The sequence below is a fragment of the Anguilla anguilla genome, chromosome 1 (assembly GCF_013347855.1).
Source record: "Anguilla anguilla isolate fAngAng1 chromosome 1, fAngAng1.pri, whole genome shotgun sequence".
Lineage (NCBI taxonomy): Eukaryota > Metazoa > Chordata > Actinopteri > Anguilliformes > Anguillidae > Anguilla > Anguilla anguilla.
In genome coordinates this window covers 49,530,494-49,795,663 of record NC_049201.1, presented here as the reverse complement: position 1 = coordinate 49,795,663, position 265,170 = coordinate 49,530,494, and the positions used below count along the sequence as shown (strand labels likewise).

General features: G+C 43.8%; 13 protein-coding genes and 2 long non-coding RNA genes across 36 annotated transcripts; 6 read left to right on the top strand and 9 right to left on the bottom strand.

Moving 5' to 3' along the window:
* Positions 1 to 4,763: 4,763 nt before the first annotated feature.
* Positions 4,764 to 6,045, bottom strand: LOC118211862. 2 transcript variants are annotated; one of them, XR_004762095.1, is made up of 3 exons: positions 5,953 to 6,045; positions 5,485 to 5,638; positions 4,764 to 5,396 (listed from the first exon to the last, which is right to left on the bottom strand). It is a non-coding gene; the product is annotated as an uncharacterized LOC118211862 (long non-coding RNA). The 2 variants fall into 2 exon arrangements; XR_004762094.1 differs by having other exon boundaries at positions 5,957 to 6,045.
* A 38-nt stretch (positions 6,046 to 6,083) lies between these two features.
* On the top strand, positions 6,084 to 32,683 carry LOC118211849 (NIPA-like protein 2). 3 transcript variants are annotated; one of them, XM_035389375.1, is made up of 12 exons: positions 6,084 to 6,157; positions 6,806 to 6,919; positions 17,293 to 17,361; positions 17,648 to 17,816; positions 22,236 to 22,295; positions 23,379 to 23,500; positions 25,051 to 25,147; positions 25,734 to 25,869; positions 27,150 to 27,238; positions 30,435 to 30,498; positions 30,600 to 30,694; positions 32,148 to 32,683. In XM_035389375.1, exons 2-12 carry the CDS (start codon positions 6,833 to 6,835, stop codon positions 32,264 to 32,266), a joined length of 1,107 nt encoding a protein of 368 aa, XP_035245266.1. In that variant the 5' UTR covers positions 6,084 to 6,157; positions 6,806 to 6,832; the 3' UTR covers positions 32,267 to 32,683. The 3 variants fall into 3 exon arrangements, with proteins under 3 accessions (XP_035245266.1, XP_035245275.1, XP_035245257.1); XM_035389384.1 differs by lacking the exon at positions 6,084 to 6,157 and adding an exon at positions 6,173 to 6,198; XM_035389366.1 differs by lacking the exon at positions 6,084 to 6,157 and having other exon boundaries at positions 6,233 to 6,919.
* Positions 32,684 to 34,707: 2,024 nt separating this feature from the next.
* pop1 (POP1 homolog, ribonuclease P/MRP subunit) lies at positions 34,708 to 48,735 on the bottom strand. Of its 2 annotated transcripts, none has more exons than XM_035392394.1 (16): positions 48,657 to 48,735; positions 46,995 to 47,105; positions 46,629 to 46,763; positions 46,072 to 46,247; positions 45,382 to 45,642; positions 44,942 to 45,029; positions 44,270 to 44,448; positions 42,917 to 43,188; positions 42,550 to 42,643; positions 42,354 to 42,462; positions 41,790 to 41,909; positions 39,766 to 39,887; positions 38,554 to 38,745; positions 37,656 to 37,810; positions 36,587 to 36,832; positions 34,708 to 36,427 (listed from the first exon to the last, which is right to left on the bottom strand). In XM_035392394.1, the coding sequence occupies exons 2-16, from the start codon at positions 47,101 to 47,103 to the stop codon at positions 35,449 to 35,451; spliced, it is 3,237 nt and encodes a 1,078-aa protein (XP_035248285.1). In that variant the 5' UTR covers positions 47,104 to 47,105; positions 48,657 to 48,735; the 3' UTR covers positions 34,708 to 35,448. The 2 variants fall into 2 exon arrangements, with proteins under 2 accessions (XP_035248285.1, XP_035248275.1); XM_035392384.1 differs by having other exon boundaries at positions 48,583 to 48,717.
* Positions 48,736 to 49,201: 466 nt separating this feature from the next.
* On the top strand, positions 49,202 to 55,463 carry LOC118208273 (2-iminobutanoate/2-iminopropanoate deaminase-like). The gene is made up of 6 exons (XM_035382782.1): positions 49,202 to 49,440; positions 51,455 to 51,560; positions 51,719 to 51,773; positions 52,148 to 52,216; positions 53,847 to 53,902; positions 54,854 to 55,463. Exons 1-6 carry the CDS (start codon positions 49,376 to 49,378, stop codon positions 54,914 to 54,916), a joined length of 414 nt encoding a protein of 137 aa, XP_035238673.1. The 5' UTR covers positions 49,202 to 49,375; the 3' UTR covers positions 54,917 to 55,463.
* Positions 55,464 to 56,093: 630 nt separating this feature from the next.
* LOC118208264 (calphotin-like) lies at positions 56,094 to 70,437 on the bottom strand. The gene is made up of 4 exons (XM_035382769.1): positions 70,064 to 70,437; positions 61,210 to 62,355; positions 58,266 to 58,377; positions 56,094 to 57,854 (listed from the first exon to the last, which is right to left on the bottom strand). The coding sequence occupies exons 1-3, from the start codon at positions 70,155 to 70,157 to the stop codon at positions 58,301 to 58,303; spliced, it is 1,317 nt and encodes a 438-aa protein (XP_035238660.1). The 5' UTR covers positions 70,158 to 70,437; the 3' UTR covers positions 56,094 to 57,854; positions 58,266 to 58,300.
* A 4,092-nt stretch (positions 70,438 to 74,529) lies between these two features.
* Positions 74,530 to 76,448, top strand: LOC118219789 (60S ribosomal protein L30-like). The gene is made up of 5 exons (XM_035403203.1): positions 74,530 to 74,632; positions 74,737 to 74,785; positions 75,477 to 75,622; positions 75,852 to 75,982; positions 76,335 to 76,448. Exons 2-5 carry the CDS (start codon positions 74,765 to 74,767, stop codon positions 76,385 to 76,387), a joined length of 351 nt encoding a protein of 116 aa, XP_035259094.1. The 5' UTR covers positions 74,530 to 74,632; positions 74,737 to 74,764; the 3' UTR covers positions 76,388 to 76,448.
* Positions 76,449 to 77,650: 1,202 nt separating this feature from the next.
* Positions 77,651 to 97,427, bottom strand: LOC118209546 (matrilin-2-like). 3 transcript variants are annotated; one of them, XM_035384946.1, is made up of 13 exons: positions 97,228 to 97,427; positions 95,139 to 95,294; positions 94,528 to 94,729; positions 93,077 to 93,649; positions 91,837 to 91,959; positions 87,415 to 87,537; positions 86,625 to 86,747; positions 86,258 to 86,380; positions 82,390 to 82,512; positions 80,190 to 80,600; positions 79,702 to 79,854; positions 78,298 to 78,390; positions 77,651 to 78,052 (listed from the first exon to the last, which is right to left on the bottom strand). In XM_035384946.1, exons 3-13 carry the CDS (start codon positions 94,661 to 94,663, stop codon positions 77,997 to 77,999), a joined length of 2,037 nt encoding a protein of 678 aa, XP_035240837.1. In that variant the 5' UTR covers positions 94,664 to 94,729; positions 95,139 to 95,294; positions 97,228 to 97,427; the 3' UTR covers positions 77,651 to 77,996. The 3 variants fall into 3 exon arrangements, with proteins under 3 accessions (XP_035240837.1, XP_035240826.1, XP_035240845.1); XM_035384935.1 differs by lacking the exon at positions 97,228 to 97,427 and adding an exon at positions 96,743 to 96,831 and having other exon boundaries at positions 94,528 to 94,695; XM_035384954.1 differs by lacking the exon at positions 95,139 to 95,294.
* A 964-nt stretch (positions 97,428 to 98,391) lies between these two features.
* LOC118223185 (lysosomal-associated transmembrane protein 4B-like) lies at positions 98,392 to 116,133 on the bottom strand. The gene is made up of 7 exons (XM_035409429.1): positions 115,789 to 116,133; positions 112,578 to 112,689; positions 110,292 to 110,365; positions 109,488 to 109,610; positions 109,285 to 109,383; positions 105,345 to 105,440; positions 98,392 to 100,424 (listed from the first exon to the last, which is right to left on the bottom strand). The coding sequence occupies exons 1-7, from the start codon at positions 115,879 to 115,881 to the stop codon at positions 100,350 to 100,352; spliced, it is 672 nt and encodes a 223-aa protein (XP_035265320.1). The 5' UTR covers positions 115,882 to 116,133; the 3' UTR covers positions 98,392 to 100,349.
* Positions 116,134 to 119,275: 3,142 nt separating this feature from the next.
* LOC118234992 (protein LYRIC-like) lies at positions 119,276 to 131,857 on the bottom strand. 2 transcript variants are annotated; one of them, XM_035431929.1, is made up of 13 exons: positions 130,913 to 131,857; positions 129,608 to 129,727; positions 128,980 to 129,064; positions 128,447 to 128,614; positions 126,566 to 126,616; positions 126,102 to 126,272; positions 125,587 to 125,667; positions 125,018 to 125,089; positions 124,632 to 124,750; positions 123,115 to 123,225; positions 122,794 to 122,898; positions 122,546 to 122,672; positions 119,276 to 121,172 (listed from the first exon to the last, which is right to left on the bottom strand). In XM_035431929.1, exons 1-13 carry the CDS (start codon positions 131,255 to 131,257, stop codon positions 121,105 to 121,107), a joined length of 1,623 nt encoding a protein of 540 aa, XP_035287820.1. In that variant the 5' UTR covers positions 131,258 to 131,857; the 3' UTR covers positions 119,276 to 121,104. The 2 variants fall into 2 exon arrangements, with proteins under 2 accessions (XP_035287820.1, XP_035287830.1); XM_035431939.1 differs by having other exon boundaries at positions 129,608 to 129,709.
* A 1,517-nt stretch (positions 131,858 to 133,374) lies between these two features.
* Positions 133,375 to 193,802, bottom strand: LOC118234940 (E3 ubiquitin-protein ligase UBR5-like). Of its 12 annotated transcripts, none has more exons than XM_035431826.1 (59): positions 193,557 to 193,802; positions 186,688 to 186,732; positions 186,023 to 186,104; positions 185,505 to 185,581; positions 179,972 to 180,091; positions 178,824 to 179,094; positions 176,550 to 176,709; positions 175,935 to 176,084; positions 174,854 to 175,065; positions 172,925 to 173,041; positions 172,638 to 172,748; positions 171,910 to 172,064; positions 171,270 to 171,387; positions 170,561 to 170,745; positions 168,320 to 168,429; positions 165,894 to 166,006; positions 165,215 to 165,358; positions 160,920 to 161,031; positions 160,672 to 160,826; positions 160,269 to 160,466; positions 159,802 to 160,012; positions 158,921 to 159,047; positions 158,513 to 158,664; positions 158,253 to 158,348; positions 157,321 to 157,444; positions 157,089 to 157,186; positions 156,620 to 156,774; positions 156,432 to 156,523; positions 156,091 to 156,237; positions 155,875 to 155,993; positions 155,270 to 155,396; positions 154,648 to 154,777; positions 153,649 to 153,809; positions 153,068 to 153,307; positions 152,575 to 152,698; positions 151,777 to 151,903; positions 150,571 to 150,702; positions 149,977 to 150,009; positions 149,073 to 149,330; positions 146,969 to 147,237; positions 146,196 to 146,407; positions 145,608 to 145,841; positions 145,023 to 145,099; positions 143,380 to 143,552; positions 142,330 to 142,443; positions 140,732 to 140,955; positions 140,111 to 140,231; positions 139,575 to 139,920; positions 139,069 to 139,156; positions 138,807 to 138,951; positions 137,938 to 138,068; positions 137,230 to 137,290; positions 136,901 to 137,082; positions 136,712 to 136,796; positions 136,001 to 136,156; positions 135,475 to 135,588; positions 134,768 to 134,912; positions 134,469 to 134,554; positions 133,375 to 134,340 (listed from the first exon to the last, which is right to left on the bottom strand). In XM_035431826.1, exons 1-59 carry the CDS (start codon positions 193,616 to 193,618, stop codon positions 134,128 to 134,130), a joined length of 8,526 nt encoding a protein of 2,841 aa, XP_035287717.1. In that variant the 5' UTR covers positions 193,619 to 193,802; the 3' UTR covers positions 133,375 to 134,127. The 12 variants fall into 12 exon arrangements, with proteins under 12 accessions (XP_035287717.1, XP_035287726.1, XP_035287745.1 ...); XM_035431835.1 differs by having other exon boundaries at positions 136,901 to 137,079; XM_035431854.1 differs by having other exon boundaries at positions 149,073 to 149,300.
* Positions 193,803 to 205,743: 11,941 nt separating this feature from the next.
* Positions 205,744 to 206,999, bottom strand: LOC118214989. The gene is made up of 2 exons (XR_004762740.1): positions 206,775 to 206,999; positions 205,744 to 205,952 (listed from the first exon to the last, which is right to left on the bottom strand). It is a non-coding gene; the product is annotated as an uncharacterized LOC118214989 (long non-coding RNA).
* Positions 206,953 to 213,176, top strand: LOC118214974 (Krueppel-like factor 10). Of its 2 annotated transcripts, XM_035395302.1 has the most exons (5): positions 206,953 to 207,148; positions 209,185 to 209,409; positions 209,788 to 210,631; positions 210,968 to 211,232; positions 211,271 to 213,176. In XM_035395302.1, exons 1-4 carry the CDS (start codon positions 207,083 to 207,085, stop codon positions 211,228 to 211,230), a joined length of 1,398 nt encoding a protein of 465 aa, XP_035251193.1. In that variant the 5' UTR covers positions 206,953 to 207,082; the 3' UTR covers positions 211,231 to 211,232; positions 211,271 to 213,176. The 2 variants fall into 2 exon arrangements, with proteins under 2 accessions (XP_035251193.1, XP_035251185.1); XM_035395294.1 differs by having other exon boundaries at positions 210,968 to 213,176.
* Positions 213,177 to 216,453: 3,277 nt separating this feature from the next.
* LOC118233612 (antizyme inhibitor 1-like) lies at positions 216,454 to 229,805 on the bottom strand. Of its 3 annotated transcripts, none has more exons than XM_035429429.1 (12): positions 229,544 to 229,805; positions 225,060 to 225,203; positions 223,704 to 223,896; positions 223,073 to 223,246; positions 222,158 to 222,330; positions 221,537 to 221,671; positions 221,326 to 221,407; positions 220,931 to 221,005; positions 220,147 to 220,312; positions 219,800 to 219,915; positions 219,173 to 219,372; positions 216,454 to 217,944 (listed from the first exon to the last, which is right to left on the bottom strand). In XM_035429429.1, the coding sequence occupies exons 3-12, from the start codon at positions 223,803 to 223,805 to the stop codon at positions 217,830 to 217,832; spliced, it is 1,338 nt and encodes a 445-aa protein (XP_035285320.1). In that variant the 5' UTR covers positions 223,806 to 223,896; positions 225,060 to 225,203; positions 229,544 to 229,805; the 3' UTR covers positions 216,454 to 217,829. The 3 variants fall into 3 exon arrangements, with proteins under 3 accessions (XP_035285320.1, XP_035285324.1, XP_035285312.1); XM_035429433.1 differs by lacking the exon at positions 229,544 to 229,805 and adding an exon at positions 228,622 to 228,925 and having other exon boundaries at positions 219,173 to 219,369; XM_035429421.1 differs by lacking the exon at positions 229,544 to 229,805 and adding an exon at positions 228,622 to 228,924.
* Positions 229,806 to 240,133: 10,328 nt separating this feature from the next.
* Positions 240,134 to 257,044, top strand: LOC118237478 (V-type proton ATPase subunit C 1-A-like). The gene is made up of 13 exons (XM_035436215.1): positions 240,134 to 240,303; positions 242,684 to 242,862; positions 244,144 to 244,211; positions 246,384 to 246,469; positions 248,280 to 248,374; positions 248,473 to 248,564; positions 249,029 to 249,127; positions 249,587 to 249,655; positions 251,214 to 251,306; positions 251,890 to 251,983; positions 252,763 to 252,860; positions 253,543 to 253,669; positions 254,445 to 257,044. The coding sequence occupies exons 2-13, from the start codon at positions 242,731 to 242,733 to the stop codon at positions 254,538 to 254,540; spliced, it is 1,149 nt and encodes a 382-aa protein (XP_035292106.1). The 5' UTR covers positions 240,134 to 240,303; positions 242,684 to 242,730; the 3' UTR covers positions 254,541 to 257,044.
* A 2,668-nt stretch (positions 257,045 to 259,712) lies between these two features.
* LOC118223323 (brain and acute leukemia cytoplasmic protein-like) lies at positions 259,713 to 263,836 on the top strand. The gene is made up of 3 exons (XM_035409701.1): positions 259,713 to 260,147; positions 260,696 to 260,847; positions 261,657 to 263,836. Exons 1-3 carry the CDS (start codon positions 259,952 to 259,954, stop codon positions 261,762 to 261,764), a joined length of 456 nt encoding a protein of 151 aa, XP_035265592.1. The 5' UTR covers positions 259,713 to 259,951; the 3' UTR covers positions 261,765 to 263,836.
* The last annotated feature ends 1,334 nt before the right edge of the window (positions 263,837 to 265,170 follow it).

The window sequence follows — 265,170 nt, the reverse complement described above, 5'->3', positions numbered from 1 at the left end:
AATTTGCCTTCCATAATTTCTGGGTGGAGTCATTTCTTTCTGTGGTTCAGGACAGCTGTTCAGTTGGCTCTCAATATGTGAGGGAGGTTAAAAAATATATATATATTTTTTTTAATTTTAACTTTAAGTTCAACTTGGAGTGGGGAGGAGTGATCTGTATTCAAATGCCTCTGTCACTCCCAGATATTTGACAGGTTAAGTTTTTAATAGCTTTATGGGTAATTGTCAGCTGTGGAGATCAGGGTAATTCTTGAAATAAAATGATTTACATATGATTATGTGTCATCACTCCTATTCCATCCAAAGATGCAGTCGAGTGTTGACTGCTCGGTGATTGCATGCTTAGTTTATTTTAGACTGATTGCGCTCCATATTGTGGTGAGACATGTTAATCAATGTTTCTTTAAGATCGCACGTCTGTCTCTGGTTCAGAGCACAGCCATTTGCCTCCCTTCAAACTTCCCCAGAAACACAGCGAATAATGTTCCATAAACTGGGACAGGGTGGAATTTCAAAGTCTGTCTGCAGCTTTGATGGCAATCATCCGGTCTATTCTGGGAAGATCTCAGCGGCTCTCTCTCGAATGACAGAGTCATTGTGCTCAAGTCACTCAGTGAAGGGAGCAGAGCTCAGAGTGGTTCGGAGCTGCTTCTCCACACATGAATGGGGAACAATGGGCTGTTTGGATAATTAATGTGACAGCCAATTCCGAATGGAATATGCATTCCAAAACAAGCCTTTGTCATATTTCAAAAGAAAGAAAGTGTGACGGAGCAAACTGCTGTTTGGCGAACTCTGGTTGTGGGACCTCTGCATTAAGAATCTAGGGCATTTGAATACAACATTTTCTTGGCAAGATTTTCTGTGTTTCTGCCTCTAAAAAGGGCTTGGACCTGTAGCTTGGCACAGCATATTCAGCTGTGAAATCATGGAACGATTATAGTAGAAAACAAAGACGCATAACATTGGTGGACCAACTAACTATACTATACTAACTATAATGTGAGGAGCACCCTTAAACTATGACAAATTAATGGAGTGAGGATTCAATGGTGGTTCTTTGATGGCACAATACTGTAGCTTTTCACACAGTTGACCTGGCATAAGTGCCATACTACATTCAAAAGCTGCACGGTCCACTATGAGATATGTCTTTACTCATGAAATTTCCACAGTTTATCTTTGCTCCTTCAAGAGGCTCAAGATGTCTGGAAGGAGCAAAGAAGTGATGTCACTGTGTCCAGTGGGCCAGGTGCTGGGGGAAGTGGCTCTTTTGTCCTGCTCCACCATACTGCCCGCCCAAGGTGCAGACTCCAATGAGACTGCGTCTGCTGCATGTGTAGGAGTCTGATTGAAGACTACCGGGGCCTGCTCTCCATCCAATCTCTCTCTCTCTCTCTCTCTCTCTCACAGACTTAGTAATCAATCGCCAAAAGGTCAGCAATGTGCCAGCCACATCCGTAGCGCTGAAAATCAGCTGGTCATCCTGGCGTAGCGCATCACCAGCTCCGACGTAACCTGCGGCGTATCCTGGGAAAGAGCTAAACGCCGTGCAATTGGGCTGTTAACAGCTTGGCGGATGATTAATGTTGTCAATAAAAGGGAGCCATATGTTGTGCTCTGAGTGACTGCCAATAGCTGACATCATGCAGACCTCAAACAAAGAGCCAAGGTTTACGGAGAAGCAACGCAGAAGAGAGATTTACTCTGTAAGGGAAAAAAAGTGTTAATTCATGTTGCTTAAACATGTGTCTGTGAAATAAAACCAGGTCCTATCATTTCCCCCAGCTTCTTTGCTCACAGTCATAAATAAATATAACCAGTAGACCAGCTCTGGCTTGCCGAGGCAAGAAATATATTTGACAGCTACTATAAGCCTCAGAAATATTTTGGGCATTACACATGTGGGTAATAATGGCACCAATTACATTTGATGGTTGTGTCTAAAACAGCTATCCCTGGGCCAAGCAAATTGCATTGCACAGAGCTGTACAATTAAATAGGAGAAAAGAGCATTGGTTTTTATACAATAAGGAACTTCATTCACAAGCTCAATTTGAATATTAGAGCAAAGGCTGTTATGGCTTTGCCCGCAGGCCCGGTTCTTTTGTCCTACTTACAGATACGGTGCCACAGCAGTTCCATTCACAAAGCAGCTAATGTTGTCAGTTGCCTGGGAATTTATTTCCCCAAAATATTTAGTTGACTCTCATATTGTCAAAACTGTACCACACACCTCCTTTTAAAAATCACCCATGACTGACTCTCATGTGTTTTTCTCAGAAATTTTCCCCATGAATATTTGAACTTCCTCATTTTTGGATAAAATTCTAAAGTATGACATCTGTGAAGGTAGGTCTAATCCCTCTGCCATTGGTGAATGGGTATGAATATTTTATTTCAAAAGAGGCAGCCATATATCTGTGCTAATGAATTTGCTAATGTTGTCAGGACTGAAAATTAGTTAATTATTCATTCATTCAAGGGCAGGCAGCTGGACACCCAAATCAAACAAGAACAATTGGATCGCAGGTGGGCATTCAGTGTCCTTTGTACTGGCCTAAAAGTGGTGGTCATTCATCTACATATCATACTGGTGCTACATCTCTTAATCAATGACAATGAAAGTGAATAAAAAACAACATCATCTATTATGCTTAAACACCTCCACGTTTGCATTTCCATGCATAATGAAACATGCCAATATTCGCAAGAGGCTTATTCATATGTATTTTTAAACGGTTGCGTCTATTTAAGAGCTTTGGATAAGAATGCCTCCCTTGAATGGGACAGAATTATTTGTGTGCACTTTCTAAGGTCGGCCACTAGATGGCAAAACTGCGATGTTTCGCATTGTTATGCTGTCATTTTACTCCTGCGACGACCCGTTTTAACTCCTCGAATCAAGGGTTCTTTTCTCTATAACCAAGAAAGAGCATTATCCATTTACCACCTTACCCTTATCTCTTTATTTGGCAGGTGTCCATACAATGTCACCGTCACAATCGTAATAAACCAAAAATGTGACAACAACGGGCCGTCCAGTTTACAGATTGGTTTCTGGTCTGCCTTCTGTAATTTTGTTGGTGTTTCACGGTACTGATGCAATCATGGTAATGAATATATGTCGCTTGTCACTTTGCCTTAATCATGGTATAATTTATTTCTCTGTGGAAAAAAAGAGTAATTTCACATTACTGTGATGTGCACAGCTCATCAGAATTCTGCAGCCAGCACACTTGATCACCATTCTGGTTCTATAGACATGCAAATGACACAGTTCAGCTAAACAATTTATTCACCTCTGCATTCCATCGACCTCTCTTCAAAGCAATCTTCCAACTCAGGAGTGCTCTTGGGAAGCTCATAATACCCTTGTGAATAGATAGGACATCTTGTACCGAGCGATCCAATTAATTGGTAGGACTATCACAAAATTAATTTCAGCACATGGCACACGTTCACACATCCTATCACAGATATTCAAATGCGTGGAATTCTGGCCCTGACAATCACGGCGAAATGTTTCGGGGTGAATGTTTTTTCAGTGTAGTGGAAGAGTGATTGAAACGTGTAGGAGCAAGCAGGTTGAAATGGGTCTGAGTCAGCCACAGAAGAGTAACAGTCATTAGTTCGGCATGCACAGGTGTGGAAACCACACAGCACCAGCGAGGGAAACCATTTTGCAGGTGAATCCCTCAGACATGGCCATACTGCCACAAAACAAGAAGAAGAGCCATCTTCTTCTGTGTTTCTTAGGAGCCCTCACCAACACAAAGGCACTCTAAGGTATTTTTCGTATTGCACAGAACAGTCAGAATTGAGCCATTTGATACCTGAGGGGGATCGTGTGTTGTTGTTTTGCCTTGGGGGTACAGAAATTGATATTTTCCCCCAACAATAGGGAAGACTTGGGGGTTTGCTGTTCCTTAAATACCACCCATCCCCTCCCTCCCTCAGGTTACTCACATCCTGTAGTTCATTTACACCTCAGGATGTGCGTTCTTAGTAGATGAATGGTGGATATTATGTATTCTTCATATTTTCAAGTGCTCCTAAGCATGCAACATACTGTACATAAATATGAATGACAAAGGCAGTTACGCTGCTGGCTGGTGCAGTGTTATGATGGCACTGAACAGCTGTGATCATGGAAACTCACCTATAATACTTAACTGTCTATTCCCTCCAGGGCCTTACTACAGATGGAAATAAGAGTCCTGTTACACAAAGCAATTTCCACGCAACTTTGGTTGCTCTTGTGTATGCTGGTCTTCATTCTAACCACAACTGTAGTCTCACAATTTAAACAAAATGTTAATTGTTTTAAATTATACATTTCATGTTTTTAGGGATAGATTACTCTCTTAAGCCACATTATGTCAGAAATAGCTATCCATATCAAGAAGAATAAAAGTCCCATGTTCACACTGTGCTACATTGCAAAAGAAAAATGAACTTGTTAAATATCTGAGAATGCAATTGTGGCTTGAACAACAACCAGCATGCACAGGGGGCCTCCATGGACCAAGTTTGAAAACCACTGTACTACCACTGGCTTACAGAAAGGCAAGCAAGTCAACTGGTGGCCCTTGGCAAAAATGTGGCTTGAAACAAATGTGCTCTTGACATTTTGATCATTGTAATGAAAATAAAGTATTGTTTAGATAATTTTTTTAAATTATAATTATGTTCAGGTCTGCATCTATTCAGTATTCACATACCTCATATTAGTGACAAAGAGCACAATAGCTATGCATGAGTCAATGCATATAATTTATTTACACTCATGTACAACTTATGATAATTATACTATTTTGAGTTATCTGTATTTGTAAATGACAAATTTATTAAATCAAATTAAACATAATAAATAGTGTATTCTCGTTTTTCATAATACTAAAGAGTAAACTGGTGCCAAACCTCTGCATACATAACATTGCTGTACAAACTGCTTTGGATTTTGTATTTTCTTTAAGTGTGTTTTCTTGCTTTAGTCATCAGACGCTTCTGCAAGTATGTAACATCTTTCATCACACACAAAAACTGTTTGGGCCAATCAAAACTGAAATAATATTTTAAAACTCCAAGAAGTGAACTACTGCATCTCTTTAAGGCACTGTTCTAGTATGTGGATGAGCCCCATGGTCTGATATCGAATCCTGACCGTCCCAACGCCAGCTGTGTTTGGCAGCCCTGCTGGGGTAGGAGGTTTGGGTCACCATCATTGCGACCCTGCTGATCTACCTTGCACCTGCAAGGTCGCCTGCTGAGCAGCGCATGAAACGTCTTCTTCCGACCCAGGTTTCCGGAATTGCTGTATGATAAGCATCGAGTGACATCACATGCTTTGGAGGAGAGCCCTGCATGCACGCTCGTTCTATATCCTGCAGAATCTGAGAAACAAACAAATAAATACACAACCAAATAAATAATGTGTTCAACAGGCACACTACTCATTAATTATTAGGTTCAAGAGCGTACTTATTCCTTTGATTAAAATATTGATATGCTAGTTTCCCTTTGTATATTCGGAGACCATTGTAGTCGTCACCATGGCACGTCAGAGTGTGTTCGTGTGTTTTGCAGTGGTATAGTGTATGTTTCTGGCGCTCCAGGCTACCTGTTCAAAAAGAATCTACAGGCAAAACAATTACACGTGGTAGGAGTTCGTATTGCCCAGAAGTCAGGTTATACATTGCGTCATAGTGATGTAGTAGGTTATAGGCCCACTGCGAAAACGTTATATTTTACAACAGTATTTTCCATGACTACCAAATATCCTACACACCATGTAACTCAACTATTAAAACTCATAAGTCAAAAATCTGAGACTCCATACACATGTGGTAGAAACGTTATCGTTTTTGCTTGAAAATATTCACTTTTGCATTTTCGGTCTGAAACGTCCTTATCACTTTAGAAATCACAACGCTAAGATAGTTAGTCTACCTACAGATGCTGACACGATGGAAATGCTATATGGTTCTTCAGGTCAGTGGTTCCCAGCCCTGATCCTGGAGACCTAGGCTACTGTCCTGTAGGTTTTCATTTCATTCCTAATTTGGCACACCTGATTTTACTAATTAGCAGTTCAGCGAGATTTCTAGCTGCTGAATGGTGTGTGCTTTGTGAGGGCTGGAGTGAAAACCTACAGGTAGATATTCGAGAACGGGGTTGAGCACCCCTGCTTTAGGCGTAGGTTACTAAATTGTTTAAATGAAATGTCAATTGGGTTTGGCGCGATGAAACATTAACATGAAGCCAAAATATCAGTTAGGACACTAGTATATGTATATTAGACCAAATCAGCATATGTATCTAATGTGTATCTTAGGCGTCTGCGATATATATTAGTTCTCTTTTAAAGAAAAAGAAAACATTACATAGCCTAATAGCAACGGGAACTGCTTCTAACTGCGTTGAACTGCTCTGAGAAACAAAGGGCTACAGTGTGGCATTTGAATTAAAATAAAGGCTAGCCTATTGTTTCTCAGAACAGTTATCTTTACATTTGCAACTTGAAAACTTGACGTGTTATTTGCGGTAGTGAGTCTGGGAGGGAAAACTTAGCCTAATAGCTAGATCCGCCACACCTCTGTCCAGCGCGAACAGCGTGCCACCTGTTCACACCCTCCGATTCAAGACTGTAGTCACAGGAAGTCTGGCCAGTGAAACACGTCTATGGGAGCGCTTATTACTGTGTGTGGAGTTACTCCAACTTTCCAAAACTGTTAAAACAAGTACAAGCGAAGATGCTCTGTTTATGAGGCATCCTGAGTTTTCTGTCACTGTGTGGCGACAGTTTCTTCCACAGAAGCATCAGGAAAAGATGGCGAACTCGACTATAGAGAGCTTGTTTTATCAGAAACCGGCAAAGAACGCTACGCAGACGCCCGATGTCGATCGTTCGTACAAGGTAGGCATCAGCACTATTTTAACCTTTCAATGCTTTCGTGGGGTTTCGGGTCTGGGGAACGACAAATCAGAACGAATGCTAATACTTTAGCATAGTCGTAACATAGGCTAAAGTGCACGAAAAAACCTGGACGCAAAGCCTATGGTTAAAGTTTTAGGTGGACAGATGTTAAATAGGCTACGCAAGGTAGCGCTTTTGGTAGGCTATATGAAAGGACAACTCATGTCATTGGTAAAACTTTTAAACTTCTCTTTCACAGGAAATTTGTCTACTTTACTTGTGACTGTTAGTAAGACAGTCTGCTGACTGATTCTTATCTTGATGTAGGCTACTGACTTAACAGTTATTAGCCTAAACTCAATGAAAGGCTACACAAATCAAATCTAACAGCAAACAGTTTTAGTAGTGAGTGTGTGTAGCCAGTTCATTTAATAAATAGGGTGTAATAACCCGAATAAATCAATCAAGTAACGATATGTACGTATTATTTCGGCGTATTCAAGAATTTGTTTTGATTTTTATTCGTCTATACACTTATTGCGCTAGATATGGAAGGGTGTGCTGTTTGGTGCATTAGTGGATCATTATAATGCATTTGCTTTGATCTGTTATTGACCCATATGTGTGAAAATCTAAAAAGGATTCTTTGAGGAAATGTTGCGCATCCGCGGGGAAGTCCATTTCACTTCCTCTAGAGCCAAGATGTTTGCACTGGAAAAAGTTTCAGACGTAGGCTAACGTTCTACCCCTACAACATTTTTTGCACCGTTCCTATGTGAATTGGCTAGATAACGATGTGAAACTTGCAAGTGTATGAGAGATTCAAACTTTGGAAGGGCAGTAGCTGGAAGGCTGCAGCTATATATCCTTCAGTTTAGGCTTGGCATCGCAGATACCGAAACCTTCAGGTGTTATTGTAGCCTACACTTAGGGGCTGATGCGGGTATTCAGTTCTGTAGTCACGCAGCCCATGGTACATTGGTTTGAGAAGAATAAGAACCAAACTGTCAATAAAACGCCGCTTGCAGGGATGATTTCAGGAAGGTGACATTTTGTGCCCGCATACGACACGACGCTAATATGCCTACTCGTCGCTGGCCCGCCCCGAGCCAGCTCCACCAGACTGTAACAGCCACATAACTGTTGCTGGAGTTGGGTTTTCTGGTCACCACAGTACTTTTTTAAAACAGTTAAAGTGGTCTTCTATTAATGCAAGCAAGTGCAACGAGGTGTAAGGACTTGCCATCAACGAAACGATTATTGAGTAGGCTAACAAAACATTGCACCGTTTTCTTTTATTTTTTTACTTAAAATTATTTTTTAAAAATTCATTGAGTAAAGACTGGGTAAAGAAGAGTGAGCTTATTACTGAGACATTGCGATGTGAAGGAGTTAAGCATGAGCATTGAGCACCAGGGAGTTTAAGAATTTTAAATGTTTTTATTTAAAAAATAGTACTACTTTAGAAATAATTCCTCAAAATTGTAGGACTGCAAACATAGGTTTTATTCGAATTTGAATGCAGGACTTGATTTTTACATACTCATCATTTGATTGCTGAAGCTCAGCAGTGGTGTTCATCCTTAGTACTTATTAGAAAGGGCGACTACCTGGTAAAACCAGATTGCTACTGGAAGTGCTGTGGGAACTAAGTTGGGTTGATTTGTGAGGGAAGGGGGAAGCGTTTCTCCTTGACCATGTAGGAAGTGGACATTCTCTGTGTAACAGAATTGGGGCTGCTGTGTCACTCGCATGCCTTTGAACATTCCATTGCACTAATGGATTCCACGGCAGGGATCGGGTGTTAGTCCAAATGGCTTTCAGTCTGACCACCTAAATGCCCTCTGACATCCGATTGGCTCAATCAGGTATCATAATTATTCATTGTGCAGTTTATCGTCTCTGCTTTCCCTTGCATTCCTTAACTGACTTGTTTTACTAGGTTTCTGGTCTCGGTGCAGTAAAATAATAACAAGTTCTTACTTGACCTTGCTTATTTCATAATTAAGTACTTTATCAAATTCAAGTCTAAGTTTCATCCCAGTGTTTCTCAGTGGCATATTCTAACTTGGCTTGTATTTCTTATATAATTGTTCACGCCCCTTCATATTTCAGTTGATCTTGGATTTATTACTTTTACAGATTTCTCCAGATTGCTGTGGTAGCCTATCTGGTGCCACAGTAACCCCCACAGTATGACTGTGTGGCCCTCTTGCCTGCACAGAACCACGTCTATGGATAATCCAAGGGATTTCACTGACTGTATCCCAAACCCTACCCAAGCCTGGGGGTTGTTTTGGGCTGTATCATAGCTGTGGGCTAAAGCAGCCATTGTTTGCTGAAGGCAGGACTGCTACCCATTGCAGACACCTCCCAAAGGCCACCTTGAATTCTAGCAGAGGCAGAGCCTATTCTTTGGTATGACTTGGATTAAAGACACAACGTCCTGTTCTGTGTCACAGGGGACATTGTAAACACCCCACAGACACTTTTATTTTTCTGTTATTGAACCAGGCACTTCCCTCTACCTCATAACCATACGTCCCTCTGGTTTGCGCACCATCTGTTTTGATATGAACATTTGATATGAATAATATATGTATCATAATCTTCCTTCTGGAACATTCCTATATCTTCTTGAAGTCTTCTCTCCTTAAATAATGCATTTCTGTGTTCTCGTCCTCATCCTCGTCCCTCTCTTCTGGCCTAGATTCTCTCTGTGCGTTGGTTTGGTAGGGGAATGTCCCAACCCCCCTGGCTTTTAAGACAATAGAGCAAGAATGCCGGGCGAAGCCTGATTGGAGAAGGCAGGAGAAAGAGAGCACTGTGGTGATGAACAGCTGCACGCCCTGATTCAGCTAAACGCTGAACCAGTCGTCCCTGCATCGCCTGTGCATCGCCCCATCCCAGCCACAGATCACTATTGTCACTCTGTACAAAGGGATGCCCTGTCCCCCACACCACCTCCTCGAGGAATGTGGAAGAGAACACTTTCTGCCTCAACACTGGCCATGGGTTTCTCTCTCAGTCCTCCGATGGCACCGAAGCTGCCTGTTTAAATACACCGTTTAAAATCTTTTGAAATTAGAAACGTATGTCCTCTATGGCCAGAATGAAGGTGCTTCACCAGTCTTGCCATTGTCTGTGGCCAGTCAGCCAATTGCTGTGCCTTGTTCAGCAAAGTGAAAGGATCACTGTAAATAGGAGGAGTCATTTACATTTACGCATGTATTCATTTTGTACACACTTTTATACAGAGGAGGCTACATTAGCCTATATGCAAGCAGTTGAGGAAAATGACCCTCAGTATAGATACAAAATTAGTCTGACACTAGCAAAATGGCATGTAATCATGAATGATTTGATGAACCTATTGACATGCACAAAGGCACAATGGAGCAGACGAACAATAACAAGTCAGTGCTATAACATCCGATACAACGCACAGTATTGAACACTCTGACTGATGTTGGCAGATCTTGGGTGGTGTAATGTGTAATGGGTCACATGAAGAGCAGGAGGAAAAAAACTGAAGAGCGAGAGTGAGACAGGAAATGGAGAGGAAAGCAGAAGGAAGGAGATGAAGATGGATGCCAGGTGTGCTGAAGTAGCAGACTGATGTCAAGGACACGGTTGAGATGAGGGGAAAGTAGGAGATTAAGAAGGCTAAGAAAAAAACTAGGCAGGGCTTCAGGAAAATTAAACTTATAAATCTTCTGACATCACAGCCAATCAAATTTGTTTGGACACTCCTATTTCCATTTTTCTTTTTTTAATTAATGTTTATTTTTTAATGATTGTTCATTCATTAATTTTCTTTAGTTTTTATCAACGTCATATGCCTTAGTTAAATTACAAGGTTTGGCAGTTAAATATAGTAAAAAAACAAATTTCACCTGATTCATTGGTTTCTAATATATATGGTGTTTCCAGTGTCTGTAAGGGCACCCTACAAACACATTAGTTTGCCCAGTGATGTTTGAAGAGGTGAAATCACCCGCACCTGGACAGGCCTGGTGTCTCCTCTTCATTATCAGATTCCATATCCAGACTAACCAGAGCAGTTAGATGTCACTGGGAGCTGTGAGTCATAGGTAACTGCATTAAGGATCCTCTCCTGCTGTCCACACAGCTGACTGGGGAAAGCTTGGGTAAACAGTAGGCTTGTAGCCAAGCGTGAACGATGAATCAAATGTCGTTTATGTCATGGCCCTTAATGTCATTCTGGATTATTGGCTTCTTGTTTCTTTGACTTGCACACTGACATTTTGTCTGTTATTGCTGGGTGTATATCACCATATATAAAACTGGCAATAACAGACATTTTCATGTAAGTGCAGTGTTATAAATGTATGTTTTTACTATATTGTGTGAGTTTATGATCAAGTAAAAATGATGTATGAATATACATAAATATTACATTTTGTTTTTCGTTGCTAATTTGTCCTGATACTCCTTTGTATTCTCTGCTACAGTGTAGTAACTGTAAATGACAGTGGAAGAAAGAGTTGATTTCCTAAAAGACCCTTTACACATTCAGATGTTCATCCTCTGCACTCCTCCTGTGCTCCAGTGCTGTGCTACCACACAGATTAGCCTGTAAGAATCTGTGATGGCTATACGCAACATTCATTGTCGTTGGTCATACCTCTTTTCAGAACATGAACCAAATTTCAATGTTTAGATATTAGCGGGCTGACTTTTCAGACTAAGGAGTTGAGTAACTGTTGAGTTTAAAGCGTATGTGGTTTCCCCAGCAGTGCAGTAAGCCCAAATGGAAGGGCCCTTTGTCCCCAATTAAATTTCTGCACGCACAGAAATCGGATTTCACTTTCCGTTGAGCAGTCCATCCTGGCTGCAAATTAAACTATTCTTTTCATCCGGGCAAAAGGGGTTTTGCAGACTTGATAATATGAACTGAAATGGTAAATCATGAATCTGTTATACGGATGCTGCTTCAAAAGGGAATTCACCATGCGAGTTAATTTGCGGTCTGTTACAGACGTTACATTTATTTGGCAGACGTTTTATCCAAAGCGATGTACAATAAGTGCATACCGAAGGCCAGTGGCCAGACATGCCAGTAGGAAGTGGTGAGCTTTGTATTGGTTGTGGTAATTCAACAACATGTGATGTAACATGCTAATGCAGTGCGTCTGCCTCATTCTAGGAAGAGGCTCCTTAAGTTAAGGTTCCATCGCTCAGAGAGTGTAGGCAATGCATGCTTTTATGTAGAATGGTAGATCATACTGTGGAATATGCATGACCTGTTGTATTTAAATAGAATCTGTACTGTTGTGGTGAGAATGCACTTTTGTACATCACTTTGGATAAAAGTGTCTGCTAAATAAATGTAATGTAATGAAATGTCTGCAGAGAAATACTGAGCGATGCATTTAGATGGAAACCAGCTTTACCAGCTAGAGCTAGGTTTGTAAAACATGGTAGCTGGTAGTTGGTAGCTGGTAACCGTGTAGCGTTTGGTTTGGAACAACAGCTGGTAGCTGGTGGCCTAGCTAGAGCTAGGTAGAACAGCTGGAGTTGCAGTCAAGTACATTCCTCAAGCACATCTCAATAACAGTCAAGACAACTGCACCACTATACTTATTTGGAAAAAGGTCTGAAATGCAAAAGTAGCCATTTCTCTCCAAACTTCTAGCCTACAGGCATAAAACTCTAAAATGCACAGAGCTCTGGCTAAGTATATGAAGATATGCAACTCAAGATTTGATTCAATTCAATACTAAGAAATGTTAATGAAATGTGATTCATTGAACCCAATTGACAAGAAAGGTACAAAACGAATGCATGTGTCTTTATGACCAGATTGACTGATAATAGCATAACCGGATCTATGACTTCATGGTATACTTCTGATGTGATCATAGTATGAATTTTATGCTGTACCATATTTCCAAATATGACCTTATGCTCTGTAAATTTAATATGTTGGCATAAGTACCACTAAATTGACTTTTAAATTTATGTGTCTGGCAATACAATTGAAATGCAAAGCCTAAACTGTCATGTACATATTTTGTACCACCAAATATAATTAAGATCCCCCTTTAATTTGGCAAACAAATGTTCTAAGTCTAAATGAAAAACTAACTTTACACTGAATGCTTGTATTCAACCTAGGGAAACAACCTTAAATCTACTTACAGTCTTCAACTTATTGATGAACTTAATGTGAATTTGCCAAATTCAGATTCTTCACTCATGAGCTTCAGAAATCTGGTTTGCCAGCAATCCAGCTGGTCCATCACAAACCAAACTGACCATGCTGGTTCGTCAGTTCGACAAAGCTTGTCTACCAGCTCAGTCCAGCTGAACCAGGCTGGTACACCAGCTCATTCCAGCGCAACCAGCTACATTTTTAGGCTGATCTTAACTGTAATTTTCAGCAGAGTACACCCCTCTGTCTTTGTACTGCATATGTGTAATGTGAGGATTTGACATACTGGAAGCTGCTAAGCAAACGGCTGAAGATTTAATGTTCAATGCCTTTCCAACAGTCAGGCAAGATTGCCAGCAGTAAGTTCACCCTCGCTGTGTGTTTGCATTTCAGTGTTGGCTGTTTTGACTACTTCCTGGTGAAGGAAGATAACAGTTCAGTACTGTGACTCCTCCGCTGTCCCTCTTCAACGGACATGGCAATTTCTGAAATGTGAACGCTTCATATGGCCAACCAGGTTAAGTCACGAAAACTGATCCTATAAAATCACAGAGCATTCATCTTAACCAGTCTAAAATCTGTTTAGTTATTTCATTTTCATATTTTGACATTTTATTTTCTTGATAATTTTGTTTTTTGGTCAACATAAGTAGTTGTACAGGGCCAGTCTTGTCACTGTAATTGATTGTTGGTTTGTCATTGTGCCCTCTCATACTGCCAATTCAGGTTGCACAGTGTCTGTTTTTGTGCTTTGAATCATTGTTTGGGCATTGTGCACATTTTTATGTCCTTTACTTGTGAGTTCAGTGCAGCTCTCATACAAGTTTGGTGTAGATTTGAAATGAAAAACTAAAAGGATATTCCCTAACACATAACACAATAAACTTCCGCATTCCCAAAGTCTTAATTTCTAATATCTCCCCTAATATGATCCATGCAAATACACACATGTCCTTATCTAAAAGTCCTGATCTAAAGTCAGGTCCCTTTCCTGAGCCCCGGCACTATAAAGCCCAAGAAGGCTATCGATTGTGTTTTGGCTGCCAGGGTGTGCACCTGATAAATGGAGGTCTTCTGTTCTCATGAATCATGGATCCAGATGTTGCCTGACCTGCATTGCCCCCTGAAAGACTGCTGGAAGGGCTACTTGTGAAATCCTTTATCGATGACCATATTCCTGCGCGTTTAATCTTACTGTCTCAAGGTTTCATCACTCACACACTTTCAGTGTTGCTCTGAAACCATGTTATTTTTCTAAGTGCTGTTATCTGTGCTTTACATTTATAGTGAGTCAGAGTGTTGATTTCCCACTGCCACTGCGATAAGGCTTTCAGGCAAACTCTGCTGTCATTTGTCACTTCTTGCAAGTCACGTGGCAGGAATTGGGTTATCGTTATTATTGTAGAAGTCATTTTGTACTTCTTCAAAGCATCTTGTGCCTGAGCCAAAAATAATGAACACAACATTCTAACTTTAATTGCTAAACAATTCGAGTAATTAAAACAACACGGTAAACAGTGATTTGAAACGAAAGAGTCATTTAATTCGCTGAAACATTTTTGTCTGCACGATTCTGCTAAAACTTCTAAACGCTTCTGGTAAACTGTTGTTTAAAAATATGTATCAGGGGTTCTGTTCTTGGTGTGAGAGGCTTGAATGAGTAGATTGGTTTTCTGTGTCAGGCTTCTGCAGAAGCAATCAAAACAGAATTATATTTTGTTGAACCATTTGACCACCCTCAAATGGTTTGCTTCATATTGTCCTGACCGATCCCCCAGGCGGCCTGGAGGGGATGGGTCTTCTCCCTCCACTCACTGTTGCCCGGTGTGCCACATGGGTCAGCGTTTGGCTCCTCTTCTCTCTTGCACTAAATCACTTGGTCCACTTATAAGTTATTTGCGCCTGTAACATGTCATATCATTGCTATGCTGAGGACACTTGACTGTCTAATTTTCTCCTCCTAACACCCAAGTTCAGGTACATATCTCTGCATTGTCTGGCTCACACTGCAGTCTGGTTGTCCACCCACCACCTGAAGCTCAACCTGGGGATGACAGAACTTTTTTCCCTGCAGGCAAAGGGTTCCCCATAGATTGATGCTTCAGTCACTGTCTGTGACTCTGCAATGTCTTTTTGCCACTCAAATAAGAACCTTGGTGTGACCTTGTACGACCAGCTGACCTTCTCAGGACACATTACAGCACCAACCCTGTCCTGCAGGTTCTCCCTTCACAATATTTGGAACAATCCACCGTACCTCAGTCAAGAGGCTCTGCAGCTACTTGTCCAAGTCCACACAATCTCTTATCTGGACTATTACGCTTCCTTGCTGGCTAGCTTACTGACCTTTGCCATCAGACCACTGAAACTGGGCCAGAATGCTGCTGTCTACCTGGTATTCAGCCCACCTGATTTCACACCGCTATGCCCCTTTTTGAACACCCTTCGCTGTCTTTCAGTGGCTGCCTACATTCAGCTCCGATCTCTCACAGTGGCATACCAAGCTGTGAATTGTTCTGCAAGTTCCTGTCTAGAGACGGTGATTACACTGTGCACTCCGACCAGCCTCCTGCCTGCAGCATCTTCTCACCATTTGGCTGTCCCATCACCTCGAGCACCTGGCAGCCACTCCATATGACCCCAAGTTCTTCCCCAAACAGTCAGGAAGGCAGAGTTACCTGCCATTTTCTGCAGTTGTCTGAAAAGCCTACCTTTTCAAACTACATGTTTCTACTTCTAAAAAAGGCAAAAAAACAACCCTTCTCTCTTCGTTTCTCAAGTACTGCAGCATGCACCAATTATTTAATTGTAACTCTCTGTATCCAGCTCAAGTGCCTTTGCTTACCATGCGAAATGCACTTTTCAAAGTTGGCTAAAAGCATTTGCTAAATGATTCAATTGTATGTTGTACATCTTTGTAGTATGAAGTCAGGATAATGAAATCAGACCTGCAATAAATACTGTATTAAAACGAGCACTATGTACGCGTGGTTATATTTCATTTAGGTCCCACTTTGACAGGAGTGGCCGGTTTGTGACCTTGTTGCGTCAGTTGCGCTGATGTTTACACAGCATGCAGCTTGATTGTGTGCTTGATTTGCTAGCAGGGGCAGATCTTGGCTGTAACAAGGCCCATAAAGGATTCTATATTTTAACTGTCAGAATAGCCTGGAATAGAGCAGGTCTGAGATATGACTGTCATTCCAAACCCTGTGGTTCATTATGCAGGTTCATGCCAACTTTATACAAACAAGGAGTCAGGTAATTTATTGGATACTTTAAAGCAGGTCAGGTTGTTGGTGAAGCCATCTTCACTGTTGAATGATGACTTCTGACTGCTGTGGAGAAATGCTTTTCTGAAGCACAGATTGTTTTTCTTGGAAAAAAGTAACTGCATTTATGGTCAGAATTCTAGGAATTTTAGAACCACTTCTGAATATGAATTTGTTTGATTAAGAAATAATTCATAGTAGTTGTTTGACAGTCAGTTGATTAATAAATATGGCCTGTCCATGGTATAGGGTCTGCTCACTTTGGCCTGGGAAACACACAGTATTCCTCCGTTAGACAGTCTGTGCCACAGCAGCGAGCGATATGCAGAGGTTGTATGCTTGTAGAGGGTTCTGTGATGCCTCTGGAGATGGCTCACTGCTGGGTGGTGGATGGCAGCTTGTGAGACACCAATATGAGGGCCGGTGTGTCAGCCCTGTGTCTGTAATGGAGTTCACAGATGTCACTGAATGTGTGAATGTCAGCTACAGAAAGTGACATCCCTGACCTCCCTGGTGAAGCAATCAGAGTGCCGTTAGGTCCCTCGATGTGGGACCTTAGTCTTCAGTTCAGTGGGCTAATTGTACCTGTTGTACAGAGTAGATGGCAAGTGCCACAGTTTGAAATTTTCGGCAGACTACCTGTGGTTGTATCTCCTGCCAAAATGCCCAAAAGGAAAGGTGTGAAAGGGGTGAGGTTTCACGGGTTACTGCTATGCAGCTTGGATCAAGGGCACGGAACTAATGTTTCACTCCTCTGCTTGTGCTCACTTAGTCCTCATGGGGGGAGAGACGACTGGAAAAAAATGTTCTGATTTCTCCTCTTATGTGAAAAGATAAAAATAGCACAAAGTCAGGGAAGGCTCTGAGTCTCTGAAGGAGGGGCACACGTCTTTCGAGTTGCTCACTTACGTTTTGTGTTGCAGGCGTATCTCGTGGGGATTATCATCGCCATATGTGGGAATTTTCTGATCAGCATCTCCTTGAATATCCAGGTAACTTAACATGCATCATTAAAGGCCTGCGACTGCTTTTCTACTCTTTCAAATCCAAAATGAACACCCTGCAGTAATGTGAGGCAGAAACTCTACTAACCAGAGGCTTAACATGTAGGTTTGTATGCATTAATGTATAAGGGTGTCCATCAAGTGGATAAATAATCTATTTTTTATTGCTAATGTAATATAAGTTCAATTAAAATAATTAAATTCATATTCCATGTGAGGAACAAGTAAAATATATATACAAATATAACCCAATCAAATCCTTTCCTTTTCACAGAAGTACACCCATGTGCGGCAGTCCCAGACGGGCTCCAAGCCCTACTACACCTGTTTCCTCTGGTGGTGTGGCATCGGCCTCATGGGTGTGGGCGAGCTGGGCAACTTTGCGGCCTACGGCTTCGCCCCAGCCTCGCTCATCGCCCCACTGGGCTGCGTGTCCGTCATTGGTAAGGCAGTCGGTCCCCTCCTCCAGCTACTCCACCTCCTCCACTCAGCTGATTGGCCTGTCACGCCCTATTGTGGGAGGACATCACTGAGGCTGTTTCAGAGTTTTAACTCACCCATTCTGAATAAACATTAAGACAGCTGGTTAAATATTTAACTACAGTTAAGGGCTTACACTCTCTCTCCCTCTCTCTCTCTCTCTCCCTCTCTCCCCCTCCTTCCCTCCCTCCTCTGTTGATCTTTTAGTTTTGGTTGTGACTCATGTGCATTTATGTCAGAAGATGAGCTTCATGTGGAGATTGTTGAGTCTGATGTACGCAATGTGCAGAAACCAAGCCCAAGCAGAAATCCTGATTCTTTGCCTGTAAGGTTCAGATAGACGTGACCCGCGACAAAAAGAATTACAGCAATTTTGCATGTCACATTTGAAGTCACATGTTGGAATTTCTGTGACAACCTCGTGTTCCTTACAGTCATAAAGAGTGCTCTATGTGGTGTGTTAGCAGTGTTTGTGGTGTACTTATTACACATGGGTCAGTTAGACCGTGAGGATTCCTAGATTTATGCACTGCCAGACTGGAATAGATGGATTTGCAGAATAACAGTTCTGCTCAGCATGATTAGGGGATGACTCCATAACAACCTGCCTCCTAGACGGGGGCAGGGAGCAGTGACATCACCTCCATGCCCCACCCCTAAAGAGGGGAGTGCTTCTGTTGTAGTACCGTAGTTACAACAATCCAGTACATAACTGTGCTGGTGAGTTTAAAAAAATTTCTAATATGGAGAACTTACTGAGTGTTTTATGTTGGACACTTGCATCAGTGCAAGCTGAGGAGCATCTGGGTGGCTCATCCATGGCCGTGTTTGTCAGATTGCTGTGTCTGGTTTCAAATCTGGACCGTGTCATTGACAGGGCATGTAGTAATTGGCCTTAGCACTACCCAGGGAAGGGAGGGACCTCAGTCAGCAGGATGTCTGTGTCTCATGATGCATCAGTGGCTACCCCCCCCCCCCCCGGTCATTTGGACACCCGTAATCTGCCTGCACAAACTGCGCAAGGCCTTCTCTGACTCTTAATCGGCGGACGTCACGTGTTGCAGGGAGGGCGCGGTTTGTCAGCTCTCTTGCGAATTGACAGAGGTGGTTGCGGCGATGAGCACAAACACTCCTGAAGTAGACATTCCGAATTGTGAGAAATGGCGTGAACGGTAAGAAAATAAAGCTTGGAGTTAAAGGCTCTCTGAGAGAGCATGGGAGATGTGTCCGGTAGTATTTTGGCGCAGTGGGGATTAGGCCTTGAGCCTGGTGGACTGACACAACGAAGCTCCTCGGAGAGCAGTCGTGCCCCGACCGAACACGCAGGTCCCCCTGAATGGCGTTACCCGTGCCAGCTGTGTTTCCCCAGCCTGGCTCTAACTGTAGGCTGCTTCAGAGCCGTTTGGTCTCTCTGCAGCTTGCCACTTTGAATGAAACGCACTATGCGGCCATGGAAGGTGTACTGCAGTTTGATTTTATTGTGACGGCCATGTGCTTTCTGGAGTGTATCAACTCCACAACAGGGACTAGCAGACCTGAAGACTTCTGCACATCACATTGCATTACAGTCATTTAGCAGACAGTCTTATCCAGAGCGATGAACTGTAGCAGAGAACATCAGTGTTACCCTCAAGAATTAAAAAAAATGTCACCACAAAGGCACAGAGGCCCATTTGTAATCACCAAGTGTAATATTTACCTAACAATTGTCAATATGTATAGTAAGAAAAGAGGATACAATTATACAGATAACCTATCTTAGACAGCTATGTCTATAACATTTTCCAAAAGGGGCCAGAACAGACATCATCCATTGACAAAATAAGGTAAAAATGGCTTATGGATTTACAGTCATGAAAAAAGGTTTGTCAGCCATTTCAAAGATGATACAATTTCTCTCTCATGGTGATCTTCCTGATGTGAACATTTTGCACGTACATGAATAATTGATAAACTGTTATTGCATAGTGTAGATTGCTGTGAAGAGGAAAAAATGTGTGAGAGCTTCTAGGGCTTGAAATATCAAAGTGGTGCTCTTTCGCAGAGAGGAAAATCAAATCAACAATTAGGATAATTTGTAATAAGGCAGAGGGAGATAAACAGAGATAAAGGCCGCCATACATGATTCTGTTGTTTAATCAAATGATAGCAGCCTGTCCCAGCACCAAAGCACTCAGAACCAGAGATTTGACGTTAAAAGCTGTTATTCTACGGGTACAACATACCACAACATTTTAGCAGCCAGTGTGTTTGGTTAACAAGCTTTCTTCACCAGGGAGCAAAACGCTGTACAGAGGCAGCCAATTATAACCATGATAAAAAAAAATACCTAGGCCCTGATTTAGCATGTGCAAAACCTTTTAGCACATGGAAAACCAATAACATGAATAATTAAATGATTAGATTGTGTTATTAGTTTTGAGTGCACTAAAATGTTTTGCACGTCCTAAAGGTCTTCGTAAATCAGGCCCCTATCGCGCTCAATCAATGAAGCATTCAGTGCACTCACACGCAAACATCTGAATCTCAGAGTTTTCCACATGCAGTGTTCCATATGAAAATGAATTTGTACGCCAGTTGCACCTGGTTTGTGAAACTCTGATAAAACTGTCAAACTAGGCTTTCCAGATCATATATGAATTAAGATGCAGCAATTACATTGCATATTTCTAGTCTCAAATGTTTTCAGAAACATATTTTAGTGGACCGTTTAGGTGGAATATGAGAGTTTATGAACAGGCTGCCACATTTCTCCGGTTTGAAAAACATTGGGCCTAAAATCAATCTAGATAATCAGATGCTGGCAGTGTTCCATCGTATTAAAAAGTCCGTAGACAAACTTATGGGCAGCTGCAATTTTCCAGCTGGATATGTTGACTGACATCTATGTGTCGTAGTAGTTCCTCCAAAGAGGTACTCTAATGTCATGACTGGGGTGGTGCCAGAGCAGAATGCAGAAAGAATCTTTCAAAAGGTAGAGGGCAGCACAAACATTTTCTACCATTTTTCTGTCAAATTATATTATTTCAGAAATGTTGAAATGACGGCATGGCTTAAAATGTCTCATTATAAAGTAGGCATACAGACATGTTTACAGGTTTTAAAAAAGTGATCTAGGGTGTAATGGCCCTTTAAAGCAAAGTGTCACTAGTGCAATCTGGGTCCTGCAGTAGCAGGTGTGACCAGTAGTCTATGGTAGTGGGAGTCTACAGTAGTAGGAGCACTGGCTGTACCTTGCAGGGGGTTTATGGGAAGGTTATTGCTTCATTAACTCCTCCAGACCTCATACCAGGTGGCCACAGACTCCCAGTTGCCATCATTGGGAGATCCTCCGCTCTGATCAACTGTCCTGCAGTGCTGAATGTGTCCTTTAGCGTTTAAAATAGCCGCTGGCTTGCAGCTGAGTGCGTCACGCACTGTTCTCAGAATGACTGCGTGTGACATAAAAAAAAAAATGCATTTAACCTTTTTTTAAGCAGGGTGTCCTACTGAGACCAGGGATCTCTTTTGCAGAGGAGCCCTGCAAACCATACAAGTTCAGACAAGCCTTATAAATATAAAGTGTCTGAACAGGCCTACATAGGGAAGAATTACACATAGGAAGAAAGTTTGTGTGCATGAACACACACACACGCACACATATTTGCAGGGACTTGAGGGACCATTTCTAAATAAGGAATGAAATTGGGGAGGAATCTTGATGAGCTGCTTAATGTTCATTTGGTGATCAGTGGAGAGGGCTGTATTTGACATTCGTGCTATCGGCATAAGCTGTTGTGCATCTGATATACTTCAGGCCATCACATCACCTCCAATCTAATGACGCTGTATAAACTTCAGAGTAATGTAATGGTGATATCAATCTCAGTGACTATCTAATCGATGCATTGAAACCCATGTGTGACTCTAATGAATGAATGAACAATTAAAATTCAGGTAAAAAGACTTAATGATATGCCATTATATCCTACGGCTTAAATGCTGCTTGATCTTCACTTGTTGCTCAAATCAATTTCCCTTTTCAGGCTCAAATACACTCATTACTTTCTGTTTAGAAGGCAGCTAAAGCTCAACAGTGTCTGAGAACAGCCTCTGTTTGTGTTTGGAGGAGGCCTCTGCACCTTTAGAGCAATCTGTATATATGTCTGCGTGCGTGTGTGCGTGCTGAGTGAACATTTGTGTGCTTATTCCGGTTTGTGTGTGTGCGCGCGCGCATGTGTGCTCGTGTGCACATACATTTGTGTGCTTGTTCATGCGTGTTTATGTGTGCGTGCGTGAAGGTGTGCATGCATGTGTGTTTGTAAGCGTGTGTGTATGTATGTACATGTCTGTTGCACTGAGATGCCATGACTGTAGCATGCCTGTGTCTCCCTGTTTCTCAGCCAGCGCTGTGATCTCTGTGGTGTTCCTCAAAGAGACCTTACGGGCCTCTGATGTCCTGGGTAAGTTCTCCATTCAGAGCCTCGTATGCCAGCTCACATCTGTTATTAGCCTGGTGAAAGCAAGGCAGTGCAGTACAGAGCATTAAACCCACCAGCTCTTTTGGACATAGACTTTATAACCAGTCACATAAATTCAATGAAGGCCATTTGAAGGTGCAAGTGGCCGTTTACATTACATTGCGTTACATTTATTTGGCAGATGCTTTTATCCAAAGCGACGTACAATAAGTGCACACCAAAGGTCATTTAAACACAAACTGTGAGACATAGAGAAGTGGTTTAATAGTGAGAGCTGTGGCAAGTATGCCACGCTTTCACAAACAGCCCTCTGAGAATCTGACTAGTGTCTACGCTGGCATGTTCCTGGCATTCCTGTCACTGCTGCAGATGGTATGTTGAGCATGCCTTCAGATCTCTCAAGATCTCACCGTCTGGATTCAGAAACCCTTACTCTGTACCACCCAGGGTTTTTTTTAAAGGTTTTTAAAAGAAAAGATTTTTGAAGAAAGTTTGAATATTTAATGTGAACGTGGAGTCTGATTCGCCATTGCACACTTCAGAATACAGCAGAGACAATCGCTCTCTGTGTGTGAAAGGGTCTGTTGTCTGCAGTGAGGCAGTGTATTACCGCATGTAGGCTTGTGTGCAATGCGCCAGTGCTTCCCAAGCTGTGGGTTGTTGGGACCGTGGTGGGGGGGGGGTGTGGGAGGGTCTGTTAATTATACCTTTCACATGACTGTCAAATTAAACACTACTCTAGCCACATTCACAGCAGCTTTTAACATGTATGTGAAGTTGCTTTGACATGGTTTTTACATTTTGTTTTCCTTTTTTGTTTTTCTTGGCAATCGTTTTATATAAATATAAGCCGTATCATTTTTTTTACTGTGTATGAAAGGTACTGTTATTATTACTATAATAATGATAATAATAGTCGTTATGTAATCCCATATTGGCACATTTTAATGAGTGCTGGGTGATTCACTGAGGGGGTCATGGGCTGTGAAGGAGCGTGACTCACAGCGCTGTACTGCGCAGGCCTGCGCACCGCTGCTCCTCTCACGTTTGCGCTTGTGTGTCCAGGCGGAGCTCTTGCTGTGACGGGGACGTACCTCTTGGTGACCTTCGCCCCCCACACCTCCCAGCACGTCACGGCACACCTGGTCCAGAGATACTCCGTCAGCTGGCAGTTCCTCACCTACCTTGTATGTGCATCACAGGGGTGGGGTGGGGTGGGGTGGGGGAATCTGTTTTCAGTGTCTGTCAGGATGCGTTCAATCCTGTGTTGAGCTGTAACACAGAACAGAAACAGGCGGGTGGAGGTGAATTGGTAAACCTTCTCTTTGAGCAAACAGCATGGCTGAGCTTTGTGTGATGGCTATTCAGTCGTTAATGACTTCCTGGATTGTGACCAGGCTCTAAATTACTTTGACCCGCTGGTCAATTAGAAACCTGATAGTTCTGTGGTTTATGTCAGAGTAAAATCAATGCCATTCCCACAAGTTAAGTAGCATCTGTTGGTGCCAGGTGTGTTGGTTGCGGTTTCCATAGGTTGGGTGGCAGGGGTTAAAAGCAGTGTGGCTTTATCGGTGTGGCCTGATCCAATCTCTTGCTGTCTCAGGCTGTCTAGTATGTGGAGGAGAGAAGCCCTCCTTGTTTCACACTGAATTGCTCTTCAGTGATTTTGGTTTGTAAGCCAGACTTCTGTATCTGTGCTACAGGCTCTGCTCCACACACAAGGCAGCGGTGGTCCTGAGCACCCCCACATAGGAATGGCGCGCGGAGCGGCGGCCTCTCCTAGTCCGCTCTACGGGCTTTCTGGCACCCGCTAACGTGCCTGCAGAGAGATTTAGTAATGTGATTCTCAAACGTGCACGTCGGTTTAGGAGACACGCTTAACTCTCAGCGAGTCCTCCAGCCCGTCGTCCGTCTTCCCTCAGACAGTTACAAGGGACGGGATTTAGAGGAGGGGAGAATATCGCCACAGGCAGCTCACCACCCAGGATCATCACTGGAGCGTGCTGGGACCCCGTTCAGCACCAGCGCGATCGATAGCTCCCGTTTGATTTATCGCTGTTTGAAGAAATCGGACCGTGTTCTTATTCCTGTTAAGGATAACGGCTCCCAGTCTATCTTAAATTGATTTCTCATTTCACAGTAAATCTGCCGTTATTGAGCGCCGCGCGTAACTAAGGAATATATACACCCAGTACCCCGCCAGACCCCAGATTCGATAACGAGAGCAGCAGTCGTTTAACGGCGAGCTGGACAAAATAAAAACGCAGACTTGTTGCGTTTCGTCGAGATTAGAGAGCGATGGCGGCCGCTTCCTGTAACCCGATTCGGCTGCACAGCGGCTCTCGATTCAGCGGGGCCCGGGGTGTCATCTGGAGATTTGGGGCTTGATTACGGGTGAATCCGCCAAGGAGGCTTTCTGACACTTTCATTAACCGTCGCGAGCCGCGTATCATTTCATCTCCTCTCCATCTGCGCCGGTCATTCGTTTCAATTATAGGACAATGCCTGCTGCTCACTTTGCTATTCTGATAAGGCCGCCATGTGTTTTGTATGAATATAGAATAGGCTTTTAATATACTTCTTTTTAGCATATTCAGGCAGGAAGGCAGAACGCAATAAACAGGTTGGTTGTGTAATGAATTACTCGCGGGGGGAAATTCATTTCTGTGCCAAGGAACAGAACAGAGTGTTTTTGGGTCGTGCTTCACTTTTTCTTTTTTCCCTTTGTCTCTTTCAGACTATAGAGATTATTGTGTTCTGTGTTCTACTCTACTTGTACAAGAGGAGGAACTTGAAACACATTGTGGTGGTGCTAATGCTGGTGGCTCTGCTTGGTAAGGCTGAACAGTCTTTCCCTACCTGCCCAGCCTCTACAATGATGACCAATGAGGATATTGAAAGTTTAATTTTAATTTATGCATTTATTTATTTTACCCGCAAACAACTTTGGATCTGTTTTTAGGTGTTCTGATTTTGTGGTGATTTAGGTGTTCTAGCTTGTTATTTTCTCACTGACAGGTTGCTTTGGAAGGAAAATATTCAGATCAGAGGTTGAAACTTGATATATAGACGTAGTATATTGTGTACCTGGAGTTTAAGCAGCTCTTGGGTTTGCTGTCTTGGGGGGGGTTCTTTCTCTGGAGGTGGCCAGTATTTTTACACATAATTTGCGAGATCTAAATGTTAGCCAGAAGTGTGAAATCCTGTGTGAGGCACTGCAGTGGCCTCAGCAGTGTTCTGTAATATCCTGTCAGGTGACCCTGAATAAGTTTATTTCTGGCAGAGTCATGTTACAGTGTAATTTGCTATGTAAGATGGTTGAGGCTAAAGCACAGTTTGGAGAGTTCATGCTGAGCTCTAGATCATGTGGTCACAGGGCGAACGCAGTGCGGTCTCACTGTCTCACGATGTCCTCCGCAGCCTCGCTGACGGTCATTTCGGTCAAGGCCGTGTCCGGGATGATCACGGAGTCGGTGAAGGGAAGCCTCCAGCTCACGTACCCCATCTTTTACGTCATGGCTGTGGTGATGGTGGCGTCCTGTGGGTTCCAGATCAAGTGAGTGTGGAGTCTGGCGCTTGGAGCCGTGGGGTTTCTGTGGGCCCCGCTGATGTGGGCGAGCAGAGGCTCCAGTCTCCTGTGAGAAACGCCTTTACAAACCCATTACTTTTGTGTGCACTTCATTAACTCAGCCAGCAAACTGAATCATTCTGTGCTGACATGTAAACCCTTTCCTCCACTAGCTAGGCCTGTATTTTAATTTAGCCATATCAGAATGTGGATTTTCCAGTTTTGTTTTGATGTGTCCAGTGGAAACATGAGTCTAAGTCAGCAGTTGGGAAAATGTGAACTGGTCATAAAGTAAAATTGAAGTGAATGCAAGTGAATGCAAATGGTTAAACCAAACTTATTCACACTGAACTCTCCCCGCTTTTCAGCTGCATCAAAAAATGTTCTTAAGTGTTAGCGACTAGGTCATTATGGACTGTGACATCACTTGTTGCCACAAAAAAGGCAACAGGTGCTGGGTGTTCACATTGCTGGGTGTGCTGAAGAGTGACGTTTTACAGTAAAAGTGATTTTTAGCAATCCAAGGTAAATTTGCTGCAACTTCATAGTGAAATCATAGCTTGTGAAACCCAACAGGAATGTTTTAAATAGTGTATTTAAGGTGAAACTTGTTTCTTGTCTCTTCTTTGGCTTCCTGTGTGAATTCAGGACATGGATTTAGTCTCTTCTGCTTCTCTAAAGCAACTTGGCATTTAGATTGCCCTTCGTTAGATTATTGGCTGTTTTACTCATAATTACCTCTGGTCATTAGCAGCTCTACCATTACGCTCTGGCTTGTTTTTCTAAGCAAAACAAACGTGACCTAAGATAATTAGCAGCACTGATTCCATTGGCTTTCCCTGGTTTTGTTTTCGATAGAGTGCGGTTGCTAATGCTGTCCTGATTAACTGCACTGTTGAGTCGCACTAGTTCAATATGCTGCTGTGGCGCACTGCTGTTATTGCCTGTGTGAGCTGTGCAAAGGGTATCCTCATTTAAGGACACTGACACACTCGCGTGAAGTGATATGATGTGCTGTTTGTTAAATGTTGCACATTCTGTGTTCCTGCTCAATTTTTGTGCATTTAGCATTGGTAAATATAAAAATACTAAACTACAATTTTCAGATTACACCTTTTTAAACATTGTGAGAGAAATTCATGTGGACAATGTATTGCATTAAAGCAATATTTAAAAGATATATGTTATACATAAACATGAATGTTGATTGTTAAATACAACATTTAATTTATTCAATTTACATTTGATTCCCATGCCCCTCCTCTCAGATTCCTGAACCAAGCCATGAAGATGTTTGATGCGACAGAGGTTGTGCCCATCAACTTTGTGTTCTTCACTGCTAGTGCGATTGTTGCAGGTAGGATTATCTACAGTGCCATCTGAGAGTTATGAGGTATTTGACAGCTATGCTTGGGTTGTGTACATTACATGAGTGGTAACTCATTGTCGGTAACAATTCTGCTGGTTTCTTGTATGAGAAAAAGACGCACGCTTCAGAAAGCACATAACCCACAACCTCCCATCCTAGGACCCAAAAGGGATCATTAACAGAGAAGTGGCATACCCCTTGGGTCATAGAGACCCAGAGGAAACACGAGAGAGTAAATGAGTGGTTCCAGAGATGGAACCGTGGGGAACACTGTTACTAAGGAGCACCGCCTCACTACAGTGTGTAGTTATAGACTCACTGATGAGGGTAAGATGGAAGAAGAAGTGAGGCAAACACATTTAGCAGTGCTGATTCACAGCCAGGTCATGTAGGATTCTCTTTCTAGAATATTCTCCTTCTCAAGTCTAAGGATGAGAGCAGCCATTGTTTCAGACCTGATAGTGACAGTGATCCTGCAAGAAAAGAAAATTTCAGTGCGTTTCATTTTTATTCATTTATTTATTTTAAAGTTTTGCTTGTCATCTCAACACCAAAATGGTAAAACCAAAGAGTAAAACTGAATAATAAAATAAAACGAATAATTTTGTTGGATTTGTTATGCTTAATTTTCTTCATTAAGTGAACCAGCAGCTGATGATCTAAGTGCTTGGCTTGGAACATACACTGATAGGCAATCAGGAATGTATGATGGTGCTAAACCATTAAGAGCTTTGTAAACTAGTAAAAGTACTAAAAAAATCAGTCCTAAAAGATACCAGGAGCCAGTGCAAGGAGGCCAGAACAGGAGTGATGTATTCAGATTTCCTTGTTTTTGTTAATTCTGCCAGCAGTATTTTGTGCAAGTTGTATCTATCAATCAACTTCTTTTTCAGTTCTGTCAAGAGTGCATTGCAGTAATTTCGGCATCTAAAAACAAATCCATGTGTCAGCTTTTTAGAATTTTTCAAAGAGAGGAAAGGCCTGACACATACTATATTTCACAAGTGGAAAAAAGCAGTCTTGTTTACAGTCAATGTGAGGCTTGAAACTTGGTTCAGTCAACTATGACACCAAGATTTCTCACTTCTGATTTGACTTTAGCAGCTAGATATCCAAGTTTGGTATTTCAATGAGAAAAAAAATCAGTTTCTCATTAAATTTGAGAAAGTTATTGCTCAACCAATTGACAATGGCAGCTAAACGGCTCATCAAATGCGTTATGGCATCAGGGTCATTTGGTGAAACAGAGATATATAGCTGCATGTCATCTGTATATGTGTGAAAATTTACACCATATTTACAAATGATTTTACACAATGGAAGCATGTATAAGGAGAACAAGTGTGGGCCAAGAATTGGTCCTTGTGGAACGCCACATGTACTTCCATGTACACAGTCACCTAAACTAACAACATTTTCTCCTAGTTATATATGATTCAAACCAGTCTAATGCATTAGCAGTGAGACCTAACCAGTGTTTAAGATGATGTATAAGAATACTATGGTCTGGTGTCAAAAGCTGTCCCAGATCTAATAGAATAAGAACGGACAAATTATTTGCATCCACATTTGATCTTAGATCATTCAGGACATTCACCAATGATTTACTTTAAATCCATCCTGGAATTTTTCCTGATGCTGTTATTAAGTGATCAATAAGTTGTTTCAAGGCTGCCTTTTCTAGAATTTCACTCATGAAAGGTAAATGGGAGATGGGTTTATAATTATTGATTATATTGAGTGGTACAGTTTATTTTTCTTAAGAAGAGCTTTAACTTCAGCCTGTTTTAAATCCTGTGCCAAAATGCCTGATGATAAAGAACCATTGACTATATCTAGGACATCGTTAGCTAAACAAATCAAAAACATATTTAAAAAGACCGGTCGGAATTGGGTTAAGGGAGCGTGTGGAGGATTTCGGTGTTTCTGCAATGCTGCAGAGTATACTATCATTTGTTCTGCAGAAGGAGGTCATGTTATTAGGTGGCCTACAAGAGGGTAAATCAGGTTGTTCTCCGGGAGTTTGGGAAATACAGGATCGAATAGTATGGATTTTCTCATTGAAGAATACAGCAAATTCTTCACAGTTTGATGGAGATGCCAGGCAAAATCAGTCCACCGACCGCGTAGGATGACTCTAGAGTTACTGCCACTATCACTGATACTTTTAGAAAAGTGTAAATTTCTACCAATATACAAAGTCCTGTTGTATGTTGGAATATGGCTCTTAGGGCTTTAGGGTTGCAGATAGGGGGTGATGGGGTACAGGGGTAATGTGACGTGGAGGTTTAGGACTATAGGATAGCCGATAGGGGATGATGGGTGTACAGGGATGGTGTGACAGGGAGTTTTCAAGCTTTAGGGTAGCAGATAGGGGGTATTTGGGGTACAGGAGTGTAACAGAGTGTTTCTCTGTTACATGAGGCTTTGTTATGAGCTGAAACATCAGGAAACTTCTCTCAAACTCACAGCAGCCATTGTGTCAGGGCAGCAGGTCCTTTTGTTCTGATGAATCTAAATATACCGTTCAAATGACTCACTTGACAGCAAATAAATGCTGGCATTATAATAATTTTTTGCAGTTAACATATAAGCAGCAGCAGCAGGAGCAATTTATCCTTTTTTAATAAGTACAGCTGTACTTGTGGGAGCAAGTAATCGCCATTGGCTGCCATGACTCACTCTGATGATCGCAGATAAACCAGCACCCTTTCATCTGAGGGGCAAGATGCACATTTCTCCCCCTGTGGGAAAAGAGGCGGTGCTGTCGCTTTTAAACCACGTGTAACGTTTGCTCTTCCCCAGGGTAATGCTTTCATGTCCATGTTTTTAATGTGGGATCGTAAGGCAGCGGTGCTCAGTGTGTTCAAATAGGCCGTCCCAGTCAGTGTGTCAGTGTCCACACCATGAGTCTGAAAAATCCTAAATGGTCAATTTATCTTCAGGCAAATAGCTGCGAGAGAGCAAGAAGGAAACATTAAGCGAGCGTTTAGCATTCCATTGCTGTGCTTAAAGACACGGAAGCTGCACTGCGCAAAAATCAGCTAATATGTCAAAACCGTATTGTGTATGCATCCCAGGCCTGCTATTCTCCTCAGAACTGACACTCAGCCCCACCAGCTTATTGTGGATATTGTAGTCTTTGCTCCTGTTCTCACAATTGGTTTTTGCTGACCTTTTGCAGGCATTGTGTTTTATCAGGAATTCTACGGTTTGGCTCTGCTGAACATCTTCATGTTTCTTTTTGGGTGAGTATTCATTTCACAAGATCACAGCGCTGTTAACCCTACAGAGTTGAAATGATCTGCCCGTGTATTTATTTAGTCGCTTTTTGTTTGAACTGCTTCAGGTGTCTGCTGTCCTTCCTTGGAGTATTTCTGATTGCGAGGAACAGGCCGAAAGTCAAGACCGAGCAGCCTTTCATTGACATGGGACAAGTGCCCGGTGGGTATTTACTCAACAAGGTTTCCTGACATTTGACCTTTGAAAGGATACCTTGGCTGGTGCAGGAAAATGCCAGATAAATGAACCGTGTTCATTTATGAACCGTGTTCATGTAAATATTAAACCTACAGAAACCAATGCAATATATTTATTGATCGGCTTTGTGAAGGATTGGCATGTGCATGCTACTTGAACTGTCAAATGTGTTGACCTTATGATGAAAAGTACATATCAAATGATAAGGTCATGTATTAAATTTTCTGCAGAATTAAACCTGAAGGAAGAAAATATGGAAGCATCTATTGATCATGCTTACATAAGTACATCAGTTAAAGCTCTTGAGAACTGGGGTTGGTTTCCCATTTACTAATGCTCATTAGAATATTTTGTCCCGGCCAATTTATTCAAATAGATGGGGTCAGCGGCTTCTCCATCAGGCTTGTATTTATGTCTAGTAATAGCCAATATTTCACATAACAAGCTGAGAGGAGCCATCCAAGCCAGTTTCATTCATTTTGTAGCTTTGTGTTGTCATGCTACACTGTTCTAGACGAAACTTTCCCCACACGACCCTTCACGGTGTGAACACTGTTCATGTTGCGCATTATTAAGAAATCCTTCCTGTCCTTTTGATATAGCTTTCAAATCTAAATCTTTCTAATCCTTTTAATGTAGTTAAACACAGCACGTGGTTCACTATTCGTGCTTTGGAATGACCTTTGCCTTTGCATTCAGATTTAATGGAATGTGAACAGAATGGCATAGTTTATAGAAAAGCCAGTTTATATGCAGTATAGCAGGTCATTATAGTGAAAGACAACATGGTCAATGACTTGCCATTTTCATGCAGCCTATAAATTTAAAAGGAACATTCAAGGAGGTTATTTGGCTAATTATGCAAAATAGACCAAAGGGATGTCACCTTCACACAGTTCTGCCTCATAACAAATGAGCTTTCATGCTTGTTGTATAATTTAGAGGACTAGCATAAACAGATTTGTCATGGTCCAGGATGTATCCAGAGGACATGTTTTCAGTTTTTTAATGAAATTAATGGAAATCCTAAATACTGCACAGGCGTTAATTTTTTTTTTTTGCCCTAGTTTTAGTTTTTATACATAAGGTTGCCCAATTTTCCTTTGTAGAGATTTATATTACAAAGGCAAAAACGTGCATCAATTCTGTTTCTGAAAAAAGGCAGGACAAAAAAACTAAAGGAATAAAACAACATGCATGTCTAGCTGACAGACATTGCATTAAATTGGCTTAGTGGCATTTCCAGCATTAGGACTTTTCTGAGCTTAAGGTTGTGTAAGTGAACATTTTTGCACTCATTATGCTAAAGAACACCTCCAAATGTGGCTGCTCTCCTTGTTTCAGTTCTGTGTCCTATGGTCATTGTGATTGGTTCTTGAACAGCCCCTAGTAACCAATGCTGTTCTCCGCTGCACAGGAAGGAGATGCACTGATAAAGTGCAGCCCGAAGCCAAACACATAACGTATGGATCTCTGGCAGCCAAAATATTACACCTGGACAAAAAGGGCGAGCAGCAGGAGGAGACTTCAACATGAGACTCAATCCACGCAGCTGTTTGGACAAACCGTCCGTATCCACGGATACGCACACGCGCGGATGGTCAAGTTCCTGGTGTACATCCACGGAGAGAACTTCATCCGAGTCTGACCCAACGGAAATTCCTTACTGAGGGACAGTAGACATACTACGTGTTTACAGGTCTGTAACAAGCCAAAAAGGTGGGAATCCCACCAAAGCGCAAGGACTTTGTCATATTTATTACTTGAAAGGACAGCGAGGCTTGACTTTAACATGTAGCTTCAACTGATGCGTAATTCACACGAACTGTGTTTTCAGGTGAAATGGCACAATGCTTATTACTGTTGTGTGTATGGCATACTAAATGCAAAGAGTTAAATTATGCAAATGTACATTAACAAGATATTACCAATAAACTTATTACTGTAGATTCATTTTCACTGGCTATTTGTGAGGGAGGTGTCTTTTTAGACCTCTTTTCACTTAATCCTCTCAAATGTGCCCCTGAAAAACTTAACACTCTCACATTGCACCATTTTTAAATGTTTAGCATGAAGTTCGACAACTGAAGATGTTTCTACCAGCGTTTAACCAGCTTGAATCCTAATGCTATGGTCAGCTAACACAGCAGCACCCTCTCCTGGTGGTCACAAGCAGCACGACAGAACATTTTTATTGCTGAAGTGTCACTCTTGAATAAACCAAACATTACTTCTCCATATTACAAATTTTAAGGGTTAAATGTACAAAATATTGAGGTAACCCTTGAATTCCATCTACACTTGAGCTCAAATCTGAAACCGCTCTTTGCTTGGGTTTCTAACAGATCCAATTACACGGGTGCCCTCATGCGCTCTCAGAATGAAATCGTTTTGGCAGAGGGATGGAAACGCAAGGAGCTCGTTTCCTGGGGGTGGTGTCTCCAGGTGGTCTGCTCACGCAGCCGCACGCACGCATTCAGATCGTCCTGAATAATTCCACTATCAGTGCCAGGGAACCTGGAGGGTTGCCATGGCATCCACCCACAGAGGCCCCACACACTCTTTTCGTTGTGATGAGCAAGGGAGTCTCCTCTCTCTGCAGGGGTGAACAACACACTGACCTCAAACCATAACAGCTGGCCATCGTCCCTGGGAAACCAGCAAACCATTTGTCTGGTTGTGCTTCCATCCTAAAAACTAGACCATCATTCCAACACTGAGTGTAACGAAATTCAGCTCGTCATATGGTGAAACAATTTACAAAGGCTTAGAGAAAATAAGCGAATCTCTGAAGGTCTAGTTGAGTCATATATTTGCCAAGCGCATAAAATTATTTTAAGCAAAAATCATGTAACCCTCATATCTGTGTGGTTATAGTGTCACTTGATCGATCTACAATAGTGCCAAACTTCCTACAGCAGGAACACCCAGTGCACCATCTGGTGGTAAACGGGAGGAAAACTGGTTAGAACACACAAAATGCACATTCCCCAACGGACTGATTCATTGCTGGGGCTTAAACATCAATCTCAACAAATATGGAAACAAATGATGCCACATCACAGGGGTGAGGAGCAAAATATTGGACTAAAACACTGCTTCTTAGGTTTTAGGCACCCTCTCAAGGAAATAATCGAAATAAAACTTAACAGGGCATCACACGTGAATTTTAATTTGAGAAAGGGGAAGGAAGAGTGAATTCTGAGAGCCAAACACTTAGTTTATAAGGCGGCACAACGGATAAAAGACATGGATTTTTCCCTCCATCACAGAAAAGCCCAGGATTTTCTGTTCGTCTTCACCACAAATGAGCATGAGCCCTGAACAATTTCAGGGTCTCCTGGGCAGACGAGCAGAGGGAAGGGACTCAAGATGGAGGATGCAAGACTGCACTGCATCTACCAAGAGCCACTTTTTATAACAAGGTTCACTCAGGCAATTCATAGCATATACATTTTTGAAACAATGCAACTGGGAAAAATACAGTATCTTTGGTCATGTGCATGGATCCTGCAGGATGTAATTAAAAGGTGGTGATACTGTTCTAATTGACAATGCTGCAGATAGTGTCCCCTACGCCCTATCTACTTCCAAATTTACCTTAAATAGCCCACGTATGGAGAGCTGCTGACAATGTATAGACAGTCAGGCAGAGGAAGGTTCATTTCCAAGGTTGCCAAGCAACAGGATTCTCCTGTCACACACCTACACACATTCTCCCACCGTGCAATCGCGTTAGAGGGAAGACTGATTCGATTAAAGGCTTACGATGCGATGGCCACAATCACAATATGTGAGGGGAAAACTTGCGTGGAATACGGCGTCTGCAAAATTTAAATTGGAAACCAAGTTGTATGGAGCTACCAGTTGCAGAATATGAACATGGTTGGCATCAAAGCAGAAAACTGTCAGTCTGTCATGTCATGGAGTCAAGTGTATTGTTCTAACCAACGGGAAAAAATAGGTTGAACAGAACCAATAGTGAACAGAGCATTTATTTGTACAGGAAGTTTATAATAAAGAACTGAGGAAAATGGTCTCCAAAACAAATCTCATGCTGACTTTTTATTACTGTCAGATTACAACTGATTACAATCGGATTGGCCATCCATGAGTGCAACCTGCAACTCTATTTCCCAAATGGATCACAATCAGGCATTCAAGCAAAAAAAACTGCATTCTTAAAAGAAGATAAGGCTTTCAATCCACCAAAAAATTTGACCTTTCATCATCTCAGTCTTACACGAGAGAAGAATGTCTTCAGCAAGTAGTCCATGCAGGGAATATTATCTTAAGCCGATCAGGATTCTTTTCAAGAGGTCTTCATGCTGATGAGCCCTGTTGGAATGCCGCACAACTCGTTTCATCAAGTGTCAGATGTATTATTCAGCACGCTGTTCACCGTTTAATGGGACAGCATGGCGCAGCTCAACACTGTGTCAGTTTCGTCTCACTGCTCATTCTGAACAGACCGCTTTAGTTTCATATTTTGATGTGACTTCAGTGCTTTTGGAAATCTCACTGAATTACTCTAACATTTTATTTACAAATACATACAATGAGCATCGCCTGCTGTTGCTATGCATTTTCAAGATTTGTTCACACTTACACAATGAAATGCACCAAAAGCTTCAGCGTACTGCAGCGTTAGTCCTGCGTCCATGTTCGAAAGTTTAAACACCAGCAAGCTGAAGTGACGGGTGTAGATGAGGCTGTGGTTAAACCTCAATGTTGATCTTTGCAAAGCGGTACTGCAGGGAGGCGGGGTTTCGCAGCAGCACCAGGCCCCTGAGGTCTGCAGGCTGGCTGGAGAGGGCGTGCAGGAGGCCTGTCAGGCTGACGAATCCCAGCGCCTCCCCGCATCCCGCAGATAGACTGAAGTCCCCCTGCGTGACCCAGCCCAGGGTCACCCGTGAACAGTGAGAGGTCACGCTGGGCAGTGGGTCTGGCCACAGTCCCCGAGTCAGGACAGGCTCAGACCCCTGAATGAGGCTAGGGGCGGAGCCAGGCTCAGGGCCCAGAGTGGAGCTAGGGGCGGAGCCAGGCTCAGACCCCTGAATGAGGCTAGGGGCGGAGCCAGGCTCAGGGCCCAGAGTGGAGCTAGGGGCGGAGCCAGGCTCAGGGCCCAGAGTGGAGCTAGGGGCGGAGCCAGGCTCAGGGACCAGAGTGGAGCTAGGGGCGGAGCCAGGCTCAGGGCGCAGAGTGGAGCTAGGGGCGGAGCCAGGCTCAGGGCCCAGAGTGGAGCTAGGGGCGGAGCCAGGCTCAGGGCCCTGAGTGGAGCTAGGGGCGGAGCCAGGCTCAGGGCCCTGAGTGAGGCTGGGGGCGGAGCCAGGCTCAGGAGGCTTCCTTTCTTCCTTGTGGGAGGAGCTAGCTGGTTTCAGGGCCTTCCTGCGGCGCTTCAGCCTGCTCATGAAGTGGTCGGTGTGGCGTGGCTCCTGGGGCCCACAGCAGGCGGGGTCTGTGCGCAGCTGCTGCAGATCCTCTCTGGTGGGGACACAGATCATGGCGTGGAGAGAGGGACGGCCCTTCCGAAGCAGGGAGAGCCGCACCCACACCAGGCTGTTGGGGTGGGCTGTTCGGAGTCTCTCCACGGACGCAGGGCCCAGCTGCTCCAGCTGCGCAGGCTGCCGCCACCTCCGGCCTCTGGAACAGGTTGGTCTGCACCAGGCAGACACCGTACGCAGAGCCTTCCTGTTCCTGTGGAACACGTAGCTTGTCAGTCTTATTTCAGCCTATACTTTACATTTATTCACCATTTGGGATATATTGTGAATTAATATCAAAACCTGAATCAAGAGGAGTCCGAAAAAAAACAATTATACCCCTCAACAAATCACAAAGTGTTTTGTGACCCACCTCAGGACAATGACCGTGCTCCGAGGAGATGTGGCACTGTCTGGGCGTGATGTCACTTCCTGTGGCAACAGGGCAGAGGTCTCTTCTTGGAGCTGAGGCTGAGGGCGGGGAGGAGGCGCAGGCAGGTCCCCCTCTTCACCCTCCCTCACGATCATCTCCCACTCCTCGGCCAGCTGTTGCCAAGGGCAACGGAACGGAGCGAGGCAGCCATGTTTTATGTAATTGGGCCTTTTGGCAGGCGGACGCCTACACGGTGCAAAATGTCAAAATCTTGTCAAACATTTTGGGCAGCTTGCATTATATAACATTTAACAGATGAAAATTAGCGCAGAGGGAACATGTCAACACAAGTAAAAAATTCTGCTCAATCTTCAAATTAACAAGCTGGATAAAATGGAAATCTTTTCAGTAATTAAGTAATATTATCAATAATTAATATTATTAGTATTTAAGGTTCCCCCCCCCCCCCCCCCCCAAAAAACATACATTTAAAAAATTAAACCTCAACAGCACTTGAAGAGATAACACAAAGAGATTTCAAGGTTTTACTTTTTTATCCTAGTTAGAATGCCATTTTTAAAAAATCTCAGTAATTATTATACACTGAAGCAAGTCACTCTGGAAAAGTGTGTCTGCTGAATACCTATATGCAACGTAACGTTCTCTCCAATCTAGGATGGAAAGTGAGGCTGTTATGTATCAATTTCTCTGCCTGTTCATTTTCAAAGCAAAACATTTCTCAGCAGTTTCTTAAAATACAACCAAAGGCAGTTACATGAAAAATTCAGCTCTTTAACTGGCTCAATGCATGTAATGGGTACATCTCACACAAATTTGAGGTTATTTCACAATTTAAAGCCCAATATAGAATACGTATTTGCCAAGGAAATCCAAAGGGAAATGGTGAGTTGTACATATACAAATATAATTTACACAGAGAAAATTCTGGTCCCCTGCCAAGGCACAGGAAAGCCTTCTGGGATTTGAATCTAGAGCAGTGCTCTAATAACCATGACACACCTGCACTGCTGCTCAGCGCTGTACAGCACAACCTGTTAAACCCACCTACCTCTTAAAGTTGTCCAGCAGCTGAGTCTCCTGCTCCTGCAAGAAGCTGGCACCTGCTGGGCAGTCTGGGAAGTCGTTGGGGAAGTGCGACGCCCCTTTGTTCTGGGAGTGTTTGAGCGCCTCCTGCTGGCCCCCGATGCGTACATCGCGGTACACCTGAGCGGGACAGAGGGAGGCAGTCAGGGGCACTGCAGTCTTTCTGAGCTGGGCCACCGGCGGTCAGAAATCATTTAAAGCATATGGAAACAGGACAGGGAAATGACCCAGTTTCAGACAAGCACAATGTAATAGACTGGATTAAATAAAGGCTGACTTATGAATTTAAACTTCCTGAGTGAATTTTCCCATCAGATGTTCCGTATACCTAATTTCCCTCCTTGACAATGTTATACCACATTTACTACTGAAATACATACCATTATGAGAGAGAAGTGCAGGAGAAATGGGAGCAAGAGAGAAAGAAACAGAGAGAGAAACAGTGAGAGAGTGAGAGCCAGTAAGAGACAGAGCGTGAGAGCAAGAGAGACTGAGAGCGAGTGAGAGCCAGCAGGAGTGTGACAGAGAAAGAAAGAGAGAGAGAAACAGTGAGAGAGTGAGAGCCAGTAAGAGACAGAGCGTGAGAGCAAGAGAGACTGAGAGCGAGCGAGAGCCAGCAGGAGTGTGATAGAGACAGAAACAGAGAGAGAAACAGTGAGAGAGTGAGAGCCAGTGAGAGAAAGCGTGAGAGCAAGAGAGAGACTGAGAGCGAGTGAGAGCCAGCAGGAGTGTGACAGAGAAAGAAAGAGAGAGAGAAACAGTGAGAGAGTGAGAGCCAGTGAGAGACAGAGCGTGAGAGCAAGAGAGGGACTGAGAGCGAGCGAGAGCCAGCAGGAGTGAGAGAGCGAGATATCGGTACACACCAGAGGGACCCAGAAGGCCATGCCCCAGCCCTTGGGCAGCAGCAGGTCCCAGCCCGCGCCCCATGAGGCCATCTCCTGGCCCGCCTGTTTACCGGGCTGCTGCACCAGCAGCAGGGGGACACGCCCCTGCGGGGGGGTGGGGCGCAGCCTGGAGCCGGGGACCAGCAACTCGCTCTTCATCCGGTTCAGCTCCTGAGAGACACACACACGCACGCACATACTCAAACACACGAACAGGGACCACAATATCCTGACTGGAGGAATAAACGTGGATATTTAAATACTGAAATATGCTGGACACTGAAAATATGGGAAATCATATTATGTTCATGAATACATGTTTGACAGATGCCGTAGGCTTTCTGTAACCGATTCTAGCACAAACAACCCCTGTTCTTCATTTAATCATTTCTTATTCAAATGTGATTGTAGATTTCACACATGACGAATTATCAGCAATGCCTTATGGCCTAAGGACCAGGAATCTTTTGTAAAAATGACAGGCGATGCGCATTTGGCTTCTATCAGCGTATCAGTTCCCGTGACCAATTGTTCACGGCTAACAATTGCAACATCGGTGTTTGATCTGCAAAACTGGTCCACATTCAGGAAATTAAAGGCTCTTTGAACAGTGCGTCACAGTGGACTCATCATTCCATCCTAAATCCTGTCCAGCTGTTATCTTTGCTAAATGCAACAAAACACATTCTAAAAATACCAAGCGAAGTCTTAAAATATAATTTCTATTCCTCATTTAAATCAGACAACTGATGCGTACATTTGTATGAATATTTGTAATTTGTAATTTGAGAACAACAGTGACAACAGTTTCACTTATGTAGGTTATGATTCCATCTTTGGCTCTGCTTCTGCCAGCGCCACCTAGATTCAGCTCCTCACTCATTACTTTGAGGTGCTGATTTTATTACTTTGCGTGATTGAGTACAGCCGTCCTATAAAAACTTTAGCGAGACTCTCCGGGGGAATTAAAGGCATTCAATCAATTTAGAGTAATGGATATGCTGCATCAACCACATGTTTTTGGGCCATGTGTTTTTCTGATGACAGTGCTGACACTCTGTGTTGATAAACTGTAAAGCCATTGCCCTCGCTACACATCCTTTGGAAATAGGATGGGAAATGGCTAGCTGTCTACCCCGTGTGTGTGTGTGTGTGTGTGTGTGTGTCTGTGCGTGTGCGCGCGCGTCTTACCTGCTCTGGGATCTTGCTGTGGGTGACGTTATGACGGACGGCCTGGTCCCACAGGGCGCTCTGGCAACAGTGCTCCGGGACGCCCTGCAACATCAGGGCCCTCCTCCCGTCATCGGCCTCCCCTGAAACACACAGCCACAGAGGGGACGCTGCTGTATGACCAGCGGCAGGCCTCACCCACGCCTGCCCCCCAAACAGGCAGCAGGGCCAGCGGCCCCCAATCGACTAGGGAAAACATCTGCACCACAGTCACGTGAGGGGTGGAGTTCTGTCAACTGTTCCTTAAAAAAACCAAACCGCACAAATTCTTCGAGCTGTTCCTTTCCCTACTATAGTCAAAATGCCCATTAAGAGGATGAATGCCATTCTGAGGTCAGAGAGCTCACTCTTAATGTGTCCTTATTTTTTACTCAACCCTAACATCAGAATTCTACACTTCCCATCTGGAAACTTGATGTAATGGAAACTTTATTTCAAACTTTTCAGAATCTCAATATGAGCCTTCAAAGCATGGTCCGGTGGTTTCCAGGCAGGTTAATACAGATTAATTAACATCATTTATGTTTTTTGACATGTTTTGGGCAATTAGTATTTTTTGGAATGGACAGTTCCCCACTTCAATGCTACCCCTCTCCACTCTATCACTTCCTTTCTTTCTAACTGAAGCTCCATAAGAGACTGTGTTCAAATGGATGTTTACGCGAGGATGAGATCCAGCACCACAAATCTCAACCAGAACATTCTGAAGAACAACTGACGTACAGTAAGAGGCGGAGGCGTTGGATGAAATCATGGGCAGCCACAATGGCCTGACAATCAGCGCTTGTGTGGTGATGTCAGAAGAGAAAATGAAAAGAATGGCTGTTGCAGTGACAGATGGGATAGCTCTGCCCCGCCATCAAAAATATCAACCTGGGGACCATCCAGACGAACACATTTACTTCTGTACCAAGAGCACTTCACTGCCCACACTGACTGGGGGGAAGCTGGGATATTTTATACACTTAAATTCAACTGGAGACAGCAAGCTAACCCTGGATTTATCCCGAAGGTAACATCCTGCTTTGGCTGCCTTCTGCCTGTAATATAGCTTACCAAGATCAGCCATTTTATTCCTCCACCATGCAGTCCGCTCATTCAGACACAAAAATCTTTCTTACAAGGACTGAAGTGTGCTTGAAGGCGCAAACTTGTTGGAGTACTTCAAAAACCTTAAGTCCAGTGTAATCTTTTCTACATGTCTACATTTTTGTTGAACAGCATTAAAGAAATTAGATTAATTCAACTTCAAGTGCCGTCTAGCATGGCAGATCTATATACACACTATGGTAACCTGCATTACATTATCTGTATCAGGTCAGATCTTCCTACAGAGGGGCCACTAATCTGAGTAAAAGCAACCAGATCAAAAGTTTGCACTGAAACCGCACCAGAAGTGATTCTCCAAAAATTCCAAATTGCAATGATAATTTTATTTGTACAAGCCATTCTCATTTATAATTAAAATGGCTTTTCTTAACAAAAAGGCACTTGGTATTTGAATATAAGCTCCAGGGACAGTGCTTCACTGGACATAAAGAGCACAAACCAGACCAGCAGCCTCAGAAATGCTTGGCTTGTCCAGCCAAATACTTTTGCCAAGTTGCATTTAATTATTAAACCTCTTAAGATGCCTTTTCTATTCCCTTATGTTTGAATTTTAAAAATTCCCATCGGGAAGACACTTCAGGAAATGATGACCGGACACTACAGTTGGTGGAGCTAACTGCGAAGGCAAGGTCTGAGCACAGCAAGCAATGGGCCTTGCCAGGATTCGAACCTGGGACATCTGCATGGACAAGCAGAGGCTCCCCAGGAGCACAAGACCAGACACATGCTGCCAAAGCCTGCCTCGGGCCTGGACCCTGCTAACCATCCCTGTGGCTGTGATGTACATGCTGAGGCTGTGGAGGGTGTAGAGGGTGCCTGGTGTGATCCCATAGTGCCCTGCTGTGGAGCAGGCAAGTCCACGTCTGCACGGTTACCTTCCAGCTGCTGGACATCAGGAGCTACTTTGATCCTCTTCCCGGGCAAGGTCAGTCTAGGGTCATCAACAGTAAGCCCAAGAACACAGCCCGAGGGCACTTCTCCTGTGGAACACAATCCTGGAGGAACACAGCCATACCCGAGTCAACACTTCTGCATTGCACTCTGGGTAATCTCCCCCCATATCACTCACGCTGCACTATGAGGGATGAACCCCAAAAATCTCAAATCAGAAAGATTCTTCCCTGAAAGAACATTTAACTAGGTAATTTATTTGGTTGGCTGGGTCTGGTATTTGACCAATTACTTGGAGTACTGGCACAGCAAAAGAAAAAATGACCCTTTGAATACTATTCAAATTTCCCCATAGGAACGTTAAAGACAACATCAAGTTCTGTCTGATATGAAAATGTAAAGCAATGAGAGCACAATATTTTTGAGACAAATGCACCCTGATAGTTAACACATCCTCGCTGAAAAGTTGTGTTACTGGCAGGAGCACAAAAAGGAGTCAGAATATCACACTGCTGAAGAGAGGACAGGGCAGAGGGGAGGGAAGACACCTTTGAGTAGGTGGAAGATATCTGCTTGCTCTCGGTGAAGGGACATGTTACTTTCTTCTTTGCAATGTTCAGGCCACCAAAAGCAAGACGTTTCCGGTTTGCTTGCAGCCTTAAAACAAGTAAAGACATTTAATAAATCATTATCCTGGCACATCTGAAATGGTCATGATGTTCTTATATATTAAATTTCCCTTACTTCACACACTGAGGCGGGGGTCAAAGCATCCGTCAGTACAGAATGGGAAAGTGGTCCAATCAGACGGTAGCGTACAATTTCCATGGTGAGGTCACTGCAATGAAGCGTGAAATAAAATGAACAGCAGCCTTAATTCAGCAAGAAATATTACTGCAGTGTCAAAAGCACTGACAAAGAACTTCATAGGACTAAACTCTAAAACCCGCAAAATCAGAAACATAATAGAAAAACAATTATTTTAAGATTCTGAAAAGCATTCAAAAAAACAAAACTATTTAATACTTGGATGTACCGATTTTCCTTGATGTCAGTAAACATCCAATCTAATTTTGTGAAATACAAGAAGAACAAGGAAGCTGGTATCCACCGAATAACTATCCCCGTCGAATCGGACTTCCAGGTGACAGGGGTCAACGGAGACCGAGTGCCGTCCCCGAGAATCTTCTTCACGGGGACCGTGTCCCCAGATCCCCCCTGTGCACTCTTCCTTTTCCTCTTCCTCCCCGCGGGCGGCTCTCTGTCCGGCGCCTCCGTGGGGCCCGGTGCTGGGTCCGGTTCTGGAGCAGGCAGGGGGACCGGAGTGGGCGGCACCACAGCCTCAGAGCACTGGCACACCAGCTGAAGCTCGGGCAGCAGATCCTGCCAAGAGAGCAGCGCAGTCTCAGGACCAGTAAACCTTCATGAGTGAACGCGCTATTCACAAGTACAACAGTTACAGCTGTTGCGGGGAGTGGGGCAATAAATGACAAGAGAAAGGTCTTACTTAATTACACCCCGGAAAGCTACACAATACAAATAAAGTGCTCTTTGGTGGGGATGAAAAATATGAATCAAAAAGCAAAACACCAACCACGGCACTCTGCTCATATAAAGCTAAAATGTCTTTATTGCAATGGGAGGTTCAAAATAGAAACAGTAAAATACTCCAACACTTTTCAGCTACACGGTATTTATCAGGGAGTAAACCACTGTTCTGCAGCTCTGCTTTACTCCCTGATAAACACCATGTAGCTGAAAAGTGTTGGAGTATTTTATTGTATCTATTTTGAACCTCCCATTGCAATAAAGCCATTTTAACTATATATGAGTGCCTTGGTTCCTGCTTTGCTTTTGATTCATATTTTTCATCCCCACCAAACAGCACCTCCCAGACCCCTGAAGTTATTTTTAGCTGTGTACACATGAAGCGCTCCTTTCTCTGCTTCATTATTCATAGAGCAATAGCAATTACTTATTTTCCCTTCTTAACAACAATATGTAAGCCTGGTAAAGAGTTAGTTGCACTGCAGGCATAGACTTCTGGCATGACTGAGCTGATAAAGAAATAAGCTCAAGTATGCCAGAGCTGCAGAAATTCAAGCTCTGCTATCGCATCCGCGCTTCAGGCAGCTGAGACCTCCTGCCTGCCCGTGTAATCAAGGGAGACCAACTGCTGTTCACCCTACAGAAATGAGTCGCAATCTCAGCCAATCACATTTCAGTTTCTTTGCACACTGCAGTCAGCCAGAGGAAAGAGGCTGTTGATTTTTACACCCAAGCCAAACCTGTATGCACTCTCGGTGCAGGGCAGAACAGCTCCACTGATGCTGTAAGATTATTATTAGTATTGAGAACAGTTGCTTCAGCAACATCCAAGCTAGAACAGAAAGCGTGAGAACACTGACCCCCGTTGTCCATGGAAACAGAGTGCTGTTTCAGAGCAGACTGCAGGTTTGCTGACCTGCTTGAGGGAGGGGTGGACCCAGATCCAGAGCTGCCTGTGGGTGGAGCCTGCAGACCTGGGTCTCCACAGGAAGAGCACGGGGCCCAGGGGCTGTGTGGGGTACTGATCCGCTCTGTACAGGACCGCACTGCCCTGCCTCCGCCCGGAGAGACACAGCCCTGCAGCGAATGTGGGCCCTGCAAGCACATAAACGCACAGCATCAGTTCATGAGCCCACAAAGCTGGTTGACAGACATATTACAACAGTAGGGTTTTTTTAAATTTTATTTATTTATTTTTTTTAATTGTTGATGGGCCAAGTGATGTGTAAACTGAAAAGCACACTGAGATCCTAAGATAAGGCCCTATATTGATTATTAACACATTATTACAGGTCAAAGACTTTCATTTTTAGCTGTCTTGTCTGTTAAGCAGTTTCAACGCACAAATGCTGTAGCCCAAACATAGGAACAATGTACTAATTCCACATGGTTATGTTGCTGAAACTGTTCTGGGAGTGAATGGCAATATTCACACACTATGGGCAGTAAAAGTATTCACTACACACTCATCTATTTTCCTGAAACGGAACAATCTTGGGTTTGTCATGCTATGGTTGCTGGACCTGGAACAGCGGAGGAGTCAGAGGTAAGAAAAGGGGTGGGTTGGGGAGGGAGGTGGAGGACCCACCAGTTTCGGCGCTGGTCAGCCTGGACAGAGCCCCAAGCAACAGTTCCTCCTGCCCCTGAAGCTCCACACAGCAGTAGTAGGAGAGGTCCTGAGAAAAGAATTTTTTTTTTTTAATTATAAAAACTACATTCTACAGCCATCAACCTGTAATGCCCAAAAAACCATACAACAAAACTATCCATTTGGACTCAACATCAACAAAAACCTCAAGTTCATACGTCTCCATGGGTTTACAATGGCAGCTTTTTCTTTAAACGGTAGATTTGTTTCACAACTTCACAATGCTTTGCACTGTAAACTACAACATTCCAGTAGGAACCCCACCCTCCTCCAGGGTACATGGACACCCCTCTGCCCCCCCAAAAACAAACAAAATGTCCCAAACCAACAGATAAAGACAGGAAGTAAAAGAATGGTAAGCAGAGGGAGGGCAGACTGACCTGCAGGAGGCAGTAGTTGCTCATGGCCCTGTAGCAGGCCCGGTAGCACTTGTAAGTGGGCCGGTCCCCCAGACAGTAGCCCCACCTCTTCACCATGTGGAAGCGCTTGGCGTGCCAGATGTGCGTCTCCAGCCACACGTTCTCCCTCTGGCGCCGGTTGAACTCCAGCAGCAGGTTGCCGTGGCGTCGGCGCGCTTTGCGGCTCTTGCTTTTCGGCTGTTCCTTCTTCTCCTTCTGGCCCGCCTGCTGGCTCTTCTCCAGCTGCTCGGGAAAACACCAACACAACGGTCGCACTTCCGGCACTTTACCCAATAAAGGTACACTGGTCAAGCCCAAGTTCCTTATTAAATGTGTCCACAGCTCAAAACACCGCATCACTCAAAGGTACTCCAGCACTTAAAACTGTCAGTCATCTCTGGCCCAAGCACTTTCAACGTTATGGACTGTCAGCCTTCAAAACACATATTTAAGCGACAATATGAAGGACCTAGACTGATCCCAGGAGAATATAACAAAATTCAACTACAAGTCAAGGGAACACTTCTGCACCCTCAGGCACATAAATTAATTTGACTTTATTCAATGTCTCCAAGAAAGACTGAGCAGTGTATTGGGGCCTGTGTAAGCGATTCTGAGCATGCTCAGTGAAGGCGAGGTGAAGCTGTCCCACGCTAGGTAGGGTGGCCGTACCATCTTGAGCGCCCCCTCCCTCAGCCTGGCCGGCAGCCGCTTGGTGTTGTGGCTCATGGCCCTCCTCCTCATGTGCTTGGGAAGGGCGCCGAACACGTGAGAGCTGCCCGTTGTCTTGGTGACAGCTTTCAACATGGCCTTCACCTCTGCTGCTCGGGCCTTGGCGAAGGTCGAGGCTGCGGAGGCAAAGACAGCAGCATCGCCATTTCATCTGACCAACACTTCAGAGAAAAACGATACATTCTCCTGCACTCATTACCAATACATCGGTAAGTATGTGCTCCAGCAATTAAACCAAGTTAGCTTAAAATAACAGTGGTCATCTTATGAATGTCAAAGTTAAATGTAGTATTTTCAGTTAAATGTAAACATAGTTTTTGTTGATAATTATAAAAATAACCATTTTAACTATGTATATTTGATATTGGCATGTAATACAGATACAAATTCAACACTAAAGGCACTCAACTATTCATTACCTCACTACAGCACCACAGCTTTGGCCAACATCAGACACAGCTGTAACTGGAGTACTGAAGACAAGCATGTACCCTTACCAGTAATGTATTTGGGAAGCTCCTGGGAATACCCCTGACCGCCCTTCACGTTACCCCCGACATGGTGCCCCCTGAACCAGCCAGAGGGTGGGGCACTGTGCCCTCTTCCCTGTGGGGTGTGCTCATGCCAGTGACCTACAGGGAATTATAACTGCATTCAACATCCTCAAAAAACGCAGTTTTTTCAGAGTTGGATTTTAGAAGAAATGCATTTGACAGACATACAGAATTTCTCTAAACACTATATCTATTTAATGATTCTGGATTCATGCGTTTATGAGCCAGGAGCGTTTATGCCACTGGTTAGAACGGCGCAAATGACAGCCATGTATTGCAGAATGACAGACAGCCAGAATGTACCAATACCGGAGCGTGACGTTTCTCCACCGTTGTGCCAGCCTGGAGAGCTGTACGTGACACTGCTGGGCTGATTCCTCATTTTCTTACAGCGCATCCTGTGTTTGGCTCCGGACATCGCTACAGAATGAAAAATTACATCATCGTCATCATCCACATCAGCGCTACCTTTTTTAGCACCGTCTCATTTACAGCACAACCCACACAGCGCCAATTTGCACTCTCCATCCTACTCTTCGCCTTGTTTCTTTCTTATTTTTTTTTTTTTTTTTAACTCTTTTTGGATTCAGGAGTTTTGTGGGTCCAGCCAAAACATCTTGTGAACGAGTATGGGGAAACTGCACTCCAGAAAAAAAGCTTTCAACTGCATTAAAAAAAAAATTTTTTAATCATTTGCAGTAGCAAATAATGTCAATCACTGCTAACCGGAGTGTAAATTGGCATTCCAGTCCTCAGTATCCAAGCGGCCTTTTCCATTTACCTTGTAGCAATGATGCCATTAATGAGGATCCACTTTCCACACAGAGTTCACATTAAAGCAGAAGTTTTCATGACCCCCCATTTAGAAAAGCTGATTTTGGTAACTTAGGCGAATGCAACCTCTAATATGTCTGCAATCCTTTAGCCTGATGTCACAAAAATGTGTTCTTAAGTCAAGTAGAAACAATAAAAAAATCACAATGATTCCAGTGAAATGACATGTACCACAACATGCCAATATTTAAAATGTGATTAAAAGGGATAAGGTAATAGCTGTCCACTTTGTACTGCTTTTAAACAAAACCTTGAAAAGGTACTTTACATCACCATACACAGGGATGGAAGACATCACACAAATCAAATGGGTGCTGGCTTACTGGGTCCCGGGTACTAATTAATAAGATGATTTTTAGTATCTTTGCTGAAAAGGAATACTTGCGATGGTCATGAGAATCCTGTAGGACTCATGTGCCATGTTTCATGAAAACCCTGTAATCCACACCCCCTGATATACAGACAAACCAGAATTAAGCGAAAAACACAACCTTAATGAAATCCCATGCGTTTAACCAGGCAAGAATATACATATTCGTGGCATTTGCTAACTGTCGCAATATTTGGGCGACTACCGCATCGGTGTGCATCAGCGAGGTATAGCAACCTTATTTCTTCTGGGCTCACCAGATATGACGCGTCGCATAAATTCATCTGCGCAGACTTATCTACAGCAATACTTTGACATTAGCCATCTATCCATCAAAAACTCTCATATCGCAGTTAATCAATGTCAGGCGGTCGTAGAAAACTAGTTATAAGTTAGCTAGGCTATTTGACTCGCAAGTTTATGAACATTTAAAAAAAATTAATTTATAATCTAAATAAATAAACAGGGAATGTATTCAGAATTTATTTAGTTAGCTAGTTAACTTAGACTACTCGAACAAGCTATAAAGCTACAATAGCAAGTTGGGTGTTATGAGATGTCAGCCTAAAATTACAGATTTATCACGCTATTTAGCCAAGATTAGCTAGTTGTCGTTATTAGTTTCGTATAGGTTTGCTCTCCCTATTACCTAAATCTGTTTTAAAATACATGAAATTACGATCCCACCATTACCTTTTTTCTACAGGGTTCTCAATAGCCTAAAATCGATTTGCGGACCACGCTCAGAAAAACACTCTTTACACAACCTCATCTGCTCCCCTCAACTCCAGCTACATCGAGCTGCCATGTGGGTTCCTGTCCTCTTCCGGTTTGGGCTTTTCCGAGATGTACGTGCACGTTTATGGGAAATGTAGTGAAGTAAGATAACTTCCGAATTTGAAAGAAAAACTGTGAGCTTGAATTCCACCTAAAATGACATAAGGGAAAATGTAGCCTACTACTCTTTGTTTTTGAAAATATTCACTAGCGTTGAAGATGTTTATTACAAAACTCCCTTTAATTCAATCACTCAATTAATAAATCAAGATATGCATATTTGTAATTAATTGATTGATTAATTGGTTGCTTCATCTGAAGGGAGCTAGCAAAATTTTACGATGGATTATTTAAGATTCGCTATGCGTTATTTGGAGCTTCTTTGATTTTATACGTCCCATTTCAACCAAAAAAAGTATGACGCGAACTGAAATAACAGCTGTCGTGTCACAAACTGCTGCTGCGTGAATAATTTCACTTAGTATGAGATCATTCCATTGGGCAAAAATAAAGTGATGCGCTTATCATCGAGAGTGTACGGCAAAGACAAGCCTATCAGCTGACTTCTTTCGAGCTCTTCTGCAACTTCTACTCTATAGGATCGACAATACAACCAACACTCAGCTTAGTTTACTGCACAGATCCCTGATATTTCAGTTTCATTTAATGTGCATTCTGATTCTGGGAAACAGTAGCCGCCTCTTGTGCTATGTCTGCAATCATTAGGAAGATTATCAACACTACCAAGGCCCCCGCGGCCATTGGTCCGTACAGGTGAGAGCAATATTATATAAATATAACATGGTTCGATTGACTAGCCTATACTGCAACCAGCTGAATAGTTTTTGAGATCATCCTAGCCCACGTGTTGTAAACGGGCTTCTGTCATTTTTTTTATTCGTAACGCGGAGTCTACCCAGGAATCGTCTGTTTGTCCAACTATTTTATAGCTCAATAATGAAACAAAACAAGAGTGTATGTGGATTTCTTGTGAATGTATATATTCAGACCACGTACGGAAGACTCCGGAAAACCCCGTGCGTAACTTACTTTCAGGACAATTACAAAACCTCAGTAACAGTTAAAGGTAAATGCAACGAAGCCTGTATTTTTGGGTAATTTATACTGATACCGGGAAGTGTATTGCATGACACTGGGTGCATAAAATGGCATTGGATAGCCTAAAAAATTGTATGCATTCGATTATCAGATGGTCTAAGTCAAACGGAACAGCATTTAAATAGACGAGCATTATGGAAATCTGCTCAAGTTAGGGGTGTTTCCATCTCAGCCAATAGGCAACGGGCGAGGATCTGCCATCTGAGTGAAATTGGCAGGTGGTTCAATGTATGGGTAACAGTATGATTTTGATGGTCAGGACCAGAATTCAGAAGTCCGAGATAAGTGCTGATGTAGGAGTGCATGTCTGTGTAGGATCAGGCCCCCAAACCGTATCCGCTAGGAGACAAAACTCATCCTCGAACAATTATAAATGTTAAAAAATATAAATGCATTCCTGCAAATGAAAAAACGTAATTTCTTATATACTGTTGAAGGGATCAACCGTATCTCTGCCAAAACTCGGACAGCAGGGTAATAAGTATTGGATAGGGGGTTGAATAATTTTGTGGCAGATGCTATTTTTATATGGTCTATGGGCAGATTTTGTGCAAGTATTGTGCAAGTATGATACGCATTACTAGTAATAAGCTGACCGCTCAATTAAATCTAATTGAGTAATACCTCAGCTAAAGCAGAATGTAAATCAGCGAAGGCAGTGTTCCCAACAACCAAGTCGGAAGGATTGGATTGGATTCAAGAAGACCGTCTGTCCCATTGAGCGTGCATAGGGACTGGAGAGGTTAGGAGTGGCCAGTCAGTGAAACCTACTAGCAGAGGTGGGTAACCCGGCTTCAAAGAGTAAAAAGTCTGACCATGTATTTGCTCCACCGCCATGCACTAAACCAGCTGATCAGCATGATGGGAGAACTAATTATTGTGAAGAGTTATGCTAATTATAATCAGCTGGTTTAGTACATGGTGGTGGAGCAAATACATGGTCAGTCTTTTTACTCTTTGAAGCCGGGTTACCCACCTCTGATGAAACGTAACGGTGGTCAATCGAGTTTCAAAATTCATCGGTGAAGTTTTATGTTGCCTTCAAAAGTCTGATATTCCCCATTCCCTTTAATGGGGAGCTCAATGTTTTGCTCTCAACAACGAAGACATGCGCAGTACAAGCTTACTTTCGGGGCTTCACAGCTTAGGTTGGCTGAGGCATAAACATATATGTCTATGGGCTGAGGGCGTGCTTTACTATCTAGTTAAATATGAATGTCTATGGTCTGTCCCTGTCTTTATTTGACAATATTATTCGAACTGCTCGTGAAATGTCAGGGGGAAAGTTTTATGTTAAATCCTAATCAGCAGGTGGCAGTGCCGCATTGTCTCGGAAATTGCTAAATTGCTAGTGCTGAAAAAATCGGCCGTCTTCAATGCCATAGACTGAGGGGGGAATTTCACACAAAACTTCTGAACGTTTTACATTTTAGTTATTTTAGTCACTGTTATCTATAGCGACGTAGACTCAATTTGTATCGCTGGATATTTACTGAAGTAATTCAAGTAAAGTGATTTGCTCTGGGATACAAATACAGTGTTACAAGCTGTTTACTGAGTTCCAAGCTCAGTGCTCTCGCCATTATCTTATACACCCAATAATCTTGATTAAAGGAACAACACTGTCCTGATTCCCTGCTCATGCCTTGTGTTCACGCTCTGTGTTCAGCCAGGCAGTGGTGGTGGACCGTACCATGTACATTTCCGGACAGCTGGGAATGGATCCTTCCTCAGGGCAGTTGGTGACTGGAGGTGTGCAGGCTGAAGCCAAACAGGTGAGGAGTCTGATAAATCTCTGTAGGCCTCTAGCGGGCCTGACAGTGGAAATATGCCTGGTGAAAACATCTCTGTGTTTGATTAGTGTGCAGTTTCATGCCTGTGAAATACCCCTCATTAAAGCTACAGTTGTAAAATCATTGTCCTATCCCCTTAGGCTCTCATTAATATGGGCGAGATCCTGAAGGCGGCTGGATGTGACTACAACAATGGTGAGGCTTGCTGAAAGACATGAAGGGTTACGCTTTTACAACTAGGAATCTAGGATGCGTGATTAAACCTGAAATGGTGCTGACATATAGATTCAGACACATTTTTCAGTTGAACAGTATGCTGATATGTATGACTTCTAGAGTGGGGCCAGTTCTATTTCAAGTAAGTTATTTTTGAGAATGAATTCAAATTAATTGTTGATTGAAAAAATCCTCTTGTAGCTTTATTTAAGTGTTTCAATTCATGAATTAGAATTTCATTGAAATTATTTTCCTGAATTGAAATGGTGCTGACATCAATCTAAATGGCTTCAAACTGAATTCTGCATTAATGTGAATTGCCCTGTTAATGGAAAACATCTTGTCTTTCCCAGTTGTCAAAACCACTGTCCTCCTGGCAGACATGAATGACTTCACAAATGTAAATGATATTTACAAGCAGTGTAAGTACATTCACTGAGAGTTTTCTGTGTTACTGGTAACTGTTCCATGTTACATTCGGACTGCTTGTGCAGAGAAATATAATTGGGACAGGTTGATAAATTATGACAAGCTTTTGCTGTCCATTTCATCAGGTGCACTTTTTGTACTTCTATGAGTGTCCACTGGGTGTCACTACTTGTGTTATATATGTGTACTGTGTAACTGGGAAGCTGGGGGTGGGAGGTACCATGGTTTCAAATGTGGAATTTATATGTTTTGTTACATATACTTTAATTGTGTACATATTTGTGAGAGAAAAAATATAAAGTTGTGTGCAGACATTGGGTGAAGGCAATATGATAACTGGCTTTAAGCAAACTTGGCAATCTTGCTGCATTTGTCATTAATCAGAATTTATTTATTTAAATCTATTTAAATTGAACAGTTGATAGAATTCTAATTAAAATACCAGCAAAACTGCTGTTTTGTAATGTTGTAATTTGACATGTGCACTTTGGACAGTTTCACAGTGGTCTAGCTAGATGAATTCTGAGTAGTATAAGCACACTATGTAATCGGTATCCCAACATCTCGGTGAAACAATAGACCAAAGAGGCACACTGTAACTGGAGCTGCTGCAGGGGGCTGGCCTTAATGCAAACCCCACCTCCCCAGAGGGAACATTCCGTCAGAACACTGAGCAGTGGTGGAGTCAACCAAAAACCCCTTTTTCACAGTATTGCATTGACTGAAAAGTGCTCTACCAGGTAACACACAAATAGCCTGGCTCCAACTCAAATTTAGTGCTTGCATTCACATGCCAGCATACCACCAATTTTTTTGTTTTTCTTCTGAACCCAAAGATTATTGTAAGGCCAGGCACAGTGGCTAGTATCCTGTCCAGGACGTGTGGTGGAGCATGAGGGGCTTCAAGCCACAGAATGCAGCATAAGCCAATTCCCCAGCGCTGCCCAGACTCAAACACGACTGTGACTTGGTGGAATTCAGTCTTGTTTGATCCTGGGCAGCGATGGGGAACTGTCTTATCCTGAATTATGTGGCTTTAAGTGGCCTCACGCTCCAGCTCTTTCATTGGAACTCACAGGAAATGAAAAGTAAAGAGAAGAGACTCCCCGTAATACTCGCTCATCTCCCTGCCTTCCTTTGCTCCGAACATCATTAATTGCAAAGCTGTGCAAGTCTGGTTTTCTCCAATTTAGATCGGCCTGTTTACAAGAGGGTGGGTGGGGGAGGGGGTGAGGTCCTGGTGTCAGGCTCACACGGTGACTGCACGCGTTGCTTCCGTATCCCCTCCCAACACGTGACGGCGGCAGCTGTGGTCTTCAGGCGTTACAGGATGTACCGAAGGAACCGGTTATGGGAGCAGAGTGTGGGCAGGGCCTCCTGTCATAACCTTCATTTGGAAACTCACCCTAATTGCTTCAGTGAAAAGCAGTGTTACAAAAAGGCTCCCAACTGCGTGTTGCATAAGTTGCCCTGGGAACGATAACAAATGAGAAACTAATGGTATGGTAGCATTTTTTAATCTAGAAATATCTGTTAAGTTAGTTTCAAAACTGTGTGTTTTTTCTGGTACCACGCCTGTAAACGGGCTAATCTGTCACTGTCTCTTTCTCTACTTTCTTGCAGTCTTTAGCCGCAGCTTCCCAGCCAGAGCTGCTTATCAGGTCGCGGCCCTGCCTAGAGTAAGCTCCCCGTGGAATTTCTCCCCCATTTCTCTCTCAGACGCACATCTTTTGTTTAGGAATGATTTACGTCGAGACCGCGAGGCGCATTCTGTAGGGTAGCTGACTCTCAACCCGTATTTAAATCCCGTGCGGCTTGGAGATCCAGTTCCCCGCCATGGTGCTTTCTGTGCTGAAGTCCCATCTCTACCAAACCCTGCCTGAATAAAGTAAAAAAAAAAAAAAAAAAAATGGATAAGGAGGGCAGACTGTCTGCTCTCCTTTTTAAAAACAAAGTGATTTAAATGGGGATTGCTGCCTTGAGATCATTAAGGGGAGAGGATCCTGTGTATGATTTACTGTAACATGTGGTGTCAGGTTAGGCACAGGTCCTGAGGGGTGAGCGGGTGCAGTGAATACTCGGTGAGGCGCTTGCATTCACCCTGAAGCAGGGAAGCTCATGTAGATCCTGCTGAAGTCTGGCTGCTGTGATGTGCTGTGGAAAATTGAGCATAAAACTGGAGACCAGGTGCAGCTGTATATATCCTTAGGGCCCAGGTGCAACGTTTCGTCATTTCTCCACAAAACAAATGCAAAAAGAGTCAAGCTAATGACTGGAAGGGAATTCCTGACTACAGAATTTTCCCATTTCTAAATATTCACTTACCAGCATGGAGATTTAAGTGTTAACCCCTACCCCCAATATGCATTTCATTGGTACTCCACCTGTACTCTCAGGGATATCCAACACATTGTCAGGAAGTATGGTCTTGGTCCTGGTCTGGTCACCTTCTGTTCAGTCCTGACTAGCCCATTACATTGTCCAGTCATGTATTTTCTAATGTCAGGGGCCTTCAGCTTTGAAAATCGTGTTTGCTGAGTAAATGAATGATGTCATGCCCTGGAATGTAATGTTGCCTTGTACAGGTCCCTAACCCTAGCCCAAAACTGACCTTTGTCTCTCTGGCTCAGGGTGGACTGGTGGAGATCGAAGCAGTTGCCGTCCTGGGCCCCATAATGGATGCCTCCTCCTGACTGACCCCCCAGATCCAACACAAACTGTAACCGCCACTTGATTCAGACTGAATCCCTGAGACCATTAATTGGATACTGTAGTAGTTCTTAAACAAAGGGTCTTTAAATCTTAGATTGCCAGTGTGCAGTATTGTCTGTAAATCGGACATTCCATTGAGAATGGCTGCTACTCTTGTTTCGAGTTTCCTTGTTTAGTTGAGTTTTTTTTAAAGCCCTGTTTACGATATAAACTTGGTTGGGATCAAATTTTTGCTTTCAACCAGCCCATTTTAGCACCAGCCTGTCCATAGGTGAAGCGCTTTGGCTTCACTTGTTAATACATAATGAGTCATTTTCACACCTTGCTCTCCCTTTAGGCAAATACACATGATAAGTGTTCACCTGGCTCTCATTTCATTAGATCACCTTGGCGCGATGCGTTTAGTGTAGCCATTGTCAGTATCACATTTCCATTGTCATCTCAGTTCTGACCAATGTCTGTAATACCAAGTGCCTCCCCCACTTTACAGAATTCTAAAATAAACCATGAACTGGTTCCGTGTTTTAATTTACGGATTTGTCAAAACACTACTGTAGCTGTACAAGTGTGTGAGAGTGTGCTGGAAGAGTACAGCTAGCTGGGCCTGAGAGAAGACAGGATACACTGCACATACATCCCATTGTGCACTTTGCCCTGCTTCTGAAATGGCTCTGCTCTGCCCTGCCCCCTGGTCTTTTTCCTTGTTCTCATTGGCCACATTCAAATGTCAGTGAAGCTTTCCAAGTCATATGACCCCAGACCCCTTTAAAGCAATGTCATGGTGAACTGTCCCATACCTGCCATATGTGAAATACTTTTAACTCTTTAGATACTGGTAAAATGTGAAAACGCTCCTCCCCAAGCCCTTGAGCATTTGCAACAAAACATGTTACTAACCGAAGCAAACAATCTTACGAAAGTTCAAGCTGTTCTCTGACTATGGGTGAAGAAGTTTCTTTTAAAATAGTTATTAATCTACAGGAGTTTTACTGGTGGCTAAAGGGTTAATGTACACATTTGGCCCAGGTATAATACATGGCAGCTGTAAACAGACTGACCACAGTGCACACATACCTTTAACATCTGTGTGTTTTACTTCCACACCTATCGCAGGTTCTCTTCTAGTGACTGAGCTTCCTTCTGAACAGACCAGCACTGTGAGCATTAGTGAGGGCTTTTTATTTATACTGTACACAAGAGTAGTTTCTGCATCAAAAACAAATCCTGGGTGTGTATATTACAAGTAAAGGACTGTTCCCAGAGTCCTGGATAGCAACAAGGCACATTATCCTAACCCTCACATCATTTACTTGCTACATTATATATCTTTTTTTTAATTTTTTTTAAGACATAGCCAAAACCATTTAAGGCATTTAAAAAGGAGGAAAGCATTTCAAAAAACCTTATCGTCATTTACATTTTCACAAATGGTATGTGGAGCCATTGCAAAGCCGAGGCCACAAAAGGAAAAGAAAATAAAACACCAAAAAATATTTTTATAATGAGCAACGTGATTTTTTACAGGGTTACAAAAGGCGCCCATCTGAATGCAGAACGCCAGCTCATTATCACCCTCCAAATGTGATGGCAGGCAGCTCTTGTGCCCACGTTCAGAAACAGCTTTATTTAGCAGCCTTCATTTTATTCGTCCGCCCTGGGCTGGATAGCTGGGGGTTCTGTTGCAGACCATTCTTTTGTGCAAGATAAAAAAGAGGGGTGTGTTTTTTGAGAATGAGGTATTCTGCCTCTCAGTTGGATCTCCTCAGCACGGTTGTAGTGACATCTGTCGTAGTCAGGTCGCAAAAACGACTGGAAAAAAAAAAGCAAACAAAAAAAATGTTGCCCTAGCTTGGGGAGAGGTCCTCAAATGCTTGGTTTGTGAGTAAGAAAATGGCTATCTTCTGCAGGCATAGTACCAGAGAGCACAAACAGCTCATTGGTCAAAAACTACACGGACAAAACATTGGGCCTTTTCAATGGATCAACATACCATACAATATAAGCCACACATTTGGTTCTCAGATCTAATGTTAGGCACACTTGTAAATTAATGACTGATTCTTAAAGGGGTCAAATCACAAACCAAGTTATTTCACGGACATGTAGGCTACTTGAAGAAGACAGAGGATAGAGAGAGAGGTTTCACATAGCAGAAGCATGCATGCAAGATCTACTAAGACTTTTGCTGCGATAGGTTTTTTGCCTCATGGATCAGGTAAGCATTTTGTGATTTCTCAGACCTCTTTGCAAAAGCACTAAGCTGAATTCAACATTTGCAGGACATAAAATAACATGAAGTAGTCTGTAACGTAAAGTTCTTTTCTTCAGGCTTAACCCTCGGGTTCGAACACTTGTGCATGTTTTGATTCACAGTCATATTTTTGGCTTGTATTCCTTGTGAGTGGATGAGTCGAGTAATAATTAATTTATGTAAAACCGCTATATTACATGCTTTGAAACTACAGTGTTAGTTCCACATTGGCACATATAAAGTGTCGATGCAGAGTGGGTTGTAAACACAGGATTTTTCAGTCTGCTGCAGTGGGATGTATTTCTGTTATTTTTTTCCTATCAGAAATGTGAGCTGCACTTCAGAAACAGAGGTGACTGGAGCATATGTGAGTTCATCGCATTAACAGTGCTAACATAACAAGGTGAACAGGAGACATATTTACAAAATCTGGAGAAGAAAAAAACCTGCCACCACATTCACGGGAAAGAAAGGCACGGCGGCGATGTATCGATGGCGATCTTGGTCAGTTTTCTTGGCAAATGGAGAGAGGAGACGTTTCTGTGAATTATTCTGTGGACCCGTTCTTTAAAAACGTGCGTCTTGAAAGTACGCAGGTTTTTACTTTGTCTTCTTGATGGAAAGAAAAGGCGTTTGTGAAAGCCCTCGTTGTTTCTCCTCATTAGTGTCTGCAAGTGTGAAGAACAAAATGGCAGGGTATCAGAGCAGATCTAAAGGGACAGTGGAGAAAGAATATGATATGACAGCAGAGTACAATAGGAAGATTATCATTTTTCATTCACTCTTATCCATGCTGGTAACTGGCCAGTTGAAAGATGATCAATTATCTAAAACATTTGCGAAGTTAAGAACACCTCAACAGGACTGAAGAGAGAACAATAAATACCAGCACAAGTTTCCTCATTGGACTGTAAAAATTTAAGTACAAAATTATTTTTATACGTTTTAGGAATTAAAGTTAAAGAAACAGAAATTTGCAGTTGCACATCAGACAATGTAATCTGAAGGGAGACATACAGCTTATTAAAGAACATGAAGAACACAGAGGAGACAAACTCAGAAAGAACAAACAGTCTCACCCAGGGGGCCTTCCTCAGTCATGACGGGTGACACACTAATCGTTCTTTTTAGCCTCCTCACTTCCTGCCTGCGGCAAGGCCTGCTCTTCTGCTTTGGTCTCCACCGCTACGCCTGGAAACGGGACCCAGAGGGAGTGAGTCGGCCGCGCGGCTCGAGGACCTAGCAGCTCAGTGAAAACACAAAGGCTCGCTGCTGCTCCCACAGATAGCATATCTGTGAGAAGGGGCACACGCAGGAAATTCCAAGCATGGAATCCGTCCGTGTCTGTGACACGCTGCACAGTGACACGGGTTGTCACAGTATGGAAAAAAAAAAAAAAAAAAAGAGTGGAGGGGGGAGCGAAACTATCAACAAAACAATGACACCCCTGCTTGAATAATGAACATTCCAGGGGTTAACAGGAACATCTTGTTCGGCAGAGGCAGTTTAGCAAACAGGCCGACCCCGCAGTGTTTCTGAAACGGGCAAACAGGCAGGGCGGGACGCTCCAAAAGCCTCGCTGCGCTTATGTAATGCCCCGTCTGCACGTGCCCAGTCTGAGGGGCCTCACCGCACACAGTACAGTGTGTGCTTTTCATGTTTGCGAAGCGGCGCACACACTGTGTGTGTTAAAATGCTGGACTTACGTCTGGTGATACATTTACTTACGTTTAACAATATTTCTACTCTAATAGTCAAACTCGTTTTTGAAAAATGCTGTTTCTCCTCACCTGGGAAAAAAAACTTCAAAGAATTCCAGGTAAAAGAGATATCCAGTGGAATAGAACTGAACTCTGAAGTATAGTGCAGTGCACAGAATGCTGCAAAGCTTCTTGAGGTGACTAGAAAAGTTTCCAGAAACATGAGACAGGCTCATTTAAATAACATTCTCTCCTCTGGGCATATTTAGGAATGTGCGGTAGTTTTTAGCCTGGCTGCTGATCATTGGTGAAAGGTATTTGCACTTTGTGAAAGAATGAAGTATGTGGGAACCTGAAATAAGCTTGAATGTTACCTCCCTAGACCAGCAGCAAAATGTCCTTCCCAGGCGTGCCAATGTAATACCACAACATCAAGGAACTCTCTGGCCATCTTATAGTAATCATATTTGTAAAGCCACCAGGTAATGGTGTTAATTGTGTGATATCTATTGTGTATTTTCCCGAATTTATAGAAGTGTGTTAAAAAGAGAGGCTTCACAGCACTGAGTGCCGATATTTTTTTTAAAAGTGTTTTTCTATGTGGTACACTTGGACAGTGTAAAATCGCCCAACACTTAGGAAAGCCTCTGTTTGTATAGACGACAGGAAGGGAGAAGTCAATATCTTTTAAACAGTTCTTTTTTTGTTTTTACAAAGATCTCGATTCTTTTCAACTCCCCTCCAGCTCCCCTAGAAATCAAAAACGCAATCCAGCTTGATGTAAATTAGCATAAGTACGTGGCACTAGATTTACATTTCTTATGTAATCCGAGGCCACGGCGCGAGTTTTGTTGGCGTGGATGCGCAGCGCACGCTGGGCCAGAAATGTGTGACTAACGCCGTTGTGTGAAAGAATCCAGGCAAGCAGGACAGCAGACAGATTATGACCCGCTCCGCAGAATCGTGCCTGAGTGCTGGTCACAGCATCTCTGAGCCTGCTTTGTTTCGACTGCATTAATCATTCTTTACAACCGCAAGACAATAAACATTCTGTTTATAAGGTACTACCGGGCATATCGAAAGAGGGCTTTGTATGAAATCTAATCTTAATCTTAATAGAGAAGTCACCTAAAACAAGGTTTCTTGAAAATGAACCCAGGAACAAAGCATTTGGTGGGAGGAACCAAGCCTGTAATAGATATCTAATTTCAGGCTCGTCCATAAACTCTCCTGGGGTTTCAATATCAGATAACTATTGCCTTCATCAGAATGTTGCAAGCTATTGTTATTGTTGAGAGATTTGTTAAGACAACAGCAAAGTGAAATGCTGGTAGTTTTTTTTCTGAATTTATAATCTGGGTATCTCTTACACGTCTTTGACCCAATTAGCTGATTTACACTGTTATCAGTACAATTAATTCTTACCACCCACTTTGTTCATTATGAAAGGGAGCAAACAAATGCACGGTGTATGCTTTGGTAACCAGCTCTTTAATGAGTCTGTTGTGGCCTTGGGAGTGCTGTTAAGTACAACGGGTCCACCAGGGCTGCTGCCGACTGCTCACAGCATTAAACAGTAAGGCAGTGGCAACAAGTCCAGACCGCAGGACAGCCTTTCAGATCTAGAGACATGTCTCCTTCTACTGCCTTCTACGTATGTACTGTGTGCGTGTGTGTGTGTGTGTGTGTGTGTGTGTTTTGTACACAAATATCTGTAAACTTGTCCAGGTTTGCAAAGAAAAATGGGGTTTAGTTGGCCTCACAAAAGAGGATTCTCAGAGGATTTAGACAGCCTGTCATCCCTGTGTAATAAAGCAGATGAGCTATGAGCTATGCCCCTGGGGGTCATGTGCATTTTAGCCGATAATGGCAGATGTGGCTAGCCCAGTTCCAAAAGAGCCGCAACCTGCCGGGCTACAGAGATATTTTTAGACCAGCCCTGGATTATATGCGGGACAACAGGTGATTCAAGTTACCTTTGGCCACTGAAAATGACTCCAATTAAGTGAGCACGCGAGAGGCAATGACATGCAGAAAGCCCTGTGGCTAGCTGGGGGTGTGGCTACTGCCGTGAGCTCATTTATTGCACCCTGAGCTACAACACTCTCTTATGTTGACTTATAACTGCCTCTCCACCCCCACTGCTTCAGTCATCTTTACATTGAGCTGCAGTTATCTTTGGTAGAAGCTTAGAAGTAAAGTTATAATGGCTGACAGACCATTTGCTTGCACAGATACGGCACCATAAGTGTGTTCTGTTCTGGCTATAGTGGGCCATTTGGCCAGTGCAGGGAGAGCAACGGCTTGGTTTTACCACACGCACCTTCTGCTTTGGTCTCAGGGGCGGGGCTCTGGGCCTCGGGGGCAGGTGCAGGGGCACTGGTCGGCGGCTCCACTGCAGCGGGGGTGGGGTCTGTGGGGACACTCTCCGCAGCCACCAGGGGCGCCTCCGCCGACACGCTGGGGGCTGCTACCTCCTCCTGTGCGACCTCCTGAGTGATGGGTTCAGTGGGCGGGGCCACGGGCTCTGGGGCGGGTGTGGCTATGGGCTCCTCTACAGTAACAGGTGCAGCAGCAGCGGGCTCGGGGGCGGGGGCAGGGGCCGCCTCCACTGCCGGTGGGGCTGCTTCAGGTGTGACGGGGGCTACCTCTGGAGCAGGAGCCTCTGCTACAGGAGCTGGTTCGGGCACAACGACGGCCTCTTCTGCTGCTACAGGAACCGGCTCAGGTGCAACGGCCGCCTCTTCTGCTGCTACAGGGACTGGCTCAGGTACAACAGGGGTCTCTTCTGCTGCTACAGGGACTGGCTCAGGTACAACAGGGGTCTCTTCTGCTGCTACAGGGACTGGCTCAGGTACAACAGGGGTCTCTTCTGCTGCTACAGGGACTGGCTCAGGTACAACAGGGGTCTCTTCTGCTGCGACAGCGGCTGGCTCAGCGGCAGCAGTCGCCGCCTCCACTGCAATGGGGGCCGATTCGGGTGCAGGTGCCTCCTCGGCCGCAACAGGGGCTGGTTCCGGGGCTTCGGGGGCGGTCTCTGCTGCTACAGGGGAGGGCTCAGGCGTGGGGGCGGCTGCCTCCTCCACCACAACAGGGGCTGGTTCCGGTGCATCGGGGGCGGTCTCTGGTGCAGCGGGGACCTCCTCCGCCACTGCAGGGGCCGGCTCAGGGGCAGCAGCCTCCTCCACCTCTGCGGCAGGGGCCGGCTCGGGTTCGGAGGCCTGCTCGGGTTCGGGGGCCAGCTCCGGTGCAGCTGCAGAGGCCTCAGGTAGGCTGCTCTGCAGCAACGGCTCGCTCTCAGAAACAGCCAGCAGCTCCTGGGCCTCGTGGGCCTCTGCCACCTCGGGCTCCTCCCGCTCTACGGGGGCCCGCGGGAGGTCGTCCGGCAGCGGGCTCTGAACGGGCAGCTGCATCTGGTCCGCGATGGTCTCGCAGTCCTCTGGGATGATGCCATTTTCGTTACGGCCCACTGTCAACAGAAGAAGAGGCGGGTTGACACCAACACACCCACACACCGTATGGTCTCCATCAGGAAAGTCTGCAACAACTCCTGATACATAAATAGGAACTATTCCAAATTCTGCCGCTGCACTATAGCTACGGACACCAGTTTATCGAGGGCAGTTTTCAATCAATTTATCAATTTTTATTTGTATAGCGCTTTTAACAAAGGAGCTTTGTCACAAAGCAGCTTTACAGAGAACCGGCCCCCAAAGAGTAAGCCTAGGGCAATAGTGGCAAGGAAAAACTCCCTGACTGATATCAGGAAGAAATTTCTCCCAATCCTAAGTCCCCCCTCTGAGTCCACCCATATGCCGCAGGCAGGCTCAGTTTTCCGGCCTGCAATTCTGGCCAGCAATGTCATCCCCCAGCAAGAGGTCAATAGTGCCTTCTCGTAGGTCACTTATCACATTGCCCCTCCCTTGTAATCAACATCAACTGCCACTAATTAAGCACAATGATGGACAGCAATTTTCTCACACTGTCATGTGCTGCTTTCAGTGCACAGAACAACATACTTTCAGCTGTTTTTCACATACTTTTTACACTTTTTTTTGACTAGGCAGATGAACTGAAAGGAAAATGCAAGGTTTAAATATTTGTGATCAAATTTCAACACTTAGCTGCTTAACAGTCATTATTTGGCACTGCTCAGTGTAAACTTGTCCACAGAAAGAAATGCATCTTTCTGAATTACCAGAGTTGGTTGGAATGGACCAGTATCCTGAGCATCGGTTCACTGCCAATCATTTGTAACCAGTTAGTTTGGCAGTGCAGTACTCGAGAAATCCTGGAATCGGCAGCCTTGTTCCAGCCTGAACCTACTTCGCATGTTAGAAACACCATCTAGTGCAACTTTGTTGAAAATCTTTTTGACAGCTCCAATCAGTTTACAACTTCTGAGAAATTGCTAGCTTGGGAGTACCACAATGTGAGCACTGGATGATAAATAAGCTGCATTTGGCATCAGGCTTTTGAGGGTTTCATTATAGGCTTTCAACAATCTGCATTATCAGAAAATCCGGTTACATTTTTTAACTCAACCTCAAAGTTGAATATATATTAATTAATGCTATCTGTAACTGAGCTGTAACTTACTGCACCAAGGTACAGAGTGAATGCCTCATAAATTGTATATAATTGATTTTCCTTACAGAGCAAATAAAAAACTGCAAAACATCATTGTCTGTGCCATCTGTTCACTCATCTTTTCTTCTTTATGCGAGTCGACAGCTTGCAGCCTGTGCCCACGTGCTTCTGCTGAAGTTGTTTTCAGGAAAGTCCCACCATTTCTTACATGCATACTTAAAATGTACTTCACTTAGGATTGTGAACTTGACAAAGCTGAATGCTTGCATTCAAAAATGCATCTGTCAAATCTTGAATGACATATGTCTAGCTGCTCAATTCTTTTTTTTTCAGCAACAGAGGATTCCCTGTCCTTGTTTACTTCAGACCGTGATTCATCTTTTTGTCTGTGATCTATTGTTTTTGTTTAGGCCTGCACTGATTAGTTGTAAACTGTGCAAAATAAACGGCCTCCATCACTGAGTAGCATACCAGGAGGGTACTCTACTGTTGTACACTGGGACTCTTTCTTTTGTGCACAACATCCATGTCACACTCTGTCCTTTCATCCCGTGTAGACTACTGCATCAACCAGCTGCTTTTATGATGGTCACAACTGATCACTAATTGTATAATTAGTCAAGTGTAACAACAATCCAGTGCCTACAGTGACCCCACAGGGATTTCAGTGGTAATGCAAGTTGCAATCACTTTGGATCATGTGCCCTAGATAAGTGTACTTAATTGTAGCATAAACAGTAAAGTTGTGGAGTGCAATAATGGAACAAGCTACAAAGTACCGATTCAGCAGATGGCTGAGATACAGGAAAATATATCGGAGGAGGGTACATTCTTATTCAGCCACGTTCCAGGAGTACATTTTGAAGCAGCATACCTTTGTGATGTCGACTCAAATGCGCAGAGTGAATTGGGGTGACTGAGAGCAGTGGGGACAATAAAAAATGACCACCTGACTGCTCTATCAGCAGAAGTAAACACAGCACTAACTACAAGAGGAATCTGAAGGCCCCCTCACAAAGCTAAACAAATAACCCTGATTGAACAACCATGGCTCAAGTTTGGCATCTTTATGGGCTCACCTCATTTCTATGTATTTTTGGTTCTGTGATCTTTTCTTTCCAAAAATACAAGTCAAAGTTGAGTGTGCACTTATCTGGGCTTAACTGATTCTTCCCATAGCAACATGAAACAAATGTAGCACCTTTTTCAAGCAAATGACAAGTCCAGAATCACCTAAAGTATGTACACACAGATGATTGATGTGGGCAAGAGGGGGTAACAATGCAATTGAGTTGAAAATTGCAGTTAGCCTACAAAGGGACAATTGTATGCCAAATGAAGAATCTGATAAGCACATATGACAAGCACATAAGCACAACAAGACAAAATAATGAAATTTAAAATGAGATTTTTGCTTATTTAGACCAGACAAACCACTAAGTAAAAACAACTATTGTAATTTGCAGGTTGACTCTTATGTTTTGGAGACCTGGTTTGTTCTCAAGAGCAGGTACAGATTAAACAACGGAAAATGTATAATTAAACCCTTTCATGCTGTGACTATGTAACACGCTGTTTTCCTAGATGGTAAGTCTTTTTAAATTAAGTTAGGCTATTACCTGGAAACTTTTTCCAGTTATTCTGAACAGAGAAAACAGCAGCTATCAGCCAGATGTAACCAGCTTTAACCCATTTTTTGAAAGTGATCCACAAATCACTTTCAAAAACTGGCCCATTTCAGTTATTTGATTTTTAATGAACATATCAGAAATATATTCAAAACTATGAATGTAAAATGCACCAAAATGATCATGATGACGACTCAAAGATAATGTTAAGACTTTTTCCTACCATTTCTTTCATTCAACAACAATAAAACAGAAGAGTGTACTTCAAGTTTTGTTGCTATTCCAGACTAGTTTCCTGGGACTTAAAAGAAAGTTATTTTATAACTTTAACAGTCACTCCTCACATGCACATTTCAGCTGGAGCGCTTCCCCTGCTTTACGCAGGCGACATATGGGACATTCTTCGGCTTCCGGTCAGCGCTCTTTGGAAAACGATACGTAAACGGAAAACAGAGCAGAACCTAATAAACTGCCCCAAATCAGAGACAGCAAGCATAAAACATGACAATGCTTTCATAAATAATCCCAAAAAGTCTCATACTAAGACAATGAGTTGGAAGGCAAAAAAAAAAATTTTAAATCAAGAAGTCAGAAGTTTCAGACCTTTTCACAAGTTTAATGTGGTTTTGGCATACAGGTTTAAGTTAACCCACAGGCAGTGCCTACACCTTCACAACGCACAACAGCAACTTTTATTACAATAAAGAGAATAAGCAACTTGACTATTTTTTTCATTGAACTAAAACTTTTTCGCTGTAGAGTTGGAGCCCGATAAAGCTGACTTCAGCACAAGTTGTGCTGTGTAGGGGGATTTAAGGGAATACTAGGCAAAAAATGGAGACGTGCACAAGACTTGAAAGAGCCATCTGTTCCTTTCGGCTGGCTGAAAACGTGATTTATGTCAAACTGCATATTTTTCTACGGCCGGGGAGAACGCACACACTCCTGGTACACGTGAGGTTAAAAACCCGATTTTTGAGTTTGCGCTGGCATTGTTCAGCAACTTTCTGACTCTGCTTCTCCTTTTAGTCCCAGCACACAAGCACATACACATGCCACACAAGCGCATACAAAACAAACACGCACTCACACGCATGCGCACAGACACACGCACAAAGACACATACACACACGCATGTGCACAGACACACACATACACACACCATAATTAATAATTTCACACCTTTTAGAGAACAGACAAGGTAAGTTCCCATTCTCACAGAGGAATAAAATGTGAAATCTCCTTTCTCTGTATAATGCTCTTCATTCAATGAGTAATTCAGTAATATTAACCACCTGAATGCCACATACTAATCATATCCTCCTGTTGATGCAATGGCTTCTCTCATTCGATTGTGGCACCAGGCTACTAAAAGCCTTGGAGGCAGAGAGTAGAAAGGAATGCAACATGCAAGCACAAAGTACATCAAGCTAGCGCAACAGTGGGGAAAGGCACTGGCCAACTTAGAACAACAAAACCTTAAGAACTAGCCTAATATAACTTAGGATGTGGGCCCTCCTCTATTAGCGCCACAGGAAAGTAAATAATTAAAAAACAGAATCTCCCATTTTTCAACAGCGATGCATGATAATCATAGCTTACGTAACAGAATGTACAGGAAGGAAATGGTGGTTGAGGCACCGTACAAGTATTAGTATGGTTCAACTTTGGGGGTGGGGGTGGGGGTGGTTCACCCGAGCACGCCTGGGTCAAATTACAGCATTCACGTGTCTCTGAATAAGACTCCTATGCACACATAGGCTGGAGTGGGTAGTGCATAGGGGAGCAGGCCCTTTAGCCTGCTGGTCACGTGACACCAACTCCTCAGCAACCCCCAACCCATCCATCAACACCCGCACCAGCACGGCTAGGGAGTCTGTTTCTTTTATAGCCCTGAGCTATGTGCCATGGCAACAGGCTCGCAGATAAGCCAACAGACAGGTCTAAGATTATACACTTTACTTATTCTGTCCCAACACAGGCTGCCATTTTACACATTTCAATCGACAATCGGTTCACCACCCCCACTGTCTCCCTCACAATTTACCATGCCCCAGTTGGTGCCCTTCACAAGGGAAGCCCATCTCTCACCCAGTTCTTGGCTGGTTGGTTTGCGCATCAACACACTGAGCAGCCAAAGATCACAGCAAACCCAGTCAAAACAGTCCCCAAACGAGGGGGGTAGTGTGGGGGACGGCTTATCATGTTGGGTCCCCGACAACCCTCACCGACAAATGACTGCCTGACACAGGGGACAGGGGGAGCAATGCACCACCGTTTTTTAGAGCCACACAGCGGGGCAAAGGAACGCACCCAAGCCCGACGGCCCCTCGCCACTCACCATGCTCAGGCGACCAGCTCGAAACGGAGAGCGCGCCATCGCATGCTCTCAAGGCTTAAGCCACTGCTCTTCTCTACATGCGGGAATCTCACTACATGCTGCTGCTTCTAGTCAACTTATTATGGGACCAGGACAGAAAGGACTTACACCGGCAAAAATCTGCCTGTTCTTTTTTGAGGGGAAATCACAATCGAAGCAGAACAATGGAGACCGGAGGGCGGAGCAAACCCCCGCGGCAGAAGTGCAGAACTTGACTCCTGTGATTTCAGGTCTCATTGTCCTTCACTGGAGCCCAGCAAAGGGGTATGGAAATCTACGGAAAAAGCCACGGCGCTTGGAAAGCCCCGGAGTCCGCACCGTTGGCATGCTCCGCACACATGATTACATAATGCCTTCAGCTGCGCACGGTGCAATGGAGCCGTGTCGCAGGGCCACTGAATGGACAATGTAGCCCGTGTCCAGCCACACGTTGGGTACAGGCCTAGAACACAGACCCACATGCAAAGGCAGACAAATGGCCCTGTCAAAAACATTTACACTCGCGCCCCGCGCTTCTATTCTGTGTTGTCAATAGAATAGGCCAGAAGACAAGAGGGGGTTGGTCTGAGGAGCTTTCCTTGGTAAATATTACTCTGTCTCTTTAAGACTCGAGAAAGGATTATTCATGCAAGACATCAGACAACACCTTGGAGCGCATTCCGTCTTAAATCAAAGACTTGAAAAGAAAGAAGAAAAAAAAATCATTCTCACCTTATTAACCTTTAACACAAATGACATGATAAGGCATGACAGCTTAACCATCTGTATGTTGCCATATCTTATTACCTACCTGGAATAAGCAGCATACATGAATACATGATGCTTTGTGTTTTACTGCACTATGTGGTACGAAAATGCCATTCTACTGTTGGAGGATTCTACAAGGCTAACTCAAAGCTCTCTTTTCCTAACTGGCAATTTGTGAAACTGCTACGTTTATCCTATTTATAAATTCACTGTTAAAGGGGTCTTAGTGTGGTCACTCCTATTTCTCTGTTGACAACCGTTCATTTGTCTCTGTTAGTTTCTAACTTCCTGGGGATGAAGTACAAAATGTCTGCAATTCATTGTCCTATAACACCAGCTGACATAACAAAAAAAAAAAGTTGTATGGTGTTTCTGCATATCATGTGTGCAACAAGGTGTGAATGACAGGTGCTGGACAAGTTTAGTCTGAGGCAAGCATGTTGGTTGAGGCCCTGCCCTAGAGGTGCAGATGTACTCATTGCCATGATCTCTTTAAAAACAGACTGATAGAAGCTTCATGGGGGTAGGAATGGGGTTGGGGTATAACCAAGAATGCATTTGGGTGAAAGGGGAAGACGTATCCCCAACTGGAAGTCTTTGGCCACATATGACATTCTACACCAGTCAGTCAATTTCCTGTGGGAGGAGCCGAACAAGCTAAAGAATTGCAATATGACCAAATACCGGGACATTTTTAAACGTCACGGAAATTAGTTAAAGGCATAATGTGATAAAGCAATCACAAACATTCTGGTTCAAGTAAATAAGCCATAAATAATGCCTCAATATTCTTATTCTTTAAGGTTCGTTTCTAACACAATAATCGGAGGGGGAAAAAAACATCTTTTTAAAAAAATGCGGAATATTCTATGCATTTTTTTTTAACCACTGAAACTAATTTAGCCCACTACAAGAGAATCTTTTCATTTGGTATGGCCTTGTTTCATTTTTTATGCATTCCACCTCATTACATCTCAAATAATTTAAACTGTAGGATGATCTAATTATTTTCCACGATGGCCGGCAAATAATCAGCTAAGAGTGAGGGAAGTATGATCCTGTTTATTACAGTCTCTTACATAACCTTTTGTTCCTTATCAGTCTCCCTTCTGTTTATCTCCAAAGAGGGGGTGTATGTCTAACACTGGATTCCGGACGAAAATTGTTTCCAAATAGTTGAAAAAGGAACTTCAATTTTTTTTAATTTTTTTTTTATAAATGCCTTAGTACAACACATTGACTCGTTTCTAAAATGACAGTTACCCAGCTAGTTACATAAGGTGCAAGCACATTGACTGTATCGTCAACATATTCAGAGTAGGCTAAATGCATGGCATGTAGTATGCAATGTTATTTTATATAGTTTTTGGACCGGAATTTGCTTATAACATTGACGCAAACCACTTAAAAAGTTTCCAGTTAAACCTAATTAATTATCAAATTAAAATGTATCATTCATATGTCCCAGTCACTCCACGTATCGGAATGATCTTTTTAGAGATTAAAACTTCCAATCCACGTTTTACATAATCACAGAAAAGCCAATAAACCTATTTCTCTGAAATACTGACAAATTATTCAACAGCAGTAAAGAAATATGTCGAGAAAATAACCGCAATAAAAGAAAATAAATAGCATAAAGAACAAAACACATCAGTTAAAAAACATACCTATAAGTTTATCGAAATAATTGTACTAGTTATAATGTTCAGTGTTGTAAATGCTTTGGGGAATTCATGGGAGGCCAAGAAACGCTCCTGCAAGCAAAGAACACTTGGCAAACTTTGTGGACGTGTCAATCGGCCCACAAGTAGGGTTAAATGCATACTTACCAAATGTACCCTCTCCATTGCTTTCCTCTGGTTTTGTCCCTGGTCTGTTGCCTTCTTGTGCTATAGTCTGGGTACTAGATGAAGAACAGCCCATTCTGATTTGGAAAAGTAGAACAAAGACTGGGTCGAAGATGTGAAAACCAGCGTGGTCAACAAATACTCTGTTGCTCTGAGAAAACCCACTAACAACCTCAGTTTTCTGAAAACGCTGTAACACTCTTCGGTTACTATGAGTAGCTGCACATTATAATCCCCCGTCAACTGTTTATTTATGCATGCCCTGCGCCCTCATCATCCGGACGACGATTTGTTGTGATCAGTTATCATACGACCAGGGCAAGTGAAGACCTCTCCCAATTTGCACTGCACATTATTCAGCGCCCTGGGAGCATGCGTGGTCAGAACCTCCAAGTCAACTTGATTACCTTTGCGGGATGATCCTCCTGGTGGTAAAACACGCTCAGTCCAATTTGGAGAGCATAATATAAACACCGATTTTTGAACAGAGCGACGCAAATATACCCGATGTATCTCAATTTATAAATTGGTATTGTGGGTTATCGATGTGAAAATAAAGACATTGAAAGGCACAAAAAGTAGTGACGTGTTTCTCCCTCTATGCAAATGAAAGCCTTCAAACACGACATATAACGCAAATGTCGACGCGTTTTGTGTTTGGAAGTCCTATCACTCCGTCGTCAAATAATTGTATGCGATAAATACAGACATTTCTTTGTTTTAAGTTATGATGCTGCCACTCGTGTAAGTGGTCCGCCATAATGGGTTTAGCCAGTATAGAAATGTACTTAATTAACGGGCTGTCGTTTATGCTAGGTTTTCCTCAAGCTCAAAGGGAGGCACTGTTCATTTTACTCCTGGGACGAGCGCTGTCTTTTAATTGAAAGCTGTTCGGTGTGAGGGCAACAGGAATTTTGCAGTGGGCAGACATTAAATAGACATGACAGTAACTAGAGTGTGGAAAGGCTAGTCGCTTGTTTTATCAGCACGCAAATACCTCTCATTGTTTGTCGCAAAGCCTGTCGTTTTTAATAAGAGGAGTGAACCAAAGAGAGACATAAACAAGTGACTTTGAAGCATAACAGTCAGATTGAGCTGTCTGATACAATTAGTGCATTTTGTATTAACTGGGAAATCAGCTGTGAGGTTACAGAGGGATGGGGAAAGAGATGGGAGGGAGGTTGAAAAAATAATGATGAGAATAAGAGAGATTATTAGTCAGTGCCTTCCCCATCCAAAACAAGCCATAGTAACTGCTCAAACCACAAAATAACAGCATTAGCATTTTCAGATCCAACACGAGACTAACTGAAACAAGAACAGTTGGTCTCATTTTGGCCATCAGAATTTGTCTGGTTTAGCCTACCACCACCATTACCTGACCTGTTAACAACTATTTCTTGAATGGTTTAGTTTAAATTGTAGCATACCATAGCATGTTATGGGCATCCTTAAATTGTTGTCACACTTGAAAAGCTCTTATAATTCTACTTAGATGATGATGCCCCACTCATTACTTCAACAAAAATGTAAATCCCACATACTGTACAAGTAATATGAACTCAAGCTGGTGCTATCTGAAAAACTGGGAGACCTGTATCCTACTATACATAGTTAACTTTTAAAAACATTTTTCATTCCAAAAATCATCTACAAAGGACTGACATAGCATGACAACATGCTACAGTTAAATGATCTGTTGTCTGTAATAATGGCAAAAAACTATTGTGAACAAAAAGGGTAACCTACAATTCAATTACACAAAATACCAACTTTAATCCATAAGCAAACAACAAAACAAAAAAAAATCAAACTCTCAAAGAGTATGATACAACAGCGCTCTCTGCTGGACTAAAATGGATGTTTTTATAAAAGACAAGAAAATATAAAACAATGTGAACTACCTACTGGAAAAAGACTATTGATATTGTCCATTAACTTCAGCACATTGAGTAAATGTCTTTGCAATCTGCAAACTCTTGCAGTATTGTTCTCTTAATTCAACTGCATTGTGCAATGGGTATAGCTTTCTCAGTGTGTCTAAATTCACCTTCAGTACACCATACCTTAAAGATAATTCATCTTTGTTTTACTTATCAACATTTGAGGAATCAACAATACACACCAAGCCATTGCATGAAAACATTTCAAGATTTTAAGTTTACTGAAATGTTAATTTATAAAATGTGATTTGGTAAATTTGGAAAATATACAATGAATCATGTGCCATACAAAATATAAAACAGAACAATGTTGAACACTGACTGAAACATACTGATAGCACATAAGAAAACAAGAAGGACACCACTCTGTGAGAAGGAACCAGCGAAGGAGAGGGTCAGACAATGAACCCCTAGACCTGCAGGGATAACCTGGGCTTCTCCAGGCCAATGGCTGGACCCACCAGACACTTCTGGAAAGGTCATGATGATGACTCCAAGGGGATCAGGGACTTATATACACACAGCAGCACTCCTTTATCCTGTGGACAGCCAGGACTTGATATACCTCATCAGTTTACTTGCAACATAACCGTTACGAATAAGTAAAACATGCAGTACCTTTCATCAAGCCCAAATGGCTTACATTACATTACATTACATTACATTTATTTGGCAGACGCTTTTATCCAAAGCAATGTACAAAAGTGCATTTCATGGTCATGGACAACTACAACATATAGGTTCAATAAGATACAATACTTATTTCGTACAGCTATTTCTAGCCAAGAATGCAGTTTAGTTCACACAGTGAACACTATTCTTAGAACATGGCTTACTTAGAACTCCATACAAAGATGCTGCATAATGTCCACTTATGGTTTTTAAACTTTACATTTCACATAATATTTTGTATGATGTTATTTTATAAGTAATATATATTATATATCTCTAGGTACACCAACTGTAGCTGGGGAAGCATCTGTCTAGAGCAATTGAAGCAGGTTTTATGTAGATGTTGAATAAATTTCAAGGTAAAAAAACAACAGCAAATTTGTGCTGAGCAGAATTACTCTGAGTGTGATTTCAAGACATCTTCCAAGACGGCTTGGCCATGCATGGTGCAAACACTTTGAGCGTGTATCTGCCTGTAGCGCATGTGCAGTGATCCTGGCTTCCCATTTTATATCAACCGTGAAGTAGCTGTAAGTAAAATGACAGGTGTCTACTTGTAAAACTTTAATTCATTTAATACCTGTGTGGCTGTACAGCGTAACATAGAAACCCACCTTGTGAGCACAAAGTTGTGGTTTTCGAATTTCAGGTAGGCCTACCTGCTGAATTAACTGTCAACATCTCCAAAGAATCATACGCAGTTGTTCTGTAAAAGTCTAAACTGTATACGTGAATTTCAACCAGGGACTCGCCCAATGCAGCAAAACTGCCAACACTCAAAGAACTCGCTCTTCCTGAAATTAATGTTTTTTAATATTCAAAAGTGAATGCAAGCAAAAAACTATTGTTGCTCATACAATCAATACAAAAAGTGATTTGCATCATAGTCGATGGCTGGATATTGTTAATGTGCCAGTTTGTGCATATATAATTATTTTATATTTCGTATAATACACCAGGAAACTATGGACCACCAAAAGCTAAGATCAAAGTATAGCCAGATTTGCTTGATGGGCTTTCACTCATGAAACCCAGGTTTGGACAATGCTTAAGAAATTTACAATGCATCAATAATGTGGCTCAATGCACCAAGTTCAGTCCTGAATCTTAAATCCCAGTAGACTTGTAAGATTAGAGTACCAAGACCTCAGTGACTGTCCAAACTATTGCAGAGTGCAGTGTCAGTTTGGTTCAGTTTCTGGAGGTGTTTAGCTACAATATTGATGTACCAATTCGCAACTATTGTAGCTTGAGTCCTCAGAGATTGGTTATTGTAGCTCAGTGACTCCAAAACATCACGTCCACAATGAATGTATTTTCTAGTGCAACACTTTATTTCATTACTGTGAATATCTTTGGATAGACTTACCACCCACCACAAGCTCTCTCATGGCCAACAGTTTGGGAGCCACTGCTGAAGCTTCCTGTGTAGATAGACTGGAAGCCTATGTGAATGTAAGACTCATTTATCCCTTTAGTTAAGTTATTACTATACTGAAAACAAAATACCTTGGGGGACATCAATGGCACCAGGAAAAGAAAGTACCTGAATACTTTAAAGTGTTGCTCTGTTAGCCTATGCAGAGTTGGAACTGAACAGTGTCGATGCCGACAGGTTATACTAACCTTATTTAAGATGCTTTTTACCATGAATAAGGATATCAGGCTATTCTTAGTAACAGCCAACTGTCTCTCTCTCTACACATGGTCTTCTTCTTTTTGATGAAATGGCGAGTTGCATGTTTTCCCATTTGGTGCAGTGGAATTTAGTTTTGTCTGCCAAAGTCAGAACACTAAATCCATAGAGCGTACATTGGGACATGACAGAGTGCAGTAGTACCGCTATGCTTCCTCTCGCGATATTAGTTCGCACAAAGGTAATGCATTCTGGGTAGTACTTCCTTTCTCTCGAGGCCATAGTTTGTGTTAGAAGCTGGTGAGTTATCCTCTGTGTTTTGCGATAAAATATGTCAGAGCTGGTGCCGTTTTTGAGTTGTATGTTTAGAAATGTCGGAGTCTTACCTTGTTTATTTCATTTAGGTTGGTCACAAAGGACCGAACCGCAAACATGGTGGCCGCAAAGAAAACGGTGAGTGCAGAAATGGTAGCTGTGCTGTGCGGACGGTGTGATGAATGGGAAGTAGCTAGCTAGTTGGTTAACATTAGCCAGCTGACGGTATTAACTTCACGTGGAGTTTTTATTGCTGGCATTCCCAGCAGTTTGAATTTTTCACCCAGGAAATTACTGTGTTGTGGATTTCAGTAAACTTGACGGACTTTGCCCAGTGGAATGATGCCTTACGTCTTCTAAGTTAACTGCTAAATACATGAGGTGACATGGGCTATCTAGCACAAGTGCGGGTTACAGCTGGATAGCTGTGATGTTCTCCAAGTCCTGTTACGTATCTAATTTGAAAGGATTCTGGTTAAATGTTTCACCTGCTACATTGTCACGCGTGTCCAGTGTACATGACCGGAACATTATCTGCATTAACGGAAATTACGCAGATAGTTTCCTCAAATGTTTGCTTGGCTAAATAGCTAAGTTGGCTGGCAAAGTTGTGCGAACGCGTTCGTTCCGGCACCTGGAAATCCGCAGTTTTATCATCTGTCAAAGGGCAACTTGTTCTCACCGATGATATGCTGCACTTATAACACAAACTATAGTGTATGTCATAGTTTTATTTACTGTTATATCAATAAATACCGGAAAGAAATTCAACTACGTGTCTCAAGAAAGATGTATGCCCGATACATTTCATGTCCTTTGATTTGCGCAGAAAAAGTCGCTGGAGTCGATCAACTCCCGGCTCCAGCTGGTGATGAAGAGCGGTAAATACGTGCTGGGCTACAAGCAGGCACTGAAGATGATCAGACAGGGCAAAGCCAAGCTGATTATCCTGGCCAATAACTGCCCTAATCTGAGGTAAAGATTTGCTTTTTGATTAGTGCCCATAACTTTCTTTGCTTTGTGAACATTCTTTTATCAAATAACAATGGTGGTGTTGTGACTAACTTCCCACTGGGAAAAACTTTAAAATTAAATGAATACATTAAGAATATAAATCATTTAATTTATTAATTTATAATTAATAATGGCGAATTTGATTGTTGCACGCCTGCTGTCCGTAAATAAAGCATTTCTTTCCTTTCAGGAAATCCGAAGTTGAGTACTACGCTATGCTGGCCAAGACCGGTGTTCACCATTACAGTGGGAATAACATTGAGCTTGGCACAGCCTGTGGTAGATACTACAGAGTGTGCACCCTGGCCATCATTGACCCTGGTGAGTTTCATTAGATTGCGGCTCCTCTCCAATGGGGTTTTATGCACGTGCATTTTCGCGAATAATTCTCGCCTGTTTGATCAGTCCGTGATCGAAGCAGGGCTAGAAGTTCGCTAGATAAAGACACCAGCGCGAGAACTCACAGATCGGACTTGTTTTGCCTCTTCTGTTCTCACACCTGCTTTGCTGGTTACATTGTCACTTGAGTGCTGTACGTTAGGTTGTTGAGTCAAGTTTGTCGGTGCAAAGAATGTCAAGGAATTTTTTTCCGCGACCGAGTGAAAAGGGAATTTAAAATTTTGCTGTTGCGATCGTTTGCCGTGCTGTGTTGACACGGTCTCTTATTCCGCAGGCGATTCCGACATCATCAGAAGCATGCCAGACCAGCAGCAGGGCGAAAAGTGAAGTCTTTCTTTTTCTCCTCCCTCAAGTTGTTATAAATAAATCATTTGAAAAAATGCCTGGGTATTTGTGTGGGACTTCAGTCTTTTTGTGCTAATATGTAGCAAACATGCTTCAAGTCTGAGGAATATAATTTAATTTGGTTTTATGTGGACTGATTTGTTGTAGCAGTGGCAAACGCTTCCCTGTAGGTTTAAGTAATCCCTCTCCAGAAGCAATGACAGGGAGGGCCTTTATGTACTAAGCAGCGGTTCTGCTCAAAAGGTTATATTTGTGTGTTCCCATGGAAATTCTGCTTGCATCTGGAGTCACCACTGTGCCTGTTTCACCCAGATAGGGTGCGCTGCAGCTGCAGTCTGCATTTCTCATACAATTAAATTTAAACTGATATGTTAAAGTGATGCTGACCTCCAGTAAACAAATATGAAGGACAATGTTAATGTTTAGTTTCCCTCTCTTCTGTGGTTTCTTTACAACACACATACACACAAGCTCAGTGTCAAATGCTACGGTCCATCTTGTTCCTGATAACTGGAATTATATGTAATCTATGCAGTATTTTATATTTGGTTTCCTCTGTTGCAAGTAAAGACTTCTGACAGATTATCTGAATTATCTCTTATCTCTTCCATTCACATTTAACATTTTAAATATCGTGAGAATTGAGGGAATGTAGTAGCAAATAAAAGGAAATTAAGTGGGAAGCATTCTCGATCCAAAATACATTTTTCCTGTTGTACTATACTTGGAGTAAAGACATAAGGATATCATCCTGAAACAAGTCTCCTGTTACCTTGATGCTTCTAGCATTCCACAAATTGAAAACTGGAGAACTACTCCCTGGAATAAAGATCAGATTCCTGGAAATGGGAGAAAACATGGAAATTCTGGCCTTTCATCCTTTGTGATATCTCACCGGACTTTCTTGGAGTTACTGTACAGACTAGACAGTGGTAACCAACCCTGTTCCTGGAGATCTACCATCCTGCCGCTATGATTAGATGTGGCTTAGAATATGAATCTATGACGCTTTGAGCAGCTGCATTTTGCATCACAGACTACAGACTATAAACCCCATTCGATCAGGTATTTGCCATGGGTTAATCAGTGTGGAATAGGATACGCTTTATACTGAACAACACTTATCACATATGGGAGCAAAAAATGTTTTGCATATTAAATCATGGGTTATCCTTAAAAGGGGAGAAGACCGCAGATGTAATTACTAAAATTGTTTATTTCACAATTTAAAAATGAAATGTGACACTCTTTTCTTGACAGTATAAAACACAGGTTCTCTAAATGAAGTATAACTATGCATGTTGAGCATGCATAGATGCACAGCACTTTACATACACTTTATACACAGCAACATAAGTAAAGAAAAAAAGGCCTCCCAAATACCAGCAGGTAGCAGAGACATGTCTGTAATGCATAAAACATAAAATATCTCAATGTATATAAATATCTCAATCAGTAAAAAAAATAGCTTAACTTCTGTTTCAGTGCTGGAAACTGAATTTGTTTTAAAGCAGTCCTCGTTCATAAGACAACGTCTTGAATGATTTTTCTTCTGAATTATATCACATATGGAGCGGATATCTCAGAGGAATCAGTTATGTCCCAAGCGGTTCTCCAGCATCTCCAGCCTCTTTGTCACAGCTTCCAGTGTTGAAGGATTAAGGGAATAACGCAAATTGAGATTTCACAAAACGAACGTTTCCACCATGACTGACATCTGATTATGAAACAGGTGGTCTTCAAATAGAGCTACGCTAATCAAAATATGAGAAAAATATTGAGAACAACTGATTGTGCTTCTCAGAGATAAAGACAAACAGCACTGCAATAAGGGGGTGTTTTAACTCCATCTTGTATATACAGTACCTGCTCTCTGAAGCCTTAAAGGATATGTCTCTGGCTCAGCATCCGCAGTTGTTCTGTGGCCTGGCTTTGGAAGCTTACCATATGTTCACATTTGCACAGGTCTTCATTGGAGGGCCTTTCTGTGAGGACACAAAAACATGCCTTTCTGAGATGCTGTCATCGTGGGAAAGGGAGGCGCTAATAAGATAAACCCACAGGTGGTTCTTTTTAAAGGAGGGTATTAATGCATGGCAAACTAATACAGCTTCCAGTAAGACTTTCAAAGGAAACAGCTGGGATCATTCTTCAAAGGAATCATCAGGAAAAATGAAATCTGGAATGAGCTTGACCTCTGGGTGAGTTTATCTATAATTCATGCAAGTCACCAGCAGGGGGCAGAGAAGTATTATTTTTAAATTATTAGCTTATTGAAAATGCAGGGAGCTCAATTCATAAAACGGGTGGAGGTTTTTCTATGCGATTTACTGTCAAAGCTATTGTTTTCACACATACACTGCCTCTGTAGGCATGTAACCTTGTTTTGAACATAATTAGCAAGCACTGGAAATACTGCTGTGGGTTAATTCTAGCCAGTTATGGAATGACATTCTAAATGACAAAGCACTTCACCATACAACTGTATAGACATGGTTTTATGTTCTGAAAAAGAAATGCTTAGCTGCTGGCACAGACCAGGGTATTTCCCTTAAGAATCGTGTGATCCAGTTAGAAAAAAGACATTCTAACTCCATCAGCAACAATGTGCCTATCCTCCGACCACTGGGGATACATCCTATAAAACAGTTACTGAGTTGTGGAGAATTGCACAGCCAAAATCGAATGTTTTGCTACATACAGAAACTGAAAAGAAATGAAAACAGCATAGCTCAAATACACAGAACATATCTGATAAGCATGTTATTCTAGGCAGATGGAAATTGATCTTAATATTCCAGCTAGTACCTAGACAGAATGAAATCCTTATTACAATTTTTAAAATCACGATTAATGTTTTTCTATTATTTAGTAATCTGTGTAATTATGGTTCTTAAACTGGTTTTTACTGTTGGCAGTTCCAAACACATAACCATTGGCAGATTTTCAGTTAAACAGAGTGATTAGTGTTTGATAATCAAAGGTTTAGAAAAGCATCTCTCTAGTCTCTTTTAATCAGCACTCAAGAGGATAATCAGCACGAAGAAACTGTTTCAGAGCATGTAATAGGAACTGCATCACTATTAATAAAGAAAACCACCAAAGTATCTTGTACCGGTTTACACAGCACACACAGTTTGTATGACGTGAAAATGCAGGGCATTTATAATGTAAAACGAGACCATGCACCGTGGTCTTCTGTTTTCAGAATGACCACACCATTCATCTCACGCGCTGGTGTTTTTCTAGCGTCTCCCAGAGCACCTTTGAGACCTCAGCTTTATTTTGGGGAGTACCTTTACAAATCCGTGACTTCAGTTTGTCTGTAATTTGACCCATGAGGCTAAAATCTTCTGCGTAAAACAAGTGCTTGTCGTCTGGTGCTGAAGCGATCTCCCGAAGTTCTTCCTCTATGGCTTTCCCAACGCCAACTGCGTAGACTGTGATGCCTGGGAGTTTAGCAAGACACAATCACAAAGGGCATGTTGCATCGCTACAAAAACTGACTACATTCTTTTTTCAACATGGTTATTATATAGTTCAGGTCTTTCTAAATACTTCACAGTAAACATCAGACTATGGCAATTAATCACGCATTCTTTGGCGTGCTGTTGAATAGTCTCATGTGACATGATCATGTTACAGGATCCGGTGCATCCACTCAATGTGTTTGCTATACAGAAGATTGGGGGTTTTGGGATTTGGTAAATGTTTCATTGTAATATTTAAATACTGCAGCTAATCATGCATGGCGTGAGAATTCTTCGCTAATGTGGTACGTTACCGGACTCCTGCGCTTTGGTGGCCCATTTGGAGACGTCGTCCTGGGACCGTCCGTCGGTGAACACGATGCAGATGCGGCGGGCGTCGGGCCGAGCCCCTTCCTTGGCGGAGAAGCTGAACTCGAACATGTGACGCAGGGCGGAGCCCGTCATGGACCCCCGGCCCATGTACTGCACGCGGGAGACCGCCTCTCTGACGTCCTCCCCGGAGGACAGCTGGCCCAGGGTGAACTCGGCGCGCACCTTGGTGGAGTACTGCAGCAGCCCCACCCTCGTCGCCGCGGGCGACACGTCCAGCGCGTCCACGATGCCGATCACAAACTGCTTCACCAGCTGGAAGTTGGCCGGGCCCAGGCTCTTAGAGCCGTCAATCACGAACACCAAGTCCAGCGCCCCGTCTCTGCACTCCAGCTCTGCAGAGTCACACAGTCAGCAGAGCAGAGCAGAGCAGGCTTTAGACACCTCTACAGAACATGTCAGCAATGTTTCACACTCCTCACCAACATTGCTTTATACCATTATATCATTATATTATATCATTATATATTTAAGACATTTTAGTTATGTATCACTTGTTTAAGCTACAACTGTTATTTTGCATTTATCAGCATGTTTTTTTTTAAAACCATTTGTGTTTTTCTTTTAATTTAAATAGTTTTTGAATGCCCAATCACATTCAGTTCTGGGGAGTGCAGACAAGCACGTGGTCTCATCTGAAGCACGGGCCAGCTCCTCTTTTCTGCTGCAGTCCACCCGCTGAACTGTGCAGTCATTATGTCAGAGGAGTACAAGAGATACACTGGAGGGAGCAGAGACCCTCTTGTGTGATGAGACTGGTCTCCATAAACCCTACTTACTTAAGCCTGATTTATACTTCTGTGTTGAATCTACGCAGAGCCTACACCGTAGCCTACGCAAGTGGCCTACGCCGTTGTGAGCATTTATACTTGTGCACTGGTCTGTCTGCATCGCTCTGCAATACACCGCCAAAACGCTAGTTGGAAATGCGTAGGAGGAAATGCGATGCTACCAAGCAGACCAATCACAGTTGTTGCGGTCTGTGTCGCCACGATGTATAGTTACATTTCTGGGGAGGTGCACTTCAGGCTACGGCATAGGCTACGGCATAGGGAATGTGGCTACGCCGTACCTACACCGTAGATTCAACGCAGAAGTATAAATCAGGCTTTAGGCAGAGCTGTCCCTTAACATGGACACACTCTTAGCAAACAGCATCACTTGCTGAAAACCAGTGTAATGACCTCATCTGCACCTCCCCTGAATATTAATACACAAAACTGAAATCTGCATTTCAACGAGTGAACATACATAAAAGCCATGCAAAACCCTAACTGCTGAGCTGAGGAAGTTACCATGATCATTATCCTTTTTTTCCTATTTAGTGTTTAGCTGAAGTTCAAATATAAGTTCAAATATCGGTTTTGTTTTAATTTGTTTTAAGCTGCATCAGTCCTACGATTTTCTGTATGTTCTGGGTACGATCCCTACATAAATGAGACATAAGTGGGAGGATTCTATCCTCAGCAAGACAAATCCCTCTTATGGTGGATTAATCTCTTATGTAAAGTGCAAGCACGCACTGTACATAAGACAATGTGTACAGTGCGTGCCTCATCTTACTAATAATGGTTAACAAACCCTTCAGACTTATAGGCCTCACAAGTTTCAGATACTACATTTGCAGACTTTGAAAGTGTAATGATTCACAGTGATGACCGTAATATCAATCCTGCGTTGGGTTTGGCTCCAGAAGGTAATGTAGCTTTCCAGGAAAGGGGGGTTTGAGCATCTGTGAGAGTGACTCCCTAAAAGGTCAGATTTCACTTCCGATTACTTTTCTAACTGGAGAAAATGTGCCAAAAAGGGGGATGAAGGTTATTATATTATAAAATCCAATTGTGAAGTGACGTCACTAGCTAAAATGTCTAGGTCATCTGTATTCAGCATCTGCACTGAGTACCTTGGACTTCAGATGATCCACAAATTTGATTTATCAGATGAACACCTCAAGTTGACCTTCAACCCTACATTTTTGGGCAAATGATTTATTCATTCGCTTAGATTTTCCTGACTTCCGAAGTGTATCTTTCAGGGATTTTTAATCCCAGAAGCACTCTAGTATATTTTTGTCTTCTTATTTATTTTTCATTTAAAGTTTTTTCTTTAAAGGGAGGCACCTACTCTTGCAGCTCTTGCGGTCCTCGGCCAGCGTGTATCCCTCCCGGCACTTGCAGATGTAAGAGTCCGGCGTGCTGACACACAGGTGCTCACAGCCGTGGCTGACCGTGCTGCAGACATCGACACCTGAGACCAGCAGGGTCACCACATCGCACTGTTACACAGGTTTAAACAGCACACATTTTCACAAGAGATTTACTATTAAATTACATTACAAGACTCTGGGTACATACATGTGTTTATTAATGGATATTAACATCTATTTAGGGATGGTACGGTTATCAAAACATCAAATAATCTGATTAGGTATTAAGGCCTGAAAAAGACCATATATTTGTTTGTTTTGTCTGTTTGCTATTAATTAACAAATGAATTAACTTTTTGCCAGCTCCACCAGAGTCTTTACCTGATGCATTATTTATTTGCCACCCACCTGGATTAAATATTAGCTGAACTCCAGAGGAGGCAACAAGCCAGTTAAAACATGAAATAATCAAAGAATTCACTTGGGAAACCTATTAGGTGAGAATGACACAAAAATATAGAGCCAATCCCTGATACCCTCCCTGATTACCTGGAACCCAAATATATGTATATTGAAGGCACTCAAACATCTGTAGATTACTCATCACATGGGATCGGTTACACAGCAGCAGTAACACAGATACATTATTGACATGTACAAGCAATATTTATTTCAATATAAACAATAAGGAGCATTTATACTTAGCAAAATTACCTCAGATGACCCAGACTCACTTCCACAATGGGAATCTGAGTAATATGGCATTATCACACTGACAGACACTGAGGGTCAGTTGTGGTCAGGACAGAAATGTCAAATGCTGAATGCCAAATCCACACCAGGACGTCAGACATTAAAATATGAGCGTAGACAGTAATGAGAACAGGCCTCAGGACGTCACATGCTCTCAGGGAGCACAATGGTGATTGGGTGGTGTATTCACATATCATTATCTGAGACACCATTCAAAAGTTGATATACAGACTAGGGCTCCCGACTGGCTCAGTCCATGAAGGGGGTCACCTGAAGCACGGACTGAGCTCCATAGTGTACTCATTGCAGGTTGAAATACAGTTAGTCATAAAAGAACATAGGTCCGCAGCAGGGGGCTCAAACAGGTTCATTGCGTCAGGGGTAGGAAGGGTTTAAGTTGCCCCTGGGTTACTGCTGCAATAGTAACTATCAACACACAAGGCACCAACAGGATACTGGCTGTTGCCAGAGAAACATAAGTGCTACCTCTGCAACATCATTTGCTTGTTACTCACTGGCCTTCTGTTTATCTTTGTAATTTCACTTATGACCTTTCTTAAGTAAACAATCTCTATAGAGGGCAATATTATGCCAGGAGCAGGAGTGTAGCAATATGGTGAGGGAACTGGGCCTGCTTAATTCCCAGGTTGCACAGGGGCATGTCCATTGTGCTCTTAAACAAAGTGTCTGACCTGAATAGCTTCAGCAAATACCCAGTGTATAAATGGATTGTATGTAGAAGAATGTAAGTTATGTAACTCGGGATAAGAGCATCTGATAAATGCCTAAAACTAATTAGTCTACATAATTCATTAATCTGGCAAAATATGGCAAACATTACATACAGTATGTATGTAATGTATGTATGTGTTGCTATGTAAGTACTATCTGAAAAAGTGATGATTGCTGTACCAGTGCCCTGAAATTGCATGTACTGTATGAACTTAATTTACTGCTTACAATATGGGCTCTTTAATGCCATGATTTCTCCCCCAGCACAAACCGTCTATTCCTCTTAATCCAAAGTCAACAAGCTATACTGTGACACACAGCGTGATAGCTCTGTTGCTACAGGGGGTTAATGGTGACCTCAGGCATGTTGACATTATGTAACAAAGAGATACTATACAAGGGTGAGAAACCCTTCAGTGTGGATTAATTTCTCAGGGTGTCGTCAGACTCCTAGAATACGTGACATGTGGTGAAAAACGCTGTCCTCTCTCTGGGTGTTTTTTTGCCGTAGCTGGCAAAGACACCCACGCCCTGCTGCAAATTACATCATCTGCATTGAAAGGTTTGCTACTTTAGAGTTCTGCTTGCAGCTGAAGCCCACTGAAATTAAATAACAGATTTTCAGAAAGACTTCATGCAAAGAAACAATGATAATAGGAATAAACCTATTATATATGACACCTATGTCATTTCAAGTTTTGAAACTATGAGATAAAATAAACCATTGTACCAGACAGTTGTACCAGTTATGGACCCTATGGATGCTACTGTACATTAAGCACCGGTGCGTGGCACAAGTTCTGTGCAATATCACAGAATCAGTGCATTAGTGCTATAATTCTATAAAAAGGTACTTTTGAATCTTGTTCCTCTAACGTTATTGCTTGCCTGTTTACACGGACTAAGGAAGCATGAAGAAAGTGGTCAGCATAATATTGTTGTAGCTTCTGTTTTTTTACATTCAAGGCCAAAAGCATCCAATTACCCTTAATGCCAGCTCAGCATGTGGGCAAAATGAGTTAGATTTTCCCCTGAAACTATCATGGTCTGAACTGTAGTGACGGGCGCAGTAAAGACAGCTCAAGCATTTTCCCTGGACAGAGTGCAATGTGCAAAAATATAAGAAAAAGGAGTTAGTCCTGAGCACTTCCCCCGGTCTCATTTCCTGTATTATACTGAATAGAGAGAGGAGACCACAGACAGGCTGCTGAGATTCCTTCTGAGGCTGGGGTCTGCAGCCCTAGCCCAGGGAAACTGCAGAGTCGGCTGGATTTTAGTGTTACTCAGCGCTTAGGTGATCATATCGATAATGGGAACACTATTAGGACCTGTCAATTATGGGATGACAGAGTGAGTCAGCATGATTCAATTGAACACTTTGTTTTCTCTCAATCCTCACACTCTATCAGCTTCGCCTTCAGTTTGGCTCCCCAATGCAATAAAAGTACGACTGAATACCAACTTATTTGAGATAATAACCTGACACAAAGATTGCCCTAGTTCTTTCAGAAAAAAATTCAGCAAGAAGAATATTTTCCATGTAAATATTTTGAATAAAATATATAATATGCTATAATATACTAAGTCTTTACTTCACTCTAGTGTGTTTCTTTTGCACCTCTGCACCTTGAACTAATGCACTTGTTGTACGTCGCTCTGGATAAGAGCGTCTGCTAAATGCCTGTAATGTAATGTAAAGTAATGTAAGTCAAGCTTTTACTTAGTAGCCCCCAACTGCTATGACTCATACATTACAACAGTATGTGAAAGGGAAATTAAGACCATTGGGGCAGGTCAAAGCTGTTAAATAATCTTGATCTCAGTTCCACTAAACTGTGTCCAAACTGAGATGCAGGCACAGACCAGACAGGGATCAACGAGAGTGATACAGGGTCTATGGCAGCTCTGGCACTCTGTAATCACAGGGCCATGCTGTAATTAAGCAGACCTACACCACCCTATTAACTCTGCACTACTGCTGTACTATGAATAGATCTAAATTTATCAACTCCCAATGCAGAGCAATTTCCGATCACTGCAGAAACCAAATGAACTCAATACACTGGTTAAACAGTAGAAAATCATATCAAAAATAGATTAGAAAAAGCACTGGGATGCCGAAGAGCACTCAAAGTTCGGTTTACACATCTAGAAAGATTTATGTATTTTGCCACTGTTGCTGAAGTTCAGCCATAAAACATCTCTGTAACTGTAACAGTGTTCTGGTCACTCTAAAGTATCTGTGTAATGTAGCTGAAACCAGAATGTTTATTTGTTAGAGTGGCATATGGCACACATTTTTTTGTTTATTTTTAGCATTGAGAAAAAAAGATGGGTTAGAACATGGCAAAGGAAACTTACTTTTGCAGGTCTTGCCATCGGGATTAAGTGTGTAGCCCTTGCGACATCTGCACACAAAGGAGTCTTCTGTGTTGACACACTCGTGTTCACAGCCGTGGGTACCCAGAGCGCACTGGTCAATTTCTGAGGTGAGCAAAGATAGTGACGAGGGAGAAAGACCAGAAAGAAAGAAGTGCAAAACCAAAGAATGCTTGTGTGATAAACAGGGCGGATTAGACTATGAACTAAGTATTGAGTTGCTCTGGAGGGCATGATTGTCAAATCATGTGTAAATGCATCAGGTAATGTCTGAGGCACAAAGATGTCCTGTTATTTTTGCCAGTTAAAGCATCGGGAGCACATGCAAACATGGAAAAAGGAAACTTACTCTTGCAGGTTTTGCCATCAGGGTTGAGTGTATAACCCCTGTGACATCGACACACAAAGGAGTCTCCTGTGTTAACACACTTGTGTTCACAGCCGTGGGTACCCAGAGCGCACTGGTCAATTTCTGCAGGGAGAACGACAGGGCAAAGCTCCATCAGTGTAATGACAAAAAAAGAGTACAAAAATATAAAACATAATAAAAGTTTCTGTCTTTGACCCGAAGCATTAACTTAAATGAAAGCCTGTGATGAAACTGTAAATGAGAATGGTGGTCTCTGAACTGGGGGTGTGGACTAGAGAGGGGCTGAGATAGGTGGTGATATACACATTAAAATTAATTATTCCCCTTACCAGATAATCATAACGAATCTCTGTGCTAATTAGTGCACATGCCATTATTTTGTCATTTTAATTCAAAATAGCTTCATTTCTGTATTTGAGAATATGTCAGGTGATATCGTGAAATAAGGGGGGTTTTCCAGAAAAAGCATTCCTAAGATTTGGTCTTAGGCTCAGAAAGTTTGACCTGCATGCTAGAGGATAATATATCTCTTCAGTGGCTCCCAGGTGTAATGTGCATTGAAGGGTGAATGAAAACAGCATTTAGAATCTAGTAGATTGGATATCTAGGGAGATAGTTATGATAACACTGGAAGGTGAGACTTGCTTTTGATGATTCTAACATTGTGCAGTGTGAATGCATCAGGCAATGTCTGTGGTAGAGATTACCTGTCATTTTTGCCAGTTAAAGGACTGGTAGGCACATGGCAACATGGAAAAAGGAAACTTACTCTTGCAGGTTTTGCCATCAGGGTTGAGCCTGTAGCCCTTATGACATCTACACACAAATGAGTCTCCTGTGTTGACACACTCGTGTTCACAACCATGGGTACCCAGAGCGCACTGGTCAATTCCTGAGATCCGTCAGCCAGTACAGACAGAGAGGAGGGAGCAGAGAGGGACAGGGACGATATTAAAAATTGTACAGTATCTGTCAAAGTTATTGTTCTAATACACAAAACAAAAAATTATATTTGGACATTTGGAAAGCTATCCTTAAATTTTAATTCAGGATTTGTAGCCGAACTTACATTAGAAATTCTCTAGCAAATGTAATCGTGTGAAAGGAATCCCATGTTTATTCAGATTTACTAAGCATGTGTGTGGTACTGCCCTCACAGAGTCCTACTTTAGTGTCCAAGGTGCCTTTAGCACAGCCCTTATGCAGGGTTACATCACTCTGCAGTGATGGAATGTGCGCTGACAATAACAGGGTGATCACATCAGAACTCACAGTAAAAAAGGGTCCCCATTAAACACACGCTAATAGAGGCCATGAAACCTCTCAAGGTTTACGATGGGGAGGACGGATGTTCTTTTGCAGCGCTCTGTGGATCTGCACACAGACCAAATATCAGTAAACCAGACAAATACATGTAACTGTATCCCGTAATGATAACCTGTATTTAGCTACACCTACCATTGATCTCAAACTTGTCATTGAAATGTTAATTCAATACATTGCTAGATAGTGTTATACACTGGGATACATGCCTCATGCCCATACATTATGCACTGCATTTCAGTCATACTGTAAGATCTAGTTCACTTTCTATAAGTATCAAGTCACACATAACTTTGTGTAAAGATGTGTATGACATGCACCATTTGAGAAAAGGGAAGCTGAAATAAATAATGAATATAATAAATATATGAATACATACACCCACACATTAAATTACACAAAAACTTCACAACACTCACCATAGTACATGTACACCAACCTGGCACTATCCTTGTAAATGCATTGAGACTATTTATCCAGTACTGAGAGGGGTTTCTGAGAATATTATTGTCATGCCTATATGGGCCTGCAGTTGAAAACCACACTATTATAAATATTGAAAATAAATCCACTTCTACACAAGAATTTAAATACTTGTATGTACAGCAATATTGAGTTACAAATAGATAAACTAACACATAGAGGAATGGCTTACAAGTGCTCCATCTCAACAATAGTTTATCAGCCAATTGGCTACTAACATGAAACATGAAATTTAATTAAATTCAATGCGTGCATTAAAATGATGCACTATATCTACTACTGACACTATGATAATCACTTATGAAAATGAGGTGAATTTAACAGGTTCAGTTTTATGTATTACTGTGGGAAGTAGCACTGAGGAATGGCATCTCCTACAATAATGTCCGACCTTTAGTTCCCCCTAAAAATGACATTCAGGTTTGTCATGCCTTTTTACATTTATTTCACAGCCTCTTCTCTTCTTGAAACCCTGACTCTCTTGGCTTCACTCCATAATTCATGCATCCACACTGGTCAAGGATAATGGGGAGAAATGGTTATTGCGGTACATTAACTGACACAAATCTTCTCAATGCCAAACAGGTGCCATGTTCCAATGAGAAGTATAGCTTCAGTATCAGGGGGTCATGCCTGCACTTGGTTATGGCTCATTAGCAGTGAAAAGCCTTGCAGTGTGAAGTGAAGATCTATTGCTGCCTCAAAGGGGTGATTGAGAAAAATGAACGTGCTCTACGGTATATTACTGCTGTAAAGCCGGCACGTTTTGCTTGTGCTCGGCAGTGCCACCTAGAGGGACTAAGGGGAAGCAGAAGAAGGGGTGTCTATCAGGTGTGGGTTTCAGGATGACACCCCTTTCCACTGGAGGCCAACTGCCAAGGAAGCAGCACTCCCAGGCTGGATACTTTCCACTGGGTTTCCTTTCAGTGCACAGGGTGTAGATATGCAATGAGCAAGACCACGTAGTGTCCCTTTAAAATGGACACAACCAGCTTTTGTAGGTGAACCTGAGGTTTTTTACACAGGAAGTATACAGGCGATTGCAGAGAAACATGTAGGGAGAGCAGTGGGGCACCCCATAGCCCAGACTGATACAAAATTAGCCCTAGCCATCACCCAGAGAGAAAAGCACACTCGGTGCAACAGATCACAGAGTAGAAAAGAGGAGTTGGCTAGCTGCAGCTGTTTTGGAGGAATAGCATGCTAGTGTTTTGCACAGCCCTCCTGAGTACAAATGTACTTCTAAAAAGAGTACTCTCAGGCACCATTTAGAGACAGCCAGTCAAGCACAGAATGGAGAATGAATCCAAAATTAAAGTTGGATGGAAGCATTAAAGTTTTCACGAGTTTACAAAAACGTTATCCTTGAGGACCTAAAACTTTACAACATTTGGTAAATCTGTTTTGTCAGGCCATCTCATTTTCTTTTATTAAAAGAAGTTGTTCCAGAAATTGTAAAAGCCTAGTGCGTAGGGACTGCCAGAAACTGAGAGCCCACAGGGTGTGAGGCTGCTGTGGGGTCAGCAGAACTCTCTGCACTGGAAGGAGTCTGTGTCAGGACTAGCCTGGCAAACTCATGTCTGCAGGCGCTGAGGACAAAGCCCTTCTTGCACCTGCACATATAGAACTGTGCCATGCTCACATAGCCGTGCTGGCAGCCATGGTTACCCAGGCCACAGTAATCTATCCCTGAAAGCCGACAGAATAAAAAGAGCATGTGCATGTCAGTAAGGACCTGACCTCATTCTCCAGCTGCACATGGTCATGAGGGATGTAGTGCCCAGGAAGGGCCTGGGTACAAGTTCTAAGAGGAACTCACAAGAGATGATACGCTCTGTGGTTAAATCTTTGGACACTTCAGTACAATAGGATAGGTCACCTTGCAGAAGAAGCCTATGGAGAGTTATCATTCAGTTGATTGGCGGAGTGCTAAACCAGAGCAGCTCTTCACATAAAGTGAGGCTCGGTGTTCTCACACCCCGCACCTCGCCCCCTTTGTGTTTACGCAGCCGGGGTGGTAATGGGAAAAGCACACGGCCGTCTGGTAACCTGCTTACCGTGCTCCCCACTTCCGCCAGAAAATCTGGGCCAAACCTGAACGTGGACGGAGAAGTCATAAAAGGACCCTAACGGGATGACCGAAATTCTGTATGGAGAGAGAGTAGGCGCTTGGTGCAGACTGCAATCAGGGGAAATCCATCCCCACTACAGAGGGCGGCTGTGCATTAATCCCTCATTTACCTCCACAGCACCGGGTGAACTGCAGATAGCTCACAGAATCCAGGATTCATGTTCCAGTCCCATCTGTCTCCCAGTATTATGCAATAGGCTCTTTACAATAATTAAGATGCTTATCTGATATTTTTGGCATATGTAGGTCCAAGGAAGACATCCCTCAAGTTCTTGTTTTTGTGAATTGAGCACACCATTGCACGGATACTGTGTCATGCTTGGAGAACATGGAAATTGCATTAAGTGTCACCGTCATGAGCCCGCAGTAATTACATGTTGATACTCCTTTACTTGAATGTGCATTTAGCAGCTGAATTAAGATGCCAACCCAAATGGACTCCAATGACTTGAACTGGGGGCACTGACAGTGAGACAGTGTGTAAGAAAGCCAATAACACTGTTCCAGTGCATGGATGGGCCCCACAGTCTGGTATGGATTCCGGGCCGTGTCAGTCCTATGGCCGGCAGGGCTAGCAACTCCCACTGGTTCAACTGGGCATTCACAAGTCTGCATGTTGAGCTGCCCATGAAGTGTCTTCCTCCTGACTTGCACTGTCATTTTAACATGATTTGAAGAAGGCAGATTCTTTTCTGTGTTCTCTTGAATTGATACCAGGGTCTGCTGCAGTGAGTGATGATATACAATTGGGCATTACAAAGTGGAGAGAAAAACACATAATGGGGCAGTGAAAAAGCAGGAGAAGGTCCGTTGTGGCACACATGTCCTCTGCTGTTGGGTCCAAAACATCCTCCACTGTTGAGTCCAAAAAGTCACCATTGCTGCTGGTTCTACTGTGCAACTTCCATTAGTCCCCCTTCCTGATTTACCTCCCTGACTGCACGTTTTACACAGGGTGCAGACCCCAAGTAAAACAGGCATCAAAAAGGCAGAACATATTTTTAAACTGCTGGGAGGAATACAATGTGGAATATCAGGTGAACTTACAATATCACAATTACAGCTGCTCACTTTACACCACCTTAAGAGTACTGTCACAAGAGCCCACTATTTTTTGGGAGGGGGGATGGTAAAGTCAGCTAGTTTCTGATCTATCCCATCACTGCTTTGGCCTCAGTGTAATTAAATTAAGACCACACAGAAAACCACTTACATGTCCAAAACAAACAGGGTGGTAGAGAGCAGCAGACTCACCGCGGCAGGTCTTCCCGTCTGGGTTGAGGACGTAGCCCTTCCTGCACCTGCACACGTAGGACGTGGGCGTGCTGACACAGATGTGCTCACAGCGGTGGTTGACCACGGAGCACAGGTTGGCACCTTAAGCACACAGGGTTTAAAGGGGTTACAGTCAGCAGTTAACAGGGCCCTAAAAGTGGAGTTGTTACCAGTGTCTCTTTAACCTCTATGGTAATGGGACACTATGGGTGGCAGTCCAGCAACAAGGGCCAGACAATTCATTCTACTGGGTGACTATAAAGTCAGAATGGAAGCTATAAACTACGAGACTTCACAAGACTATTTGTGTCATTGTCATTCAATTCAATCCTTCATGTCTTTCACAACTCTCGACTGAGAGACTTATTTTCTGGCACTTGACCCAGAGTTGGATATTTCCAACAGTGATTCATCAAGGATAAATATGCCGATTCTCCACAATTTAATGCTGTCTGTGCACACAAAATTCTCAGGGCCACAGTGGTTTCCTGAAATAAATAAGAAATATCCACAAATGGCTGTGTGGGCCCTTTTGCCACCAAGATGATAGATTTCAAGGATGTGATTCTACTCTAACTGGCAGACCTCAGACCCAACAACAGTAGATGTTCTCATTTGGTAAGGCGTGTATTTTCTTTTGCTGTCTGTCATCTACACAGGTTAGCTAAGCATTATTCTCACATGACCTCATACATCAATTCAGACCTGTGGACACATGCAGTGTGCTTGTTCAGCACAACATGAGCACAGATTTGTTTGGGGGCCTGAAGAGAAGCTTTCTGACCCCAGAGGTGAATCTTATGAACAGGCAAGGCAGGTGATAGCCTGGGGTCTTGAGCATCGAGGGCCTCCTGAGGGCTGATTTTAGGAGTTTCAGGTAACATGACAACAGTGGAAATCGGTCAGAAGGGGACCAGTGGGATTTTAATCACCCCAGGTCTGTTTTATCTGTTCCAGTGCCCAGTCTGTGCACCAGCTTTATAACTGAACAAACACAAAAAGCAATGTCAGTAGTGACTGTATAATGTGCATAGAGAGCAGATACTGTAGTCTGTGGTAATCTGCCAAGGAAATAGCCTACATGCAATGTCTAATAGACATCAAGAAGACAAGAACCTTTCAAACATGCTACACCAGAAACAAGAGATGTAGTCGACGTGCCTGGAGTTTAGCGTGGTAAGAGGAAAAGAATCTTGCATGCTGGGAACAAGGCCCTCACCTCCGCACAGCTTGGACTGGAAGACAGAGGTGAGAGTCTGGATCTGACTGAAATTGGCCACAAGGTAGACGTGCTCGGAGTGTGGCTCGCTGCCAATGGCCCGCAGTGTGCTCATGTCCACCCGCCCCACGCCGATGGCAAAGATCTGGATCCCGGCCTGCCGGGCCCGAGCCGCCGCCTCCTCCACCGTGTCCTGGGGTCGGCCGTCGGTGACCACCATGGCGATGCGGGGGATGTGCTGGTGCAGGGGCCGGGCGCCCTCGGCCTCGGAGAAGGCCACGTTCATGGTGTACTGGAGCGCCAGCCCCGTCATGGTGCCGCTGGCCAGGTGGACCATGTCCCGCACGGCCCGCTCCATGTCCGCCTTCCTGTGGAAGGTCTTGAGGGAGAACTCGTTCTGCACCACGCTGCCGTACTGGAGCAGGCCCACGCGCATAGCATCCGGCCCCACGTCCAGGAACCTCAAGATGTTGGTGATGAAGGTCTTGACCTTCTCGTAGTCGTGGGGACGCACGCTACGGGAGCTGTCGATGACCAGCACAAAGTCCAGTGGCTTCCCCTTGCATGGACTCTCTGAAAAGACCAACAGATACGGGGCTAATCATTTAGTTGTTTTTGTGAAGCATTCTTTTATTTATTTCAGTAACACCAAGAACATAAACACAACCAGAGTAACTAGACCAACCAAAGAGTACTACAATAAAAATAAAAACAGGAGATACTCAAAAATAAAAACGACACTAAACTAAATACAACAAATAAGCTCAGAAAAAAAGCACACTTCCTCCAATTATTAATTAGCTTGGTACAAGCCAATGGCTGACCTCTCTATAATAGTCAATAATAAAAAAAGATAACTAGGTTGAACTGTAAGTTACATGCTGCACCCGGACCTTCGCCTTGTAAGAAATCCAGCAAGAAATAACGTCTGCTTCCAGCGGCCAGGTGCTGGCGGGTCATAAAAGTAGGTCAGTAGCAGACAACAGGATAAAGCTTCTAAGCGAGAACCCTCAAATATATGTCTAGTGGAACTGGGTGAAAATGCTCATAAATATAGCCAGGAGAACTAGTGTCTAATGTGGTATTGTAGTATTCATTGTTACCCAGAAGTGGGTCTTGAGTATAAATAACTCTCTGCAAATTCTTGAGCCATATACAAATCCCCTGTTCGACAAATGCATACAGGAGGGTTTGTCCAGTTGGTTTGCATATCTCATAAAGTACATAACACACATACAAACAATGTCCCATTGTCCTGTAAATTGTTTGCATGAATTATATGTAACTCTTATCACATTTAAAATATAACAGCTGTTAAAAGAGACCACATGGTACCAAGAGGCAAAACATACATGAAGACAACTTAGTCATTCAGCAACAGAATCAGCAACCCCCCAAAATGTACCACCTCTCTATTGCCCCCTCGGTTTACCACAAACCTCTCTTCTTACCCAGCAGGTTGGTTTGCAGGGCGGTGTCATTCCGCCCCCTGGGTCCTGTCGGTCGTGAGCGGGGTCGGCTTCGTACATCACAGAGCACGGAGCAGCAGCAGAACAGGGAGAACAGGCTGATGGCAAAGGCCCTCATTACCAACGGCAGGCAAAGCTCGGTCAGATGAACTTTCACACGGACAGGCGAGCTCGGCTAGTTGCACTTTCACACAGACAAAACAGGGAGACAGAGTCAGTGAAGAAGGGGTCCAAATACTCATCCACCCCAACAAACCCCACACAGAAAACAACCTGGAATCCAGCAGGACAGGTACGTAGTCCTTAAAGACCCAAACAACATGAGGGTCTGACCCTCAACTGCTGACTGCTCTTTCAAAAATAGGACCACCTCGGCGTGGCCTGTTATAGAATACATCTGATCTGACCTCTCTTTGACCCAGGATGCTTGTCATGCCCATAGAACTGCAGTTAGACCCACTTTGTACATGACCACAATGTCATTCACAATTTTAGATATCTATCAGCACCACTAAGATGAAACTGAGTGCGTGGTGTTGACTGTCAATGATAGAAATTTGTAAAGATTAGAAATGAATATTGATCAAGGATACCTGGAACAACCTGGTTGATTGACGGCTTGTAGTCAGCACGCGGTTCTGTCCGACGTGATAATTGGTATGAATGTGGTAACTGACCCCACAGCACCCCCTCAGGGGTGACGGTGTGTGAGTGCTTGTCTCCCCTGATCTGGGAATGTGATCCTGCAACTACAGAGTTACCAGAATCACTCTCCCGGTGTCACAACATGGTGTCATTTCTGGGGAAGAGAGTGCAGTGAACAGAAAGCAGCTTGTCCCTCCTCTCATATTCTCTCCTCACCATTAAAAGGACATGGTTGCATTCTCAACGAGGCCAGCAGTAAGTCCAGCTGCTGTGTATATTCAGCATAACATATAGGTGTTTACATTTATGCTAAATGCTAGCATGTTTTACTCAGTCTTTTGATTAAAAAAAAACAAAAAAAAAAACAGTATAAATCCATATACTGTACATGCATTATTTCATATATCCTCCTGTCATCGATGGAACTTGTAAAGGCTTGTTTTGAGAAAATTAACATTATATAAAAAATGTTATATAAAAGTTACACCCCACAATTAACTGCCCAGAATATCGATCTCAATCCACAGGAGGAAATTGGACTTTGGAATTTAAAGTCTTTCAAATGTGTGCTGTAATTCCGTTCAGTCATTTAGGCAGTAACTTGCAGAAGAAATCTTGAAAGAACAGGACAGCTGGAAATCTTAGCAACGGACAGCAACCCCAAACGCAGAATGGAGATGTGATTTAAAACCGTACACCCGCGGAAAAAGAGACAACGGACTTTCCCCGACTCATCTTGGAAAAATGATACATTTCAACTCTCAACTGGCCCGCATGGTCCAGCACAACAGATGCGGCTCTGTGCGAGTCATCACTACAACTAGTGTCGTGCGGGTTGGGACAAAACTGACTGTCTGACTCTTTCATAACAGAATAACACCTATGCGCTAAATAGTCACTCAAACTGTGGGTGGCACGTTGACAGTGGGAACGTTTATGGCCACCAGTGACCTGGAACTGCGGAGGTCAAACGCAACTACCCACCCAGGTTTACGGACACATCTGCAACGCACACAATTAAAATGCACATGAATTCACCCGCGAAGAAGTTTTCTCGACTTCGAATTGTTAACAAGCCAACAAAAATGATCTGAAATGTTAGAACTACAGAAACTCCACGTCAGCTACATTGTAAACCTTCTCCGTATGTACCTCAAGTTATTTTAAGGTATGCATTTTAGGGCAAACAAACATCACATTGTGTAACAAAGGGCTGCATCTTGATTCTGAACAAACCATATCTGAGGTCGTAAATGGCCATTATACCCGTATTACGCTATGAGACACGTGTTGGAAACAGCGATGAATGGTTTCTGAATATGATGCTCAAGTAGGATAACTTAAGCTACTGCCAAGAGAGCTGGCCGCTTCATAAACACGGGCAGTGACAGGTGTGTAAATGACCGCATGTTGAAATGTTTTAAGAGAGTGCCTATGCAAGTATACACCAAAGCAAACACAGTCATAACATTTTTTGTATCATTGATACTGCATTTTAAACACAATACTAGCATAAATACAAAATTGATTACATTTAGAATTTAGAATTTACCGGAGAAAAACATGTATCTTTTCAACGGCAGTCTGTCGATAGATTGATATCCAAAATACGTCTTAATAGAATGATCTCTTCAAACACAAGCTCTCCAGCTACACAACGCTTGGAATTTAGTGCTCCAATTTCTCTTCAGAACTGTGCAGCATACTCACTGCCCTGAATTCAGTAACTGTTTTCGCACTTAGTCTCACTGTTACCAAAACACAGTAAGTTTGTAGCCAGAGTCACTTAATTTTGTTATTCATGTCGTCATCTCATGCTCTAACATTTAATTGTTAATTTACGTAGCTGTGCATTAAAAAAAAATTTTTTTTAATTGACAACATAAAAAAAAAATCATTGTACAGCTATGATGTTCAGTTGTGGATGATACTTCATAAATTAGTAGCTAATGAGCTAACTAAGCAAATCATATCAAAAATAGCAACCACACACTTGAACTTGGCACCTAGAAATATATAAAGTTTTCCAGTACTCACCAAATGCCAAATGAAATAAAAAAAGATAATTTATTAATTGTTTGATGCACAGCACAAGACTTTTTCCAGAGTCTCAGAATCCAGCGGTGCAGCCTGAAAGGGATATATTGCTTAGTGGGAAGTGAGTGGTCTTGATGTTCTCTCCAGGCTGCACTAAGGTAATAGTCCAGCTGCAGTTTATGGAAGGGGTTTTTGTGCCAGGGCCACTGTTGAGCGCACAACTTAAATCATCCTGCAAATACCTGTCTTGAAATGAGGACATTATGGGCCACAACAGCTCCCGGCAAGTTAAAAGTTTCCAGCAAGACTACCGGATGTTATTTATGTAAGAGGGAATGAGATAATGAAACTCCATGGCCAAAACTTCCCTTAGTTTTTCTGCTGTCCTCTTTTCAATATTGATTATTTATTCAACTAAGATGATACAGGCCAACACAGAAGTCAGAATTTCTGAATTCCCAATTATTTTGAGAAGTAACAGTGCACATTAAGTTATAACTCAGGAAAAAAAATTTAGAAGAAAAACTTAAATTAAGAATGCTTCCACTCAACTGGTTTGTGAAATGTAGAAAAATTCCACTAACTCAATGTAAATATACCAGTCTATGAATGTTCTGTTCACTTACAGGAAATGAAGCATTTGAGAGCAAAAGCTTGTGTGCCTGAAAGGGAAGAGTGCATTTATTGTAGAATTAAAAGCAAGAAAAATAGTCCAAAGCTATGACATGAGCCTTGATCATCATCAGAGACACAGCACTAGCAAGAGCCAAAACACAAACTTACTGTGCAATTGTGAATGCAATAGCCTGCTTCTGTCAACACTGACAGGCTAAGCCAGAGTAATGACTCTCATTGAGAGCTACCTGCAATAGTAACAATGGTATGAAAGAAAGAGGTTCCACAGTGCAATTATGTGTCTTTTCAGCATTCTCCTTTTCCCATTATTGAGAATGAATGACTCAATTTCTGTGGTTAATATCCGATGATTAAGTAAGCTGTCTGACAGCATTTTTACAAACCTACCATACAATATTTCATCATATCACATATGATTTAAACAGAAACTGGGGCACAATGATGGGACATTGCTTGCTTAAATTATCGCCATTTTGTTAACTGTCTCTAATATAATATTGGAGGAGAAAAAACACTACAAACGTATCATAACTTATGATGTCTTTATTATTTCAAAATAAAACACAAACCAGTGCAACTCTGACCATGAAATCAAATGAAATAGTTAAAATATATAAATGTACAGTTGAGAAAGACTGTAATAATTTCAGTAATCTTCTCTTCTTCTTCCAAAACTCCCAATTTTTATCCAGTCAAATTCAATTTTTTAAATGTGCCTCAAGTCATTCCAATCCAAATATTCCAGGCAATAAAATACTGAAAATACCACCTATATGATCTTGTGGCATTAGAAGCATTTCCTTGATATAACTGAGCAATAGCACATTTGTTCAGTATGCATGTTTTCAACAAACATTTTAAAAGCATAAATTCAATCATATAAATGTGACTTTTACAGTTATCATCATTGTCTGTAAAGTGTCAAGAGATTTTTTTCCACATTCAAGATTTGGACTATTAAATAGTCTTTCAGCAGGTCTAAGCTACCCTTCTTCTTGTGGATATGAGAACAAGAATATTTGGTGGGTCCTTGCATAAGTGCACATTACTTGCAAATAATAAAGCAGTCTGACAGTGACTGAGGGTGGAGGTTGCATTAAGCCACTTTGGGGGAGACACACTGCTGGACAACCTAGTCTTGTATAGTCAAACATCAAGTCTCACAAGCACACTAGCTAGTCTAGCAACCATATGAAAACATTGGGGGGTGACATGTCTCCCCCCCCCCCAAAAAAAAACCTAGGTGTATTAGTACAGTGCTAGAAAACACCAAAATTACATTTTATTTGTAGAGCCAAAGCGCATGCTGTTCAAATGCTGTGGCAACCAAAAGACTCCTTGTTAGGGATCTGGCTAAAAAAATTTCAGATACTGACTACAACAGAGATAATGTAAGAAAATACTATATGATAACGTGTGTAAAGACACAATGCACTATTCTCCCCATGAGACTTATCTCAAGCAGAAAGCAAGTATTATCCTTTGTAGAATAGTTGCTGTGTATTTGTACTGTGTACAATGGCAGCACCATCAGGGTGGGTCTTCCGAGGACAGCCTCAGTTCTTAAAGCAGTGTGCCAAAGCCTGCATCTGGCAGAACAAACTATTCTGTTTACACGGAGTGATCCTGGCTTAATCTGAAAAACAGCCAACAACATTTGACTTCGGAGACAAGATCACAGATCACATTTACAAGTGATAAACATCGTAAAGTTAGAAGAGGAAACTCAACACACAAACTCAACTCAAACGTGGTCTTGAGGTCATTACACAGCATGGTTCACATAGTGTTTTTGCACTAATATTTAAGCAGGGGTGAGTTTATGATATCTTTTCTGTTGTTATTAAATGGACTGAGATTTTAGGCAGGTGTAAAATCTTTGGAAACCACCCATTCTTGGAAACACTTCATACCTCAACTTTAAAGTGCACCCAAACAGAAAGGAATGTCACGTGTAAAGGCAATCAAATCCGGGCTAGGACTGAAGATAATACCACACTGTGTGCATGTACATGTTTTTGTGTATGTTCTTATTGTTATCTGATCTGTTGGTCATTGTCTTACCACATTACTAGACAACAGATTAATTTTGTTTTTGTTTATTCTATTTAGAAAAATGCAGCAGATATTACATTCAGTGGGTACATGGAAATCATCAACTTCCCACAAATGTCCACCTTGCTGCACTTTAGCTATTTTTTTCCCTGCATAAACTGAGTAATGGTTTCTCTTAAACAGTGAACAGTGCAAGTTTGTTGCACATTGTGTAACCGATAGCACAACTGAATTTGGGAAAATAAAAGGCAGTGCATTGCTACAGCTTCTGTGGGGGCAGGAGATCAGGGAGGTGCACTGCTGCTATCAGAACAGGTCAGGAACTAAAGGGACAATGTTGAGAGAGATGGATGGAAGGTGCCCAGTATATGGAATGACAGTGAAGCTGAAGCAACAGCAAGGTCCTGTCAGAAGGGATGAAAACCCCCCTTTCATGCTGTGGTATACGGGGGTGGGGCCTGCTTGGCTGGGATGGCCATGGTGTCATCGTATGGAGGCAACAGCACCTGGGGAAAAAAAAAAAAAAAACTTGATTAGGTCGCTTAAAGGGGTTTATGCTCCATTACATGTTAATATTATTTGGTAGGGATATTTTACATATTATATGGCATACTTAGGGCATTCCCAAGACAATGTTAAACAGTATACCAGGACACTGAACAGCTGTGAGCCAGAAACAGATGTGTTTCCAGCTAGAAACGAAATAGACAAGGAAGTTCTGTACTCCAAAAGCCATATTTTTTCCTTCCCTTTCCTGAATCCAGATGTCAAGACGTGAAACAAAGTAAGGTTTAAGGATGTGACCTACAGTAGTATTTTATTGATGGACACAGCAATCTACTGAAAGAAGAATTTTTAGATGCCATGGAAACTTCAATATAATCTATTTGTATATGTGAGTAAATTGTCATGTGCGTATAAATTGGTTAGAACACACCCTGAATGCAGTGTTCTTCTCCTGTTATTTTAATATATTGTCATATATTCTTACCATTCCAGACATTGAGAGTGTAGTATTTTGAAGTTCCACTTTGCTAAGTCAGTAAGCAACTGTAAAAAAAGCCTTATATTTATAGATTTTTAAATATACAATCAAAAATATATTAACTTATGAAGAAATGCACATGCATTAAAACTAATCCGCAGAAAGAATACTATATTTGTCTTTCCAGTCAAATGTGACATGCCAATGGGAAAACCATCAGGAGATTCACAGATTGTTATGTAATGTGTTTGAAAAGAGAGAGCTACTTGTCAAATAGCATCTATTTAAAGCTTTGCATTTATGATTTATATTTGGTTGTGACATTTGTATTTACAACATCTGCCTGATGTTTCTTGATTCCAGCCTGTTAATTTCACGTATACAAACTATACTACAAACAGCCATAGCGAACATTAAGAGTTCACTTGTCCTCTGTATCTGTGACGTCACAACCAATATTTCCAACACACATGGTCTCCTGCATGGATACTGTTGTGGGAAATGGCATTCCCGCCTGTGGCTAAGGCCCGTCAGATACAATCCACCCACGTTTCCTACGGAGACCACCATACATCAGAACTGCCCGCGGGTCGCTGCACTTCCTACAGACCTCGCCAGAGGAACCTCTAACGTCTCCCAGGTGTCCTTCCCCCACTAAATCAAATAGCCACTACAGCCTGAACTATCGCTGTCAGTTTCACCTTTTGCCCTTCAGTCTAGGAGACCTGTGTGGTCTCAGGTGACTCAAGAGACAAACGTCAATATATAGGCTGGTATATATCTAAGAATATATAGTATATGCATTCTGTACCATCCTTGGTTGGGTGAAAAGTTTGATGCTCATTGCAAATTTATCTTTAAAGATCTGCTTAACTTAAATCATAACACAAACTTAACTGAAATTAAAACACAACCTGACAAGCAGTTATGCCTTAAGGTTTTCAATGCTAAAAAGCACCTTGCGTCCCTCAGTGCCACAGGTGTTTTATATATTAAACTCTTGGTGCAGTACTGCCACCATGAAGCCAAAACAGAACAATATCCTAGTTTACATTTTTTCAGGCTTACTTATCCTGCACCACATGCCAAAGTAAAGAGAGGGGTTCTTTTCAGAAAGAGATCTCTTGATAGAGGAGCTTCTGAATATCTTCATAAGCCTTGTGCAATCCTTTTAAAACCACCATAAAAAACATTAATCCACAGAAACGCTTGAAAAATAAATTGCAGGGTTTTGGAAACAGATCAAATGAAAATAAATGGAAATAATAAAACGTCCTCCATCTGTTCTGATAATATCGCATTAATCAACCCTAATGCAAAGCTGTCTGCCAAACTGGAAATCAAATGGAGAAAATATAATATCCAAAAAGCTCTTGGATTATGTCCATTCTTTGTGCCAGTGTGTTTATTTCTCTCAAGTCTCCCAAAAGGTACAGATAGTTCCATCACAACTGAAAACATTTTAATCCCAAGAGCACAAAATGCTACTGTGACTTTTTATAATGTTGTATGGTTGTGGTGAATAATAACATTGTAGCAGCATTTTTCAGTTTTTCCACCCAGAAACCATGAGTTTCTAGCTATAATGTAAATAAATAGGTGCAGATCACATTTATACGTTTTTCCAAAGGAAAATATTTTAAACACCGGACAAAAGACAAACAAAATGAGAACACAATGTTTCCACAACTTTCCACAATCGAAAAAAATATTTAAAACCATTGTTTGTCTAGATGGGATGTCTCCTCCCTGAATCTGATCAGTAGAAATATAATTTTTGGATGAGTGAATTTGGCTACCCTATTCAGAACTGTAATATTTGATAGTTTGACAGTTGATTTGATAAATATTCTCAAATAAACTTGACTGAATTCAGGAGATACTAATGTTATTTTATATTTATTATTTTATTATATTTATTTTGTATAACGTGCATAGATTTTTCTAAATACACACATAATAGTTATACAGATATACACTAAGTTGTTCAGTTTATTTAATATGATATTTTGATGATTTTGTCATGCCATTATTTTAGTTTCAATTAGTGTTCAATTAGTTTAATATAGTCTCTTAGTGTTCATATTACCAACAGAAGAAAACATTTAGACTACTGTCTGACCAAAGGTGAAAGGTCAAGACATAAATTAAGTTTTTAGAAAAAAATATATGCCACATTCTTGGACATTTTACTGAAGCAATTCAGGTAAATTCTTTTATCTTTATTCCTTTTTTCCCTCAAGGATACATTGGCAGTGCCCCACCAGAGATCTGAACCTGCAAGTCACAAGCCAAGGCAAATTCAGCGATACATATTTCAGCAACACACCTGACAGTTCCAATCTGTCAGGGACAGGACTGAGGGTCACCTTGGCACAGGCTGGCAGCGTGAGGGCCAGGAGGATCAGCCTGTCAGCACCTGAGGGAGGTTCCCCGGCTCATCCATACTAATCTCCCAACATACTGCTGAGCCGCCACCTATCTGACCACCGCTGCTGGAGGACAGAGGTGAGCTGGGTGGAGTCCAAAGACACCATTAAGCAAGGGGATTTTATCGGAAAAAAGGGTGACTGCTGGCTGTCAAACCTTCACTAATTTATTTGCTTCTCAGATAGACATTTGCACTGTTACTGTGAAAAATGTCCATGCTAATAGCAGATAAAAGGCATTTCCTTAAAACTGTATTTTTCAGGGCCCATCATTAATTATAGTTTTGCCTTATCAGCTGTGACGTTCTATCAGAGGGAAAAGGGCTCTTAAATAGTACTGTACTTTTAATGGATGAATCCTTGAACTTAGAGGTCGAATTTAGAGAATTGAGCAATGAACCTTTTTTAAAATGTAATTTATCTATGCCATATCCCGAAAGTGTGAAGTATATTCAAAGCAGAGAATGGGGTATACTCATTAATGTAAATACTGGGAGCTATTTGTATTTCAGCCTCAGTATTCCACAGACAGAAAATCAGGACAGGAGCCTACACATAGATCCAAAGTTGTTGCCCTTTCACTTGAATAGTGAAATGACTAAGAGATAACATTGTAGTTTGTAGTGAACTGTTAGTATACTTCAAGAATGGCCAAGCAGCAATGTAATTTACCATATAAATCCAGCTCATGAATCAGGCAGAACCAACCAATGAATATATTTTATCAGATTGCTGTTGGGCACTTGAGAAACTTCAGAACAAATCACTGGATATAAACTGACATCACCCTAGAATTGTTTTGATTTAATTCACATGTGGTCTTAAAGTGTGAGTCAGAGAGCTGTACTTCCATTACTACAGAACAGAACTTCAGTGACTTCAGCCAATCCATCGCCAATTCTGCTGCCCGCACCTTCCACTCCCATAATGTGGTGGTAATTAAGTGAAAATGTGGTGGTAATGCAGTGGTAATGTGGGGGTAATTAAGTGGTAATGTGGTGGTAATTAAGTGTAAATGTAGGGGTAATGAAGTGTAAATGTGTTGGAAATGCAGTGGTAATGCAGAGGTAATGCAGTGGTAATGTGGGGGTAATGCAGTAGCAATGTAGGGGTAAAGCAGTGGTAATGTGGAGGTAATGCAGTGGTAATGTGGTGGTAATGCAGTGCTAATGTGGTGGTAATGCAGTGGTAATGTGGTGGTAATGCGGTAGTAATGTAGGGGTAAAGCAGTGGTAATGTGGTGGTAATGCAGTAGTAATGTAAGGGTAAAGCAGTGGTAATATGGGGGTATTACAATCTCTCAGCAGAGAGATGTAGCTGCAGATGAGCCTGATATGGAATCCAGGGGCTCCACAAACTCACAGTTTCCTAGGTGTAGGACGGTGGGCTGTGAATGTGTAGTACAGGCCCTGGGACAGCCCAGCCGGGGGAGGAAAGGCTTAGGAGTAAGTCTATTAGGCTAATGGATTTGCCAGTGAGAAGCCACCCCCTCAAAGACCACTGTAGAGATTCACTACTTTATGCTTCCTTCCTGTCCCAACATGACGGCTTTATGGATCAGAAAAGGGAAACCCGCGCTGTATAAACTTTCTGTATGAATTTTATTCACTATTTTTCCCATTTCTTTTTCCACAGAAAAGTGCGGAAGCCTGTGGAAAGCCAAACTGGCATAAGCAGGTGTCGGTGGAAGGCTGGAGTCATGGCAGCAATAGTTTGGAGGTGAAACTGAGTTTTGAATCACACAATGCAGACTGGGTTTGGGTGAGCCAGGCTGAAAGTGCATACTGGGGCTGTGTGGATACTGAAGAAACAGGCCCAACCAGAATTCCCCTTATGTGAGCTTGTGGAAGGGATGTTTGTTCAGATTCAGCAATCTACCTTTTTCCTGGTTAGAAGTCTATAGAAGAAAGGTATCTTGTATTTTTTATGAAGCAGGATTTTACAATGGGTAGCATAGCATTTGGTGTTGGTTTAGCACTGGCTAGAAGGATGTTCTGGTTTTGTTGACTTACTGTGGTGTCATTAGTGGTGACGTAAACCAAGACCCCTGCGGTGCCTCTTCCACTCACATATCTGTAGCAGTTCCATACACAGCCAATCAGATAAGCCTGTAAAGAAAACCCACATATTAATTACATTCAATATTATAGCCAAGAAAAATCTGCTGAGAATACATCATGCTTATTATCATTCTACTCACTGAAAGGGAATTCTAACAAATACTACATTAAACAATTTGAATGCATTTTTAAATATAATGTATTATTACATATGATTATATATAAATCAGTAACTATATACACGCATCCACCATGTACACACAAAACAAAATATAAAGCTGCTTTTGACATTTGTACTCGAGCATTCATTCATGTGTATATTTATTACTAGTAGAGCGCCAAGAAATATATTTAAAAACCAGAACAAGAGCAAAAATATATGGGTCAATTTTAAGTTGCACTAAATTTTATTTGTTGTTATTTTACCTTCACTTAGGCATTTTCCTTAAGGGGAAGTCGTTACTACTGAGCTGAATTCTTCCAAACAGAAATCAATGTGAGTTTACATGTTTTAAGCATGTTTACCATTACAGAATAGCGAAGATTTAAACCACAAAGGACTGGTTTTGACCTTACACATGCATTACACAAGTTCTGAATACAAGTGAGGGAGCTTAAATGTATCACGTCAATAAATGTCCCACTCACAGGCATGACAGTGATGAAGACTAAGGAGGAAGGAAGTGACTAACCCCACACAGAAAAACCACAGAAAAAACAGAGGACTCTAGGCTGAGCAGCCAGGGCGACACTTCGCTCGAGTGACAAATAACGCAGTCCCAGTGTTCTCTCACATCGGTAACTCTCACTTTCCAACTAGTGGCAGCATCCTCAAGCCAAACAGTCTAACAGGAGAGAGTCCCAAGAGCTGAGTGACACAGCCCACAGCTGGCACCTCTAATGCTGCTGTGTATATCTTTGGAAGTGAATTATATCTATATTCACTGGCATGAACACTGAAGTATACTTGAGTTAGCCCAAAATTCATTTTACCTCTCCTGCTCCCACACAGTTTTTAAGAGCATGGAAGGAATTTAAACAAAGAAGCATGAATGTGCGCTAATTTGGCCTGCATTTTATCCACATTAAATGTGAATATGATATGCAAATGTTTTTTAAGATCATTTATTACCATTAATTTTGAGACTCCAGTTCTTGTTAGCCAAAGAGATTACATTTATTTGGAAGCCAAATTTAAAGATAAATGAGAGAGAATCCAAGCCAATACCTGGTTTGTTACAGATCCTACTCAAAATCTTACCATGCAATAAGAGAAGCACATTTCATATTGCTTCATCTACATCTCATGTTGCAAGCAGGCGTTGTACCACATAACTGCAATATTGTGACAAGAGTACAATAATATAACCTAACGTAACATGACGTAAGACGAGAACAGGCCATTCAGCCCAACACTGCTCGTCTATTCCTACCACTAAACTGTACTTAATGCTTAGTTTACCTAAAAGCTAGATAGTATCTAACACTGTATCAAGCCGGGCCTTGAATACCCCCAGTGTTCCTGCCTCTTGAAAAGTAAAGGACTAAATACACTTCCCACAGGTTTATACAGGGGTGCGCAGTGTGACATGAAGCAGTTTGGCAGTTTTTCAGCATAATGTGACAGCCCCCATGGTCCCCGGGGCCCCAGACGACCAAAGCCAACGTTTGCAGTGTCCCTCGGACAATGACTCCCATTCTTGTGCTATAAAAACAGCACTGGCTGAGCACTGTCCTGAGAACGGCTGTGCTTTCTGAGGGCTTTGAGCTGTCAGAGGGAGTGCCCTTGGGGGCCCCATCAGAACAAAATCATAACGAATGGCCAAAGCTGCAATGTCTATAGTACCCTTAAATAGCGGTCACATTAATACAAGATTCTGCGTTTTTACGCAGAAAAAAGAGGCAAAAGGCAGGGAAAAAAATACACTGGCATTCTATAAACACAGATATTCCAAGATCTTTTTTAAGATTACAATGACCTAGACTTGAACAACAACAAAATAATTACTCCTGTTTCTTCGAGCTAATCATAGTTCAGTGTCTTACATTTATGTAGAGAAAGTGCTTAATTTGAATGAAAAGTCAAAAACAAATGTCACTCTCTACTCTAGCTAGCTTGCCTGCCAGGCACATAGCTGTGGTCAGGCCTGGGTAGGCCGAGGCCTATCAAGATAGATAACAGTCAGTCCTACCCAATAAAATGGCAGAAAATATATCCTTAATATTTGCATTTGCATGCTTTATAGGGACGGGTGCCATGGTTTTAGTTTATTTGAAGCCTGTGCTTTCCTTCTTGTGTACTTAGTCTTACTGTAATGGTGGTAGATGTGGAATAGTTAGGACAATGACCACATTGCCATTAGGATTATGTCATAGAATAGCACCAAGGAGTGCTGGAGCGGAGCATACCGCAAGTGGAAAATGTATTCCAAAATAACCTACCTAATCGTCTACCCACTTTTTCACAAGTCTGCCAAAACATTTATTTATTGCTGCCTACGCCACTGTAGCTTGCTCAACTTCAGTATATTAAAACAGAAAGCTCTCCTAGGGTTCTTAAATATTATTTGCATGTGTGCTAAAATTTGTTTTGATCTGAGTGGCAAAGAAAAGAATAAAAGGCAAACTTTGAAAAGTCCCGCGTTCCAAAGATGCAGCATTCCATGGGCTAGCACAACTACTGCTAAAGCATCTGCTCAAGCACACTCCTTTGTGCCACTCCAGGCACAGTGACACTCATAGTACAAAGTGTCCTTATGTTAAAGGAAGGGAACAACAAACACACACACACCCACACATACACACACACACACACACACACACACACACACACACGCACGCACGCACACACACACACACACACACCCACACACACCCACACATACACGCACACAAACACACACACACATACACACACACACACACACACACATACATGCACACGCACACACACACACACATATATATAGCTGAATATGTTGGAGTTGTGTCTTTATTTTTCCTGTATGAGCTTACCTAAATGTGGTATATGCTAACTGTAATGAGAGGAGTAATATTGATCCATTAGAAATGGCAATCATAACTATGACGCTTGAGAGAGAGTATATGTTTTTGTGATTCACTTTTTATTTATAAAGAGTATATTTTGATTCTGCCACTGTCATAGTGGACTCTGAGATCAGTAAGTATTTTTGAAACACTGCACTGCATATGACTACATCTGCATGTGGGAAAAATTCTGGGTTAGGACAAATATTTTAAAACCTGTTTGTTTACATAGTTCACAGGTCAGCTGTTCCATTTTACTCCCCTGAGGAACCTGTCTGTTTGAATAAGCATACAGTGATCAGTCATATGTGACAGCCATGCTGGATAATTATTTTTACATGAGGTGTTGTTCTTATTTATTTATTTATTTATTTATTGCAATTTCCCCAATTAGAACATTTGCATGCATGCTTAAGGAGCTGAGATGCTGAGTATGAGGCATTTTGGCAGCTCATCTTTCACAGCATGATTGTGTTAGTCAAAAGATTAGATGAATTTAAAATTAAATATAGGACACTTAGCTTAGAGTGAATTAATGTATATTACTACCAAAACTGTTTTGTAAATACATTAGTTAATGACTGGTTTGCGATAATTAATGATACAGATTGCAGACTAGAGGAAGAGAGAGACAAGGATTGTGGACCAGGGTGATGGGGAAAGGGGATTAGTGCTGGCTACCAACTGTCATGGATGCAACACACCCATTTTTGTTTTCTATTTTTTCCTTCCTCTGGTACCCTCCACTCCAGATAGATGACCGCCCTTGATGCCTATGTCAAGAGCTGGCCCTGGTAAAATATAGTACAATGATACTGTCAAAAAACATGAACTGAACCCTTACCTTGAAGGCCAGGATGCAGCCGATGAAGAGGAGTACGATGAAGACGAGGCACACGCTGTTCATGGACATGATCTCCTCCTTGTAAGGGAAGTTCTCAGGCTGTAAGTGTGACAGCAAGGTCCAGAGTCAGAGACACATCTATGTGTCTGGGGGCTCAATTATTTAAAAATTTACAGAAGAAAGGGTGTTGGAGTCCCACTCACCAGCTGATGAAGGTAATCTTGGATGGTGCTGGGGTAGACCACAATACTAACTGCAACCAGGGTGTTAAGTGCAAAGTCGAAGATTTGGTAGCAGAAGAACGGAATTATCCAGGCAGCATGGTGCTAAAATGGCATAGAGATTTACTTATTATTATTTTTAACCAAGGTTATCACATTCTTGGGGTCATTTCATCACTGTAATTTCCTCCATTAATTCAAGACAAGCATGTGACATCTTCTAAAGCATGTGCTGTAGTTGCTTGATTGACACGGGGAGATGCTGCTGTGAGAAGACAAACCCGCCCAGATAAACCCTTCCTCTCTGAGCGAAATTACAGCCAATCATGTGCCATCCTGCAGGGCTGCCAGCTACAGTGAGCACTGACATTGTCAGGATTCAGTACAGACATGGTCAGGATTCAGCAGAAGCATGGTTGGGACTCAGTACAGACCCGTGGGATGGTATTCAGATTTACTGAATTACTCAGCAGCTATAAGATATCAGAGAATCCAATTGGATCAGAGAATCCAAGTCCAAACAAAGTGACAGTACTTCAGAAAAAATGGCAGTGCTGTAACACTACAGTTAAGGCCAACCATTGTCATGTTGTGTCCTGGAATTGTCATAGCTTCACTCTACAGACCTGCCACTTTAGTGAGTTTATAATAAAATATGTGGATTTATAGCTAAAATGGAATGAATTCATGAATATTAGTACACTAATAAAAGGGTGTCTGTCTCCATAATGATATAAAATGATCATGGATCTCTAGAGCATCAAATTAATTAAAATATTAATTCACCTTATAAGCACCATATGTCGCCATTCCACATATTAGTATCATAAGGAGGGAGATTGCGGTGGCAATGCACATATCTGCAAAAAAAGAGAGGCTAGATTAGCAATCATAATCACAATATCCTTATGCAAGACTTCCTGTACAAATAAGAACCTTGCCAGTTATCACAGTTATCAAGTCTTCTGCCGATTTAGTTATTTCAATGAGTTTTATCCAGTCTATCTCAGGCAAACATCATGTCTTATGTAACCTCGGATGTTGAGTCGCACGTGTTTCCGTGTGCGGGTGAAGGGATGTGAGATGGGATGCCAGACAGCGCCCTGGTCTCACCCTCGCCCAACCTATGCAATGAGAGCTCAGCTGCAGCAGATACAAGCAGATGTTACCCATCAAGCCAGATTGCGAGGATGATTATGTTTCGTAACGAACAGCACGCATGGATGCTTTGCCACCGCCAATAAACAACACGAAAGGGCAGCGTTGCTGTCCTTTGACTTCAGGATATGGTGATTCCCCGTGTGACTCCTTTTAGAGACTGCAAATTAAATCAGAGGGTGCGACGGAAATCGTAATGACTTGGAAATGGTTATGCAATGCCAGTCGTGATTACAGAAGCGCACAGTGACCGCTGCATCCTTGCTATTTCTGTGGCTTGTCACTGTGGAATATCATCCAGCCGTGCTGAGCCTGGCCTCTGGCAGGCTGCTGCAGAGTCCGGCACTGTGACCGGCGACCTCAGCTATGTAAATACAGCAAACTGCGGCTGGGACCACATGCTGCAGGGGGAAGGACGTCCGAATGCCTGCATAGCAAACGCTAAGAGAACGACTCGCTATTGTACTGATGACCAAGCAGAAAAAACTAGTAAAGCAAAGAAAGATATTTTATAAAAATTTGATTTGTGTGTAGGTTTTGTCCATAGATATGTTGCATTCATCAGTTTTTTCAAGAAAACAATCATATGGTACTAGCTGTAAGAGGGCCAAACTGTTGTCAGCCTAACAGCACATTTTTTGGGTGCTATAAAGATATCCAAAATTAAATTGCTGAGAGACATTTAATTGTGCTTATTTAAATTAGTTGGCTTTGCTCTTTAATTAACTGCTCTCCACACACACTTCACAAGGGGCCTTCATCACACGTAATAACACTGCCAAATCGAGCTCTGGAAGCAATGTCAGCATTAAATGAGTCATTTTCCTATTAGAGCTCATTAGCTAATCCTATTTATTCAACTGTGAAAAGGACAGGCGGTTATTAATTTGAAAATGATGTGACACCAAAAAGAAAAACGAAAGTTTAACTAATTGCCTGAGTAGTTCCAGAAACAGCCACTGCTGCACACACCAAATGTCCTTGCGTGACAACACGTCTAAGCCTGTAGGCACAAGTAAGAATATTTTTTTTCCATGATCCTCGCATGCTATGACTTTGCATAATGCGCAATCACAGATGCCCTCTAAACAGATCTGTGCTCCCCTTCCTGTTCAGTAGTCTGACGGGTCAGTGGTGGCAGAGGGCAGTGGCCTACCCCCTCCCACCCTCCCTTCCTTTCGCCCTGCCGTGATGACTCGGGCTTTAGCACCACGGATGATGCAGCCTCCATAATCCCCTCCATCTGTGTGAGGGTGCGCTGTGCTCTATGTGCCCTGACAGCCCCCATATTACCAAACAAGAGCCGCTGCTTTAACGAGTATGGCTTCAGCCAGGGCCCGACACAAGGCGGGCTCAGCCAATGGCAGGGCAGAGATTCAGAGGGACGGCTAGTGGTAATCTCCGGAAACTGGGACAGCGCAGTCAGTCTCAATCAAAATCACTGGTGCTGGGAGCAGACATACAGCTAGCAGATTCCCCTTTTAGTTATAATTTTTACCACAAGGCTTTTTAACAGACATTTCATACAATTATGTTTTGTTCTTCCAGAGAAATATTTGAGTATTTGCAGTATCATTATAACTACTATTTATGTTCTGCTCTAAATTCTTTTTTTAGAAATGAAAAACTTTGTGTTGATTTAAAATTGATAGCTGATAGAGAAGTCATCCTTAAATTCATGTATATTTCTTGAGGGCATTTGAGCTGAACGTTTACCAGAAGATTTTCTTTCTAAATGCTGAAAAAGAAATGTCACACCAATGCAGGGGCGGCAAACACACTGATTAGGACACTGTGGCTCAAAGCATATGAAGGCATCAATGTGTCTCGTCACGCCTTCAATAAACACTCGATTGACACTGTTGATATTTGATTGTCGGCACATTTGATCAATTCGATTGGCGGCTCGCTTACTGGCATCGTCCATCACATCGAGGTCATTGGCCAGCTCAGCACTGGTCAGGTGATACTGATCAGGATCGCTGAGGGCGGTGAGCAGAATCAAGAGCACCACTGCATTGATGAGCTACAGGGGAGGGACAGACAGGACAGTTAGAGGGAACTAAGGCGAAACACATTCTTAATCCACAAAGCTTTAACAAAACAAGATGGCCAGAGGCTCCTGAAAAAAATCAATCCAACTTTCTTTTGAAGAGACAGAGCAAAATGTTAGGCATAAACACCATACATGTAGTTCATTAAATACATTATACATTCAGATATTACACATTGTGTGCATACAGCTTTGAGGGAAATTTTACTGTTGAAAAAACAAAACAAAATACAGTTAAATCTCCTTCTAAGGCAATGGGATGCAACCTAGTCTTGTAGGCAGGCTACCTTTAGCACACAGGTTCTCAGTGGGTGATAAGCCCTCAAGAGCATAAGCTACATGCTGATAGGTACCATAACCAATATAGTTCATGGAAATAATGCAACTATAAAATGTTCCAGGTAAAAGAAACAAAATCAAAAAGTCTGGCATTCCATTATTGTGATACACAACATTGTTTTCTACACATTTTATTTCCAAAGCTAAAATCAATTTTTAAAATGCGCTTAATGATATTACAGTTTACATGCTCCTTTCCCAATTTTTTCATTAAAAAATTTCCATAGCATGCTAACTGGTGTTGCCTCGTTGATAAGCAATACACGAAAGGCTATGAGCCTGTCACGCCAGACGAAATCTGAAGTAGCTGTGGGCCTAATGTGCATATTAGCATGTGCACTTGACGTAATACATTAAAGTGCCATGACTTTGTTTTCTAGACAAACCACATTACCACATTACAATGAATGCAAGTGTAACCGGGAGGTGAATGACTCAAAGGGGTTATAGCTTTAGATTTAGCTCTGAGTGGCAGAGAGCTGTTTTTCACAGTTTCCATCCAGAGTCGGGCGCGTCTGGTATAGTGTAACGGCACAGTGTAACGACAGCATCCGCATTTCAGATCCGTCTAGCTGCATCTCACTTTTAAGCCTGAGTCTGTTTTTCTTCTTCGTATGCTTTACTATATTTCATGAGTCTGTAGGTAAAACAATCATAACTGCTAGTTCTATATTCGTGGTACACCCGTTTTGTTTCAATTCCCGTCTGTGTGCAGTGCTTTGACGTGGTTAACCGTGACTTTTTTCAAACTGTGACGCACTGTATCAATGTGATAAAGCTACTGTATACCCATCTTCCGTGATGAAACCAAAATAAGCACCGGTGCGAATTGAACATCTTGAATTGTGCATCTAAACACATCAATGAGCAATTTTAGGCCTAGTCTATTTTATTTGCGCACGGCTTTACCATTGTAGGTATAACGATATTAAGTGTAAGACACATTTACAATAACTGATGGACGTTTCGTGACCACAGAGTACAATGAAGATGTCATATCATAATTTAAATAGCCTTATAACGTTGCTTGAAGAATAAAACTAATTATGTGCATGCCCGTTATGTTGAGCGCTGTCTCCCTGTGAACGTCTAACATATATTGGGCTTTAAGATACACTGTTGAATCCAATAGTATTACTTTATCCTTTATATTGTTCTCGAACCGTGATTCCAGCAACTGAAGTCGACTGAAACCAAAAAGAGGGAAAAAATGACAACTGCGGTGCATGTTGCTGAACTGTTGGACAGCTCCATTACAGTAGCCAAGTTCATAGAAAATGCAGAGCAGGTTACTAGAGTTTCATTACTGGCAATGGAAAACCTTCCATTGTCTTTAGGCAACCACGTCAACATTCAGATCACATTTCAGTAGGCCCTATTATACTTCGTCTCCATGTGACTTGTTGCATTTATAATGGATTTTAAATTTATAATGAGGAATGTAGGTCTATATTATTTTCTTTCCGTCGGAGTTCGGCAGTCATCTGCCAATCATATGAAGATTGTCGCTATCCGTATACAGCATTTGTCTAGCCTGATAACTGAACATGTGCTAAATTGGGTCTTCTTTAGTGGTAAGGATAAGTTATTTTGCACAAAATTATCAGGATAACAATAATACCATTAGGCCGCATTACATAACTGAGAGGCACTCAGAACAGAGTTTGCTCACAAAATCTGCTCTTTCAGACAGTGTAAGAACGAATCCATCATTTTATAGCCATTTTTTCAGTCGTACAGACAAGTATAAATTCCACAGACGCACTTAGGGACAAGTCCTGGATGAGCCTACAAGCCCATGAGTTTCAAACGAAAGGCCAGTCAGAGAATTCATTTCAAGAGTAAATGAAATATTTTTACAATTTACGCATGCACATAAAGAGAGAATAATCGGATGTCCTCTGTAATGGGTCAGTTAGTAGATTAAATATATATTGCTTTTGTTATACTATCAGAAATATTTGATAATGATTATTCCAGCTTCATAAAGGGCCTTAACAATAAAGTCCAACATATAATTTAAGCACGCGCTGTTTTTGTTTTTTTTTAAAGTTATTTCTATAGCATGGTTGTTTCCAGTGGGGCTCCTTATGTTCCAAACAGGGAAATTCAAACTTCAAAGGAAGGAGTGGCCCTTACAGTGAGTTTAGCTAATTAAGTTAGCAGATATTGTTGTATTTTAAACAGAACATGTAACCCGTTCAACTGTAACAGGGTTCATATCAATACCACAACTGTACCACTTCTGAAATCATTAATTTGGTCGTAAACTGAAAAGTGAAATTCCTCCATCATCAAACGTTTTAACTGTAATGATTAGACTAATTGAAACATTAAACCAAAACCTACGCAACTCTAATAGAACACACAATTAACACCCAAAATAGCATTTAACCACGAGACAGCAAATGTTGTAGACTATAGCCTACTGACTGCGGGATAACTAAAACAGACCTGTAGGCTATGCAACGTTCAGACAAATATACAGTCATTAAAGGAGTCGAGCTAAGCATAAAACTATATGCCTAGCTACAATCTTTGCAACAAATTAAAGAGAACGAACACCCTAAGTGTAAAAGATAAATTAAATACGGAAAACACATTTCGCAAAATAGCAACTGGCAAATTGTTCATTTTGTCGCTGAAACTTGTAATGTATCTTAATTAATATAAAAAAACAATAGCATAAATAGCTAAAATAACAAAAGTTTTGAATAGAGCAGTTGAGCTCACCATATACCAAATCCCCAGGATAATCGTTCCCGTCCGAACATGACAGCAGAGGCAGCAACTCGTCGAATACCATCGGTCCCACGGGGAAATCATCTTGCAGCCCGAGGTAATACAGCTATTTCATATATGGTTCTAAATAATAAAAGCATAAGGTATCGCAACGAATTGATTGTGTTGTCGTCCCTCTAGATCGGCATTCAGTCGGAGACGTCCTAAATTTTTTGATGCGTTGGCATGCGGTGTTCTCGTCGACGCAACATTGGTCCAACTCAGTCCTAATTGACGAACATCTCCGTGCCATGTGACCGGAGCTGGATTTCAGAGGGGATCAGTGAGCCTGTGATGTAATTCCTCGTTTCGGGAACTAGTCAAATCCAGTCAGCCGAAGCCGCGAAATTAAAATTAACCTAGGCTACTATTGAATGGTGCTATCAAGTTGATTTCTCATATACTCTTCTAAAAGTGCGCGTTATATGAATATGTGCGCGTCCTTATAATCGAAAGAACTGTCTAGCTGAAACGATTGGAATGTTTTAAAATGTTTTGTCCATTATCGTTTTATTCAGAGCATTCAATTATGCATCTTCGTTTCTTGCTTAACAAAACTCAAAGGAGAAATAAAACACATTTAAAAGTGAGGAAAGAGTGAAAACGAAAAAGCAAGGCCAGTGGTGCTATAAGCTAACAATCAGGCAGTCTCCCACAATCAATCAATAACCTATAACGGTAAACTTAAATTGAATAGGTCGATATCTGCTTAGGGTATAATATAGACGTGCGTACGGACAAACAACAAAGAAACAAACAAAACAAAACAAAAAAACATTTTGTGACATGGCTTATTATGGTGCATAATGTCGTTCATTGGGTGAAGATATAGGAAACTATGTTAGGAAATAGCAGAGTTTAGTTTGAATTTAGTTTGATATTGTTCACTCATTGCTGATGCATTTAGTAGATGAATGTGCAATTCCCAATTCTCAAAAGCATTTTGTCATCTTCTTTACTAGACGTCCCCATCTTGAAAGTGTAGCGTCATATTACATGTCACCTTCAAAGGGATGATCTTTCAATGCTGGTATGGATTTCATTACCAATAAGACATTCCCTTGGGCGCCACCTAAAGGACGCTGCGATGATAGCAGTGCTGTCTGCTCATACGTAGCAAAATAAGCAGGTTATTTAGTTGCTTTCTTTGTTTTTTTGTTCTTTAAAAAAAAAAAAATATTGTGCTTTTCAGGGTACTAAAAGACCCTTTAAAATACAAACCCTTTATTTCTGCTGTACCAGCCATTGTAAAGCCAGCAACAGCAGCTCGTCAGAAATTGGATAATTTTGTGAATTTAGACACATAACCAGCAGACGTGCTGCACAGCTCTCATAGTGAGTTGAAACAGATGTGTCAGTTGTGGCCAGCTGAGAGTCACCTGACACAGTAGGCAGGCCCAACTGAAGGGCCCAGGTGTAATATTCTGAAGTAGCCTTCCTGCCTGCTGCCATATCACAGATCTGATCGACTTGGAAAGGCTCTGCTATGTTGCTTTAACCTGTCCCTGCTGTGTAGATCCCGTGAAGGAAAGGACGTGACATAACAGGGCCCTGAAACGTTGTGATAAATGCCTATGTGATGCAGTAACAAGGAAACTGTGCTTGGTAGCCAACTGCCCAATTTCCCAGCAGAAAACTGAGACCCCATGACCTGGGCAGTTCTAATGAAAAATAAATGCAACAGGCCTTATTCGTATTACCTAGAGCAGTGCGACGTTTCAGAAACAGAACTGTGATGGGCAGTACAAGCTTATCATTTCTATCCCAGCTGTTGCTAGACTGCTGCCAAAGCTAAGTCTTTCCATCATGTCTAGTAACAAGGATCTGTGATGACCCACTCAGCACAAAATTATTAGGTTTATAGCGAGATGCAAATCCACAGGGCAAACAGGGGAAATTGACGTAAATTGATGTGTGAAAACAATGTAGGCGTTACAGGTCCCTATTGCAGAAAAACAAACAGATGCTGTTATAGACAAGCATAGTGAATATGCACCAACATATAGAGTATTACCTCTGAAAAACTGCTTCTCTAGCAGGATGTCTGAAATGTTTTCCTGTTTGAAAATTAGGCCGCAAATTACACAGTGTGTTCTTTCGTCTCAACAGACAGTAATATAAATGAAGAAGTGCTTCAGTGGGGAGCCTCATTTGCAACAGCAGTGGTGTGGATACTGAGGATGCACTGCATTAGCAGGGAAAGCACACAGAACTGAACAGCTTGTATGGGAGAGAAATTACTGACAAATCTTCAATGAAATGTGACACACGCCAAATGACAGCCTCCAGATTAACTAAAACTGCTCAGGCCATTTACGTTTGTGAAAGAAAGTTCTCCAACCTTTCAGTCTGGGCTGTCTCCATTTCATACCCATGGGCCAGGGCACAGTTTTAATTTGCCAATCATCTGTCTCTGACTGCCATATTTTACTGCGTTTCTAATGCAAGCCCAATTGAAGTGAACTCCAGCATAATGAGATACAACTGAATAAGCAGGGTACAGGTTAGCGCATTGCAGTAACATTTTGTAATATCAATCCCATCCCAATGTCAAACATTAAACAGACAAAAAATAACATAATTTAGTTCAGGGGTCTGCAACTATGATTCTGGAGAGCCACAAACTCAGCTGGTTTTTGTTTCCACCTTAAAATCAACACCCAATTGAGATCCAAGAAACCAGGTGAAGTGAGTTGACTGTAAGCAACTGCTCTAATCGATTAACAAAGTGCAGAGTAACAACTAAAAACCAGCAGTGACTGTGGCTCGACAGGCCTGTTTCAGGATTACTGAGTAAAACCTGGAAGCCTCCCAAAACTGGAACATGGACTGAAGTAAAAAGAGCCATTTCAGGTTTTACTCAGCACAGTTATCCAGCTAACTCCGTAATCCTGCTTCATGAAATACCCCCCTGGACCAGGTTTGCAGACCCCTGGGCTAGCTGAAGTCAAATCCATTTCATAAGACTCCAAATAAAGGATTAACAAATTAAAACCTGATCAGGTGCAACACAGGCAACTAAAGACGAAGATTACAGATTACAGTTCCCAAAGGAGCTCAATGAGAATGTGTACGTCGTGGAGAGGGTTAAGGAGCACATACAAGGTCAGCCACACAGCCAGGATACCCACATAGCTATATGATGGTTTAAGTATCTCACACTCTGAACAGCGCTGACTTGCAAAGACATTCTGAAAAGCTCACTGGTGCTTTTCACAGGCCCCAAATGAGATTTTACAGCAATGGCTGTGATACGATATTCTAACAATTGAATTAGTTCTACATGGGTGCGCGTCAGGTGGAATTGTGTATTCGTCTGGCCAGAGAAATGTATGAATATTTGTCTCAATATCTCGCACAAGTAATTTTGTTGGACATGCCATGCTGCACATGCAATGACTAGAAGCCTGTCTAAGCTTTGGCACGCAGGACACCGAGACCAAATGCACTTCAATTTTATTTTCGCTCAAATCACCTCTATGTACAAACATTACCACTCTCATATTTAGTTTGGCATGCAGCCCTGCTTTTTTTTTTTTTTTTTTTTACAGAAAAAAAAGAAAAAAAAAACCATTTTGCAGATTAAGATTCTCCATTTATTTTAACAAACTAATCGTCATTGCATTTAACAATCTTATTAAAAACGCATGATCATACTTGCTTCGCACATTCCAGAGAAAGTGAAAACAAACGAATCGGAAATGTAGCCAGTATTGTAGGATGGTGAAAAGAAAAGAAGGATGTTATCTGATAAGGCAGACCCATATTGAGGATGCAACCACGGGTGACACTGGCACAACACTAAAAGGTTGTGGCAGTTCCAGAATGATGCATGTCGTAACACCTTCCTCGCTCAGACGCCTTGCGAGGGTTTTTTTCCCCGTTTCTCAGCTCCTGTGTCTGCATGCGGTTCATTTCACACTCTGGAAAAAAGGCTATTTACAGAGCGCCGTAGTCCTCACACCACAAAGGCTTACAGATCAAGTTTTAAAAAAGAAGGGGGAAAAAAAAACAAAAACCTGCCCGCTGACTTAGTTTCATAACAGTGCAAAGCGTGTCTACCAGGTTCATGGACAAGTTGTATCAGTGATATAAATTATGTCCGACGTCGAGTTCAGACTGTAACGGTCTCCCCCTCTTAGCCCTGAAAAGACTGCAGAGAGAAGTGCACTCATCCCAACGAACAAAGACATCTACAGCACGCCATACATACTACAGGTTAAGGCAATAGAATTTCATTCCTGATACAGTATTAACGACTCACACGTTTTTAAAGCTGTGTAGACACCCTCACTACTACCTGCCACGTCATATATTGCACTTCAGTCGTTGGTTTCTCGACCATCGGCAACAGGGAATAAACCAGGAATGAACGGGTTAGCGGGAGGAAAGTCATAACCTGCAGCACACCGCACTCACAGAGTTTCAGACAGAGAAAAGGCCTTTATTTCTTTACATATGGCTTGGCCTTTTCTGTTACAAAGAGAGGTTACATCAAAGGAAAGTTTTAAATCAACCAACGAGAGTACCAGGACAGAACCAGCTAGAAATGTTAACATCTAAAAAGGTCAGGTCATAAAGTAGTACAGTAATAAAAATATACCCAAGGGGAGAAATACTCAAGGGCAGGCGGGGTAGAGTGTGATTTATGAACAAAAAAAATCTCTAAAATGAGATATCTCCCATTCGTGGCATTTTTGCTAACTGGCCAGTTACCAAATGCTCAGAACCCTCTGGAACACCCCTATTATCAGGGCTCTCTCAGCTCTGTGAACTCTACCGCTCTCCAGGGCCTGGCTGTTCCACAGCAGCGGCGTCGCCACGGTGACCGCGCGCGGCGCGCTAAAAGCACAGCAGAGGAAAGGTCCGAGGAAGCCGCACACAGCGTGCTCAGCCCGCGGTGTTACACCTCACGCCACCCACACCGTTACATTCACCACATTCACTGGAATAAGGAACAAATTTAAACAAAACAATAATCAATAATATTAATAATAATTTAGGGTCTGGTGCCTGCCTACACGCGGGTCTGAAATGTGGAGCGGAGCGGGGCTAACAGTGCACATCGATCGATGCGGTTTGGGGAACCTCCCCTGCTCCACCGGCACGGAGGTCAGGCTCCCAGGGTTTGATTTCTCTCGTTTTCTCGACGTTTAAAAAAGTACAGTCATAATTCGTATAAAATTCTGTACACTCAAATTATTGCATAAACAGGAATTTTTCTCGAAAATCCTTTTGCATATGACTCCTCGGGACTCCAGGGCAAACTCATGTTTCTCTCCTCGCCCTCTTCTTCTTCACTTGCTTTGGAGACTCCCAGTTCTCTTCATGCTTCTCTACAAGGAGAGCAGACGAAAGGTTCAGACGACAGTTTAGTAACAGAGAAAGAGACGCTCCAAGAAAATATTACAAATGAAACCATCTTTTCAATGAGTTTCAGGAAAAGCAGCCTTTCACTCTCATCAGTACATCAGACAACTCAAAATAAGGCAAAACAAACTCTCATAACAACACAGTGACAACGAAAAAAAAATTAACCCAAGACCACAAACATGAAAGTAGACTAACACGCGAGAAATAAAAGAATTCTTATGTCTGTCAAACAGAAATTTCTTGCAACCACAGCCGCACGTCACACTGAACCACAGTTCATGCCCAAATCCCACTGCCATTTCGCGAGAGTACAGCCAACCACGGTTCTCCTCTGAAACACATGGTGTTGTCTGCTTGGTTCTTTTGACACTGCAGAGCACAGCTCTGACCAGCAGGGGTCACTAGAGAGCGATGAAATGTGGACAACTTCGAAGTGTACATCGCGCAAAGGAGCTACCGGCTGCAGGCGGCACTGGCATGGTCTGGATTCGATCCGAGACTGTGGGGCTCCTCTATGCACCAGTGTGGTGCCTTCACTGAATTAACCACTAATGAGCCATTAAAATCTATTATTGACAAAGAGAATCAGAAGTTCTACTGGACCAAGAAAAACCTGAAAAAGAAGCAAAAGAGCTTTTACAGCTTTTATAAAACAAAGAAAAATTTGAAAAACGATAAGCCAAATGACATAAGTGAAATGAACACTGTGAGCACCATCTGCCATCTGATTCAGCAGTACGATGGCTGCAGTGACAGGGATGTGACCCCATGTATCCACTCAAGGCAGGAAGCAGCACAACACACCCTTATGGAGTACAGGACTGGGGGGGGCGGGGCAGAGTGCGCTGCATCCGTTGTGCTGCATCCATTAAAGCGCTCACACATCACAGGGCTAGCACTGTCATTCACACCGAGCCAGTGCACATGTGGAAATAATCACCGGGATCGCCGCCACATCCTCCTCCGATAAAACCGCTAAAACAGCCCACTGCCTGAGGACAAGCAGCAGGGGACCCACAGGCACAGAGTCAAGGCCCTCCAACCCACTCAGGGCTGGCCAATCAGGCTGCAGGAGTGGATATTCACTGGCCATACAGCAAGAAAAAAGGGGGATTCAGTGCTGACTATAACTGTCGACGGAAGCGGTCTTCAAAAGGACATTTCCAGTCCACATTTCCTCAGAAGAGCAATTCTGACGTTCCCCTGCAATCGTTTTACAGCGTGTGCCTCAGTCACAACAAAAACCATGAGCCTTATTGCCACTGGGGAGGGGGGTGGAGTGTAACCATAGTGATGACCTATGGTTACACTCTGCTGTCTGTTCTGTGTTACTCACTCTGTGCAGGGGCGGGTGCGCTGTTCTGCTTGGCAGTCGACTCTGGCTCCGCTAGCCTCTGTGGCACTTGTGTGGAGGGCTTCTGGGATATGCTGTCCGGGGCCCTAGTCGGTCTCTCTGGCCTTGGCTGCACAAAAGCAACGTAAGCGTTAGCATCGGCTCCTGTCAATGTTCGGATGCACTGTGACCGTTCGACTACGGTTAGCACAGAGGGACAAACACAGCAGGGGTCAGCCGACCACACAGACCTCTGCAGCAGGAGCTCCAGCCGGGATGGACCGCGCCTTCTCTTTGACGGGCGGATTGGACTCCTGGCTCCCTGCCGAAGTCTCCTTCTCCGGCTCCCCAGAATCCTTCAGACAAGAGTAGGGCACAGGGAAGCATTAGGAGAGCAGCGATGCAGGCAGCATGCTTCAGCAACACACACAGCCATGTCACACTGCGCTTACTGTCGCGACACGCACACACATCAGTTCAGAGGGCCTGGTTTTACTACAGCGGCTCTGCGCTCTTAACATGAAAGGGCGGAGCTGCAGATCTGAGATCAGTTCAGAGGGGGCTGCTCTTACTTGGGGAGTGGCGCCTGCATCGTCTTGCTTCTTCTTCTTCTTTTTCTTCTTCTTGGGTTTTCCGCTGTCCCCCGCAGCCCCGTCGCCCTTCTCCTTCTCGTCCTCGGACCCCTGAGGACCCAGACGCAACCCCTCAGATCAGAACGCCGCCTCCCTTCTGACCCCGTCCCACAGACGCACCACAGTGCTGAGCAGACGCACAGAGCAGCTATTCAACCGCATTCGCCATGTTCGAAAGGCTATCTGAACGTTACCTTCAGGAATGAGCTTCTCCAGGTGAGGCACGGCCTTTCAGAGGGATTGTGTGGTTAAAGAAAGTGTCCATATAGGTGGCTTGGCCAAAACTCACACGCACTACTGCAATTACCCTCATCTTGTTATTTGGGACACCAATATCCACAAACAGCGCAATTGAACCAAGAAAACCCGTGGGCAGGCTTTGAGGTATGCAGTAGTGAGACTGTTGTTTCCCACCTGATGTAATTTCTTATTATCTAAGCATACTTTTACATCTATCTCAGCAACAGCAAGTGAAACTATCTGGCACTCCGAACAGTTAGATGCATTCTAGCGTGTTAGTGACCTACAATTTCAGGCACTACTTTTGACGTTAAATAATCAATCTCAAACTGTAATGATGTGGAAAACCAATGAATGCCTTATCAAATATATTATACATGGAATAACTATAGCAAGTTACTATTCACAATTTATATGGAATAAACAAAAAGCTTAAAAGTAAAATGCAGATATTTCTCTACATTATAAAATCTCAGGTGGGCCACCTAAATGCAATTCTGAGCCACCTAAGGAAAAATGTAATTTAAATCTGCTTGGTAGTTGCATTTAAATAAAAGCCCATATTAGATGGCTGCAAAAGAGGACTGCGGTGTGATGAAGTGACACTGCAGTCCCAGTAGTTATTTCATGACGTTAGTGAAAGCTATCCAAACGAGTGTGTGAGTGTGTAATCCTGTTTTTTGTGATACACCCCTCCGCAGCATCTCACATCTCTAAACTCACTCCAGAAGTAATACAAGCAATCTTAATGGTGCCCTGCACTGTGGCTGCCCACTGCTCCCAAGTAATTAGGACGGGTTAAATGAAAAGGATGCATTTCACTGTCTGTACAAAGCCTTCTTCTTCTTCTTCTTCTTCAAATGATAACATCACAAACTACAGCCAGACTTATACAAGGTTATAATACCTGTTTGTGTGCAGTGTACCAGGTGGATACTGTGCTCATTCACCCAGACATTCTTTTTTCAGAGAGTGCGTTTGACATTCCATCCATGTTCAATTTCCTTCCTTGCATTCTCCCCATATTAGGTCAAATAATCGTGTCTCTAAAGGTCACGTTTAACTGCTCAATTGTGTAATTACCTGACTGTTTTACAAGTGCCTATAAGGACCCCTAGAGGATAACGATTGAATTCCCTGAAGGTCACATGGTAACAAACTGATGGCCCTAATTATGAGTGATAAAAATGGCCGTGTGCTTCGCCTGGGCGACTGACCTTAGCCTCAGGAGCGGGCTCCTTGGGTGGGGCGGGGCGCTCTGGCTGGGGCTCCTCGAAGTTCCCCCACAGCTCTGAGGGGGCGTTCCAGTCAGAGCCAGGGTCTGCCATCATCCCGTCTGCAACAGCACAATTAATAAGAAACGCTGCCACCTAGTGACAGGATCGAGCAGTCACAAGGACCCACTTCATGCAAGAACTCAGAAAGACAAAACAACAACTCCAATTTTTTGGCTTTTCTCCTCCCCATGGCGATGCGATTTTCTACGGGTCACGTTTAGAACAGCTCGAGATCATAGTCATACATAGATTCTGTAACTTCTGTTCTGGATTAGCACCAAGATGTTTTGGTATTTGCATGGGTACAGTGTTAAAAAGGGTCTTACTCAGGCCAGACCATTCGTCATCCACCTTGGGCAGAGTGTCACGCTGCAGGTTAGACGCAGGCTGCGGTTCTCCTGAAACCCAAACAGAGGCCCCAATCCTCAACAGTGCGCCAAACTACCTGCACAATCACAGCTGAGGCAAAGCACTTAAAGACCAATGCCGTTTTCACAGATATACATATTCCCATTTCTCAATCATTTCACATTCTTGAGGCATCCTAGAATATTTTTAAAAATCCCTTCATCATACATGCATTTATGCTGTTTTTCTGTCTGAATAAACAGTGCCCTCTGTGGTGCAAAAAAACACAACACGCTTCAATAGACCGCATTCACAAGCTAAGCAAAACCCACATTCAGGGTTCAGATTGTGATTGTTATCCACTTACGTGGCTGGATATTTGCTCAGGCAATTAAAGTTGTGCAATTCAGGCGGTGCCCCACTGTGACCTTCGACCCCACTATCTTTTATTATCAACCCGGTTAACCGACCAGTATTTCAGCCACCTCGCCCAAGCTACTTTTAAAATCAAAACTACTATAAAAAAATGTTAGATGTCAGACATTACCTGTGGGTTTTAATCCCAACGGGGTGAAGGAGGCCGGGCTCCGGTCCGTCTTCCTCCTCCTGTCTCCCCCACTCCACGACCCTAATAAAGACCAGCCCCGTTACCATGGCGCCCCCCGCCAAACACCGCCAGCCAAAAGCGCAGTGACGGGCACTTTCACAGCTGCAGTTAGCACTGCACCCGCCGCGCTGGCTGCCAGCTCTACTGCAGACACTCATCTGCGCGGAGCTGCAACTGGAAACGAGCGCTGGCTGAGGGTCTCCGTCCGGGAGCCGCGCCAACGCGCGACCGCACCGGCCTGGGGATGCGTTAATCACAGACCGCAGGGCGGACCACAAAAAAAGGCTTTCTGTTACAGGTAGGACTTTCATCAATTACACTGGCTTCAGATTCAGTGCAGAAAGTCTGACGCGCATTGCGTCAGAAAGCATCTCGACGTGGTTTCATAAATCTGTGCTGGGACGGGGTGCGAGCGCGGCTGAGCCGGAATGGCTCCGCGGGAGCGGTCGCCGTACCTTCCATCTCCTGGCTCCAGGCGGTGGCCTCCACGCCCCGGCGGCCGGCCGCTTTGGGGACGGGGCTCCAGTTCTCGGCGTCGGGGGCGAGCGCCTGGGCCGGGAGCTTCATGGCCTTGTCGTTCCAGCCCCCGCCGTTCAGCGCCGCCGGCTCGCTCCAGCTGGCTGACACTGAGGGGAAAACGGGCCCAACGGGACGCCACAAGAGCCAAAGGGCATCGGTCACAGGCCATCCCCAGGGCTCATAATGCACAAGACTCACTCAGCGCCACCCAAAGCCAGCATCCAACAAGGTCACTTTGACAATGGACAATTTTATCAATTTAGGAATTTAATTTCATCGATCAATCAGCTTTCCGATTTCAGGCAACTGAAATGGAACCTAAACTGGGTGCTGATCTTCTGTTGGATGCCTTGCCACTTAAACAGTGTGCCTTGTCTCTGGTGGTTCTGTGGAACGGTACCTTGGGATATGACGGCTTCTCCCTTCCCAGCCTTAGAGCGTTGGGCTTCTCCTGGGGGGAGATAGGAGAGAGAGAGAGAGAGAGAGAGAGTGTGTGAGAGAAACAGCACTGCTGCAGTTCAGACTGTCCCACTTAGTCCTTTTAACAGACCAATCTGGAAGCATATTCATCAAGCATCTTGGGGCGACATAGCTCAGGAGGTAAGACCGGTTGTCTGGCAGTCGGAGGGTTGCCGGTTCGATCCCCCGCCCTGGGCGTGTCGAAGTGTCCCTGAGCAAGACACCTAACCCTAATTGCTCCCAACGAGCTGATTGGTACCTTGCATAGCAGCCCTTCACCGTTGGTGTGTGAGTGTGCGAGTGAATGGGTGAATGAGTGGCATCAATTGTAAAGCGCTTTGGATAAAAGCGCTATACAAATGCAGTCCATTTACCATCTTAGAACAGGAGACCTGATCTAGGATCAGTTTGGCCTTTTAGCTCACAATGGCTGAGGTTAATATGTGCACAGGGGAAACCTGATCTGAGATAACCACTCCTATTCAGAGCTGTCCTGTTTACGAGCGTGGGCCCGGGCCTTTTGCCTAGACTCAAAACCAGACGGCCGAAAACTGTGCTGGGCTGGGCTGCACGGGAACACAGTGCAAGAATCGCCAAAATGAAATCAAGAACAAAATGAGCTTCAGACATACAGTCACATTTATAGTTACATCTAAGGTCAAAAGTGGGCAATGTTCTGCCTCTGTTCATGACACAACAAGATCAAAATGGATAAAAATAAGAAGTGAAACACAGGTATAAAAAGCCAGTCGTTGTGAGGTCGCATCTGGAAAAAAAAGTTTATGCTACAGGTTTAAATTATACACAAGAGTGCTGCATTATTTTTGCATGTTAAAGGGAATTTTATCCTCTGCCATTTTAGCATCTCACCAGCTAACTAAGCCTAGCGGCAGGGTTACCCAGACAAGCTCCCCTGAGGTACAGAGCTGTGCGTGGCAACAGGACCCCCCCAAAGGTCACATGGTCTCAGGTGCCTTAATATATAAGAGTCAGACAACAGGAGGGACTGGGACCACACAGGGACACTTTCTGGGAAGTGCCCTACTGCATTGTGCCAAATTAGCAATCTGCTCAGCTGTTATGGGCTAATGAGACAGTGTGACAAATATAAAGGCAAAGATGAACTTTAACAATTAGAGAAAAGGATAATCAACCGGAACAGGGTGTTCTGACTCTGCTGCCATAGTGACGAGTCGAGGCCCAGAGGCAGAAGACTATGCAAACAGAAGGCGCCTTGAGAGAAGTACAGGGCTGGCATGGCCACAGAGCGCTCTTCCGCGAAACTTGAGTTCCTATGCTCACGAGAGCCTCCACAACAGGCGACAGCAACAGCGCAAACACACTGGACATGAGACTGCTCCAGTAAAAAGAATGACTCGCAGCATGTATAGCTTAGAAGTTGTCACAATGCCAATTTTAATTTATTCAATTATTTAGCAAAAACATTTATTCCTAATTGTATGTTTCTCCAAATTTGGAATGCCCAATCATTATGGCCCATTCCATGGCAGTGTGCTCCTGTACATTCATTTGGGAGAGCACAGACAAGCATGCACATCTTCCAAAGCATGTATAGTACTCAGCCAGTGTTTTTCTCCCTCTGCAGACCACCATCTGTGGCAAACAACCATTGCCCTCAAGTAAGCCATTACCCAGCAACTGCACTTTAGTGTATAACCTGAACATACGGCCCACTCATAGCCCAGCACTAAAGCACATGTGTGTGCATATGCGTGAGAGGGGTGACCAAACAGTAACCAAATGTTTGTTGACATGCTTCTAATGATGTGGTGCTGTGATGCAGGCTCCATAAGACCCTAACCTTTGCTCTTCCTCTGAATCGCGGGTACAGAAACTGTGAGTCTGGGCTGCTCCACGGGGGCGCTGGCGGGGGGGTCCCCCCCTCCCAGGCTCCCAGAATCCTCAGGCTGCTTGTCCTTCTTCCGCTGCTGTCGCTTCTCCCGGTTGCTGACCTTAGTTTCCCAGTTGCCTGAGAGACAACATGGGATTAAATGGAATAACGGGCTGCATGTTCATAGGCACAGTTTAACAATTCACTGAGGCACATGAGGGCAATGAACTTCAGCTAGATTGGTCCAAAAATGTCATGAAAATTGATCATGATAGATTTTGAATTTACAGCATGTATGATAAACTAATTTTGCTGGCTGCATCAACTGACACGGGTTGAGCGCTCAGCCACAAAATGGCTGCCATGCACCACCAAGATGGCACACAATGGTGGTTAAGGGGAATTCCCCTTTGCAGTAAAGAACTGAGACACTGTGAAAGGTGCTATAAATACCATGAACTAAATAACTAACTAAAATAAATGTGTGAAGCCTCATACAGTACCTTCATCTGGCTCTTTGCCATCAGTAGAGGTGATGGTCTTTGTTTGCTTCACCTCTGTTTTGGGTTTCTTCTTGTTCTTCTTTGACTGGGGAGACAGTTAAATTGCAAAGCTTCATTTCTGAGACTTACTACTTACTTGAAATGCCGATAAATCATTATGACTGTTCAAGACCCTGACATACAGAAAGAAAACACTCAAGGTGCTATATTAAAATACACCGCTCAATTTAGAACACACAAAAATTTAGGCTCTGCTAATGGTAGCAAATGTGGAATCACGATCATTATAGTGGTGCCAGCACCCAAATGAAGTTTGGACTGGGGCAGTTGGCACTGAATACAGAAGGAAACCACATTAGACACCAGTCCAAGCGGGGAACCCTCTCCACAGTGCCAACACGAGGCCAGGACGTGCTGCATATGCATGCTTGGATGGCAACCTGACACTACCAGCTGGCCCTTCCAAATCACTGTCCTTTCAGGGGGTTGTAGGATGGAGTATGACACTATGGGTCATAGTATCCAAGCTCGTCTAGTGTGGAACAAGATATACATTTTCTCTGGAATAGTGCCTACACAGCTAGCACCACCTGGTTAGTACTGGTCTTCAACTGTGTAAAACTCAAACCTTCTCAGTCTTGACCTCAGCAGGAAATGGTTTCAGATTTTCTTCGGCACCCTTGGCGTCTTCCTGCAGGTCCACCACAGTGCGACCGTTAGGTTGTGCTTTCTGTTGGACGATTGATGACTGGTAATTGCACAGAAGGTTGGAATGAAATTACAATACAATATTTGTTACTTGAGCATGAGCAGCTCTGTGGTGCACTTGGGGGGGGCGGGGGGTCAAATAATGGACATTTACGCAATTAAAAATATACAGTTCCATCATTCACGAAGGAGCATAATTAATTTCTCTCGCAATAGCCATGATGATTATGTTCCAACGACACTACCGAGAAAACCAAAGTATTGAACAATGGTGTGCGAACCGGTGCAGCTGGTTAGCAATCAATGGTAACGCTTCCGTGAAATGTTCAGCTTGGAAGCAAACGTTAATTAGTTGATGCCAAGTTAGCCCAGCTCACTTCCGCAAAATGGTAAAACCGACAGTACTACCCTAAGGTCGAATAAATAAATAAGCACACCTCTAGGCTATGATGCGTTCAAAGTTAAGTGGGTAACCAACATCGTATATTCAATCAATACAGCTAGCTAGCTACCAAACCAACTTATAATATATGAATATAGCTACGAAGACGAAGAGTGAAGCAAAAGTCGTGCAGCCCCTTCTCTACCCACGTCAGGTCTAGCCAATTCTGTCATGTAACGTTAGCTAGCTAACTATCGACACATGACTTTTTACTAGGATTAGCCCGATCATGCCACGTTTTCTAAGCACATATAAACTTTAACTTCCATACAGGCAGCAAAATATAAATCATAACATCATCAATCAACTTTATTTATAAATTAGATAGCAACTTATACAAAAACGTTTTCATCCAGACATCTCTACTACTGCTAGATGCCTGGCACCCAGGCAATTAAATGCTGACCACCGTTACGTTATGTCCCCCACGTTACCGTTTGTTCCAGCTATTCTAGCAAGCTATTAGATATCTAGCGATAGCGATCTAGTCGTTCTTCCCGAAGTCGCAAGTCTGCAAGCTATTCTAACTTGTAAATGAAAACTTAAGTGCGAAAGTGAAAGCGGACGGACAGTTTATTTAAAAACTTAAAAACTAAATCGATAATACGGCTCTAAGCGGCTGGCATAAGTTTGTTATATAGCTCGCTATCTAGCTAGTCTAATAGAATATTTTAACAGTTACCGAATTGAAATGACGTTAGCATATCTAACGTTACCATCATGTATTTGTATCCGAATAGCCAAATAAGCGAATCAGCTAGTAAGCTAAAGTGGGATATTCACCTTCTCAGCAGGTTTCTTTTTGTTCTTTTTCTTCTGTTCTTCAGTTTTGACAGCTTTGGTCACAGAGGCCTTCGTGCTTTCGTTACTCTCCTCAGTAGTTCTGACCGATTGCTTCTTTCCACCGAATATGCCACCACAGGCCGCGACCCAGAACACCACGATGACAAGCAGCCCAAGGAAGGCGGTTAAGAGGATAACCCATGTTGGGTAAAGCTCGGGGTTCAGACCCACATCAACGCCGAGCTCGGAGCGGAGCAGGCCCAGGCCGGTGGACAGCAGCTCCCTCAGACGATCTGATAGTACTTCGGCCTGCTGAGTTGCTAGGTCCTGCCAGGCCGCTGCCATCTTTACACTGAGCAACTAACACAGCTAACGTTACGGACTAGCACGTTAGGAGAAGGAACCCAGTGGGGGAGGCTCACTTTGATAGTATCATCTTCAACAACAGGGGAATAAATATCACAGATAGCTAGCCAGCTATATGGCTAACTCACAAGCTACGAAATACAAACGTTGACTATAATTGCTAGGAAGCTAAATTTGTACTTTCCATTCGCCGACGGCTGTCGATGTTCTCTGTTAAACGTTTTTCAAAAGTTGTTCTGTTACGTTGTCTAAGTACACAGAAAATGTAAGCTTACGATGAGAAAAAGCAGTTCCTCGTCGACATCACCTCATACAACAAGAACAGCGAATCAAAATACCTGCAAACCAAAAGACGCCTGCTTGAAGATTAGTGCAACGTCACCATTAAAATGGGATGTAACGTTCGGTTGATACAGTTGCTAGCTTGCTAGCACAAGCAAGCTCAACACGTTAGATAGATCTAAGAGACCTTGGTTGATATCTGAACGAATGAGCATGCCACGAGTAGGCTACTCTATTAAGTTATTATCGGTACCGACAATAATTTGTGTAGACTAGTCTAGTACATTCGAAATTTGTTTGTAACCATAGCTAATGTTCATCCACAAAAACGCGATTTCGCTCGTAGCACGAATACTATTCAAATCAGTCAATAATTTTGAAAGCAGGCTCACAAGGGCAATGTGGTGAATAGTAATATGCAGTTCTTCGCGATAGAAGGCTGTACATGAGGTTATAGTAAATGTCAGTTTACACCTTTACAACACTTTATATTTACAACCCCAATTTATGTTTCATTCACGTGAAGGCGATTTTCTTTGTTTTCATGTAATTGCCTTGACAACACATAAGGCAGGTATTGTTTTGCTGTTTGAGAGGAAGATGCAGAACAAATGGTTGTAATTATGACAAGCTGAACTTCCAGCCTTTCTGGTTTAGTTTAAAGTTATTTGGTTCAGTATTGCCTCGACTGGTGTGTGAAGCTCACAACCTTAGCGATGACGCAATTCACTTTGTCCTCAAACGGCCTCTTCACTGGACCGATGTAAATCCGACGGACAGGCAAGGAACTCGAATCCTATCTTGCAGACTCTGGCGGGACAGGATCGCACTTCATTCACTACATGCGGCTTAGCACGTGTATAGGCGAGACAAGTCAACTCGGTAGAAACAGCGGAAAAAATATGGTATAAGTCGTGTTTTTGTTACCACCACCAGATTTGTAGGGCGTAAACTAAATAAGTTTCACTGTCATTTGGCAGACGTTCTTATACAGAGAGTGAAACTAAAATGCGATGTAAAGCCAGTATTCTTGGAAATGAAAGCAAAACATTTTCACTGCTTCATAAAGTATGTATTTTTATATCCCATAATTTCAACAGTATTTTTTTACAAAAAAAATATTTTTTCAAAAATGAATATATGCTCAATTTTAAAATACAAACTGAAAATAAAATGCCATTTCAGACTAACATTCAATTAGTTTATTTTATTTTTGTCGAATCTGTAGAGCAAAAACAATGTGATTCTGATGTAACTTACTGTAGCCTTACCATCTTATTGATGTGCTACTGGCGTACAAAATGGGAAGAACCTCAGGCCGAATGGTACAGAAGGTTAAACACTAAAACTATCACGTAATTAGTGTTGTCCTTTGTAGCCATATATTCAAATGTCATTAAAGACATAGGTCAAAGGTGGCATTATATTTAGATTTTCCTTACATAGGCTGACCGACTTACTCTTTTTTTACAGAAATGTATTCTTTTTGGGACCAAGTATCCATCCAGACAGGTTTCTAAATTCGTTCTAAAAATGTTTTTCTTAAAATTCTATGGACAGGTTTCATAAAGTCCATTTTAAGACCATGATTTATATCAAAGCACTAGACTTGCATTAAGTGGGTGAAAAAACCCACCTAATGCAACTTTAATACAAAGTTAAAAAATCGAGTAAACTAATATTTTTGTAAGAACTGATATTTAACTACATTTAAATCCTATGGATGTAAACATCTATTTAGGGCTCTAAAAGTACACTGGATCCAACTTTAACTTTGAGGAGGGGGTATTTGTAAAGAAGTCAGCAGCCAACTACACAATATGTGCATTTATTTTGAACTATACACCAATAACACAAAACAGAAATTTTCTTCCAGAAAAAGTATCTATACCCTGCCATATGGACTTTTCCACATTGAAAGTTATCCTTCTGTTCCCTTTAAGTATTCATTTTGTGAATTGTAAATAAAATCCCCACATAAAAATTGTGGCTAAAATGACTTAAATCCTTATAAACCTATTTGCAGTGAAGTCTTTGAATTTTCAACTACAAGAGACCAGGAAGAGCCCAAATTTATATTCTACATCCAATTTTATTTTTGAAATTACCCCCTACCCCCCTATTCAAGAAAAATTACTTTTCACAAAGGCAGCAGTGAACTTTCAGTGATATTAAGTATTCTGTTTTGGGCAAAAAACAATACTCACAGTGTAGCAATCAATTATTATTACTTCTGCTGTCATCTTTGGCTGGGGTTTGGCTGTCAGTTTATACTGTCTGGCCAAATTCCTGGGAAGGTACAGTTCAAGCTGGTATAGCAGAGAGCTATGGGGGTTCAGCATTACAAACCCAATGTAGGAATGTATCTCTCCTCAGAAAACTGAAAATAAAATGAGAACAAACTGCCTGCATTTTACAATGCAGACAAAAATTACCACCAGGAATAACAAATTGTTTTTTTTTAATTTAATAAAACTGTATAGACAAAAAAATAAATCTACAAAAAAATGGAACTAGCAATATTACACAACAGTAAACACGTTTTTTTTTTTTCCTTCGGTCAACCTCTACACGAAACCAAAGTTCTTGGTCTTAATGGCTAGTAAAAGTTTCTGCTTGAGAATCTGTTTGGAAGAGTAGAGTGGCACGTAGAGGCGGGAGATGCAGGTGTTGGCGGTGGGGAGGTGCTGGTCGTCCGGAGGACGAATAGTGATGGAGGGCATGGGCTGGAAACCCTCCTCACTGGCCGGCAAAGACGGGCTAGAGGTCCAGAAGTAGACCTGCAGGGGGCGATGGAAGAGAGATTCCTGAAGCTGAGGAACAGGCAGACTTCTAGAACACTTCAGTAAGATAATTAGCATGTCTATCTTCTCCGGAAAGCTGAGAGGGCGTTTGGAGGTTCTCTTACCAGATCTTGTCTCTCGGTCATGCTCATCTTCTCTGTGATGGACCAGAACCAGCGCTTGAACTGCAGTAGCTTCTCTGCATTTTCCCCTGAAGAGATTCAATGACACAAAGCAGCCAAATTACAATGCATACTCAAAACACACGTGTAGGCAAACATATGCACAAGCCATGTTCAATAAATGTGATTTCAATTTTTTTCCAATACAGTGCTACCTTGAAAATAAATACACAAGTTACATTGGCCACATGAAGCCTTCCCAAACCCCTCCACGTGCAAACATCGGCGAGTGAATCCTGTACCTGATTCGTCGTTGAAGGAAGTAAAGCTGATGAGCATCTGCACATTGACCTCTCCACAGCCGTTGACCAGCAGCCTGAAGTCCTCCGCCGTTAGGTCCTCAAGAGAATTTTTCGGAAGCACGTCCAACAGGCCCTTCCTCATGGCCTACAGAGACGACACTTTCAGCACTGTGCACCAGCACTCACGCACCTTCTCAAACCTTTCCCTGGTACTACTTCCACATTATCCAGAGCACATCATTCCACTTAGGTCTAACCACCAACTCCAGTGTCACGTTACTTTACCAGTACATATAAAAACATGGCTACATATACTGATAATGCTAGCAGTTGACTATAATTGCCATAAAATATGATTATGCTAATATAACTCCTGAGTTGCTTAATCTAGCGTTACTTATGTTTTTTCGGTAGTCACCACTAGTCTTTCTACTGAATGCACATACGCACTCTGTTTTGTATATCAACCTAATTAAGTGTCATGACTGATACCACAAATAGCAGCTAATCCGGCAAGTACACAGGAACTCAGCAATGATCCAACGACCGCTCCAGAGTTGGCATTTGGACATGCAGATGTCCCTTTACATGTTCTTCTTCTTCACATGTTCCTCTAAATCATTGTTGGCTTTATATCCTTTGTTTTCAAAGCAGAACAGACGAGCGTCCCTGTGAGATTATAGCCGAACCCTGTTTAGTGCACTCACGTGCAGAGGCTGCTCGGCCACCACCAGCATGCGGTGCTCCGCATACTTCCTCACGTACTCGTACACGTTCAGCGGCGTCACCGGCATATTCACACCGCCAGACAGGAGCTCCACCTGTTACAAACATAAAACATTACAACCAGACAGGAGCTCCACCTGTTACAAACATAAAACATTACAACCAGACAGGAGCTCCACCTGTTACAAACACAAAACATTACACCCCTGGAAAAACCTCCACCCAGCTGTTATTAGATTTTCAGTGAATAGCTCGGTGAAAGTCATACAAGGCTGAGCTACACTCAAGATTAAATTGCAGGGGGAAGCCATTTCCCGCTCCTCGATGGCTAATATCTCCAATCTTGTTTTCTTTGAAGGGCGCATGCGGCAGGGCCGTCCATTTTTGCTTTTCAAATTGGGGAGTTTGACAAGCGGCCTTTCCCAGATATAAAAGCACCAAAAATAAACATGTTGAATTTTCCATTCCATTAAGCTCGCAGACCGCCTGTGACAGGCGCTCCCTTACCTGCCCGGCGCCCTCCTCTTTGCAGAGGTCGATGGCGAAGGCCAGCTCCATCTGGGCGAAGACCGCCTCGGCCTCGCCGGTCTGGGCGTGGCGGAAAAGCTGCCGCAAACTCTCGTACGTCACCGGGTCGAAGAACGCAAAGTCGTGCCAGTTCACCTGCGCACGAAGGCGTGACATCAGTGACGCAAAATACACATACGCGCACACACGCACATACACACACACACACTCACAGCCTTTTTAATACTGCCAGGTCTAAAATGAGCCACACTGGCGCCTCAAGACAGTGTCTCAAATGCTGAGAGGTTAAAACTGTTTGGCAAAAAAAAAAAACAAACATACGGCACTGCAGTGAGGTACTTTCTGATCTGGAGTCATTTTCCATTTCATGGTGGGAGTGAACCAATATTTGATCATGTCAGACCAGCTAGCCTATTTGTTGCAGTGGTTATCAAGCCAGTAGGCACAAAATCAAACAAAACCCTGAGAACTCTGTAGCTGTGACGAGCAGCGTTGCCAACTCAACAACTTTGTTGCCAGATTTAGCAGACCCCCCCATAGCCATCTTCATTTCTCAAAAGCAACACCCTTTGAAGAACTGAGATTTATCAGTACATTTTGTGATTATTTGCAATTATTTGAGTGAGTGCTGTCAATCAGAGCTGAGAGAGAGAGAGAGAGAATAAGTTATGTTTGAAAGACTATTCTTACCTTTCTTCCAAGTAGAACCTTGATTACGTGTCTGTTCAAGGTTATGGGACACAGTTCATTCTGAAGCAGGCATAGCCCAAGTATCCTGGGAAGAGGAATATGGAAGCATTTTTAAATCGCTGCTCTTTACTGATGTTTTGAGTCTGTGTATTACCCATGTATGGGCCAGAGAGACGGGTGTGGCTGTACCGGCCGATGTTGCGGAAGCAGTTGAGCCGGGCCTCCGTGTTCTTGCCGGGCCGGGGCGAGTAGAAGCCCCTCTTGCCCGGCTGGTAGAAGAGGGGGGCGTTGTCGTCTCCGTCGTCGGGGTCGTCCAGCTCCATGTCCACCACGCTGCGGGTGGAGCCGTGCCGCTTGCGGTTCTCCTGCTGCTGAGACAGGGCGCACGGTGTCACACACACACACACCCACACACACCGACACGTACGCACACACACACACACAGGCCATCTCTCATGCACACACACAGTCACTCAGATGTTTGGACCCAGTGTACTGTTAACTAAAAAACTGCTCACCTGCGATTTATCGGAGGAGTCCAGCATGCCGAGGTCTAGTATACTATTTGCCCCATTTTCCCTGTAGAGAGAGACGGACATAAGGAAATTACAATGTTAATGACAGGAAAAGGCCAAGAGATTATCTAGTGCTGTATCTAGAACACAAAGTGCCTCTGCTTCTACTACAGGACCTGGACAGCCAACCCATGCATAAACAAGTGTGTTTGGAGTGGTGGTTTGGCAAAGACATATCTGTGGATAAGAGCAGAAATGTACAAAATATAAAATGTACAAAATATAGCATGCAGTGTTGGTTTGGTGAAGCTGTGAATGGACTAAATGGACTGGTAAATGGACTGCATTTATATAGCGCTTTTATCCAAAGCGCTTTACAATTGATGCCAAGCTTTGGTGAAGCTGTGGCTAAGTGTCTGAGCATACAGAGTGTGTAAGGTGCAGGGTTTGAATGTACAGAGTGTATGGTACAGGGCATAACTGTACAGAGCGTAGAGTGCAGGGTGTAAGTGTACACAGTGTAGGGTGCAGGGTGTGAATGTACAGAGTGTAGGGTGCTGGGAGTGAGTGTACAGAGTGTAGGGTGCTGGGAGTGAGTGCACAGAGTGTAGAGTACAGGGCGTAAGTGCAGAGTGTAGGGTGCTGGGAGTGAGTGTACAGAGTGTAGGGTGCAGGGCGTGAGTGTAGAGTGTTGGGTGCAGAGTGCTCCACCTTCCGTGTGCGATAATGAGCTCCATGGCCTCCTCCACCCGGGCCCTGAGGGAGTCCTCGCTGGCCAGCAGCAGCAGCAGCTGGGCGGGGGACAGCTCCAGCAGCATGCCTGTGATCTTACTGGCGAATGCCTGAGGACACAGACACAGAACGACTTTCAGATGCAGCTCAGCTGCTAAAACATCTCTTAACACAACGCAGGTCTCGGCTCACTACCATTAGTGTGCTCTCTGAACCTTTCAGTTTTTCACAAGTAGTTTAGTTTCACAGACCAGTCCCCACCTTCAGAATTTAACACTTTGCTGAAGGTGCAACAATTAACTAAAATGTAAGAATTATTGATCTGAGCACATTACAGAAATTCTAGATAAAGTGAGATAAAATTGAGATAAAATTTAGAATTATTTGTAACACAATCATTTATTTCTGGTATAAAGAGACATTAAAGGGATAGTCCAACTTTCGCTTTTTGGCTTTCTTACCCATAGTTAGACAGTGACATCAATACCAATGTCATCCAGTACAAAAATATTACACAATATTTGCGTGCTAACTATGGGTAAGAAAGCCAAAAACGAATTTCCCAAAAAGTGGGACAATCCCTTTAAGAGGCGAATCCCTCATTAGACATTAAGTGTCTAATCAAAAACAATTAACAACTGGTTATAAGAAATGCAACTGCAGTTGGAATGAAAAGCAGCATACACAGGGGGGCCCAGGGTCGGGGGCCCCTGATATAATTTTTACATCATAAACAGATCTGCTTTCATTCACTGCTGAGCTCCTGTTAAAAGTGAACTCAAACCGAAGCCTGAGAGCAGTGGGGTGTGCTGAGGGGCAGGGCGGGGCAGGGCGGGGCAGGGCAGTACCGGCTGCATGGTGTGCACCCTGGGGTACAGCCTCTCGCCCAGGGCCTGCCTGTGGGCCGGCAGCGGGTCCGGCTCCTCGCTGGGGTTCCCTTCGGAGGCGGGCCTAAAGGGCCGGGTGTCGACGGACAGCTGTCTCCTCGAATCCCTGAGACACACACACAGACACACACACGGGGATGAGAGGGGCAGCTCCAGTCTCAAAGCACTACGGGGCGTGGTTTTGTTTGAGAGGACGGCGGGTGGCAGCGTGTGATTGGCTCACCTGTCCCGGTCTCTGCGAGACCCCGCCCTCAGGCCTCCGCTCCTTCTCTCTCTCTCTCGGTCTCTGTTCCGCAGACGCTGCATCAGATCTGCACACAGGAAGATTCATTCTGTCATCCCACATTCACTAAAACCACCGGCATTCAACACCCACTCACCAGCTGTGAGAGAAACCATGACGACAGCGCACAATAATGTCAAATGGCCTCAACAAAAACTGAGGCCATTCTGCAAATTAAAAACCAGGGCAAAGCACAGCCCAGTTTGATCCGCGTTCCAACAAAAAATTCCCAGGCAAACATTGTAACAAAAGGCCCTCACCAGTGAGCACAAACACATGTCCAAACATTGGCACTAACCTGACCAAACCAAAGCAAAATAAAAACCATAAAAAGCAAAAAAAAAAATCCACTCTTGGAGAAAGTGCGATAAAACAGGCACGCTATTCACGGAGAGCGTGCTCAGACCGGCTGCGGGCCCAGGTGCATTGTGGGCAGGGGTACGTACTGCTGGCCTGCATGCCCTTGGCGGCGCTCTGCACGCAGTCCAGGTTGGGCAGCTTGTCGCCGGAGAGGAAGGCCTGGGCGACGGCGGTGTAGAAGCTGCGCGCCACGCCGCTGCCCTCGCCCGGCTCGTCCTTGAAGGTGACCTTGACGCGGTGCACGGCCATGGGCGTGGTGGCGCAGCGGCGGCCGAAGTGCGCGTTGAGCTGCCGCATGGTCTGCTGGATGAGCTGCTCGCGGTCGCGCTCCACCTCCAGCGCCAGGTCCCGCGACTGCTGGTTGCGCAGCTTCTCCATCTCCCGCCGGAACTTGGACTCCTTCACCTCGAAGCCGCCCAGCTCCGTCAGGATCTGCCCCGAGCGCCAGGAACGGGGACAAAGGTCACACCAACGGATTCATTTTACACCATTTTTACAATTCCAAGCAAAAATGTCAGCTCTGATATCGTGCTTGATATCAGCTGGATATCAACCCCTGTCCGCTGGCTATAGTGTGCAGAGGGTACTGTTCATTCAGACCCGGTGTAAAAAGCGCACTCACGGATCCGGGCTCCGCCCCCACGTCCTCCATGAACACGCGGCCGAAGAGCTCCAGAGAGAGGCGCCAGCGCCCCAGCAGCATGTCATGGGAGATCAACATGCCCATGAAACTGCAGTGAGGCCTGGAGAGAGAGAGAAAGAGAGAGAGAGTGAGGGGGGGGGGAGAGAGGGGGAGATAGAGAGGGAGAGGGAGAGAAAACCATGTCACTACATCTATGGAGAGAAAACTACGCTGCCACTCACACTTTTACGCAACTAGCTAGTTTCAACAGAGGGAAAAACAAAAAAAGCAAATGCAGAGGGGATGAGGGTTAGCGAGTGGCAAGTTTGAGTCTAGCATATGCGCTAGCCAACTACATCTGTAGCGGTGGAACACAGTTAGCCACATCCTGCCAGGGCACAGGGGCAAATGTCAGGCCTAGGAGTTCTGATGCTTCAGCGGCCACAAGCCGCCCACAAGGTTAACGGCTACAGGCGACAGCGCTAACTCTCCTGCAGTAAACTGCCTGAGTCGCAGTGTGCTAAAGGAGACCAGCCACTGGCTCACAGGCTGGAGTGTCAGTGAGCAAAATGCAGGGCAGGTACGTTAAAAAGGGGAGGTAACATGGGGGGGGGTGCGTACCTGAAGGAGGGGAGCGGTGGCCCCTCGCTCTCGGCCAGCCCGATCTCGGCCAGCAGGCTGCTCTTGAGCTGGGCCGCCAGGTCCTGGGCGGAGGGGCCGGGCTTGGGCACCTCGGGCTCCGGCTCGGCCACGCCCACACCCGCGTCCTCCCCGGCCTTCCGCTGGGACTGCATGCTCATCACGTTCCTCATGTTGGCCGAGTACGACATCTTAGTGGGCAGGATCTGAGCGAGGAGGAGGAGGAGAGTCACAAAGCACACGGTGATCTTTACTGCCAACCAATCCTTCATTCATCTGGTTATAGCAGCACTTTGACCAGTACCCATAACACAATAAAACATAAAACAATAGAAATTGACGTATTTGATGGTAAATGTATTTTTCAAAAATGTTCACAACCTTTTCTTTTTTATACTTTGTGTACCCTCGCTTTTGCAAGGATAACCCTACGGAGTCATTAATGGTCAGCCATTTTGTGGTTGCTTCTGAGGTATGCTAGGGATCATGCTCTTGCTGAAAGATCCAGTTGTGGCCAAGGTTGAGTCTCCTGGTACCAAGGGAACCAAGATTTTGACCACAATGTCTCGATACATGCTGGAGTTCACGTTTCCATTGACCTTAACATGAAAGATCCACAGTATTATTTCACTGTAGGCATTACATTTACATTTTCAGCACATGCACCCTTTTTCCAATACCAAATCAACCTTTTGGTATGCATGGCTAACAAGCTCAATTTTTGACCATAACACCTGGTTCCAATTGTTTCAACGGCAAAACAAAATTCCAATGCCATTTGGTTTCCTCCAGAAGCAACTCCAGATGCTTATTTTATTGATTTCTCCCAATGGTTTTTTCTTTAGATAACCCTTCCAAAAAACCTGTTAGCATAGCAGTGGTGTCAGATGGTAGATTTGTGCTCCCAAGACACAACAAAGATTACAGCTCTTTCTTTGCCTTCCAAGCCACCTGCTCATGGTGTAAGGGGCCAAGATACACTTGCATCCTCTACCAGGCAGGTTTATCACTGTTCCAGGGTTTTTTATTTTATTTGTAAGGAAAAGACCGTTCATTTCATTTTTTATACCCCAGGGAAATAGAAAGCCATGGGAGGCGACAATAAACCTTAGCCAAAATTGAAATTAAATTAAAGTATCATGTTAAGTCAGAGATTTACTTTTGTTGGGGTTCAATTAAAAGAAATATCAATAGTGTGAATACTTGTGAAAAGAAAGTTATTTTTGGAAAGAAAAATATTTGTTAAACAGAATCGTTATCTGAGCAACAGTATAAGTTTAAAAGGATGAGTTTCACATTTCATAGCTCATAAATATATATGTACTGTTTAGTCTTCTTTACTCATCTTTATCAAATTTGTGAATAATTCTGGAGGGCACTGCAGCCATTTAGGTAAGACAAACTTACTCTATTGTAGATTAATCTGGTAAATTTTGAATCATATAAGACCATTTACATTTACCAGACTGTGGACCCCATCCACACACTATAAGATCGCTACAACAGGAAGAGTAACTCTGCAGGCCAGAATGAAAGATCAGACTGGTGATGCGCTGTGGCAGACTGGTATCCATGGTTACCTCCAGGCAGTTCCTGTCCACGGTCACCTCGGTAAGGCCTTTGCTGGCACTGAATGAAGAGGAGTACAGTCCCTGACTGGGCCTCCCAAACAGGTCCTCCTTCCTTGCGTTCGGCTACAAAGCATCAAAAGAAGAAACATTGCTTGTAAGTTTGTAAGGACAGTTTTTACAGAACATATTTACAAGATTAGTTAACAAGTTACACAACACGGGTTTAGTACACAGTCACACTGCAAATACAGGATGAACAAGTAAAACTAATTACTTAAATGTACTGTTTCTCTGTGAAATTAGCCACCAGATCTCCATTAATTTGAGGTAACAAATATCTGTGGCACATGTACAGGAAAAACAAAACTTCAGCCCAAATGACGAACAGACTAAACCTTTAGTTATTGACTCATAGTTACTGTATGTGTGCTCTCAAAGTGAAAACAGATTAAAAGAACAGAACATGAAACAGTTTAACCCTTTCCCTTAATTTTATGGATTAAACTTGCAAGTGAAAACCTTGATTAATATTCCAACTTAATCATTCTCTAATCCAGAAAAACAAATCAGGCAAGAAACAAATGTTGCAAGTCATGAGCTGCAAGGACAAGGACAGGATGGAGTACACAACACGTGTGTATGTACACACATTTAAATGCAAAAGTTCAAGGTCTATAAAGTTATGATTTCAATAGGTCGCAGACTTCAGGCCGTCTTTGAATGTAAAGGATTTGCAACCAAGTATTACGTGTGTTGACTTCACTGAAGATTATGTTCATTTGCATTTGCTCCCCTATAATGGAGGGACTAATGTAAACAGGGCTGTAATTTGTACATGGATCACCTGATATGGATGTAAACAAACACACACATCATGTGACTGGTCGTTCTGTACCCAGTCCTGCCCTTTATCTTGCAGCTCATGACCTGCACCGCTTGAATCTGCCATATTTAAGTTTCCTAAGGCCAACAACCAGAGAAACAAAAACACAAAACTCAAGGCAACCTAAATATGGGCACCCTAAACAGGAGGGCGCGGCGGGAAGCTGGGGGGTTTACCTGTAACAGGTGCGGCTGGTCCGCCAGCGGGATGGCCTCAGCCAGGGGAACCTCGAAGGGGTTCGGGGGGATGCAGCCCAGGAAGGTCATGGAGTCGGAGCGGCGGAAGAAGGCGTGGTTCTGCCCCGTCTCGGCAGGTACGGGCTCCTCGTCTTTGTCCTGGAGGGTGCAGCCTGAGGGGGAGAAGAACCAGCCAGCGCTGTTTAGCCTCTACCATTCAACATGCTGTTCCCCGAGGCCATGTTCTAAAGCCCTAAAATCTACTGTTCCCCAAGGCCATGTTCCAAAGCCCTAAAATCTACTGTTCCCCAAGGCCATGTTCCAAAGCCCTAAAATCTACTGTTCCCCAAGGCCATGTTCCAAAGCCCTAAAATCTACTGTTCCCCAAGGCCATGTTCCAAAGCCCTAAAATCTACTGTTCCCCAAGGCCATGTTCCAAAGCCCTAAAATCTACTGTTCCCCAAGGCCATGTTCCAAAGCCCTAAAATCTACTGTTCCCCAAGGCCATGTTCTAAAGCCTTACACTCTACTGTTCTCCAAGGCCCCTGTTCTAAAGCCCTAAAATCTACTGTTCCCCAAGGCCATGTTCCAAAGCCCTAAAATCTACTGTTCCCCAAGGCCATGTTCCAAAGCCCTAAAATCTACTGTTCCCCAAGGCCATGTTCTAAAGCCCTAAAATCTACTGTTCCCCAAGGCCATGTTCCAAAGCCCTAAAATCTACTGTTCCCCAAGGCCATGTTCTAAAGCCTTACACTCTACTGTTCTCCAAGGCCCCTGTTCTAAAGCCCTAAAATCTACTGTTCCCCAAGGCCATGTTCCAAAGCCCTAAAATCTACTGTTCCCCAAGGCCATGTTCCAAAGCCCTAAAATCTACTGTTCCCCAAGGCCATGTTCCAAAGCCCTAAAATCTACTGTTCCCCAAGGCCATGTTCTAAAGCCCTAAAATCTACTGTTCCCCAAGGCCATGTTCTAAAGCCCTAAAATCTACTGTTCCCCAAGGCCATGTTCTAAAGCCTTACACTCTACTGTTCTCCAAGGCCATGTTCCAAAGCCCTAAAATCTACTGTTCCCCAAGGCCATGCTCTAAAGCCTTAAACTCTACTGTTCTCCAAGGCCCCTGTTCTAAAGCCCTAATTACAAATATGTCCTTATACAAAAACCCTGTGTATAGAGAAATTCATAGACCTGAGATAAAGCACATCAAATAAAGAACAATATACTTCTTAAAATAAAATACCTCATTTCCTTACTGGGTTTAAATTAATGACCAAGCCATGGCTCGATAGCAGCTTTTCATGCAAGATGAAAGGAACATTAGCCAACCCCACTGCATTAGCAATATTATCTCTATGGTGCACTCGCACTGATGACAGGGACCTGAAGAGCAGCGCTCTGATCTGAGCTGTACCTTTATGAAACTCCCTCTTCCTCCTGCCACAAGTCTGCCTAAATCCTCTCCTGCTGTGTCTGCCTTCCAGAGAGCCTAGCGGTGCTTCACAGGTCATCACACAGACGCGTCATTAGCACAGCAGCACAGTCACACCGCACAGAGCGCTCAGTCACAGGAAGCACAGCCGCAGCCCGGCGCCACAGCGCTAACGGAGCCGCGCGGACGGCGCGAGCGCGACGCGCCAGCCACTCACTCTGATTGGTGTCCTCGTCGTTCTCGTGCTCAGAGTCCTCGTTGTTGTCCAGACCCAGCTCCAGAATCTCTCGCGGTCTGAGAGAGAGAGAGAGAGAGAGAGAGAGAGAGAGAGAGAGAGAGGGGGTAAAGAGAGAGAAAGAGACGTGGTTAAAGGATGCAAGGTGCTCAGTTTGTGTATTGTCCATCACTAACCCTTCATCCTTCACCACTTCCGCCTCCCTGCTTTCCCTCTAACCTTAAGTAAACGTGAGCTGCTAGCTCGTTTTTAATGCATTAATCTGCACGGCTAAATATATTAAAAGGCACGAAACAAGGATTTTTATATCAGCTCACATTTTCTTTGATATAGATCTCCTTTCTGTTTTTGCTTTCAACAAATGAACTGGCCCACTGTGCATTAACCTGAAACACCTGAGAGAGTGTGAACATGTCTTTGTGGGGACTTACTCATTATTTCTCAAATGGCATTTAGGGAATTACACAGTCCATGTTCTCATTATAATGGCAGTTCAGTTAGGTTCTGGATTCACACAGTGCACCATGGGAAATGACTAAAGCTGGAAGTGTCTGAGCATGCGGGCACCTCTTCCTGTCGATCTGCGGCGTCTCCAGGGTGGTCTGCTGGTTCATGGCCTTGATCCAGTAGATGAGGGCCTGGAAGACGTAGGCCACATGCTTGAGCGAGCACACGTCCAGCACGGGCAGCACGTCTGAGTGCTCGTCGTTGTGGGAGCGCATCAGCGAGAGGGCGTAGTTCAGGAAGTCCCCGCGGGCCGACAGCATGCCCTGCCGCGCGCTGAGCAGCGTGGCCGCACGCCTGAAACACACACACACACATGCTAATTAATCTGACACGCAGGTGCTGCCAACGGAATGTCAGAAATCAAACAGAATTGAGTACGTGAGTGTGTAAGTCCACTTGCAGACATTAACACATTTCAGATGTTGGTGGCTTATGTGGACATCCAAGCAGGACAGAGTTCCTGTGTGGTCCAGATTTTTTTTGACACTGGGTAACTGATTATATGTGAGGAGGGAAAGTTTAGTAACCCATGGAAATGTACTGATATGTTGATATGTTTGTGTTGAATCACAGGTGAGTGAGATGTATGTAAGTATGGAGAGTGAGTGTACTCTGAGTGCCCTGTCCCGGGCCGTATCGGGGCCTCACCTCCGCCCCTCCAGGCTGCGCAGGCTGGCCTCCTCCCGGGCGGTGACGCGCTCCCGCCGGCCCGAGTGCTGCGAGGCGTGCAGCGGGTGGCTGGGGTGCCCCGGGTCGCCGGCGGAGGACAGGGCCGAGCCGTAGCGCAGCTGAGCCTCCGTGGAGTCCATGATGGACACCATCCAGTTCCAGGTGGGGATCAGCTTCTCCTCCACGTAGTTCTGAAAGCACACACATAATGAACACATCTGATCCTCACATACACACATACTCAACACTTCTGATCCTCACACACACACACACATACTCAACACTTCTGATCCTCACACACACACACATACTCAACACTTCTGATCCTCACACACACACACACATACTCAACACTTCTGATCCTCACACACACACACATACTCAACACTTCTGATCCTCACACACACACACACATACTCAACACTTCTGATCCTCACACACACACACATACTCAACACTTCTGATCCTCACACACACACACACATACTCAACACTTCTGATCCTCACACACACACACATACTCAACACTTCTGATCCTCACACACACACACACTCAATAGATCTGATCCATACACACACACACACACACACACACACACAAACCGATCTGATCCATACACACACACACAAACTCAACGCATCTGATTCTCATGCGCACACACAAACACACACTCAACAGATCTGATATCTGACCTTCAGACATATACATATACACACACACACACACAAACACACACAGCGATGCTCCTCACCTGCAGGTTGACAGCGTCCTGGTAGGACAGCTTGACGGCGGCGGGGTACTGGGAGTACACCAGGTGGTTGTATTTGGGGATGAGGCCCATGAGGTCGGAGATCTGGCGGATGACGATGCTGTAGGCGCGCGCCAGGCTGCTGGCCGAGGTCAGGTAGCTGCTGGAGCTGCTGGCCTCCAGGGCCGCCGCCGCCGCCGCCGCGCTGGTGCTGATGGCCCCGCTCCGCCGCAGGTTAGACGGGTCGATGTAGATCAGCCCGGTGGAGCTCGCTGTGGAGGTGTACACACGCACGGACACACAACACACACACACATATAGACACACAACATACACACACATACAGACACACAACATACACACGCACGCATAGACACACACATACAGACACACAACACGCACGAACACACACACACACATACAAACACACACACACACGCATGGACACACACACACATAGACACACACATACAGACACACAACACACACACACACACATACAGACACACAAACACACACACACAGACGCACGCACACACAACACACATACAGACACACACACACGCACAGACACACACATACAGACACACACACACACACACGCACGGACACACACATGAACACACACAAACACACGCACGCACACACATACAGACACACACACACACACACACAGACAGACAGACAGACAGACACACACATATACATACACAGACGCATATAAAATAACACAATGAGTCTCTGTTTCTGTCCATTAAATTAAGAATTACTGGGGCAGACAAGTACCATACTCCTGCAACTCAAAACACACGTCTTAATAACCTCACTCCCCTTGAGTTGCGTGCTGTGCACTTTGTTTCTGACCTTGATTATAAGGGCTTGTTTAGTGGCCTTTATTAGTCCTTCATTAGTAACTGGGGTGTAAACTGTAGGCTTCAGCACAATTTTGATTTGTGAGGCAATGGGTCTGTATTTCGAAATATCACACATTTTGCTCCAAAACCATCTGATATAGTAAGAAACAATCAATATATATGATCCAGCTAACACAACCCTGTTACAACATACACATACAACCAAAATGAGGAGGAGGTTTACTGACGTCACAGTTTAAAACTAAGATAAATGGCACAAGCACAATGATGATGAGGTCAAGTTGGAAATCTAAACAATGACGTTGGCAGTGTTGCTAGAGAGCAAATCGAAAGTATTCTGCTTCGATCCATAATGATAGGGATCGATTTTTGCATGTTGTATCAGCTGGATTGGATCGTTGCCCTATGAACCAATACCTTAATCCGGATCAATGTATTGCTACACCCCTACAAGTGACTGTACATATTGTTATAAATTGCTCACAATCGCCTCAATCGCCTCGGGAATTATACCCAAATCTTTGTTCTCTTTCAGGACCTTAATTCTGTTTATCTGAAGGACAGCATCACCCACAGCACAGAGCCCCCATCTCTCTGCTGAGGGATTGTATTTTTATTTTGTCCAGAGGGAAGCGTGCCACTTACTGGCCCCAACAAAATACACTTACAGCAGCAACTCAGATATACCAGCTAAGCCAAACTATACTTAGCTTCATCGGTTCACATGAGAATGCTACAGGAGATTGTGGCCTGACTCCTGGGCTAAATAACAAATATTAAGAGAGCAACTGCACTGTGACCATTTGCATTTCTAGGCCAGACACTGTACTCCAACATTCTCTGGCAATCCAGGAGCACACAGAGAAGCACAACTCCCTTCAATCACATGCTGCCCGCAGCAGTTTTCACTTTGCAGTTCACTTGCTAAGCTGCCTATTTCAGCAGGAGTCACTACTGCATGATCCCAATCACAAGCACAATCCCGCCAACTAAAATTCTCCCTCCCCAAGTGAAGCAATGGCCATTTGTGTGCTGCCCGGTGTGGCTGCTGGTCACCGTCAGCAGTAAGAACGGTTTTAAGGTTTTAACAGATAAAAGTGTGACGACAACAGGGTGGGTGCAGAACACTGAGTTTTCACCACAGTTAGATATCTGAAGTTCAAGGGAGAGGTCAGAACACTAAAATTTAAACTGTTTCAAATGTGTGACCATCCCGGGGCTTCCCCACTCACCCACAGGGGTGGAGGAGCTGGAGGGGGCGGTGCCGGCGGCCCTCTGGCTGGGGGTGCTGCGCACGGCCCACTGCATGGAGCGCGGGGCCTGGGCGGCGCCGCCGGCCTGCGAGGCGCCCGAGGCGCGCTCCAGCGGCTCGTCCAGCAGGACGGTCTCCTGGTCCGCCTCGTCGCTCTGGCTGCTGCTGCTGTCCGAGTCGCTCGAGTCGTTGGACTGGGAGTCGTCCTCTGAAAAGAAGGCAGGGACACTGCTGGCACCTTCAGGAGGGAGGAGGGATTCAGAACAGAACACGGTTCAGTGCCGGCCACGCCCCCCCCCGCCCCAAGCCCCGCCCCTCCAGCCCCAAGCCCCGCCCCCTCCCACCCCAAGCCCCGCCCCCCCAGCAGTGTGCGTTAGAGCTCCACGTCACCACTGTTACACACCGAGACCTCCACAGCCGCGAAAAAAAACACCAACCCGCACCACTCAAGCGACACCTGACCTAACAGCCCAGACGCAATCCCATAAAGCATGTTGTGCAGTTCTATCACCATATTGTTTCTGCAAGCATACTGTATTAGGGTAAGGGGCTTCACAAGTGATGTGTGAACAGCACATTAAAGTAATAAAGAGAAGCATTAATGAATGCCAAAAAAAGAACTGACCAACATAAGACCACCCTGGTCAGCAGGGCCACACACACCTTAGTTTGTTATTTAGCATATGAAAACCAAAGCAACAATAAGTAAATAAACAAGCCCCAAATACTTCAGGTTAGAGTCCAAGCATGAAAAGGTAACATATTAATAACACAAGTGGAGCGTGCGTGTGGGACAGGAGAGATTCGGGGGAACTACATCTTTAGTTTGTCTTCACTCTTGTCCTGGCGTGTGTGCATGTATGGAAATAAAGGGGAGCCCATACCAAACAAAGGAAAGGCCAGGGAGACCCTACTTCCTGCAAATGAGATAAATCCTGTTTTGAGCCAAAGACTAGAACACGTTATCATTTCAACAGTAACTGAGCACTTGCAACACAGCTGGCGCGGTTTCCCTAGCGGGCTTGTGCAACACAACACACCCTGCTTCGGAATTACACAACACGCTCAGATCACACTTTAAAAGCATGAATGCTCCAAAACTATCCAGCTACATACTGCTCAAACATGGGCCTCATTGACACCAACAAATGATTTTTCTTTGATCTGTTTGTTAAAAATCTTAAATCAGATCTCATCTTAAAGAGGAACATTAAATGCAAAAGCAAAATGTCTGTTACGTTGTATCTGACAATACAATGTACTGTAAAGCAAAAACTTGGGCATTTTAAGTGAAAAATGTATTTCTCTTGTGTTAAGCTCAGAAAGTCTGAGCATTCAGAATGAAGGCATTCTGAAGACATGAAGGGTTTAAAACCTTCCAGAGATAAAAAAAGAAGAAATCTACAGTTTCTATTTGCAACTTAATCCTCAACGAGGAAAAAAAGGTTGTGTGCCTTTAGCCACTGCGATCCGAGTACCTGCTTCAGAGCCAGCCGTCGCCGCAGTAACCACACTCCTCCGGCCACTGGCGTTATCCTGGTTGCTATGGTTACTCTCACTGTCACTCTCGGTCTCCGCGGCTGCCAGCAGGTCCAGCTCCATGTCACTGCCTGAGGATGAAAGGGCCGTCAACCCCAATCACGGCTCCCATTTCCGCACGCGCTCAGACAGTGATGAGAGAGCAAGGCGTCGCAAACCCAGAACCTTCCGGGGTCATTGTGTGAGAAGGGGCGACTCGACAGGGCCAATATCCGACTGCTTTCCAGATTACGTCTGAAATTAATTTCAGCCTGAACCGTTTCCTATGCCTTATGCAGCCCGACACTGCTGTTCTCAATAAAAGAGGGGGCGTGGCATCCTGTAGCACCAGCACCGCATGTGGAGGGAAGCAAATTACTGCGTGAGAGAGAGTGAGCTGAGAGTGAAAACAAATCAACAGCACTGCAAATCGTTTGGGCCCGTGCAATTCCACCCCGCTGGGAAACAAAATGACACTTCCACTGGCTACCTTTAGACAACCCAGATCTATTGTAAATATGGTGAGCAGTCCTGAAAACTCGACCTCTTTGACCTCTCAGCATCAGTCTTCTCATCCATAAATTTGGGCTTGAATTAATTTCACGTTCGTACACAACTGTAGCTTCAGTTTCAAATTGTGAGTAGCTTGGCTAACGCTAGGGATGCATAAATACTGCTAGTGCGACAGACGCCTTGGGCAGCTGCATTAAAACCACACCCGGATCCGGGAACTGCAGCAATTACACCTCTAACACTGGCACAATATAAAAACCCAGTTTTAATAATGAATAAGCACCATAAAATAAAAACTCTGCACATATGTACAGGAACTGGGAATTGCATTGCAATGCCAAACCATAAGAATGATTTTGCCAAGCACAACAGAATTACAGAAGGCTTTGATCTGAAGCTTATATAAACAAATAGTCGTATGGTATATATTACTACTGCAATAAACATACGCACTTAACAAAATTGGGTGGATTTTTCCTTTTAAATAGGCATGTCAAATAAGAACACTATTATTATTTGCAGTGACAATGTGGGGCATCAATGCAGGGTAGGAGATGAAAGGGACTTAGTAGCCAATCAGATGAAAAGGAGGAGATCTGTGTGGTTCTGTGTGGTTGGGAAGTAAAGGGGAGGTTCAGTCCCTCAGGTCTCACCATCCTCATCATGCTCATCATGCTGGCCCTCTGTCTCCACGTTCTCCTCTCCTGGCTCCTCATGGTCGTCATGGTGATCCTCCTCCCCGGTAACACCCTCCACCACCTCCACCTGGTGCAGACAGTGCTGGTCAAAGCACAGCACAGGGGGCTATTCACAGCTGCCCAATCAGCACGAAGCCAAAGACCGCAGGGCCAGCGACACCTGGTGTAAATGCTGACCGCGTTAGCAGCCAGGCCTACGCGATTGCCATTCAGTCGGTAGATTCTTTAGCCATGAGGTCTTAGTTTCGGGAATCCTCTTCGGCCGATTTCCCGTCAAGTAGGACGCCTGATGTGATTGATATATAACTGTTTTCACATGTGACTACCTGGTGTGAATGCTAGTCAAGTTTTTTCTTTTTTGCCATAACAACTGAAGTGAATACAAATATAGCTTTTATTTGTGACATCTGATGCCGTTGCCTAGGCAAAATAAGGAGGCTAGTTGCACTCTCCACGTTGCGCTCAATATCAAAAAGACCAATAAACAACAAGCCATGCTATTGTTTGCTCTGGAAGGTATACCATCACGTAGCCTAAAAATGAAGTTCATGTATGGGTCATGCCATCCATGTAGCCTGTAGGCTAAACACTGTAACTCCACTGCACCTCAGGAGTGACTTTAGGAACTATAAGGGTTATATGCCACTGGAGACAAAAAGGAGAATGTCACCTACAACGTATGCGACTATGGCCAATATGAACACTACCGGGCAGGCATTATAGTGCAGAGAGCAGACGAGCGCGATGCCTCACCTCCTCAACATCGGCGGAAACGATGTCGTCCTGCTCCTCGTCCCGGCCGCGGGCGGGCTGCGACTGGCCGCTGTGGCGGGGCGGCGGGTTCCTCATGATGTAGGAGAAGGTGGACTGGCTGGAGCTGGGCGGGGCGACGCAGACACGGCAAAGACGTCACTGGCCGCACCACGAGTTTAAGCACAGAGACGAAATACGCTCTCCACAAAATGGAGGCAGCCTGCTTCTTGTTTCAGCTTCAGCAGCAGGGAGACGCAACTTTAAACGTGTCTTATACAGAGCTGAGCAGGGCTCTATGCTAACATTTTTTCCCTAAGTTGAAAAATTGAGTAGCACGCTAATGCATCATAATTAGTAGATGTGCTCCTAAATTATTTTTAGCGTTAGCACACGTCAATTTTCAGCAGCAGATGTTCCTAAAATGGGAGCTCTGTAGATCCCTGCTGAGCATCCGGTGAGTGTACAGAATCGGTGTCCGGTGTTGAGGTCCCACCTGCTGGACTGGTCGGGGGAGGGCCGAGGGGGCAGGGGCTCGACGGAGAAGAGCTCCTCGCTGCCCTGCACGGCGTCGATGCTGGTGCTGGCCAGGGTGAAGGGCGCGGTGGGGCGGGCCACGCCCATGCGCACGGGCACGATGAGCGACTCGGCCACGTTGCACAGCTCCTCCACCGCGTACGGCAGCAGCGCCTGGAACACCCGCCGGCACTTCCCGATGGGCTGGGGGATGAAGTTACTGCCGGGGAAGAGACACGGACACAGTCACTACTATCAACAGATATACGGTCACTGTGTATACACAAATCAACACCTCATATTCACCAAATTCACCAACATTTTGGCTGGTTTTGCCAAAAGAATTCACTATCATTTCAAGTATATCACGTTACACTATGCATTTGTTTGTATAATTTCATTATCTTAGAATTAATTGGCATTTTGGCTGGACAGGTGAACCACTTTAGAGAGTCCAGTATGCGTTTAGCTGCGTACGGTAACCATCTCACAGTATTCAATATAAGTCTGTTCGTTCAGCACTGTTACTGTCTCTATAAAAGCCACAGTTAGCAAGCGTACTTTTTCTTCTTGGATGAGGCCATCTCCACACTGAGGATGACGAAGACCCGGGCCACAGAGCGGAGGAACCTCATGGTGACGTTGATGGCCTCCTCTCTCCGGCCCGGCGTATACTTATTCTGCAGCTCCTTCACTAGTGTCCCCAGCAGCGTGTCAATGAACTGTCACATAAAAACAGAACGTCAAACTTCACAGAGACTGCCCCTGCCTGGTGTGTGTAGTCTTCCTCCGCCCTGCATTCTACTCTCACCCACCAAGCATTCTACTCTCCTCCACCCTACATTCTACTCTCCTACACCCTGCATTCTACTCTCCTCCACCCTGCATTCTACTCTCCTCCACTCCTCCACCCTGCATTCTACTCTCCTCCACCTGCAGTCAACTCTCCCCTCCACCCTGCATTCTAGTCTCCTCCACCCTGCATTCTACTCTCCTCCACCTGCAGTCTACTCTCCCCTCCACCCTGCATTCTACTCTCCTCCACCCTGCAGTCTACTCTTCTCCACCCTGCATTCTACTCTCCTCCACCCTGCAGTCTACTCTCCTCCACCCTGCAGTCTACTCTCCCCCACCCTGCATTCTACTCTCCCCCACCCTGCAGTCTACTCTCCCCTCCACCCTGCAGTCTACTCTCCCCTCCACCCTGCATTCTACTCTCCTACACCCTGCATTCTACTCTCCCCCACCCTGCATTCTACTCTCCTCCACCCTGCATTCTACTCTCCCCCACCCTGCATTCCACTCTCCTACACCCTGCATTCTACTCTCCTCCACCCTGCATTCTACTCTCCTCCGCCCTGCATTCTACTCTCCCCCACCCTGCATTCTACTCTCCTCCACCCTGCATTCTACTCTCCTCCACCCTGCATTCTACTCTCCTCCGCCCTGCATTCTACTCCCCTCCACCCTGCATTCTGTTCTCTCATCCTGTGCATTCTAATCTGAAGTCCATTGTGAGAGTGATACCTCAGGGAGCCCTGACCCGGGCGAGAGACCCACCGTGATGTCGGGGGCGCACTTGACGATGAGGCAGTGGGTGAAGCAGTCCAGGCGTATGGTGCCGCTCTGCTGGCTGAGGTACACCTGCTCCTCGGGGAGGAGGTGCCCGATCCGGCTGCTGGCGCTCAGCCTGGGGGGACCCACAGAGGGTGTGCTCCATGACTGACTGTACCAGCAGGGCGTATGACCCCACACGTACCAGAACAACTGATATAATCTTCACATTTTTATATACAACATATTTTGGATATGAAATTACATTCATATTCAGAACAAATTTTTAAGTGTTGTAATTAATTTCACCAAAAAGTCTCTGGAGAATGAATGCTCTAAATTTTACTTGCATCTAAAGAGTTAAAAGTACTTCAAAAACACATCTGGCACAGGTCTTTTTTACATACGTGTGGAAACAAATTAAGAAAAAGGTTTCTCCGTGAATAAAAATGTCTATTTCAGCACAGCATTATTTTTTTTAGCACACAGCATTTCTTCTAACAAATCATCCATTTTGCAAGTAGATTTCCCCTTTTGGCTTTTTACATCCTTTCCGTTCTGCAGATGAACAGGAACTGAAAGACTCAATCCAGAGGGGGCGCGTGGGTCTCTATGGCGGCGCACTCACGGGTCTTTGTTCTCCTGCGAGCCGAACATGATCATGGATCGGAGGGCGTTCCAGTCCTGCAGCACGCGCTCCAGGGCCAGCTGAGCGAAGCGGGGGGGCTCCAGGTCGTGGTCCGGCATGTCTGAGTCTGGGGGGGGGGGGGGGGGGGCGGGCGGGCGGGAACAGGCCTTCACCGTTAAAACACGCGTACAACCTCACACCCAAACATTTCTTGCACTTCCCATTATTATGAAGCACTTTGATGTAGCAAAATGCTACATAAATGTAATGCAGCCATTAGCATTATTAGCACAGTAACACAGAGACAGAAAGCACCAGGGCTATGGGGGCTTTGAATAACCTCCTAAACATGAAGAGACTGCACTTTCAAAACTCACTGCAACAGAGCAGCTGTATAAACAAACTGCAGCATGGCAAGTTCCCACTTTCTGAGCTTACCGAAATGGAAATAGGCAGTTCACACACACACACACACACACACACTTGAGCACACACACGCTTGAGCGTACACACACACACTTGAGCACACACACACACACGCTTGAGCGTACACACCTACACACACACACACACCCTTGAGCACACACACACACACACACACACACCTTCCGCACTGGCAGCCTTGCGGTTCCTGTCCTCGCGGATCCGTGGTGGCCGGTACTGGCAGTGCTCCACGCTCTGCCTGGCCACCGTCTGGACCAGAAACAGCAGGATGTGCTCCCCCCTGTGGCGGGAGAGAAGCAGCGCGTGAGAGAGCTGAGCGGAGCGACCCTTTTACAAGCCCCCGGACCCGTTCCACCGCCCCGTTTCTGCGCACTTGCCTGCTATTGGGCGTGGTCACCAGGTTAGTGGTGGTCAGCAGCCTGTAGAGCAGGTCGAGGCGAGCGGACTTCTGTCCTGCGATCAGGGTCTTGCACTTGCACTTCTCCCAGCAGTCGCAGTAGGCCGTGGGAGAGGTTCTCTTAAGCCTGGAGGGAGCACAGCATTCAATTCAATTTCATGTGTACAGCGCTTTTTACAGAGAACCGTCACAAAGACGCTTTACCGAGTAGCAAGATCTGTCTGCATAAGGTCTGCGGTGTAGCCGTAAACTGCTCTGTTTAACACACCGACATTCAACCCAACCCAGTGGGTAAGTGACACGGGACAGGAGCGCGCTCACTTGCAGTCGTGACCCTTGTGGCAGACCCTGGCGCACTCCGTGCAGCAGCACAGCGACTCCAGCAGGCCGCACGTCCGGCACTCGAAAATGTCCTGAAAAGCCAACGAGAGGCACGGTCAGCGGTCGGTTCGAACCCCAAGCCCAACCCTAACCCCTCGCCCCCGACGGAACCCTCCGGAAAGGCTCGCCTGGTTGATGTGCTCGGCCCCCGTCCAGGTGAAGCTGCAGGTGTCGTTGCAGCAGAGCACGTAGAGGGGCGAGTCGTCGGGGTTGGTCCCCGGGGGGCAGATCATTTCCATGAAGGCGGAGTCCGAGTCGTCCTTCTCGCCGACGGCAGGGTCGCCTGCAGCACGCGGCAGCCCCAGAGAAATGAGACAGAAACCGTGAGACCGGAGTACAACGGCCTTCAGAACAACAGTCCTGTTCGCTGCCGTGCCAATAAAGCTCATTTGAACTGAAATTACATCAACCGACACACCCCGGCTTAGAGTACTCACAGCAGCCTGACAAACACGGGCAGGCTGAGGGACTCAAGATTAAACAGCTAAAAATGGATTAGCAGACACTGCCTCGTGCAGGAAAACTACATATCCCTCCGGCACAATTTTAAGAGGCTGTTCCAACACAACGCTCGTTCTGTTTGCCGAGCGTTTTTACCTTTGGCTATTTTCTGAGCGGCCTCCAGCACGGTGATGGCGGCGGGGTAGGCCCGCCCGCTGACGGCCAGCATGAAGGGGGTCATACCGCGAGCGTCCCTGCGGAGCAGAAGAGGGGCGTGAGAGCGGCAGAGCGCACGGCTGGGAGAGTTAAAGGGGGCGAGGCAGAGCGCGGGTGTGAGAGCGGTGAGCGCGCGTCGTTAAGGAGGCGGGGCAGAGCACGGGCGGCGTACTTGGCGGACAGCAGCTCCCGCAGGTAGGGCCGGAGGATGACGCTGTCGCACATCAGCTTCAGGATCAGGTGGGCGTTGGCCTTCCGGTCTTTGGACTCCACCACCGAGGGTTCGGACGACGGGCCTGGAGAGGACCGATATGTGACAGGTTAAACGCCGGATGAGGACGGCAGGAAGGGAACAGTCCTCTGGTAGAGGAGAGCTGCGTTTCCTAGACCAGTGGCTCACAAACTATCAGAACCCAGGACTGGCTTAAAGAGCCCATACTTTATCTGTGCCAACCTGTTCAAAAGACTCTTTTCAAATATCAAGTTCAAATGTTTAATATATGCAGAAACTGATGAAAGCACAAGGCACAAATTAGATTTAATGACCTCTGCCATCTGTTTGGGAGAGGGCACAAAAGCATGTGCTTTCCTCCACAGCATGTGCTGCTAAGTGGCACCTCTTGTCACAGCACAGCTCACAAGGCCCACACACAGATGAGTCAGAGGCATTATGTGCAGCTTCACAGGCTGACTTGCAGGCACCCAATTGGCCAGCGGGCGTCACTAGAGAGTAATGAGACACAGATACCCGCAGACCGAATCCTCTCTAACCCTCGGCGACACAACCGCCAATTATGCATCGGTGCTGGCATGGTCGGTATTCGCACCTGGTCTGTGGGTCCCATCGCTGCACTAAAACACTGCCTTAACCAGATGAGCCCCCATTTAAGCCCAGTAACTATAATATATACAGTTGTATACAGTACTGCTTTAGTCAACTTTATTTCATAATCACCTCTCATAACAAATGGGTCCAGGCTTACAATAGGGCATTAAAAAATGATGAAAAAAGGAAACTGGGGACAAAATATCACAATAAACAGTTTGTGAACACTGTGTGTATTACCATTCACCTGGTACTGAACGCTGTGCCTATTGGCTCACCTGGTATGGTGGAGGTGCTGGGCCCCTGGCCTGTCCCTGGTGATGTAGTAGTGAGTGAACCCACAGCAGGGGCCAGGATGAAATCGATATCACCGTCTACCCAGAAACAAGAAGAGCGTGGCGTTAATCACATATAAAACCCTGTTTTTTCTCATAGTTTTTTCTCTTCTCTTCTGGAATTCTGTGCCTTAAGAGGTTAAATCAACGAGCAGGAGCCGTGACCCGGAGGCCTCGGCATTCCAGAGCAGCCGACCGACTACCTGGATCCATGGGCGGAGGGTCAGGCACCCAGCTGGGCGGGGCGATGGGCGGGGACACGGGGTCCTGGTGGTCGCTGGAGGCGGGGCCTGACTCATGGCGGCCCAGCCCAGCGGCCCTGAGGGACCGCCTCATCATCTCCCGGAGGCGGAGGCTGAGGAAAGCACACGCGCGTTAGGACAGGGGCCCCCAAACCGGAGCCCCTGGGGGAAAATACTGTACCATTTATGAACATGAGGTGACACAGAACTGAGAAAATATTTAAGAAACACGGATCAAAATCATAATTCTACATTTCAGAAATGACATGCATTTAACTTCTAAATAAACCTTGTGCGATTCACATTTGCACTACTTTGGTGAGATGTAGTCCTGTTTGTTTGTACTGAATGTCTGTGAAAGGCACACACCCCCGGCTGCCAGACGAGCCGGTCCTGTTCCCTGAGCTGTTGCTGGAGACCACAGAGATGGCGTTGGCGATGGCCTCCACGGCCGACAGCCTCTCCGCGAACGTGTTCCGCTCGGACCGCTCGGCTTCTGGAGCGCGCGCGAGTGAAACCGTGACGATGACGTCGTGCGGGAAGAGAGAAAAAAGGAAGAGTGCTCAGCACTGGAGCACATGGCAGAAACAGTCCGCCTTGCAAACAGACCCAGTCACCGGTGACCTTTAACCTCCGCCCCACACTCATCTGCCACCCGTAATTCTGAGCTCTTCATCAAGCATTCAACCAGCATTCGGTTTCTCTTCCACTTTCCATTCTATTCACCCCCGCCTTGCATTGCAAGTATCTTCTATGCACACTGCTCTCTTCCACCTTTCCATTCTAGTCTCCACCAGCCATTTTTTCTCTCTTGTACCTTACATTCTATTTTCCCTACTTCACATTTTACTCTAACTTACATTCTATTCTCCCTATTTTGCATTCTACTCTAACCTACATTCTATTCTCCCTATTTTGCATTCTACTCTAACCTACATTCTATTTCCCATACTTTTCATTCTGCTCTAACCTACATTCTATTTCCCATACTTTTCATTCTGCTCTAACCTATTCTATTTTCCCTATTTTGCATTCTACTCTAACTTACATTCTATTCCCCTTACATTGCATTTTACTCTAACCTACATCCTATTCTCTCGACTCTACATTCTACTCTAACTTGCACGCTACACTCCTAATGCTCCAGCTTGCACTGTATTCTCCTGCTCACTACATTCCATTTCTCCCATCTGCGGTGCACTGCCTCTGTTCTCTCTGTTCTCCCTGGCTCGGCGGCGCCTCCGGCTCACCCTCCTCCTCCTTGGTCTCCTTGTTGTTGACGGGGAAGCAGACGGAGACGGCGGCGTGCAGGATGTTGCGGTTGCCGTCGCAGCGGTGGCCCAGCAGGGCGCTGAGGGCGCGGGGGCTCTGCTCCAGCAGGACGGCCTGCTCCAGGCTGGCCAGGTGCAGCCGGCAGGCCTCGTAGTCGCAGCGCAGCACCTGCTGCATCAGCGTCTGCTTCTGCTCGGGGAGAGAGAGGGCCTCGCTGAGCGACCCCGCGCACGCCGCCGCACAGCAGCACAACATCCACCCACTCGCTGCATTTCACATCACCCGCTCAATAAGGTGCATCTACCAACCGATTTAACCGTCAATATTAAATTATTTCTATCTTAACTAAACACAACTGGTATCAGAATAGATGGAAAGGCCTAAAGATATCTTCAGAACCCCTGAATGTGTGTGACTCCATGCGCCGGCTCCCAGGAGCTCTCACCTCGACCGCCATGATGATAACGGCAGCCTTCTTTTTGATGGTGGAGCTGGAGGACACGTTGGCGAGCGAGTGCACTCCCATGCCCAGACTGGAGATGGGCGGCAGATCCAGCCAGTCAGGGTCCCTAATCCCGCCCATGCAGTCTTTCGCCATTGGATAAATAGTCCCGTTTCCATCTCGGAGGACCACGGGGGATTCCTGGGAAACACGACCAGGACCAGACAAAGAGTAAAACGGCAGTAGAGAAAGGTCTGCATTCCTGTACGCAGTCACGTGTCTAAACTGTCTTAAGACACTAAGTCTGAACTTTTTTTAAACAGGTTACATTGCTTGTTTCCTTAGTCACTCATGCATAAGAGCACCAGCTAAAATAACAGCAATAGGCCGGGCTGCCAGCGCTCACCTGTCCCGCGGTGAAGATGGCCACGTTGTGCTCGCTCTGGCCCAGAAAGGCCAGGCTGCTGGTGGGGAAGTTATTCTCCTGCTCGGCCTTGCCGGTGGCCAGGTCAAAGACACAGTACCTGACCCAGCTTCCTGTCTTAAGCACTGCGTGAACTCCTGCAGGGGAACAGAGCGCACGCGGTCAACGCCATCGTCTCTCCAAAGGAAACGGAAGGAAAACGTGTGGACACACACTCAAGACTGTAGTACCTTTGGAGTCAACATTCACAGCCAATATTTCAGCTTTTTCAGGGATACAGAGTTTTTTAGGGGTGCGTTGGAAGCAATCTGGAACTTTTGGAGTTCCACCTGTTTTTACAACCTGTCAACACAAGAGGAGAAGAGGCGCTGCAATTTAGTGACAAACATTCAACCAATGGCGGCACTGCAACCTCTAAACTTCCACATTTAACATGTAATTAAATGCCAAGTTCACCAATTCCTATGATGTATTTTAAAGGACTATACACTCTTGAACATTAACCTGTAGAAGCTAATGTCAGATAATGATTACATATATTTATTTCCTTCTAAATCAGTGCGAGTGTAGTTGTGGGTTATGGGCAGAAGCAGAAAGCAGGGAGGTGGGGGGCTGTTTAACAGGGTTGACTTCAATAAAGGTTTTTCGATAGACACAGCGTAAGGGTGCATTTTTAAAGGTTTTTATGCAGATTCATGTGCAGAAGTGTGCTTTTTGCAGGTTAATTTGAAGGTGTGTTTGGTGAAAGTGCCTTTTCTGCATGCTTTTCTGTAGACTGCCTGTGTAAAGCGCAGTTTCAGCAGGTTGGCCCGTAGGCTCGCTGTGTATAATGCAGTTTTGATGGTTTTTCTAGAGATTGGCTATGTAAAGCACATTTTTTAGCAGGTTCGTCAGTACATTAGCTGTACAAAGAGTGGTATAGCTGGTTTGGCTGTGTACAGTGTGGTATAGCTGGTTTTTCTGTAGATTGGCGGTATAAAGCACAGTGTTTAGCAGGCTCATCTAAAGGCTCGCACTGTAAAACACGATACAGCTGGTTTTTCTGTAGAGTGGCTGTGTGTGAAGTGTGGTATAGCTGGTTTTTCTGTAGAGTGGCTGTGTGTGAAGTGTGGTATAGCTGGTTTTTCTGTAAAGTGGCTGTGTGTGAAGTGTGGTATAGCTGGTTTTTCTGTAAAGTGGCTGTGTGTGAAGTGTGGTATAGCTGGTTTTTCTGTAGAGTGGCTGTGTGTGAAGTGTGGTATAGCTGGTTTTTCTGTAGAGTGGCTGTGTGTGAAGTGTGGTATAGCTGGTTTTTCTGTAGAGTGGCTGTGTGTGAAGTGTGGTATAGCTGGTTTTTTTGTAGAGTGGCTGTGTGTGAAGTGTGGTATAGCTGGTTTTTCTGTAGAGTGGCTGTGTGTGAAGTGTGGTATAGCTGGTTTTTCTGTAGAGTGGCTGTGTGTGAAGTGTGGTATAGCTGGTTTTTCTGTAGAGTGGCTGTGTGTGAAGTGTGGTATAGCTGGTTTTTCTGTAGAGTGGCTGTGTGTGAAGTGTGGTATAGCTGGTTTTTCTGTAGAGTGGCTGTGTGTGAAGTGTGGTATAGCTGGTTTTTCTGTAGAGTGGCTATGTGTGAAGTGTGGTATAGCTGGTTTTTCTGTAAAGTGGCTGTGTGTGAAGTGTGGTATAGCTGGTTTTTCTGTAGAGTGGCTGTGTGTGAAGTGTGGTATAGCTGGTTTTTCTGTAGAGTGGCTGTGTGTGAAGTGTGGTATAGCTGGTTTTTCTGTAGAGTGGCTGTGTGTGAAGTGTGGTATAGCTGGTTTTTCTGTAGAGTGGCTGTGTGTGAAGTGTGGTATAGCTGGTTTTTCTGTAGAGTGGCTGTGTGTGAAGTGTGGTATAGCTGGTTTTTCTGTAGAGTGGCTGTGTGTGAAGTGTGGTATAGCTGGTTTTTCTGTAGAGTGGCTGTGTGTGAAGTGTGGTATAGCTGGTTTTTCTGTAGAGTGGCTGTGTGTGAAGTGTGGTATAGCTGGTTTTTCTGTAGAGTGGCTGTGTGTGAAGTGTGGTATAGCTGGTTTTTCTGTAGAGTGGCTGTGTGTGAAGTGTGGTATAGCTGGTTTTTCTGTAGAGTGGCTGTGTGTGAAGTGTGGTATAGCTGGTTTTTCTGTAGAGTGGCTATGTGTGAAGTGTGGTATAGCTGGTTTTTCTGTAGATCGGCTGTGTGTGAAGTGTGGTATAGCTGGTTTTTCTGTAGAGTGGCTATGTGTAAAGTGTGGTATAGCTGGTTTTTCTGTAGAGTGGCTATGTGTGAAGTGTGGTATAGCTGGTTTTTCTGTAGAGTGGCTATGTGTGAAGTGTGGTATAGCTGGTTTTTCTGTAGAGTGGCTGTGTGTGAAGTGTGGTATAGCTGTTTTTTCTGTAGAGTGGCTGTGTGTGAAGTGTGGTATAGCTGGTTTTTCTGTAGAGTGGCTGTGTGTGAAGTGTGGTATAGCTGGTTTTTCTGTAGAGTGGCTATGTGTAAAGTGTGGTATAGCTGGTTTTTCTGTAAAGTGGCTATGTGTAAAGTGTGGTATAGCTGGTTTTTCTGTAAAGTGGCTATGTGTAAAGTGTGGTATAGCTGGTTTTTCTGTAGAGTGGCTATGTGTGAAGTGTGGTATAGCTGGTTTTTCTGTAGATCGGCTGTGTGTGAAGTGTGGTATAGCTGGTTTTTCTGTAGAGTGGCTATGTGTGAAGTGTGGTATAGCTGGTTTTTCTGTAAAGTGGCTATGTGTAAAGTGTGGTATAGCTGGTTTTTCTGTAAAGTGGCTGTGTGTGAAGTGTGGTATAGCTGGTTTTTCTGTAGAGTGGCTGTGTGTGAAGTGTGGTATAGCTGGTTTTTCTGTAAAGTGGCTGTGTGTGAAGTGTGGTATAGCTGGTTTTTCTGTAAAGTGGCTGTGTGTGAAGGGTGGTATAGCTGGTTTTTCTGTAAAGTGGCTGTGTGTGAAGTGTGGTATAGCTGGTTTTTCTGTAAAGTGGCTGTGTGTGAAGTGTGGTATAGCTGGTTTTTCTGTAGAGTGGCTGTGTGTGAAGTGTGGTATAGCTGGTTTTTCTGTAAAGTGGCTATGTGTAAAGTGTGGTATAGCTGGTTTTTCTGTAAAGTGGCTGTGTGTGAAGTGTGGTATAGCTGGTTTTTCTGTAGAGTGGCTGTGTGTGAAGTGTGGTATAGCTGGTTTTTCTGTAAAGTGGCTGTGTGTGAAGTGTGGTATAGCTGGTTTTTCTGTAAAGTGGCTGTGTGTGAAGTGTGGTATAGCTGGTTTTTCTGTAGAGTGGCTGTGTGTGAAGTGTGGTATAGCTGGTTTTTCTGTAAAGTGGCTGTGTGTGAAGTGTGGTATAGCTGGTTTTTCTGTAGATTAGCTGTGTGAAGTGTGGTATAGCTGGTTTTTCTGTAAAGTGGCTGTGTGTGAAGTGTGGTATAGCTGGTTTTTCTGTAAAGTGGCTGTGTGTGAAGTGTGGTATAGCTGGTTTTTCTGTAAAGTGGCTGTGTGTGAAGTGTGGTATAGCTGGTTTTTCTGTAAAGTGGCTGTGTGTGAAGTGTGGTATAGCTGGTTTTTCTGTAAAGTGGCTGTGTGTGAAGTGTGGTATAGCTGGTTTTTCTGTAGAGTGGCTGTGTGTGAAGTGTGGTATAGCTGGTTTTTCTGTAGAGTGGCTATGTGTGAAGTGTGGTATAGCTGGTTTTTCTGTAGAGTGGCTGTGTGTGAAGTGTGGTATAGCTGGTTTTTCTGTAGAGTGGCTGTGTGTGAAGTGTGGTATAGCTGGTTTTTCTGTAGAGTGGCTGTGTGTGAAGTGTGGTATAGCTGGTTTTTCTGTAGAGTGGCTGTGTGTGAAGTGTGGTATAGCTGGTTTTTCTGTAGATTAGCTGTGTGAAGTGTGGTATAGCTGGTTTTTCTGTAAAGTGGCTGTGTGTGAAGTGTGGTATAGCTGGTTTTTCTGTAAAGTGGCTGTGTGTGAAGTGTGGTATAGCTGGTTTTTCTGTAAAGTGGCTGTGTGTGAAGTGTGGTATAGCTGGTTTTTCTGTAAAGTGGCTGTGTGTGAAGTGTGGTATAGCTGGTTTTTCTGTAAAGTGGCTGTGTGTGAAGTGTGGTATAGCTGGTTTTTCTGTAAAGTGGCTGTGTGTGAAGTGTGGTATAGCTGGTTTTTCTGTAAAGTGGCTGTGTGTGAAGTGTGGTATAGCTGGTTTTTCTGTAGAGTGGCTGTGTGTGAAGTGTGGTATAGCTGGTTTTTCTGTAAAGTGGCTGTGTGTGAAGTGTGGTATAGCTGGTTTTTCTGTAAAGTGGCTGTGTGTGAAGTGTGGTATAGCTGGTTTTTCTGTAAAGTGGCTGTGTGTAAAGTGTGGTATAGCTGGTTTTTCTGTAAAGTGGCTGTGTGTGAAGTGTGGTATAGCTGGTTTTTCTGTAAAGTGGCTGTGTGTGAAGTGTGGTATAGCTGGTTTTTCTGTAAAGTGGCTATGTGTAAAGCACAGTTTTTAGCAGAGGAGGCTGGTCTGCAGGTTCCGCGCGCGGCAGTGCTCGGGCCCTACCTGCAGCTCATCTATTCTGAGCAGCCTGCAGTCCTGCAGCAGTGAGGACGGGTCAGAGTCAGAGGGAGCTGCGCTCTGGCTGCTCACGCTGCTCGACGTCCCTGGAAATTTCACAGCAACATACGCACCATCGACTTTTAGCACCTTGAGTTCAAAAGAGAGAGCTGTTGCAAACGCTGCGTGGTCAAAGGCATCACACACAGACACGACAGACGAGGACAACGGTGACACAACACAGAGACAAGGCAGACACTTCACAGCAGTTATTCTACATCACTTAGGTGGATATTAATCACAAACATAACTGTGTGTCAAATAACTACAGTTATTAAAATGACTATAGAAGTGATATTATGGTTATAGGCCCAGTGAAGAGGTTAATTATATTAACATTAAGTCGGTCAAGATAAATGAACAACATTAATATGGGCATTTATATCTCAGTACGTATTATAGCCAAATTTCATTATTAATAGGCTTAATTAAAAAAAGAATTAAATATTAACAACTATAGTGTCAAAACCACCACCACACCCATCTATGCAGGGGTAGGCATGACTTAAGCAAATGGTGAAATACGATTAAAATAAGTAATGAATCTTAGTAATATTGCCTTAAATGGACAATCCCCGACCCTCCCAGAAAAGTTGGGTTTGGTCAAGGCTGTGGCCACACCCACCTTTCCCACAGGGACATTTTTAATGTCCTCCACAAACACCACCTCCCGAAGAGGCCACTGCTCTTCGTTGACTTTCTCCTCCTCTTTGGGGGCGGGGGTAGAGCGCCGCCGCTCTGCGACACAGCACACAGCTGTTAGCACATCTGTCTGCCAGGCACGCGCTCTCAGACGCTACGCACGCACACACAAGCACACGCACACACACACGCACACACACGCACACATACGCACACACACAGACTCATGCACACGCGCACACACACACACACACACACACACACACACACGCTAAGCAAGCACGCACACACACACACACGCTACACCTGAACACACATAAACACACACAGACAGGCACACACACACACCAGTCACAGAGCACAAGCATCCTACACTTTACACATTCTACATCCTACACATTCCCAGAATCCCTCTTGGCCCTGGACCTCAGCATGCACGCATTTCAAACAAACACGGATTCCAGGTCACGCCACGCACTCTGTAGAGCAGCGCACACTCAGGGCCGGTGTGTTCCCTCTCAGCAGCGTAGCGACCAGCGCTGCAGTATACAGCACACACTCAGGGCCGGTGTGTTCCCAGCGCTGCAGTACACAGCGCACACTCAGGGCCGGTGTGTTCCCTCTCAGCAGCGTAGCGACCAGCGCTGCAGTACACAGCGCACACTCAGGGCCGGTGTGTTCCCTCTCAGCAGCGCAGCGACCAGCGCTGCAGTACACAGCGCACACTCAGGGCCGGTGTGTTCCCTCTCAGCAGCGCAGCGACCAGCGCTGCAGTACACAGCACACACTCATTTATCAGTGCACACTCAGGGCCGGTGTGTTCCCTCTCAGCAGCGCAGCGACCAGCGCTGCAGTACACAGCGCACACTCAGGGTCGGTGTGTTCCCTCTCAGCAGCGTAGCGATCAGCGCTACAGTACACAGCACACGCTCATTTATCAGCGCACACTCAGGGCCGGTGTGTTCCCAGCGCTGCAGTACACAGCACACACTCAGGGCCGGTGTGTTCCCTCTCAGCAGCGCAGCGACCAGCGCTGCACTATACAGCACACGCTCAGGGCCGGTGTGTTCCCAGCGCTGCAGTATACAGCACACGCTCAGGGCCGGTGTGTTCCCTCTCAGCAGCGCAGCGACCAGCGCTGCAGTACACAGCGCACACTCAGGGCCGGTGTGTTCCCTCTCAGCAGCGTAGCGACCAGCGCTGCAGTACACAGCACACACTCATTTATCAGCACACACTCAGGGCCGGTGTGTTCCCAGCGCTGCAGTACACAGCACACACTCAGGGCCGGTGTGTTCCCTCTCAGCAGCGTAGCGACCAGCGCTGCAGTACACAGCGCACACTCAGGGCCGGTGTGTTCCCTCTCAGCAGCGTAGCGACCAGCGCTGCAGTACACAGCGCACACTCAGGGCCGGTGTGTTCCCTCTCAGCAGCGCAGCGACCAGCGCTGCAGTACACAGCGCACACTCAGGGCCGGTGTGTTCCCTCTCAGCAGCGCAGCGACCAGCGCTGCAGTACACAGCGCACACTCAGGGCCGGTGTGTTCCCTCTCAGCAGCGCAGCGACCAGCGCTGCAGTATACAGCACACGCTCAGGGCCGGTGTGTTCCCAGCGCTGCAGTATACAGCACACGCTCAGGGCCGGTGTGTTCCCAGCGCTGCAGTATACAGCACACGCTCAGGGCCGGTGTGTTCCCAGCGCTGCAGTATACAGCACACGCTCAGTCTCCAGCCCCCACACAGCCCACTCATCAGTTACTATTCAACACAAACACTCTACGGAGGACGCCTGCGTGTCTGTGGGTCTAGCAAACCTGCCAGCAGACTAACAGACTCGGTCACATACAATTAGTTTAAAAATGGCTTCTTTCATATGAAAGTAATAATGACCTGTTAATAAAATTATTAAAAGCTGCACGACCAGTTAAACCACTAAAAAAGGCATTAAGAAGTAGGGATGCACCGACTGATCAGCCAACAATCGTTATCGGCCGATAACACTACAATCAGCCCATCGATTAATCGATTGTTTTAAAACAACCGATGGTCACCTTTGATTATGTCCTGTCATTCAAAAGGAAAAAAAGTCTACTGTTTATTTGTAAACCAAGAGTTGGTTTATTAGAATGGCAAAATTTTAAATAGTCGGAAAAAAGAAAAAAAAAAAAAGAAAAACGGAAACGGAACCACCAAACAATCGGTATCAGTATCAGCAAAAATCACCAAAGTTTCCCCTAAATAATTGAAATTGGTATCGGTCAGAAATGGCCATTCTGCATAATTAATTATTATAATTATAATTAATTGCATAATTGCATCACTATTAAGAACAGAGCAGCGCAGGAGTACAGCAAGGCCGAGCTGGCGCCAGGCTACGCTGGGGGCGGGGCTCGCTCGGTGACTGACGTACTGTAGGGCAGAGAGGCACTGCTGGCGATGGAGGAGGTGTCGCTGCAGGTGGAGGCGGGAGAGGGTGGGGGCCCCATCTCAGTCTTCACCAGCTCAGGCTTGCTCTCCGTCCTAAAGAGGCACAGGAGAGGAGTGAGTGCCCCCCCTCCTCCCAATCACGTCTACAGGCGGGACACCACCAGCGTCCTCTTACAGGAGAAACGGTTTCAAAAGCAGGACGAAAACTACTCTGCTCAGAAACCAGACTCCCACAGAATGCATCACAACATCGGTGTTCGCCAAGCCATAAGAACCAGTTACCAGGATCCAGACCTGGGTCAAATATGTATTTGTTTTGAATTCAAATACTTTTCTACGCTTTACTGATCTTGTCTGGTATATTGGAACCAATGAAATTCTTTCAAAAAGTGCAAACCCCGCCTTCTGGTGGGCTCAATTACACCAGGCAAGATCAACAGAGCACAGAAAAGTATTTGTATACAGGTCTGTCAGGAACATATCAAGCAAACATTACTAATCACACAGGAATGAGTGAGCTCTGTTTAAGTGTGGTTTCCCCCTCCTCCTGTGTGTGTTGTATAAAGGTGAGCTCCAGTGCGGGTTCCCCTCCTCCTGTGTGTTGTATAAGGGGGAGCTCCAGTGCGGGTTCCCCTCCTCCTGTGTGTGTTGTATAAGGGGGAGCTCCAGTGTGGGTTGCCCTCTTCCTGTGTGTGTTGTATAAGGGTGAGCTCCAGTGCGGGTTCCCCTCCTCCTGTGTGTGTTGTATAAGGGTGAGCTCCAGCGCGGGTTCCCCTCCGCCTGTGTGTGTGTGTGTGTGTTGTATAAGGGTGAGCTCCAGTGCGGGTTCCCCTCCTCCTGTGTGCGTTGTATAAGGGTGAGCTCCAGTGCGGGTTTCCCTCCGCCTGTGTGTGTGTGTGTGTTGTATAAGGGTGAGCTCCAGTGCGGGTTCCCCTCCTCCTGTGTGTGTTGTATAAGGGTGAGCTCCAGTGCAGGTTCCCCTCCTCCTGTGTGTGTGTGTGTTGTATAAGGGTGAGCTCCAGTGCGGGTTCCCCTCCTCCTGTGTGTGTGTTGTATAAGGCGGAGCTCTAGCGCGGGTTCTCCTCCTCCTGTGTGTGTTGTATAAGGGGGAGCTCCAGTGCGGGTTCCCCTCCTCCTGTGTGTGTTGTATAAGGGGGAGCTCCAGCGCGGGTTCCCCTCCTCCTGTGTGTGTGTTGTATAAGGGTGAGCTCCAGCGCGGGTTCCCCTCCTCCTGTGTGTGTGTGTGTTGTTTAAGGGTGAGCTCCAGTGCGGGTTCCCCTCCTCCTGTGTGTGTTGTATAAGGGTGAGCTCCAGTGCGGGTTCCCCTCCTCCTGTGTGTGTGTGTTGTATAAGGCGGAGCTCTAGCGCGAGTTCTCCTCCTCCTGTGTGTGTTGTATAAGGGGGAGCTCCAGTGCGGGTTCCCCTCCTCCTGTGTGTGTTGTATAAGGGTGAGCTCCAGTGCGGGTTCCCCTCCTCCTGTGTGTGTGTGTTGTATAAGGCGGAGCTCTAGCGCGAGTTCTCCTCCTCCTGTGTGTGTTGTATAAGGGGGAGCTCCAGTGCGGGTTCCCCTCCTCCCGTGTGTGTTGTATAAGGGTGAGCTCCAGTGCGGGTTCCCCTCCTCCTGTGTGTGTTGTATAAGGGGGAGCTCCAGCGCGGGTTCCCCTCCTCCTGTGTGTGTTGTATAAGGGGGAGCTCCAGCGCGGGTTCCCCTCCTCCTGTGTGTGTTGTATAAGGGGGAGCTCCAGCGCGGGTTCCCCTCCTCCTGTGTGTGTTGTATAAGGGGGAGCTCCAGCGCGGGTTCCCCTCCTCCTGTGTGTGTTGTATAAGGGGGAGCTCCAGCGCGGGTTCCCCTCCTCCTGTGTGTGTTGTATAAGGGGGAGCTCCAGCGCGGGTTCCCCTCCTCCTGTGTGTGTTGTATAAGGGGGAGCTCCAGCGCGGGTTCCCCTCCTCCTGTGTGTGTTGTATAAGGGGGAGCTCCAGCGCGGGTTCCCCTCCTCCTGTGTGTGTTGTATAAGGGTGAGCTCCAGCGCGGGTTCCCCTCCTCTTGTGTGTGTTGTATAAGGGGGAGCTCCAGCGTGGGTTCCCCTCCTCCTGTGTGTGTTGTATAAGGGGGAGCTCCAGCGTGGGTTCCCCTCCTCCTGTGTGTGTTGAATAAGGGGGAGCTCCAGCGCGGGTTCCCCTCCGTGGCGGAGCGCGGTGGCTCCCTCAGCACTGCGGCTCTCACTTGGTCTCCTGGGTCTTGCCGGCCTTGTCTAGGCTCTTCAGGCTCTCCAGCGAGCGCAGCTGGAACCTGCAGCTGTCGTTCATGTTCCACACCGAGTCCAGGAGCGTGCCCACTTTGGGGACGCCGCCGCTGACCGAGAAGGCCACCGCGCCCGCGTGGTACAGGGGGTTGTTCCTCAGGCACACCTGGGGGGGAGGGGGGGGGGCGGGTATGACTTATAATGTGAGAAGAACGGAAGCCACTGGCAAAGAAAATCTCATCTGTAAAGAGGGTCGGGCACTGAAACAGGACTCAAAGGGAAGACTGAGACTTCAACATTAAAGTGTGCTTGAACAAGCTCACTGTGTTTTTCATTTTTAACCAGCTTGTTCAGAAAGAGAATATGCTTCAAAGACTATGCTTACTGCCTTATCAAATGTACAATTTATGTAAAACCCAAAAAGCCAAATGTTTATTAAACATTTAATCCGGAAAAGGTTAGTTAATGTGGAGTCAATGTTAAAAGCTGTTAATGTGGCCTCACTGCTGTGCTTCTGCTTAAAGTGAGTTCATTAGCAGGTGAGACAGACCTGACTGGGCAAAAGTGCCTTCTGTTGAGTGTGTGCGCAATCGTGACCTTTTTAAAATTAATGCGATTTTTAAAAAATGTATAAAGGTCCAAAGAGGAAGCTCAGGCTTTGCTGCATCGGGTGTGGGCGCGGTTTCTCACCTGGGTCCCCACCGTGATGTTGGGGATGGAGGAAATGCTGCCATTGGACTTTGGCTTCTTGTTCTTGGCCCTGGCCTTCTCCAGCATCTTCTTCCGCAGACTGAAAGGCACGACGCCCCTGGAAGAGCCGCCGCTAGCAGTTAGCAGCCGAAAGCCTCGCACAGCGCACCACGCACTCCACAGAGGTCTTTCATATACACGCTTTCAACTGCGGATAAGCATGACCCGACCAAGGGACTCTGCTCTCAATACCAAGGGCAAAGTGATTAGTTTGGATCAGTGAATCAATCACTGGTAATAAGTGATGGCTCCACCCGTTTAGGGTTTTATGAAGATTCACTCTCTGTGATATTATGCTGTCAATCACTGATGTGGATAACCCAATCAAATTACTTGGCTCTCAAGTGCAAAACAATATGACAGATCAGTGGGTCACTGGCAACAGAAATGCATTACTGGTAAGTGATAGACGCTCTTATCCACAGCGACTGCAAACAAAAGCACAAGCACTTAGACCAGAAACTGAAGTGCAGCAGAAACCTCGCGAGGGAAGCGCAGTCCTGAGCGACAGGCAGTGTAATGTAAGCTCCACCCATTTTGGGGTTCAACGTCATATAAAGTTCCCCGCGCTCCTGCTCACCACCAGTAGAGGCCGCTCTCCAGCTGAGCGCAGGTGTAAAGGGCGCAGCAGTGCAGGGACACCACCCGCTCGCCCTGCAGCTCGGCGAACGCCTGGGCACCGTGCTCCAGCTTCGCCGCCACCGTGTTCAGGGTGTCGTCCACCCACGTCGCCACCTGCAGGTGAACAAGGGAAAGACGGCCCAAGGCATTACATTACATTACATTACATTCATTTGGCAGACGCTTTTATCCAAAGCGACGTACAAAAAAGTGCATTTTCATGATCGTAGACAACTGCTGAACACGGGTTCAGTAAGGTACAATTACTTATTTTGTACAGTTATTTCTAGCCGAGAACAATGAACACTATTCTGGTCTAACATCTGCAAAGCCAACTAGGCAGAAGAATAAGCTACAGTATTATGGCTTTAAAAGAGCTCGCAAGCGCGCACACACACACACATGCACAAACGTGAACGCAGTACAGGCGAGCGCTCAAACCCCCTACTGCAGCACAGAGGAAAACTGGGCCTGAAAACCAGGTTTAGTCTTTAGCCTGTGGGTGCAGGCTGAGACGGGAGAGACACACAGCAGAGGGGGAGGTTAAGCGACCAGCTGTAATCCTCGTCTGCCTGTGAGCGATAGTGACCCCCAGCTTCTGGTCCTGTGTAGGGCGGCGCCCGCTCCTCAGGACACACCTCTCCCTCCCCCGGCACCAGGTATAACGAGGGGGTGGGGCCCACTGACCTTGTTGGTCTCCGTGGCGACGGTGGCTCTGATGCTATTGGCGGACAGGAGGGTGATCCTCTCATTGGTCAGTCCCAGGAAGGAGGTCCGCGGGTGGTGAATGGCAGGGTTCTGCAGGGGAGGAAGAGAGGGGACTCATTACAGACAGGCTGCCCTCCCACAGACTTCAGCAGTCACTGCGCTAGCGGTCATGTGACTACCCACACCTGGGACAGAAGCAGCCTAGGGACTGTGTTTTTACCCTGTTATTACTGTTCCACTCGTTATTGTGTGTGTGCGCCCCATACCTGTGCGTTTCTGTAGGGTTCCGGCTCATTCCACTTCCACTGATAGAGCTCTCCTTTAGAGCTGACCGCCACCAGCTCAGAGTACAGAGCGCCGATGCTCACAAACTTGGTGCCGTCCTGCAGGGGCCAGAGGGGAGGAGAAGAAAAAGATCCATTTCACTAACTGGAAACAAAATTTTTTTTTAAATCTAGAGCTATGACATGTCACCTCATGACACGTCCTTAAGCAAATATAGACACTCATACATAACATAAGCAGGTCAGAAACGCAGAATTCAGGCACAAGAAGGGGTCATAATTCTCATTCCTCCACTTACACACAAGAAAATTCTGCCGCATTCTCAAGACGATTCTAAACATGGCAGCCATTTTAAACCAAGGCCAACAAACCACCAGCTCACCAGCTGAAGACACCATTGGCGCTTTGAAGTGTTACTCGCTAGCGCCGCGGTGATTCTGCAGGAAGGGTTTTTCCTGCCAATAATAGTGTCACAGTGCCCTTACCCACACAGCTTGCTCTCCCACAGAACATTAACACCATCACCAGTCACACAGGACCAGTGCCAGTTAAGGGGAAGAGGAGCATCTCACAGCGGTAGTCTATGAGGTAGTCTGCTCCATTCTCAGGAGGAAATCATGCAGCTGAACAAACCAGCCGAATTAAACCCACGAGACCCCGCGCTGGACGCAGCCGCCCAAGTGCCACGGCAGGGGGCACGTGACACCGCCAAGGCCGGAGCCCGCGACGTCTCCGCTGCGGGGCTCAGCTAGAGTTCGCCACAATTACCCACGACAGGAGGGTTCCGAGGGAGACCGCATTCCGAATTCCCTGGCTCTCGGCGCATAACCAGATACACCGCCACGGCCTCCAAAGCCTCGGAAACAGGGGGGAGGAACTGCGACTGCTTCCAAACCAAGCGCTCCCGTTCTCCCCCGTCCTCCAGCTTAGGCTTGTGTGAACGGCCTCGGCCAGCACGCCAGGCCGGACTGCCTAATGGGTTCACACCTCACTCTCACTCCGGCAGACTGTCGCCTGACACGCACGGAGCATTTCATTTCCCAGCTGTGAAAATGCTACGCCAGGCAACGTTTTGCGCAAACGGGCCCATTCGCAAGGACGTGATGCTCTTAACAAAGGGTAGGTGAGGTGAAGTTTTTTTTAAAGGACCGCACTCCATTAATAGCCACAACACAAGGGGATGACTGTCTTGCGGCTATTAATGGAAGTCAAGTTCCTGCTCTAAACCAAATCCTGGCCTTTTCATGGAGCGATGAATGCATCACGCCTTTGTGAATGTGTCCTTGAGTGTGAAGTAAAGCCTGTGGGCCCTCTGCTTTTAGCAAAATTCATCACAAAACACACAAAACTGTTTGCACACCTGGTGAACGAGCCCACAGCTACTGATGCACTAAACATATATGACAAAATTCACTGTGTTCACCGTCACACTGACAACACAGCAATATCCTTCCTTTTCCATCTCTCTCACTCTAACTACACACACACATGCTCACCCACTCGCATACACATTCACACTCACATCAACACAAATGCAGAAACTGTGGAAAATACTGAATGACAAAACTGGATAGCCTAGTAAACCCAAAAAAACCCTAATTTGCAACCTGAAAATGTTAAGACTACTGCACAAAAAAAAAATCCAAGCTTCTAGGTTTGGAATTAAATGAAAAAATATACTTCCAGGTAGGGCTGGGTGTGTGCTCACACACTGACATGCACGCACAGACACAAACATAGACAGACACACACACACACACACACACACACACAGAGACACAAACATAGACAGACAGACACACACACACACACACACACACACACAGAGACACAGACAGACGCAGACACACACACACACACACACACACACACAGACAGAGGCAGACACACACACACAGACACACACACACCTTGTCGGGCCACCACTGCAGCTCCTCCCCCAGGGACACGGGGCTCTGCGTGGGGGGGCTCTTCCGGTCCGGGCCGGGCTCGCCGTCCCTGCTGGTGGAGCCGCGCTCGGCGTCAAAAGAGGCCCCGTCGAGCCAGCGGCGCTCGCGCAACCTCAACACAGACTCGCGCTCGCGCAACAGCTCCGAGTCCCGCTCTAGGGGAAGAAGGAGAACTGGTATGCAATGGGGTCACACCAGTGGGATAAAAGTAAGCCACTCTCTGGGAAAGACCCGGCGCAAAATATGCTTTTACAAACATCTAAATGCATGACTGAAACAATAACAGCAGGGGGAGGGGAAAGAGGCAAGAGAACAACATCTACATGGACAACACGTAGGGAAGGGAAGGAAAAAGGGAGAGGCATGTGGGGGGGGGTGAGGTTTGGTGTGAGGTTCAGTGCAGGGTCTGACAGACTGAAAGCCCCCCAGGCCAGAGTGCTGAACACACTGCGGGGACGTTCAGGGAGAATGCTCTCTGGAGCCATGCCTAAGACCACACTAATCTACACAAAGACACCCACAATGCATCACTCTGGACGCCGCCTATTCCCACACAGTAAAGGAAAAACACCACAAATATTTTAACTTTGTGGGTGAAGTGGAAAGGATCGTTATGACAATGCAATTAAGCCTTGAGTTTATGCTATTGACAGCAGCTCATAAGAAGCTAATGCTATCAATGCATGGGCCCACATGCAGACAATGTTGAAGCGCTGCAAACACAGGTTTTGACTGAAAAGGTTGTGGAAATGTTGCACGCTGGTGAAATATAAGAAGGCCAAGACAAAACAAGATGACAGTGGTTATTTATTTGCCTAGTAAATCTGGCTAGTGAGAGCCCTTCACTCGCTAAACTGACGAATGACATCACACTAAACTGGAATGCTCGGTCTGTGATGTCATAAAGGAGCGCGGCTGCAGAGGTGTGCGGAGGAGGGAGAAGGCACAGGAGGAAACAGGAAGACCCACGCATGCACACTGCACAGGAGGAAACAGGAAGACCCACGCATGCACACTGCACAGGACTGGGGCAGGGCGCTACCTCGCGAGGAGCCCAGCCGGGACAGGGACGAGCGGCGGAAGGACGGGTATCCGAAATAGCTGATGTCCTCGGAGAACATGGCGTCGGCGTCGATGATGACGCTGGGGTGGGCGGAGTGGATATCAGCGTCCAGCAGCGACATCAAGTCCTCTGTGACGGACAGAAATCAAACATTAATATGTGAATGCAAACACCCCCCAACACACAAACAACGGTGGCATCACTGATTGCCTACCTTCGCAGCTCTGATTAGCGGGCGGCAATGCCAATCAAGCGGCCCTGCACATCATAGCCCTGCCCACAGAGCCTGTGAGTACACCATCTTGCAAGGCAAATAATATTCTAAATAATATTCTAACTGTACTTTTAAAATATTGTTTTCCCTTTTTTCCACTTTGGCACTCCCAAATTTTGTTTTGGCACACGCCAGAGACTTCTATATGCAGGAAAATCCCTGGTCACTGGGAGTTCATTTCATAGCCAAAGAAAGTGCAATTACAGTAAAGAAGCTCTGACATGCCTCATTCGCACTCAAGGCTGTCTCTAAGGGGAAAGACAGACGGACATAGACAGAAAGACGCTGATTGGCTGGCTCCAGGCCCGGGACACACCCACCTCCGGGCAGATAGGACTCGCTGGCAGTGTCGTCACCGTCGTCGCCGTCCTCGTCGTCCCTGCTCAGCAGGTTGTTGACGGCCAGGTTGACGTCCAGGTTGGTGCGCTGGAGTTCGCGGATGATGACGCTCCTCGATTTCCCCTGAAGAACCACCTGAGCCTGGAGACGGGCCCGGACAAGGGTCAGGATCACTGCCCTCGATATACTGCCACTATATACTGGCTTTTATACAATAAAATAATCAGCGTTCATTTAACTCCAACAGTTTATGAGTTCAAGAGGGATGATATGTACTCTTAATGTAAAACCGTGCATTTCTGGTCATGTACTGTATATGCGTGTGTGTGTGTGTGGCATGCGCATGTACACGTGTGGACAACAGACACAGGCAGTGAACAAGGACATTAGTCACAGGCAGTGTAAAAAAACAGTAGTCACAGACAGTGTACGAGGACATTAGTCACAGGCAGTGTATGAGGACAGTAGTCATAGGCGGTGTATGAGGACAGTAGTCACAGGCAGTGTATGAGGACAGTAGTCACAGGCAGTGTATGAGGACAGTAGTCACAGGCGGTGTATGAGGACAGTAGTCACAGGCGGTGTATGAGGACAGTAGTCACAGGCGGTGTATGAGGACAGTAGTCATAGGCGGTGTATGAGGACAGTAGTCATAGGCGGTGTATGAGGACAGTAGTCACAGGCAGTGTACGAGGACAGTAGTCAGAGGAGGTGTATGAGGACAGTAGTCACAGGAGATGTATAAGGACAACAGTCACAGGCAGTGTATGAGGACAGTAGTCACAGGCAGTGTATGAGGACAGTAGTCACAGGCAGTGTATAAGGACAGTAGTCACAGGCGGTGTATGCGGACAGTAGTCATAGGCGGTGTATGAGGACAGTAGTCACAGGCGGTGTATAAGGACAGTAGTCACAGGCAGTGTATAACGACAGTAGTCATAGGCGGTGTATGAGGACAGTAGTCACAGGCGGTGTACGAGGACAGTAGTCATAGGCGGTGTATGAGGACAGTAGTCACAGGCAGTGTATGAGGACAGTAGTCACAGGCGGTGTATAAGGACAGTAGTCACAGGCAGTGTATGAGGACAGTAGTCACAGGCAGTGTATGAGGACAGTAGTCACAGGCAGTGTATGAGGACAGTAGTCACAGGCAGTGTACGAGGACAGTAGTCATAGGCGGTGTGTGAGGACAGTAGTCACAGGCGGTGTATGAGGACAGCAGTCATAGGCGGTGTATGAGGACAGCAGTCACAGGCAGTGTATGAGGACAGTAGTCGCAGACAGTGTATAAGGACAGTAGTCACAGCCAGTGTACGAGGACAGTAGTCACAGGAGGTGTATAAGGACAGTAGTCATAGGCGGTGTATGAGGACAGTAGTCACAGGCGGTGTATAAGGACAGCAGTCATAGGCGGTGTATGAGGACAGTAGTCGCAGGAGGTGTATGAGGACAGTAGTCACAGGAGGTGTATAAGGACAGTAGTCACAGGCGGTGTATAAGGACAGCAGTCATAGGCGGTGTATGAGGACAGTAGTCGCAGGAGGTGTATGAGGACAGTAGTCACAGGAGGTGTATAAGGACAGTAGTCACAGGTGGTGTGTGAGGACAGTAGTCACAGGCAGTGTGTGAGGACAGTAGTCGCAGGCGGTGTAAAAGGACAGTAGTCACAGGCGGTGTATGAGGACAGTAGTCACAGGCAGTGTATAACGACAGTAGTCACAGGTGGTGTATAAGGACAGTAGTCACAGGTGGTGTATGAGGACAGTAGTCACAGGCGGTGTATGAGGACAGTAGTCACAGGTAGTATGCGAGGACAGTAGTCACAGGCGGTGTGTGAGGACAGTAGTCGCAGGCGGTGTAAAAGGACAGTAGTCACAGGCGGTGTATGAGGACAGTAGTCACAGGCAGTGTATAAGGACAGTAGTCACAGGTGGTGTATAAGGACAGTAGTCACAGGTGGTGTATGAGGACAGTAGTCACAGGCGGTGTATGAGGACAGTAGTCATAGGCGGTGTAGAGGACAGTAGTCACAGGTGTATAAGGACAGTAGTCACAGGTGGTGTATGAGGACAGTAGTCACAGGCGGTGTATGAGGACAGTAGTCATAGGCGGTGTAGAGGACAGTAGTCACAGGCGGTGTGTGAGGACAGTAGTCACAGGCGGTGTATGAGGACAGTAGTCACAGGCGGTGTAAGAGGACAGTAGTCACAGGCGGTGTATGAGGACAGTAGTCACAGGCGGTGTGCGAGGCTGACCTGAGAGATGAGCTCCTCTGGGATGACGGAGGCGGGGATGACGGGTTGGGGCTGGCTGCCCAGGAGCCCCGTGCCGCGCTCCCTCCCCGTCCGGATCACTCTGGTCTGCCTCCGGGAGTCCCGGGCAGCGGCGGAAGACCTCCCGCCACCTCCACCGCCGCTGGCGCCCCCGCTGCCGCCGCCTCCCCCGCTGCCTCCCCCTCCCCCACCGCCACCTGCTCCGCCGCTGCTGCCGCCGCCTCCGCCATTGGCTCCAGAGCTCCAGCGGCTCCTGTGGTGACACAAGGGCCGGGGGTCAGGGGGGGCAGTCATGCACAGGGCACACACTCATCAGCAGAGAGCCCCGTGGTGGGAACCGGGTCTGGAACGCGCCGGGGATGGAACGCCAGCGCGGAACCTTTCAATAGCCCCCCTCGCCAACCCACCAATTAGCCTCCCGCTTCACACGCGACTGCCTTCGAAACGGGTGGGTAATGGAATCGGGGAGCGGAGGGAAGGAGACAAAGTGCACTGCAGATCTCCAAGGCCAGGTCTGGCAAACGGTTACGTGAATGCATTTGGAGGCCGCACATTGCCATTGGCAGAGAAATTAGTTCTTGTTTTTAGAAGCCAGTTCCTCTGCAAGCTTTGGTTGAGAGACACGGCAGATGAAGGGAGAATGGTAAACTCCAGTAACAGAAAAAGGTTTCCATAACAACCTTAGAGTATACCTATCCTTTTACTGTTCTGTGGTACTTCACAGATAGGAATGCTTTTAGATTTAGCCTAAAACGATACTTGGTACCAGTGCCAAAACGGTGCTTGAAGCAATACTTTATTTAAAATAAAGAGCAAACAACAACATTAAAGAACACCTGTTTTACTGCAAGGTTTAACACTAGTAAGCTTGTTAACGGCACCTGCTGTCACTGACAAAGCTGGCAGAGCGAGCGTAACGTTAGCTAGTGAAGGCGTGTGACACCAAAGTCTGCACTGCGTTTCGATCCGGTAGGTAACATGGGAACCGTTACACACCCCGCCTCCCGCAGAATACACACCCCAGCTCCCGCAGAGTGCCCCACAGCGGCGGGTTTGGCGGCGTCTGAAGCGCTCGATGGGGGAAACCTTTACCTGAGGTCTACGTCATTGGCAACCCTGCCCGAACTTACCCAAGGGTGCTGCCTGCCAGTCTGCCCAGTGTGTCAGAACCAGACAGGAACCAGGGCGGATCACTAGTCCTGCCTGGCCTGGGGGTCCTTCCTGTCCCTGAACCACTGCTCAACTTTGAACTGGAAACAAAAGATGGGAGATCAGTTACAAACCCTACAGCCCCCCCTCCCCCCCCAGTGGAGATAACTGGGCACACCCCGGAGGTCCCGGGTCCCACATCCGAACGCGGGAAAAGTGCCAGTGACTAGCGGGCAACACCCTTGGGAACTGGAGTTGGCTGCAAACCATTCCGCTCAAAAAGTGTTTCTTTTTTTCCCGCCCTTACAGAAACGTAGGCGCGAGGGCTGCCGTTCTCCCTAATCTCCAGGCGTCGCGTGAAATTCCACCTCAGCGCACGTCGCCATGTCGACATGCTGGGGACAACAGCAGCGGTGTCTTTTAACCCACTGCACGACCTCAGTCTACTGCCCCTGCACATTACTGCCCAATTAGACGAGGAGAGCAGAAGAATGCAACCTCTTGCAATGACACTATCTTGATGAAATGCCCCAAATCTGTTTAAGACCTGCAAACGTGACAAGGCTAATGGAAGACAGGCAATTTTTCATTAACTTCCTTGTTTCCCTCCTTTATTGCTGACATATACTGTGAAACAGAGAGATCAATCAAGAGATGACGCTAATGGAAAACTACTGCGTGAAAGGAACTACAAAATAACACCATCATTAAAACGCAGCAGCCCTGTGTCTTCCCTGGTGTGCTTTTACTGACAAAACCCATTTATGAGTAGCGATTCATAATGCAGCGCAGTGTAATGCTGTAATTAGGGACAACGTCACCAAGAGACGACACTTTAATATAAATCATCTTTCCGACACACACAATGAGAGAAGTCATTTGATATAGCAGCAAATGGAGAAAAAGGGTAAAAATCACAAAGTAGCCCTCTGTCAGATAAGAGCAGCCATATCTGTGCCAATCAGCACGCTGCGACAAACAACTGCCGCTGCTGATTGGCTGAAAGCAGGGATGCGATTACGATCAATAGCACTGAACAAAACGGAAGAGGGGAAGATTCTGAGATCTCCCCGCCCCCCCCCCCCCCCCCCCCAAATGAAACACTTGAAGGAAATGAAACAGGTCAGAACTGGCCTTTATCGCACACGGTGCCCTGAAAAGAAGGTCTTGATCATGTTGAAAGCCAAACGAGTGGTTTTCCGCAGCGTTAAATGAGACTTCAGTGCAAAGCGAACGCGATGAAGTCAGACGGGCACCGCGGCCTGGCACGCGTTCCGCTGTCTCTGAGCAGCCGTGCGGGTGCCACCCGAGAGCCCGCAGGCCTCAGGCCTGAAGCCTTTCAGTCTACCCACAATGCCGCTGGCTGCATTAACATCTCAAACTGCCTCATTTTCTTTAGGAAAATTCTGCTTATTTTGTTCTGCCTGGCGACAAAAAAAGAAAGAAAAAAAAAAACAGTGGAAAAAGCTTAACCAGTGCGAGTCTTCTTCAGACCCATTTAAACGCATGCTTACAAGTATAAAAACAGAGCTGTTATATCACTGCTCTCTCCTCATTTTAAATGAACGCCCCCCCCCCCCCACCCCCCACCCCCCCACCCCCCCACTCATCCTTCCGCTGACAGGATGCATGAGGCGTCAGTGAAAGAGCACAAATGTATGTCCTCAGCCTTCACACAACCTAGCAACAGCTGAAGGAATTCAGCCTGGCACAAAGCCAAACATAGAGGGCACCGCACAGCCTGTGTGAAGGCTGAGGACATACATAAAAATGTGAATGTACATAAAAATGTGAATGTCCCACAATCAAGAAAGCACAATGTCAATCAACAACTGTCCTTTCAGCCTGTCTGACACTCAGCTGAACTGTCGGTATAAACGCTTTTAAAAAACGTATTGACCACATTTTTATTGCTGCAATTGTTCTAGACATAATGAAGACAAAGTCTAAAGAATAATAAAGAAGAGAAGTTAATATGATGGCTGACACAGGGTCCCGGTGTGTGGCCATGGCATGGTGCGATGTTTCATCCCAACCACGCCACTGCCAATTCAGGGCTCTAGAGTTCTCCGTTTTTGGGTGCATTTTCTCTCGAATATAGAGATGTCTCCTAACAGGAAAAATAATTCAGGAGCACAATTAGGATGCATAGTGTGCTCCAAATCTTCCAACTTATGAGGACATGTGCTCGTAGGAAAAAAAATGCTAGTCCTGCAAGTGTCTGGCAGGTCCAGAGAAGGAGGGTTCCAGTAGCTGGGATAGCCCTCTTCTGAGTGCACACCAGTGACTCCACTAGGAGCCTGCGGCCTACCTGCGGTGTACGACTGTGACTGAGCAGGTCAGCTGTGTACGACTGCGCAGCTCAGCTGCTGAACTGCAGGCGGTAAAGAAGTGGCGGTATGCGCCACTGCATGTCTGCGCTCTTCCAAAGCCAAAGGACACTGCAACAATGGGCCTATGCATACAATGGGCCTTTCTACAGTGGAAGGAAACAAGTCAGGGCTAAAACTGGTTTTAAAAAATAAGAAAATAAAGGTAATACTGTCACAAAAATCACATTTACACTTAATTCTGAGGAGGACCAATCAAAAATGCAAGATTGTTTAGTAGAGTGAGTTAGACTAAATTTCAGTCTAATGGTCTGCAGGCATCTATCGACTAACCAAGAGGGGTTTCCAAAGTTCTCAAAGATGAAACAAAGATGCAATTAAACATGTTCTTTAGAATGTAATTGAGCAGAACAGTGCCCATTTTTAAATGGTAACCTAATGAAACCAGACACATATCTCACGGGGTGAAGTCCTGTGTGTGTGTTTCCTTGAACTGATCAGCGCAGACATCTGGTTTGATTTGCAAGTATCAGACCTTGGTGTTTCTAACAGACAGGGAATAAATGCTCCAATGTGTCACCAAATTCTTTTGCAAGCGGATCCCAAGTCAAGGGCAGAAGGCTCCGCCATAATCTAAAATAAACACCACAGTCGGGCTAATTATGCCCGTCTTACACAGAGCTCAGGACGCTCAGAAAAGTGCCAGACCACTTCCCTACACCTCAAATAGAACGCACTTGGCAAATGGATTAGCTGCTACACTTTAGCGCTCCTAACGCATAGCGCTTCGAGCCAAAAGCGGTTTTCAATCTGAGCTAAGCTGCTTCCAGTAAAAACCTGAACTGCCTCAAACCACCATGCATCATTATTACAATTAAGAATAATAACCATTCAAACCAACGGCGGTCATTCCATTCCTTTTTGGAAGACCACTGAGAAGTGCATTACAGTAATCAAGCCTACTATTAAATGAAAGCATGTATTAACCTTTCTGCATATGCTTGTGAGAGAAATGGTCCCACCGTTTATATTTTCAGATGGCAAACTGCCCCTTTGTTTACCTTTCTGATACGAGGTTGAACGCAAAAATCAGCATCTAAAATCACTTCAAGGTTAATTTTAAGAGTTCAATCATTTTTGAGTCTTTGGGCAATAATTACTGCTCTCGATTCAATCAAACGTACTTAGCCAATTTAAGGTAATATGCAATTTAAGAAACCAGACTTCACTTGTTTTGTGCCCAATCAAACAAGATTTAAATCTCTAAAGTCTGAAAAATCCAAGAAACAGGAAAGGACGTGGCTTGAAATTTGTGGTGTCCAGGCTGGAGGCAGCAGCTTTTTTAAAGAGCGAGTGAAGAGTGAAGAGCAAAGAGTGAGGGGCGATGTCTAATAACGTAGCAGAAGGAGACAGCAAGTCAAGTTATTCAGAGTAAAATCTATTTCAACTGCCAACTGAACTAACCTTCCAATAAATGAATAAAAGTGCAGGTATTTAGTGGTGTTCAGATGACCCAAATGATGATTAACAAGTTCAGCTTTTCAGCAGACATCATACATACAGAACAAGTACTCCAGCTTGTGCCTTGTTAAAAGGGATAGCCACAGTACACCTACTTCCAGAAGACGCCACACACCGAGTTTGTTCATTCTGACCAGTGTTTGCTCCGGCTTTTATCCACTGATTCTGCATAATTCAGTGGATTTGGACAGTCAGTTAATAAAATGATTACATATGCATTCACTTTGTTCCTATATATAAATATATATAAAATCCCATTGCTACTATAGCAATAGAAAACCCTCGAGACTCAGTTAATTTCATAGGAAGGAAATGGAATCCCCACCATGTAAATTCAGCCCCATAAAGAAGAAAAATACTGTCATTAAAAAATGATGGCAGCTACTGCAACAGGAAAAATGAACAAACAAATTATCTACATGGTGTTTTGGTGTCCTTTCCTACTTGTATAATATTGTGCATCCCCAAATGAACAACCCCACATGCTTGGGTCCTAGTATAAGGCTGTTGTTAGCTTGGTAGCAAATGAAATCATTTATAAAAGTGAATGAGCAATGGAATCCAAATCCAAACCCTGTGTGTCTTTCAGCCTTGGTAGATTAAAGCATCGGCTATAACTGTATCGAACGCAAGCGCAGCTGACCTGGGCCTGGTCGTTTTTTGTGCAATCAAATGAAACAATGGTGGAATTGCATACACCCTTAAACAAGGCTAAGTGCGTCTGACTGAATCTGAACCCATGGCTTTGGTCTTATCCTGATTTAAGTTCAGAAAATGTTGCTACTTCTGCTTTCATTCTCAGGTAATGGAGAGGCATACACAGCTACGACATATAGGCTACCACGTTTCCTAATAATTAACCAAGTGGAAACGTTTACAACAACAACAGCAGTGGACCCAGTGTTGACCCCACAAGAAATGTCAGCATTGATCTGCGGTCTCCGAAAGCAACAGTGCATTTGCTGCATAAGAAAAGTCCCTACCACTGCACTGCAGTACTGTGACCGATCCAACGTTCAAGTCAATGTTCAAATTTTACATTTAAACGTACTGAAAGTTTCAATGGGAACTGGGAGGACATGAACAAAGACGTCCAACCTTAAGTAAAGCAGCCTCATTCCTGATTAGCATGAAAGCCAGACTACCTCCTCATAAATATTGATTCTGCTGAGGAAGAAATTTACCTGTTAAAAAGCTGCTTTTTCCACAAATTACTTACAAAAGGGAGACTGGTCTATAATTGCAAAGAAAGGAACTGAGGTTATTCTTAAGCAGATTTCAATGAAAACTAATTGGCAGTTAAAAAGAGAAAGACAATTTCTATGATGCAGTCTGACACAGACTTAAGAACAGTTTTATATAATTGAGTCAAGGAGCTAAATCAGTTAACGATTGCTCAAAAGACTTGAAATCAAATCAAGAGTCTGTCTAAGACCAGCGTTAACTTCCTCCAGGCAGCAAACTGACAGCGACTGGGCTGCAACTTTCTTCCACTGCTTTTTAAATCCAGGAGCCTCTGAAGAGACAAAGGGACTGAGGGGGGAGTGGGAATGAGCCTGGCGACGGCTAAGCCAGGCACACTTCCTCCTCCTAATTAAATTTTGGCTTTCATTTCCTGCCCCTTCTGGAAGTGGGCGGGCCGAGCGCGGTGACGGCGGCTCACCCATCGCTGCTGTCCGGTTTCCCCAGCTCCAGTCTGTCCGGCTGCACCGCAAATCCGATCCTGCAGATCCGCCCATCCTGAGGGGAAGAGGAGAGCGGCGTGAGGAGCGGGCGTCTCGCCGGGGAGCAATCCGAACGCCCCCCCCCCAAAAAATTTCCAAAGGAGGTTTCGTTTCACTGCCGGCTGCTCGGCAACACTGAGGATTATTAATTTCTTTCTCCCCGAGAGAGGAAGAGACCACAGCTACAGACAGACAGCTCTCTAGCCTTCTGGGCCTTCCCTACATGTTGAAGCAGACACAAACAAATATTAAAAGGAATATGAAGAGCCTCTTATTAAAGCTTTACTAGCAAGAAAAATCTACACATCTGAGTCATGACAGCACCCTAAGATTTGTTTTAAAATGTTGTTACTTTAATCATTTGTAATTAAAGTAACAACTTAATTAACAACAAATTAATTTCTCCCCTTTGAGACAAAAGGGCCGTCACTTTAAAATGTTTCTTGCATGATATTACCTCAAGGAGAAAGCCGGCATGGTTTGGTCCAACCACACACTGCTTAATAGTGGCCTGTTCCAACACACTGAGAGGGGGGTGACTGGAGCAGGAGAACAGAACATTATTAAGAGGGAAACAGTCAGATAAACACAATTAAATACTTTGTTATCGTGATTATCCAGGGTATTTTCATTTTTGCTTGCCGCTTGCAGGCCCAATTAAGTCAGTGAAAAATTACCAAACTCACGATGTGGACAAAGATTGCATAAAATACATGGTTGTACAGAAACTGAGTCTATATTTCAATATTTCAGTTCAGGTTTTCTCCCCGAGAGAGGAAGAGAGTAATTAAACTGATAGAGCAGTTTAAGTTCTGTTTTCCACTAGGGCAACGTCTAGTGCAAGAAATAGACAATCGCAAAAAAAAGAAAACATCAGCCCTTCTCCCCTTCAGTTATGATCCTAAGAGTTAGATGAGTTTGTGTGCAAAAAAACTGGCACAGGGACACTTACGCAGTCTAACACTAAATATGAATGCATCGTGCACACCGATATATGAACAAGCTAACTATGAGCAGCATAGTGACAGATTAGTGCAAATGATTCAAGGATGGTTATCAGTAATCAAAGCACAAAAGCACAATTTAAAAAAAGAAACTTAGCATGAAGCTCCGCCCCCTTACCTGTTGCAGTTGTATTTGTTGAGTTTTTCCGAGACCTCACGTAATCTGTCGAAAGAAAGAAATGTTAAAATTTCCAACATGTAACCTATAATTCATGCTCACACACCATAGATGAAAAGCACACAACAGGTGCTCGTTGGAATGACTTGCTTGTCATTCCTGTTATAATTGGTGCTCGAAGCGAGCTGGAACGGAACTGGGATTTGTGCACTTAGCTCAAATGAGTACCGCCACTTTTTGTAGCCTTGCGCTACTTTTCATTAGCTCTACGTACAGTCAACAAACTAATCACCAACCCCTTCCAACCACTCCCCTTCTCTTCTCATCTGGCCCTACTGCCTATATTATCTTGCCCCCACAACCAGCACTGGGTGTAAAGTGGCATTTCTGTAATCTAAGACATGCTGAATGGTGCATAAGCATCAATATTCATTCACAGGCATGAGTAAACTGGGCAACGTTTACAGGAAATAATTCACCATCCATTTCAAAGAGCAAGGTGGTACCACCACGCTAACAACAAACAGACCCAAACCCTGCGAGTTTCCCCAAATTCAGCACCGTCTTCACAGCATTTTCACTAACGTGGGCCAAAAAACATCAACATCAAACAGAATGGTGAACGCAGACTCAAGCAAACCTTAAAATATAGGCCCGCTCCGATTCAGAGGTAGAGCTACAGGGTAGCATCATACGGTCCGCTGCGCAGACGATCATTAGCACAGCACACTTTCGCTGTCGATGCTAAGAGCTCAGATTTATTCAGCTTAGCCGCAAGCAGGATGCAGTCTGGCTGCCGTCTCAAACGGGTCACTTCCTCTCCGGGCCGGCCAGAGCCGCAGTTGCCTTCACTCGCCTTTACCCAGGCGGCCAGCGAGAGGCTCGCGCATCGAGTCCAAGGGAGGAGGCGAGCGGGCGGCCTTTGGTTTATCTGTTACTACCGAGGAGCAAACGGACGGAGGAGCCCTTTCTGACGCTAACCTTGAGCAGACTATCAAACGCGAGGGAGGGGAGCTGTGCCGTCTGTCAGGGCAAAGGAATCCTGCACACCATCACAGCGAGAATCTGTCCGTCACTTTCCCCAGCTTCCAACCTGACAGCGTCTATTTCACAAACAATCTCTCAACGGCAAATCCAATTAGGCCTACTGCGCAGGCTTAAGAAATGTGAATAAATGGATAAAAAAGCAGGCCCCAGGGAAGTGGAAATATCTGATGACTGACTGAAGGCAATAACCTCTCATACAATGTGCTCACCTACCTTCAAAAACCTTTTTACTTTCGGTTATGCTAATGGTTCTTGAACAACATAAGCGGATTCAATTCAACTTTATTTGTACTGTGCTTTTTACAGAGACACGGTCACAAAGATCCACAAAGAAGACAAATAAGCCATACACATAATTGAAATAAAACACAGTAACAGGGCCCTCTAGAATGAACACTGTTCATGGCACTGAACTAAAGCAACATGTAGCACACAAATAGCATTCGTAGCCTGAAGGGTTCTGCTCTTAGTTATGCTGAAGGATCAATTAATCTATAGACCAGAACATGTCACTCTATTAGTGAGTCACTGTAGGAAATAACGGTTAGCCAGCCTAATCTAAGATGGCTCTCGCTTGCTTGCTGCTCTGTCCATCTTAATCCTGAGTCATATTTCCTGAATGTAAGAACAGCTTGGCAGCATTCCCTCTGGGCCAAGAGCTAAATTAATTTGAGTATCACAATACAGTGTGAGAATAGGAACAAGTGGATCCAACCCCTTCAGCTGCCAACAATATATCCATCCCAGAAGAGGTAGCATTGAATGCATCATTTCAGATACTCAAATTCCAAAATCTCCCCAAGGCGGTCAACCGAAGCATACTACGTCCAAACCACTTTGCGCAACACCCCTCCCCCTCTTCCCCCCCAATGAACATAGGCCTAAAACTTTTCCACAAAAATCTACCAAATGTTGAACAATAACAGTCTTGCATTTTTTTTCCATATTGACAAACTAACCGTAATTCATCAAAACTGCTAAAAAAGATTTGAAGAGCAAGAATAGTTGTAAAAAAAAAAAAAAAAGGATCAGTTAAGTCCAGCAAAGCACCCAGCCCGGCTTCCGATGCTGCTTTAAACTCTTGTGTAGTAGCCTACACTTTGTAACAGCGAGTTGAACAGTGTGTTTGCCCTGATGCAAATACTCAAACCGTAAACTGCTAACCTGGTGTTCTCTGAATTTAGAAGTTCTCACAGATGTATTCAAGACTTCATTAGGATATTCCGAATGGCAGCACTCAAGATCTTCTGTCAAACCTTGTTTTCTTCTGCAGACACTGCAAAACCAGCTTAAGTCATTTTCCCTGGCTGTTGATGGCTACAGCTGTTAAATGAGATTACATCATGTCGCGCTCATCAGAAAAGAAAAGCGGTGAGAATCGGAGCCCACACTCCAGAGCAGCACCATTGGTTTAAGCCAGTTCTGCTCCAGAACTCACTTCATTCACTTTGACAACATTTTATGAATATTAATAAATCTGAACAGGGAAGTTTTAAGCTTGAAATGGCCCACCTTAAACAAACAAGCCAAAAACCTGGGGCTACAGAAGTACAAATGACTAAGAACATTAATTAGCTGCCAAATCTGGGTACCTTTTTTTGCTGCAATAATAGGGGTTTTTAACTTGAATGCTAAAACACAGCCCATCTGCTCACTCTATGATTAAATATCATTATCAACTTAACAGTCAATTTCACAGCCTGTTTACTGTGTACACACAATTTAATAAACACAAAGGATGAGTGGCAAGGGAAGACCACATCGGGTCCTTAAGTTATAAAATGAGACAGACATTTATAGGTTCATTAAACTTAAACAGCAGCCAATCAGGAGAGGGGGGGGGGGCTACAGTAAGGCAGTGATTCATAAGTGTCAGGAGAAGGACAGCAAACTGCACTCAGAAGCACTTCTGATTGTGCCGAGCAGCGCATAATGGACATCACATGGAATAAAGGCCAGTCAGAAAGCATGTTTATTGTATTGTTGATTTAAACTTTATTTAACCAGGAAATCCCACTGTGAGATAGACTCCCTTTTACAAGCGAGATTTGGCCAAGAGGGATAACAAACATCAGACAACAGACATCGAGGATACAGAAGATACACAGTGCAAAGAACGCCAACACTGATAAACAATTAGCCGACACACTCCCGGCACGGTTTCCGGAATTCTTCATTTAAACTCCTTCCATGAAATGAAGCTCTCAAGGTCGAGTAACTCAAGGCAAGCATACACCAGCAATCAGGCTACCACTCTGAATCTTAACTAACATCTGACTATTTTACTGTGGCCCCACCAACAATCATTACCAAATATAATCAAAGAATTGCAGAAATCACCGCAAGGAAACAAGTAACTGTGAGAAGCGAACCCCCACACCCATGCAGGACATCTAATATTTCTATTAAACGCACACTATTCTGAATGTCACGTCATCTCGGTCTGGTAATGAAATCCTTCTAAATCCCCAATTTCCACACAGCTATGCTTTGCCAGCACTGGTCTGAAATCAGATACGAGCCAATAAGCCTTCTGTACCCGTGTGTGTGCTGGAAAACAGGAGACGGGTCCAGGGCCTCGCACGCCTAGCGCTGGAGTCAGCCCCAGGACAAATGACTGAACGCCAACGTGCTGCTCAGTCCCGTGTGCAACTGAAGTCCCACGTGTTATGCGAGAGGGATGGATCTTCAGTGCACAGGAAGAATGGAATCCCCACTGAAACTGCAGGGAAAGCTCAGCAGCTGGAACTAGCCCAGCCTATACCATGACATCTAACGTGGGAAGCTCCCCTGATTTGATCTGCCGCTGTGACAAGAGCTCTTTGTGCAATGTCTACCGTGCTCGTGTGCAGACCGCTCACATCGGCCACCATGCAGACCGCTCACACTGGGCCCCATGCAGACCGCTCACATCGGCCACCATGCAGACCGCTCACACTGGGCCCCATGCAGACCGCTCACATCGGCCCCCATGCAGACTGCTCACATCGGCCCCCATGCAGACTGCTCACATCGGCCCCCATGCAGACCTCTCACATCGGCCCCCATGCAGACCGCTGTGAATCATGCCCGCCTCTCTGCTGCAGGGGGTTCTCCCCACTCATTCCTCCATAAGCCGATGAACCTGTAAAGCTCACGGCTCACTTGGCTCTACCAGGTGTGCTCAAACAAGCAAACCGGCAGCTGACAAAACGCTGCGCTGGCAGTGATGATTTAAGAACGTTAATACTGCGATGGATAATTATTAGCAAATGCCACTGCCTCTGTCATGCGAAACATCTGTCGCTAGGGATACATGCATGGCTTTACTCAGTCTTGCATGTGGGGCACTACATACAACATATTCCAAATGGCGAGGAATTAAAGGAAAGATTCCGCCACTATTGTTAAATTGGACACCTTTTTTATTCAGGCTGGTCCGTCTTCCAAATTAGCCTAATTCTTCCGTATGCGACTCACTGCAACCAAAAATGTGGGCGATATTCAGTGCATTATTTTGTGCTGTAGTTAAAGTGGATAGTGGATTAGTTCCTAAAATGGAGAGTTAGAGGCCTCTGTCCACTGCCGACAGTGAGATGGGAATGAAGAGCTGTTCCTGTAACAGTTCTCCTGACCATTGGGCTTTATCTCTTCGCACAATCTTTTACATTCATACACCAGCTGTAATCGTTTCTTTGACCTTTAAAACCATAGACAAAACGCAGTGAGCGGTCAAAAGAGCTCCACATGTTGACCACGCTGCAAGCGTGAGTGTGCATGCACGTGTACTCCCTGAACTTCACCCTGACCAACGTGACCAAGACTCAGCAGAGAACTTCAAAAACACTGGCCTACAAAACAAGCAGCTTCAAACCAACTCTATTTATGTTAACGTATATGAGTATTAGAGCAAGAAGACCTACACGGTAGAAGACCACTTTGTTAAAGACTATGTTAAAAGGAACATTTCAGAAGCTATGACATGTCAACTTGTTTATGCATGTCACCGAATGACTTTAAATGTGTGTGTGTCTAACTGGCATTAACCCAAAAAGCATAGCTTCTTTTTGCAGCATGCTGTGCAACTGTTGCCAACATGAGTCACTGATTATTAAATAAAAAACAATTGCATAAATATAAAGGTTTCATAAATGTGAAGAGATTTCCAAATAACCCTGTTTAAAGAGAAACTAACAGTCTCTCAAAGTAGCCTAAATTCTGTAATTTCACTTTTCAGGTTCCTGCAGAACAAGGATAGCTCATTAATCAATATAATCTCAGTGGACGATATCAACAGGTTTATTGTAAATAACCTGCAGTTTCGCAAGGAGGTCACAATTGTCAGCTTGGGAAGCTCCCTGGGGCGCAGATGTAATGGTAGCTCTCCGGAGATTAGGCCCTCTCATTTTATAAAGCTCGCCTCCACCCTTTGTGATTTTTTACATTTGTACAAGTCCTCTTTTGCCAAGAACTAATCCCTCAATAGATCGCATGGTTTCGGTCTCAGATTCCCCCACAGACCCTTGGTTAATAGCGTGAAAACAGTTGGACTGCTGGACAACATGGCTGTTCAAGACAAGGTATCTGTGAATGCATTCTTCACCAACTATCGCAAAAAAGTAATGTAGTTAAAGAGGGAAAAATGCACTGCCATCACAGCACCATCCAAGTTGTGCACCAGATGTTCACATTAGATATCAAGCCACCCAGAGATCATATAAACGTAAACTCTACAGCTAAAATGACAAGGTAACGTTACTGATGGAACAAGAAGAATGGGGTACGGCTGACTAACTGTACGAACTCTGGGTGTGTAGAACGATAACATCAGTTCGTTCGCAGTTTCGAAAAAATATGGTCTCATTTCAACGCATAAAATAAAAACGAATCGACAGTAAACCCTTTTGTCATATTCAAGTAAAATAGTTAGAGATCTAGACTAACATTATTAGCTACCTAACTTTACTCCTGTTGCTAGATGATCGATTCTGTGTCCAGATACGTGAACGTTAGTTACGACATTACCTCACTAGCATTGGCGACCAAAAATAACCGGTCAAAAGGACACTGCAATGCTATTTGCCTTGCTGGCTGGCTGAAAAACTATTCAACATTGTGACAAGATCAACAAACAAACGAACAGCCTCACTCGTTAATGTTAGTTACAATTAGCGAACTAAGTTAATCTAATTTAGCATGGCTCTCAAAAACTTAACGTCAGCAGCTAATAAATCACCGGATATTAATCAAATTCGTGAGCTACAACTGCCAGGTAAACTTGGCTACAGTATACATTTGGCTTATTGGTTAACGTTATTCAACTCTCTCGATTCAGTTAGCAAAATAAGCCAACGACAGCCAGTGTGGCTTGCTAACTAAGCTGCACTAGCTTGCTATCGCTAGCTAGCACAAGATGCCTTGCATACTTTTTAACCGTTTCCCTTTGACTAAAGTGTATCGTTGTCAAGAATCGTCAGTACAAAACCTTTCAATAGCGCGCTGACCAACACACAAAGCCACAAACATCAAATTAAGAGAAAAGCCTTTTTCAAAACAAACAGTTTCCATTGACGTTCCCTCTCTTTTTCTTCCCCCATCCCCCAACCCGCATTGTCCGCCTCAACTTTGCCTATTCCTCCAGCTCCACCAATCACTCCAGCCTAGCTATCAAGTTATGCTGGAAGACAGGGCGAGATGCCGGGCCTCGTTACACTTATGTTAAAAAGCAAGACTCGACTTTCTTGGTCGATCACAACAGCAACTTGATGGAAAGATGGGTCGTACCACACCCTGCACATTAATATTGATTTAAAACCCTCTTTCCCCCCGCCCGCAACAAATACCTGTCATTGAGCTGGTCCTCGGTCCCGGGCAACGGGTGAACCACGAAGTGAATAGACGTCATGAGTTCAATTCCAAATTAGACAAATATGTGCGAAGGAGGAGGAAATGTTTTCTTAATTTCTAACGTTAATTATCTATGACAGTGTGCTTTCACAGAATTATGCTACGGGGAAAGAAAACCAGAGCTTTGATGTGCTACCTCCTCACCCACACTCCGCCATCTTAACTCTACCAGGCTTCTTCGTCCTGTGTTGACTAGCAAGGATATAATATCGACGCTGATTGGACCATGTGCGGAAAAATGTAACATGTAAACACAAATCGGATTCGCTCAGAAGAATAAAGGCAGTGAACGGCACAACCTAGAGGTCGATGTATTCTTCTGAGTGGACGTCGACCAAGTGCTGTCAACTGCTAGAACAACGTGTTTTGTTTATCAGATTACCTAGCATGCAGTTACATGTGATATGTGAGACACAATGGCAGTTCATTTATCATTTATATAGAACTGTCATATGTGAATTATTAGCCACAACTGACTGTATGTTTGTAAAACAGGCTCTGTAGCGTTAGCTAGATAACGTTAGCAAAAAACGGCACAAAAATTGTATTTCAATCTATCTACAGCCTTATACCAAACCCAAGAAACATGTCCTGTCTTTGAATATAAGCACCATCATGTGAAATAGCATTGTCATGAAATGAGAATCAAGAATCGTCAATGATAAATGCATATTTAATTTCAATGGTTACTGGATTATAGTCATTATACTGTCATTACTAGGCTACGCAATTAGATAAGTGTTTTTGTTAGACATTATATTTTGTGTTTTGAATTAGGATTTCAAAACATCCTTTCGATAGTTCAGTTTTACCATAAAATTAATTTTATTTCACATTTTAATGTTAAGAATTAATTAATTTATCCATGCAATTTTTCACACATTACACAGACACACACGTTACGAAAACAATATACAATAATAATAATAATAATAATAATAATAATAATAATAATAACACTGAGCAAGATGAAATGATAAGATCTATCCATCCATTATCTATACCTGCTTATCCTGGGCAGGGTCGTGGTGGGGGGCTTGAGCCTATCCCAGTGTGCGTTGGGCGAGAGACAGGAATACACCCTGGACAGGCTGCCAATCTATCACAGCAAATGATAAGATAAATTAATATATGTATGGATAATAACATTTAATATAGTTGCACTCATTGAATATTTTTAACACTCCTGTAAGACTTTTTCAGATTTCATTGCAATACACAGCCTTATTTTGAGTGGTGTAGAGTATCAGAGAAGCAATGCTAATTATTACCTACATATAACTATAGATCAGAGAAAGTAAAACCTGATGCACACATTGAACATCAAAATATAAAAAATAATTACTGCAGAAATAAATAAAAACTTACATTGAGCACCGAGCATTTGTCATAGAATGGGGTGTATATGCATGTGTGTTTATGTGTGTGGTAGTTGGTCATAGTCCTTTTCCTGGGAAAATATTTCCCTGCAACACTCCTGCTTATGTTGGCATTTTGTGTCCACAAGGCGGGGCTGAAGGTCAAGAGCAATACTGTGCAAATAATCCTTTATGCTATAGAGAGGGTTTAATGATTTTAAAGCATGAGCATCTCCAACGCAACCCTGAACAGCCTCATATATATTCATGTTCATTTACATGCAGTTCATTGCAGCTATGTTGTGGATTATGTGTTGCCTGTCCTGGATAGCCTAAAGCATTGGCTGTACCTGCTAACCTGTGCAGTGATCACTGTGTATGTATGGTATGGAAGCAATGGAAGTGATATGTCATGTTAATAATGTTAGATTGAACCTTTTCCTTTTCAGGGCAGGTTATCAATGGTTTTGGTGAATACTCTTCCCAATAAGACTAGTACAGCCCATTTCATGTAATTGCCTTCATTCCAAAATATAAATACATATATGGGCAGAGGTTTGTTCACACACAGACAAAGGACTGAGGAAGGCAGCAGTTATAGCTACTTTTTCATATGTGAATAGAAAGTATATGGAGAGAAATGAGAATATCCCTGTCATGTCATATGATAGTGATCTCAATGATCTATAATAACATGAGTCTAATTGCTACTATACCATGGAAATAGCACTTACAGTGCTCTCAGGCATCAATAAAAATCCCTTGAGCAAATAAAGGCAGCTGGCACAGATGGGGGTTGGGTGCCATATCTCTCTGTGACATTATCTGTGGATTCAGTTTTTTTTAAATCCAGCACAGGGAGGATAAGTGAGTGTGATGTGGCTCAAAGGCAAGATGTTAAACAATCCTTCCAGGTGCAAGACAAGGATACATGAAAGAACACGGTCGACAAATCCCAGGCTGTCTGAGATAATCCACGACAACCTCAAGGCTCAGAGGTGATTTAACAAAGACTGATAACGGGTGGCTCTGACAACTACAAATCTAGGTCAATAGAGCAAACTAAATTTGTTTGGTCTTTGTGTGCTATTCTGAAAGAAGCTGGTTGGTTTTCGTTGCTTTATACATTCAAACATAATAATACCCCTCTCCCTTTAAAAAAACAAAGCACATTGAACTTTACAGTAAATCAGGCTTGTACAGGCTTGTACTCTTGAGCATCACCTTTTAATACAACTCAATTGAAAATGTGAAGCTTGGTAAAGACTGATTCAATTTAATTGCAAAGTGTAGTGGTGGTAAAACTTCAGTGCGTCTTTACTCTTTTCTTGCTTTATTGTTATTATATGGCCTCGTGTGGGCTGTCTTGGAAGCCCTGCTTTCATGTGGAACGGTAAACAGCTGCATACCTGTGAGTAACTGTGCCTTCTTCCTAGACAAGACAAACAGAAGGAAGAAAAAAACAGCTTAATCTCATTCAGTATCTTCTACATCTTTTGTTCTATCCCTCCAATCAGATTGCAAGACAAAGATGAAGGCCCTCCTTTATTGGTTTGTTGCTGATGATGGAAGCGATAGCCAAAGTAAAAAGGAGACTGGGCACCTTAAAACAATGGCATATGGTACTTATAGTACAGTCCGATTAGTGTTTCTGGTTTTTGTTTAATCTAACAACAATATCAAATGTTTAGGCAGACATTTTAAAAGAAGCACTTATCCACTTCAGTAACCATGATATCATGGTCCTCCAGAATTGGAAAATTCGATTTCAGATAGCTTCACTTATTTTTTGAATGCAAAATAAGAAAGAAATTTTGGACAAATTTAGGTTCTCACCTTAATGCAGCCAAAATAACATATTTGTCATTATGATAATATACCACAAACAAACCCCTTTTTCCCAAATTTCAAATACACTCTGCCCCACTTTTTTAATAAAATGACTTTACTTCTCATATTTCTTAATTTCTTTGAAAGTCTATTAAATAAGAAATGTAATAGACTTTCAAATTATTACAGAATTATCTTTGAAGAAAACCCAGGGGGAATGATTTTTTAATTTTAATTGTTTTGCATTTTATACAATTTTATGTTCACTTAAATTGCTAATTACAATTTTACTTCTATTTATTTGTTTCCGTGTATTACAATTACAATGCCGAGTCTGTTTTTTACAGCTTATTGTTCAATAAAGCATCTTTAAAAATGGGATTATCTCCCTTTTTATTTTGATTGCTTGGGCAACAACAGTTTTTTTTTAACTGCCTACAGCCATATACTGCAAAAGCACAAAAAAGTATTTGATAAGATGCAAAGTATGCTTTTACAAGTACAAGTAATGCTTTGAGAGGTATTTACAAGTACATGTTTTATGCTTTGAGTTGTGTCAGCAACTGGAAATTTGAGAATGAGGCAAATGAGTAAAGAAATCAGTGCCCATGTCCTAGCACGTGGCAATAGCCACTTAGCCACAGTTATGTACACTCACTGGCCACTTCACTTGGTACAGCTATCTAGTACCAGGTAGGGCCTCCTTTTGCCTCCAGAGCAGCCTAAACTCTTTGTGGCATGGATTGAACAAGATGCTGGAAACATTCCTTAGGGATTTTGGTTTTGCTGACTTGATAGCATCACACCGGCCCAGCAGATTTTTCAGCCACACAATGATATCTACAAAATAAAATAACCGATATTTTTTAGTGATTCCAATGCGCAAATACCATATTCATGTTTGTAAATCGCGAAGCATCGGGCCTCCCTTCTCTTTCTTTATTAATGCTTTTAAGAATTATTTCTCCTCACTTGAAATTTTGAAATCCAAAAACAGAATAGGATAAAAAATGTATCAGCTCATGTCTCAGTATATTCTCATTTGACAATTAATGTGTCAGTTGTATATTATGCCTTTTTTCATTAATATGGTCTTATTTCATATATCATGTGCTTTCCGTCCTGTAACTACCCCCGATTTAATGTTGTATTTTCTGTGTTTACGAGTAAATGCAATGCCAATGTTCTCAATTTGTATTGTAAACTTGAATTATATGTTCAATAAAAATGATTTGTGAAGTTACATTTATTTGTGAACCAGGTATATTTATTTGTGCACCAATTATATTTGCTTGTTCGGGTTGTTCGGGAGATATTTTTTTTTGTGAGTGCTAAACATATTTGTGAACTAATAATGTTGCTTATTAGACATGAAAAATATTTGTGTAAGGTTTGTAATATTTATTTATTTATTTGTTAACGAGACAATAATGCCCTCCTATAAGTGGGTCTTGGGTGTGGAAACAAATTGTGGCTGTAAGTGGTGCTGGTAAGTCAGTAGGGGGCAGTCTTAAGTCTGGATAAAATAAAAATAAAAACAAAACAATGCACAAGTGATGTGAACATTGAGCTGTCTCTTGACACTCTGGCTCAGTGTAGATATTATGTCCCATTGGCATGTGTCTCAAAGTGTAGGGAATTCCCCAGTGCCCTGGTCCATTTCCCAGCCTGGCTCTCACAAGCTGGCGACATAATTCTCATTTAATTGGTTAAATAAATGCCAAATGAAACCTTAGTGATAATCCCATCTCTGAATGAAACAGTAAGATCTTTGAAAATTATGAAATGTTACAGTAAATGGTATTATTGTTGTTGTTGTTGTTGTTTTCATTATTATTATATTGGCCCATGCGGTTACTGTCTGGGAACGTCATGGGCTAGACAGGAGGGCTCTAGCTACTTTATACCTGTGGTTACTGCTGTTTAACACACAGTCTTAAACTACAGAATAAATATATCAAATCCAAGAAACCAGATGCAGCTCAGGAGAAAGACGGTACAAAAGAACACAAACATCAGGGCAATTAACTTTGAATAATTCAAGCCTGCTCTGAGAGCACATGGCATTATGAAATAGTAGAAATCAGCACTGTCTCACAGACTACCCTGGAACTGGATCCAAGAGCTAATTATGGAAGAAGCCAGTGGTCCTCTTGAGGCCTGGATACAGGATGATTAGAGCATCAGGGAGTCAAGGCAAGGATCAAAGCTGCATATACCTGTGCTTGAGCCCCAGGTGTGTAATTAAAAATGCAGCTTGCATCCTCTGTATATCATGCTACCTTTAAATTTCCACATATTTTTAAAAAAAGGCAGAGATTTCTACGATGAGAGTGATGAGCAACTCCTCTTCTTGTTTGTGGAAAGAAATAATCCTCTGTTCCTTCTGTCATAAACGTTCACAGTTTTCTGAAAAGCAGAAAAGTTGCAAAAGGCACATCAACTAAATCAGAGCATTTTCTTGGTGGAATGATATGAACCACTGCCATTTTATATGTAGCGAATTGGACCCAGATAAAAATGTAATCTACATTGGCAATTACAGTATTAATTAAAAAGGGACTGTTTCTATATAGATAGCATTTCCTACTCATCCCTTATCTTGTCTGAAGGTTGTTCAAATGTAAAACGCAGAATTAAAGAAATATACCACTGAAAATGCAACAAAAAAAGTTGTTGCTTAAAATTTTGATGTTATGTTCTAAATCTTAAAATAAGGGTATAACAGTTTGATGAGCTCAGCAGCTAGCATGTGGGCACAATCAGCAGACACCAGCATACTTTTCCATTCCTCTTTTTGTATTTGTACAACCTATACAGCATATGTACATATCTCCTTTTCAATAATACCCAAAATTCTGCACATTCATGGTATTCACTCATTATTTCCATCCCCACACCAGATTAATTAATAAAGGTCATCAACTGAAGTGCAAAAATTTCAGTTTTCAGATTAATTCATTATGCAAAATGTCCTAAAAAGGAACCGACAAAAGGAGGGCAGAACATTTCAAGGCTTGCATTGCTGTTTCGCCAGCAGGTGGCAGGCTTCATCCTCATTTTTCTGGGTTCCTTGTTATGGATATTAGCTCCACAAAGCTAAAGTTTGGCAACTCATAACCAGGCTTGGATTGTCCATCCAACCTTCTTACTGGCAGTAATAGCAAACCAGAAGAGGTCACCAAGGTGACCTAATAATTGTGACAGGGCTGTAATTAATACAGCATGGTGCTGTGTTACTGTATACAATGCACCGATTCTGCACACTGCAGTTTAACATCTCAACATTAACTGTTTTCTGTCAACATTCTCAGACCTGCAAGTAAAGCAACATAACTAGTGCAAGTTATCCACGCCAACCACATGGCAAAAAAATTGCTCCCCAATTTTTATTGTGGCCAATTCCCAGTCTTACTGAGATTACTCACCTAGGACATACACTGCAATCATGGAGAGCAAAGAGCACAGACTTCCTTCAGTGCTAGTGAAGACACCTGTTGCTTCTTTCCCTGCTTTGTTGTTACCATAACTAGGCAATGTGACACACTTGGAAGAGAGAGCTATTTTGCCTGTAACAGGCACAACGTAGGGGTGGCATTGCCAGAAGACATCAACAGAGATTGATGAGAGAGAGAGAACAACACCAGCCGACTATCCATCCTGGGTGTGTATGGTCAGTTGCGTCCAGGAGGCGCCCCCACAACTAGCAGATAAGTGATGCAGGGAGATTCTAGCCTACAGTGGTCAGCCTAGCATCAAAACTCTGCACCAAAATGGCCTTTACTGGCTGCGCCACCAAGCACCTCAAATGTGAAGGTGACAAATATCTTTTCATTTAAATGGTGGATCAGATCATTAGATTTTTAAACAGGGGGACAAATAAAGTCTGGGTATTTTCAACACACAGGTACCCTCCCTTTGTCTGCCATTTTGTGAGCATGCTCCTCCTGGCCAATAGAGCAGTACCCAAATTAAAGATGGAGAAACTACCTATGAAAGGTGGGGAAACTAGTAACGAAGTAGCGAGCTACCTACCCAGCATTACTAGTTTCACCATCTTTTAATTGGTTACCTTTCTGTCCAAATGATTTATCCTTAGTTTGGCTAACAAATGAGGACAAATATCCCACCAGGAAGAAGGAATAAGGCACGATTTAATCTGCAGGAAACCTATCGGATAGAACATCACTTCCCAAAATCTTCTGTATCCCATCTGAATATGACCCACTACATGACAGTACAGTGATGAGATGAACAGGAAAATGAAGTTGAACTCTGACCCTGGCTGATCAACCGTTACATAACCAACCATGTGATATTTGGACGGACCAATTGCAGACAGGGGGAGGTCTGCAAACTTGCAGACTGCCTGTGAACAGTTCATGCTGGGGGCTTTCACACACCACGCCGTACAAACTCAATACACCGCATCTTTGTGTTAGTCACTTGTTCAAAATTGGTTATTTTGAACAAAATGCTCTGTTTTGTTCTGAGTATACTGGCTCCTTTAGAGAGTATGGTTTAAATAAAAACTATTTTAATTTGTCAAATTCTACTTTGTTCATTGTAATTCTCAGGTACAAATTTCTCAAATTACAATATAAAACATTCTTATTATCAAATGACTAATTTATATCCTCATAAAAAAACCCATCATCTGTGTTCTCAGAGTTAATTAACAATCTTCAATTTTCTTAATTTATCATCCATTCCTACATAGTGCAGCACAGCACACAATTTCAAACATTTGCCAAATTCAGATAATATTAACATAACATTCTTACTGACCATGTTTGCATGTGACCTGCTTTTCCCCTAGAATGTTTGTTCAAAATTGTGCCAAAATTGATTTGCAAAATGCTACAAAAATAAAAAACAGAATCAGTCAAGGCCAGGTCATGACCTTAAAATAGCAAGGTTCTAAGTGGTTTTTAAAAATCAAAATTAACAAAAATAAATATCCCAATGTCATTAATATTTGCTATTTTAGTACTTGTAAGCTAATGAATCCATCAAGGTAAAAAGACTGAAGCTATATGAAATTGCTGTGTAAAACTGCTGTATCAGATATGCAAAAACTTAAAAACTTTAAAATGATCTCAGAACTGTAAAAATAGCAGATAGAACCTTGTCGCTCTAAAGTCTTGAAGTTATGTTCAGTTCCGAAAGTGGTGCTCACACAGAAGAAACTTTGGAGAATTTTAACCAAGGAGAGTAAACTACACATTTACATTTTTTTTATAGAGCATGCAAAAAATCAACCTCTAAAGACGGTAAAATAAATAAAGGTTTAGCTAATATTAATTTAGAATTATGGTTTATGCAAGGTACTCTACATGGCCAAAAGTATGTGGACACCTGACATCCAACATCTCATCCATAATTATGGGCATTAATAGAATTGGTCCACCTTTTGCTGCCATAACAACCTCCACTCTTCTGGGAAGGCTTTATATTAGATGTTGGAGCATTGCTGAAGTGATTTGCTTCCATTCACCCAGAAGAGCATTAGGGAGGTCAGGCAGTGATTGGGAAATGAGGCCTGGCTTGCAGTTGACTTTCCAATTGATCCCAAAGGTGTTGGATGGGATTGAGGTCAGGGTTCTGTACAGGCCAGTCAAGTTCTTCCACACTGTCCTCGAAAAAACCATTTCTATATGGACCTCGCTGTGTGTCCGGGGGCACTGTCATGCTGAATCAGGCCAGGCCTTCCCCAAACTGTTGGGGAAGCACAGAAGCATCTGGAATGTGATTGTATGCTGCAGCATTAAGATTTGCCTTCATGGAACTAAGGGACCAAGCCCAAACCATGAAAAACAGCCCCAGACCAAGGGGTGTCCAGATACTTTTGGTCATAAGTAGTTCATGAATTCTGACTGTTCATGTGAGGTCAGAAGATACAGAAGTTGATGTTCCTAAGGGCGTAGAGTCTGTTGTCATTGCAGTTATTTCTGTAGGAAACCCTGAAAAGTGCCAAAAATTCCCTGCTGCATTGGTATGGGGCATGGCCCGCCAAGCCGTAACTTGGCAGATGGCATAGTTGCCATCCCAAACTTGACCTAGATAAAACATGCCATTTTAATGTTCTGGGAAATTTATAAATACAGGAAAATGTGAAAATTTCAGAGAGATGGATTTTAAATTTTCAACTGAATTCCAAGGAAATATTTATCTGCACACCTGGCTAATATACTCATGCACACTGCTACAATAGGTAATGCTAGTCGGATGCTACTAGCTAGCTTGCATCTGTCTTCAAAGTGTGAATTGAAGAACTTAAAACAAAACCTTATTTTAACTTCATTCAAGGATGGCCTCAAAAAACAACGCTACCGATTTTACCTTTGCCTCTACCTAGGCACTCTATTCCAGATTGGTTATTCTCTGAAAAATGTGCTTTGCAAAGTGGGAAGGGAGTCAAGTCAAATAGAGCTCTAATCATTTTACAGGCTATTTTTAGCCCTAGTGCAGGTCAATGAGAAAGTGGATGACCTTGCGTTCAAACATACTAAAGCGAGAAGAGAAACTCCCTGTAACTGTCATCATGCTGAGGTCATGGGTTCTTCTGCAGAGAGCTCGGCCAGACAAAACGTGGGGCAGCTCTGCTCATCTGCCAGTAAAGTTTTGAATCAGTTCTATTTGGGGGTTTGCATAAACCTTCTGAAAGGGTGTTAATTGGTGATTCATTCAGAGCAAACACTGCTTGATGGTTCTGGTACCCAGACTGTCCAGCCTGGTCCTGGGCTGTTGTTGCAAGACCACACCTCCTGTGGAGAGATTGTGGCAACCACAGCAGTTCATGTCAGTCATGCCCTGCACAAAGAATGAGTCACTCCCCTCTCAGTAACACGTCTGCCAAGAGGAGAGTGAAGTACCAGAATAATCTTACTCAGTGCCGCCTGTTACATATTACTTTTCACATGAACTGAGAGGTTACCTGGAAAAATAAGGAGAGGAATAACAGGAAGATGTATCATTCATTGATACTGTGCAATTTATGATCCACCAAAATACATTTCATTTTCTCAATACAGGCTAATTTGTAATAAAAAAATATTAAAATCCCCTCATGAGATAAAAATAAAATCATAAGTTAGAAGTTTGTTAATGCATTTTCAGATTCCCAATGTGCTTGTTTAACTGTAGCTGCAGTAACTGTAGTACAGTAGTACTGGTAGACTAATAATGAGTTCAGCTCCCAGTGCTGTACACACACACACATACACTCACTCACACACTTACACGCTCGCACGCACGCACGCACACCCACATGCACACTTGTCCTCAGAACTGAACCCATCCTATCAGTCAGCACTGTGACTGCTGTGCCTATGAGAAGAGGGGGTAGGGGACATATGGGAGGGGAGTGCAGGGGCGTGGGATGGGGTGCAGCTGGCACCTTAACTCACAGTTGGCTGAAATAGCGACCCCACCTCTACCATTTAATTTCAGCTCCAAACCCATGACTCCATACACTGCCTTGCTGTGAGTCTGGACAGGGTCTGCCCCTCTGAACACTCACCACTCTGGTATGCTGGGTCCTGTTTCTCTAATTACCAGTGGGCAGCCATTTTTACCTTCTTACTAAATATGCTATCACAATTATAATGGTACTTCTGTGAGTACTAACAGCCTTATCGCCATTTAAAGACTTAGAAAAGTAAATATACCAGACCAAAGCCTAAAGCTGGATTATGAAACACCAGCGACAGCAGTAGTTCACTTTCTTCTTCATTCCTTACTGAGACACTGTTATTAATGTTAACCGACTTTAAGTGAAATCAGCAGGGTCTAGTTAGATGACCAAACACAAATACAAGTAGAGCCTCCCTTGTGCCAAGCAGGGAAAACACTGGTTACCTTTTGCCTATATCCTGTGTGGACAACCCTGCCAACGAGTTCTAGAACAACTCACAATTCCAGGAATACAAATTATTAGAATCTAAGATTAAGCAGTTATTTTCCCTCGCCAGTCAAACACAAACATAGTTATCATAGTTGTTAGCTTAGCCGAAGTACTCAGTTTGTCTTATGAACATGCATAAACCAAAGGGTAACTTAAAATAAGGGAAAACAATACTAACCCCCTACTAACCCCGGTTACTAAACCCCCTCCTCCTGAATATAGTGCCTATATTCAGACTTGCAAGACTTCCACACCAAAAAACAAGTGGTTTTGGCTAAGTTTGAGCTACACATGCTGTTGAAGCACATACTGAGAAAAATTGTTTTGCAAAATCACAGCAGGCTGTGATACTTCTCAAGGTAGCCATTGCAAGTCTACATAAAGGCATATGCATATAATGCAAAATGAGATACATAACACTGAAAAACAACACATCACCAATTTTTAAAATTTTTTTTAAAGAAAAGCAATTTGGTTATATCAGCAGTAGTTATGTTCACCTTAGAGGAGACTGTGGATTTACCATTTCAAACGTAGATGCAACAGACTAAAAAATCCTAAATTTAGCAAGTAGCTGGGTTAATGCCCCAGTTCTTGTGGTAATTCATTAATAATTAATTAGAATAACACTTATGTAATCCTTAGTTAAACAACTACAGTTCACATGTACAGAAGATAAGTATTTCATTCCAAACCATTATTAAATGTTGAAGATCATTTTTGAATCAAGCAAAGACAATATAATGTCCATTTTCATTCATAATTAAATATACATGTCAATGATTAGCACCTGACCTGACAAAAAAGACGCTTTATACAACCCACTTGTAATTATCACATTGCCTGGTGGGGCACACAAGATATTTCACCTTTTTTGTGCAAGTGTTTGGGCTTAAGTTGACCTTGCCCTCTCAGCTCTGAATAGGCTCCTAAGAGATTTTAACAGGGAAAATGTTTGCTAACAAATCAAAACCAGCTATTTATTCATCAGCTATTTACTGATAGTTCATAGATTCTTGGGACCAGAAATTAAGGCATAGGGGCGCTGTCTGTTTATTATGGAGCTGTTCCAATATACCAAGCATAGAAGAATGGCGAGACAACTGCAGTTTATCGGATCAATATAACAGGGCAGCGTCCTCAGTGGACCTTCCAGAGGGGAATGTGTCTGGCCTTCCTGTCTCTCATCCAGTGGCCCATCGGGGCACCATTCCAAAATCGCCGTCACTCACCCATCCCTGCCAAAAACAAAGCGCGACGATGTTCCCGCACACGACACCGGAAACACACTACACAAAACAAAGACAGATTCCTTGAGATTTTACTGGTTGAAGACAAATATTCCCCATTCTTTTTTATTTTACACGTGGCACTGTTTTTATTCCACAGTAATTCACATTAGAACTTTATTATGTTATTGTAACACTGCATTTTATTGTGTGGTGCACCTGTTGTTAAAATTCTACAATGTGATTTTGATTTCTGTGACCCCCAAAGCAATGATACTCAGCTGTGAGACCTGCAGGTGTGAAATAACTTCACACTTGATCTTTAAATGCAATAATTTCATGGCCCGTGCAGACATGTAAAATTACCTTTACGAAATAAATTGCTGATTAAGTGCACTAGAGTTTAGATGCCCATTAGGTTTTGCGAATTAACGAGTGATGTGAAAGTGAATTATTAAAGTAACATTTCTATTAAATTGTTGGATTTGTTGAATTGTTGGAATATGGATTCTATAGCCTACGATAATCGAATCAAAAATAAGAATTGTTCTATTGTTTTATATTAGAGCTTATTGTTGACATTTTGTAACAGACAGCTTTTCAAGAGAAGAAAAGATACAAAGTATTAGATTAACTGGCACTTTATTTTCGTTTTTTCCCAAATAATACCAAGTCGTTTTGTTGCGTTTAACATTGTGGATATGTACCAAGAGAAACGTACTGCCAGGAAATGTTTATAATGTCCATTTTGCCGCGCTCAAACTTTTTATTTAAAAATTTCAATCCGTCACCATAAGAGTGGGAATCTATGTGACTCACACAGGGACTTACCAGAATCCTCATCGGTTTTACATGCCAAGGCAGTTGTGTACCACGCTGTTTTCATATTGATTGCACGCTGCACATCACCCGGTGATCACGCGTCCTTTCCCTTCTTATTGGCTAATGCTCAACACACCTTTACATTTGATTGGTTGGCCATTGAACCCTGCCTTCAACATTCAGCAATTGAAACTCTGGCTGAATGAAGCAGGAAAAGAGAAAAGAGAAACATGCCTGGTCACATTTAGTTCCAGGCAAGAGGCTTGACTGCGGAGGTCGACTACGTTGTAATAGTTGTAACAAACAAAATACATTTTATGTACGGTAGTTTTGCAAAGAAAATGTTAAACTGTGCGCATTATCACCACCACCAGCCTTGTGATGTAAGTAAATTAGATTTTTTTGCCCATGTGAAAAATATTCATCAGATCTGTTGAGAGTAAATCTGGAATTACGCTACCTAACATTTAAACTTAATAAATTGTGGTGTCTTTTGCTTGCAGTCGACGAAGCAATCTTAGTAGATTGCTTTTATTGACCTGTCACAGAAAAATGAACATTTTCCAACTGTATTAGCTAGCGTGGTTTCGCGACCTTTAAAGCAGTATTTATCAAGCAACGATACCAATCTATTTGAATGGCTTACCAGAGGTTGTTATAATGCAGACTTTTATTCGTGATTGTATTGTAAATTCAAAATATGTCAGCAGCGCTCAATGTAGATAAGAGGCCGTGTGCTGGCTGGTCACTATCTGAATGTTTTTTCTGCGTATCCAACTACGGTTGGTTTCAGAGAAGTGGGTGAAAGGTTGCAGAGCCGCAGTGCTTTGGGTTCACGTGTGGAGTGCTGAAGAACAGCGGCCGATCACGCACTCTTCACATGCACACCCACCTCTAATCAACTCTAGTGAAATGGCAAGATAGTCAAGTTTCCCTCTGTGGCACAGGGCTTGTTCGCCTTGGCCTCGGTTTAGAGCTGGCGCAGTGCAGATACTATGATATTAATATTGTGGGAAGGCGTTCATTTAATCACCGGTTTTGAGCCTAGGTTTATGCAGGGCCACCTTTGTTTAGCAGATTATTGTTTTTTATTTTAAGGTTAAGGAAGTCTGTGTTACATCGGGAAAATATCAACTGCCCCACATTATAGTTTGACCCAGTTGTCATACAAAACGTGAAAATGCATGTGAAATAGGGCATATTCTCTTCCCCTTATGTAATAAACTACGTCGATTATGGTCACAGTGTTTCACTCGTCTAAGTAGTATATTCTCTCATTCCTTTCATCTTATAATTAACATTTTATAATCATTCGTCATTGAGCTACGTTATATTCTCAGTCATGGCCGATATCGTGGAAAAACGTACATTTCTTGCATAATTCCTGTAGCATGGTTTGAATTGAAATGGGCATTACGATTTGAATCAGATATAGACTTTAGATGTGCACCACACCTAACATGACTAATCAGTTAGAGGCACATCGTTCTTATTTTTTAAACAAGACACTTGGGTAAATTCCATCTGTATGGCCTCACTGAGCAAACATTTTCTCACTGATCAACAATTCAGTGAGCACACACTTCTCTAAATGTACTCTTGCTGAATTCTCAGTCACCAGCCATTGCTGTTCTGCCTTGTTTTTTCCAGCAATATATTAATTATATATTCCAGCATTAATACAGAGAGTCATTGGCCAAATTTCAGCCTACCAAATACTAAGGGCCACACCTCCCATTCTTATCTTTGCTGTGGAGTTTGACATCTGTACCACAAGCCAATGATTTTGTGAAGGTTCCTTCTAACATTTTTCTGAAATGATCACTGAATTGTTCTTCATAGTTCTGTTCTTTATATTTTTATGTTTTGCATTGTACCCTATGATTGTACCCCATATTGACACCTTTGGCTCCACACAGAGGCGTCACTAGGGGGGTGCGGGGGGTGATTTGTTTGTGCAGTGTTTTGTGAAGCGATGAGTTGAAACAGCTAATTATTTCTCTGATTCTCTTTACTGCTGGTTGATTTATTTAGCGGTATTTATTGCGCACACACCCGCTAGCCCCCCCCCCCGGTCGACAAAATTCAACTCCCACATAAATTAAAGTGGGAGTGTGCAAACTAACAGTTATGCAGTACTGTTACTGTAATGTTACAGCATGATCCAAACAATACTGGTTTCAATACTACCCAGATGTCCAAAGAACAAAACGTGACAGTATTCCAGTCCTCCTAGAAGGATTGCAGTACCGATTAAAAAAAGGCTTCCCCTAATTGGGACAAAGACTACTTTGGGGAAAGCTTACTTCACAGAGAAGGCCGAAGGTTGCATTGGCTGTGCTGGAGGTGTCTCCGGCCCCCTGTGCGTGACTGTGCGATGACAGCGGTGGGCGTTGTGTCTGTGCTCCTGTGACTGCAGGGTCAGCTGGCAGGGGCGGCCGGACCGAGGGACAGCGCGGGGCTCTGGCGCTACCCGGCGGAGAGGGGCGACATCGAGGCCGTGGAGGCGCTCATGGCCATGAGCAGCAGCTGGAAGGCCGGGGGCCACGCCCCCCGCGACCTCCGACCCCTCACGCCGTCTTCGGACATCTCTGAGGAGGGCGCCCTCGTGCCCGGCTCTGCGGAATTTCAGGGGTCGCCCTTTGTGAGTGTCCTGTCCTCTTACGCTTGTCCTGACCGCTGGTCCTGGGTTAAAGACTGGTCAAAATCATGATTGATCAGTTATATTCTGCTCATTGATTTGAAATTTACATTCAGCCAAGTGTCATACAGTGTATGTTGTCAAATTAGTGTATTTATGTTCAAATCTGGCCAGTATGATATAGTGTTAAATCTGAATATGAGCAAATTTCCTCCAAAAATATTGAGCCTGTAGGCGAGTTGTGGGCACCAGGATCAAAGGTTTTGTTGTGAATGAAGTGTAACTGGGGCAGCACCGTGTGCATGTACACACGGCCTCACGGAACCCATCGCCATAACTTTGCAAGCAAAGCAAATAAAAAAAATGATTTTGTTTTTGCAGTGTATGACACCACCGTGCAGCCCTCCAGACTTTGAGCCTGTGCACCCCGCTCAGTCTGCTGTGTGCCGGACGCCGCAGCCGGAGGAGGAGCTGGGTCCAGCGCCCGCCGTGCCGCCCAGATCCCACACCGCCAGCGTGATCCGCCACACGGCCGACTCCCTGCCCTGCACCTGCAGCGCCTGTCCCGCCGACCGGCCGGACCAGGACTCCTGCGGGGAGCGGGTGCCCGGCGGGGGCGGCGCTGCCGGGTGCCCGTCGGACGTGCCGATGGACCGAGGCGCCAGGGTGGACCCTGTGCTGCCAGCCTCCGGCCCCTCAGGACCGCTATTGACATTGACCCCAGTTACTATGACTGCCCCAACTGGCCCTCCTGCCCCTACTCTGCCTAGCTGTTCTGCCCCTGCCCCAACTTGCCCTCCTGCCTCTGCCCCGGCTGGTTTGGCCCCTGTGAGGGTCTCTCCGGTGCCCGTCCTCAGCCAGATGGTCTCCATGCCCCGTGCCACGCGCCCCGTGGCCATCATGCCCGCCCCGGGCCCCGCAGAGAGCCAGCAGCAGTCAGCGGTCTGCCAGCCCCTGGTGCTCATGGGAGGGCAGGTCGCCAGGGGCCCCGTCATGTTCCTCGTCCCCCAGCTGGTGACCCCAAAGCAGCCCCTGGCGGGCGCGACCGCCGTCGGCAGCAGGCTTCCCGCCATCGCCCCGGCGCCTGGCTTTGTCCCTGTGGTGCAGAAGAGCAGCCCGCCGCCCGCGGAGCCACGGGTTCGAAACCACGTCTGCTCCCACCCCAGCTGTGGGAAGACCTACTTCAAGAGCTCCCATCTGAAGGCCCACACGAGGACTCACACAGGTAAGGGTTTGTTCTCCTACACGGCGGAGCTTGTTGGGTGAGCTTTACCTCAGGAGACAATCTGCCTGCAAGGCCACATATGCACCTGCAATCGAATGGGGTGACATACCAGGGATACACAGAAATGGATATTGACATTTTAATACATTTGAATTGCTACCTTCATTTTTTGTGACACGAAGGACAGTTAAATGAAGTATTTTGTGGCTGTCTGACGGGCCCCCCCCCCACTACTGTACAGTGTAGCACTGAATGTGGTTGGCTTTATTCTGCGTTTCATTGTGCTGGTGGAGGAGGAGGTGGGGTCTTGTGTAACGAGGCTGGTGTCCTCCACAGGTGAGAAGCCTTTCTTCTGCAGCTGGGAGGGGTGCGAGAGACGATTCGCCCGCTCGGACGAGCTGTCCCGCCACCGCCGCACCCACACGGGGGAGAAGCGCTTCGCCTGTCCCATGTGCCACAGCCGCTTCATGCGCAGCGACCACCTGGCCAAGCACGCCCGCCGGCACCTGAGCGCCAAGAAAGTGCCCTACTGGCAGATGGAGGTCAGCTTCCTCAAGGACTTCACCACAGTGTGCCCTCCGCCCTTAGCTTTGCCCTGAGGGTCCTGCTACACTGCGCCCTACACCCTTTACCCTGAGGGTCCTGGTACAGTGCGCCCTACACCCTTTACCCTGAGGGTCCTGGTACACTGCGCCCTACACCCTTTACCCTGAGGGTCCTGGTACAGTGCGCCCTACACCCTTTACCCTGAGGGTCCTGGTACAGTGTGCCCTACACCCTTTACCCTGAGGGTCCTGGTACACTGCGCCCTACACCCTTTACCCTGAGGGTCCTGGTACACTGCGCCCTACACCCTTTACCCTGAGGGTCCTGGTACAGTGTGCCCTACACCCTTTACCCTGAGGGTCCTGGTACACTGCGCCCTACACCCTTTACCCTGAGGGTCCTGGTACACTGCGCCCTACACCCTTTACCCTGAGGGTCCTGGTACAGTGTGATCTCCACCAGCACTCTAGGGATATGCGGAAAGAACTTTAGGAAGATGGCTCACTCAGAGAGGATCCCTACAGCACAATAATTCAATTGCACTCAGACATTTTGGGTTAGTTTTGCAGCTATGCCCAGGTTTCCATTGCAGTTCAGGTAAGATGGGAAGTCAGGGAGGACTTTGAACTTTGCTGCTGTTGGTACTACTACGTACTACTTTTGTGGGGTTTTCTTTTGTTTAAGATTTTTGTTTACACTATGTAAGACTACTGTAATTATGTCAGCATTATGTTTTATACCAAAGTCAGGGGTGACCCGGTTGTAGAAGGTCCCTGCTGATCGTAATCATGACCTATGCTTGTCTGTTTCCTGTCAGAATTTTCTGAAGCACTGTCGCCATGGTAAAGAGTCAAACGGCACCTGTTCAGCTGCAGAGCTGCAGCCAGGTTGGCTTGAGGTAGAGCCTAAGCTTGCAAAGCTGGTATGGCACTATTGCATTTCCATTGCATCACCCATAAGCCTTCGCACCCAAACGAAGCACGTGACATTGCACTTGCCTGGACAGGTTTGTGCACTTATGGGCGGCATTTGTACCTGCAAATTGCTTCTGAAATATAATAATTAACAAAGATTCCCCTTGGTAATATTGTCAGAGCTGGAATTCATGCTTCTGTTTGGGACATCTTTCCTTTGCAAGTAAAAGAAATGCAATTTGTTTAGTACAGACAAAGCTTCGGAAATGCCTCTGCCTACGGTTCACTTGTATGCCAGCCAGCAGAAGTAATAATGCCAGATTGAGCCGACACAAACAGCTTTAATCTGGATGGAGAAAATAATGTAGTGGAAATCACCTCAGACCAAACTGGTTCCTGCTCTGTAGTAACAATGCAGGGCTGCTCTTTGTCTGTCACCTGGTCTCGCCAAACTGAATGAACAGAACTAGTCCTCATTTAGCGTAGCAGTGTTATAGTTAAGGGCTTAATCACGATGCAGCAAACTGCTTAATGAGAGTCTGAGCACAAGTGACTTGTCCTCTTAAAAAACAGACTTATGGGCGAAGTTCACACTTCATTCACTTCATGGAGTTGTTACTGTACAATGCAGTGTTAAATACATTTTCCATCAACCAGCAGTTTTCTTTTTTACATTTGTTTTCATTGGTGATTTATTTGTGTTTTTGGCTTGGAGTTTGGTGAAGGGAAATTTTGTTTGATACTGTTTGTGAACTGTGACCAATATCAATTGTTTTCAAATTTGCTTAAATTAAGGAATTATCATCCCAAATTATTTAGTTAGTTTTTTCCAATCGCCTTTAGATCAGATTCCCAGATAAAACTACTGAACTTATTTCATTGAATTTTGTTTAATGTGTTTTGAACATTGTAACAAAGAATATAAAATAGAATATACAATTTTGACCAAATCAATATTGGGAAAAATATCAAAGGTTAGGTTATATAATACCTGGAATATCGAATGAACCAACTATTTTATATTGATGATTTTGCACAGAACTTCTGATTTGTTTTCTAAGATAATAAACATATTTTGTTATAAACTTTGTGCATGGCATCATTTTGTCAACACTTTGATGAACACTTTGACTACATCCAGTCTGCAGCTAAAGGTACCCAAATCCTGTTTTTTTCATCTCAGTTGACGCATTTTGGATGTTTCCAGAAGTGTGAACCGTATGTGGGATGTGATGTGGACTCTCAAAATGGAATTGTTCAGTGCACACGTGTCTAGTACACGGGTGTATGCCAGTTGGACTGGGTTGGCACAGAGGGGCATTCTGTCCCCAAACAGATGTACACAAGCAAAGTGACAGTGAAGTCTCTCCATGCAAAAGGTTAATGTCTGCACTGACTGTACTGTTGGCTCACTTTTCATTAAAATGAACACGAAGAGACAGTCTAAAATAAAATAAGGATCTGTGCAGCCAATCAGAATTGAACATTAATGCCTGCAGTCAAAATGTAGCCACTGTGAGCTGGACTGTCTTCATGGTCGTGGTGCCACATAGCACTGACAGCAGGAGACAGAGGCATAACAGGAAGAGATATACGAGACAGCTATGTAAGACTGAGCTATACCAGCTCTGTATGTTTATGAGGAACAATTCTGTACTGGATCAGCATCCATTCACTACGAGTATTGTGGCAGAACGTAGAGTTTTGAATTTGAACAAAACACAAAGTTAAATATGAAAGGACTGCACATGTTTGAACTCCCCTGAATTGATATCAGAGATTGCAACTGGTGAACTCAAGTGGGCATTCCAAAAAACGTGAAAAAGAAGGAAAAAGCATTGAAGAAGTTAAAAGCATTAAAGAAGTTATGTTCCTGGGGCTGGTGCATAGTTACTAAGCAATTATTTTCCTGTAAGCAACATATTAAACTGTACACCTATTCGTATTATTAATGCTGTTTATCTTTCACATACACTTACTGCACAACATGTAGCATTAAATGTTGTCACAGCAACCATTTTACTATTCAATGACTCTTAATACATTCTTGTCACATTTAAGAAAACGAATTAAACAACTACTTCAATAAAGGAACCATAAAACTGATTATTACTTCCATGAAAGAAGCACATGTACCAACAATTTCTTAGGTGACCTGGCAGATATAACCTTTCATATGGCCTGGGCACTGAAACATTGTTTTCTTTGCATTCTCAATTTCATGATCATGAAAAAAACATGAGTATGGATCCCAATTATTTTCTCCAATATTTTGATTGAGCCTGATGCAGCAGTAGAGAACACAGACTGTACTTCATTTATTATTTTTATCATATTTTTGTTTTCTTTCCTTCCTGCTCAAAAATAGTCAGTAGAAAACAATTAGACCAAAGCAGCTAAGCAGCTGGGGATGTTTGACACACTGTGACTCAGTTTCAGGCAGGCTGTGCAGGTTATATGTACTAACCGGACTGCTAGCCCCAATGTTCCCTCCGTAGACTGCGTTTCCTTACAGTAGGAGGTTTCAGGTGGCCACGTAAGATTTGGGTGTCTGTGTTGCCACCATCTTTGACAACACCCACAATGACCCAGAACATTAGAGCCTTAACAATGGGCAGAAGCAGACCTTTCACAACACAAAGCTGATAATCTGAGCAAGTTACATTTTGTATGTAATACCAGAAGTGAAGTTCCCTTTATTTCTGAGGAAACTGTGTTTCTGGTCCCAGTCTGTTCCCAGTCAGCACAGGCTTGTACGCTCTCATACAGACACATAGTGCATTACATTACTTCCACTATCTTATCCAAGTCAAATTAAAAAGTGAGAGCGACTTACAAAATGAACCCGCAAGAAGGCAATACATGCAGTTCTTATTTTTGTAAAGACTGATCCGAACGTACAGAACTCCAGCACTGCTGGCGGTTAAGATTATGAAAAGGGCTGCACGTATTAAGGGAAATGTTATCAATGGCTCCATATAAGCTGTGAATCAGAGCAGCTGACTGCAAGGAACATGGCTGTGAAAGACTCCAGGGTCTTCAGATCAGCTGGAGGCGGGAGAACAACGCCAAAATTACTACAGCTGTTCCTAATCCAACTCTGCACTGGTACAAGAGATATTTACGTCACACAGGTAAGCCTCTGCCCATCTATTTAAGGTGTGGGTTTATATTAAAGACGGAGTGTAGCACAGTGGGTAAGGAACTGGGCTTGTAACCGAAAGGTCGTAGGTTTGATTCCCGGCTAAGGACACTGCCGTTGTACCCTTGAGCAAGGTACTTAACCTACATTGCTTCAGTATATATCCAGCTGTATAAATCGCTCTGGATAAGAGCGTCTGCTAAATGCCTGTAATGTAATATTATGCATAGATACATGCCGTTTCCTATTTGAAACCAACCTTTTCCTACAAGTTCCTCCAGTTATCAGTGGTACAGAAAACACATTTAAATGACCTCTGAGTTCTAATAAATTTATTGGTTCAGCCATCTTTTTCTAACCGTGGATTTCCTGAGCTGAAACTCACACACCCTGCAGCGATCACTGGCTCCAGCTCCAAACTGAATGCTATGCCTTTCATGGTGACGTTGGCAAACTTAAAATAAAATAATGAGTAACTCAGGTTGCTTCTTGAATGAGGACAAACGTACCTCCAGACCACCCAGTCTGGACCCCGGAATCTTCAAAGGGAGGAAAAAACGCAACCTTTTGAGACAATTTGGGAAATGTTACATAAACGTTGACAGATTTCCTCCCTCCCTCCCTCCCTCCCTCCACCCTGGCGTGGGGCCTCTGACAGCCTGCTGCAGGGGGCCCTTTGAATGTTACGTAAATGTCAGCGGGTCAGAAACGGAAGAGTCCGTCAAACAGTTGCAGACATTGGCTTTCCTAAATGGCATCACTAATCTGCGTCTGTGAGAGGAATCAGGTTCAGGCCCCGTGAACATGGACCCTCTGTCCCTTAATTGACACTCACGCAGTGTACAGTCCTCTGTTTGCTAATTCGCCCCAACGAGCTCGCTGACCCAGAAGGAGCTCTGCAATGTTACGATAAAAAGGAATGGTGATGCAAAAGCACTTGGCATTGCATCGTGGTAAACTTTCGTACTAGTCTGCTTTAGTTTGCACTGGGTATTGGCAACATGTATATAAACATCTTAGACACGCATATGTAAATATGTTCTATACTCATATATAAATGTAAGGCCCTTCCCCCACCCTTCCCAAATTACTAACTTTACAACATCTACATAAAACCACAACCATAAACCATAAATAAATCTTTACTTCACCAAAGATTAGTTTTTGTGTCATTTTGCAGAATTTGTGTTTCATGTCATTAACTGGACTGAGGACATCAATAGTTTTCACATGCAAAAATTTAATAAAGAATACAATCAGCACACCATGGTTCAGTCAAAGAGATGTATTAAATTAATCACTTCCACCACTTTACCGAGCACAAATTTTACAGTCAATAACAAGCTACGATCCATTAGTGCCTTAAAATTATACTTTACATTAGAGCTTGTATCTTTTCTGGAGAAGGATTTACAAAATTGGTGCAGACTGTTAGAATGAACTCATCAAATTGTGACACATTTTTTCAATACGATATGGCTCCAGAGACATTAAACTCAGTAATAGAGTCCTCCCTGGTGAGAAAGAGGAAATGACATCATATCGTTTCACTGGGCAACTCTTGTACACCAATCGGGGAACGTTTTCCTACAGAACTCCTCCATGCCAGCTTGTGCTCTGGCTGAAATGGCCAAGTGCGATGTCAACTGCCACCTCTCCATCTCCTGGGCTAACGTTAGGAGCCATGGCTTTGGCAAAACACTGACGTAAGAAGGAAGCTTTCGATCAAAGGCTCACTAAACCGCCGGTTACCCAAAGCGATGGGTCTCCTTCCAAAAACACTGGAAATGGCGACGCCCATGGGGGGCCGAGTCTTGCATTCCCGAAATTACGATGACACATCACATCTATTCAAAACGCGTTGTATTTTTTGTTTCATTTAGTTTAAAAAAGCTTGAATACCTTTTTGTAACACAGCAAAGTGAAATTAATTTATATCGAGATATATCTTAAGGAGCAGAGCTCTGATCTTCCTATGTTTTGTACAATGTAACTCATTTAAATAACACGTACGTAAAAATTTATTGCGATTATGAATGGTTTGGATCAGGATTTTCATAGCACAAAGGAACGTGTTTTTTTTTTCTTTTCATTTTTGCAATGCTGCTGATCAAAGCATACATTTACATTTTCTTCTAAGCATTTAGCAATTTCTTGAAATCAGGTCTTCTATATGTTTCTATAAACTGCACCGCATTGGGCAGACAACTGACTTACAAGACTGGCGACAAGTAATCATATTCATATATAATATGATTCATATTTCATATTCATATTATATATGATTTCATATAAAATAAAATTAAATAAATTGAACATGTATGTAAACTGTAATTGAGTAGGAAACCCAGCAGTGGGATTCCATCTCTACCGAGTCATCCATTTTGTTGCATATTCTATTACTGAAATGGGCAGGTTGTTTAGGGGGTTAGCTGGACACAACTTTTGCTTTTCTTTAAACCGAATTTGTCTGGTCCCAGTAAAAACATTTTTCAACATCCAAAAAAAAAAAAACCCTCAAGGCGCCGTTCCGTCCCTTCCCGTGGAATGTCGAGCGGACCAGCTCTGCGGACAGCGCGCGGGGTCAGAGGTCACATCAGGCCAGGGTGGAGAAGGCGTCTGCCTGCGGGCTGAACTGGAAGCTGTACGGGACCAGAGAGAAGTTCTTCATGGTGGTGTCCAGAGTGATTCCGGCATCCTGCATCTCGTACCTGCAGGAAAGATGTCACCCACGCGTCAGGGAGAAGTGCGTATACACAAGGGGAGAAGTGCGTATACACAAGGGGAGAAGTACGTATACACAAGGGGAGAAGTGCGTATACACAAGGGGAGAAGTGCGTATACACAAGGGGTGAAGTGCGTATACACAAGGGGAGAAGTGCGTATACACAAGGGGAGAAGTGCGTATACACAAGTGCGTATACACAAGGGGAGAAGCGCGTATACACAAGGGGAGACGTGCGTATACACAGGGGGAGAAGTGCGTATACACAGGGGGAGAAGCGCGTATACACAAGGGGAGAAGTGCATATACACAAGGGGAGAAGTGCGTATACACAAGGGGAGAAGTGCGTATACACAGGGGGAGAAGTGCGTATACACAAGGGGAGAAGTGCGTATACACAAGGGGAGAAGTGCGTATACACAAGGGGAGAAGTGCGTATACACAAGGGGAGAAGTGCGTATAGACAAGGGGAGAAGTGCGTATACACAAGGGGAGAAGTGCGTATACACAAGGGGAGAAGTGCGTATACACAAGGGGAGAAGTGCGTATACACAAGGGGAGAAGTGCGTATACACAAGGGGAGAAGCGCGTATACACAAGGGGAGAAGCGCGTATACACAAGGGGAGAAGTGCGTATACACAAGGGGAGAAGTGCGTATACACAGGGGGAGAAGTGCGTATACACAAGGGGAGAAGTGCGTATACACAAGGGGAGAAGTGCGTATACACAGGGGGAGAAGTGCGTATACACAAGGGGAGAAGTGCGTATACACAGGGGGAGAAGTGCGTATACACAAGGGGAGAAGTGCGTATACACAAGGGGAGAAGTGCGTATACACAGGGGGAGAAGTGCGTATACACAGGGGGAGAAGGCCGACTGGCTGGCTCCTCAAACGCTTTCTGCTCATTTCTTCAGAGGAATCCAGCATTGCTGAAAGGACACTAAAAACCTCACAACAAAACTCTTTTTTACCTTTACTCCTATCAGTTTGTTATAAGCAAGGACAAAACACCCAATTCACAATGGCGTCACAAGAAATTTCTGCCGCACATGCACAGCTATGGAACATTTTTCAGCAAAATTCCATAAGCCAACAATCAAGCACGTTCTGGCACAACATGCAACCACAGTATCCAAGCACTTTCCAAACTTCCTGCAATCAAAACAGAGTACTCCCTGAGTGGGAGATAAAGCGGAAGGGAAGCGCTCTTACCAATCGTCCGTAGAGATGACGTAGTAGACGGGCGGTCTGTGCGCGTCCCCCAGGCTGTGGGCCCCCATGGCGCTGAAGACGAGCCAGTCCCCCACGCTGAGCTCCGGCAGCAGGCAGCGCTCCACCACCCGGTCCAGGCTGTCGCAGGAGGGGCCCCACAGGCTGCAGGCGAACACGGGCTCGTCCACCAGCGGGTCCTTCTGAGCGGGGTGACACAGAGAGCGCCGTTGGTCAGCTGGCCCCCAAACCCTCTGACCCAGCCCCAAAACCCTCTGACCCAGCCCCCAAACCCTCTGTCCCAGCCCCCAAACCCTCTGACCCAGCCCCCACCCCAGCCCGAAACCCTTCGACCCAGCCCCCAAACCCGACCGACCCAGTCCCCAAACCCCCTGCAGCTGACCCAGCCCCCAAACCCCCTGCAGCTGACCCAGCCCCCAAACCCTCTGACCCAGCCCCCGACCCAGCCCGAAACCCTCCGACCCAGCCCCGAAACCCGACCGACCCAGTCCCCGAACCCCCTGCAGCTGACCCAGCCCCCAAACCCCCTGCGGCTGACCCAGCCCCCAAACCCAGTAACCGTCTCGTTCTCACACACCTCTGATGTTTGGCTGCCGTTGCGGCACTCACCTTACGCACGGATGGCACTGGGATGGCGTGGTCCAGCAGCTTACTGGCAAAAGACCCGTAAACACCGTCGTTCATGTAGTACAGGAACTCGGGCTCGTCGTTCGGTGTCAGTTTGTCTGGGATAAAAATAAAGATGGTGTCACATGGAGGAATGGGTCATTGCCACCAAGTGAACATAGAGATTCTCTACATGTACCCAGAGGAGAGAGAGTGTGTGTGTGTGTGTGTGTGTGTGTGTGTGTGTGAGAGAGAGAGACAGACAGAGAAAATGAGGAGAGTGTGTGTGAGTATGTGTGTGTGTGAGTGTGTGCGTGTGATGTGTGTGTGTTTGAGAGAATCTCACTCACCCATGAGCTGGCCATGCTGATCCCGGGCCACTACTTTCTTGCTGATGATGTTGACAGCCAGGGTGAAGGCGGAGGACACATAGTAACTCCCAGGCTCAGCAATGAGGGCCACCCCAGAGAGAGAGGGGAAGTACATATCCAGCATCGGTCTGATGCTACCATGAACCTGCAAGAGAGAGATGCCATTGAGCCTCTTCCACAGTAAACCAACTGTGCATCAGCAAGAGGCTAGCACAATCAGAAATAAACACGCCATTTCAAATTCTACCATAATTATAACGATAAAATGGCATGCGAGAGCAACCAGTAAGAAAACTCTGTCATTTACCAGAAGTCAGGAAAAGGACAATTCCCGTAAATAAACCCAAATTTGGAGAAACCTTTACTCACTAGTCACTCACTTTCCCCTAAAGCTTAAGCTGCAAGGCGGCAGCACTTTGCAGTAAGTACTAGGATGCCTCATGCGCATATGGAATTAAAACAAATAAAAGACTGCAGGCACCCTACAGACCACAAGGGGTCACTTGTGCCTCAGAGGAAAAACCCTGAAGCAAAACCCTCCTTCCCAGGACCGCGCAGGACTCTTGGCCACAGTCAGAACTGGCCGGCATCCGACACCAGACCACACTGGGACGAGGTGTCTCTGCAGTAAAAGCCACCTGGCAACCCAATCACTGAGCACGTACCCACGCACCCTTTTATGAGAACGGAATTGGCTCCATGCTATCGGAACAGACCAATACACTACAGCTTGTGCTAGAAAGATGGTGGAGGTGCGTAATACCTGTTCCAGCTGAGCCTCGGAGCCACTGAATCCTCCTCCGATGTCCAGTATTTTCATGTGGAAGCCAAGCTCCTCCTGTCACAACAAACACTTAATCAAGCACCCGCCATTACAGGAGGGAAACCGACAGACAGACCGACAAGTTCCCTCAGCCACTCACGGCTGTATCAAAACTGCTAGACCACCGAAATATCACACAGTTATGGCCCAAGAAATGCACAGGGAATGAAGGGTTAAACTCAGGAACATTCCAGTAGCAGCACAAGGTGATGAAAAACTCTGTTATCGCCAATCATGACACCTAAAGCGAGGTTGTGGGCTCAAAACTGCCGTTCCGGAACCCCCGAGCCGCAACAGCTGCAATTATGCGATTTTCCAAAAGGGGGAGCACTTACCCCCATGTCAAACACGCAGCGAGCGTCGGAAACCGCATGGGTGTAGGCCTGAGGGTCCGTGCAGCAGCTGGGTACATGGAACCTGTGAGGAGCAAGAAATGGAGGGGTCATCTCTAAAGGGATGACAGAGAAAAAGGGGCAAGCAAACAGGAAGGACAAAGTCAAGTGCACCGAATCCCCCGCCCCCCCCCCCCCCCGGGGCTGTACTCACTTGGCCCCCACCACCTGCACGCCCAGTTCCTTGGCGCACTCCAGCAGGTGCCTGCAGCTCTTCAGCGTGGAGCCGAACGGCATGCACGTCTCCTCGCCCTCGCCGTGAGCCTCCGTCGCCACCTGCAGCAGCAGCCTGGGGGGAGGGGGGGTTAAAGAGTGTTGTCATGGTAACTCTGGACTTGCAAATATCCCATTTTCAGTGTTGCAGTACTGCAGCAATTCTACTGCAAATAGCTCAAGGAACTTTCAAGGATATTTTCTAAAAACCACCAATTACAAAAGTTAAGCCTACTGTTTCAAAAAGGAAATCCCAACCTCCAACTGTAACCTCGTACTCAGGGAAATGACACATTTTGAAAATAGAACTTTGATGCCACAAAATTCACAATAGTTTTACTTTCTTTTTACAGGACATAATTAGCTACGAAAAAGGTGAGTTTCAAAAAGACATCAGAACAGAGAGCAAAGCAACATTAAGGATACAAGCATCCTGCCATTTTGAAACCTATCAGCTTGGCCAGTGGACCAAGAGAAACAGAGGTCTGACATCCGACTCCAAGCGAACAAAGTGAGACGTTTTGAGCAGTGCGAGCGCGTCCTGCCGTCTCTAGGCGCCTACTTTGCAGTTGGGTGGCAGCGTGCGATCTTGCGCAGCTCCGTCTCGTTGTCGCAGAGCAGGAGCTCCACGCCGCTCTTGGCGGCGTACTTGATGTGGGAGAGCTGCTTGCACATGCCGCCCAGAACCATGCTCTCCGGCGCCACGCCGTAGCTCTGCACCAGCACCATCTCAGCCTGGCACAGAAACACAGGAGAGCAGCCAGTGAGAACAAACTCACCCAACCACAGGAGAAACAGGCAGTGTGGCCACCAGAATCAGTGGTCTTAACAGAGTCTCTGTATTTATATTAGGTATTGATTAATTCTGATATAGGAGTCATTTTATACTAGAAAATAAAATTCAAGCTTCCAATGAAAAATACTGGCATTTTCAGTCGCCTGACCAACCAAATATCTTTAAAACTGAACTTTAATATCACAATAAACTGTTGGTTAACCTATGTTCAGGCTGATTCCAGAGTACTCAATTAACTAAGTAATATGAACTCACATTATATTGTTCTGAATATGTTATGAGGGCGCTACATACCCAACACTAAAATGAAATGAACGCGCTTTTGAAATTACAACTGCAATAAAGAACGTTGTTATACTTGTTGAACACTAAAAAATATTAAATCAAAATCAGACCACTTAGACCAGCAATCACAAATAGCCAAACACTAACTTCTATAAGCACATCTATATAGACTAGATAGAAGATATAAGAAGGAAACATAACCACAAATAATTTCCAGCAGGTTTTGATGAGCATAGAGAATCAGTAAATAAGCTCAGTTGAAGTTCTCAGGCAAATTAAGCTTGCTGCATGTAATATGCTGTTGTACATCTGGCCACTAGATGGTGCTGTTTCTCAATGATGCCGTCACAGAGTCATTCCTATACAGCGAGATCCGTGCGGGTGAGAGCGCAGCACCTTGCTGGTGCAGACGAAGCCGGCGCCGAGGGTGGCCAAGATCTCGATGACGGCCGGGCTGCTGTTGCACCTGACCGGGTAGAAAGGCCGGACCTGGGGCATGTGGGCCTGCCAGCGGATGTGCTGGCGCGTTATGAGCCCAAGGTCAGCCACGAAAAATGCGTTCTTCTCAGCCTGGGGGACAAAACGGGCATGTTTACAAAACACTGCAACATGCGGTCACCAGCCAAAAAGGCTCTATAAACACTACATCAGTTCTGTGTTACTGACCGAGTGCCAGATTCGGAAAGCACCTGAAAATTTTGAGGCCTGTTTACCACGAAATTGATTGTGCCTTATTATGCAACGTAAATCAGGCACACGGCGCACAGCATTTAAGAGTATGGAGCCTTCAATTCTTTAAATGTTTAGCTTTTAAAATTGCAAAAACATTCCCCAACACCGTTCCACTAAAGCACATGGCATGTTACAATTCAAAACAAAACTAATAACAGACAGAACTGCTTAGAAACAACTGCCAGGAACCAATTTGGAACTTGGAATTAAAAGGCTGTACGCGCTGTGCTGGTAATTTAGAGCCATACGTAATTAACACCGAGCAAAATTTAAACTGGGACACAGCTACACTTACCAGGGTCTGCTCGCACACATGGGTATCAATGACATCTTTGAGGGTTGCGCCTCCCTCCAGAAGTTCAATGGAGTAATTTGGTTCATCGGCAAGTCCTTTCATCTCAACCGTATTCCGCAAATCCGACAATCATAAAGCAAGTTGTCTAGTCAGTCCTCTCAGAGCCGTTGGGGTCCTAGAAATATGCAACAAACTGCAAAGGACAGAGGAGTTAACTCATCCGACAAAACAAACATGGCAGAAAGACATCAGAGATAACCGGCGCGCCGCCGCCCCCGCATGCAGATGGTTACTCGCTACACACACCTCCGCAGTACAGTGGAAACGGTACGAGTCTCAGTTAGCCACCTCTCTCTAGGGAAGCGACAGCCTGCGGCTGCTTGGTCCATTAGCGCGAGGTGCAGGTCTGGGGGAAAGCCGGCCGGCGGCCTCTGTAAGGAGCCCTTGGGTGGACCGGCGGTGCTTTTCACAGGGACCCAGCCCGCCTCTGATCCCAGACACTTCTCAGCCCAGCCAATCGGAGGCCCCGGTGGAAATCCCACCATGGAGCGAAACACAAACTCCGAAAAAGTCTGCGCAGCCACTGTGAAAACAAAAGCTGCGGGGCCCCCGGGGGCCCGCGCGGAGCCCGTTTGCTTTACTGCCAATTGGTCCCGACAATTATGATTAATCCTGCCGGCGGCGACGCGTAAAATGGCTCCGTTTGATGTCGTCAGCCGGACCGAGGACAGGGGCTGCGCGGGCAGTCAGATGGGATAATATCTGATAATGTTACATAATGTCTCGTCTAGCATTGTGGGCACTTGGTTTCAGCTCCCGTGCACTGCAGCCTGGGACCTCGCTGGGTACACAGGGGCTGTCTGAGTGACTGTGGCACAGCAGAGTTTCCTCCAGACCCCCTTTCTCTGTGGCTTAACACAAGCTCCTGACACCTGCGCTGACGTGCTCCTTTCCACATCGAGGGCAAATACCTCCATTATCTGGATAGCTATATTCTGCACCAAAACAGTAACTGAATCAATACAGCAAATAATGAAGACCGCAGCCTAGGTTGAAACATAGCATTGCCACTTAGTCTCCAACTACTATCAAATATGAACACTGAACCAAATAGTATTCGATTCAGAGTAATTACAGAGTCAGTATCATCACTAAGTCATTCCATATTAATCAATTCCATTTTAAGTGTAAAAATAAAATGTTTAATTCTCCAACAGATAAAAAGAACTGTGTCTACATGGGCATCCAGCCCGTGTTTCCATGGAGAAACTTGTTATTAACTGAAGTTGCACAGACTGCGTGTCACACCCCTTCTATTCACCACGAATGCCACTGTGACCACAAGTCTCTACTCACATGGACAAGTCAGGAGATGGAGCTCTCCCACTATCAGCTAGGGTCCCAAGGCGGCTCCGCGTTGAAGTCAAACTGCTCGCGGTAGAGGGCCGCCCCTAGGCCTTCTGGGTAATTGTTGTACACCTGCACAGAAAGTGGTGTGCCCTGTGGATGACATCACAGTCAAACCACTCAACACAGACACACAGCAGCACAGATGTATACATGACAAACTGTACATAGTAAGACCTTGAAACTTCTATTAACTTAGTGGGAAAAGCATACAGTTATACATTTAGACGTATTACACAAGAATGTTACACATAACAGCCATAATATACTTTGAATACATAAATCCTGTTAAGTGAAAAAAAGATGAACAAATGTTACAAAACGATTAAAATGAAAATTTTAATCGTAAAAAAAAATTTTTTACACTTGCCTATCGGGCAAATTGGCAAGGCTCGAATTACAGGATGACATGTGGTCATTGCTATGGATACCCTGAATTCTGAATGTCCTTTTAAAACAGCTAACTACATGGTCATTAATTTGTGACTTTCCTTATAAAATCTATATGGCTTTTCTGCCCTCTGAAGAAGAAGAAAAAAGTTGCCCATCCCATGAGTGCTTTTGCACATCAAAGCGGCCTTGTTCTGCAGCGGTGTCCAATGACATTTCCAACACCCGGAAGGCCAGCTTCAGGGCTTGTCTCCTCACTCTTTTATGTTGTGCTTTCAAACATACAGTAGAATTTCAACCACACCTCTGGAATATAACTGTATCAACCTAACAGGAGAGAATCCTTCATGTAAGCTTTCCACATCTTGTTGCGAAACATTTGAATTAGCTAGCTACATATGTAATGTTGATGATCACCGGTTTACTCAAAGATGGATTAGCATTTGTGATTAACTCAGCAATCAACAAGCATCACCTAGCTAGAGTTTTAATGTTGTTATAGGACTGCTGGATTTACACAAACTGAGTTGTGCTCAAGAGAGCAGCATTAATTTTCAGCTACATTATCTCACTCTGACAAAGCTGACAAAGACCCACCCATGTTCCAGAGCTTAAAGAAGTCAGGCTGGTCCTGATTTGTATAAGCACCGTAAAGATTTAAATTATCCAAAAGAATCCATAAGATGGTTAGTGGCTAAAATACAGCAATGCTCCCATGCAGTTTCTACAATTAGGTCATCTTAAACGCAGAAGCATTACGAGCATGTGTTTCATGAGGTGCCACTCCATGCAAAAATCTGTTAAGAACAGGGCAGGTGGTATCGCCAAGTATTTCTTCAAGTTGTTTGCAGAAATTTTTGACCACAACCGGCTAAACATGCTGAGGATAACTGGCTGAACGTCTTGAGGAGTTAGAGGACAGAGGGGCAGTGTTGGTGCTGACTTCGGAACTGACCCTAAAGTTAAAAACTTTTGAATGAAGTAAAGTAGGTAACAGTGAGGCTGTTAGGTAGAATGGAATTTGTTAATATTTTCAACTAGCTAGATGAAATTTAATTCAAGCTAAAGGAGTGACTAGATTTTATTTTGGTCGCTATTATGTCATGAAACGTAATTTTATTTATAAATCCAGGTCTATCGGACATATAAATTAGCTAATCGTTCAAAAATATTATGTTATTTCCACAATAATTCTAGGCAATACTAGGTCAACTTAAATTGTTGTATGTCAACTGCAGTTTCTTCAAGTCACTGCTAAAATGACACCAGGTAGTATGTTAAGGAATGAACAGATGTGTAACATCTTCTGAGTAGGTATTAACCGCAAATAATTCTATTGACCTGGAAGCCAACAACTGTGCTCTAGAGGTGAACTTACGACATACGTACAGAAGGATATTAATAAATGCGGGACTATGCAACGTTGCCTTCACTAAATCGGCTACATAACACATAGGCCCAAGTCGAACGTTCACCTGCAGAACACAGCGGCTGTGCTGTCGACACACTTAAATGAAAATGTGCCCCATGTTTTATTTGTTTTGAGGACAAAGGGTCATTTCCCGACTGCAGGCAAAGCGCTAGCCGGCTCAAACCGGAAATTCTTTGAAAGAGAAGTAGCTAAAGTTAACGAATCATAGGCAGCGTCAATTCATTTTTGTTAGGATCAGTTGCCATGCCTATTTACACCGATAGACACAAAACAGTCACCCAAACTGAATACAGTGGTGTCATCTCAGTTTCCTTAACCCCATTCTTATAAGTTTATAGCTACAAACGTTTATAAACGAGGGCACTGAGTTTCGTTTAGCAACACACAATTTACAATGCTATAATAGACAGGAACTCGAGTTTGCGAAAATAACTTCCGTGACCCACGTACGCCTCCTTAGAATTTAGCAACAAAAAGTAGCACAACGCCGAGACGACACACTTTAACCGGACGAGGGTTATCACATTAACTTTAACCAAAAGCAGACAATTGTGCCTATAATGCAAACACCTCGGTGACAGCGCGCAGCCATAAGCACGGAGGCGGCCAGTGCTGTTGAGGCTCACGGTCCGGAAATGAATGGATCCGCCAATTTCAGACGATGACATTACCGCAATAAAGGACACTGCTCCAAAATGAGCAAACCAGCCAAAACATTAGCTAACCAATGTTGCCTAAACGTATGAGAATATTTTAACACGGATATGCCTTTCTGCATCAAAATGTGTAGCTACACACGGACGTGAAACATGTTGGCTTGCTGTTCAAATCAGAGGACATTCAAAAATACATGCAATTCACGTCAAAGCTGGCTAACGTTAGTTAGCAAGCAGCGGCAATACGCATAAGGCCTGTAGCAAGCTAACGTTTAGCAGCCCACCCGATAACTGTAACATTTGACCTGTCATGACTTAACACTTAGATATACAGCCCAGATTGATAACCAAGTATCTAACATTAATATATTTTGAACATTAGGCCAGAGCTAGCTAGGCAGCCATTCCCCATTCAACGAAGGCTGACAATGAAAACTGCAGTTCCTCAGACTAACGACTCTGGGCGGCAATACCCGGATTGATAGTTTTCATATGAAGGTGGGCGAATACCAAATAAGCATTAAGGATTACACATCTTAAACGTAACGGAGAGTATTCAATTTGCACAAAAAATACTAACGATAAAACAATGCACCAAATAAATACATTAGTTGGCAAGTTATATAAACCCATCTATATTCGCTATATCAACCGAGCACGCTAGCTAACGTTAGCTAGATGCTAGAATGACAGAAGGGCAGGAGTCGAAACATGAAACAAGTACGCTCACCATAAATTCAAAGCGAACACAATATCGGTTTATTTAGCCGACAAGCTAAGGTACGTGGCTATACATCAGTTTCAAAAACGTTCGCGATCGCAATATATATAATTTAATTCGAAAGAAAACAAAGATATAACTAGCAAGTAAGTAGCTAGCGCATACGTATTCAATTTATCCAGCACAGCAGCACTTCACTAGCTCGCTAGGAGCTACCTACGTCCAGCTAGCGCTAACCGTAATCGCCATGTTGTAACATGTTTCCCTTGCCACCGTACGCAACATTCTACATAAATATTACTCGCTACTTACGTGAGATAACGGCCCAATTTTTTGGGATAATCGTCTTCTCTTTTTCGGCGGAATTTTTAAAGAGTAATGGGGGTGCTAGTAGAAGAAAGAAAAAAGGCTATATTTGCCATAAGCATGTAGTGACGAAGAAGCTGGAAATGGAGTACCGCTGATCTCTCTCTAGTATAAGGCAACGAAGGAGAAACGACTACCCGTGGCAGTGTAGGTAATGAAGGCGAGCCGCAGATAGAGGCTGCTCTGTGCTGAGATAACTGATAGATAGCCAGCTCGCTCCTTCCCTAGAAAAGGCAGCGAATAGAACGGGGCGGGATTTAGCATATCACTTAAAGAGTCAACGCTGTCATTCCCCCATAGAACATAGCAGGTATGAGATTTCAGGGTAAGTGAATAGTGCATCGTTATGACATGTGTAGGGGCAGCTTTTTATTTTTCACAAATCTTCGAGACAGGTGTTTATATCAGCAAACTTGCATGGATTCTATTCAATAATTATTTTTACATTTTTAGTTTTCCTGTCACACTTGTCTCCACGTGAAAATGACATATTAATGAAGTTTGCACGCAGTGAAAGAATTTGGGACTTTTTAAAATGACAAGATATTGGAATTAAAACGGTTCATATGAGAAATCAAATTCCTTTTATTGTCTACTTGATTCATAACATCTGAAAATTCAAATTCTGTGTCATTTATACGGAATGGACTATATCGTTATGACAAAAAGCCTCACATATAGATCTGTTATTAATGCAAATATTAATATTCCCAGTTTCACAATGCTCATGTTACTATACTCACCCATTTGACGTTTGAATAATTAAATTGTACCTCTTCTGTACTCGTGCACAAGCACCAGTATCTTCTGACGCTTGCCGCCCTGGTTAAAGGGTCCTGACAAATAGTAAAATAGAGAGTTGTAATACCTGTTCAGTTATTTCTTTTGCATAGTAAAATTGTTCGGAGCGAAGCCTTTCAGTCGTGGTGATTGATCTTCGTTCAACCCCAATAGTAGCGATCGTTTTTCTGCATTGTTCAGAATGCTAATTCATAATGAAAGCTTTGGAACAGATCAGATACATAGTCCTCTTGAACTTTTGCTGTTATCATTGATGACTTCAGGTTTGGGCTCTTGGCTTTTCCCCAAGAAGATGCAAATGGTGTGGTGCGTTCAGTCTGAATGTCACCGTTTTTCACTCTGTTGTTGAAGTGCCTTTAATGGTCAACCCTGTTTTGGAAGAGTCAAACCTCCTAATGAGGGACAAGGAGGGATTGGTCTCTCTGCATTGGCCAAGGTCTGGGGCTTGTATTCAGATGGTCAGATATTAACACTTACCAGGAACTGCACTGTGTGGTATTAAGAATGAGGACACTTCTCAGCTTAGAACATGGATGTTTTGCTGGTCACATTTCATTGTCCATGTTGTTCATTTAATATCCCTGCCTTTTTGAATTGAGCAAAACTCGACTGCGGCATGTTGATCTATTGTTTATTTTGTATTCGAGCATTTCTTCTTGCAGAGGACCTCATACATATTGGAGGTTAGAGGTCACTGCAGATGCATACAAGTTGCTATATAAAAACAGAAACAACTAAAGGCTTTTTTTCAGTCAGCAGTATGGATAATATTTTCCTATACCTTGTAAAATATTTTGTACATTCAACACTAAAGTTTAAGACATCTGACTGGAGTGTTTGATAATAAGTTGTGGTGGGATGGGTGATGAACGTGTTGTACTGCAGTTACATGTGACAGTTTTCTAGAGAATAAAGTCCCTCTGAGCATGGCTGCAAAATGTTCTAGGTGGTTATTTACTCATTTCAACTGTAAAGAGGGTGAAGAGAATTGGTTTGTAAAAATGAGTTGTGTAATAAGCAAAAATGATTTAAAAAAATTTTTTAAATAAAAAATGTGTGCATGTGTAACATGGTAGCTAATTTCTCAGTACATAAAGGTACTAAAGGTACAGGTAATGACAGGTACAATTCTGTTATGTTTTTTAAATACATGTAACAAGTGATCCATAATGAGTACTCCATACAGAATTTGTGTACAGTATCTGAATGTTGAAACAACAATGCCATGATTTGACAGTGTTGAAAAATGCTTTCCCCCTTTGAACCCCTTTGTTTTGTACATGCAAAATATATAAAGTAATATGCATGTAAATGTAACAGTTTAATCAAACATTTTCTTCAACAATAAACCAGTTGGTTTGTCTCAATGTGCTCATAATGTATTATGGTTTTTCAATGAGAACTCCATATTGCATCAGTTTTAAGGACATTCTTTGTTTCAGATTAGTTTAAGTCAAATTTAATGTGACACATACAATACTACCAGGGGTGCTCTTTCTTCTTTTTCCTTTGATGGTGGTTAAAGTCTAACGTCACACCTGTTCCATCGACTGCTCCCTGGATTAGCAGTTTCCAAATCGCAGTGAAGTCAGAAGGCCGTGCAAGCCACGTGCAAGAATGTTTGTTTGACTTTGGTTTATTGTTGTTTCTCGTTTGAAACAGTCACTAAAAATAAGCAAGTACAGCCCTAATCACAATGTCAGATGAGCTAGGGGCACCAGCTTGGGAACATGACACAATAGCCGTTTGTTTTAGTCGCATAAGCGTTGCTTAGTCTATTGTTGTGACTGGCAAGAGAAAGTTTCTGCTTAATACCATACAAAAGCTGTTCCGAGTTTTGTGCCTGGTCCCCACAGACTATAAATGAGAATACGCAGTCTAATCACACATAGCATCTAAAATGGTTTCCAGTAAAGACCGATGTTTCAGTGCCATTGTTTGGGTTCATAATGGCTACTGCCACTGAGCGTGCTCGCCGCAGAGACGTGTGCGCCGCCCACTTAGAGTGAAAACACTCCAGAGTCTGCATTGTGCACCAGGAATTCTCATCCACAAACAGGGGCTAGATTGCATCAAAACACTGACCCACCCCATGGAGATGGAGTATAAACCCAGGGCCTGGCCCCGCAGAACTGACAGTCCTCTGATAAGAAACAGCCAACATTCCTCAGCATATGTTGGACAAATTCAAAGGTTTATTCTACCGTACAATCACACATATAAAGTACCACGAATAATGGCTCTTTTCATGACAAACTGTACATGGATCCTTTGGAGGTTTAATCCATTTATAAATTTGAGATTTGATTATTTATTTGTGGTTAACATTCATGCAGAGTAAAACCTTTCAAAGGAAAAACTGCATGATATTAGAACCAGACTGAGGTTAACAATAAGCAAGGACTGTAATCTTTACTGTTGTATTTTAACCAGTTGTCAGATCTTTAACAGGTCAAAATCTTTCCTGTCACATGTCTTAGGAGAGATTAGAACACCAGAGCAGCTCATTAATTATTACATTTTGTATGCCAGAAAAAAACACTTTGGAAAGAGTCCAGTGACAACACTGGTGTGTACATGTATGTAGTGCTATTCTGATGTTCAGTGTTCAGTGTTCTTACTTGTTTAACATGCAGCACCCAAAAAATACAAATTTATGCCTTTTCCCTTTACAGAAACTATCAAAAATAAATGTCTGTAGGGAATATGGCAGTTATTTCATGTTTAGCATTTGAGCTTTGAGCTTTGGTTGCATTTTTCCTTTGTAAGACACTCAATACTCCAATATCTGAGCACTTTGACATCATTATATGGGTCAGATGATACCATTTTCCTTGACAGGTTGCCACGGTGATTTCGGTGGTGTGGTGTGCTTGCTTTATTTGAAAGAGAAATTATTTCAAAATCAAATATAAAATGTTAAATGCACCTTGAAACTTGTACTGAAGTAATGCTGCAGTGAGATGCTACCTTTTTTTATCACAAAACAGAACACTCCTCACTTTGTCTCTGTCTGTCTCTTAGCAGCCATGAAGATAGCTACTATTTGCTTATGAAATCATTGTGGCGATACAACTAAATGCTGCCTGTACAGATTCAGGGTAATGTGTCAACCTGGTAGTATTTCAACTGAAGAAATGTCTATAATTCAGAAACCATATCATGCATTCAGCAGTCATTTCACAGATGTAGAAAAGACAAGAAATAAACTAAAGTAATAATGAAACTCAAGTTTTGATGTGCTGTACACTGGTCCAGGTTGAATATTTCCCCAGAAATGTCTACTTTTCCGAAAAAGTGGTCTCTGAACATTTGCATGGGTTTATGAAGCATCCAAGTCAGCTGAACACAAAATCTGAACTCTAAACATTTGCTTTGTGTAGAGCATCTGTCTATCTGTCTGTCTGAATTTCAGTTTGATTTATGGGTATGAAAAACATAATAATAATAATAATAACTTTATTTAAATAACATACATAAATGCAGTTCAAAGTCCTTCTCAGAAAGAAGAAAAAAGCAATACATGCATATACACATAAAGTTCTAAAAACTTTTACTTATTGCTAATAAAATAGGATTGTGAAAACTACTAAACTAAATAAACTAATAAAGAATTACAATAAAATATAAATGTACAGCAAGAACACACAGCCTTTTCATTTATTTTAATAATAAATTAAAAGCCAATTTAAAATAACATGTTTTCAGTTGATTTTTTAAATTACCAATTGAGTCTGCTGTTCTGATGTGTTGTGGGAGAGTGTCAAGGGGGTACAAAGATGGGTACAAAGGGAAAGGAAGGTAATGTTCCACTGAAAGGTTTAACATAAATTGGTGATGGATAGTGACAAAACCCTACAGGCCTGGTTAGCCTTTTTACTTATTAGCACCTGTGAACATGTTAGCCTGGGTCACATACATCCAGGCCATTATTGGGATTCTAAAGCAATAGAGAAATAAAATTTATGCAAAAAAAACTCAATTTGTATAATCTATATTATATTATTATTGGAATTCCAAACAATGTAGAAAATATATTGTATATGGTTAATGGTTGCCATTTACCGCTGCTAGATCATATTTAGCAATGAAAGTGTAATTCATTTTATGTGAAGATGTGATTTATATTAAAAAACAATTAATTAAGTTTGTCTGTGAAAGATTAAAATGAAATTATAGGTCATTATGCAGTAGATTATTTTTATTGTTTTGAATAGACATAAGAAAACCATATAGGAAAAAAGACATAAAGCAAATAAAGATGATGAATAACAAAGAAAAAACAAAACAAGAACCAAATTGACACTGGTTTTATAACTGGTTATGCAATACTCTCAAAAGTGTCATTCCTCTTCATCTAAACGTTAAATTGACTGAGAATATTATCATGTAAACAAAAAGTTTAACTATCAAGTCATAACAAGTCTCTCTCTCTCTCTCTCTCTCTGGAAATGGTGTTTTGCACTTGACAGAGGAACTGACTTGGCTTTACCTCATTGGCTCACTGATCTGAACCCTTGGCGAATCTTGAAAGAAACGTCACTTTACCCCAAAGACTCTGCTCTGTAGTACAACTGGAAGCTCTGTTGATTGATGACATGACTGTCTGCCGCTATGTTCTATTTACAGTGTAACAGATATGTAGATGAATGTCTTTTCATTTTTAATGTTCTTTTGTTAAACAGTAGTGGTGGACATGAAACAGGGCCACAGGTGTGGTGTGTTTGCAACGGTATGTGAGATGGTTTATGTCAATGAAAGCAATTTCTGATTTAAAAAATAAGACAAAATTCACAAGCAGAAAAATAATTTGTGAAACTTCTGTTTTTGGGAAAACCTGTATCAAACAATACAATCAGCAGATGGATTAATGTCTGACAATATTGATGCTGTTTTTAAAGTTATTTTTATCCAGTGGGAGTCTTGCACTCATTATTTTTTTATTTATTTGTTATTGGCTTCCGAGAAATTGGAATCCTGAGATTTCGCATAGCATGTCATTGTTGAAAGGTTAGGGGAACACTTCTATCGTTATCAATCATTGAGCAAGTGAGCAAACTGGCAAAATTATTTTGAAAATTAGATTATTGCAAAACTATGAACATAACCAGCCAAATTTGAATATGACACATTCCCCATTCTATATATTTTTTTTTCCTGAAATATTTTTAGTTCGCTGATATTTTGAATAAACAGACACTTTTAAAAATTATCCTGGGACTTTTGTTTTCTTAAGGGTTAATTATGTGTAAAACAGCATGTGAATGTAGCAAGAGAATGACATAACATATATCCTTTGCTTTAGAACCTGTAACAACATACAGTAACAGATGGAATGGTCAAAAAAACACCAGCCTACTTTTAGCATGAAGTTGGGTGAATGTAATACTTCTAGTGCTAATTCATTAATTATCCATTGAGAGAACACTTGAGCAGTCCTTAGCTAAACAGAACTTACATTATTTTTCAGTAATTCAGTAGATGCTCTAACCCAGAGGGACCTACACAACCTTTATTTATTTATTTATTTATTTATTTTTACAAAGTATACATTTACACAGCTGGATATTTACTGAGGCAATTTCGGTTAAGCCCCATGCTCAAGGGTGCAGCTATCTGGGAACTGAACCTGTAACCTTCAGATTGCAAGTCCAGTTCCCTATCCATTAACCACACTGGAAATATATATCAGTGATTAAGTGTTCTATGTGAAATGAACACAATATTTCACCTTTTTAGTGAATAAAATGCACATGGATGAAAGTCACTGAATGTGCTCATCTTATTCTAACATGAGGTGGACCTTCAGACTCCCCCCTTTATTTATGCACTGGTTCAGCACCAGAGTATAAATGTGCTTAAACTGCTGTGGTGTGGAATTTTGAATTTTATTAAAACTTTGCATACATTTACGTAGGGTCTGAATATTCCTTTTATGTATTAGCATTGTTTGGTAATCAGATACATCTCATGCAGCCAGATACCCCTTCGCTTTCATGTATTTTAGAAATTGTAAATATAATCGCGCATTACACGGTGTTTGCAGGAATATGTTTGTCTGCCACACATCTGTGACTTGACAGATTAATTTCTGATCTGCTTGCACATGCTTTTTCTAGAAACACTGATAAACTGCACGGTCAATAAATCTGACAGACATTTGACAGAGGGGAACAGTAACTCAGGCTTCTTCTGGAACAATAGCACTTATCTCCTCTATTATTCTTTATCAGTCCACTTCCAGCTCTCTGCCTGTGGACCACCCAATTCAACCAATTCCTGATAATAACTTTCATCATTGTACGGTTATATCACTTGCATTGTTTAAGTCGGAAATGACCTGAAATAGACAAAGGGGATAAGCAAAAAAGACATGCATCCCTGTCTGTCTAAAACCTCAATGGCCTGATCTGTGGAACGCCTGGAGCTATTTGATAATGTGAGAGTAGTTGGTTAACTTTTAATAATCATTTTAAATAAGTCCGATCAGATTTAATCTAATTGATAATATTTCTAAAGGTTAGCCTGCTAACTCCCTAATCCAACTTCATAAAATAGCTGCTTGACTGTATTCATTGAATCTTTAAGCTGAAAGAGAGACCCATGTGGGTTAGGCTTCTTGTGAAACAAGGAGCTAGGCATTAATGGCAACCTATGCTTAGCGGATATACAATTGCACCCATATATTCAGGATGATCAAAGTAAAGGTGAGACAATTTGTACTTAGCAATGAGAACAGACAGCTTCTTATGCCTGAGAGACACGTGAGCCGTTTGTTGTGAAGATTCTCGAAGTTCAGTACCAGCAAATGTTTGTTTGTCACGCTGGTCAAATACTGTACTTACTGTGTCCTGCCTGTCAAGCCAAGCGTGTATGAATTGATTGATTTTATGAGGTCTGCAGGAATGTTGGTATGTTCAGTATTTTCACATGGATTTGTTGACGGTACAATAAAGTCAGTGCACCCTGACAAAACTTGAGTCTACCTGGAACCAGCCGACCTTTATGATGTGTCTCAAACAAAGGTACAGGTAGCTCCAAAGTTTGAGCAGCACAGGATTTTATTAAATTAAACTATTCTCACATCTGTATTATTCCTCTCATGTATTGAAGATGTTTGGATAGGAAAGTTATCCCAATGACTGGTATTGCTGGTGTAAATCCATTGCTGATTGATAAGTAAATTCAAAAATAATGCTGAACTCCAGCCCTCCAAGACCAGGGATCTCCATCCAGGCCATGGATTGTAGGTTAGAATACCAAATTAAGCTGGTATATGAAAACACTTATAAATATATCTCTCACAATGCTTATCAAATCATTTAATAGTTAATAAAATTTTTTTAAAAGGTTCAAAACTGAGTTGATCAGGCACCCGTGGTCCACCCATTGAGTTGCAAATGGAGTGACTTCCTCCAACTCATGCCTGTGTGACTTTGTTTTTATTCTTCAATGGAGAGCACAAGCTTGTCAACTCTCTTCTGAATTGATAACGGAGGTTGCAACAATGAATATGATTGGGAATTCCAAATGGGGAGAAAAGCAATAAAAAAGTAATATGCACAACATGAAGCATAATTATTTTTTGCTGGTCTCTGCTGAGATATGCTGAGTGATACAGAACGCAAGGGAAATGTTCAAACCACTGACGATGCCCTTAAGCAAGTCCCCTGTAATACTTACAATTTGAATTACAGGAAGGCAATGATATGCTTCAAATTCAATCTGATCATTCATATATGTGCATGCCTAAACAATGTCGGCAACTCCTGGCTCCGCTGTTCAACAACACCCAACACCCATCCGCAGCAGAATAACTGATTGGAGTGCGCGTACCCAGACATGCCTCGGGCCCTTGGCCTGTGTCCAGCAGTGGGTAGCCCACCCTGTCGTTTGATCTGTGGGGTCGGCTCCAGCCAGTCCCGGCATTGTGTCCTTAAACAATGCACCCCAGACCTACTGAACTCTATAAACATGTCCCTTTGTAGGACTTTCCTCAAATTCTGAGTGGGAGACACACACAGTCAGGATGTAAGGCTACTCCTTTCCAAATTTAGAAAGTCGGTGACTCCTTTAAATCAGTCTCTCCCTAGGCCAGCCCTGGTGGCGGTGGGCCCAGGGGAGAATGGGTGCCTCTTCCCCCAGGGTAGCTTTTTCTGGAGTGGTAGCCAATGGCCTGAAATTTTTGTGTCTTTTGACCTGTGGGCCAGTGTACAATGCAACTTTCTTGTTGAGATTCAGTGCAATCACTGCTAAGTAAATAAATCCCTGTTTTCATTACAGATGCATAAATACTTGCAGGACATTATACTTGACGCTTGATTAATGTGTCTTTGAGTGATACTAATATGTAAAAAAAAGCATTTCCTCTTTCTCAGTGTTAAAAATCATTACTACACCAGCTACAGCCCAAGTCCATTTTTTTTCTCAAAATTGACAGTTTTTTTTTTACTGGGCCTTCACACTGTGTCTTCTGGCCAGTATAACACAGTTGAGGCTGCATGGCATGCATTAGAAGAAAATTTAGTACTAGTATTTAGCTAATGTTAACACCGCTTTGGTCCAATTGTGTCTCAGCTCCCTCCATCTGGAGGGCAGCAGAGAAAGTGTGTGGTGTGTCATCTAACTGGAATCAATGTTCTCCTATCTTTAATAATGATGAGGTGTTAATCCGTGGGTAGCCTATTAAATTTGGTCAGTGGCAGTGGCAGTGGTTTTTTACTTTTATTTTCAATTAAGGACTGCCATGAAGACCTAAGGGGTCGATTGACATGCTCCACTTAAAACACATCCATTGCTCAGAATATTACATGGGAATGGGGGCACAAGAGGGCTGGTCACCAAAGTCTATGGTTACATCTTAAAGAAAACATATCTCTCATTGCCAGTTGACTCTAGATGGTGGACAGATATCCCTGATCTGGACCCAGATTTTTTTCTGGGAGGTGGTTTGGGCCCCTGTCATGCAGTCGTCCAGAAACCCTGACCACCCACAGATCCATTTTAATTCATAGTATGACCTAAAAGGGACGCTCTTTCCTGGGATTGCAATTGGTACCTTTTACCATGTCATTTGGGAATGGCCTGGGGTGGCCGTGTTCTGGGAGTCTGTACTAAATAAGCTCTTCACCATGCTGACAGGAGCTGTGCCCCTGGTTCTGTCCATGCCAATCTTAAATGAGCTCTCTCAACTTCACTCACAAAAATCTCAAGAGCTTCTGGTTTTGTCTGACAGCTGCTAAAAAGATGGTTGTGACAAGATGGAAACCTTCTCACACTCTAACTCTTTACTTATTTCTGTGAATATATATGGGTGTGTGAGTGGGGTGTGTTGATACGTTGGTGCAGCTGTGTGTGTACGCTTGGTTTGTGGGTGTATATGTGTGGGTGCGTGTGTGTGTACATGTGTGTTTGTGTTTTTTGTAGATGGATGTCTGTATCTATATGGGTATATGTATATATGTAGTGTAAGGAAAAAAGGACGTTTCTCGAACGTGATGAAAAAGTACAAAGTTTATTTCCAATACCGGCAGTGACAAAGCGCACGAATGACACCTTGGATTCAGCAGAGTCAGACTGAACCACGAACCTTTCCAGAGGCTGCTTCTTATATGTTTTTGAAGCTTTGATCAGGAGTGTTGAATACACATACCAAGACGGATGTAGTCAGTTTATGTAACACCTATCAATTAGGCCATAATGTATTGGCTGTCCTGTTGCGATTGAATTAGCACGTCTGTTGGCTTGGATGGTTCCCAATCTCTCACTCCTGGTCGCTATTCTACCATTGTACCAACTGTATTGTGATAATGATAAGATCAAGGGAATGTGTGGCCAGCAGGCATATTGGCATCAGAGACAGATTTCTTACAGTAGTCTATATATGTATGTATATATATGTATGTGTGCATATGTTTATATACATGCTTTCTCACCAATAATATCACCATTATAAATGTTATTATTATTTTTAGTTTTGTTTAAATTGATTATGATTATAATTATTTTGTTGATTTTCCTTGATTTTTCCTAAACTGAATGATGGTATTAAATGACAAGCTCGGTTTTTTTAAAAAATGTTAACCAATGTGGTTGGTTACAACCATTATATGTATGCTTTTTATTCTATTGCTTAGCTGACTATATACATTACATTACCTTCATTTAACCAGATAGGTCATTGAGAACACATTCTCTTTTAAAGGCTATATGTCTCTATTTCTTTTTGAAATACATTAATAAGATTTGGATTAATAACATTTTGTTTTTAAAGGCTATTAGGATCCATTGATAAAGTAGGTCATTTAAGATTTTAAGTGGCTCTGATGTTAGTTCATATTAAAAGGTAGAATTTAGTAGGGTGATTTCTATTTTTTGGATTTAAAATTAAAAGAACTGAATGATGTGATATAACAGGAAGAATTAGCCTGATGAATTATAACTCATAATACAACCTCAAACATACAGACAACCTCTTTATATTTTAAAATAATAAGCATCAATCCTTATCAAGGTAAAAGTCATACAACAACACCGACAGGGACAGTAAAACCTTCAAATTCTCAGATTCAGAACGTCCTCCAAACCGTCAGGAGGCGATAACTCACTAAGGTGTACCACCCCGCAGGAGAAAAATCTCTTTTCCCACCTAGTTATGCGCAAACCACCGCTTCTCCGGCATTTGATCAGCTGACTATAAGTGTGGCGCTGTCTTGAAAGACCGAGCTGACAGAAATATTGATTGGCAGTTATGATTTGAACATTATATCTGTCACTTACCACTGTTTATCGTCCCATATACACGACCAGCGTTTCACTGTCATTCAGGTAAGGTGGATAGCTGACATATTCCACCACTATTTCGGGTCATTTCACTGTCGCTGTAGTCAGCTGTCTTGTTATTGTTTTTCAGTCGAGTAGCTAGCTAGTTAGCTGCCAAGCTGCCCTTTGCTTTGTTAGCTAGCTAGCTAATACATTAACTTACTGACGTTACATATGTTCATCGTCAGTTAATGTTTTTTTGACGTATCAAGTAATTTCTGGACTATTTTCAGTTTTTACGTTTATGTAAGATCACGTTTGCTGTCACGGCTTGCCTAGAATTCAAGGTAGTAGCATGTAGCTAGCAAATTAATTTAGCTGTCTAGCTAAAGGAAGTCAAGCCAATTTCATCTCAAGATGGTCATGTTAATATCATTGCCAAATGTCATTTCAGCAGGAACAAAAAGCTAATTAGATTGATTCTGCAGATAATGGATAACTTACTAACGTGAAGTGCTTAATGGTGTATAGCTAGCTAGTTATCTTTCAGTTCTTTGGAGGGACAACATTGCTTGGTAGTTTTGCGAGCGAAATGGGTAATTAATCATGTGATTTATAATTATCCCATTAATAATGCCCATCTTGCTAATAATATTCAGTTTGCAATTGCCAAATATACAGCCACTCGTGACCCGACGTCATGTCGTTAATTTAGGGAAGTGAAATGGATGGAACCATGCTTTAAAGGGAAGAATTCCAGTGTGACAATTGTACACGAGACTGTAATGACCCTGTGTCATAGCAGGCTAATTTGTACAGACACTGTCCATATATCTAGAGCCCAATTCATTTGGCACCCTACATGACAATGTAGTGCTCCTAGATTTAGACAAATGACTTCTGATGTTGTCTGTAAGAAGGACTCTTCTCCTGTTTTAATATGGAAAGAATATTTATATTACATTGGAATTCATACTCTCGAATACTGGTCACCGTTTTTATGAGTTCAGAATCAATCCTTGATTCATGTGCAGGTACTTGTCATCTGCTAATCTAGGCATCTGTCATGTCAATACGATGTTCTTAGCTACAGTTTATTTTTTAATTTTAAAAAATGTACATAGCCAAGGTCTGAGACTTAATTTAAACTTTGATGGTAAAACAAACAGGAAATTTTTTGTAGAATTTTATTGGTTGAAAGTCATGAAAGCCATTATGAGGCTGAGAAAATAAACCGTGAAGACAGGCCAAACCTCAATACTAACCAATATCAACTGTTTGGAACATTATTGAGAACAAAGAGTCTGCTGCTGAGCTCAGAAATCACGCAGAGTCTGGTAAGCCAAGGAAGATCTCTACAGTTGATGACCTAAGAATTCTCACCTTAATGAAGGAAAACCCCCAAACACCAGTCCACCATCAGAAAAACTCTTCAGTAGGCAGGCATGGATGTGCCACTGACTGCTGTCTGCAGCAAACCTCAGGGACAGAATTACAGAGTCCACACTACAAGATACAAACCACTAGGTGCAACTACAGGATGGCCAATTACAGTTTGCTGAGAAGTACCTAAAAGAGCCTGCAGTGTGTTTTGAAAAAGGTCTTGTGGACAGATGACACCGTGAATAACTTGTTTGTCAATCATGGCAAGAGCAAAGTGTGGAGGCCAAAACGAACTGGTCAAGATCCAAAGCATATGACCTCATCTGTGAAACATTGTGGTGGGGGTGTTATGGTTTGGGCATTGATGATTTAACTGCTGATAGCAGCAGCAGCAGAATGAAATCTGAAGTGTACAGAAACATCTTATCTGCTCAAGTTCAAGCAAATGCCTCCAAACTCATTGGACAGCGCTTCATCCTATAGCAAAACAATGATCCCAAACATACTGCTAAAGCATCAAAGGAGTTTTTAAAAGCCAAAAACTGAAGAATTCTTGACTAGTCAAGTCAGTCAGTGGATCTGAATCCAGTTTAACATGTGTTTTATATGCTGAAGAGGAACCTTAAGGCAACTAGACCCCAAACCAAGCTGGAGCTAAAGATTGCTATAGCACAAGCCTGGCAGAGCATTACCTGCTAAGATGGTGATGCCTATGGGTCACAGACTTCAAGCAGTTTTTGCATGCAAAGGATATGCGACAGAGTACTAAACATGACTGCTTTCAGTTACATATCAGTGTGTTCCAAGCATTATGGTGCCCTGAATTGGAGGAGCTGTATATGACAATTTCTACATGGTGAAACCAACATGTATTAAAATGACCCTTTAATTAAAGAACCAAATCAAGAAAAAATGGTCCCAAACTTTGTCCCAAACATTATAGGGCACTGTAATTGAGTGGAGGGATATATCCGTTTCACAGGTGCTTATGGGCCACTGTGCATAGCTTGATGGGCAGCCGATGACGGGACTGAAATGGAGTATGTGCGTTGTGTTTTTACAGTGTCCTCTCCAGTTCCTCCACCCTATCCACCTCACCTGTCTGCAGCTATGACCGAGTTCTGGCTGATCTCTGCGCCCGGGGAGAAGACCTGCCAGCAGACCTGGGACACCATGATGATGGTCACCACCCGCAACAACAACCTCTCCTCCAACAGCAAGTTCAACATCCCCGACCTCAAGGTGAGTCCTGCCCTGCCTTCGATAGGTGTACAAGCTCGGGGGCTTGGACCAGTGCCATTTCAATTCAGTCAATTTGGGAAATGAATTGGAAATTGAATCCATGAATTTCAAAGTCCTCAAAAAAGCTTTTTTGTAATGTTTGTTTATTCAAAATTCCAAGAGTTCCAAGACAAAATTTACAGGTATACATTTTTTCTCATTTCCTTTATCGAACTAGGTGGCCATACATACTTATTCAGCCCCATCCAGAAAAGCTGTTTTTTTCATGCCTCTTTAATAGCTGAGGCACCCCTTAATAGTCGGCTTTTTAGCTAGCTAGCTAGATCAGGTGACAAGACCGCTCGCAAAGGCAGCTGATTTTACCGGTTTGTCAGTTGACATTTCTTGAAACGTCAGTTGTATTGAAGAAGTACAGCAAGAGGTACGAGACACTGACAGAGATACCTCTGCTACATCTTCATGTCTCCAACAGATTCATTAATGACAGCTGATCAAAGCATCGCTACTGAAAGGGATTGTGGTTAGATTGATTCAGCATGCTTTCTGTAGTCAGCTAAAATATTTTGCGCAAGGTGGTGTGCTGTATTAATGAAGCTATCAACACAAAGTTATCAACATAAGTTGTTCATATTTTACCATCTGCCATACATTTAATACTCACTGTTTGATAACCAAAATGGTTTTAAGCTGATAATGCAGAAAGCCGAAAAGATAAACGTGGAATTTGATGGGCTTATCTATTAGTTTTTTCAGTTGACAGATTTGAAATTGAATTGACCCCAACCATGCTTGGGGTGCTCACACTTACCCACCATGCATCACGTGATTAAAAACTCCTAGGACTTGACTCCCCCTAGTGACAAGTAATCCAGCAGGCCACTCCTGTCTCCCATGGTGAGCCTCTCACGTCTCACGTGTCATGTGACAAACAAAAATCCCAGGCGGAATGTTTGACCGGGGCCTCTCCTTGAAGCGGCATGTGACTCGGCAGAGCACCTCCAATCCGCGAAGGGGGGGTCACGTGACCTGCCTGGGGTGAGCGAAACAGCCGCATGGGACACAGCGGCCTCCTGGAACAGTTTGTAACGCATGACGAGGTCCCGACAAAAGAGGCGCCACGCTAAGCGCATAGACCCTGGCCGTCACTGCCGGCTCATTAGCTCTCAGATGTCGCTAATAAAACAAGCAGAGCGCCCGTTTGGGCAGCTCCGCTAATGCGCCCCTGATCAAAGGGAACGCGAGCGCCCCATTATAGCGCCACATTATTTTCTTCCCCGACAGGTGGGGACGCTGGACATCTTGGTTGGGCTGTCTGATGAGCTGGCCAAGCTGGACTCCTTCGTTGAGAGGTACGTAAGGCCGAGAAATGTGCTGAAACCGCGGAGTCTCCCAGCCTCGCACAGACAGAGCTCCGCTTCTCCTCCGGTGATCGAGGGCTGCCTTGCGTTCCCCTCCCGGATTCAGCGAGCGCTCTTGTTTGATTTGGACGAGTCTGAGTCTCGTGTGCCTTTTCGGGCGTGGAGACGGCCTGGTTCTCAGCGTCCCGTCAACCCAGACCCCTTTAATCCTTCTCCGCCCTGCGCGCAGATGAGGAATTTCAGGGAGCGGTGTAGCTATGCTGCCCGCAGGCCGAGGTTAGCGATTTGCAGTTTGGTGAGGATTCGGCGATTTTGCTGTACCATAATATTTAGACTGATCATCAGTGTGCTTTTGGAAGTTTCACTTCTCTATTTATAAACCCTGGCAGGCTTGTTAGCTGTAAATCATTCCCAAAACCCCTCTTTTCCTTTGTGAGGAAACTTCATGGTTGCTTGAGAAATGCTTGCTGTGGTAGCTCAGTGTCTTTTTTCCCCTCCTTTTTCCCTCCTCTTTTTCTCAAAGCCAGCGGCCTCTATTTAAAAACAAATTGGAGGACAGATGCGAGCATTTGATCCAGCGTTTTTTGGATGTGACCTTTAAAGTGAGCGTGGTTGACGCAGAGGTCCTTCAGTGTGCGGCTGGATGGAGCCACCAGGGCCGTGATGTGGCCAGTCTGGGGCACGGGGGGAGGGGGGGGGGGGGGGGGGGGGGGGGGGGGGCGGTTCGAGCAAACAATCCCAGAGTTCAAAGCGCAGCTGAGAGAGAGTAAAGGGCCATTGAGAATGTTGGGAAAAAAGCTCTTAACTACCATGAACTGAGGCAATATTTCAGAGCAGAATAAAGAATAAGACACAAAGTCACAAAGCATGGGCATCTCTCAGTGATTATTCATATTAAATAATTTACTGGCCTTTTAACATGAACATGCTCCCCATTTTTATTTTCAACACATTTGGAAGGACTGGTTGGTCAGTCTGGGATGTACATCCATATCTGTTGTTTATCCTCATGGTGGTGGTGTTTTTGCTCCAGAGAATTGCAGAGCCAACGCACCGTTGTCAGTATACTCAAGTCAGTATACTCCAGAACATTGGGGGGAACACAGTGATTACAAGGCAGCTATTAACATCGTTGGCTGTTACATATGCAAATTTCATGCCAGGAATCTGAGCAAATTTTGTTGTCTTTAAAATTTTTGTGTGATTGATCATAAAGATGACGATTTCCTTGCACAAGTTCAGGAACACCTTCAAAAGTATTCCAGTCACGACCCTGACAATCCTACCGCGGGACAGTTCAGTGATGAGATGAGCTGGAAAATAAAGTTGAACTCTGCCCCCAGCCAATCAATCGTGATTTAGCCAACCACATGATATATTGATGGACCAATTGCAGACAGCCTCCTGGTGGACTGTTTGTGAACTGTTTGTGCTGGGGGCTTGCTCACACCACATTGTACAAACTCAGATCTTATTGATTGTTTCTTGTTTGAAACATGTTGTGTTTTTTGCAAAGTTCTGTTTCATTTTGAGTGTACAGGTGCCTTGAACTAAAGGAGTTTCTAATGCTCAATGGTTCAGTTACTTTTCAAGATTTTGTATAATATATGCTGCTTTCTTTATTTTTAGAATTTTTCATTGAGATATCTTATGGGTTAAATTTAAACTTCTGAAACAGGATGTTTGGGGTTGCAAGTAAGACATTCTGAGCAATTTCACTGTCTGAAGTCTGCAGTTTTGTGGACTCGAGGCTGATATAACATACTTCACTTGCATTTCTAATGCTTTGGACCGTACTCGACAAGCGAAAAGCAAAACGTCTGGTTTCTGAAAGTATTCCCTCTTGTGGAAGTGGTGAGTGGAAATGCAGGAGGGCAGAACATTTAACAAATTAGACTGCAGCCATGGAAACACAGGAGGACACTTTGTGTGTAGCTTGTGCAGGCAGGCGGTGTGCTGACCACAGTCGGCACTGGCATGGCTAAGATGTGAAACCAGTAGGTCCCACTGTAGCAGTGCCTTAACAGGATGAGACACCCAGCTGCCCTTTTCTTTTTAAAACTGGTTTTAATTGAGGTTGAGCATTGTTAATGGTGCTTTTTGACTCAGGTCATGTGTTTTGCTGTTGGTTGTGCCTGAGGCGTGTCTTTGACCTATTGGCAGCGTGGTGAAGAAGGTGGCCCAGTACATGGCAGACGTGCTGGAGGACAGCCGAGACAAAGTGCAGGAGAATCTGCTGGCCAATGGAGGTGAGCCAGTTACGCTGCACGCACCTGCTCCCAATGCCACTGTGAGGCTATATATGCCACTATTATGAAGTGTGAGGAGGAGTGGATATGATTCAGCAATCATTAGCTCACTAAGTAGTGAAGTAGTGTTGTCTTGCTGATGCCTAGCTAGACTGCTGCACACTATAGTTTTCTGCTTATCTAGCTAACTAGCAACCTCACATTGCAACCTGATAAGGGTCCAACTAGGCTAGCTCTCTTTTTTATCAGAAGTGCTGCGCTGTTGGCATGGTTTCGGGCAAACCTCTGATGAGCAGTATCACTGATCCAGTCGGATGTGTTGCTGTCTGTCCGCCAACAGTGGCTTCCACTTCTCCAACCTACATTTAAAAGTGGTGACAGGCAGTGGTAACCGTAGCAACTCTGGCTGACTTAAGGCCATCCAACACCATCAAAAAGAAGCTGTTGTTATAATTCCAATCAGTTTATGGCCATTATTGGCTAATTCATTTTACATTTACATTTATTAATTTAGCAGACGCTTTTATCCAAAGCGACGTACAAAAGTGCAATTTTGTAATTCAGTGACGCAACCAAAATAAACAAGGTGCGGCCTAATGGACAATAATATTAAAGGAACATTTCCAAGAGAGAACAATTCATTTCTTAGTAAATGTAGACTTTTGCCAAGTGGAATGTGAAGTCTTTTGCTTCATGTATATGTGAGGGGTTAATGATTTTACCCAGACTTAAGCTATTGGGCATTGCCTTTTAAGAATCAGTGACTTTATTGGCTGAGCCAACTCTGAACTGCAGATCTGTAATTTGGATTTAGTCGACCTGCCTACGTGTGGTCTGAATTATTTCATAGTACGACAGCTTTGGGCTAATCCTCGAACCGCATTTAGAATAGAATAACTTTATTTTTCCCGGGGGAACTTCAGGCTGATTTGGGTTTGCAGATGCCCTTACCCAGAGGCTCTTACACATTGTACATTTTTATCATATTTTACATATTCTTTTTTCATATTATATTTTACTGAAGCAATTCAGCTTCTTGCTTTGCTCAAGGGTGCAATGGCAGATGCCCCACCTGTACAGGATTTATACAATGACAAGGCTAACTTTTAACTGGAAATTATCACGTTTGAGTGTTCAGCACCACCATGAAAGTTCAATTCAAAGGTGTTACCATGACCTTTCTGTGGCATGTTTTCATCACTGCCCAATCCCCAGAAAATGTGGGAGCTTTGCAGTTAGGAACTGTATTTTGAACACTTCCTCTGTGCAGTGTTGAGCTTGTTCATCCCCCATTTTCAGATGTGAATATCTAAACTGCATTGTCGCCTGCGTCATATCGTCAGAACAAACTGACTGGATTATAATTCTTCACAATGATTTATCATCTTTGTAATGGACGGGGTGGTAATCGGTTAGTTAGGTGGTGATGCTGATAAAATGCAGTTAGCAGAGGTTTTTGCTATTTTTATTTAGGAGAGTGTTCCGTGTGTGAAACAAGTCGTATGCAATATTTTCATTAGTGAGTTTGAGTAACTGTGAGGAAGAATGTGTGTTTGTGGGAGGGTGCGCTTGTGTGGATGTTTTATGTACTTGTACTTAAATCAAGGCTTCCATTTTTGTTACTGTGCTCTTCAGTAAATGTCAGATTCCTTGTGATCATATTCAGGTGCGACTCCAGCTTGAAATGTGTGAGTACATATCATTAAATTGCCCCAGTGCTAAATCCTGAACTTTTCGCTTTACTCTGAAACAATAACAGTTTTTGCCTAATTAATAATTGGTTTGCCATGATTTTTGTTTTTCATTCCAGTGGATCTGGTGACCTACATCACAAGGTTTCAGTGGGACATGGCAAAGTACCCCATTAAACAGTCACTGAAGAACATCTCTGAGATCATATCCAAAGTGAGTCTTATTATGGGATGTGGGTGCTTCTGTGCTGTATTTGATGTTTGTGTACATTATGTTTGTGCACACGTGCTGAGCCTCGTCTTGCTCTGCAGCAAGTATCACAGATTGACAATGACCTGAAGGCCAGAGCGTCGGCCTACAACAACCTGAAGGGCAACCTGCAGAACCTGGAGCGGAAGAATGCGTGAGTACCTGCAGCGCCCTGCGGCAGAGTGTGTGTGAGAGTGTGAGTGTGAGTGTGAGTGTGAGTGTGAGTGTGAGTGTGTGTGAGTGTGAGTGTGAGTGTGAGTGTGAGTGTGAGTGTGAGTGTGAGTGTGAGTGTGAGTGTGAGTGTGTGTGTGTGTGTGTGTGTGTGTGTGTGTGAGTGTGTGAGAGTGTGAGAGTGTGAGTGTGTGTGAGTGTGTGAGTGATTGTGTCTGTGTGTGAGTGAGTGAGTGTGTGTGTGTGTGTGTGAGTGTATGAGTGTGAGTGTGTGTGTGTGTGTGAGTGAGTGTGTGTGTGTATGAGTGTGTGAGTGTATGAGTGTGTGAGTGATTGAGTGTGTGTGTGCGCTGTGCACCAGCTTGAGTAACTGGGCAGAGTGTGTGAGTGTGTGTGCCGCTGTTCGATGTTTAATGTTCAGTGTACGTTATTTTGTCATTCCTCTAGGGGGAGTTTGTTGACCAGGAGCCTGGCTGATATTGTGAAGAAAGAAGATTTTGTGCTCGAATCTGAGTACCTTGTTACAATGCTGGTAGTTGTACCAAAGTAAGTATAGTCAAGCTGTTAAGAATGTTGAGATAACCATTGAAAATCGGGAAAATACCCGCAAACCTTAAGCTCTGTGCCTTTCACAAGAGCATGCTTTTCAGTCCATTTCACACTGTGTAAAAACAAGGGGATTTTTATAGTGTATGTGCAACTGGAGCGACATACAGCATGGACACTGTACCCTGTATTGACAACGCTTGATTTGGAAGTTTATGGAAAATATGTAATATTTCCTGCCCTCTTGTGGCAAGTAAGAGTAGCAGTGTAGGAACTGGTGTTTTGAAAGACTTTCACTGGTGGCTTGATTATTTGATTATTTTTTTATCTTAATTCTCTTTTCATTTAGTAGGAGTTTTCTTGCTTGGGCATTTTTGTTTTTATCTCGCAGCTCTTTCCTTGTCGATTCATGTGTTTGTGTTAAACCAAAGCCTTCAAACTAATATACCTCCTCTTCAGGGCAAATTATGCTGACTGGCAGAAGACTTATGAAACTCTCGCAGAAATGGTGGTGCCTCGATCCACTAAGTGAGTATTGACACACAATGAAGCACATGATTGGTTTTGCTTGCTAGACAGGTTGTAATGGAGGACCATTCAACGTCTGCAGGTAGTGAGGTGCACATCTTGAAGGGAATGTTTATGTTAAATGAGTTGAGTTCACTGTGAGCACGTTTCAACTGCTTTAAACATATTGCTATAAAAATTTCTTGTACAGCTTGATGGATTTGTCTTTATTTTTATGGAGGGTTCTTCTGAAGGCCTGGGAATGTTGATGTAACAGCTAAGAACCTAAAGCACCTGCTTCCCCGTGGGCAAGACCAGAGGCTTCTGTCTGTTACTGCTCCGCAATTGGTGCTCTTTAGTACTCAATTACTGGTTTTTATCTGTGAGTGCCAGCTGTTTCCAGAAATCCTCAGAAAAACTCAATTGGCTGGGCACAGAGTAACATGCGTATAATTAAACCCGTCTTAGACAAAGTCTTGCAGCTGTTAAGCCTATTTTTATTTGTTTTGGATCGGGTAAAATCAATCGCTCTTATTTTCTGAATGTATATCAAAAAATGATTTGCTGTATGCCAGGAGTATGAAAATCTTACACAGTGCAGCCTCACATGGCAGCCTCAACTGTACGTACTCCACTGTGTGTAGGCTTAGATTTGGGAGCAGTGTGGCAGTACATGATCCCCTAGGTTGTAAGTGAAATTCTGTACCAAAAAGGCAATGCAATAGAGAAATGAGTCCCCTAGAGCCGGCCTCTGAACCCTGCTCCTCTCATTTTTCGCTGCTTACGGTACACATAGCAACGGTAACCGTGGCGGGCGAAACCCTGCGGTGGGTTCGATTTAGGGCAGAGACCAGCGGGGTCTTGGGCTTTATTGAATCTGCATTAAGGTTGCGTCGCCGCGGGAGCTGAGTCAGCGGTCTGCCCAAGAGCCGGGTTCCTGTCCCCCTGTAAATACGTGACTCCGGTTTGGCATTTTCAAATTGTGCTAATTGTGAGTACAGCAGGAAAACAGCATTTCCTGGAACATAGGACCGCGGGTTCATGCGCTCGCAGCGAGCCCCTTAACGCCCACTGATACGTAATGGCCACTCTGAACCTGAGCACAGCGGTCCAACTAACGGTGCTGACACAGGGAAATGTGAGCAAATTAAAAGTAAACAAACAGGTAAAAACTGCTTTCCTAGTTATCGGTCACCGGTGTTCTGCCGTTTGTCCTCTTCCGTGGCTCTTCCCTTGTTCTCAGTAAGCCGGTGGAACACTCATTATTAGAACAGTGTCAGCAGAGGCTGGGACCGGAGGAAAAAAACACCAGGGGAGGCAGACTGAGGGCCACTGTCCTCTTATTTTCACCAGCTGCTTCTGGCCTCGTCACCTGGTTGTTCATCACCAGGGAGACATTGGCCGTCACTCGACAGTGCTCCATAGAGATTTGTTTTTACGATCGTTCTTTTAATGTGTGTGCTTTTTGAAGGGGCCTACACGCCTGATTGCCTAATTTATGTGCTAATGATTGAAATGTGTGTACATGACTGAGAGTTTTGAATTGCGTCTGTCCCCCTACCCCCACACCCACCTGCAGCCTGCTGTTTGAGGACCAGGAAAGTGGTCTCTTCAGCGTCACCCTCTTCAGAAAGGCCATCGATGACTTCAGACACAAGGCCAGAGAGTTCAAGTAAGAGACTAGCTTCGACTCTCTCAGTCACGTTGTGCTCTGGAGAGTGCACTCTTCTTGCACTTCATATATACATATTCACGCAGCTGAGGCAACATGAAATGAACCAGTGTCTGGAAGTAGCAGACAAATACATGTGAATTCAGTAGTTTGTACCCTGGGTCGGTACGTACAGAAAATGGTATGATAATGGAAATTTCATATAACTACAGCAGAAATATATTTCTGGTCTCCACATAGATTTTGTGAGTCTAGAGGCCCTGGAAGATTGAGTTAGAGTTGGTGACATTTATTTCCTGCAGTCTCATAGATACAGATCAGTTTTAGTGTTGTGATGAAGGTCTGTGGTTGAGCCGGCTTGAGTCATTGAGTCAAGGTCATGATTCCTCTGAAGTACCATTCTGAGCATTGGGATATTAGCATAGCACATCTTTGGATGTTGGGTGGATTTATCCTGTATCACAGTATCAGTCTGGTCAGGCTCATAGTACCATAAGCTAGTGAGTGTCACAAGTGAGGCTAGGGTGGAGGTGATGCTGGAAGAGATCCTGCTAATGGCTAACTTGTTCCCGCCCTGTCTCAGGTTTACTGTACGGGACTTCCAGTACAACGAGGTAGAGATGAAAGCTGACAAAGAAGAAATGACACGGCTCTCCACAGACAAGAAGAAACAGTTTGTAAGTATTGCTCTCTTGAAGAGCACTGTTGAGGAAAAAATGTTTTAGAAGAATAATTGTATGTAACATTATATAGTCTTTCCATATGTTGCATAAACATTATCTGTGTTTATTTTTAACAGTTTTTTAAACTCATTTTCATCAAGGGTGTCAATAATTATGGACCTGACTGTACATTTCTCCAAGGGGTGCAAATGTTTATGTGTACCTTGGGGTTTTCATGAGGAAAATTATTCCTGCAAATGCAGCTCACGTTGCTTAAGATTCCTAGATTCGATCAATATTTGTTTTTAACTTTGACTTGAAAACGATGTCCTAAAGTGCCAAATGTTGGTAAGAATGGTCTTTGGAGGGTGAATAATTTGGGATCACCCACCAAGCTGGCCAGTAACTTTTTATGAAACCGTAACTTAATGTTTGGCTTAAACCTCTATATTTTTAGGTTAAACTCGATATGTTAAAAAAAGAGTTAATTTTGGACCCTGCTTAAAAATGAGTGGGACTTTTTATTCACAAATAAAGGTTGGTGTGTTCGGCTGTTTGCACAATTGCTAAACTCCAAAAACTGTAAAAAAAAAAAAAAGAATCCACACTTGCTTTTAATTTAAGTTAAGGACAGATGTTTATCGAATTCAGACCTACTTCTCCAGCTGATTTAATCTGTGTAGTTTTGTGAGTACAGACTCTAGAATTGTATTCTGAAATGGAAAGTGCCTGCAGCTGTGATGCACACTTCTGAGAGCAGGACGTGCTGAGTGTGCTTTGCTTCTTCTCCGCAGGGTCCACTGGTGCGATGGCTGAAGGTGAACTTCAGCGAAGCCTTCATCGCTTGGGTCCACATAAAAGCGCTTCGGGTTTTTGTGGAGTCGGTCTTAAGGTAAAGAGCTGCACGTCACTTTTTGGAGGGAGAGTGGGTGGGTGCTGGGGGAGGGAGAGTGGATAGCTGCAGGGGGAGGGAGAGTGGGTGGCTGCAGGGGGAGGGCGAGTAGGTTGGTGCAGGGTGAGGGAGAGTGGGTTGGGGGAGGGAGTGTGGGTGGGTTCAGGGGGAAGCGAGTAGGTTGGTGCAGGGTGAGGGAGAGTGAGTTGGGGGAGGGAGTGTGGGTGGGTGCAGGGGGAAGCGAGTAGGTTGGTGCAGGGTGAGGGAGAGTGGGTTGGGGGAGGGAGTGTGGGTGAGTGTTTGGGGAGGGAGAGTGGGTGGGTGGGGGGAGTGTGGGTGAGTGTTTGGGGAGGGAGTGTGGGTGGGTGTTGGGGGAGGGAGAGTGGGTGGGGGGAGGGGGAGGGCGTGTGGGTGGGTGTTGTGGGAGGGAGAGTGGGTGAGTGTTTGGGGAGGGAGTGTGGGTGGGTGTTGGGAGAGGTAGTGTGGGTGGGTGTTGGGAGAGGGAGTGTGGGTGAGTGTTGGGAGAGGGAGTGTGGGTGGGTGTTGGGGGAGGGAGATTGGGTGGGGGAGAGAGTGTGGGTGGGTGTTGGGGGAGGGAGAGTGGGTGGATGCTGTGGTCAGTGAGTGGGTGCTGGGGTGCTGGGTGAAGGCCTGACGTTGTTTATGCTCTTGTCATCCACAGATATGGGCTTCCCGTCAACTTCCAGGCCATGCTTCTGCAGCCTAACAAGAAGAACATGAAGAAGTTGCGGGAGGTTCTGTACGACCTGTACAAACACCTGGACAGCAGCGCGGCCACCATCATCGATGTGAGTTACTATAGTAACCAGAGAACCAGGAGAAGCTCTTACCAGCACCACACCTGTGGAGGGAAACAGCAGTCTTAACCCAGTGCATAGACTCAACAGCTGTGCATGTGTATTCATAGGCTTAAACCAAGTGACTTTTCTAGCACACTCCTCAATATCCGGTTAGATGCCATATAACAACTGAATTTATTACACGGCTGTATGATGAAATATATTTGAATTGAATTTTTTCTACTCTTGTTGGCTATAAGTAGTGGTCTATAATTTCAAATGGAAGTATGTCTTCAGAATTATAAATATCAAAACCTGAATATTACTTAATTAATGCTGTACGTATTCACTCCCTTTGTATTAACAACCCAAACTGGGCCAGGTGTATTCTGTTTTCTTGATAGCTCACATGAAATACTGTAACAAGGTCCACCTGTGTGGATTTTGTATTCACCTCTGTTCAACTGCATGATTGCAGAATAAATATCACCAGCTTTGTGAGGTATCACAACTGAAACAGTAGATCAGATCAGACATGCTTTCATGAGAACCAAGGAGCTGCCCATCGAACTTCAAGAAGTTCTCTTAAACAATTTAATCCATCAAACCACCCATCTGTACACATGGGTGTGACCTGTTTTTTAGTTGGTTGTTCAATACTGTGCAGACAATGAGCATTTAGCTCCCTAGCTGTCAGTTCCTCAGGACTAGAACAAAGAGAACAATAGCCAAACAAAATTGGGTCTTGTGGTTTCCTGTAATCCACCTCTTTTCCTTTTTGCAGGCACCCATGGACATCCCGGGTCTGAACCTGAGTCAGCAAGAATACTATCCATATGTGTACTATAAGATTGACTGCAATCTGCTGGATTTCAAGTAGAGCAGTGCTCATTTCCCTACGCCCGCAATCCATCCCGTACTTGTTTGAAACTAATTTACTTCCAAGCCTCTTTCTCTCTACCCTCTCTTTCTTTTCTTTTCTCTGTCATGCTTGCTCAATATAGGGTGATTCAACCCTCCATTCTTCCATAGTCATTCCTTCTGCTACTTCAACAAGGGGAAGGGCAGCTGTGTTGTACCAATTAGTTTGATATATATTTAGTGGTCCAAGCCTCCCAGATGTTTGAACCCTATTGTCTCTGCCAGGATTATAAAAATAATAATAATTCAACATTCAACTTTTAGCTAGTATGGTAGGCTGGTTTGGCTGGCTGAACTCTTGCCTCAGCGAAAATATTGCACAGATTGGCCACCTGGTGGCAACACAGTGCACATGACAAAATTGTGGCATTCATAACCCCAGCTCCTGTGGCCCCTTTGAATGGTGTACAGCATTTGTTATATAGGTTCCTCTGCTCACAGGGTACAAAATTACATCAAAAAGCCTGCCATATTGGATTCCTGCAGTAATGCAAAAAATGCTTAAAATGCTTCTTCTGAAAAAATGGACCGTTTCAGTCAAAATTTGACATGGTGCATTAGTGTTTTGAAATGACTTTTCTTTTGGTTTCATCAAAAGATGACCGATGAGTACCGTGGTAAAGATTTTGAACCTGCTGCTTGATTGAGATCTTCATTTGACACATGTACAGTATGTGTGTCCTAAGGATCATTGACATTTTGAATTGGCTGCCATGTTGGAGTATTAGTAAGTAGCCATTTTCTTATTTTCATAGTTTGGATCTAACCGTAAGCGTGATTCTTATGAACTTGGAGTGCATGTCCCTGTGGCTACTCAGTGATTCTACAGCGCCTGTTGAATTTGCGGTATATAAACAGTTCGTAATTCCTGTTCCATTTCACATAGAGACTTTTAATCAACCTCTAAACATCCTGCTCCTCATGGAAAACAAATCTGCTCAATCTGTACATCCCAGTGTTTACCCTTGAGCCCTCAACATGTAAAATCTATGGACTCATGTACTGTCAGTGATGTATTTCTTTCATAATGCTTTTTCACTAGAGCTTGAGTGTGTGCCTCTTTCGCATTATGCTGTAATGGGGACAGGCTTTATGAGAACATAACCCATGTTTTTGCCTCAATACGCTTCGTTTAAATGAATGATTGTAATTGTTTCTTTGTCCTGAATGTCATGGTGTGGTAAAGAATTATGGGCAGATCTCTTTATCGGTGTCGAGTGGTGTGGACTTCATAAACGGGGTCATTAGGGGCTCGTTTAGGTCATGTGCAGCCCTGTGACACTTACAGACTACTTATATGGGACAACTCTGAACCCTTTCTCACTTGAGCGAGAACTTGCATTGAAAGGCAGACTTGTCTTAGTATTCACCATACCGGACCTTTACCATAATAGATTTTTTGGCATTTTTAATTTTCTGAAAAAGACTTAAATGCTTCTACTTCTACAGAAATAAACTATTTTGCAGAAAATTAGGCATGGTGAATATATGAACTTATCTCTTTACAGGTATTATCTCTCTTGCGGTTATGTCCAAAGATGACGAAGTGACAAGCCAATGAACATGTTGGTATAGCTTATCAAAAAAACGCTAATAAATCCAAAATGGTGCAAAGAATTTGGTAGGTGTATTCACACTCACGTGAAGATATCACCCTGTCTGCAATGGCCTAATCAAAGCACATGGGGGTGCCATAGAGCTCCATATTTTATTAAAAATATTTTTAAATTCCATTTGTCCATTCCCATCGGCATGAACAGAAATTGGTTCTTGCAGCTACATTATATATGTTTTTTTTATTTGTTTACAGTTTATGTATTTTAATAACATGATCAAGTTATTTAAATATCTGCTCAGAGAATCAAAATCTTTGTGGCCACTTCATTCATAATGAAGAATATTGCTTTGTAATCATTCCACTTCTGTGCCATTGTGGAGTTAGAGGATGCCCCCTTCACAGACATTGCTTAAATATTCTTTACCTCCTGGAAAGGGAAATTTGTTTGTTGGTATTTTTTCCTACAGTGTGATTGGCTATAGCAGATTTAGCCTGCTACATTGTTCAGTATGATCAACAGTTGAGTTGGCTTGACTTGAGCCCCACCTGCACAAGATTATGATTTATGACAACTTAACTGAACATTGTAAAAGCATATCCCCAAAATTGGCAACTTCTCTCACTTCAGAGTCAGCCTGGCCAGGCTCACAGTACTGTATGGTTATGAGCCGAACAAGTGAAGCTACTGTTTATGTGAGGGGGTAGGTCTTTTATCCTGTTCTCTTAACACATTTGTTGCCTCTCATAAGTAGTGGTTCTCTTAAATGGCAAATTGTTTTACAATGAAGCAATATGTGTATTGTCTCATATCTGTACATTTGGTGTGTAAAGGACAAAAATGCGCAGGCACTGTCCATAGTCCATACCATGGATGAAAATAAACTAAATGGATATATTAAGAAGTATTGCTTGTTCTGGTTCATTCTTGTGAAAATTCATAAATGGTTTAGGAGTCTAGTAAATGGTAGTTAAGTCGAAACTTTTTGTAACAGTTTTCATGTATATGTAGAAACCATTTTCTATCTTTAAGGTACAGTGTGTTGTTATGTTACTGTTATCCTTTGGAACATATACTGCCAAGGTCATATAAATATATATAGAAAGGCATAGAAAGATTGGTTTAAAAAAACTCAAGATTTAATCTGTTGGGTTGAGGCATCTAATGGAGCATACAGTGAAATGTCTTGTGTCAGTTAGTGTTAATTGAAGTCTCAAAAGATAACATTCCAGTGTGGGACCAGATGTTATCTATTAAGAGTTGAATTAATAAACAAAAAAAGTTGAATAATGGGGATATTAAAAATATTTTTTTAGCAATATACAGGTACACTCCTTATGATCTAAAGAAAGTATTAATTAGTTAATATAAAGAAAATAGGTATGAGCAGATGGAACATCCTCAATGAATCCTTCGCTGTATATTAAATCTTTTAGATGTGCAATGAGCTATTCTTATTTTTATATTGTGTTTTTACTGCTTTTATAAATTTACATTACATTAAATTACATTACAGGCATTTGGCAGACGCTCTTATCCAGAGCGACGTACAACAAAGTGTATAACCATAACCAGGAACAAGTATGACGAAACCCCTAGAGAGAAGTACTGGTCCAAGTACAGGGAACAACCGCATAGTTCAACTTGGACCCTGATGGTTAAACTGATTAACACTAACAACGAGAACGGCAACAACGCAATCTATAGAAAAAAATAAAAATAAAAATACAAGACAGTTGATGCGCCTAAGTCACCTATGAAACAGCTGCCTAGTTACAACCCTAAGTTTAGTCATTTACAGGGGGGAAGGGAGGGATGGGGAGAGGTGCAGCCTGAAGAGGTGGGTCTTCAGTCGTCGTTTGAAATGGGTCACAGTCTCAGCTGTTCTGACCTCCACAGGGAGGTCATTCCACCACCATAAATCTCTCTCCAAATCCAAATAATTCCAAGGCTTTACATATGCCCAGTTCAATGAAATATTTTGTAAAATTCAAGCAAACAGAATAAAGCTCTCACCGTGCACAAAATATGAATAATCAAGAATAACAAAAACTAATCTGATATTGCTGATTATGTTTCTGAAGGTCATGACTCCTGACTGCATTTTGTCTATTACATCATTGAGAAGTCATTTATATCCTTTTCGCTAGAGGTATTAGCAATGACTTTGTAATTGCATTTTTAAATGCTTACCTGTCACCAATTATTAAGAGATATAGAGTGAGCATTATGAATCAAATTGTTCAGCCCGTAAGTCACGGGAGGAAGAAGGTAACCTAGTTTGAGAATGCATTAGGCCTACCAGGATATTGCCCAAGTCAGTATTCTCTTTTCAGAGAAGTCCATAACTTATGCTGACCTCCACTGACATAAGCTGAAGGTATGAGAACGGGAGGATGAGGGTACATATGTCTGGGACGAACCTAGATGCGGTCTCAAAAATTTTGAATGGATGTGGTAGCTTTGGGGAACAGCCAACCAGCATGCAGGAAGGTGCAAGATATACCGGGTGACTGCGGGGCTCGTGTGACTGCCCCAGAATTTTACAGTGGATATGTGCGGCAAAACTCAACCATGACGGAGATAAGAGGAGTTGAGGAAGCCACCACGCTTTATAATAATCATCTTTCATAACAGAAGATTGTTTTTGGCGTGAAAGTGCTGTCTTATGGCTATGACACTTTGAGTGATGACCCATGATGAATTAATGAATTGTTGTGTAAGACATTTGAGTACTTGTTTTAGGATTAGACAATATTCAATTTTTTAAAAATTATGTATTTGCATTCTTGTTTCGGATACATTAACAAAATGTATTGGGTTTCACACGTCATCTGTTCTGCTCGGATGGGCTACTCAAATTACTCGCAATGGAAAGCAGCGACACCCAGTGTTATAACAGCAGCAAGCACCTGAGCGAAGCATGTCAGGTCGTCATGGGTTAAAATGGTTTAATTATTGATTTGAAACTGACCGTCAAGATTAGCGGTTTAATTATCCGATCAAAATCAGAAAATGTTTTTACAATTATATCAACTCTCATGTCATTTAATCGTATCGTTGGTGAAATTTCTAAATTTGTTAACTAAAAAATTAACACAGAAAAGTGATGTTATCGCTTTTTTTTGCTGCCATAAGCTTACAATTCGGCATCAGTCGTTGACTGAACTTCGTTGCTGTTGTCCTGTATTATTTAATGCCAATACACTACACACTATTATGAATTGACTATAGTCTACATTACATGACTAAATCATCACTTTATAGGCCCACATTTTTATGGTTATGGTTAGATCTACAAATAGATGCATTGGTAACATACCCTATAGGCTATCAAAATGTCGAATATAGGCTACTTGCTTTGATATTCTGAAACAATAATAATGGCTTACATTAGCTTCATTTTTTGTGAGGGTGAAAAAAAAAATGCTTCCGTTTATACAACATTCAATTTTTCAATGCGTTTATTAACCACGATAAACTGGGCAACTGAAAGCGTTTCGGGGACCAGCTGACTAAAAACTGCGTTTATAGTCAGTGCACTGGGTTACGCATGTGACGTAAGCACAGGGTATAATATCTGGTTGGTCTTATAAACAGAGAAGAGGAAGCGCAGCACATACTGTAGCTAGCATCCTCGGTTCGGTAACGCTGACGGAGAGGAGGGAGGAGGAGAACACTAATAACGAACATATAGAAGGATAAAAGCCTCCGTGATGCAACCTAAAGCTTTGAAGAAGACCGGCGCGCGGTGAAGGATTTGGACCTTTTACATATAGCAAGCGCGAAGCCGAGAGGGTGTGCGCTTAATCCAATGGGCTGCGGTGGAAGCAGGGCTGCTGCAATTGAACCACGATATTATGAGAGCTGGACCAGGGAGACAGAATCGACATGGCTTACAAACACCGACACCGAAACCCCCCAGTTGCACCAAGGAATAGTCAGTAATAACATCGGGAGTCTCGAGAGTGCTGGCCCTGGTATGAAAGAGAACGCCGTGACATGTACAGGTTAGTGCCGTCAAAATACGACGTTGCCACTCAGTAAACTTTCGGCACTGACAACAAAGCCTGTTGATAGATGTGATGAAATATATATTTTGAGCATCTCTCCAAAGACTCCCACGTTTCATTTTTGGATTTACATCAACTCTCGCCTAAAGCAAAATAACACAAACATAAATATAATTTAAATGTCTTAGATAAGAGCGGTGAATTTTATTTGCGTTTGCGAACATTTTAATGAATGTTTGTGATAATTGCGGACAATTCCGGTAAACCATTAAGAACGATATTTAAGGCTGACAAATAACTGGCGACTGATGTAGGCTAGTAGTCCTGGCAAAAACGCAGAGTTTGGCAATAAAAAGACGTGACCATTGAAGCTGAACTAAAAAAGTGGATTGATCGATCTATGCTAGGTAAGAGGCAAAATGTGACGGGCAAGGACCGCACCACGCTTTGTGTATCCCTTTTAAAATTCCGTTGATAGTTAGCCACATAGATGTGTGCTACGTGCACGATACTGCTGTGTGAGTGCTCTTGTCTGTACTTCACAGGTAAGGCGGAGGGGGGTAGGCAGGCACAGTTAGGTGCAAGCGCCTCTCTCCGGGAGAAGAGGATGGTGAACACGGGAACACAATGTGGGAAGCAGCCCGTGCTCTCCACCTCCAGTGTCAGCACCCAAAGGAGGCCTGTGCACAGGGAAGAGGTGAGGTCCTTCTGTGTCTATTAGTCAGGCTGGAGTTCAATCAAAATCAATGTGCAATCACAAAAAAAACAAAGAAATGTGATCCCAACAGATACCATCAGCTGCAAAAGCTTACTGTCCCCAGTAGGCTAAAAAGGCTTTAGACTTACTCTTTGCTGTTGAGCATGATCTATGCCATTAATGAGCATGTAGTTCCATCACTGGAGGTCCTTAGTCCAGTAATTCCAAATGTGATTGGAGCTCCTTTGGCTAAACCCCCACCCCACAGGGTTGTTTTTGTTCCTATTGATAAACACTGAACAGTCATGTTAGCGCTTAGAATGGCTCATCAGAGTACAACAGAGCAGAATGTCACTTTGTCCTTGAGACTAGCAATGAACAGTGCCTCAGCGCTCAGGGTATAAAGCCAGGCTTACTCTAATGAAGCCCAAGGCGCTGTCTTTGGAAGCCAGTCTTCCTACAAAAACATAATGAACTAAATTTGTCCTTGTCTGGGCTATGAGCTAGCTGAACATAATGATATCTAGCTAGCTGAACATAATGATATCTAGCTCTTAAATTGTTGGGTTCTAAAAAAGTCAATCTGCCATATGAATTGGAGTTTGAATTGCTATTGGGTGGTATATTAAAATGGAATTGCCTGCAGACTTTTACAAGGCTTATAATTCAAACATTTTAATTATGCCCACACTGTGCACCTCTTTTAATTTATTAATGTGAAGCAAATCTGTCTTGTAGCACGGGAAGAGCACCAAACGGGGGTTCGGGGGAAGTTCGGTGTTTGAGACTCTTCTGTCCTTTAACGCTAGACCAAGCAAGATGCCAGAAGAATGTCCTCCAAGGACGTGGCTGGGAATATCACCAAGAGTATCCAGCAAGTCAGCCGGGGGGACATGACGCCCAGCTGTGTCCAGTAGGGGGGTCTTGTTCGGAGTGCTGCGGGGCGGAGAGGAGCGGAGGACACGGTCTGGGAGAAGACTGCTGGGATAAAGTGACTGTTTCAAATGGCCATCAAACTGAGGCCAGGTAGTTCCATTCCTAGCCCAGAGGACTGAGGTTCAAGACGCCATTTGAATGAGGTGCCCTTACTACCCTGTCTGGTAATGCAGGGTAAATTGCCAACTGGAAAATGCTGCTGAAATCGACCTTTACCTATTTGTAAGTGTCCTGTTCGTTTTGTTTGATCATTGTTCCAGCCATTTCATAAAGATCCTCAGTTGGAAATGCTGTGAGTTGTAATAGATACTCTGTGGTGACATTGATGATTCATCATCTTTGTCCTGCTAGGTCAAAATGATGCTTAAAAGGCATTGAGTGTTGACAGATGATGTGCCAAGAATGGCATTTGGCTGTTCATACCCAGGAATTATGATTAGATCTCACTGGGGCTGTTATTGGTACATCTTTGTTATGTTCAGCTTAATAAATTGCCAAGTATCTAGTTAAATATGTACTTCCCAGAAAACAACATTAGCATCTAGTTCCATTTTTATCCATGAGAACTGACAAATATCAACAATAATAATTCAATGAACCAGGCATAGATTCCCTGGAAAGGTCTGGAAGTAGGAGCGGTTTCATGGTTTACATGTAATACTTGTCATTACTTCTCAATCACGGTGCATCCATTAACGTAAACACAGGATGGCAATGCACATTGTTGCTGCAATTAAATGCATGTATATGGTCAACAAAACAATATGCCTGTTATTTTTCTAGTAATTCAAATAACAGATAAAATTGAAACTATGCCTTACTTGTTCTCAGTATTTTGTGTTACCTGTGTCAAGTTGATGTACCATTGAAGTAATATTTTTCAAAATTAAGTAAATAAGGAGATATTATCCACATAGTGTGTTATATTTTTATCGATTGTAATATTACGCAGTTCATGAACATTATCTCAGTATTTATTAGAATGCCTATTACTAGGGCCACCAGTTTGTCTCCCTTTGTTTTCTTGCATTGTACTCTAGTCAGCTATAGCCTCTTTGTCAAGCCCCTTCCCAAACAATTATCCTATTTGCACCACCTCTATAATCAAAGTTGATTGAGAAATTGCCACTTAATAAGCACAGATGATGATTGACAGCGATGTTTCAAGCAGCACTCATGCTAAATTCACTTTGATTACATACTACCGTGGGCATACTGCAGTATTTTCAAATGTTGTACAGGGGCATGATAGGTTTTTCTAAAACCAGTGGAAAATTCTCACTTTAAAAATGAGAACAGTTATATAACATTTAAATTGCAAGAAAAGTTAAATAAAAAAATAAATTCATGAATCGACTAATTAACTAATCATGTTCTTCAATCAAGAATTTAAGTTGAATTAGGTGTCTTAGTGCTCAGCTCAAACAAAAACCCACAGCCACACCGGCCCTTTTCAGATAAGATAAAATTTTATTTTTACTGCAGTGATACTCAATCCTGGTCCTTGAGAGCCGCAGAGTCTGCTGGTTTTTGTATTTTCTTTAAGATCAGCAACCGATTCAGACCCGAGAAACTAGGTTACCTGAGTTAACTGTATAATCAACTGCTCCAACTGATCAGTTGCTGTGCTACTAAAGTGTTGAGTATCAAGGAAAGCTAGCAGACGCTGCTGCTCAGCAGGACCAGGAGTGAGGACCATGGGCTCAAAGACATGTTTTTCATAGCATTTTAACTTACATCCACTCCCTATATTAGATCAACTAATTATTTTTTATAAATGTCTCAATTAGAAACTCAGTTGTACAATTTAGTCACTTGACTGTGCTGTTGGAGTGCTTATGGGGACCCCTGGAGGATGACGATTGAAATACAAGTTTAAATCCCTGCAGGTCACATGGTACAGACAAACTTGTGGCCCTAGCCATTACCAATAAGTATATCAATAAGATTCTGGATTAAAACGATGACATTTTCTCCAACAATGTTTTCTTTATTGATGAAAGTGAAATCACATGCAGTTATGTCTTTAAAAAATCTGATTTGTCCACAGGAATCTTGTAGTCGTGTTTTTCTTTTTTCTTCATAATGTGTAATCACCATTGAATCACCACTGTGTCATCTGCATGCACATAAGGAGCACTCCAGCCCCGTGCTGCCGTACACACGGGGCTACAGACAAATTGTCCTCTGCTCAGTACAGCACTGCTGTGCTGTCCACAGTACAGGCACATTCTCACTGGCTGTGCGCACCTGCCACATCACCAGCAGGAAGCAGACCTGACACGGGGGACCCTGGCCAACTTAAATCCACCTGCCCATTTATGGGACCAGGTCAACTATGTCCTGCGTCTGCAGGCTCCCAGACAATAGAGAAGACATAATTTATCAATCCCCTTGGTAAGCTTGTTTGTCACTGTAATGAAAATCAGCAGGGCGTTAAAACAGGAGACGGAAGCAAGATAGGACACTACCTGTGCTTGTGGTGAGAGCTTTAGCTAGCTGAACCACTCAGGAGTCTGCTAATTGCATTAAATTAATAGTAATGGATTTTTCCCCCCTGTTTGGTTCCTGTTCCCTGGTGTAGTGGTGCTGAGAAAGCAGCTCTTTGATCCAGGATGATTCTAGAATCCCCATTGCCACAGATAACCCTATAATATACAACCAGTGGGGGGGAGAAAAACATGATTGAAACTCATGTTTCGGTTGAGGAGTCGACAGGAATGGCATTCTGTTTTGAATTATGTAAAAACTGTCCCAAAGTCTATATGTGTGTGGATGGGGGATGGGGGGAGCGGGGTGGAGGGAGGTTTGGTACCACAAGCATACAGGTGATTTATTTTACAACTTAATGTCATGTTAAATGCTGTCACTTTTATTGTAATAGCATAGCATGATATTTTATTATGCCCCTCCTTGATGTTGCTTAGTTACAGCATCTTTGTCCTGATCTGACCCTGTCAGGGTCTCCCATGTGGAGTGTTGTGATTGAAAGATTTATTATTTCCTTATACCATATGCTATATCCTCATTACAGTTTTCAATGAATGATAGGCATAGAAAAAAATGTGAACGGTTAATGGGGTTCATTTAATGGGTTTTACAGTGAGGAATTTATGATGAGGAATTGCCTTATTTGTTGTGGAAACCTCTTGCTCAGTCTATGTTAAAAAACGGATCTTCCATGGCATGCCATTCCCCATTCACTGAATATAGACTCAGAAAAAAAATTAATAGAGGTGGGAATATTGTGTAAAAGGCCTATATCATGACAGGTATTGGGGCAGGCTTTGGGTTCACTTTTAGAGAATCAACCCGTGTAGGATTCTGGATGATTCCTTCCTGCCTAATCACATGACTCACACTCTCACATCGAGGAACAAAGATGAG

Coding starts and splice junctions, on each gene's coding strand:
- LOC118234992 (XM_035431929.1), bottom strand. CDS start 131,257: ATGGCAGCGGCCTGGCAGGACCTAGCAACTCAGCAGGCCGAAGTACTA. Junction 124,751..125,017: donor TGACGAATGGTCTGGCCTGA/GTAAGACCCTTT, acceptor GTGCTGTTGCAG/ACGGGATGATGGCAGACCCT. Junction 121,173..122,545: donor CGCACCCGCCCCTGCACAGA/GTGAGTAACACA, acceptor CTCTCCTTGTAG/AGAAGCATGAAGAGAACTGG.
- LOC118209546 (XM_035384935.1), bottom strand. Junction 91,960..93,076: donor CCAGTCCAAGCTGTGCGGAG/GTGAGGGCCTTG, acceptor TGTGTGCTTAAG/GTGCCAACCTGTGCTCCGTG. Junction 78,391..79,701: donor GAAGTCACGGATTTGTAAAG/GTACTCCCCAAA, acceptor GTGTCCTCACAG/AAAGGCCCTCCAATGAAGAC.
- LOC118219789 (XM_035403203.1), top strand. CDS start 74,765: ATGGTGGCCGCAAAGAAAACG. Junction 74,786..75,476: donor TGGTGGCCGCAAAGAAAACG/GTGAGTGCAGAA, acceptor TGATTTGCGCAG/AAAAAGTCGCTGGAGTCGAT. Junction 75,623..75,851: donor AATAACTGCCCTAATCTGAG/GTAAAGATTTGC, acceptor CTTTCCTTTCAG/GAAATCCGAAGTTGAGTACT.
- LOC118223185 (XM_035409429.1), bottom strand. CDS start 115,881: ATGATTTCCCCGTGGGACCGATGGTATTCGACGAGTTGCTGCCTCTGC. Junction 112,690..115,788: donor TCCTGGGGATTTGGTATATG/GTGAGCTCAACT, acceptor CCTCCCCTGTAG/CTCATCAATGCAGTGGTGCT. Junction 109,384..109,487: donor AAGATTACCTTCATCAGCTG/GTGAGTGGGACT, acceptor TCACACTTACAG/CCTGAGAACTTCCCTTACAA.
- LOC118214974 (XM_035395302.1), top strand. CDS start 207,083: ATGTACGGTAGTTTTGCAAAGAAAATGTTAAACTGTGCGCATTATCAC. Junction 207,149..209,184: donor ACCACCACCAGCCTTGTGAT/GTAAGTAAATTA, acceptor CTGTGACTGCAG/GGTCAGCTGGCAGGGGCGGC. Junction 210,632..210,967: donor CCACACGAGGACTCACACAG/GTAAGGGTTTGT, acceptor TGTCCTCCACAG/GTGAGAAGCCTTTCTTCTGC.
- LOC118223323 (XM_035409701.1), top strand. CDS start 259,952: ATGGGCTGCGGTGGAAGCAGGGCTGCTGCAATTGAACCACGATATTAT. Junction 260,148..260,695: donor GAACGCCGTGACATGTACAG/GTTAGTGCCGTC, acceptor TGTACTTCACAG/GTAAGGCGGAGGGGGGTAGG. Junction 260,848..261,656: donor GGCCTGTGCACAGGGAAGAG/GTGAGGTCCTTC, acceptor CTTTAACGCTAG/ACCAAGCAAGATGCCAGAAG.
- LOC118208264 (XM_035382769.1), bottom strand. CDS start 70,157: ATGGGCTGTTCTTCATCTAGTACCCAGACTATAGCACAAGAAGGCAAC. Junction 62,356..70,063: donor CAATGGAGAGGGTACATTTG/GTAAGTATGCAT, acceptor TTCTGTTGACAG/TGGGCCGTAACGAAAATGGC. Junction 58,378..61,209: donor CCCTGAGACCAAAGCAGAAG/GTGCGTGTGGTA, acceptor TCCCGTTTCCAG/GCGTAGCGGTGGAGACCAAA.
- pop1 (XM_035392394.1), bottom strand. CDS start 47,103: ATGTCCGGAGCCAAACACAGGATGCGCTGTAAGAAAATGAGGAATCAG. Junction 37,811..38,553: donor TGGCCTTCTGGGTCCCTCTG/GTGTGTACCGAT, acceptor TGTCCCGCTCAG/GTGTACCGCGATGTACGCAT. Junction 36,428..36,586: donor AGCACGGTCATTGTCCTGAG/GTGGGTCACAAA, acceptor CGTGTTCCACAG/GAACAGGAAGGCTCTGCGTA.
- LOC118237478 (XM_035436215.1), top strand. CDS start 242,731: ATGACCGAGTTCTGGCTGATCTCTGCGCCCGGGGAGAAGACCTGCCAG. Junction 251,307..251,889: donor CACAAGGCCAGAGAGTTCAA/GTAAGAGACTAG, acceptor GCCCTGTCTCAG/GTTTACTGTACGGGACTTCC. Junction 252,861..253,542: donor TTTGTGGAGTCGGTCTTAAG/GTAAAGAGCTGC, acceptor TGTCATCCACAG/ATATGGGCTTCCCGTCAACT.
- LOC118233612 (XM_035429429.1), bottom strand. CDS start 223,805: ATGAAAGGACTTGCCGATGAACCAAATTACTCCATTGAACTTCTGGAG. Junction 223,247..223,703: donor ATGTGTGCGAGCAGACCCTG/GTAAGTGTAGCT, acceptor TTTGTCCCCCAG/GCTGAGAAGAACGCATTTTT. Junction 219,916..220,146: donor TCAGCATGGCCAGCTCATGG/GTGAGTGAGATT, acceptor TTTTTATCCCAG/ACAAACTGACACCGAACGAC.
- LOC118234940 (XM_035431826.1), bottom strand. CDS start 193,618: ATGACGTCTATTCACTTCGTGGTTCACCCGTTGCCCGGGACCGAGGAC. Junction 186,733..193,556: donor GAGGACCAGCTCAATGACAG/GTATTTGTTGCG, acceptor TTCTTTCGACAG/ATTACGTGAGGTCTCGGAAA. Junction 157,445..158,252: donor CAGCACCTCCACCATACCAG/GTGAGCCAATAG, acceptor GGTCCTCTCCAG/GCCCGTCGTCCGAACCCTCG.
- LOC118208273 (XM_035382782.1), top strand. CDS start 49,376: ATGTCTGCAATCATTAGGAAGATTATCAACACTACCAAGGCCCCCGCG. Junction 51,774..52,147: donor TGGATGTGACTACAACAATG/GTGAGGCTTGCT, acceptor TGTCTTTCCCAG/TTGTCAAAACCACTGTCCTC. Junction 52,217..53,846: donor AAATGATATTTACAAGCAGT/GTAAGTACATTC, acceptor ACTTTCTTGCAG/TCTTTAGCCGCAGCTTCCCA.
- LOC118211849 (XM_035389366.1), top strand. CDS start 6,767: ATGAGGCATCCTGAGTTTTCTGTCACTGTGTGGCGACAGTTTCTTCCA. Junction 23,501..25,050: donor GGCAGTTCCTCACCTACCTT/GTATGTGCATCA, acceptor TGTCTCTTTCAG/ACTATAGAGATTATTGTGTT. Junction 30,499..30,599: donor ATCTTCATGTTTCTTTTTGG/GTGAGTATTCAT, acceptor GAACTGCTTCAG/GTGTCTGCTGTCCTTCCTTG.